This window comes from Pelophylax lessonae (assembly GCF_965119305.1).
Source record: "Pelophylax lessonae genome assembly, chromosome: 4".
Classification (NCBI taxonomy): domain Eukaryota; kingdom Metazoa; phylum Chordata; class Amphibia; order Anura; family Ranidae; genus Pelophylax; species Pelophylax lessonae.
Window position 1 is genome coordinate 72,424,457 of NC_138771.1, and position 287,244 is coordinate 72,711,700.

The 287,244-nt window shown below is 42.6% G+C and overlaps 2 protein-coding genes across 2 annotated transcripts; one reads left to right on the plus strand and one right to left on the minus strand.

The window, feature by feature from the left end:
- The first annotated feature begins 42,521 nt into the window (after positions 1–42,521).
- Positions 42,522–94,584, plus strand: CKMT1B (creatine kinase, mitochondrial 1B). The gene is made up of 9 exons (XM_082254017.1): positions 42,522–42,823; positions 69,435–69,633; positions 75,048–75,143; positions 75,297–75,518; positions 76,311–76,396; positions 79,323–79,446; positions 87,897–88,031; positions 93,030–93,155; positions 94,430–94,584. The coding sequence occupies exons 1-9, from the start codon at positions 42,672–42,674 to the stop codon at positions 94,544–94,546; spliced, it is 1,257 nt and encodes a 418-aa protein (XP_082110143.1). The 5' UTR covers positions 42,522–42,671; the 3' UTR covers positions 94,547–94,584.
- A 27,060-nt stretch (positions 94,585–121,644) lies between these two features.
- Positions 121,645–222,783, minus strand: STRC (stereocilin; the record flags this gene model as incomplete). The annotated part of the gene is made up of 26 exons (XM_082253475.1): positions 121,645–121,851; positions 134,844–134,941; positions 142,774–142,922; positions 143,017–143,159; positions 143,327–143,482; positions 145,795–145,964; positions 149,340–149,514; positions 153,838–153,928; positions 155,827–156,026; positions 158,571–158,706; positions 166,500–166,591; positions 166,674–166,797; positions 169,570–169,628; positions 176,440–176,583; positions 181,158–181,325; positions 196,732–196,770; positions 198,481–198,663; positions 199,387–199,519; positions 201,784–201,893; positions 204,798–204,984; positions 207,239–207,405; positions 210,490–210,600; positions 213,951–214,013; positions 217,545–218,844; positions 221,470–221,494; positions 221,802–222,783. 26 exons carry the CDS (start codon positions 222,781–222,783, stop codon positions 121,645–121,647), a joined length of 5,412 nt encoding a protein of 1,803 aa, XP_082109601.1.
- Positions 222,784–287,244: the final 64,461 nt, after the last annotated feature.

Genomic DNA, 287,244 nt, shown 5'->3' on the forward strand with positions numbered 1-287,244 from the left:
TTTTTTGTCTTTTCCTGGGTTGTTGCTCCTGTTGAGCACTTATTTTTGCTGTTGCCCAGCTGGTTTCCTTCCTATGGTAAGGTTCCTTTCTTTGATGTGGAGACTGCGTTGCCTTTCGGCGCGGATGCGTTTCCCACCCCTCATGTTTGCACTGCTTTGGGACGTCCCCATATGTGACGAATATGAAGAGGCGGCGACTGTCGGAGGACGTAAGAGAAAACGGAATTTTTGTAAAATCTTACCTGTAAAATTCCTTTCTCTGAGTCCTCCGACAGTCGCCGCCCCCGCCCCTCTTTTGGGGTTTGAATGTATACTCTACTGCTATTCCACTAAAACTGAGATATGGTTGCAGGAAGTAGGAGGGTATTGACTGAGGGGACCACCCCTTGAGGGTGGGATATGTTAAAGCTTTATTGTTAACATATTCTGTTGCCTAGCTACTCCTTCGGAGCAAAGTCTAATACCCCATATGTGACGAATATGAAGAGGCGGCGACTATCGGAGGACTCAGAGAAAGGAATTTTACAGGTAAGATTTTACAAAAATTCCGTTTTTTCTTCCGTTTTAAAAAACGGAAAGGATGCAAAATCGGATGTCATCAGTTTTATCCGCTGACATCCGCAATCCCATAGACATACAGTGGGTACGGAAAGTATTCAGACCCCCTTAAATTTTTCACTCTTTGTTATATTGCAGCCATTTGCTAAAATTAATTTAGGTTCATTCTTCTTCCTCATGAATGTACACATAGCACCCCATACTGACAGAAAAACACAGAATTGTTGACATTGTTGCAGATTTATTAAAAAAGAAAAACTGAAATATCACATGGTCCTAAGTATTCAGACCCTTTGCTCAGTATTTAGTAGAAGCCCCCTTTTGATCTAATACAGCCAGGAGTCTTTTTGGGAAAGATGCAACAAGTCTTTCACACCTGGATTTGGGGATCCTCTGCCATTCCTCCTTGCAGATCCTCTCCAGTTCTGTCAGGTTGGATGGTAAACGTTGGTGGACAGCCATTTTTAGGTCTCTCCAGAGATGCTCAATTGGGTTTAAGTCAGGGCTCTGGCTGGGCCATTCAAGAACAGTCACAGAGTTGTTGTGAAGCCACTCCTTCGTTATTTTAGCTGTGTGCTTAGGGTCATTGTCTTGTTGGAAGGTAAACCTTCGGCCCAGTCTGAGGTCCAGAGCACTCTGGAGAAGGTTTTTGTCCAGGATATCCCTGTACTTGGCCGCATTCATCTTTCCCTCGATTGCAACCAGTCGTCCTGTCCCTGCAGCTGAAAAACACCCCCACAGCATGATGCTGCCACCACCATGCTTCACTGTTAGGACTGTATTGGACAGGTGATGAGCAGTGCCTGGTTTTCTCCACACATACCGCTTAGAATTAAGGCCAACAAATTCTATTTTGGTCTCATCAGACTAGAGAATCTTATTTCTCACCATCTTGGAGTCCTTCAGGTGTATTCTAGCAAACTCCATGCGGGCTTTCATGTGTCTTACACTGAGGAGAGGCTTCCGTCGGGCCACTCTGCCATAAAGCCCCGACTGGTGGAGGGCTGCAGTGATGGTTGACTTTCTACAACTTTCTCCCATCTCCTGACTGCATCTCTGGAGCTCAGCCACAGTGATCTTTGGGTTCTTCTTTACCTCTCTCACCAAGGCTCTTCTCCCCCGATAGCTCAGTTTGGCCGGACGGCCAGCTCTAGGAAGGGTTCTGGTCGTTCCAAATGTCTTCCATTTGAGGATTATGGAGGCCTCTGTGCTCTTAGGAACCTTAAGTGCAGCAGAAATCTTTTTGCAACCTTGGCCAGATCTGTGCCTTGCCACAATTCTGTCTCTGAGCTCTTCATGCAGTTCCTTTGACCTCATGATTCTCATTTGCTCTGACATGCATTGTGATCTGGAAGGTCTTATATAGACAGGTGTGTGGCTTTGCTAATCAAGTCCAATCAGTATAATCAAACACAGCTGGACTCAAATGAAGGTGTAGAACCATCTCAAGGATGATCAGAAGAAATGGAAAGCACCTGAGTTAAATATATGAGTGTCACAGCAAAGGGTCTGAATACTTAGGACCATGTGATATTTCAGTTTTTCTTTTTTAATAAATCTGCAACAATGTCAACAATTCTGTGTTTCTCTGTCAGTATGGGGTGCTATGTGTACATTCATGAGGAAGAAGAATGAACTTAAATGATTTTAGCAAATGGCTGCAATATAACAAAGAGTGAAAAATTTAAGGGGGTCTGAATACTTTCCGTACCCACTGTACATTATGTCCGTATATCATCCGCAAACGGATGGGATGATATGCGGACATACGGACCGGATGACACAAGTATCATCCGTGTCCGTAAAAAAAAAAAAAAAAAGTGCCGGAGCGGATCGCAATGCAGTCTGCTCCGTGTGAAAGAGGCCTTAGGGTTTGATAAATAATAATGAATAGCAATAGCGGCTGACTCAACAAAGTGAGAAAATAAGGGATAGCCATTCATTTGTGTGCTTCAAAAACTCTCAGACAGCCCAAACAATATGCACTTTTTTTTTTCTTTCAACCAGTAGGTTGATAGAAAAAAAAAATGCTTTGATTCCCCCATCGACACATTCAATGTGGATGGGAAAATCCTTCCCACTGTGATATTGTATTCTGACAGGGGGGAACCTTCCCTGGCAGAATACAGTGATCAGCAACATGGATTGTTTGGGAAAAATCCAACAGTCTGGTTGTACACAAGTCGATTGATAGATTGACGTGTACAACCAGCCTGCCCGTAGATGGATTGAACTTTGGCTGGTACCTGCTGAACTGGCCGATTTTCGATCGATGTATGGCCGGCTTAAGGCTTTTTTGTCTACATAAGTGGCTAAACTCACAGTACACTGTAAATATTTATTTATAATTTGCTCCAAATGGACTACAAATATGTGCTATTCCACATAATTTATAAAAAATAATAAACTGCAATAAAATATTATAAAAAAATCACATTTAAATACAAACATGCGATCTAATAATGTGCAAAAAATGCACCAATGTTATCTAAAACATAATACCTATAATTTTGTATATTACTATTTTTTGTAACTGATGTTCTTGAACAAATGAAAGCAAATTATTCTACCGAAAAGTAAAAAAAATATTTTTCCCATGCAATTTTTACACCTTATTTTTTTATTTAAAGGAATAAAAAACAAAGTTGAATTTTGGGTATAAAGTAAAGTATTCCCATTAGCTCCTTGCTGTTTAAAGTATTAATTTATAGCACCAAAAACAACCGTACAGTCGCTCAACTTCTAAAAGCCCTTTATACTGGAGGCACATAAGAAGTCCTTTTTGAAGGTAGTCCTTTCTGTAAGGGTAATCTATTTTATATGGGGTAGTAAATGGAATTAAATGGGTGAGGGCAGTGACAATCTGTAGAATTGGCATGTTATCAAGAAGTTATTCATATTGGGCATAGGTCATTGACATTTATTGCAAACTTAGTCCGTTCTGCACAGATGCACTCTGGACATCATGGGATTGATTTACTAAAGGAAAATAAACTGATCACTTTACAAAGGAAGTTGCACTTTGCAGGGAGATTTGTCCCAGATCTTAGGAAATGAGGTGAAGCTCTACTGACTACCATCATCCAATCATGTGCAAGTAAAAATACAGTTTTTTTTAAAAATGTTCTAACATGTGATCAGGTACAGTATGTTTTGCAACGTAAAATTGCACCAGATTTACTAAGCTCAGGGGAGAATTCCCTTGTACAATGCAAATGCCCTTGCAAAGTGAACTGCCTAGTTGCCATTAGTAAAAGGATCCCTATGTACAGTGATAGAAGTATGCAATGTTCACACATTAGTATAAAATTCAACCAACGTGAATGATTGAAAAAAGGAGAAATTACAGCCATCCACCACTCAGGGCTTGTTAACACACGTTGTTCCCTCTGAGGAGCGATCTGCATTCAGATTGATATACAGTAAACCCCCCCTCCATCGAGGGGGTTACGTTCCGGACCCACCCACGAAAGTGAAAATCTGCGAAATAGAAAAACCCTATTAAAATGCATTGTAGGCATGTTTTTTTTACAGTCACTGTACTTTTAAAAGCATTTTAGGCTGCATTCACATGTCAGCTTATAATCGCGGGCAGAACCGCCGCGGTTCCGCCCGCGATTCGGAGATTTATTGCAAATCGCGGGACGCCTAGCGTTGCCCGTTGATTTGCAATAGCCCCCCAAACGCTGAGCGATGTTGCCGTGATTTACGCCCGCCGAATCGCGGCAACATCGCGCAAACAAAATCGCGGGACGCAATACGCTCCAAAGAAGCTCTTGTACTTTTTTGGAGCGTATTGCGTCCCGCAATTTTGTTTGCGCGATGTTGCCGCGATTCGGCGGGCGTAAATCGCGGCAACATCGCTCGGCGTTTGGGGGGCTATTGCAAATCAACGGGCAACGCTAGGCGTCCCGCGATTTGCAATAAATCTCCGAATCGCGGGCGGAACCGCGGCGGTTCTGCCCGCGATTATAAGCTGACACGTGAATGCAGCCTAAAGGTCTTTAAACACACTTTTAAAACAATAGAAACTAATTTAAACACATAAAAGATACTGAGAGACAGAGCAAGAGCAATGGAAAACACAAAAATATTTCATTTTCAATGATTTATATAGAAAAATAACATTACAGAAAAAAACGCAATATACCGGGACCGCAAAAACTGAACCGCGATGCAGCGGGGGTTTACTGTATACATATTCGCCAGCACACCAAGGATCTTGCACAGCAGTCCGAAGAAACTTTTTATTGCAAAAGGATCACATCAGAATAGGTGCAATGTTTCGGAGTCACGCAGGACCCCTTCGTCAGGCATGTGATGCATTCAGATTGCTCTTCAGAGGGCATTTGACAGGCGGAGAGGAGGTGTAAAATTGCCCGCTGAACACAACAGCAGGGATACATTTTACTGCTCCATGATGCAAACCATTGCGGCTGTGGCAAATGCACACTCCGCACTGCTGCCTTTGAAGCCTAGGGGGGTGTGGTTGAAAAGCTCAACCACATGTTTTTACCAACCCACAAGCAAAACTGTAAATTAGTCTCTATAGTTACAAATTGATTGGCCTTCTGCTTCTTTACTAACAAAAAATTTACAATGTATTGCAATTTTTTTTCCAGACTCAGAGACAGACCGAGATTTATGTTTTTTAGGCTTTTATTGTTATGTTTATAATTAAATACCCTGTAATAGATTTAACAGTAACAAACTTGGCAATTGACTGCTCAGCACCTAACACTGCATTGTCAGCTCCTTGTATATATTTTTTCTGTTGCTGTATTGCATTGTATGAAGTTGCTATTGTTCTGATGCTGACATAAAGTGGTGGTTCAGAACAACTTCAACTTGTTTACTTATGTGATTTGGTATATCCTTCTGTCCTCTCCTTCTATTTAATGCTAGTTAGTTCAGTCTGAGCTAGACATTGCCTGTTTTTTTCCATGTTCCCTCAGTCAGTGTTAGTTCATTGCAGAGACAGAGCTTAAAAAAGTTATTCTCTTCTATCCTCTGTACTGCAATTACCGAAAGTAAAATTGCATTGGATTCAACTTCGGTGTCTTATTGAAGAGTTAAGCTGACTGTGAATACTGCCAAGTCATCTGGTGATCATACTGTCTGGCCAGACTAGGTCTATGGAGGTAGGTCAATGCATAAACCAGCATTCGAAACAGACCAGTGCATCATTTGTGGAAGGGAAAAAATCAGGTATTTTCGAGCACCTGAACAGATCAACAGAGCTTGCAGGAAAATGTGACTAAGGTGAGTAAAAGCAGGAGGCAGAAGTTTATCAAGTGAATTTGTCACTTTGTCCCAAATGTGAAATATTGTTATGAAGTTTGATCACTTCAGAAATTCGTGCAAGACTAATAACCCCTTCCTGCCCGCGCTGTAGCCGTTTTTCTAGTTCTGAGAGGGCGTCCATGAATGTCCTCCCCCGTGCGCGTATTGGGCATCAGTGCCATCTATCAGTGCAGCCTCCTCAGTGCCCATCAGTGCAGCTTATTAGTGTCCATCAGTGCAGCATATCAGTGTCTATCAATGTGGCCTCATCTGCACCCATTACTGCCTCCTCAGCATTGCCCATCACTGCCTCCTCACCATTGCCCATCAATGCAGCCTCATTAGTGCACATCAATGCAGCCTCATTAGTGCATATCAATGCAGCCTCATTAGTGCACATCAGTGCCTCCTCATCAGTGCCCATCGGTGCAGCCTCATCAGTGCCCATTGGTGCAGCTTATCACTGCCCATCAGTGTGGCCTCATCACTGCCTCCTCACCAGTGCCCATCAGTGCAGCTTATCAGTGCCCATCAGTCTGGCCTCATCTGTGCCCATTACTGCCTCCTCAGCAGTGCCCATCACTGCCTCCTCACCTGTGCCCATTACTGCCTCCTCAGCAGTGCCCATTACTGCCTCTTCACCAGTGCCCATCAGTGCAGCCTCATTAGTGCACATCAGTGCCTCCTCATCAATGCCCATCAGTGCAGCCTCATCCGTGCCCATCAGTTCAGCTTATCAGTGTCCATTAGTGCGGCTTCATTAGTGCCCGTCACTACCAATCACTGCCTCCTCACCAGTGCCCATCAGTGCAGCCTCGTAAGTGCACATCAGCGCCTGCTCACCAGTGCCCATCAGTTCAGCCTCATCAGCGCACATCAATGAAGAAGAAAAACTACTTATTTGCAAAATATTTTAACAGAAACTAAGAAAAAAACATTTTGTTCCCCAAATTTTCTCTTTTTTTATTTGTTTAGCAAAAAATAAAAAATCCAATGGGGATTAAATACCACCAAAATAAAGCTTTATCTGTCTTAAAACAATGAATTAAATATCATTTGGGTACAGTGTTGCATGACGAAACAATTGTCATTCAAAGTGTGACAGTGCTAAAAGCTGAAAATCGGGCCGGGGCAGGAAGGGGGTGAAGTGGTTAATAGTGGCTTAAGATTTCTAGTCCTTACACACAAGGATAAAAAACATGATAACCTGTCCATGTTTAATATTTCCTAGGAAGCAACATAACAAGGAAAAAGAAGCATGTGATTTACAGAGAATATAAAGAGCATTTACATAAAAGGAAATAAAAATGGAAAAAGCTAGTGGGTACTCTGCAAGTCATCTGATAAATCAATGAACTAATATTAGGCGGGTCCAAAGGTGGAAGCTCACAGTTGTTAGTAGTAGTGATAAGCTCATACAATGTGTGTAATGGGCGGGTTTATAGAGCTCCTTCAGGAAAGGTCTAGGCAATGTATTTATAGGTGACTTTTCAGTTCAGTACATAGCACTGAGCCAGCCTGCCGAACAGGAGAGCCACCATCCAGACCCACATCACCGGCACCAGGTACAGCACTTCATCACACAGGGGGCTGAACTGCACTGTGCACCTTCTACAGGCACTGAGGATGGAAGAATAAATAGGCACATATTATAGGCTGGTCAATAGAAATGTTGGAATGGACATTTGGCATTCCTGAAGATTGAATCTGGTAATACACAGGTAGAGCAAACAGCCCAAGATTTCTAGTACTTTAGCTAAGTATGGAAATCTGGCCATCAGCAGTACTGATAAAATGTAAAGAAAATGGGTAATTTATTATTTGGCGTACAATAGAAACATTTGTAGGACAACCACATATAATCACCAATGCAATTCTAAAATAAAATCACATCTTCCATCCCAAATGAATTATGCCTGAACCCATAATCCTCAGGTGGTCAGAGAAAATCTTTACAGGTTCCAACTATTAACAAGGATTACATATAAATTAGCTTTCTCCCTATATGCACCACACATTTATGGGCACTTTTGGCATTGTTGTCACAAAAGTCAGTGATTATACTTTGTACATTTTAGCACTTTATTTGTTTAAAAAAAAAAAACATATATATATATATATATACACACACACAATATCCAATGAATATCCAAAGAATGGGCCCGGGTGCACAGCAGAAACTGCAGTGTGAGTAACGCTCTCTTTTTTGGCTCTTCGTTTTTGGTTTATATATATATATATATATATATATATATATATATATATATATATATATACATATATATTTTTTTCTTTTTACTTTATTACTTTTCCTTCTTAACTTCTTAACTTCATTAACCTTCTTAACTGTTTATCACATTTAAGGGCTTGCAATGTATTATACTTAATTAATAAAGTAAATTTCGGTTTATCAGTACATTAAAAGAAATGTAGGTAAAAATGCATGTGGCCAGAGGGACACTTGAATCCAGTTATAACAAAATAGCATTGCCTAATTTAATTTAAAATGAAATGTGCTGAGTGTAGAGCATGCTGAAATTGTGTTTAATGTTTAGCACTGCATAATATACAAGTGCTCTAAAAAATAATAGTAATAACAGTATATCTCAATTGTAAGGGGAAGCATACGGGTATACGTATTTATGAATAATGGAGTGTGCATTTTTTATATAATTGCATCATTTTAAAGCTTAATTTCTGCAAAAAGAATCAGGTGCAACAGTCTGTTTCAGAATGTACAAACTCTATAAAATATTAGGGATGTAACGATATCGAAGATATCGCAATATCGTATCGTCGTGGTCGTGTCTCGATATCGTCGTGGTTGGGTTACAATATTAAAAGGACAGGTGTCCGTCAAAAAGCAAGAGGAATAAACACAGTCCCGCGGAACAAATCATTGTTAACTACATAGACCAGAGTTTAAGGATTTTTTTTACTGTTTTTTTTTTTTCTTGCAATGTAGATATTTTGATCTTTCTGATGAAAAACGTGAACATAAGCTAAATGATAGGTCAGTGTTTTTTTTAAAGGCTTTTTGACTGACTATTTTATTTAAGTTTAAGTTATGTTCCTAAATACCAGTTTTAGGCTCCTTTCACACGGCCGCTCCGTGTGAAAGGTCCGCTGCGGGACTTTTTTTTTTTTTTCTTCCACGGAGCGGATGACATTTCTGTCATCCGCTCCGTGTGCCCGCATATCATCCCATCCGTTTGCGGATGATATGCGGACATAATGTAAGTATATGGCACTGCGGATGTCAGCGGATGACACCGCTGACATCCGATTTTCCTTCCTTTCCGTTTTTTACACGGAAGGAAAAATGGGGTTCTGTTCCATTTGTAAAAACGGAACAGAACTGAAAGGAGGAAAATCGGATGTCAGCGGATGGTATTCTGCTGACACCCGCAGTGCCATTCACTTACATTATGTCCGCAAATCATCCGCAAACGGATGGGATGATTTGCGGACACACGGAGGGGCCGTGTGAAAGGAGCCTAAAAAGGCTGCCTTTATTTGCCTTGCACATTTAAACCTGACTTAACTTGATCTTTGTTTGCACTTAAAGGGAATTGCCTATTGTTTGTTTACAATTGTTCTTGCTGCTTCTTAACTTGAACATTGCACAGAAGAATCAGATATGCAACCAAATATTACTATACAGAATATTGATGTTCCTGACTACAACTTGCACTTTAAAAGCACTATGTGATCAGTGTTTTATGTTGTCATGGATCCATAAATACAACAATAAATTGCTTGTTGACTGGCAAAAGCAGAATAAATGTCGGTATTTTTTCGCTATTATCATCACAAACACTATCATGAGCTATTTAACAAAACCATGAGCTTTTCCACAATATCGCAATAAATATCGTACCGTGAGGTCAATATCGAAATTGTATCGTACCGTGAGATTTTTATATCGTTACATCCCTATAAAATATATAGTTTAGCAAATGATGATTAAAAAACATTATTTGCAGTTAAAGTGTATGTCAACCCAAAAAACATAATTTATAAATACCGTATATGCTTGCTCACATCACAATAAAGTTATCTTGCATAATCTTGTAAAGAATTGCATTAACAGTCTTACATTTCTATCCACCCATTGAGTATACATAGTGTAGGTGGGGTGACATTCACACTGTCATGCAATAAAGCAACAGTGTTGTCACCCTTATATGCTTGCTCCCTGTAGTCTCTCCCATTGCACCTATTTTAGTAGGAAGTGCACAGCAGCAATGTCATGAACACACATGTACTGCCACTACTTCTCCCATAGAGGAGAGCGGGGATCTGACAGCTCTGTCTCTGCAAAGTAAGCGGAGACGGAGCTGTCATCCGCCTGCTCAGTGGGGATCGGCGGATCGATCCCCACTGAGCAAAACGGGAGTCCATCGGATGCACCGCCCGTGTGAAAGGACCCTTACTCTTCTACAACTTAACTTTAGATTTTTTTTTTTTTTTATAGGAGGGTGTCAAAATATAAAACTTTTTTTTTTTTATTTACAGTTCCCTATAATGCTAACTGGCTGGAGAAAGTTCCAGACAAAGGTGTGCCAAGTTAATAATTAACAAAACAACCAAACTGTCTCCCTATAACAGGTTTACAGTTGGAAATATTACCAGCTACAGTACTATGCAATCTATTATTCTTCAGTAAGGTCATATGTCTGAGTCAGTATTTCTTGACCACTGAGAGTAGTACATGTAACACAAAGCTATGAAGGCACACTATACTGTATATATAAAGCCCTATTGCACTTCAAAACAAACTCAAATTTTGAAAAAGGGATGCAAATCAGACTACACAATGCAAAAATTATATATACAACGTCCACATCTATAGTCCATTGTATTTATTGTATTTATTTAATTGTATTATTTATTGTATTTATGTAAATTTGATTCCAAGAAAATAGAAGCTCAAATAGGAGTTTGAAAGAATTTGCATTTTCTGTTGGTTTGTTCTGTATTTTAATAACGTACACTACCATTTTTTATAGGTTGCTCAGTTATTAATATAAGAAAAAGCCAGTCATTGTATTAGTAGCAGCTAGGGATGGGCTTTATGTTTGAATCGAACGCAATTTCAGCTCAAACATCAGCTGTTCGTGTGTTCGCCGTTTGGGTCTGGTATAGATTTTAATGGGAACTCCACGCCAAAATTAAAAAAAAAAAAAACATGACATGGGCCCCCCCCCCCCCCCAAAATCCATACCAAGCACTTTGGGTCTGGTACAGATTTTGGGGGGAACTCCGCGCCAAAATTGAAAAAAAAAAAAACGGTGTGGGGTTCCGCCCAAAATCCATACCAGACCCTTATCCTAGCATGCAGCCATGTGAGCGCCCCCCACACCAGGCCACTTGCCCTCCACATGGGGAGGGTGCTTTGGGGTGCCCCCACCCCCAAAGCACCTTGTCCTCATGTTGATGGGGACAAAGGCCTCTTCCCGACAAACCTGGGCTGTGGTTGTGAGGGTCTGCATGTGGGGGGGCTTATCAGAATCTGAACACCCCCTTTAACAAGGAGGCCCCCAAATCCCCCCCCATGTGAATGGGTATCAAGTACATCGTACCCCTACCCATTCACCAAAAAGTGTAAAAAAAAAGGAAAAACCACGGGAAACAGTTTTTGACAAGTCCTTTAATAAAAATAAAAATAGTGTCCCTCTATGTAAATCCATCGTCAATCACAACACCAACCCAAAAAATGGAAAACATTTCAAAAACGCTTCACCTCTTCTGAAAGGGGCCTAAGAAAAAATTGCTCTCAGTTAGAGAGGTCTCCTTTAACTTCAGGTTGTACCTACTTAAAATGAAGCAAAGGGCAATGTCCTCCAAATGGGAAGTTGGAAAAAAAAAGAGATATTTTAACCATTCCCTATCAGAAAATAAATAAATAAATGTTTTGGCTTTAAACATATTCATCAAAACCTAAGTTTAGTTTTTTCCTCTTTCTCAATCAGCACAAGGGACAGTACTCACATTCATTGAGGAGTGTCCTTCATGCTGTGCATCTTGCTGACTGTCCTTGTAGGAGTCTGAAATCCTCTGCCCCCCAACAATCATCCTCTGGTGTTACAGGGGTTAATGCAGCTGCTGGACCTGTCATAGGCACTCGTCAAGAATGATGACTATGGCTGCCCTTTCCGCCCCTCCTTCGACATTCATAGAAGCTCTACTATAGTTCCCAGTAACGAAAAGTGCTTTATGAATGGAGAATGGGCAGATGAATGAAAGGCCTGCCTCCTCCACTCATAAAGTGCATTTCATCGATGAACGTGATAGTACAGCTTCTGTAAATGGAGGAGGGGGACAGAAAAGGCAGGTAGAGTCAACACTCTGGATGAGTGTCTTTGGAGTCAACACACTGGATGAGTGTCTTTGGAGTCAACACTCTGGATGAGTGTCTTTGGAGTCAACACTCTGGATGAGTGTCTTTGACAGATCCAGCAGCTATATTAAACCATGCAACACCAGAAGATTACTGCCGCAATGGTAATGGGGGGGGGGGGGGGGGCAGAGGACAGAAGATTTCAACTAAGACAGCAGCCACCAGTACAAGGGACACATCTTGTTGAATGTAAGTACTGTCCCTTTAAAAAAATAACCTTAGGCTTTAATGGCAGACAGTTATGGGTTATGGTCTATATCAGCTTTGTAATATGAAATCACTTCCTAGGAGAAGTAGCAGCTATAAATGAGAACAAAGTACAGGGATGATGTAGATAGTACAATTATCTTATCATTGAAAATGTCTATAGTGCTGCACATGAAAGTTATCATGTCCAGTGCAGTAGAATGCTTCTGCTCATCCATATTATATGATTGCCCTGTCTCGTGAATTTAACTCTTTGTAGAATTAATGAAATCATACAGGGAAAAAAACTTGATTAACATGTCACTGTCCAAATCACATGAACAGCAATGGCAGAGACATTCTATTGACTGTTCAGTGTACCTGTCAGTGATATATAAGTGGGGATTATGTATTATTGTGCAGTAATTATAAGAGATGTATTCTCCTATGCATCTACTGCCAGCACTTCCATCTCTGTGACAGCGGTTGGGGGATCTTCTCCTCACACCCACTGTCACTTTCTGAAAACAGTGCCGTTGTGCAGGGCTCCGCCCACCCTGGTGCATCATTCATTCACAGATATCTGTGAATAAAGAAACTACAAGTACCATCTGCCACTACGGCTTTGAATGGGCTGTGAACGCGCTGCTCCACATGCTTGTAGTTCCTTCATTCTTCCTCTAGCTTTGTAATAGCTTATATGGGGATATGGGCACAAAGCTAGAAGAAGACTTTGCAGGAGCCAGACATGGCACCTGTGATCCACTAATTGCGGGTGCAATGTTCTGCAGGCTCCCTTAAAAAAGTTATAAATGCAAATTCTTTTACCTGAGAAAATATGTTTTTATTTATTTTTGTTTTCTGAAAGGTGAACTTAGCTTTTAAGATACAAGGTGTATGGAAATATATCTATATAACACCTGAAAAGTCCCAGCAAGCTTTTATTTGCTTTATATCTTCAGTAAAGGCCTCGGTTACATGGGTATATGGGGACAGTTTATATCCCCAACAGCTTATATAGGGATATGGGCACAAAGCTAGAGGAAGACTTTGCAGAAGCCAGACATGGAACCTGCGAACCACTAATTGCGGGTGCAATGCTCTGCAGGCTCCCTTAAAAAAATTTAAAAAAAGTTAGAAATGCACATTTTTTTTTTACCTGTTTTTATTTTATTTTTTTATATTTTTTTCTGAAAGGTGAACTTAGCTTTTAAGATACAAGGTGTATGGAAATATTTCTATATAACACCTGAAAAGTCCCAACAAGCTTTATTTTGCTTTACAATCTTCAGTATTATGCCCCGTACACACGTGCAGATTATCTGAAGACTTTTGTCTGCAGACTTACCAAAACCATATAATATGAGGTCAAACCTAAACACTTTCAATTTGTATGCAATCCGGCAGGCGCTTGCACTACATAGAAAAGGTAAATCTGAAGACAAAAGTCTTCAGATAATCTGCACGTGTGTACGGGGCATAAGGCCTCGTTACATGGGTATACTTAAGCCTACTGCTGTGTGAGGGCCAGTGTTGCCAACCTACTAGATTGAAATTTACTGACACGACACCCAGTATTTACTGGCACAGCCATGTTTGTACTGGCATTTCCAAAAGTTACAAGTTCAATATGCAATTATCAATGAGATTTAAGGTAGATATTAGGGCAAAAAAACATTTCTTATTTTATTTCCGATATAGTAAGTGAGTAGCTCAGGGACAGGACTCAGGAGGGCAAGAAATTAGAATGGGCAGGCGCACACACATGAAATTGACTCTCATGGTGGCACATTGTGCAGCAGCACAGATGATGATGACACCTCACTGACACAACACACCCCCTCCTGAATCACAGTGAAGGTCTCTCTTCACTCCAGGTGGTCCCTTCAGTCCATTCTAGTCCAAACAGCACTGACAGTTCTGCTACCGGCTTGCCTTGCTCCGGTCCTGCACACGAGGTTCCGTCCACTCCATTTGGCTCCCCTGCGCAATGACATTACTTAACACTCTCAGGCACAGACTCCGCCAACCCCATCCTCCCCCCGCCAGCTTTGCCTAAACACACTGTAGCAATAACTCAGATGGTCTTGGGAAGCTTCGGACCAGAAATGCGCATTCGCAGATTTGAGCTGAGCATCACAGACATATTCTTTTACTGCCAACCTTTTCCTGTCACTGGCATTTACTGGCAGTAGAAAAGTGCCTGTATTTTACTGGCTGCCAGAAAAATGACTGACAATTGGCAACACTGGTGAGGGCTATGTTTTGACTGCACGAGATGCACAGATACTCAAACTGTCTACATTTGGGCTGTGCAGCCACACCCACACAGGTGTCAAATTGGGAGCAGCGGCTATGTCCACGCGCTGCGTTTCCGATTGACTTGATTGCACTCAGGATGTGGATGATGCATGGAACACCTCTGCATCCTGTGCAGTCAAGCATGGCCCCTGCACCCCGCACGGATGTGCACGAGTATGCCCTTGTGAACAAGGCCTAAACATTAAGGGATGTGATGTGAGAATCCACTTGGCCGGCTTTAATTCCCACAGAGTTATTTTTTTACAAAGCAATAAAAACCTGTAAAAAAGCAATGAAAACACATTTTATTCTAGCACTGGAACAATCTGGTTGCTGTAGGAGAAATGTGAACAATCAGGCTGGCAGCATAAAGCTCTCCCAAGAATCTGCAGGCAGTGCGCATGCTGATGTGGGTTTCTTAGCATGTTATATACTGTATGTTATATACTGTCAGGACTAAAACTGGGAGGGGGGAGGCACTTGTGCACCCAGAGGTCCCTTTTGACACCAGTAGGTTCAAAGCCTTTACAGCTTGATAGCGGTAAAAATAAAAAGTATGGATCATGCTTGTGCTTAATATCTTATCATACTTCTAGTTCCAGACAAGAAAGAGTTGTGTTAGTTAATGATTTTCACAGGACACAGATTCATTGTCATAAATCTCATGCTGGGACTGCATAGGCAGATTTTCATGATTAAGAAGAAAAGATTTGACCTGTGTCCCTGAATCTGACTTATACTTATAAACTTATACTCAGCTCAAATAAGCTTTTTACTCCCTGTGTGGTAAAAGGACCACTTACTTTACTGTTAGGCATTCCTTACTTTTTTTAACTATGTAGTATACCCCCTAAGGAGTTGCTTATCAAAATTATGCTTTACACCCAGATTAGTGCACAGTTGCACACACCCCAAGAAAAAAACTGGTGAACCAAACACTTTTAGGACTCCTTCTATATCTTGCTGGGCTCTGCAAAATATCCCACAGAATCTCAAATGCTGACAGGTGTCTAGGACTTTCCTAAAAGACCAAAAGCTGCACTCAGTCACTAAAGCCCCGTACACACGATCAGATTATTGAACGTCGTCCGTTTTTTGTGGCATGCTAGTCTGATGTGGAAAGTGAAGAGGTTATTTTCATACGAATTTTCCCGTGCGACAGAATTCTACTTCAGAAGTGATGTCATGTGTTGGATTGCTTTGTATGTGTTCTTTAATCTCTGAGCATGCCTAGTCTTGCTCTTAAGATTTTTTTCCGTCGAAATCTGTACTAATGAGACGAAAATCGGATCGTTGTATTACGGACGACAAAAATTATATAGTCTGCACATCAGGATTTTGTCAGCCGAAAAGTCGGAGTTGGCTGTCAAAAGCACCATACTAACAATCCGAAAATCGGCAGATCGGTCGTCGGGCCAATTTTTCCTTCAGATTTTCTTATCGTGTGCACGGGCCTTAACTTCCAGCACTGGAGACATCTACTCACACAACCACAGAATCATCGGTTGGCTCCTTTCAATATCCACCAGGCACTCCTAAGTGAGGGAGATACAAGTCTGTATTTGGACACTGTTCCTTCAACTTCCTCTTTGTACTCTCCAGGGAGTTTCTCCAGACCTAAACAAACTCCAGAACTAGGCCATGCAAATAGCCCCCCAGCTAAAGCCTCAGCTGGGATCTCAATGTCTTCTAGATGGTAACTCTAGCAATCCTGCCCCAGGGGTCTCCCCCAGCAGGACTCGACCTAGGAACTCTCTCTCCGGGCTTCAGGCTTCAGACTATATATAGGCTCCCCAGCCACCTTCTAGACACAACTCGACAGGGATTGGCTGGGTCCCCATAAATGTTCAAGCTGCTCTCCTGTTCTCCCTCCCACTGGAATTCAAGAATCCTCTAGAATGCAGGGGGAAGCAATTAGACCAGCAGCCTATGAAACACTAAGCAGGCTAGAACAATGAATTCCCGCTCACAGAGGAGCTAAAAAGTTAGCAAGCTACACAGACTGGGAGGGTACTACAGCTATAAATAACAAAAATGTTCATAGATATTGGAAGATCTCTGTGATCAAGTATCATATCATTCACACATTACCTAAACATGTCAACACTTCCTGTTAATCTCAACTGACGCGGATGTCCTGTTAAAGGCTTTCCCACCCTGTCATATTGAGAAACACATTTGATGTAATGTAAGAACGCCTGTCATCTGATCATATGCTTTGGGGGGGGGGGGGGGTAAATAATCTATCAGACACCACTGGATTTTTTTTTAAGACCGAGACTAGAACAGGCGGCTCCTTTATCCTCCATATCATGACAGCCCTGACCTACACAATCTATCACAATATGGACCCAGGGAACAACTTTGCTGGAATATTTTAATGGTGCATGTCCTCCACTGCATGCTCTGCAAACTACATTTGCTGTGCTATATGTTACTTATTCTGGTAAGCCACGCTCTACATACTGCACTGTATGATACAGGCTCTTTGTAAATTGCTTAGCCTGGAATCCCACACTCCATATGTTCCACTGTACATTGCACACTCTGAGGCGCCACAGCCCATATGCTGTGCTTTACTTTACATAGACTATACTGTAAGTTGCATACTCTTGAATACCACACTCCATACACTGTGCTGTATGATATGAGCTCACTGTATATTGCATAGTCCGGAATCCCACACTTCATATGTTCCACTGTACCTTGTACACTGAAGCACCCTGCCCTATATGCTGTACTTTTCTTTACACATACTGTGCTGTAAACTGCAAATTCTAGAACAGCCTTTTTCAACCAGGGTGCCCAGGCACCCTGGGGGGCCTTGAGGTTTCTTCAGGGGTGCCTTGGCAAAATGCCTAAAAATTGAACCCCAAAACTCTATACAAGCTGGCTTGTGGATAAAGCTGCCTTTTAGTTACACAAAGCCATAGGTTTTCATTGGACACCATTACAAACTTCTTAAGGGCACCTTAGCTGAGTGATAGAGAAAAATTCAGGGAGAAGAGAAACATTGGAACACTAGTCAGAACCAGTTTTCACAAATGTATTTGCTTTGGAAGAATAAACACTGGGTGTCCTACTTGTGTGGATGTTGCTGTGTTATGCAAAACTAATAGAATAGTTTTTAAATTTTAGAATGAGGTGCCTCAACACTGTCCATCATTTTTAAAGGGTGACTTGACTGAAAAAAGGTTGAGAAACACTGTTCTAGAATATCATACTCCATACCCTGCGCTGTACATCACATGCCCCAGACCTCTACATTCCATTAGCTACACTTTGTTATATACTTCACATCACTCTACTTTATACATTATACACAATCCTGGATTGTAAGCTCTAATGAGCAGGGCCCTCTGATCCCTCCTGTATTGAATTGTTTTGTAACTGTACTGTCTGCCCTCATGTTGTAAAGTGAAGCGCAAACTGTTGGCACTATATAAATCCTGTATAATAATAATGCCACTATACTCTGCACACTGTGCTGTACATACTATATTCCATACCTCTAATCATCATACAGTTGTTGTCTCATAAATACCACTAGCACAGTATTTGGACTTTTGAATTCCACCCTGTTCAATGACCCAGCATACTTTTGCTAGTGAATACATATAAAAAGGATAGTATATAGAGGGGGATTAACCGCGCTTAAAGAAAATAATATTGAACAGCAGCAACTTCAAGTGAGACCACACCCTGTAGAATATTTGTAAATTAAGTTGCGCTAAGTGTGATAAATGGAGATGTAAAGTCCATAAAGTCCCAATAGTAAATGATGATGACAAAATCCTAGATGTAATCCTGGACCAGACTCCCTTAAGGGTATAGGCTTACCAGATTCAGGTAAGAGAAAAGCAGATGCTCAATGAATCTTGTCACCTTGATAGAAGATCCAGGCCCACGTGAGCGGTAGACTCAATGGTCATTGGATCATGAAAAAAATGTAAAATACGCAATAGCGTAAAACCCAACAAATAGGTAAATATCACCAATGTGACTTGAGAATAACGTGTGTAAAAATTAGACCACCACCAAAGATTCTTATTATCAGTGGGCAAGTGTATATTAAAGAAAATGGTGTGTGTTAAATACCCCTTACCAAATATAAATAAGGGTAGGTGTATATAAACCAATAAATAATTCCAGCTGAAATTGCCTCTTACCAGACGACTATAATGGATGTGCCAAAGTGAAAAAAACAATGATGAAAGATAGGTGTAGAACCATCACCAGCTAGATGAGCCTCTTACCATGTGAACGAAATCAAAATGTGTAAAATCAGATTCCAATAAGACACCAAGATTCAGTACCGAAAAGGAACCAGTAGGGGTCACCTCTTACCAGATCTTTAGATCAACCACGCTTGTATGATATTAATTGGTTAGGGGTCCGGCAACAGACTCGAGCAACTGATCCTCAGATGTTCCCAATGTTCACCATTCAAAAAGAGAGAGAGAGGCTCCCATAGCGTAAAACAGTAAAATTTATTCCAAAGATAAAAGCAAGAACACTCACAGAAACCAGGATGGAATGAGCAATTGTATACAGCCGCCGGCCGAACGGCTTCGCTCGCCCGCACTCTCTGGTCGCGATCGGATGACGTCAGTACGCCGTGCCCTGACGACGTTTCGTCACAGATGACGTTTTCAAAGGTGCGGACGGCGTACTGACGCCATCTATTTATGCGGGGAGGTAAACAGAGACCGGAAGCGAACGAGCACCGCTCCGCCATCTTGGATGGGGGAAACCAAGAACGGGACGGAAACTCATTCAATATCCAGAGATTGATACCTAAAAAACTATGTATGAAAACAGCATTGAAAGTTTCACATAGCCCGCAAATTAATTATACTAAACACATGCTAGTTAACATAATCAAATGTCGAATGGTATACATAAATAACCACATAAATGGATCGAGTATGCCGCCATCTAGAGGTTATGAATAAGTATTGCCAAGCTAAACATCATAGTCACAATATAGACACAATATCACAATATAGTCACAATAGGACAAGCACTCTTTTTAACCCTCACAATATTATAAAATTATGGAGGGAAAAATTAATGACATTGGTGAGATTTCATCTTATGTCCATTTTAAGTACAGTAAAACTCAAACATCTGTTGGTTGAAAAACTTATTCTATATGACTATCAATTGGATAAACCAGAACTGTGTAGGGCAATTAAGATACCTCAGATATTAACACTTGCATGCTAATTACATAAATTTGATACTGTTCTCTGACTGTAACAATAAAAAATATTAAGAATATTATAAATAAAAAGGGGAAAAACTAATTAGTTAAAAAAAGGAAAAAGAGAACCCTAATGGAATTGGATTGACTAAGCATTATTTATAAACGCGTTTACCTCAATATCGACATTGAGTCCAAACGGTACATAAGTTTTGACCCGGTGAATCCAGGTCATCTCTAGCTTTGAGATTCCTCTAACTAGAGGTTCACCTCTCCAGTGGGGTACAAATTTATCTATCCCAAGAAATAAGGTATTTCTGGGATTTTTATTGTGGACAAGGGCATAATGTTTGGACACTGAATGCTTAGGAAAACCTTTGAGTATATTTGATATATGTTCATTCAGTCTTACTTGTAGCGGTCTTTTGGTACGTCCTATGTATTGAAGCCCGCATGGGCACTGGAGTAGATAAACAATGCCAGTGCTCATGCAGGAGATAAATGGCTTAATGGCATGAACTCTGCCTGTACTGGTAGATTTGAATTCTTTAACTGTTCTACATTTGTTGGAACTGAAAGAACAGACTCGGCATCTGTTGCATTTGTAGAATCCAGTTAGCTGACTTAAAAAGGTGGGTTTGGGAGCAGGTGGTTCTAAAATATTAGGTGCCACTTTGTCCCTCAAAGTGGGAGCCCCTTTGAATACCACACGTGGTTTGTCAGGCAGGGTACTGCCCAAAATTGGGTCATTGCCAAGAATATGCCAATGACGACCAACTATATTTTTAACACTCATATGTTGGGTTGAGAAAGGGGTAACAAAAGGTAAATCAAATGAGGGGTCTTTGTTATCTACTCTGGACACATTGTTCAATAGTTGCGTTCTATTCAATCTGCTAACCTCCAAAAGGGTTGCATCAAGAAACGTTTTACTATATCCCTTGTCCAGGAACCTTTTAGTGAGAACAAGAGCCTGAGATTGAAACTCCTGAAATTCACTACAATTACGCCTAATACGTAGGTATTGGCCTTTGGGTATAGCCCTCAGCCATGGTGCGTAATGACAGCTATCGACAGGAATATATGAATTCCTGTCGGTTGTTTTAAAATATGTACATGTCGAGAATTGACCATCCTTGATGCTGATGGTGAGGTCAAGGAAATTGACAGAAGACTGGCTACATTCATAATTTAACTGAATACCCCGATCATTAGAGTTTAAGTGTTCCAAAAAAGCTATTAAGTCACTGTGGTGGCCATCCCAGAGGAGGAGCACATCATCTATATACCTAGCCCAAAGCAGTATCTGCGGCCTGCGATGGGAATAGATGACGTGCTCCTCCCACTGGGCCATAAATAAGTTGGCAAGTGACGGGGCATATTTAGCGCCCATGGCCACCCCAGTGACCTGTTGGTAAAATTGCCCATTGTACCAAAAGTAATTATGGTGAGTGGCGAACTCCAGTAGTTCCATAATAAAGGATATCTGAATTGTTGGTAAGTCAGAATCCCTATTAAGGTACATGTTGACTGCATTTAACCCCACATTATGTGGAATAATTGTATAAAGAGAGGAGACATCGGCAGTGACCATCCAAAGATGGTCACTGGGAGTCAAACCCATTAGGAGGCTAATGACGTGTCTCGTATCTTTAATATATGAAGGTGTGGTTTGCACCAATGGCTGCAAATAAGAGTCAATGTACTTCCCCACCCGGGACGTCACAGAGTCGATGCCACTGACAATGGGACGACCCGGGGGGGAAGTCAGACTCTTATGCAATTTAGGTAAGTAATAGATAACCGGAGTGCGAGGGCACTTAGGGATCAAGAATGCTTTTTCTTTTTTGTTTATTATATTTTGATTATATCCTCTCTCCACAATGCCCTCCAAAGTCTTTTTATAAGAAATCTTAGGGTCCTTGGAGAGTGGAACATAAGTTTGATTGTCACCCAAGATACGTTGCATCTCTCGGTTATAATCACTGCGATCAAGTACAACGATCCCACCCCCCTTGTCTGCTGGTCTGATGACCAAATCCTTATTTTCACACAAGGAATCTAATCCTGTTTGTAGGCCAGCAGACAAGGAGGTATTGTGCAGTTTGATCTTGTCAAGATCTCTTAGTACAACATCCCTAAAAACTTTTAATGCTGGAGCTAGGGATCCCGGAGGATTAAATAGTGAAGCATTTGAGAGCCCGGAGTGTTGAATTTCTGAGCTAGTCAAACGATTCTCTTTAATAGGGTTGCTTAATATATATCTTTTAATATTAAGCTTCCTCACAAACTTGTGGACATCCATGTAAGTGTGAAATTTGTCCAGGCGTTTCGGAGGAGCATATTTCAAACCCTTATCTAGTAAAAGTTTTTCAGATTCTGTTAAAACTACCTTACTGAGGTTAAAGACCCCTGCCCCAGCTAAGTTTTTACTTTTTTTAGATTGGATGCGCCTGCCTCCTCTACTTCCTCTTGAGGTTCGGCGGGGCGCTTGGTTCCTTGTGTGGCCCTGGGAAAACCCCAACCTGGATAGCTTTGGCCAGTGGAACTGTGGGGGGTTATGTTATCTGAAACAATCTCCCTAGGGGGCTGAGGTGCACCCTGATTGGGGAGGGGTTGGTTATCATTGGGACCCTCATTGTCTTTTAAAGGGTAAAATCTATTTTGCAATGGGACATTATACTGATAACTGTCCTGTCTAATATCGGATCTGTTTTGCCAGTTAGACTCTCTAATTGGACCCCTACCTCGACCTGCAGGTGGATCATACCAATGCACATCTGATCTGGAAGGGCTATGGTCATACCCGCCATAAGGAGGACGTTGATAACCATAATCCGAACCATGATCCCTATAATGATGAGGAGGTTCTGGGTAGTTATAAGGCCCCCTTCTCCACTGAGGAGTATTGGGGTAACCGGATGGATGGATATAATCTCCTTGATGGTAATTTGGAGTATTACCTTGATTTCGCCCACCATGTTGCCAGTTGGTATTATGACCTTGATTGTTAAACACATTGGTAGGCTTAGGTTGATTATGAGGTTGTTTACCCTTTTTGGGGTTCGGTCCCCTGTGGGGTGATTTGTAAGAAGGGCGTCTAGTATTCTGATGGGGACCCTTCTTTTGTGATTTTTTTGTGTTATTTGCTGTTTGTAAGGGGATAGGTATGGCTCTATTGGTTTGAGCCGTAGAAATCTCCATAACCTCTTCATCAGGATTTAATTCCGCCATCAGCCGTTTTTGCCATTCAAAAACGCTACTCGAGTGATAATCCTGGAGATCCCTATTGAACTTCTTGCGTTTTTTAATTTTCTGATCCCTTTCTTCTTTTTCAAGATTTTTCAAGAGATCAGCTGAGGAAGATTTGTACTCCTCACCTTCCTTATAGGGTGCTAATTTCTCTTTGACTAGTTTGATTTCGTCATCGAGTCTGGAAAGTTTGGCACTCTTTCTACCTGATAGAAAACGCAAGAAGTTCACCCCTGCCTCATTGAAGTATTTATACCAATCCTCCAACTCGACCTCTCCAAGTTGGGGACTTACTTCCCACCTGAGGCTCCTGGGAACCATAGTCTTCTTGATATATGTATCCAAGAAGGCTATGTCCCATTGAGTATGAATTTCTGTTACAAGTAAATTCTTAAGCCTCATGAAGAGCCCACTCACATCTGTTTCCTCAGTAGAGAGGACCTCAAAGACTCCATCTGTATTGAGTGACCTGGAGGCTCGGTATTCAAAAATATCCATTGTTATATGAATATAACTAAAAGCTGCAGTTAAAGGTCAAAAGAAAGAATAGTATATAGAGGGGGATTAACCGCGCTTAAAGAAAATAATATTGAACAGCAGCAACTTCAAGTGAGACCACACCCTGTAGAATATTTGTAAATTAAGTTGCGCTAAGTGTGATAAATGGAGATGTAAAGTCCATAAAGTCCCAATAGTAAATGATGATGACAAAATCCTAGATGTAATCCTGGACCAGACTCCCTTAAGGGTATAGGCTTACCAGATTCAGGTAAGAGAAAAGCAGATGCTCAATGAATCTTGTCACCTTGATAGAAGATCCAGGCCCACGTGAGCGGTAGACTCAATGGTCATTGGATCATGAAAAAAATGTAAAATACGCAATAGCGTAAAACCCAACAAATAGGTAAATATCACCAATGTGACTTGAGAATAACGTGTGTAAAAATTAGACCACCACCAAAGATTCTTATTATCAGTGGGCAAGTGTATATTAAAGAAAATGGTGTGTGTTAAATACCCCTTACCAAATATAAATAAGGGTAGGTGTATATAAACCAATAAATAATTCCAGCTGAAATTGCCTCTTACCAGACGACTATAATGGATGTGCCAAAGTGAAAAAAACAATGATGAAAGATAGGTGTAGAACCATCACCAGCTAGATGAGCCTCTTACCATGTGAACGAAATCAAAATGTGTAAAATCAGATTCCAATAAGACACCAAGATTCAGTACCGAAAAGGAACCAGTAGGGGTCACCTCTTACCAGATCTTTAGATCAACCACGCTTGTATGATATTAATTGGTTAGGGGTCCGGCAACAGACTCGAGCAACTGATCCTCAGATGTTCCCAATGTTCACCATTCAAAAAGAGAGAGAGAGGCTCCCATAGCGTAAAACAGTAAAATTTATTCCAAAGATAAAAGCAAGAACACTCACAGAAACCAGGATGGAATGAGCAATTGTATACAGCCGCCGGCCGAACGGCTTCGCTCGCCCGCACTCTCTGGTCGCGATCGGATGACGTCAGTACGCCGTGCCCTGACGACGTTTCGTCACAGATGACGTTTTCAAAGGTGCGGACGGCGTACTGACGCCATCTATTTATGCGGGGAGGTAAACAGAGACCGGAAGCGAACGAGCACCGCTCCGCCATCTTGGATGGGGGAAACCAAGAACGGGACGGAAACTCATTCAATATCCAGAGATTGATACCTAAAAAACTATGTATGAAAACAGCATTGAAAGTTTCACATAGCCCGCAAATTAATTATACTAAACACATGCTAGTTAACATAATCAAATGTCGAATGGTATACATAAATAACCACATAAATGGATCGAGTATGCCGCCATCTAGAGGTTATGAATAAGTATTGCCAAGCTAAACATCATAGTCACAATATAGACACAATATCACAATATAGTCACAATAGGACAAGCACTCTTTTTAACCCTCACAATATTATAAAATTATGGAGGGAAAAATTAATGACATTGGTGAGATTTCATCTTATGTCCATTTTAAGTACAGTAAAACTCAAACATCTGTGTCTATATTGTGACTATGATGTTTAGCTTGGCAATACTTATTCATAACCTCTAGATGGCGGCATACTCGATCCATTTATGTGGTTATTTATGTATACCATTCGACATTTGATTATGTTAACTAGCATGTGTTTAGTATAATTAATTTGCGGGCTATGTGAAACTTTCAATGCTGTTTTCATACATAGTTTTTTAGGTATCAATCTCTGGATATTGAATGAGTTTCCGTCCCGTTCTTGGTTTCCCCCATCCAAGATGGCGGAGCGGTGCTCGTTCGCTTCCGGTCTCTGTTTACCTCCCCGCATAAATAGATGGCGTCAGTACGCCGTCCGCACCTTTGAAAACGTCATCTGTGACGAAACGTCGTCAGGGCACGGCGTACTGACGTCATCCGATCGCGACCAGAGAGTGCGGGCGAGCGAAGCCGTTCGGCCGGCGGCTGTATACAATTGCTCATTCCATCCTGGTTTCTGTGAGTGTTCTTGCTTTTATCTTTGGAATAAATTTTACTGTTTTACGCTATGGGAGCCTCTCTCTCTCTTTTTGAATGGTGAACATTGGGAACATCTGAGGATCAGTTGCTCGAGTCTGTTGCCGGACCCCTAACCAATTAATATCATACAAGCGTGGTTGATCTAAAGATCTGGTAAGAGGTGACCCCTACTGGTTCCTTTTCGGTACTGAATCTTGGTGTCTTATTGGAATCTGATTTTACACATTTTGATTTCGTTCACATGGTAAGAGGCTCATCTAGCTGGTGATGGTTCTACACCTATCTTTCATCATTGTTTTTTTCACTTTGGCACATCCATTATAGTCGTCTGGTAAGAGGCAATTTCAGCTGGAATTATTTATTGGTTTATATACACCTACCCTTATTTATATTTGGTAAGGGGTATTTAACACACACCATTTTCTTTAATATACACTTGCCCACTGATAATAAGAATCTTTGGTGGTGGTCTAATTTTTACACACGTTATTCTCAAGTCACATTGGTGATATTTACCTATTTGTTGGGTTTTACGCTATTGCGTATTTTACATTTTTTTCATGATCCAATGACCATTGAGTCTACCGCTCACGTGGGCCTGGATCTTCTATCAAGGTGACAAGATTCATTGAGCATCTGCTTTTCTCTTACCTGAATCTGGTAAGCCTATACCCTTAAGGGAGTCTGGTCCAGGATTACATCTAGGATTTTGTCATCATCATTTACTATTGGGACTTTATGGACTTTACATCTCCATTTATCACACTTAGCGCAACTTAATTTACAAATATTCTACAGGGTGTGGTCTCACTTGAAGTTGCTGCTGTTCAATATTATTTTCTTTAAGCGCGGTTAATCCCCCTCTATATACTATTCTTTCTTTTGACCTTTAACTGCAGCTTTTAGTTATATTCATATAACAATGGATATTTTTGAATACCGAGCCTCCAGGTCACTCAATACAGATGGAGTCTTTGAGGTCCTCTCTACTGAGGAAACAGATGTGAGTGGGCTCTTCATGAGGCTTAAGAATTTACTTGTAACAGAAATTCATACTCAATGGGACATAGCCTTCTTGGATACATATATCAAGAAGACTATGGTTCCCAGGAGCCTCAGGTGGGAAGTAAGTCCCCAACTTGGAGAGGTCGAGTTGGAGGATTGGTATAAATACTTCAATGAGGCAGGGGTGAACTTCTTGCGTTTTCTATCAGGTAGAAAGAGTGCCAAACTTTCCAGACTCGATGACGAAATCAAACTAGTCAAAGAGAAATTAGCACCCTATAAGGAAGGTGAGGAGTACAAATCTTCCTCAGCTGATCTCTTGAAAAATCTTGAAAAAGAAGAAAGGGATCAGAAAATTAAAAAACGCAAGAAGTTCAATAGGGATCTCCAGGATTATCACTCGAGTAGCGTTTTTGAATGGCAAAAACGGCTGATGGCGGAATTAAATCCTGATGAAGAGGTTATGGAGATTTCTACGGCTCAAACCAATAGAGCCATACCTATCCCCTTACAAACAGCAAATAACACAAAAAAATCACAAAAGAAGGGTCCCCATCAGAATACTAGACGCCCTTCTTACAAATCACCCCACAGGGGACCGAACCCCAAAAAGGGTAAACAACCTCATAATCAACCTAAGCCTACCAATGTGTTTAACAATCAAGGTCATAATACCAACTGGCAACATGGTGGGCGAAATCAAGGTAATACTCCAAATTACCATCAAGGAGATTATATCCATCCATCCGGTTACCCCAATACTCCTCAGTGGAGAAGGGGGCCTTATAACTACCCAGAACCTCCTCATCATTATAGGGATCATGGTTCGGATTATGGTTATCAACGTCCTCCTTATGGCGGGTATGACCATAGCCCTTCCAGATCAGATGTGCATTGGTATGATCCACCTGCAGGTCGAGGTAGGGGTCCAATTAGAGAGTCTAACTGGCAAAACAGATCCGATATTAGACAGGACAGTTATCAGTATAATGTCCCATTGCAAAATAGATTTTACCCTTTAAAAGACAATGAGGGTCCCAATGATAACCAACCCCTCCCCAATCAGGGTGCACCTCAGCCCCCTAGGGAGATTGTTTCAGATAACATAACCCCCCACAGTTCCACTGGCCAAAGCTATCCAGGTTGGGGTTTTCCCAGGGCCACACAAGGAACCAAGCGCCCCGCCGAACCTCAAGAGGAAGTAGAGGAGGCAGGCGCATCCAATCTAAAAAAAGTAAAAACTTAGCTGGGGCAGGGGTCTTTAACCTCAGTAAGGTAGTTTTAACAGAATCTGAAAAACTTTTACTAGATAAGGGTTTGAAATATGCTCCTCCGAAACGCCTGGACAAATTTCACACTTACATGGATGTCCACAAGTTTGTGAGGAAGCTTAATATTAAAAGATATATATTAAGCAACCCTATTAAAGAGAATCGTTTGACTAGCTCAGAAATTCAACACTCCGGGCTCTCAAATGCTTCACTATTTAATCCTCCGGGATCCCTAGCTCCAGCATTAAAAGTTTTTAGGGATGTTGTACTAAGAGATCTTGACAAGATCAAACTGCACAATACCTCCTTGTCTGCTGGCCTACAAACAGGATTAGATTCCTTGTGTGAAAATAAGGATTTGGTCATCAGACCAGCAGACAAGGGGGGTGGGATCGTTGTACTTGATCGCAGTGATTATAACCGAGAGATGCAACGTATCTTGGGTGACAATCAAACTTATGTTCCACTCTCCAAGGACCCTAAGATTTCTTATAAAAAGACTTTGGAGGGCATTGTGGAGAGAGGATATAATCAAAATATAATAAACAAAAAAGAAAAAGCATTCTTGATCCCTAAGTGCCCTCGCACTCCGGTTATCTATTACTTACCTAAATTGCATAAGAGTCTGACTTCCCCCCCGGGTCGTCCCATTGTCAGTGGCATCGACTCTGTGACGTCCCGGGTGGGGAAGTACATTGACTCTTATTTGCAGCCATTGGTGCAAACCACACCTTCATATATTAAAGATACGAGACACGTCATTAGCCTCCTAATGGGTTTGACTCCCAGTGACCATCTTTGGATGGTCACTGCCGATGTCTCCTCTCTTTATACAATTATTCCACATAATGTGGGGTTAAATGCAGTCAACATGTACCTTAATAGGGATTCTGACTTACCAACAATTCAGATATCCTTTATTATGGAACTACTGGAGTTCGCCACTCACCATAATTACTTTTGGTACAATGGGCAATTTTACCAACAGGTCACTGGGGTGGCCATGGGCGCTAAATATGCCCCGTCACTTGCCAACTTATTTATGGCCCAGTGGGAGGAGCACGTCATCTATTCCCATCGCAGGCCGCAGATACTGCTTTGGGCTAGGTATATAGATGATGTGCTCCTCCTCTGGGATGGCCACCACAGTGACTTAATAGCTTTTTTGGAACACTTAAACTCTAATGATCGGGGTATTCAGTTAAATTATGAATGTAGCCAGTCTTCTGTCAATTTCCTTGACCTCACCATCAGCATCAAGGATGGTCAATTCTCGACATGTACATATTTTAAAACAACCGACAGGAATTCATATATTCCTGTCGATAGCTGTCATTACGCACCATGGCTGAGGGCTATACCCAAAGGCCAATACCTACGTATTAGGCGTAATTGTAGTGAATTTCAGGAGTTTCAATCTCAGGCTCTTGTTCTCACTAAAAGGTTCCTGGACAAGGGATATAGTAAAACGTTTCTTGATGCAACCCTTTTGGAGGTTAGCAGATTGAATAGAACGCAACTATTGAACAATGTGTCCAGAGTAGATAACAAAGACCCCTCATTTGATTTACCTTTTGTTACCCCTTTCTCAACCCAACATATGAGTGTTAAAAATATAGTTGGTCGTCATTGGCATATTCTTGGCAATGACCCAATTTTGGGCAGTACCCTGCCTGACAAACCACGTGTGGTATTCAAAGGGGCTCCCACTTTGAGGGACAAAGTGGCACCTAATATTTTAGAACCACCTGCTCCCAAACCCACCTTTTTAAGTCAGCTAACTGGATTCTACAAATGCAACAGATGCCGAGTCTGTTCTTTCAGTTCCAACAAATGTAGAACAGTTAAAGAATTCAAATCTACCAGTACAGGCAGAGTTCATGCCATTAAGCCATTTATCTCCTGCATGAGCACTGGCATTGTTTATCTACTCCAGTGCCCATGCGGGCTTCAATACATAGGACGTACCAAAAGACCGCTACAAGTAAGACTGAATGAACATATATCAAATATACTCAAAGGTTTTCCTAAGCATTCAGTGTCCAAACATTATGCCCTTGTCCACAATAAAAATCCCAGAAATACCTTATTTCTTGGGATAGATAAATTTGTACCCCACTGGAGAGGTGAACCTCTAGTTAGAGGAATCTCAAAGCTAGAGATGACCTGGATTCACCGGGTCAAAACTTATGTACCGTTTGGACTCAATGTCGATATTGAGGTAAACGCGTTTATAAATAATGCTTAGTCAATCCAATTCCATTAGGGTTCTCTTTTTCCTTTTTTTAACTAATTAGTTTTTCCCCTTTTTATTTATAATATTCTTAATATTTTTTATTGTTACAGTCAGAGAACAGTATCAAATTTATGTAATTAGCATGCAAGTGTTAATATCTGAGGTATCTTAATTGCCCTACACAGTTCTGGTTTATCCAATTGATAGTCATATAGAATAAGTTTTTCAACCAACAGATGTTTGAGTTTTACTGTACTTAAAATGGACATAAGATGAAATCTCACCAATGTCATTAATTTTTCCCTCCATAATTTTATAATATTGTGAGGGTTAAAAAGAGTGCTTGTCCTATTGTGACTATATTGTGATATTGTGTCTATATTGTGACTATGATGTTTAGCTTGGCAATACTTATTCATAACCTCTAGATGGCGGCATACTCGATCCATTTATGTGGTTATTTATGTATACCATTCGACATTTGATTATGTTAACTAGCATGTGTTTAGTATAATTAATTTGCGGGCTATGTGAAACTTTCAATGCTGTTTTCATACATAGTTTTTTAGGTATCAATCTCTGGATATTGAATGAGTTTCCGTCCCGTTCTTGGTTTCCCCCATCCAAGATGGCGGAGCGGTGCTCGTTCGCTTCCGGTCTCTGTTTACCTCCCCGCATAAATAGATGGCGTCAGTACGCCGTCCGCACCTTTGAAAACGTCATCTGTGACGAAACGTCGTCAGGGCACGGCGTACTGACGTCATCCGATCGCGACCAGAGAGTGCGGGCGAGCGAAGCCGTTCGGCCGGCGGCTGTATACAATTGCTCATTCCATCCTGGTTTCTGTGAGTGTTCTTGCTTTTATCTTTGGAATAAATTTTACTGTTTTACGCTATGGGAGCCTCTCTCTCTCTTTTTGAATGGTGAACATTGGGAACATCTGAGGATCAGTTGCTCGAGTCTGTTGCCGGACCCCTAACCAATTAATATCATACAAGCGTGGTTGATCTAAAGATCTGGTAAGAGGTGACCCCTACTGGTTCCTTTTCGGTACTGAATCTTGGTGTCTTATTGGAATCTGATTTTACACATTTTGATTTCGTTCACATGGTAAGAGGCTCATCTAGCTGGTGATGGTTCTACACCTATCTTTCATCATTGTTTTTTTCACTTTGGCACATCCATTATAGTCGTCTGGTAAGAGGCAATTTCAGCTGGAATTATTTATTGGTTTATATACACCTACCCTTATTTATATTTGGTAAGGGGTATTTAACACACACCATTTTCTTTAATATACACTTGCCCACTGATAATAAGAATCTTTGGTGGTGGTCTAATTTTTACACACGTTATTCTCAAGTCACATTGGTGATATTTACCTATTTGTTGGGTTTTACGCTATTGCGTATTTTACATTTTTTTCATGATCCAATGACCATTGAGTCTACCGCTCACGTGGGCCTGGATCTTCTATCAAGGTGACAAGATTCATTGAGCATCTGCTTTTCTCTTACCTGAATCTGGTAAGCCTATACCCTTAAGGGAGTCTGGTCCAGGATTACATCTAGGATTTTGTCATCATCATTTACTATTGGGACTTTATGGACTTTACATCTCCATTTATCACACTTAGCGCAACTTAATTTACAAACATATAAAAAGGAAACACTAACTGCACTTCACATATTATTCTGTAGATACATGAGGGGAAACATAGCAGCTTCTTAGGATGTTCATCAAAGCTTTCAAGTGCGACAATGGAACAGTCTGCTGTCTGCAGTATGTGAAGATTCCTGGTACATAGCCAAGTGTTTTGTGCTGCAGTGCCAAATGGTGCTGTCCATAGCTGAGGTTCTGGAATGAAGATTTTATAGAAACTCAATTACTCAAATCTCATCTTAGTCTAAAGTCCATCCTGGGTACATCTACTCTGGCCCTTGTGACTGTGATTTTACAATAGTCAATACCACATCGAATTACAGAAAATAAAAACAATTCTAGTCTTAAAAAAGATAAATGTAGGATGACTAAACTGGGATCATTTGAGGACATTTTATGCTGCATTTTTTTATGCCTTTTGGTGAAGTACTTATATACCCATGCATTAGATGTGCTCCTGCTTGGTCTCATCAGACCACAGGACATGGTTCCAGTAATCCATGTCGTTAGTCTGCTTGTCTTCATTAAACTGTTTGCGGGCTTTCTTGTGCATCATCTTTAGAAGAGGCTTCCTTCTGGGACGACAGCCATGCAGATTAATTGAATGCAGTATTTGCGCGCATTACAAGTAAATTACTGTCCAAAAATGCAGATTTTTCTATTTTGTTCTTACTGAAGAATGCACGGCGCTCATTTACATGCCTGTGTGTATAGGCACATTACAATGAATGGGCTGTATTTTAGCTCAGAGAAAAAAAAAAGCTGTACTGAGCTTTTTTAAGCTGCAGTGTGCAAGAGGCCTTAGCAGAGTTGTATAAAGTGCTCGAAACCCATACTTGAGTAAAAGTACAAGTGCTCGATCAAAAAGAGACTTGAGTAGAAGTGGAAGTGCTCGATCAAAAAGTGACTTGAGTAGAAGTACTAAAGTATTCAACATTTTTTGTACTTAAGTATTGCAAGTAGTTTTTTTAAAAATTTTGCTACTCATGCACTGAAAGTAAAAGTACCAGTAGTTTTGAAAAAAAATTGCTACTCAAGTACTGAAAGTAAGAGTACAAGTACTGTGTTATGTAGTTATTAAAGAAAGAAGTCAAAAGTTTGAACATCATATTGTTTTTTATTATTTCAAATGCAGCTTTTATTTATACATACAGTAGCATTTATTTTCGTATGCGCTGATAATACACATGTTTTGAGCTTCATGAAACCTGCCATCTACTGTTCTGGCAGTGGTAATTTTTATAATTGTAACGAGTAACTATGCAGCACAAAAAAAAAAAATATTGGAGTAGAAGTATTGAAATCATCGAAAAAATTTAGTAAAGTAAAAGTGGAAGTAAGAGAAAAAAATTATACTCTAAGAAAGTACAGATACCGCCTTTCGGTACTTAAGTACAGTAGTGAAGTAGTTCTACTTAGTTACTATACATCTCTGGGCCTTAGACACAACTGATACTTGGAACATTTCAAAAGGTAAAACATGACATTACTAGAAACATGTCAGGAAACAAAATAGGATCTTTAATTGGCAACATGGGTTTTACAAATACAAACCCGAAAAACTTAACTACTCAGTGGGTCATAATTTTTATAGCATTTTTTTTTTAAATCAAAAAGCCTTTTACATAGGCACATATTTTTCTGTTTGCAGAGCATGCTAGGCTTTCCAATCAGAAAGTCTTGCACTAGCTCTGCTATTGTTGACTGTGCATCCAGATAGAAAATAGAGGGGAACTGTACCTACTATATGGCTGGAGGTGTAACATCTATTGGCGCTTTTCCACTGCATGGAACCGTACCGGTTCGGCACCCTTTTGTGCTTTTCCACTGCTGGTACCGCATGGTATAGGGTCGGAACGGTTCGGTACGGTACGGTATAGGTTTGCTTTTCCACTGCATGGAACCGAACGGTACGGTACGGCTCTGAAAAAACAGTACCTACTCGATTGTGGTTCCAACAGGTACCAAACTGGTACCATATCCCACAATCCTTTGCATGCAGTCACTACTAGCCACTGATTGGTCAGAGAATCCCACCCACCCCGTTGTTGTCCCACCCACTTAACTTAGTACTACTTTAGTGGAAAAGCAAACCTATACCGTACCGTACCGAACCGTTCCGACCCTATACCATGCGGTACCAGCAGTGGAAAAGCAAACCGGGCCAAGCAGGGCCGAGTAGAGCAGAGTCGGTACTAGCCGGTACTTGCAGTGGAAAAGTGCCATAACTGTCTTGAAACAACACAAGTTCCACCAGTAACCCCTATGAGGCTCTTTCCAACCCAGCCAAGAGATAGATGCAGACATGGTTATATGTATGATTATGTGTACGTTGTAGAAGGCTTGTGCCTATAGATTGCAGAAGCAAAGAATAAGCTTTTTTTTCTGCATAGTTAATGGATGCATCTTCCCTATCATCAGCAAAAATATAGGCATCTCATATTATCTTATTTTCCTATTGTTAAAAATACTAAGGCTAAGTATGACAAGTAAAACAAGAAGGGCTGGCCATGGGTCACACAGAAAATTAGAGAAAAGGGATTTAATGAATGGAAGTTTCTTTACAGCTCTGTTGTTATCCCCTCACTGCCACAAGTCATAAGTGAGGCTCAAAACATTTATATTGCATGATTTAATTATTTAATTGTATCATGTATGTTATACCAGTAAAAAGAAAAAAAATACAATCTTTTCACTATGCCGTGTGTTGAGCAATTGATTTCAAATTCAATCCATCTGTAACTTAGTAGACAAGATAAAAGCTATTGAATTACAAAGAAAGCACTTTTCTATGAAAGGCCAGATGATGTACTGAAGCATTATAGTTACAGTTATCACAGGGAAAACTCCATCACATGTGTCTACCTAAAGAGACTAAAAGCTCTACCAAAGCAGATTTTACACAACATCAGATATACCCTGACCCTAAAGCCTAGTACACACTATGAGTTTTTTCTCATAGTCAGCTCCTGCTAACTGTCAGCTCCGGTCAGAGCCGCTGTATTATCTCCCCCGCTGAGCTGTTGTGTTCTGAGAGGGGGACGCCCCCCCCCCCGCCAGAACTCTCCGATCAGGGCTCTCTGCCATAATCGGGAGTCAGTTGGCTGCTGGTTTTCCAGCATGCTTGTCCAACAGAAGCCGGCCAATCTGTCAGACAGACCAATGTACACACAGCCCCAATGTAAGCCGGTTATTTGTGAAGCGGACAATGTCTCTGGACATTCTGCCCATGTGTACCAGGCTTTAGGTCATACATTTGTAGATTTCCTTAGTTTAGCCTGTGGGCTGAACAAAATAAAATGTACAGATTCCTCCATCCACATTAACAGCCTAGATGGATAAATCTCCCACTGCAAGTTTTCTGACAGTTGGAGCACCAGCTGTCAAAATACTCAAACAGTGCCTGCGTCTGATTGGATTTCCTCCCGACTCCTCCGACTAAAGTTAATTTAAAGATCAATTTTGTCAATCTAGGTGTTGCTGATAGGACCATCCAGTGAGGGAATTTCAGCCACTTCAGCACGAGTCATCCAAAATTTGATGCCTGTATAGTCAGCTTCAGTCATGGGAAATATTTTTTTATCCACTGCAGAGGTGGATGGATGATGTCAAAATGTCCACCTCAGCCAATAAGAGGAAGCCTTATATTTTATCAATAAAAATGTAAGGCTTCATTTGAATGGCTGAGAAGCATGCTGCTTGACTCTTTTTAATTCCAGCCCCCGACAGGCAGTACAGAAATACAGTGCCGTTTACAATATTTAGATAATGCTACTACAGCAGGGATTCCCAAACTACGGCCCTGCAGCTGTTGCAGAACTACACATCCCATGAGGCATTGTAAAACTCTGATATTCACATACATGACTAGGCATGATGGGAATTGTAGTTCCTGAACAACTGCAGGGCCTTTAGTTTGGGAATCCCTGTACTACAGTATATTACAGCACACACAGCAGAGAGGCATCATTCTGTAATGGCAATAGTTTGGTTGGACCAACAAAGTATTTAAAGTGCAATTAAACCTGGAATTCTACCGCTATTCTACTGAATTTTGATCTATGTATTGTCTACTTTTAGTTAGCCAATATATTTTCTGCATTCATTTATGGCTGACACAGTACAGCACTCTACAACTGCAATGATGGATAATATTCCTAAAATGTACTTTCCCTTTTGCAGTCAAATTTGAGAAAACCCCGCCATGTGTTTGTTATGTGTTCCCATTCACATAGCACTCCTAAAAAAATGTGTTTTAAATATTTCTTACTTAGTAGATGTCCTGGCTGATTGCAAAAAAATGTTTGGACAATGTTAGCGTGAGCCTATCCCAAGTCTGTCCTCATTAACATACAATGTAAGAATCCCAGCCTCTACACCAGGGTTACTCAAACTACGGCCCTCCAGCTGCTGCAGAACTACACCTCCCATGAGACATTGTAAAACTCTGACATTCACAGCCATGACTAGGCATGATGGGAATTGTAGTTCCTGAAGAACTGGAGGGCCATAGTTTGAAGATACCTGATCTACACCTTTATCCTTCATTAGGACACACGGGTTGATTTACTAACACTGGAAAGTGCAAAATCTGGTGCAGCTCTGCATAGAAACTAATCAGCTCCCAGGCTTTTTTTTATCAAATCTTAATTGAACAAGCTGAAGTTAGAAGCTGCTTGGCTACCATGCACAGCTGCACCAGATTTTGCACTCTGCAGTTTTAGTAATTCAACTTGTGTTGATTTCTAAGGGTCCTTTCACACGAGCGATCCGATCAGATCCCCCTGTCAGTTTTTTAGGCGGATCTGATCGGATGCTATATGCATCCCTATGGGGCAGCGGATGTCAGCACAGACATGTCCGCTGACACCCGCTGCCATCCGCATCTGATCCTGTCCGTGAAATCCGGACAGATGGAAACCCTATTTTCCATCCGTCCAGGAGATCGGATGGGATCGGATGAGAGTGGACAGGCGGTCCGCTCTCATCCGATTCCCCCATAGAGATGCATGGGGCTCTGACACCTCCCTCTGCGCACACATAGCGGAGAGGGAGCTGTCACCTTCCTGCTCAGCAGGGATCTGTGTTTACGATCCCCTGCTGAGCAGCACGGATCCGCCTATGGAGGCGGACCGTGTGAAAGAAGCCCAAGTGTTCAAATCTAGTTACAATTGATAATAAAGATATGATATAGACAGGGTTAAAGTAGAATACCTATTGCACATTTTTGATGGTAGTTCACAAAACTGAATTTTCTGTTAGTGTGGGATCTGTCGGTACCAGGGACTCTAGACTGAAAGTTGAATTCCAGACTAAACCTAACTACTCTTAAAATGCACCTTCCTCCCTCCTATCCCTTATTGGGACTAACCTATGTTAGAAAGCTCTGCATACTTACCTATTTTCAGGCTGCTTCGTCCATATACATGATCTCCCCTTTGTCAGCCAGTAGCAGCTGCAGGGAAGAGGAGAGAGCACTCGACAACGGCTAGTAATGCCTGGAAACAGTATTGTCATCCCTAGGTTCCTATGACTCATCCGTTGTCGTTGCACCCTCTTCACCCCTGCAGCTGCCACTAGCTCAGTGGTTCTCAATTCCGGTCCTCGGGACCCACTAACAGGCCAGATTTTAAGTATTACCTTGGGGAGATGCAGACTAGAATACTGCAATCACTGAGCAGCAAATGGGATCACCTGTGATGTAATTTAGTTATCTTGCAAACCTGGCCTGTTGGTGGGTCCCGAGGACCGGAGTTGAGAACCACTGCACTAGCTGACAGAGGGGAACAGGATCAGGTGACTGGACTGGAGCAGCCCAAAAATAGGTGAGTATTCAAATCTTTCTTACACAGGTTAGTTAGAATACAGGTCCCTCTCAAAAAATTAGCATATTGTGATAAAGTTCATTATTTTCTGTAATGTACTGATAAACATTAGACTTTCATATATTTTAGATTCATTACACACAACTGAAGTAGTGCAAGCCTTTTATTGTTTTAATATTGATGATTTTGGCATACAGCTCATGAAAACCCAAAATTCCTATCTCAAAAAATTAGCATATCATGAAAAGGTTCTCTAAACGAGCTATTAACCTAATCATCTGAATCAACTAATTAACTCTAAACACCTGCTAAGGTTTCCTGAGGCTTTTAAAAACTCCCAGCCTGGTTCATTACTCAAAACCGCAATCATGGGTAAGACTGCCGACCTGACTGCTGTCCAGAAGGCCATCATTGACACCCTCAAGCAAGAGGGTAAGACACAGAAAGAAATTTCTGAACGAATAGGCTGTTCCCAGAGTGCTGTATCAAGGCACCTCAGTGGGAAGTCTGTGGGAAGGAAAAAGTGTGGCAGAAAACGCTGCACAACGAGAAGAGGTGACCGGACCCTGAGGAAGACTGGGCAGAGGGAAATGCCAAAATGCCTGAAGTCCAGTGTCAAGTAGCCACAGTCAGTGATGGTCTGGGGTGCCATGTCAGCTGCTGGGGTTGGTCCACTGTGTTTTATCAAGGGCAGGGTCAATGCAGCTAGCTATCAGGAGATTTTGGAGCACTTCATGCTTCCATCTGCTGAAAAGCTTTATGGAGATGAAGATTTCATTTTTCAGCACGACCTGGCACCTGCTCACTGTGCCAAAACCACTGGTAAATGGTTTACTGACCATGGTATTACTGTGCTCAATTGGCCTGCCAACTCTCCTGACCTGAACCCAATAGAGAATCTGTGGGATGTTGTGAAGAGAAAGTTGAGAGACGCAAGACCCAACACTCTGGATGAGCTCAAGGCCGCTATCGAAGCATCCTGGGCCTCCATAACACCTCAGCAGTGCCACAGGCTGATTGCCTCCATGCCACGCCGCATTGAAGCAGTCATTTCTGCAAAAGGATTCCCGACCAAGTATTGAGTGCATAACTGAACATAATTATTTGAAGGTTGACTTTTTTTGTATTAAAAACACTTTTCTTTTATTGGTCGGATGAAATATGCTAATTTTTTGAGATAGGAATTTTGGGTTTTCATGAGCTGTATGCCAAAATCATCAATATTAAAAACAATAAAAGGCTTGCACTACTTCAGTTGTGTGTAATGAATCTAAAATATATGCAAGAAAGTATATATAAAATATATGAAAGTCTAATGTTTATCAGTACATTACAGAAAATAATGAACTTTATCACAATATGCTAGTTTTTGAGAGGGACCTGTAGGTGTTAGTAAGGGGAGGAAGCATTTGAAGAGTAGTTAGGTTTTGCCTGGAAATGTACTTTATTTATGGCAAACACAGCTGCATAGCCTCCTCATAAACAAAACAAAGTGCCTAGGATTTTTCCTTGCAGGATGAGTCAGAAAAGAACATCTAAAAATATAAGCTGCGATTTTTACAACTGAATTTTTTAAAAGTTATGTTATGTGAACGTGTCACAAGTATAAAGTAGGTCCCTAATTTGGCTGCAAAACTGGAAATACACTTTAAAGGAGAAGTATAGCAAAGCTATTTTGGCCCTACTTCTCTTATGGGTCACAGGAGTGCACTTGATTCTGCACTCCTCTGACCTGTTTTCAGTTGGTCCAGGCTCTGGAAAAATCCCAACTTGACAGTCAGGATTTGCCCACATGCCTGGACCCGCAGCTGGCTCAGCCTCTCAGCAAGCCACTGGTAGACAGAGCCAGCCGCTTCTGCCCCCTCCACAGCCCAGCACTCCTCTGAGCGCTGAAGGGGCAGAGCAGAGAGCCGGTGGCTGACAGTCATCAGCTCTCTGTAGACTGAATACTGAAAACAAAGACAGAGCTGGCGGGGGACAGCTGCAGCTAGGAACCAGGTGAGTATAATTGTTCATTTTTTTGTATTCCTGAACTTCTCTTTTATCCACTTGCTGCCTGTATAACTTACTTATCAGTGGACAGGTGACACTGCTGCACCAGCTCACGTGCCTGGTATGTGATCCAACACTTCTGGATCTGGGGCGCATGCGCGTGCCACCGCCAGCCCACTCTCACTGTGATTAAACACAGCAGAATCTGATCTGTGGCTATTGCGGACTCGATACCTGACGATTCTTTGTTACACAGGCAGAATGGCAGTCTGCCTATGTAAAGAATGCAGACCGCTGTTCTGTCAGTAGGGCAGGCATTGATCCTGTGTACCTGCAAAGCAGGGACGTGGATCTATGCCTTCCCCTAGTAAAACCACCTCCCACAATACACTAAAACACTGCTCAAGCACACAGTGAACCCTTTTATCACACCTGATGTTTAACTCCTTCCCAGCCAGTGTCATTAATACAATGACAGTGCATATTTTTAGCACTGATCACTGTATTAGTGTCACTGGTCCCCAAAAAGCATCAAGTGTATCAGTTAGTGTCTGACTGGCCGCCGCAATATTGCAGTCCTGCTATAGGTCCCGCTATATAGGTCGATGATTGCCACCATTACTAGTAAAAAATAAATAAAGCTATTCCATAGTTTGTAGACGCTATAACTTTTGTGCAAACCAATTATACGCTTATTGGGGTTTTTTTTTTTTACCAAAAATATGTAGCGGAATACATATTGGCCTAAATTGATGAAGACATTTGATTTTTTAAATTATTATTGGATGAGTTTTATAGTAGAAAGCAAAAAATATAGTTTTTTTTTAAATTGTCTTTTTTTGTTTATAGCATTATAGCACAAAAAACCCCCGCAGAAGTGATCAAATACCACCAAAGGATACCTCTATTTATGAGAAATAGGACATTTATTTTATTTGGGTACAATGTTGCAAGACTGCAAGATGTCAGTTAAAGTAACATAGTGCCGTATCGCAAAAAATGACCTGGTCATGAAGGGGGTAAATCTTCCCGAGGTCAAGTGGTTAAAGTATAACTAAAGGCAGAACTTTTTTTTTTCATTTTGGATGGAGTGAGGAAGAGTTAGATCACCTGTCAGATTCTATTGCTGTCTGTGTTCCCTTTAAGGAGATTTATTCTCTATTTGTCCTGTTTACCGCTATTATTGAAAGTGAAAATCTTAAAAAAATCCTAAGTTTTGGGATGTCCCCAAAAAAGTAATGGAGGGGAAATCTTCCAATGGGGACACTTGTTCTGGTGACCTGGGGGTCCCCAAGAAATATTCTTAATTTGCAGGGATTTCCTCTCACTTCCTGTTTGACTATGGGACGGGAAGCGAAGGGAAATCCCTGCAATTAACCACTTGCCGACTGCCGCAAGTACATATACTGTGGCGGTCTGTCCCGGCCAGGCAAAGTGACGTACCGGTACGTCACTAGCCTGTCACCGGCTTGTGAGCCAATAGCGGCTTGTTCCCTATGAAGTCAGTGCGTGTGACCGGCGGACATCGGGTATGAAGTCTCGTTCCCTATGAAGTCAGTGCGTGTGACCCGAAGTCCGCCGGTCACTCGCGATCGTTCGCCGGGAAGGGAGAAAGGCAGGCGGCTAATGTAAACAAGCCGCCTGTCATTCTCCCCTGTGTAAAAATGGAGATCAGACGGTTCTACTATGTTTTTACAATAGTAGACATGTCCCATCACAGTAAGAAGCACGCCCCTAGGGACACACTTAACCCCCTCCCTCTCCAATACAGTTAACCCCTTCCCTGCCAGTATCATTTTTACAGTAACAGTGCATATGTATAGCACTGATTACTGCAGTAATGTCACTGGTAACCCCAAAAGTGTCAAAAATGTCAGTCAAGGGTCCGATCTGTCCGCCGCAATGTCGCAGTCCCGAAAAAAAAAATCGCAGATCATCGCCATTACTCGTTTAAAAAAAAAACACCAAAAATGACAAAAATCTTTCCCTTTGTTAGTAAACGCGATAACTTTTGCGCAAAAAAAAATCCAAATACGCTTTTTGCGATTTTTCTTACCAAACATAGGTAGCATAAAACAAATTGGCCGAAAATGTTAAAAAATGTTGATTTTTACATTTTTTTGGGGGGAATTTCATGTAAAAATTGTGATAAATATTGTTATTTTTGCAAAATTGACAATCGCACAGGTGATCAAATACCACCAAAAGAAAGCTCTGTTTGTGGGAAAAAAAGGACGTCAAATTCGTTTAGGTACAGCGTCGCACGACCGCGCAATTGTCCGTTAAAGTCACGCAGTAAAAAAACGCAAAAAAAAAATCCCTGGTCAGGAAGGGGGTAAAATCTTCCGGGGCTTAAGTGGTTAAAGACAAATGGTGGAAAAAAATGTTGACCCTAACTCTATCCAAAATGAAAAAAGTTTTACCTATAGTTCTACTTTAAGTTAGCTATGATGTTTCTTCGAATCCCGCTGCATGAAATGTATTCATGTTACTGCCATTAATTATTGTATATTTTTATGTTAGTATGTTAGTGTCCATCAGGCCTTTTTATCATTAGATTTTTTTTTTTTTTTTATATTTAATAATTCATTTGTAATTGGTTTCCAATTAAATTCCTGCAGTGTACATGTCAGTTGTGATGTTATTCAGATGCCCCATAACGGTCTGCATTGCATGTGATACATAGTGATGGGGCATTGAAGGGCTGGCAGGATTGTCATTGGACTGTGGAGTCTCATGCAGGTCTGTTCTCACTGGATCTTGCAGTAATCTCCTGTTTAGTAAAGCAGTTTCTATTCATATCACGTCCTCCCCCACAGCCTCCGTTCTCTTCTCTCTGGTACACAGCCTCTCACACTCTCTCCCTCCCTTGTCCTTGGTTTCTCCGCAGATCCACTGGTTCTCTTGTTCCATCACTACTCTGCTAGTGCTCCAGTATCACCAAAATGGCTAGCACCTTCTCTAGAATCCTGACATCCAAGAAATCGGCTGGAATCCTGGCCATGGTCGGGGCTGGGTCAGTAGCAGCTGGATACCTGATCAGCAGAGAAAAACTCAATGCTAGCGCAGAGCAAAGGAGGAGGCTTTACCCACCAAGGTAACTCTTAAAAATTATTGAGTTTTATATATCCACCTATAATCTATATTAGGGCAAGGTTCATTTTTATTAAATTTGCTCTTGGACGCTTGAATAAAGAATTTAAAAAAAGGAATTATTCGTTTAAAATCATGCAGTGCAAATGTAATTTCAATCTTTATTTTAATTTATTAAGGATATACAAGAATGTGCTGATATATAGATTGCTCTACAAATAATTGGTAAATTCAGCTTCGTCAGCTAAAACGGTGATGGAGGCATTACTGAATTGCTATGGGAAGACTAGAAGTGGGGGATGGGGGGATAAAAATTAAACTCTGGGGGAAGGGGAACCTTGAGTCTATAGAATTAATGAATGGAAATCCAGCATTAGAATCCAAGCTTTTAATCAGGGAACAGAAGAACATGTCACCTGCCAGTTAAACAAATTCCTTATTCAAATTGGAAAATTCCAATTTTTAGCATCTTATATCAATCTTCTGTTAATAATCTATCACATAAAATCATGATGATGTTTAGAAATAACAAATAGATAACTCCATCTCGGTGATGAAGCAGATTTTTACATAGCTAACCTGTCGTAGAGGTATCCTTTATGCTTTCCTGTTGCATTTTTCTGTTAGCTATCTCATTGCATTCCTTCAGAGGCAGATGACATAAAATATTGGAGTACGGTTGCTAATAACCTCAGGCCCTGGGGGCATGTGCTTTCTTCATTATGTGTAGCAGTGTTCGGGTTCTGCTACCTCCGCAGGCTGGAGAAATCAATCTTTTCTATGGATGGCACAATGCTGGGTGGCTTTCCAAGCAAGGAGATACCATTCAGGGTCACTATAAGTCTCAAAGCTGTTGCCAATGATCAGGGAATAAAAGGTTAAAAATTCCTAGAAAACCTTCAATTCCATCTGCACTGTCAAATCCCTATGACACCAGTTACTATCTACGGTAATATGTCTTTCTCTGTAAATACGACCATATAATCCCGTGTACACCATCCTGGAAATCTCTAATCCATCCAGTGTGCCTGCAGTCTTATAAATCACAATTTATGTGCATGCACCTCTAATGCCTCGTACACACTGATAGCTAAAAATTACACATTTTTTTGGCATTTTTTTAAGTTGGTGTATAACAGTGTAAAACTATCAGCGCAATAGTGAAAAATACAAATTAAATTGTGCGATTAAATAATGTTCTCGCAGTGCAACAAAATATTACAGTGTCCGGCTGCTAACACAAAACAGTGTTATTCACTCCACAATCAAAAACTAAAACCATAAAGCACTTGTATACATTATTTATCTTCAATCTTATGTTATATTTTTTTCTGGCGCAGCACTGTATATGGTTTTAATTTTTTTAAGTTGAGCTTGGAAATTCTTTGATTTTATTTTTTAATTTACTGATCTAAATGCAGCCTATTGTTTTTATTGTGCCTGTACACACAGGCGCGTAAACTAGCAATGCGTATAGATCAATATAAAAAAAAATACAAAAATCTGCATTGCTGAACAGTATTTTATGCATTTACACGTGTATGACACAATCCAAGAAAAGCTAGAGGAATTTTTTACACAAATACACGCATTTACTATACAACCCATCCTTACATTTTTATGCAGAATAATTTTGCCAGGAATCTGAGGTTCATACATCAGTATCATGTGCAAGTACCATCTGACAATCTAAGAATATATATAATGTACAATTCACATAATTTCATGAAAAACATTGCCTAGTATTTGATATATTCCTTAGAGCTGGACTACATAGGCTAATCACGAGACCATTTAATGTAGCCTAACTATATGACATTTAGTTTGCTAAATAATTATGTATTATTAAAGCGGAGTTCCACCCAGTGAACGTTTTTTTTTTAATAAATATACCCCCCGGGACAGTCAGGGCTAGTGCATTCCACAATGGCTAGCCTCTGATCTGTCCCGGGTTGCACTTACCTGCAAGAAGAAATACTTACCTTGAAATTGTCTTGTCCAGCGCTGCCATCTCAGGTGTTGGCAGCTTGAAGCCAGCGCGATCCTCTTCTGTGTCCTCCTCCGTCTTCTTCGGTCCCACGATGCACTGCACCGGCCCCGCCGTCACTTTCGGTGCGGCAGCGTCATCCCTGCACAGCTTCTGGGCATGCCCAGAAGCTGTTGTGCAAGGTATGACGGCGCCTGCACCGGAACTGAAGTCGGGGCCGGTGCAGGCGCATTGATTCCTGGGAGCGATGACGTTCAGCTCTCAGGAATCATTGCAAGCCAGGAAGTGACGAATCGCCGTGGCCGCCGAGGGGAGGAAGAAGGAAGTAAGGTAAGTATATTTTCTTCTAAACGAGGTAAGTAAAAAAAAAAAAAAAAAAATTGCGATTATCCATTTGTTTTTCAGGTGACCCGGAGCGAGAAGATGGAGGTAAGTATAATTTTAGGGTGGAACTCAATTACCATTTACTAAATAAAATACTTGTTTTGTACCACTTTTTGCATCTTTTGGTTGCATCGCTGGCTGCTGATCCCCTGACGCTTCTTTGCAGTCCCTTTCTGTCTACATACATGGATTTTTGTGATGGCTTCAAGGCCTTTCTCAGGGTGGGTTGATGGCCTGGTGACCTTATGGAGGACTATGCCTGCAATAAGTACTGTATGTTAAAACTGCCATTTGCAGTTTTCATCAGAAGACAGTGTGATAATATCAGGGCACAAATGGAAGACAAGGACAGAGTTGTCACCCTATAACAGGAAGAGCCTAAATAAGGACCTTTATGGCAGGATCACCAGATATTACTTTTTGGAATACTGCAAGTTTACAGGTACTGAAAATGACTTTTGAAATTACATTTAAAGTGGTTGTAAAAGCAGAAGGTTTTTTTTTTATCTTAATACATTCTATCTGATATTCTTCAGATAAAAAGCTTACTGTGTGCAGCAATCCCCCTCAGCCCTCCTAATACTTACCTAAATCCCCTCTAGATCCAGTGATATCTACGATACCTCGGTCATCGGGGACTCTCCCTCCTAACTGGCTGAGACACTGGCGCCATTGGTTCTTGCTGCTGTCAAGTTCAGTTAGCCAATGATGAGAGAGAGGGGGTGGAGCCGAAACGTGGCTCCATGTCTGAATGGTTCCATGAGCCGAGGCTCGGCTTGGGTGCCCCCATAGCAAGCTGCTTGTTGTGGGGGCACTCAACATGAGGGAGGAGAGCCGAAGAGGGACCCGAGAAGAGAAGGATATGGGCTGCTCTTAACAGGAGGGAGGGGCAAGGAGTGTCGAAGAGGGACCTGAGAAGAGGGAGGTAAGTATACATGTTTGTTATTTTATTAGGAAAAAATGAGACTTTACAACCACTTTATGTGGAACTTTACCCTAAAGGGGAAGTTCAGCTCCCCCCTTACATTTTTGCCACTTTTTGTGGGGGGGGGGGGGGGGGGGGACACCTGCAATCTTCTGGAACACGTCACAGGTCCCAGAAGGATGCAGGTCCATTCATAAAGTGCAGCACGGGGCTCCTGGGAAGCCACAAGAAAACATAATTGGCTGCTCACAATAAACATGCCAGCGCCAGGACCCGAAGAGTGGAGAAGAACTGGTTCAGGTGAGAACAGCGCTGGACCCCTAGACAGGGATGTGTCCTTTTATTAGAAGTCAACAGCTACAGTATTTGTTGCTGCTGGCTTTTAATTTTCTTCAAACAGGACGAAGAACCGCTGTAACATGTTAAATATTTTATAATATTTTAGTGAGTGGGTTGACATATACTTTAAATTCAGAATGAGATCAGTTTGGGCTCTGATTTTTCTCCCATAAAAGTCAATGAAAGCTAAATGCATTAAGTGCATGGCTAATGTAACCCTAATGCATCAAAAAGTGATTTTAAAAGGCGCCTGTAAACTAGACCTTAAAGTAGAAGTAAAGCTAATCACTAAAGTCTCATATATCTTTAACATCTTACCAAAATTCCCAAATCAGTTTTAAAATTTTAAAGACTGCAGTTTTCATTAAAATAGTACCTGGAGATCCTGCCATAAAGGGTTTTTTTTAGGGGCTTCCTTTTAAAGGGCAATAACGCTTTCTCTCTGTCTCCCCACTCTGCTACTGCATTGTCTGCCTAGCCTACGCCCTTCCAATGGAGACTACAAGCGACTGTGTGAATGCTAAAGCCAGCCTTGATTGGATCAAATTTTGATCTGTCTTTTGGCAGGCTGGTTGTACTGAAGTTGTAGTCAACTTCAGTACAACCAGCCTGCCGGGGTTTTTTTTTGTGCGATCACTGCCGGAGGCTATAGCTGCCAACGTTAATCATTGGCTGTGAAAACCTCCCTCTGTCAGAATACAATAATGTGGCCGGAGGGGTTCTCCCATTAACACCCAATGTGTTGATGGGGGAATCGATCAAATTCCTTTCCTTTGACCTGAGGTTGAAGGAAAGAAAACTGAATAATGTATGGCCTTTTAATGGCACAAGCATACAATTGTCACTGTCGGGAAAACAATGCACAGTGCTTTAGCAAACTAAATCTCATCCAGTTAGGGTTTACATTACTTTCATCATGTAACTGATAACAGCTAGCATAGGGGCTTTTGAGATCAGTTATAGTGGAATTCCAGCTAACACCTAACTAATCATAAAACTGTCCCCTCCCCTCTCCTAACACCTATGCTAACCAGGGCTGCCGCTAGAATTCCCAGGGCCCCATACAGCCTATTTGACAGGGCCCCCCCCCCCCCCCACTTCCGGCGAACATATCAAAATGATTACCCCCCAATCTCTCTTCCTAGCACAAATCCCTCCCAATCACCCTTCCCACCACAACCCCCCAAATCCCTCCACAAATTCACAACCCCATCCCCCCAACACAAATGCCCCAGCCCCGCTCCTAGCACAAACTTTCCCCCCAATCCCCCCTTCTGGCTCAAATCCCCCAAACCCTCCTACAAGCACATACCCCCCATTCCTCCTTCTACCAAATTCCCCTCCCCCCCCAAATCCCCATTACACTTTCTAGCAACGAGAGCTGCAAATCCCTCAAACATCCCAGGCATAAATTATTTCCCCATTATTATTTCTGCAGCTGAAAGCTGGCGAGAGGGGAAAACACGGCTTTTAGCTGGTGGAGGAAAAGGCAGACAGTGCATCGCTCTGTCATTGATCCCTCTCCCCACCAATCCTCCTGCTGCCAGGGCCCCCCTATGGGCCCGGGCCCCATACAGGAGTACTGGCTGTACCCCCCTGATGGCGGCCCTGATGCTAACTAAAAACAGTATCTCTCCTACGCTCAAGTGATATGCAGGAAGGTGAGTGGTCTGAATGGTCTTTTTAGCACAGAAATAGGTGGTCTTGCTGCCCCCTCAGGACCAAGGGTATCCAAAAACACTGAAAGACAACAACAAGAGAAGGGCGCACCAACCTTGTGCATTACCACTAAAAAATTTTATTAAAATCCATATAGGTAGCATACATTATACTCACAAACATAAGCTGTATACATGCATGTAGGAAATAGGAACCAATCGCCTCCAGGGCACCTCTATACTGCTGGATGGCGTGATGGCTTGATGGCGTCCACAATAACCTGGCTTACGCAATTTGAGGGAGAACCTTCTTCCTTTGAACCAAAATCGCCACACCAGTGACAATTTTGGCTCTGAGGAAGAGGGTTCTCCCTCGAAACATGTAAGCCAGGTTATTGTGGATGCCATCACGCCATTCAGAAGTATAGAAGTGTCCTGGAGGCGATTGGTTCCTATTTCCTACATGCATGTATACATCCTACGTTTGTGAGTATAATGTATGCTACCTATTTGGATTTTAATAAACTTTTTTTGTAGCAATGTACAAGGTCGGTGCGCCTTTCTCATGTTGTTACCTATGCTAACTAACCTGTGTAAGAAAAATCGGTATACTTACCTATTTTCAGACTGCTCTAGTCCGGTCACGTGATCCTGCTCCCCTGTGTCAGCCAGCAACTGCTGCAGAGGAGAGGAGGGAGCGCCGACGATGGATGGGCCATTGAAACCTATGGGTAACATCACTGCTCCGGCTTTACTAGCTGTTGTTGGGGCATCTTTTCCTCTCCCCTGCAGCTACATTGGCTGACACAGGGGAGTTGAATCACATGACCAGACCTGAGCGGCCTAAAAATAGGTTAACTAGCATAGGTGTTGGGGGCACTTTTAAGACTAGTTAGGTGTTAGCTGTAACTCCACGTTAAGGTCAGCTTGAGCGTAGTTTGTGCTTTTGTTTTTATACCTCTCTATACAAATAAATATGTACTGTATGTGTGTTAATCCCATTTTAAACACATGGAAATTGCACAAAAGTCAATACAATGGGGGAGATTTACTAAAACTAGAGAGTGTAAAATCTGGTGCAGCTGTGCATGGTAGCCAATCAGCTTCTAACTTCAGCTTGTTCAATTAAGCTTTGACAATAAAACCTGGAAGCCGATTGGTTTCTCTGCAGAGCTGCACCAGATTTTGCATTCTCCAGTTTTAGTAAATCAAATGTAGAAGAAATGGCTGCACTCCAGGTGTGATCAAAATTCAGGTTTATTAGCTGAACATCCCAATGTGACAATGTGGCAAGGTACCTTGAACATTGGGATGTTCAACTAATAAACCTGAATTTTGATCACACCTGGAGTGCAGCCATTTCTTCTACATTTGATTATCCACGGAGGCGAGCCGAGGCGTGCACCGGTGTATCATCAGGCTTCTGGAATCACCTAGAGCAGTGAGTTCTCTTCCCTTCTGTGTTTAGTAAATCAACCCCTATGTGGCATTTGATATTGTACATTATTTAAAAAAATAACAACACACAGATTACCGTAATATTATTTTTTGTGATTTGTTTTCTTTACTAGATATACAGTTTAAAAATAAAATAAAAATAAGATTGATACACTTTCAAAATATAAAGATTTATGCTGGATTAAACCAAGAATAATACTAAGTATATTTTGGCGTATAGTGCAACAGACAAATACAAGCTCTCTATATATTAGATCTGATAACTTCTATACAGCCTATAGGGGTCTATGACATAATATTGTAATGGCTGCACAAGCTATTCTTAGCCGTATGGCAGCAGTAGCCCTTCCATTTACAGGAAGCCTGTCTACTGTGTTGCTATTGTGGCTATTCAGACACGCAATTTCCTCATTTACACCATATAAACCCAGTCTGTGCCACATGACAGAGTTGATCTCCTAAGTGGAAGGCTTACATTTATGAACTGGTAAACGGCAAAAAGGATTTGGAAGTATTAGTGCTTAAACTTGGCTAACCCTGAACATAATGGGATGTCAGACTGGTATTCAGAGAGTGGGGCTATAGCACAGTTTATTGGAAATGTCAGTGCTAATAGCAGTAAGGTTTAGTATCCTTTATCTACTAGTAGTATGAACTTTTATCTGTGCTTCATTTATTTTGCATGTTAAAAAGTCAGACTACTGGTTCCATATGTATTGCTTGTGACCATTGTGTGTAAGCTAATTTTTATTCTGCTTGTGAAATTTTCTTTCCTCAATGGATCCTTGTCCTGTGACCCCAATTTTGTTGATAGCAGCAGCAGCGTAAATGTAACATGAATAGGTCTAGTGGAGTGGAAAAGAAGAACAACTGGCCCCCTCTTGGGCCCTCAATGATATCCTCTTCAAGAAGGAGCTAGCTAGCAATAAAAGCTCCTTGAGGATTTGGTGTTCATTCATTGCTGATCTTCCTTCTAAATCATTCAAGGCTTCCTCATTAAAGGGGCCTTTCAGTCATTTTTTCATATTCCCATCTATTAAATACTCTGCCCTTGTTGTTTTAACTTTGGATAGTAAAACATTTTTTTTGCTAGTAAATACCATATACAGCCCACTACCTCTTTCTTGTCTGGTCATTTGCCTAGGCCAGTGATGGTGAACCTTGGCACCCCAGATGTTTTGGAACTACATTTCACATGATGCTCATGCACTCTGCAGTGTAGTTGAGCATCATGGGAAATGTAGTTCCAAAACATCTGGGGTGCCAAGGTTCACCATCACTGGTCTAGGCTAATGACATCATGCACAGCTCTCTCTCACCCTCGTGAGTGTTTGCCAGCAAGGGAGGAGGGGTGAGTCATAGGAGAGCCAATGAGAGCTGCAGAGCTGGAGGGGGCTGGATGAGGGCAGAAATAACAGGAGACTGTAGAGTTCCATGAGTATTTATCAAGACAGGAGAAATGTAGAAATGTGCAGGCAAGCAGTGGTGTAAGTGTGTCTGTCTGTATATATATATATATATATATATATATATATATATATATATATATAAATGTATATACAGTGGGTACGGAAAGTATTCAGACCCCCTTAAATTTTTCACTCTTTGTTATATTGCAGCCAATTGCTAAAATCATTTAAGTTCATTCTTCTTCCTCATGAATGTACACATAGCACCCCATACTGACAGAAAAACACAGAATTGTTGACATTGTTGCAGATTTATTAAAAAAGAAAAACTGAAATATCACATGGTCCTAAGTATTCAGACCCTTTGCTCAGTATTTAGTAGAAGCCCCCTTTTGATCTAATACAGCCAGGAGTCTTTTTGGGAAAGATGCAACAAGTCTTTCACACCTGGATTTGGGGATCCTCTGCCATTCCTCCTTGCAGATCCTCTCCAGTTCTGTCAGGTTGGATGGTAAACGTTGGTGGACAGCCATTTTTAGGTCTCTCCAGAGATGCTCAATTGGGTTTAAGTCAGGGCTCTGGCTGGGCCATTCAAGAACAGTCACGGAGTTGTTGTGAAGCCACTCCTTCGTTATTTTAGCTGTGTGCTTAGGGTCATTGTCTTATTGGAAGGTAAACCTTTGGCCCAGTCTGAGGTCCAGAGCACTCTGGAGAAGGTTTTTGTCCAGGATATCCCTGTACTTTGCCGCATTCATCTTTCCCTCGCTTGCAACCAGTCGTCCTGTCCCTGCAGCTGAAAAACACCCCCACAGCATGATGCTGCCACCACCATGCTTCACTGTTAGGACTGTATTGGAAAGGTGATGAGCAGTGCCTGGTTTTCTCCACACATACCGCTTAGAATTAAGGCCAAAAAGTTCTATTTTGGTCTCATCAGACCAGAGAATCTTATTTCTCACCATCTTGGAGTCCTTCAGGTGTTTTTTAGCAAACTCCATGCGGGCTTTCATGTGTCTTACACTGAGGAGAGGCTTCCGTCGGGCCACTCTGCCATAAAGCCCCGACTGGTGGAGGGCTGCAGTGATGGTTGACTTTCTACAACTTTCTCCCATCTCCTGACTGCATCTCTGGAGCTCAGCCACAGTGATCTTTGGGCTCTTCTTTACCTCTCTCACCAAGGCTCTTCTCCCCCGATAGCTCAGTTTGGCCGGACGGCCAGGTCTAGGAAGGGTTCTGGTCATCCCAAACGTCTTCCATTTGAGGATTATGGAGGCCACTGTGCTCTTAGGAACCTTAAGTGCAGCAGAAATCTTTTTGTAACTTTGGCCAGATCTGTGCCTTGCCACAATTCTGTCTCTGAGCTCTTCAGGCAGTTCCTTGGACCTCATGATTCTCATTTGCTCTGACATGCATTGTGATCTGGAAGGTCTTATATAGACAGGTGTGTGGCTTTCCTAATCAAGTCCAATCAGTATAATCAAACACAGCTGGACTCAAAAGAAGGTGTAGAACCATCTCAAGGATGATCAGAAGAAATGGAAAGCACCTGAGTTAAATATATGAGTGTCACAGCAAAGGGTCTGAATACTTAGGACCATTTGATATTTCAGTTTTTCTTTTTTAATAAATCTGCAACAATGTCAACAATTCTGTGTTTTTCTGTCAGTATGGGGTGCTATGTGTACATTCATGAGGAAGAAGAATGAACTTAAATGATTCTGAATACTTTCCGTACCCACTCTGTATATATATATATATATATATATATATATATATATATATATATATGTGTGTAGCACCCTCCAATGTAGGTGCTAGGTAAAGTATAGTGGGCTTTGTCTGCTTATCAGCAGGGCCATGTTTTCAGCTAGGTTGTCATGGTTCCCAGGTGTGACTGCTGAGACTGGGGAGTCTTCCCACTGTAACCCAATGAGGGCTCTCATTGGGCAGTGGAGGAAACCCGGCCAATGGCGCACACCAGGGCTTGTATCTATCCCAGGAAGGCAGATTATACCGCACAGCATTCTGGGAGAGGATATATATGTCTGAGGGGAGCACATGACGCAGAGTCCCAGGAGGGAGGGTACGGCTGTCTCTCCTCCTGTCAGGAAGAATCGGGTGTCCCAGGCGGCTGGCCTGAGTGGACACAGGGCTGAGCTGAGCTGCAGAGAAGGATCCAGGTGTGCTGAGTTGTGAGTACTCTGCCTAGCAGAGGGGACCTCTCCGGAGAAGGTCAGAGGGATCCAGGAGCTAGCTAGCCAGTACAGGAATATAGAAAGGGGGTGCCAGAGATTACCCTGAAGAGTAAAGGGGGTGCCAGCGGTTGGGCCCTGAAGTGTAAAGTGTTAAGCGGTGCAGCGTCATTGCTAGTGGCTACCTCAGTCAGAGAAGACTACAGGGAGCAATGTTCAGGACTTTTGAACTGTGAGGAAGCATTAGAAGTCAAGTTTCAGTTCACAGACCGCAAGTCAGGTTTACAAGCGCCATAAGGCGTTGGTCGGCATTCAGCCGGCGCCAAGACAGCAATAGGCGGCATTTTTTTCAAGTGTACCTAGTTGAGCCAGAGTATCTCACTCATTCCCTTCTCCCATCCAAGTTCCTACAATAAACTAAAAACCAAGGATGCCGGACTGTTCATTGTCTCAGATCTCACACTTGGGCAATAAGCTTAAATGTGCTGTTGGTGGTAACGGTAACCATGGCAGACCCACATCAGGCCCAATGCCTGGAAATATTGCTACATATACATATATATATATATATATATATATATATATATATATATATATGTGTGTCTGTGTGGATATGTGTCTGTGTAAATCCAGGAAGTGAACAGGCAGCAGCTTCAGCTGCCCACAGTTAAAATGGCTGCAGCCAGACTTAGTGGAGTGAGATTTCTGCAGCATTTTTGGCAAGTACAGAATCACAGTATATATAAAATAATATGCAGAGTGGTTGGAGGAAAGCTTCAGAATGGCAAAGATGTTTTATTGCAAATTATGTGAGCAGACTGTAGTTTCTCTTTAATTGCTGCTCCACTGTCCTTTCTTTATACAGAATGGTATTAACCCCAAAAACAAAAATGTAATATGAAAAAACTGTTGATGGTAGTGTTTTCTGTTCAAATAAATGAGAATTTCCTGATTGACAAATGCAACACAGACAGATCTCAAAAGCCCATATACACTAGGCCTTAAAGTGTTACTAAACCCAGGACCCCCTATTCACAGTACACAGAACATGGAAATGCAATTATTTTAGTAAATATAAACTGCTAAATACCTTTTCTTATTGCCAGTATATAGCAGTTTTGTGACTTCTATCAGTGTCCAGCCAAGCACTGGTTAAAGCTTGTAGAAGGAGTTTTCATTCTCCCCTGATTGTCCTATGAGGCTGCAGGACCCCTGACCCTCAGTCTGGACAGTAATGATTGGCCCTGTGCTGATCAAATGCACCCTCCCAGGACAAAAAAAATCCCTCTAGAAAACTGAGCATGTGCAGCCTGCCCCCAATACTCTGTTCTATCAGCAGATGGATTGGGGACAGTTGAAGAAGAGGAGAATCAGAGAAGACAGGATCAAACAGACTTTTCACACAATGCAAAAGATTAACCCCTTAGGTTCTACAGTGAGTATAACAAGCATGCTTTACTGCATGTACAGACTGATTTTACTGTTGTGGGTTTAGTAACACTTTAAAGTAGAACCATGTCCAACTAATACCTGTTGATCCTGCCAGTGAACTCCAAGGAATACAGCTTCCTGTGATGCGGTAACAAAAATACTGCACTGCTTATAAATTCAGAAGCAGAGTTACCACTCTCTGTGCCTAGGCTGTGCCTGCTTTAAGAAGTTTCAGGAGGCTGAGCTATAAATATCTTTACTGCTGATTCATAAGCCCTTTAGCTTGTTAATCAGCTCCTGGCCACACCTACCCTTGCCCACTGCTTTCCAGACTAACAGAACTGCCTCTGTTACTGAAATCCTCCCATTGTGAGCTGCAGTGTCTGGGAGGGGGAGTTTGTGAGACACACATAAAGGAGGATTGGGCTCAGTCAGGGAGGGTAAAGAAAGTGTGTTTTTTTATTTTATGAGCCTTGTACATTACATAGTAATTGGATTTGGAACTAACTTAGATTTCTGTACAAGAGCCATTAGTTTTACTATACTATAGTCATGTAAAAAATGCTCCTTACATTGGTTGCCAGTTGAAGGAAGCATATAACTTACATTGGCATTAACACCTAAGTGCCCAGACCCCACTGCTAAACCCTCAGAAGTTGATTTACTAAAACTGGAGAGTGTAAAATCTGGTGTAGCTCTGCAAAGTAACCAATTAGCTTCCAGTTTCTTGGTTGAACAACTTAATTGAACAAGTCTACAATGCACAGCTGCACCAGAGCCTTACTGTTTTAGTAAGGCTCAGTTCACATATATGCGAATCGGATGCATTTTTAACCACATCTGATTCGCATTACATGTGAATTGGACCCGCTTTCAATGGAGCCGGTTCACACATGTCCAGGGGGTGCCACAGTCCGTTACTAAGAAGGGTCCTGTCTAGGTATGAATTCAAGTATAAATTCACACCTGAATCTCACCTGAACTGGTGAGCAAAACCGCACCGGACTCCGGACTGCAAACCGCAGTCGGACATGTGTGAACCCAGCCTAAACAACCCCTTGTCCATTTTTCTGTGCACATTTGATAATCCTTCAATGCTTTAGCCCATATGCATTACCTCCTTTGTCCTCAGTCCCCATGCATGCATAATGATCTTTCAGCGCCCAACTCATGTAGGTTAATCACTCAGCATTCAGTACCCAATGCATGCGCTTTAAGCTCTCAGCTCATATTCTGTTTATGTGCATTATTCTCTCAGCCACCAGGACCCAGCATATGCACATTTACCCCTCAAGAGCTAGTCCCTACCACTTGTGTGTTAACCCCTCCATACCCAGTGTATGTGCATTCACCCTCAGCACCCAGTCTCCAACATGTGTTCAATAATTTATCATATTTATTCAGGGCATCACGCCACACATCAGTCTCATTTTTACTGACTGGCCAAGTGGGGATCTCAGCCCTGCTGCCCCATTTACTGTTCACACAGCACCCCACAATAAAACCTGGTGCGTCTCCTGCATCCCCAGCACTACCTCCACTGTTTCTGAACTCCATGACACAGACCCTGCTGATAACCTATTAAACATTTTGGGGTCTCCTTTTCAACCTCTATTGTCCCTAATTTCACTACCACTCTCCTCCTATTTCAGTTTTAGTATCTTCCCCATCTCTTTCATAGTCTGCGAAGTTGATATACATTAACTCACAGAATTTATTTAGAAGTCATCCATTACTAGACGGATTTAACTAGGATGTCGGTTGCTGATATCTGATTAGTTGCTAGTAGTGTGTTAGAGGGCTGACCTAGTAGTGGTAATTCACTATTCTATAGGAGAGCCTGAGAAAGGCTCATATACATATATCCAGAGTTGTATAAAGTACTCGAAACCCATACTTGAGTAAAAGTACAAGTACTCGATCAAAAAGTGACTTGAGTAGAAGTGGAGGTGCTCAATCAAAAAGTGACTTGAGTAAAAGTACTAAAGTATTCAACATTTTTTTTACTTAAGTATTGCAAGTAGTTTTTTTTTTACATTTTGCTACTCAAGTACTGAAAGTAAAAGTACCAGTAGTTTTGAAAAAAAATTGCTACTCAAGTACTGAAAGTAAAAGTACAAGTACTGTGTTATGTAGTTATTAAAGAAAGAAGTCAAAAGTTTGAACATCATATTGTTTTTTATTATTTCAAATGCAGCTTTTATTTATACATACAGTAGCATTTATTTTCATATGCGCTGATAATACACATGTTTTGAGCTTCATGAAACCTGCCGTCTACTGTTCTGGCAGTGGTAATTGTTATAATTGTAACGAGTAACTATGCAGCACAAAAAAAAATATCAGAGTAGAAGTATTGAAATCATCGAAAAAATGTAGTGAAGTAAAAGTGGAAGTAGGAGAAAAAAATTCTACTCTAGGAAAGTACAGATACCGCCTTTCGGTACTTAAGTACAGTAGTGAAGTAGTTCTACTTAGTTACTATACATCTCTGTATATATCCATTAGGAGGCCTGAATTGCTATTAGACCTTGATATATATATACCTCAACTGTCAAGTAACTGTCAGTCAATAACATTGATTATTGACCAACTCTGAAAGTCAGTGACATATATTAGGCAGCAAGCTAACATGTTGTCCCTGAAGTTGATGTGCTGAAAGCAGAAAAATTGGCATCACAGTTTGTTATGTTTGGGGCTGCAAAGACGAAGACTAGTCTGGATGCCTATACTGACCTGTGTGTACAGCCAAAATTGCCTAGAATGGGAACATGAGCATCAGAACCTGACCATGAAGCAATTGAAGAAGGTGGCCTATTCTGATAAATCACTTTTTCTTCTACATCACGTGGATGGCCAGATGTCTGTATGACTCTTACCTGGGGATGATGGCACCAGGATTCAGTATGGGAAGAAGTCAAGTCACCAGAGGCAGTGTGGTGCTTTGGGCAATGTTCTGCTGGGAATCCTTGGATACTGCCATTCATGTGGATGTTGCTTGAGATGTACCACCTGCCTAAGCATTGTTGCTAACCAAGTACATGGAAACGGTATTCTCTGATGGCAGTGGTCTCTTTCAGCAGTATAATGCTCCCTGATACACTACAAAAAAGGTTCATGAATAGTTTGTAGAAACACAGCAATGAGTTGGAGATGTTGACTTGACCTCCAAATTCTCCACATCTCAATCCAATCAAGCATCTGTGGGATGTGCTGGACAATCAAGTCTATTAGCCTGGCCATATATAATACAATTTTCTTGTACAACTTTCCTTTAGATTTACCAAAACCATATAATATGAATTCAGACCTAAACTCTTTCAATTCATTTGCAATTAGGCAGGCCCTTGCACTACATAGTTGAAGGTAAATTTAACCACTTTACCACCGGAGGATTTTGCTGTCTTCCGTCCAGGCCACTTTTTGTGATTCGGCGCTGTGCGACTTTAATGGACAATTGCGCGGTCGTGCGACGCCGTACCCAAACAAAATTTACGTCCTTTTTTCCCCACAAACAGAGCTTTCTTTTGGTGGTATTTGATCACCTGTGCGATTTTTACTTTTTGCGCTATAAACAAAAAAAGAGCGTTTATTTTGAAAAAATAACAATATTTTTCAAATTTTTTTATAAGAAATTCCCTCCCAAAAAATGTAAAAATCAAAATTTTTTAAAATTTTTGGCCAATTTGTTTTCTGCTACCTATGTTTGGCAAAAAAAATCACGATAAGCGTATTTTGATTGGTTTGCGCAAAAGTTATTGCGTTTACTAACTAAGAGAAAGATTTCTGTCATTTTTTGTGGTTTTTTTTTTAACGAGTAATGGCGGCGATCTGCGATTTTTTTTGCGGGACTGCGACATTGCGGCGGACAGATCGGACCCTTGACTGACATTTTTGACACTTTTGGGGGTACCAGTGACATTACTGCAGTAATCAGTGCTATATATATGCACTGTTACTGTAAAAATGACACTGGCAGTGAAGGGGTTAATTTTATTGGAGAGGGAGGTGTTAATGTATGCCTGGTGCTTACTGACGTGTGGGGGGGGGGGTGACTTTGTGAGACAGGGACAGATCGGATGTCCAGCTATGCTGAACAGTCCGATCTGTCACTCCCTGTCACTATGGAGATCCGCCCGCTCTGTTTACACAGGCGGGCGGATCTCCTCACTCGATTCCCCGACGATCGGGGCAGAGCAGCGGCGATCGCCTCTGCTCCTCCCCTGGCCCGACTCCCGCTGTGACTGAAAACAGTGGGAGCGCGCCTCCGGCGGCGCGTGAGCGCCGCCTACAGGGGGAGGAGTCCAGCGACGTAGGTCTACGTCGCTGGACGGGATCGTGGCAAAGTGCCGCAGTAGCCTCCATGTGAGCGGAGGTAAAGTGGTTAAAGGAAATTGAATAAGAACATTGTATAATGTATGGGCAGCTTTACAGGACTTAAAGGATCTGCTACCTAAAGCGTTAGTAAACCGCTAGAAAAATTACTAACAATGGGCCACCCTGCAGGTTTAAGTCATAATGCACTAGTATGCACTGCATACTAGCACATTATGACAGACTTACCTGTACACAGAGCCCTCCAGTGCAGCGCTGGCACAGCTCCCTGGTCCTGCCATCTTTACCTGGTCTTCCTTCTGGGTTCATGGACTCTGGCTGCATGGATGGCCAGGACCGCAAATTCTCGGCTTTGGCGCTAAGCTCTGAAGGTCTGGCACAGTATGCTGTACCTTCAGAGCACATGTGCACGTGATGTCACTGGCTGTATGTTGTTTGAATATCTCCTAAACAGTGCAAGTTTAACAGACATTCACTGTACCTACAAGTAAGCCTTATTGTAGGCATATCTGTAGGTACAAGTTCAAACGTAGAGTTTATTTCCACTTTAAGGCTTGCTGCCAGATACCTCAACATACCATTAATGGTCTAGTGGCTTCCATACCTTGACGAGTCAGAACTGCTTGGGCGGCAAAAGTGGCTGTTTTGGCAGCAAAAGTGTACTACTCAATATTAGGTGGGCAAGATGGCAAAACATATACCAGTGTTTCTGCTAAATAAGACATGGTGTACATTGGTTGTTGAATAGATCTGGTCATTATTGTTCACACAGGGGACATTATATGATAACTATATTCATGGACACTCTGGTACATTTGCAATTGCATTGTTCTCAAGGATCAGGCATAGCTTCAGGCCACACAAAGCTACAGTTTCAGAATTCAGATGGCATATTCTGTATGCACTTTATTCCTTCAGTTAGCTATAGATATATATCTATAGTTTGCAACTTTTTTAAAGGAGTTGCCTGTAATATCTATTGGAAGATTTTGACATGATGATTGGAATTCATATAGTTATTCAAGAATCTTAGACAAGCTTAAGTCCTTGGTTCCCCTCCCCCATTCTGCATCAGCTTCATGGCAATGCTTCCACCTCCTCTGCTTTGTGATGAAAGGGTCATTTTTCCTACTGATCAATATTTGGCACTTATGTATGACAATAATTCTTGCAATGTCATTCTATCCAAACCCCAATATTGATCTGTGTAATGCAGTCGTACTCCAGCATAACACATAATACAAGAGGGGTGTGCTGTGTACACTAATCTGCCTCTGAAATTTGTGTCTTCAATCAAGAGGTTTATTCATAGTAAATGTTGTAATTATTTACAATGCGACTTCATGAAATGAGGGCAGGGGACACATGGCACTGGTAAGTAGCTTAAAGAGGATTTTGTTTCTCTTTGCTAATATCTCCAGGCCTCCCAATGTCTGGTTCATGCTGTAGAAATATCCTAAAATCCACATAAGTGTTTTTTTTTTTTTTTTTAGCTTAAACATCTCCTTATTCAACGTTTTTAAGAATACATGGGACAATAAGACAGGTAACATTAGAACATAGGTCAGAACGACATGCCTTGTGCAACAGTTACATGAAAGGTGAACTATCCCATCTTGTGAACAATGATACATAAAACAAGACTATAGTAAATAGGGATACATAAAAAACAAAAGGGAAGGAATTAAAAGGGAAGAACAGGGAAAGAGAATAATTCTTTCTTCAAAATAGAAACAAATACATTTCAAAATAGAAACAAATAAATCTATAATAACCATTGCCAAAACGAGAAAGTGATACTGCGAAAATGGTAAAATACAATAAATCAGCATGAACAAGCTGTGGCAAGTATTATGTATAGATTAACATACACTGAGAACATCTCCATCAACAGCATGCTGCGCTGGCAAAAAAAATTATCAATATATGTAAATGAATAAAAATACTAACTTGTGGTATAAAGTTCATGAATATAGTATAAAAGTCCAACACCCATATAGTGAATCCAGACTATATCATATAAAATCTCCGTGTTTCTCAGCACAGCTTGTTGAAGATAAGCACAATGTGTCCTTTCACCCAATGAAGATGTGAGGTCTCCAGAAGATGTATGACTTTCAGTCATAGAGAAGTCAAAAACTCTTGTGTAGTGATATCTCTTTGCCGTGATCCAATGTTTTCCCTCAGGCCTCCACACAGGGGTGTAACTACAGGGGTTGCAATTGCAACCGGGCCCCATGCTCCAGGGGGCCTGTGCTGCTCCCCTGAACACCTGGATAAGAGATGGGCAGCATGTAGTGAAATCACTGTCCTCCTATTTCCTGGTGTAGCTTCAGGAGGAAAATGGAGGAGATTGGTTCCTCTGTATGCTGCCCCCGCCACTCCTCCTATCCAGGTCACTTGTGTTCTGCTGTCTCTGGGCCCCTGTGTGCTCCCCCCCCCCCCCCACTGTGCTCCCTTCCCTCTCCTGCCGGCTGCTGCAGGGGATGTGTCACAATAGAAAACCATGAAGGGGTCGGTAAATATGTAATTTACCAGCTCCTTCCTTTCTGAATGGACAGAGTCATAGTCAGTGACATTGTAAAAAAATAAAATAAAATTATAAAAAATAATACAATTAAAATACCAAAAAATAAAAACTATCGACACCAGTGGGTGAACTTCCAGGATCGCAAAGGTCACACTTGCGACTGAGCCCTGGCATTCCACCACCGTGGGGAGGCCCCAAGATGGCAGGAAAGGGGCTCACTGCAGAACTTGTAAAAGGGTCCCACTGCAGGACCGTAATAAAGGGCCCCGCAAGGAGAGTAAAGGGCCCCAGGCTTGAAGGGAATGGCCCCGACCAGGGGTCCAGGGGGCCCTTTATGGTTTCTTGCACCTGGGCCCTGAAGGTTCTAGTTACGCCTCTGCCTCCACAAATAGGTTCTTCACTGCTCAGGGTCCCCGGCAATGAAGAATAAACAGAGCACCAGGCTCGAAAAGTATAAAATTCATGATAGGATGCTTTATTGTGGTTAAAAAATACTAAAAGTTGTGTATGACAATTAACATGAACAAAGATTGCAAATCCCACAATGCAAGACGGGATCGCGGAAGCATGGTTATGTTGCAAATTTCGGTTGATCACAACAAAGATGTAAAAAAAAGAAAAAGAAAAGTGCCTCTAAAAACAGTATTTATTTGATAAAAGGGCAAGCAGCCAAGTGTACACTCACATCAAAGTGCAGATAGATAACACCCGGTGAATTGATTCTCCAACCGAGGGTTTAACAGTCACGGTAATCGCGGTGGGCAGGGAGATGATGGTAAGTCAGAGTCGTTCCGGGTACACCTCGATGGAACCAGCTTGGGGTGCGGCACCGGTAGGCATGTGACGTCACCAGGGTGAAGGGAGAAACCAAGACGAGTTTCAGAGCATGCGCGCTCCTTTGTCAAGTGATCACAGCAGAGAGACTTCACTTAGACAAGAGTTCTTTGACTTCCCTATGACATGAGTCACACATCTTCTGATAAGCTGATATCTTCACTGGGTGAAAGGACACGCGGTGTTTTTCTTCAAGTAGCTGAGCAGCACAGAGATTTTAAATGATATAGTCTGGATTCACTTTATGGGTGTTGGACTTTTATACTATATGCATGAACTTTATAATCATTCATTAACCACAAGTTAATATTTTTTATTCGTTTACTTATATTATCATTTTTCTGCCAGCGCGCCATACTGATGATGGAGTTATAACCATTGGTTGGTAAAAATTGGTATGCGATTGAGAATCTATTGAAGTATAAGGAATAGGCTGTATTTGTCAGGTCACTATATCTAAATATCTATCAGCAAATTTACAAATTTTAATATTTAGTGCATTGATAAGGCACAAAAAATATCTGAATCTCTATGAACTTGACAGCACCGTATGTATGGCAGGTGAGTATTGACAAAAAAAAAAAAATTGATCTTTAGTCTGAACAAGGACCTTCCATTGTTATGTCAAAATATCAGGTATTTTTTCATTTGAGATGAATGAGTTTTCAGCCACGCAGTGCTGTAACCACTGTAGAATCATCTGTAGCAGAGGTTCTAAAGAAGTGTCTTCTGAGATACAAAACCACTGAGGTTGTTTGAGCTTTTCCATCACCCATTCACAAAATGTCTTGTATACCTTTGACTAAATACATAGCATTACGTGAATGGATAAGAGGAGATTATTTGGTTTACTCAAAGAATACTTTATATTAATTAAAAATAATACAAGATGTTTTGTGTATGGACAAGGTGAAGAGTAAAGCCCCGTACACACACGCAGATCGTCGTCATACAAATGTTCGCCTTTTCTCCCCGGGATGTCAGTGTCTGTTGAAAAGTGCAAAGACAGCACAAGGACAGCACAAGAATTTTGTCCGCAGACTTCAGCTGACTGCAGAAGTGATGTCATGTAATGGTTAACTTTCCCTGTGTTTTTTATTTTCTGAGCATGCCCAGTCTTGCAAATCTGCGGTCTGTTGGCTGATTTCTGTACTGACAGGCGAACAATCGTCCGTTCTGGTGTCTGCAGACAAAAATTTTCATGTTTGCAAGAAAGACTCTTGTCCGCGGATTGTGTGCAGACATCTGTCGGAGGCACCATACTAAAACGCATACAATCGGCAGATCTTTCGTCCGCCGACGTTTGTATGACGACGATCTGCGTGTGTGTACGGGGCTTAAGCGACCCACTATCATCACTGTACTACTTGGAACTTTGTATCTGAGCGGCTGAAAGCTTGCAGCCAATGCTAGTATCCAGCAGTATTCCGCTCCTCTTCCTCTGCCCCCCCATGCTCTGCCATATTTTGAATAGTTTTTTTTTTGGGGGGGGGGGGAGTACCTAGTTTTGGCAGGTACCCGCTCCCACTTCCGCTCAGAATGCCTAGGTGAGCCATGCGGCCGCAGGGAAACTGCACAAGTGTGACCCTAGCTTAGGAAAGGATTAGAACATTTGTCAAGATTTTAATGTTGTGACTCAGATCAAAAGAGGGGAATTTCTGTAGCCGCAAGTCCTTGTAGTCCCTAGAATTGGGGTAAGAGTGGCAACCTCAGCCTGGACTCTAGCCAGGCCATGCCTCCAATCAGTGTTGGGGTAGTTACTCAAAAAATGTAACTAGTTACTAGTTACTTCTGTAAATTGTAATGAGATTACTTTACTAGTTACTGCATTTGAAAAGTAACTTCACTACTTATTACTTTACTTTCCTCTTTCTTAATTGACCGTGTAGAAGAAGATACATGACACTCTTTCTGCATAGAGTTTATTGTATAAACACAGGCTTTGGGAAACATGAGAACAAAACCTGAAAAAACAGAATAAAACATAAAGTGCAACAAAAAGTCATAAACTTCATCCCTCTCTATTCTTCGAAATAACGATTTTATCGCACGGCTTGGATAACGCCTAGTTCCTATAGCCTAGTAAAGTAGTGTAGTTACCTCCTATAGCCTAGTAAAGTAGTGTAGTTACCTCCTATAGCCTAGTAAAGTAGTGTAGTTACCTCCTATAGCCTAGTAAAGTAGTGTAGTTACCAATATTAGTATTGTAACTAGTTACATTACTTCGTTACTAAAAAAAGTAATGTAGTTACTGTAATCCGTTACTTTGTAACTAGTTACCCCCAACACTGCCTCCAATGCATTTCACTCCACCCCTCGGAGCTTTGTCACACACTAAGTGGCACAGTAAGTTGCATTGGATCGCAAGATTTTGTTGCTGCCTGTTTCCATGCTGAAAAAATCCACCCTCTCTATTTGTCCTGGTGACCATTAAAACTGGAAACTTTTATATGTGTCACTTGAACAAGAGGTGATGATTTAAGGTTTAAAAGGTTTAAAAAAGAACTATGGTCATAGTGCTTACCTCCTTTTCAAAGGTTCAGCATCTGCAAGGGGTCGCTTGCTGGCACCAGCACCTTCTCCATGACTTCTTATGGGTAGCAGTCTTCAGCCATGAGGTCACTGGGGATGAAGTCACTCCTGCACATGCATGGGAGTCAGTCATCCCAGCACACATGGGCAGTGCTGGCAATGTAAACTGAGCTGCACATGTGCAGCTTAATGTGCATCTTAACCACTTCTGGACCGGAAGATTTTACCCCCTTTCTGACCAGGCCCTATTTTGCGATTCGGCACTGCGTTACTTTAACGGACAATTGCGCGGGCATGCGACACTGTACCCAAATTCAATTTACATCCTTTTTTTCCCACAAATAAAGCTTTCTTTTGGCTGTATTTGATCACCTGTGCGATTTTTATTTTTTGCGCTATAAATAAAAAAAGAACAAAAATTTTGAAAACAAAAATTAAAAACCATAATTTTTTAACATTTTAGGCCAATTTGTTTTCTGCTACATATTTTTGGTAAAAAAAACAATCACAATAAGCGTATTTTGATTGGTTTGCACAAAAGTTATCACGTCTACTAACTACGGGAAAGATTTATGTCAGTTTTATTGTTTTTTTTTTTTTTTACTAGTAATGGCGCGATCTGCGATTTTTTTTGCGGGACTGCAACATTGCGGCAATCAGAGCCGCCTGACACGCGCATTGGCTTCCCCGCTGACGAGCGGGGTGGGAGCACGCCCCCTAGACTCCCGCGAGCGAGCGCCGTACATGTACGACGATTTGCCTGGGAGCGGCTGCCTGCCGCAGTACATCTGTGGCGGGCGGTCCTAAACTGGTTAAAGAAGACTGTGAACAAGCAGGCAGATTTTATTGATAAATAGCCTGCCTGTTTGCAAACTTTATAATTTTGAATTTACAGTAGTTCCACTTTAAAGCCTAATGCCATGTTTCTTATGACTTTAAACATTTTGTTTGGGCCATGTGTTCCAGCAGGGGGATGGGGACTTCTTGTCCTGCTCCCAGAACAAAATTAAGTTGGGCTGAAAGCTGCTCAGCCATTCACAGAAAGCCTTATATTCCATCAATAAATTCAAGGCTTTCTCTGATTGGCTGGAGATTTTGACATCATCTGTCCGCCTCTCCACCTCAGCCAATCAGAGGTAGCCTCCTATTTATTGATGAAATGCAGGGCTTCCTGTGAATGGCTGAGCAGTGATTAGCCTGACTCAATTCTGTTCTAGGAGTGGGACAGGAAGTCCCCGTCCCACTGATAGAACACATCGCTGTATGCTGTATAAAGCTAATGTTACATACAGTTTATCCACTTCCTGCAAACCAATGTACTGGTACCGCGGCTTGAAGAAGTGGTTGTACCGGGGTGATGCTTGCAGCCAGAGGCATCACCCCGGTACAGTTTTTTAGGGCTGGCGGTCAGCTTTCTGATGATAACAACTGATGCGGCTTAGCCTCCTCCCGTCTCCTTCCGCCACTCTGCCCGGGTCTCCCGCCCCACCGCCGGCTGGTTAGGTCGACTGGTTAGAGTCCTGAACTAAGCTGGCATTGGGTTTCGATCGGGTCTCTGATCAATCAACCCATTTTAGCAAAAAATACAGATTTTAACTTGTAAACAACAAGTGTCAGAAATAGGCCTGGTCCTTAAGTGGTTATACAATGCTCCCAATGGGCGCATCTGTTAGTGAAGCAAATATGCATCAGCTTGCTACAAATTAACTATTTAAATTACAAGAAACATGGAGTTAGGCTTAAGGGCTCTTTCACACATGGAGTCCGTCGGACGGACTCCATTTTTCTCAGCGGGGGATCGATCCGCCGATCCCCCGCTGAGCAGGAGAATGACAGCTGTTCTCCGCGTTGTGTGCGGAGAACAGCTGTCAGAGTCCCATACATCTCTATGGGGGAATCGGATGGCAACGGACCGTCGGTCTGTTTTCATCCGATCCCATCCGATCTGATCCGCTGAACGGATGGAAAATGGGGTTTCCATCCGTCCAGATTTGACGGATCGGATGTCAGCGGACATGTCTCCGCTGACATCCGATGCCCCATAGGGATGCATGGGGGGACCGTTCAGATCCGCTAAAGAAAACCTACAGGCAGATCTGTGTAAAAGAGCCCTTATTGTTCAAACTGAGACATCAGTTCCAGTGACATCTTTCATAGATTTCCCTCAATTTTCAGAAATTTCTGTTTCATTTCTCATGCAGCGAGCAAAGAGACAATTTCCCAATGAGTCATGAACAGCAAACATTTATTGACAGGGGTTTTTTGTTTTATGCCATTTTGTATTGATACTTGACCAGCAAACTTTGCTGCTTTTTAGTAACTCTTGTAAATGAATGAATGAAGAATGCAATAAAAAAGAGGTCCTATATATATTCATGCAATATTTCTCAGCTGTTCTTCAATAATAAATCTGCCATTGGTATTCAAGTTGTCTTCTAATTAAAAAAACTGTCTGTGAAGACATAATGAAATTTAATAGCAAAAGGTCATGAAAACCATAGTGCCATAATGCATTTCAATTTCGTAATTAAAGTTTATTGTTGACTATCTAATAAATGCATCATTCAACTATGGCAAGTGAGGGCTGACAGCCATAACTAATATGGAGTTTATAAACCATGCATAATGCAGTTACTGTACTAACAACTGCAGCACATTGGTGAACCAGGAAAATTAAAAAGCAATTTTTCTTCTTATAGTTTAATTGTTTTCTGTGGTATGTGTCATGATCTTAAGCCCAAAATATCAAACAGTATGCAACACACATGGTTTTGGTTTGAAATGTATATGTTTAAAGTAATAACAAACACACACTTTTTAATTTACATTTCCCTTCTGTTTCTGTATATGGATGATGGCCCGGTAATTAATTAAAAAAAACAAAAAAACATCTAGGTAACTTTTTCCTAATCAATATACAGCTGTCACACCCACAATTTTCCCAGCCTGTCTGAAGGGAAACATAAGTAGGAGGAGCTTCTAGTCCTCTGCTGCTGGTCACATGTTCAAAATTAATTTAATAGAAAAACAGCCTTTGGAATACAGAGTAAAAACAAATAAATAAATATCAATAAACTGTTTTAAATTGGCATACTAATATATATATATATATATATATATATATATATATATATATATATATATATATATTATTTGAAATCCAATCTTTTTTATTTTGTGGAAATAACATGGTGTGGGCAGATTTCTGCCAGTCCCAGGTTGTGTCTTAGAATAATAGGGAAGGGAAGCCACCATTAATCTAAATGTAATATTCCACCCCCCTTTGTTAGTGGGCATGGAGGAGGGAGGGAGTGAGCTGTCATTTACCACCATGTATACGCCCACGTGGTGACTCTATAGTCACACGGGCTGCTCAGATGTGATGAAGAGGGAATGCTCAGCATAGAAACTTACTGAAAACTGAGCATGTGCAGTGCTGCCACCATAGCTACAAAATCCCTAGCTGAATTAGGGACATGAACAGAAGGGGGAGATAGAGAGCAGCAGGATCAACCAGGAGATTTTTTGCAAAATACAGAAAGGGAATCTCATAGTGGCAAAGTGAGTATGAACAGCATGTAATACAACATTTATTTATAGTTTTTTATGACGTGGGTTTAGTGACACTTTAAAGCTAAACTCCATAAAGAAATCAGACTTAATGAGTTTAGTAATAGGAACATGCAGAAATTAATTACTTTTTAATTATAGTTTGATGGTTTAATTTCGTGCTCAAAGTTTGGATCACATAATGCTGTTTAGCTGCTATAAGCAGACAAGCAGACAAACAGCTACTGCTTGTGATCTTACTGCTTTTTTTTTTAGACTTCTTGTATCAGAAGTCCTTTCAGTTAAAGCAGTATTAAAACCCTCAGCGTTATATAGTTTACCACATTGAACATCATAAAATAATCATTCCCCAATAAGCTATTAGTAGAAATTGTTACCCCCAGCGCTTGTAGTTTACAACTTTTATGCTAGCTCCTACTCTGTCAGTGCTACTTCCCTGAACTTCTGGTCTTCACAGAAAAAAGGTAACAGTGGACAGTGCAGTCGTTAGTCAGTCTGTTAGCATGGAGAAGGGAGGAGCAGAGAAGTGCCTTGCAATCCTAGGTTATGGGACTGTGTGTTTCTATTAATGAACAATGTGTAGGGAGACACAACTTTAGCCCTTGCATGCAAGAAAGGCTCAATAGGACACTGCAAAAGAAAGGAGCCACCCTGAAACAGGAAACCTTGGAGAGTGGTCATGACACCAGCTTAAACTGGATCATATGCAAGGATTAAAAGATAATGAAGCTGCATACTCAGTAAGTGATTAAATCAACTGCTGAAATTTCATACAAAAAATAAGGTTGAATATCACTTTTAGGCTGGGTTCACACTGGTGCAAACACAGAGATCGCATGTGATTCACACCACATTGCTATGCAGGTCACATGCGATGTCTGTGTGATGTATATATGCGATCCTTTCACAAGGACCATTGTGCTTAATGAAATGACCAGAGATTGATAGTAATACCCTCAGTAATAACATTAACATGAACCTACCACAAGCATCATTGTATTACATCTTTGTTTTATTATCATCTCCAACAGTGCAGAATATCCTGACCTCCGAAAACACAACAACTGTATGGCAAGCAGCCTGACGCCTGCCATTTATGCCAATCTCTGTAACAAGACCACCCCTAACGGCTTCACCCTCGACGAATGCATCCAGACCGGAGTAGATAACCCAGGACATCCCTTCATTAAGACTGTGGGTATGGTGGCAGGAGATGAAGAATGCTATGAGGTGAGAAAGCCTTTGAGTCTATTGATTATATATATATATATATACACACAGTATATCTCAGAGTAGCAATATGGACAATGTGTCATTTTGCAGCTTATCCAGTTCCCAAGCACAAACGACAAAGAATTTAATTTTAGGAATAGGTTAGTGAGATTAGGTTTTATGCAGATACAGTATACATATTTGGACTGTATGTTTAGCACACTTGAGTCATTCTATTCTGATTCAGATTTCATACGCTTGGCGGTGTAACCTTTCTAGTATATTATAAAGTGCTGAGACTTAAAAATGTTGTAAAATTATGTGCACTGCATAGATGCATACAGCTGTAAAATTGTTAATCTCCCTTTGGATGCATATCTCTATATCAAGAAATACCGTTAGTAACCCTACTATAACAACTGCTGACACAAGACCAATAAAAATATATAGAGCACTTCTCCAACCTGAGCAGACTGATATGCTTGCCCTGAAGATCAATAAAGTACGAACGTACACTACTACTAAGCAAGAAATTGTGCCTGCAAAATGGCAGAGGAACAAAGATCACAGTTGCAACCAGGGCCAGTGGTAAATTTCAGAGGGAAAAGACCAGACCAGTAGTAAATGTCAGAAGGAAAGGACCAGACCAGTGGTAAATGAGAAAAGGAAAGGACCAGACCAGTGATACATTTTAGAAGGAAAGAACCAAACCAGTTGTAAATGACAAAAGGAAAAGAGCAGACCAGTGATAAATGTTAGAAGGAAAGGACCAAATCAGTGGTAAATGACAAAAGGAAAGGAGGAGACCAGTGATAAATTTTGGAAGGAAAGGACAGAACCAGTGGTAAATGTCAGAAGGAAAAGACCAAACCAGTGGTAAATGACAAAAGGAAAGGATCAGACCAGTGTAAAAAAATTTAGAAGAAAAGAACCAAACCAGTTGTAAATGACAAAAGGAAAGGAGCAGACCAGTGATAAATGACAGAAGGTAGGGACCAAATCAGTGGTAAATGACAAAAAGAAAAGGAGGAGACCAGTGATAAATTTTAGAAGGAAAGGACTGAATCAATGGTAAATGACAAAAGGAAAGGAGCAGACCAGTGATAAATGTCAGAAGGAAAGGACTGAACCAGTTGTAAATGACAAAGGGAAAGGAGCAGACCAGTGGTAAATGTCAGAAGGTAAGGACCAAATCAGTGGTAAATGACAAAAAGAAAAGGAGGAGACCAGTGATACATTTTAGAAGGAAAGGACTGAATCAATGGTAAATGACAGAAGGAAAGGACCAGACCAGTAAAAAATGTCAGAAGGAAAGGACCGAACCAGTGGTGAATGACGGAAGAAAAGGACCATGGTAAATTGCCCTAGTAATTAACAGATGCTCAATAAATTGATTCCTATTAGGACTGGGGGAGGGGGTCCATTTATGTGGTTCAATGATTAAAAATTGGCCAGAGGCCCTTTGGCCTCTAGCTACACCACTGGGCCTGCATATATAATCATTTGTCACCATGTACGTATTATTTACACGCTAGATACTCAGGCCCCGTTCACATAGGGGCGATCTGACTTTGGGGGGCGACCTCCGAGGTCGCGGTGCGAGCAGCGCGCCGCGACCTCGGAGCGGCCGCCACAGACTTCATAACATTGAAGTCTATGGCGGTCGCCTCCGGGTCGCCCCAAAGAAGCTACGGACCCTTTTTCTAAGTCGGAGCGACTTGTGTCGCTCCTATTAGAACGGGTCCGCAGCTTCCCTATGGAAGGCGACCTATGGCGACCTGTGAGGCGACCAGGTCGCCTCACAGGCCGCCTTAGTGTGAACGGGGGCTCAGAATGAATGTTTTTAACTTCATAGAGATGCCCTGATCTCCTCTACGTTGTAACACCAGAGTAAAGGCCTGGTATTTTACCTGTCTACACTACACATATTTCCTATCATGCACTTGTACATGTTATTCTTATTTTCTGTATACCTGCATACTAAGTGTCATGGTCATAATAAAGGTGTAGGGAGCAAAACACCCCGACCCCCAGCTGGTGATTTATTTCTCTTCACGGTGAAAAAGCAATGGCGTAGCATGCAGTCTCCTTCTTAAAGTTGAGGAACAGGCATATTGACATACAGTATCTCCGTACAGCTAGCCATATAGTTGAGATTGCAGTTAGAAGATCTTCCCATACATATGACTGTTTCTGCAGACAGCCCATCCACCAGTCAATTGAACTTAGCTAATTTTTGTTTTCTTAATGGGTTTCACAAAAGAGTCACTATTGCTTCTCCGACATAAGTCTGGCACCAGGCATGGTATTGGTTTGGGAATTCTGCATTCATGTGAAAGACATTTCCATTGTAGGCGATATTTCAATGACACATTTTAAGAGTAAGAGAGATAAGCAAATATGTCCCCAGACAGTAGTAAAGGCATAACCCACTAATTAAAGTGAGCTGAAACCTGGTCCTGATGAATGGACTCAGCTTTGTTCAGTTAATTTGCACGGGAGTTACAGTAATAATCCATGCTGGTGCTGTAAATGCAGATGGGAAAAACATCTTTCTGCACTGCAGGGAAGCTTTACAAATCTGCTTAGCTACTTGAAGAAGTAGGTTAGGGCTAAAAGAACAATTCTTAGTCGGTCATGAGACTAAAAATCATGTGATCAATGGTTTTGTGTACATTACAGTAGTTTTAATAAGAACTGTTACACAGAAGATTTGTAGGTTCTCGACTGAGCAATCGATCACCAACAATCAATGCTGCAATTCATGTAGCAGAATAGGTTTAATGAGAAATGTGATTAATCTCCTCTTTTTACTGAAGAATTGAGAGAAGAAAGAGATTCATTGCTCGGCAATAGTCATCTATGTAAATATTTTTCCGGTTTTAAAGAAAATCCTCACATATACAATAAAATTGCTACAATAGCCATTTGACAGTTTATTGTAGCCAAGATAAAACTGGCAAAAAAATTCAAAATTTTCTTTCCTGCAGCCATGGAAACAGTGCTGTGCCTTACAAATATCCCATCCCCTGCTCACATGACTGGCACACTGCTTTACCAGAAATTTGCACAAAGCATTGGATCAAGTATAGGCAGTTTCAAAATAAATATAGAAATTTCATCTTTGATGAGATACTTTCAAAGGCTCTCCTTTTCTGCTGCCTACACTTTCTCGTTGCCTAACAAATCTGATAGGTGGTTTCATAAATCAAGAGGAAGGTGTTGGGTGATGGAAGGGTAGACCCATTTATTAGGCTCAGTTCCTAATACTTAGCCGCCTGCTCCTCTTTAAATTTTAACTGTGCTAATTACCTCTGGATACTAATGTAGCCCATCTCCAACCATCTATCCATGGTTAAAGTTATTACCTGCTCAATGAGCAACAAAATCTTTGTAAAGCTATTGCATCTCAGTGTTGCCTGTGCTTTATTACTGGCTAATGCCTCGTACACACGCATCGATTATTGGCCGGGAATTTTCGGCCAACGTCCGATTGGCCGATTTTCGGCTTGTTAGTATGATGCTTCCGACAACCGACTCCGACTTTTCGGCCGAAAAAAATCTGGTGTGCAGGCTATAAGTTTTTTGTTGGCCGTCAACACAACGGCTGATTTTCCATCAGTCAGTACAGATTTCGGCAGACAAAAATCTGATGAGCAAGACTGGGCATGCTCAGAGAAGAAAAAACACACGGAAAGTAAACCATCACATGACATCACCTCTGAAGTAGATTTTTGTTGGCCGAGAAAATTTGTGTGCAGTCTAGGCACATTCCAACCAACAAAACATCACTCTGGACAAAAGTCGGACGATCGGTCGGCCGATAATCGTTGCGTGTGTACGAGGCATTACAAATGAGATCGGTGGTTTCATAAACCAAGAGGAAGGTGGGAATGGGAGGAAGGGTGGGCATATTTATTAGGCTAATTTCTTTAGCTCTCCAACCAGCTCTCCTCAAAGTACAGATAGTATCTGTTCAATGAGCAACAGACTCTTTGTAGAGTTTTCGCTTTTTAGTTTTGCCTGCACTTTCTCACTGGCTAAAAAATGTGATAGGTGGTTTAATAAATCAAGAGGAAGGTGTTGAAGGATGGACATATTTATTAAGGGCAGCTCCTGATACTCAACTCAGGTAGCCCTTCAAATTCTAACCATGAAAGTTACTTCTGGATTCAAGACTACTGCGTCTTTGACCACCTCTCCACTAGTTACAGCCAGTATCTGCTCAGTGAGCAATACATTTTTATGCAAGTTATTGCTTCTCAGTGTTGCAGGTTATTTATTCAAATCCATGATCTGGGATTCCATATGAGTAAGCCACTTAAGCCTAGAGCAGCAGTATTTACCCTGAAACAGAAATACATTGCACCAGATGTATACAGGACACCATTGTCAAACATAGTACATATCACAAATAACTATATGCTTTCACTAAGGCTCTTAGAAACAACCAATAAAAAGCAGATTTAAGGTTAGTGTGCCCTCACTACGGAACAAAGATCATAGAATTATGCAAAAAGAGCTGTTTATTACCTTTGATTGGTAAACCCTGATTTTAAATATAGCCCTGAATAAAAATGTGCAGTTAAACCAGGGCTTTTTTTCAGCAGGAACGCAGGGAAATGCAGTTCCGGCACCTCCAGCACTGAATGTATATAACTGCAAGTGGTGTGCTGTAGGGTCTATTGATGCTGGATGCTGGGGGATTTAATGTTTGTTGCTGGGGAGGTCTATATTTGCTGGTGGGGGGTCTATTGTTGCTGGGGGGCATTGATTGTTGCTGGAAGGGATCTACTGTTGAGGGAGGGATCGATTGCACCTAACTGCTGGAGAGTCTATTGATGCTGGCTTTTGGGAGATCTGCTGTTGCTGCCAGGGGTCTCTTGTTGCTGGGGTGATATTTTGTTGCAGGAGTCAACTGTTGCCGGAGGAATCTATTATTGCTGGGGGGAGGGTATATTGCTGCTGGATAAAGAGGGGGGGGGGGGGTTGTTTTACAGCTTTTCTTGTTATCATTAACAAATCACATACAAATTACTTAGCACAACAAAATGATACTTGGCTCGGTATTCCATAAATGAGGTGGTGCTTGAAGGTGGGTAGGGGGTGGAACCAAGGGATGGTGCTCGGAGGTAGGTAGGGGCAAAGACACAAAGTGACTCAGAAGGGGGGAGTTCCAGCACCTTTTCACTGAGAAAAAAAGCCCTAAGTTAAACAAATACATTTCAGTGAATAAACTGCAAATTTCACTTTCACTCAACCAGGTTTTGCTTATTATTTTTTTTTGTTTCATCTCAAAACTGAAGTTTAATCACAGGGTGAATAAATGATATTAAATATTGTAGTGGATAAAAATGATCTATGTATTGTACAAAAACCTTGTATAATAAAATTAAGTGTAATGATCTGAAATGGTTTTCTTAATGTTCTAGGTATTTTCAGATATTTTTGATCCTGTAATAAAAGAGAGACACAATGGATACGACCCAAGAGCCATGAAGCATCCCACAGATTTAGATGCCAGCAAGGTAAATGTCACAGTAAATGCAAGTACCAAGGAGAAAAACATAAGTTCATGAAGCTGGCCTTAGGAAATGGCAGATCTGATCAATTAAATGTATACAGTATATCAAATACAGTAATAGTACCCATTCTATGTTCCTTGTGCTTGCTCATTGCAGATTAAAGCTGGCCATTTCGATGAGCGTTATGTACTGTCATCTCGTGTTCGCACTGGAAGAAGCATCAGAGGCCTAAGCTTGCCTCCAGCATGTACCCGTGCTGAGAGGAGGGAAGTTGAGAGGGTGGCAGCAGATGCCCTTAATGGCCTCCAAGGAGACCTTGCTGGACGCTACTACAGACTCAGCGATATGACAGATCAAGAGCAGCAACAATTAATAGACGTAAGTGTCCGACTAAGATGAGAATGTCTCTACAATAAACTCAAGGGGTTTACAAGTAAACTAAGCATTTTTTTGAATTACATGAACTAGGAATGTATAGTAATCTTCCGTCCAGCACAGTTACAGAAAATATCTGTAGGGATCTTGCTGTTTTTTTTTTTTTTTTTAACCATTGCTTGGGCAATAATTTGCCATTTTAGATATTACAGACTTGATTTGTCTTCCCACGCAAGTTGGATACTCTATATGAGAAGATAACAAACGTGCATCCAGATAGATGATTCTCTCCTAAACAAGGGGTTGATTTACTAAAACTGGAGATTGCAAAATATGGCGCAGCTGTGCATGGTAGTCAATCAGCTTCTAACTTTAACTTGTTCTATTAGGCTTTGACAATAAAACCTGGAAGCTGATTGGTTTCTATGCAGAGCTGCACCAGATTTTACATTCTCCAGTTTTAGTAAATCAACACCATGGAGTCACATGGACTTTATACACAAATTTGTACTACAATTATCAATCCATATGATGACTTGAGGAATGTCTTTCAAAATTTCATTTGATTTTAACATTCTTTTTTTAGAATGAATGAACTTTTTTACTAACTTACATTTTGGCTTTTCCTATTGTGTGTAATATGTCAGAGTAGGTTGGCATTACATTGTGGAGACCTGAAAATTGTTCTTCTGTATCTTTTTTTCTTCATTGATTTTTATAAGGTTTCTTATATTTAAAAAAATACACTGTTCTTCTGTATCTTAACTTCATGATTTCTGACTTTTTTATTGATAGGATCATTTCCTCTTTGACAAGCCTGTGTCACCATTACTGACAGCAGCAGGAATGGCCCGAGACTGGCCTGATGCTCGTGGCATTTGGTAAGAGGCTCTGAAACAATGTTAAAAAACAGGAAGCAATATGTTAAGCCATTTGTTCATAATTTTACTTGAGGAATTTAGTAACAAATGCAGTTATTCAATGTATGCTCCTCAGTTCTTTAATACCACACACACACACACACACACACACACACACACACAAATTGGGCCCAATTAGCCTTTTTCCCTCCCCGGTGTCATGTGACTCCGTCTCAGGTGTGAATGGGGAGCAGGTGTGTAAAATTTGGTGTTATCGCTCTCACTCTCACATACTGGTCACTGGAAGTTCAACATGGCACCTCATGGAAAAGAACTCTCTGAGGATCTGAAAAAAATAATTGTTGCTCTACATAAAGATGGCATAGGCTATCAGATGATTGCCAAGACCCTGAAACTGAGCTGCAGCAAGGTGGCCAAGACCATACAGCGATTTAACAGGAGAGGTTCCACTCAGAACAGGCCTTGCCATGGTCAACTAAAGAAGTTGAGTGCACGTGCTCAGTGTCATATCAAGAGGGTGTGTTTGGGAAATAGACATATGAGTGCTGCCAGCATTGCTGCAGAGGTTAAAGGGGTGGTGGAGGGGGGGGGTCAGCCTGTCAGTGCTCAGACCATACACCGCACACTGCATCAAATTAGTCTGCATGGCTGCTCTCCCAGAAGGAATGCACAAGAAAGCTCGCAAGCAGTTTGCTGAAGACAAGCAGACTAAGGACATGGATTACTGGAACCATGTCCTGTGGTCTGATGAGACCAAGATAAACGTATTTGGTTGAACTGAGAGAACTGTTAGAAGAGGAGACTATGCGGCACTTTATTAAGTTGACCAAGGAGAGATATAAATGGGGGAACAAACCTGATAAATATCTATCCAGCTTGTTAAAGAATAAAAAAATCAAATAATTATATAGAGAAAATAAAGAATAGAAAAGGAGAGCTGGGTGACTCCACTACAGAAATAGCAAGCGTTTTTCAACAATATTTCAAGAATCTTTACTTGGTTAGACAAAAAGACAGGCCCGATATAGAACAATCTAGAAAACAAAAAATTGTCAAATATATACAAGATTCAATTCTTCCCAAGGTTGAAAAAGAAAGACTGTTAACTCTTGAGAAACCAATTTCACAGGAGGAAATAATTGAGGCTTCAAAAAATTCCCCTTTAGGGAAAAGTCCTGGCCCAGATGGTTTCACAACTAGATACTATAGGAGATTTAGGGAAATTTTAATATCTAAACTCTGTGCATATATGAATGAAGTTTGAGAGGGGGGGGGGGGGCTAAGAAATGAATTGCTCCTGGATCATATAACAATTATTCCTAAAGAGGGGAAAGATTCCACCCTGTGTTCTAGCTATAGGCCAATATCCTTGCTAAATTTGGATATAAAATGATATGCAAACAAAAATTGCAGCCCGCCTGAAGGATCTGATGGGGGAATGGATCCACCCAGATAAAACAGGATTTGTCCCAGGGAGAGAAGGAAAGGATAATGGGATAACAACACAATTAATATTATATATACCTCAAATTCGAGAAGCCTCGGCTCTGCTACTCTCTATTCTCTCTAATATCTATTGATGAGGAAAAAGCATTTGATAGAGTAGACTGGGACTTCCTGTTTAAAACAATAAAGAACCTGGTGGTGGGCCCTAGGATGATCTGGTGGATAGGAGCATCATATAAAAACCCGACGGCTTCGGTAAAGTAAATGGCAATTTGTCAGAGAGATTTGAGATGTGAAACGGGACGAGACAGGGGTGCCCTCTATCCCCCTGTTGTTTGTCCTGTCATTAGAACCTTTACTGGCTTCGATAAGGAATAATATAGATATAACAGGGGTAAAACATGGGGTGGAGGAACATAAAATCGCAGCATATGCGGACGATCTTTTTATTTTATATAAGTAACCCCAGAATAAGTCTCCCTAATATCATTAAAGAAATGAGAAGATTTGGAGATTTGTCAAATTTCAAGATAAATCCAATAAAATCTGAAATCTTGAATATCGGACTAATACTTTTGGTAATATAGTGTATACAAAATGGTCACTGCACACAGTTTTTCTTTGCTTGAAGGGAAAGAAATGTTATATTTCAGAGTATTGATACATTCAGTGCTTTGAATGAACCTATGCACCCGAAAAAATGTATTTTACCATTTTTATATTTTAGGCAAGAGTGTGGTGCTTGGTTTAGAGATATAAAAAAAACCTGGGTGCATAGTTTATTCCAATGGAAGGGAGGCACACACGGGATATTTCCATGAGAACAAAGAGTACAGCAAATTTTAGTTTTAACTCAATCAATCTTTCAATGAGAGGCTGCTCACCTTTCTCAAGGTTACCATGAAGGTGGTGAGCTGTGTCCCACCAAATTGTAGCATCTACTGTAATTATTTATTTGTTCTTATGGAAATATCATATGTTTCTTTGCCTCTATTGGGAAATAATTGATCAGAAATGAAACTATTTAAAGCCGAACTCTACCTATAAAAGGAAGTTCCACTTTATGACCTCCTCCTCTAACAGTTTTTAAACATTTTATTTTTCTTGGGGAGCATGTACCTAATTTTTTTTTAGGTACCCCCTCCCACTTCCGCTGGAATCGCCACCAAGCCCGCCCGCTGCCTCCTGGTACGTGTCACAAGTCCCAGGGGGCTGCAGGACCATTCGCACAGTGTAGTGCGACTCACGCATGCACATTTGGAAGTCAGCCTCCCACAGTAAATATGCCGGCACCTGCGACTCAAAGACCGGCGTGTAACTGATCCAGATGAAGACGACGTTGGATCCTAAGACAGGTAAGTATCTACTGTATTTGTGGCTGCTGACTTTTATTTATTTATTTATTTATTTTATTTTTTCTGGGAAAAAAAAAAGGAAGCACTTTAAATACTATTATCTAACTTTATTTGATTTTTTTTAGGCACAATAATGAAAAGACTTTCCTCATCTGGATAAATGAGGAGGATCACACCAGGGTCATTTCCATGGAGAAGGGAGGAAACATGAAGAGGGTGTTTGAAAGATTTTGCAGAGGACTGAAGGAGGTAAGGAGGAGCATTGGAAGGTATTTCAGAGGGCACAAACAGCAAAGGTATGGAAGAGCATTAGGCTTAACCTAGACTGGGGGGAGTAACTTGTCTTGATGAGTGCAATTAGTCAAGCAGTTGATAGTAGCAATATACTCATAACAAGACTCCCTGACGTGAAAGTCTTGTTAAAGCAGAACTAAACCCTTCTATTTGAAGAGGACAGGGCCATCCTAGCCTCTAATTAAATCAGGGTATTGTACACGTGAGAAGCTATATAGTGAAAAAACTATCAGCGCAAGACTAAGTGAAATTCAAATGTGTATAAATGTGCTAGAATAAATCAATATATAAATCCGGCTGCATACACAAATTGTGTCCACACCTCACAACAAAAACATAAAAATCAAAAAACGTGCTGCGCCAGAAGTGCACAAAAATAATAAGTGATTAATGAATCAACAAGTGTTATCAACAAAATATAGTGTCCATCATATGTGCTCTGATGAAACATAAATGTTCATATAAAGTGCTCCAAAGTAATGATTAGTATATCCAGGTGATGACAGGACAGCCTCAATCCCTTGTGAATCAAGCAGGAACCACCAGTGTGTGAACTCCCTCCACCAGTAAGATTGGCCTCTCACCTTGATACCAGACCCAAACGGGCCAGCATGAGCATATCAGGGGATAAACAGACTATCACAGGTAACCTCTCCAGCCTTCACCTCCGGGGGTCGCCAGGACATAAAATAAAGATAAAGCAAAGATCTAGTGCTCTCTGAATGTAAATAATGAGCTTTTATTGAGCATAAAGGGGTAACTCACATTTGTTGGGCACTCAGCCGTGCCTGCTGTTATGGCATTCAGTGTTAGAGAGTAGCACCCGAGCGATCGGCGTCAGGCACGCAGGCTCCGCCTCCCTATACGCGTTACGCCTGGAGCGTGGGCTCCGTTTGGCTTCTTCGGTAGGGGTGAAGTTTGCGTGTCCAGCCTCGCCTATTTACCAATGCTGCTAACGGTGGATTGGCCAGCGGTCACATGTCCTCCTCACTCTGAGCTATGCACAGGACACCGGAACCAAAAGATACACTTCCTGTGATCTTCGGTGTCACTAGCTATTATATCGAGGGGGCAATTTGAAACATATATAGATCTACTAAATCACTACCAGAGACCGCGTGACTGCGCCGCCATCCCCCGGGTGTTTCTCCTAAAATCATCGCATAAAAACATCTTTATTACATAAAATCGCATCATAAAATCGCATTAAATCAAATTATTGCCATAATGTTAAAAACTCACAAAATATATTATTGGTAAAAGTGGAATACCTCTAATATATTGCTAATTCTATAAAATGACACAAAAAAAAATATTTTATGTATATAAAAATATATAAAAATTAAAAATCTGTATAAAAACTATGACAAATGTCTATATATTAAATGATGAATATTGAGTGAATCTACAGATATTTCAGGGAGGGGGGGCTATCTATCACTAATGAAGCAGTTGAGGTCAAAATCCTTATTTAACCCCCTGGGTGCCAATACTTTCGTCTCATACACCCAGAAGGACTCTCTTCTGCTTAATTGTCGAATGTAGTTTCCCCCCCTCCAATGTGGCTGGACATGTTCATTTCCCCAAAACTTTAGAGAATGAGGGTTTCTATCATGGACTTCTCTAAAGTGCTTGGAGACGCTGTGTGACACCTCACCCTTTTTTATATTTTTGATGTGTTCTCCTATTCTTACGTTCAGGGGTCGTGATGTGCGACCCACATATTGGAGTCCACAGCCACACTCCATCATGTAGACCACCCCAATGGTGGTACATGTAATTAAATCTTTAATATGGTATTCGTTGCCTGTGCTGTTAGATTTAAACGATTTTCTTTTCTTTATGTTTTTCCTCGTTTGTCGACAGACACCGCATTTCCCACATGCAAAAAATCCGGATAGAAACTGGAAAACAGTATTTTTCATACGCTTAGGGGGATCTACCACTCCCGGTGCTAACCTATCTTTCAACACAGGTGCTCGCCTGTATATGAAACCAGGTTTCTCCGGAAGGTGGGGTCCCAAAACTTTATCTTGTTTGAGGACACTCCAGTGTTTTTTAATGATGCGTTCAACTTGCTTGTGTTGAGCATTATAATCAAGCACAAGCTTAAAATTATTGTTCACCTCCCTTGGTGGTGTCCTCTTGTTTTCCAAAAGTTCAGTTCTATTTAATAATGCTACTTGTTGTAAATCAGAATTCACTTTCTCCATGTTGTATCCCTTTGCCTGAAATCGTTCCACTAGTACTTTGGACTGTGTAATAAAGTCATTGTCATTTGAGCAATTTCTTTTAATCCTGATAAGTTGTCCCCTCGGAGGCAGCGGCATGGGCCTTAGATGAATCAGATTTAGATGGGGAACATGTAGAATTTCTTTTAGAAAGTTTGGAATTTTGCCTCAATCACAATTATTTTTGGTATGCGGGAGAATATTTTTTACAAACCAAAGGCGTAGCTATGGGGGCAAGATTTGCCCCCAGCGTAGCTAATTTATTTATGGCCCAATGGGAGGAGGAGGAGATTTTAGTGAACAGACCCCCAGAATTAATCTTCTATAAAAGATTCATTGATGATTTGATTATTATCTGGGAAGGAGACATTTTATCTTTTAATTTTTTTAAAACCAGAATGAATTTTAATAACAAGAATATCGCACTTACATGGACTGAGAGCAAGGAGAAATTGAATTTCCTAGATTTGGAGATTTTTATAAAAGATGGTCGTTTACATACAAAAAATTTTTTTAAACCCACCGACCGCAACTCCTATTTACCTATGGATAGTTGTCACCATAAAAATTGGCTATTTAACATTCCGAGGGGACAACTTATCAGGATTAAAAGAAATTGCTCAAATGACAATGACTTTATTACACAGTCCAAAGTACTAGTGGAACGATTTCAGGCAAAGGGATACAACATGGAGAAAGTGAATTCTGATTTACAACAAGTAGCATTATTAAATAGAACTGAACTTTTGGAAAACAAGAGGACACCACCAAGGGAGGTGAACAATAATTTTAAGCTTGTGCTTGATTATAATGCTCAACACAAGCAAGTTGAACGCATCATTAAAAAACACTGGAGTGTCCTCAAACAAGATAAAGTTTTGGGACCCCACCTTCCGGAGAAACCTGGTTTCATATACAGGCGAGCACCTGTGTTGAAAGATAGGTTAGCACCGGGAGTGGTAGATCCCCCTAAGCGTATGAAAAATACTGTTTTCCAGTTTCTATCCGGATTTTTTGCATGTGGGAAATGCGGTGTCTGTCGACAAACGAGGAAAAACATAAAGAAAAGAAAATCGTTTAAATCTAACAGCACAGGCAACGAATACCATATTAAAGATTTAATTACATGTACCACCATTGGGGTGGTCTACATGATGGAGTGTGGCTGTGGACTCCAATATGTGGGTCGCACATCACGACCCCTGAACGTAAGAATAGGAGAACACATCAAAAATATAAAAAAGGGTGAGGTGTCACACAGCGTCTCCAAGCACTTTAGAGAAGTCCATGATAGAAACCCTCATTCTCTAAAGTTTTGGGGAATTGAACATGTCCAGCCACATTGGAGGGGGGGAAACTACATTCGACAATTAAGCAGAAGAGAGTCCTTCTGGGTGTATGAGACGAAAGTATTGGCACCCAGGGGGTTAAATAAGGATTTTGACCTCAACTGCTTCATTAGTGATAGATAGCCCCCCCTCCCTGAAATATCTGTAGATTCACTCAATATTCATCATTTAATATATAGACATTTGTCATAGTTTTTATACAGATTTTTAATTTTTATATATTTTTATATACATAAAATATTTTTTTTTGTGTCATTTTATAGAATTAGCAATATATTAGAGGTATTCCACTTTTACCAATAATATATTTTGTGAGTTTTTAACATTATGGCAATAATTTGATTTAATGCGATTTTATGATGCGATTTTATGTAATAAAGATGTTTTTATGCGATGATTTTAGGAGAAACACCCGGGGGATGGCGGCGCAGTCACGCGGTCTCTGGTAGTGATTTAGTAGATCTATATATGTTTCAAATTGCCCCCTCGATATAATAGCTAGTGACACCGAAGATCACAGGAAGTGTATCTTTTGGTTCCGGTGTCCTGTGCATAGCTCAGAGTGAGGAGGACATGTGACCGCTGGCCAATCCACCGTTAGCAGCATTGGTAAATAGGCGAGGCTGGACACGCAAACTTCACCCCTACCGAAGAAGCCAAACGGAGCCCACGCTCCAGGCGTAACGCGTATAGGGAGGCGGAGCCTGCGTGCCTGACGCCGATCGCTCGGGTGCTACTCTCTAACACTGAATGCCATAACAGCAGGCACGGCTGAGTGCCCAACAAATGTGAGTTACCCCTTTATGCTCAATAAAAGCTCATTATTTACATTCAGAGAGCACTAGATCTTTGCTTTATCTTTATTTTATGTCCTGGCGACCCCCGGAGGTGAAGGCTGGAGAGGTTACCTGTGATAGTCTGTTTATCCCCTGATATGCTCATGCTGGCCCGTTTGGGTCTGGTATCAAGGTGAGAGGCCAATCTTACTGGTGGAGGGAGTTCACACACTGGTGGTTCCTGCTTGATTCACAAGGGATTGAGGCTGTCCTGTCATCACCTGGATATACTAATCATTACTTTGGAGCACTTTATATGAACATTTATGTTTCATCAGAGCACATATGATGGACACTATATTTTGTTGATAACACTTGTTGATTCATTAATCACTTATTATTTTTGTGCACTTCTGGCGCAGCACGTTTTTTGATTTTTACGTGAGAAGCTATGACACCAGTCATTTGAGAATTTGAAAATTCGGCTAAGAGCTGACATAAGCACAAAGTCAACAGTGACAGTTTTAACTGGGGGCTTTCCTTGAATGTAGCATACACTGTGCCTGCTCTAGTAGACATACTGTAAATGAAAACACTGCAGAAGATAATATTGGTATGTTTGATTAAGAATGCGTTAACATTTGAACACTTTTAACATGAGCTTTGTTTTGGGAAATAGTTTAACTAGTGGGGTTTTGATCCACTTTAAAGTGTCATTATACTTTTGCAGTCAAATTGGTAAAATACCTACTTTAGATTGTAAGCTCCTTGAGTACAGGGACAGATGAGAATGTACAGTGTATATGCAAAAAGCTGCGTAAATAAAAGGCAATATATAAATACCTGTAATAAATAAATAAAATAAATATCTGTTACATATTCTCATTTGGATAGCATAGCCTAAAATTTAGCTTACCTCTTTAAGGGTTCTTTTCATGAAATTCCAGCACTATAAAATCATACTTAGTACTCTATGTTGATGATCGGGCTGGACAGTTGTGTTTTATATAATTAAGGCAGTCTGTACTGTGCTGGCAGATTTACATTATCAGATGTAAACTAGATTTGAACACTCTCTGGCCTCACAATGGCTTAAAGATTATGCCTCTTGCACAGGGGAATTAAAGATGCCACATTTTTTTACTGATCTGAATACAGGTGCATTGTTTTTGATGGAACAATGCACACAGCTGCGTAAAGATTAGTAGTACACTGATTAGTACAGAGCCGTAAAATAAAAATAATAAATCGTATGTTTGAGTGCAGTAATGCACACACATAAAGTGCATCCTGAAAGTATTCACAGCACTTCACTTTTTCCACATTTTGTTATGTTACAGCCTTATTCAAAAATGGATTAAATTTATTATTTTCCTCAAAATTCTATAAATAATACTTCATAATGACAATGTGAAAGAAGTTTGTTTGCAATCTTTGCAAACTTATTAAAAATAGAAAAAATAAAAAAATCACATGTACATAAGTATTCACAGCCTTTGCCATGACACTTAGAATTGAGCTCAGGTGCAACCTGTTTCCACTGATCATGCTTGAGATGTTTCTACAACTTGATTGGAGTCCACCTGTGGTAAATTCACTTGATTGGACATGATTTGGAAAGGCACACACCTGTCTAGGTAAGGTCCCACAGTTAACAGTGCGTGTCAGAACACAAACCAAGCCATGAAGTTCAAGGAATTGTCTGTGGACCTCTGAGACAGGAATGCATCGAGGCACAGAAAAATTCCTGCAGCAGGTCCCAATGAGCACATTATCCATAAATGGAAGAAGTTTGAAACCACCAGGACTTTTCCTAGAGCAGGCCACCCAGTCAAACTGAGCGATCGGGGAAGAAGAGCCTTAGTCAGGGAGGTGACCAAGAACATGACAGAGCTCCAGCATTTCTCTGTGGAGAGAGGAGAACCTTCCAGAAGAACAATCATCTCTGCAGCACTCCACCAATTAGGCCTGTATGGTAGAGTGACCAGATGGAAGACACTCCTTAGTAAAAGGCACATGACAAACCCACCTGGAGTTTGCCAAAAGGCACCTGAAGGACTCTCAGACCATGAGAAACAATTTTCTCTGGTCTGATGAAACAAAGATTGAACTCTGTTGCCTGAATGGCAAGCGTTATGTCTGGAGGAAACCAGGCACCGCTCACCACCTGGCCAATACCATCCCTACTGTGAAGCATGGTGGTTGCAGAATCATGCTGTGGGGATGTTTTTGAGTGGCAGGAACTGGGAGACTAGTCAGGATTGAGGGAAAGATGAATGCAGCAATGTACAAAGACATCCTTGATAAAAAAAACCTGCTCCAGAGCTCTCTGGACCTCAGACTGTGGCGAAGGGTCATCTTCCAACAGGACAACGACCCTAAGCACATAGCCAAGATAGCAAAGGATTGGCTATGGGATAACTCTGTGAATGTCCTTGAGTGGCCCAGACAGAGCCCAGGCTTGAACCCGACTGAAAATCTCTGGAGAGATCTGAAATTGGCTGTTTACCGATGCTCCCTATCCAACCTGATGGAGCTTGAGAGGTTCTGCAAAAAAGAATAGGAGAAACTGTCCAAAATAGTGTGCCAAGCTTGTAGCATCATACTCAAAAAGACTTGAGGCTGTAATTGGCTTCAACAAAGTTTAGAGCAAAGGCTGTAAATACCTATATACATGTTTTTTTTGATTTTTAATAAATTTAAATATAATAATTTGCATGGATTTTAAACAAATGTCTTTCACATTGTCATTATGCGGTATTGTTTGTAAAATTTTGAAGAAAATAATGAATTTAATCACTTTCTGAATAAGGCTGGAATATAACAAAATGTGAAAAAAGTGAAGCGCTGTGAATACTTTCCGAATGCACTGTATGTGTGTATATGAATGTATATACATGTGTATTGCAACACTGGAAACTAAGAGAGGATGAGGAAGAATTTGATGCATGTTTTTGCATTCACAGTTTTACACATTTTTATGCCATGTCTTTACCAAACATTTAACTAAGGATCGTTACATCAACAAAATTCTCCATCAGCAAATACAGTATTTTGTCCGCATATAAAAGGCCTTAGATGCTGGCCTCCTGCATTGTATGGTAGAGAACTTATTCTGTCCTTAGGACAGACTGACATTGTTCAGAGAAACATGCAGTCAGTCAAGAGGCTTCCTCCTGAGAAACATCTAAAACAGCTTTTCTCAAGCTTTTCAATATGGGGGAACCCTTAAAATAACTTTCCGGCATCTGGGAACCCCTTATAATAATTACTATATCTACAACTCATGATTCATTAGTGTGATGCTCAGTGAGAAGAATGTTCCTTTCGCTTGTGGTCTTTGGGAAGAATGACCCCCTTACAGATAGCTAACAAGATCAATGGAGTCAGTGGGAATTTATCCTACAGGTAGAAATGGCTCATTGCTTAAGGAACCCCTAGCAACCTCTGGAGGTATCCTAGGGTTACATGGAACACTGGTTGAAAAACCCTGGTCTAAAAGGTAAGAAATATTTTTTTAATATTTTTTTTTAGGTATGTTGTGGGAAGACATAACATATAGTGGCGTTTTCTCATATCTGACTTCAAAAGTGGAGGTATACTTTAAGACTGAAACCAGTGCACAATGGAGAATGGGGAGCAGAACATCTGCCACTTCTCCTATATCTGCAGTACCTAGACAAGAAGACACTTAGGCCATCTATCAGTCTGTAATAGGAATCTTCCAATTAAGTTTTTATGAGATGTAAAGTGAATTGTCAACCATATCAGTCGTTTATTTGCTTAGAAAATAAAAACTGGTTGTGGCTGGCTTTTAACAGACACGCCTAGGCAAACATACCTCCCCTGTCTAACCACTCTTCCAACTAATATATCAGAGGGAATGCATTGTTTCTTTCTGATTCCATTACATTATCCATTGCACTATTTGTTTTTGGTGTTTACACAGTGCACTGTTGGCGAGCCAGTTCTTTGTTTGCCTATGACATAGTATAAATCTGTTGATAGCGCTTATGTATGTTAACAGACTGTCACTCTGCCCTCTACAGGTTGAAAGGCTTATCCAGGAGAGAGGCTGGGAATTCATGTGGAATGAGAGGCTGGGATATATCCTGACATGTCCATCTAACTTGGGCACTGGCTTGAGAGCTGGCGTTCACATTAAACTACCTCTACTGGGCAAAGTAAGCTATGTACACTTTTCCAACGTATGATCAGATATTTACTTCCTACTGATAACTGCACACCAGTGTACACCATTAGGCTGAATTCACATCTGCCCATTCAAGCAATGATTGCCGAAATGCATGAAAAACAGGTCTCAAGCTTGTTGTATCCAGGGCCGGTGCAAGGATTTTTGACACCCTAGGCGAAACCTAATTTTGCCGCCCCTTGGCTCCTCCCCCTTGGCACCGCCCCCATTGGCTCCACCTCCTTTGCCCTGCACATGTATACCCCACCTTTTTAATGACAGCTACCATTTTGAATACAACGCTTTGCTAGACCAGCTAATTTTAAAATAGTTTATTTTAATTGTAAACATTTTCTCATATGCAAAACATGCTATGCTGGGCTCTGTGCTATGCCGAGCTCTGTGCTATGCCCGGGCTCTGTGGTACGCCGGGCTCTGTGGTACGCTGTGGATATCCCGGCAGGGCTGAGGGCGGCAGTGTCAAAGCTCAGCTGTTCAAGACTGTGAGAATGGAGCCGCTATTTCCTCTGTAATATCGGCTCACAGGCGGAGGGATATCAAGTGCACTCTGCCTGTGAGAGGAGGAGCCATACAGAGGAAGCACACGGCTGCAGTAGAGAGCAGAGCCATGTGCTTTCTCTGTATGGCTCCTCCTCCCACAGGCGGAGTGCACTTGATATCACTCTGCCTGTGAGCGGAACCTAAATAGTGGCTCCGTTCTCAGTCCTGACAGCTGGGCTCGCCTCTGACGCTGCTGTCCTCAGCCCTGCCGGGATATCGCCCTGCGCTCGCGGGTGTCCATGAGTGCAGGGCGAAATGCGGGAGACTCCCACAACTTGCAGGAGACTTGAAATGTCTGCAATACCTGGGAACACAGTACATTTCCATAAATCATATTCATTCATTTGTTACTATATTTGTGATCTGGCGCAGGGTGGAGATCGCTTTTGATTGTCAGAAGTGTGTTTCCCTTGGTTTTGGAAATGTTCACTAAATAAACCGAAAGCTGGCCATGCACTGATTGAAATCCCCTGAGTGGGTGCTGAGTGAATAAAGAAATCATTTAGATTTTTTTTTTATTCAGTGCTGGTTCACACTATTGCGATGACAGACATCACATGTGATTCAGATCGCACTGCTCCTAAAATCACATGCAATGTCTGTGTGGTGCAAATTCAGCCATACAGTTTGTATGGCTGAATTTGCATCTGAATCGCATTGAACTCACACAGGACCCTTTTTTTGGTCCGCAGCAGAATTGGATTGCATGGTGGTTCACACCAGTGCAATCAAATTCATGTGTGAACTTTCAGATCACACTGCTATATGACCTGGGGGTGTCGTTAACTTTGAATTGACACCCCCAGCGTATCGCATATGGCAGTGTGAACTGTCTGTGCTGCAGATGCGATGTGGAAACACGCAGTAGATTTGCAGTGTTCTCGCATCGCAATAGTGTGACCAGCACCAAGTCTGCAGACTGCAGGCTGAACAAAAAAAAATCTTTAAGTATTATATGGCCAGCTTTACTGAAATTAGATGTCTAAGGCTCCGTTTCCACTATTGCGGCTACAAAGTAGCGCTACTTCTAACGCAACTTTGTAGTGTGACTTGTTTGCGGCTACTTCTGGGGACTTCAGTGCAACTTCCTTTGACTTGTTGTGCGACTTGACGTGTCAAGTCGCACTACAAGTCGCAATAGTGGAAACGGAGCCTAACTTAATAGCAGTCAGAATTAGAAATAACCACCTTAACACCTTCAACCCCCCCGGCCCCCAGATAGCTTCTAATTCTTAACCAGGATCTCTTAGGATAGCTTCTTAAACCAGCATATTGTATGTAGAAAACATGTTTAAATTATGATTCTAAGAGTTGAGTCCTCCAGCCAGGCTCCAGCACACACCTTCCAATCCTTTCTTGCTTTGGTTTCTCCTCCTCGGTTAAGTTGCTGCCCTCCATAGCATAGATTCCACACTCCATGCTTCCTCTCTGCCTGTTCTTCCCAGACCCCACGCTGGCTGCAGTGACACTCCCACTCCCTCTGATATGTGAAGTGATTTCACTCCACAGCTTAGCACAGGACAGGAGAAGAGGGCGGACCTACGGGAGCCGAGGCTGACTGTTTACATCTGGAGGGAGGAGGGGGAGGAGGGGGGTGAGACTCCGTGACAGAGACAGGCTGTCACAGACATCCTACTGAAAAAAGTCAGCTCACAGGACTCGGTGACTTGCGAGTTACCGATCACGGTCTGTCAGTGTCAGTGATAGATTATGTAGTACAGAGACCAGAGCGGCTCGCTGCTGCACAGCACAGGGGAGAGGGAGGGAGAGACTGAGAAGGGGAATTGAAACTAGCGGCCGGCCGCCGCCCTAGGCGGCAGTGCGCTCTAGGCGGCTGCCTAACTTGCCTAGTGGTAGTGCCGGCCCTGGTTGTATCATTCATTGTTTTGACACCTCAAATGTGGCCAGCAAATGTGTGCTTTTGTGCTCAGCAAAATGTGCAACAAATGTGCCAAAATGGGCAATAAAAAGAAATGTGTAAAGCTTAATACCCGAAAAGTTGCGGGGGATCTTTTGGCTTATTTGTCACACTTTGCTCAGCTGTCACAAATGATCTTGTATTTTGCCCAATGAGTTTATTTACTATGATTGCCAGTTCCATCTAGTGGCCACAATGTGGTATTTTCCTGAAATACCTCAATTAGAAAATACTTCATTATGGCCACAAGATGGAACTGATGATCCTAGGAAATAAACGTATTAGCCAGCTGAGCGGATGCTTGAGATATCTGAAGAACATTTTTTTTTTTTATAAATAGTTCCTATAATATACATGGTGTTTAGCTACATTAAAGATCAATTTCAAAGCTTTCTCTGGCTGGGCAAGGTGAGAAGCGTGATGTCACCACCCTGCCTCTCCACCTCATTCAATTAAAGAATGCTTTGCATTCATTCAGAAAATTCAAAGCATTCTCTGAATGGTGCACAATGCATCAGGCTGGCTGCTCAGCCCTGGATCAGGAAGCTAGTGGAGAAAATACTGAAGCAGAGGTGTACACCTGTGGCCAAAAGTTTTGAGAATGACACAAATATTAATTTTCACAAAGTCTGCTGCCTAAGTTTTTATGATGCCAATTTGCATATACTCCAGAATGTTATGAAGAGTATTCAGATGAATTGCAATTCATTGCAAAGTCCCTCTTTGCCATGAAAATGAACTAAATCCCATACATATTTCCAGTGTTGGGGTAGTTACTCAAAAAATGTAATTAGTTACTAGTTACTTCTGTAAATTGTAACGAGATTACTTTACTAGTTACTGCATTTGAAAAGTAACTTCACTACTTATTACTTTACTTTCCTCTTTCTTAATTGACCGTGTAGAAGAAGATACATGACACTCTTTCTGCATAGAGTTTATTGTATAAACGCAGGCTTTGGGAAACATGAGAACAAAACCTGAAAAAACAGAATAAAACATAAAGTGCAACAAAAATTCATAAACTTCATCCCTCTCTATTCTTCGAAATAACGATTGTATCGCACGGCTTGGTTAACGCAGGAAAGCGCGTTCCTATAGCCTAGTAAAGTAGTGTAGTTACCAATATTAGTATTGTAACTAGTTACTTTACTTAGTTACCAAAAAAAAGTAATGTAGTTACTGTAATCAGTTACTTTGTAACTAGTTACCCCCAACACTGCATATTTCCACTGCATTTGTGAAGAAGGCTTTATGGCATCCAAGAAAGTCCAGCAAGCGCCAGAACCGTCTTCTACAGCTGATTTAGCTGCTGGATCAGGGCACCACCAGTGCAGAGCTTGCTCCAGAATGGCAGCAAACAGGTGTGAGTGTATCTGCACGCACATTGAGGCAAAGACTTTTGGAGGATGGCCTGGTGTCAAGAAAGGCAGCAAAGAAGCTACTTCTATCCAGTAAACACTTTAGGGACAAACTGATGTTCTGTAAAAGGTACAGGGATTGGACTGCTGAGGACTGGGGTAAAGAAGTTTTCTCTGATGAATCCCCTTTCCGATTGTTTGGGGCATCCGGAAAAAACCTTGTCTAGAGAAGAAAAGGTAAGGGCTATGATCAGTCCTGTGTCATACCAACAAAGCATCCTGAGACCATTCATGTGTGGGGTTGCTTCTCAGCCAAGGGAGATGGAACAAAACTTCCTCCGAGAGCAACTCCTCCCAACCATTCAAAAACAGTTTGGTGAGGAACTATGCCTTTTCCAGCATGATGGAGCACCATTCTATAAGGCCAAATTGATAACTAAGTGGCTTGGGGAACAAAACATTGAAAGTTTGGGTCCATGGCCAGGAAACTCCCCAGACCTTAATCCCATAGAGAACTTGTAGTCAATTCTCAAGAGGTGGGTGAACAAAAAAAACCCCACAAATTCTGTCAAACTCCAAGCATTGATTATGCAAGAATGGGCTGCCATTAGTCAGGATGTGGCTCAGAAGTTGATGAGAGCATGACAGGGTGAATTACAGAGGTCTTAAAAAATAAGGGTCAACACTGCAAATATTGACTCTTTGCATAAACTTAATGTAATTGTCAATAAAAGTCTTTGACACTGATGAAATGCTTGTAATTAAACTGTATACCATGGTACATCTGACAAAAAGATCTAAAAACACTGAAGCAGCAGACTTTGTGAAAATGAATATTTGTGTCATTCTCAAAACTTTTGGCCACATAGTTAGATGGACCAGTGCAGCTACATAAAAATACCAACACCTGCCTGGAATCCATCTTTAACTATAAATCATATTAAACATGAAACGTTTACCAGTAGAATAAGTGAAGTGCTGATAAAGCGGAATATTTATTGTGTTAAATAGTTTCCCAATTTTGTTTTATATTGAAGGCATCTGATCAAATCTTTCCACCTTAGGCATTGTAGTAATATTGGAATAGTAGTAGGATTTTTTTTACTTTTCTGTATACTACCTACTGAGATCTATTTGTGAATGTTTTTAGGATCCTCGCTTCCCCAAAATACTAGAAAATCTTCGTCTTCAGAAGAGAGGAACAGGAGGAGTTGACACTGCCGCTGTTGGTGGCATATTCGATGTCTCAAACTTGGACCGCTTGGGGAAATCTGAGGTAGGGAGCAGTGATAATATTCTCTATGTGTTTGGGGCTTTTGAAGTCTATTTTTAAATATTTATTTAAAAAAAACTTACAGGGTTTTTTTTTATATAAAATTACATCAAACATATATTTACTTCTTTCCATTACATTATATTTGTCAAGGACAGTCTACATATGAAAAAAAAAAACCGTGTCAATAAATTTATAAAAAAAAAAAATATATATATATATATATATATATATATATATACAGTATATATGAAACTGAATATTAAGGAAACGCTTAATATAATATGAATGGGTATACAATAAATATCAATTCATCTGATAGAAATTCATAAATCTACATATCAGTCCATGTGCGCTTATCAGTATATCACCATAAATAAAGTTGTATTATAAAAGTGATTCAAAACATGTAGTCTATTTATATATTAAGTCACGCAATTTTTTACAGCGTTTTTTGCCGCAAAGCAATGCCTATTACATTTTCTGTTTGCCCCAAATATTTTGAGCACCAGCCGCCACTGCATCCGATGCGCCGCCAGGTTGCACTTTAGTCTGTTCAGGAGCTTAGTGATGCCCTGGTTCAGATCTGGGAGGAAATACCCCAGGACACCATCTGTCGTCTCATTAGGAGCATCCACCGACATTGTCAGGCATGCATACAAGCACAAGGGGCCATAAAAACTACTGGGTTCCATTCTGAGTTGCTGCAATGAAATTTCAGCAAATTGGACCAGCCTGCTGCATCATTTTTTCACTTTGATTTTTGGGGTCTTTGAATTCAGCCCACTGTAGGTTCATAATTTTCATTTCCATCAAATGATGTGGCATCCTTTTATTCCTAATGCATTACCCAGTCCATATCAGTATAGATATCCAGCATGATATTTTTCCCTAATGTGATCTGATGTGTTTTCAAAGTGTTCCTTTCATTTATGTGAGCAGTGTATATACATTTTACCTTAAAGCACCCATGCTGATCACATATATAGTTTGAGTTTTATACTGAAATAAGTTACCCTTGTAGGACTAGGAGGCTATGAATAAACTAAAAAACTTAACAGCTCTTAACAATCATGTACCTAAATGGAAAATTGGTATTAAAATGACTTAACTAAAATCCCTGGGAAGCTGCAGTGAACTAAGCATGCCCATATTTATAGTGTCACCTTCAGGTCACAGTAGGCTTTGGAAGAGCAAGCTGATTTATGAGCCAGAAGTATCTCTCCAGTCCTCTTACTGTTTACTGCCCTCACCTAATCGTTCTATAATCCCTGCAGGTGGAGCTGGCGCAGCTGGTCATCGATGGAGTGAACTACCTGATTGACTGCGAAAAGAGACTAGAGAAGGGACAAGAAATCCGTATCCCAGCACCAGTGGCTCAGTTCAAGCACTAATCCAAAGTTATTACTGTCATACTGCAAAAAAATAAAAATATGTGGCCTCAAGAGTGTATAATAATCATGACGACACATCAGTAAATGGAACATAATTTATACATTGTGAGTCCACCTGACTTAATATGGTGGTCAGGAACAGCATGCACCCTATGGGCCTGATTTACTAAGAATAAGCTTGCTTGCCAGGTTGATGATCTCCAATAACATAACAAGGATGCCTTACCCTAATTTTTAAACAGTGAATGTGATATGTACAGAATGAATGTAAATGTCACATACATACCCAATGAAAGGTCTACGCAAATGTAAAATCACTAAAATGTACCATACATTCTCATTGTCATACCACCCCATTTACAATTTTATATATATACAGTATACACAGGTACATGGAAGGATTTATTTTCATTTATTTACAAAATTATTTTTGTTACAACTTTGAACATATTCCTGTTTTTACAATTTTTTCTAAAAGTTTTGAGCTAGAAATTCTTCAGAATGTACTGTTTATCAATTGCTTGCTAACGGATCACCCACAGTAAACCACATCATAGAGATCATCAACTAAGCCAGGGTATATCAGCATTGCTTACCCTCATTGGCAGTGTGAGCTCAGGTTTTGTAAATCAGGCCGAATATGTTGTACAGCGGTTTAATCATGTTGTGAACATCTCCGTATATAAAAAGCAATTGTCACCATGCTAATAAAGTTCACTGCTGCCTAAACTGCCTGTCTTTTTTATCATCTAAAGTCATAATAATTAATAAGGACATGTGGAAATAATATGTGACTAAATACACTGGTAGATTTTCAACTGAACGTTCACATGAAAAATCTTGTTAGTAGATTTGATAATGCCAACAGAGGCTTGATGAATTTCGTTCAAAATGTCATTTGCGTTTAACATTTCAATGTAGAATTAATGGAATTTCTAAAACGAAAACCATATTTACTGTTAGAATTTCGCTCACTGGAGAAAAAGTTTCCATTCTGTGCCTTCAATTTTTTTAACTCACAATGGTCAAAACCATTATCAATTTCACCCCATTCATCTCAATTTGTGTCATGCTCTGTGTACCAATATATCCCAATCAATTATTATTTACATAAATATACACATAGCATAAATCAACAGTTTAACCACTTTACCACCGGAGGATTTAACTCTTTCAATTCATTTGCAATTAGGCAGGCCCTTGCACTACATAGTTGAAGGTAAATTTAACCACTTTACCACCAGAGGATTTTGCTGTCTTCCGTCCAGGCCACTTTTTGCGATTCGGCGCTGTGCGAATTTAACGGACAATTGCGCGGTCGTGCGACGCCGTACCCAAACGAAATTTACGTCCTTTTTTCCCCACAAACAGAGCTTTCTTTTGGTGGTATTTGATCACCTGTGCGATTTTTACTTTTTGCGCTATAAACAAAAAAAGAGCGTAAATTTAGAAAAAATAACAATATTTTTCACATTTTTTTATATGAAATTCCCCCCCAAAAAAATGTAAAAATCAAAATTTTTTAAAATTTTTGGCCAATTTGTTTTCTGCTACATATGTTTGGTAAAAAAAAATCACACTAAGCGTATTTTGATTGGTTTGCGCAAAAGTTATTGCATTTACTAACTAAGGGAAAGATTTCTGTCATTTTTGGTGGTTTTTTTTTTAACGAGTAATGGCGGCGATCTGCGATTTTTTTTGCGGGACTGCGACATTGCAGCGGACAGATCGGAGCCTTGACTGACATTTTTGACACTTTTGGGGGTACCAGTGACATTTCTATAGTAATCAGTGCTATAAATATGCACTGTTACTGTAAAAATGACACTGGCAGGGAAGGGGTTAATTTTATTGGAGAGGGAGGGGTTAATGTATGCCTGGTGCTTACTAACTTGTGTGGGGGGAGGTGACTGAGTGACACAGGGACAGATAGCAGGTTCAGCTATGCTGAACTCTACAATCTGTCACTGTTTGTCACTTAGGAGATCCGCCCACTTTGTTTACACAAGCGGGCAGATCTCCACACTCGATTCCCCGACGATCAGGGAAGAGCGGCGGCGATCGCCGCTGCTCCTCCCCTGGCCCGACTCCCACTGTGACTGAAAACAGCGGGAGCAAGCCTCCGATGGTGCGCGAGCGCCGCCCAGAAGGGGAGGAGTCCAGCGACCTAGGTCTACGTCGCTGGACGGAATCGTGCCACTTTGACGCAGTAGAGGCACAGTGACTGGTTGGTAAGTGGTTAAAATGTGCACATTATGTGCAAATCAGAAGACTGCTATTTGCAAACTTACTGAATGTTAACTTAAAGCAACGCAACACATCAAGTAAACACTTCTTCTATGAGAAGGTGTGTACTAAGGACTGACTGCTTTAGCTGTCATTAGCACAGGTACAATGGTTAGCAAGTCTTGGCCCTTCATATTGAGTTTTGCTAGACAGGCCAGGCATGTGTCCTAGTATGGACCTGTATATTGACAGAAACAAAAAATATATTGGGGGGAAACCCTAAAACGCACAATTCTCAGGTTGGTGCTGCTAAAAGACCAATATACAAATTGAACAATATAATAGCGCACACACACACAGAAAAAAATTGGTTTTCAACTTTTGCAAGGCTATTTAAAAGCACCTGCTCTTATACAGTAAATATGGGGATTTAGTCACACCATATGGCCATACTGTGCTTAAGCCCACCACTACGTCAAAGTACCCCATTTTCAGTGGGTCCTACACTAGTCATAGAGAAGATAATCCCACTTCTCAAAACCATAGGGCATTACTCACTCCTGTCATGGGAAAAGTTTGCAGGCTGCAGACTCCTCTGCTGAAACTGCAATGAAGGGACACCTCCTGGAACTACTCACAGGTGGACAATGATAATGAGGTTTTGGTGTGGGAGAGTGGGGTGCTCCGCCCATAAGTCTGGTCAGGACTATATATGAAACAAAAAAGATATTGGGGGGCACACCCTAAGGCCCCTTTCACACATGCTGTCCGTTTTTCATCCATCCGTTGACAGATGAAAAACGGACATCAATGTATCTCTATGTAAAAACGGATGACAACTGATGATCATCAGTTAACATCCGTTTTCATCCACTTCCGTCAATGTCCGTTTTTTTGAACGGATGAATGCCCTATTTTTCATCCGTCAAAAAAACGGATCGGACGAAAAACGGATGTCAACTGATAACAACGGATGACAACGGATGAAAAACTGATGTCAACTGATGACAACGGATGAAAAACGGACGACAACGGATGAAAAACGGATGAAAAACGGATAACAACTGACGAAAAACGGATGAAAAACTGATGACAACTGACGAAAAACGGATGAAAAACTGATGAAAAACTGATACATTTGACGTGACTGAACTGATGAACTGAACGGACTGTATGTGTGAAAGGGGCCTAAAACGCACAATTCTCAGGTTGGTGCTGCTAAAAGACCAATATACAAACTGAACAATATAATAGCGTACACATACACAGAAAAAAATGTATATTGACAGCTCACATAGTGTAAGCAGTCTAATAAGACTAATTAACACAATTAACGCATCTTCTCATCTGAATTGATTTGATATGCTAATGATTAAAAAAAAATAAATAAATAAATAAAAAAAGTAAATAAATAAATATACATACATATATATATATATATATACACACACACACACACACACACACACACACATATATATATATATATATACATAATATATTGCAGGTTACCAGTAATTAGATGTGATGGCTTCATTAATTTTCTTTTTTTCTTTCTTTTATTTCCCCTTATTTTTACATGGGGATCCTGCCAGTAACACATTTCAAACTCCTAGGGTGACAACACTTAAACAGTACATACATTAAAGCGGAGTTCCGGGCACAAAATCGACCTAATCGATTTTGTGCCCATCCGCTTGCTTTGCTTCACCTGAAAAGGAATTGGATAGTTAGGATTATTATTTTTTTTTACTTACCTTGTAATTGTAGAAAGAAATACTCACCTTTTTTCACTTCCTCCCTCTGTGGCCTTGGTCCGCGCCGTCTCTTCCGGTTTGCAATGATTCCTGGGAGCTGAACGTCATCGCTCTTAGGAATCAATGCGACGGCACCGGCCCCGCTCGTCACTTCCGGTGCGACGCCGCATTCCCTGCTAAACAGCTTCTGGGCATGGATCGCGCTGGCTTCAGCTGCCCACAACAGAGATGGCAACGCTGCGGAAGAAATTTTATAAGTGAGTATTTCTTCTTGCAGGTAAGTGCGAACCGGGACAGATCAGAGGCTAGCCATTGTGGAATGTACTAGCCCTGACTGTCCCGGGGGTATGTTCATTGAAAAAATGTTTCTGTGCCCGGAACTCCGCTTTAAGCAATTTTCTTTCCTGCAACCACAAGGCATCTTCCCTACACAGATTATTAGGTATAGATGTTAGGAGGTGGCAGTTTTAAGGCTAGTTAGGTGTAAGCTGGAATTCTACTTTAGGTTGGTTTCTATCAGTCTACAATTATCTCCTTTGTGTTTACGTTAGACCGGCTGCCAATATTCTGGTATAATAGAAAGAAATAGGGAAAGAACTAAGATTTCAGAGCCTATGTTGTAAAAGTTGAAGATGAAGTTCTTGGAAATTGCATATGGCTACAGAGGTCAATGAAGGCTTGTTTTAAAGCACATTTTTACAGTTTTTCTGCTACAGTATGTAAATACTTAAGTGGGCAAAGTCAGGGCACAGGTTCAGTTTACATTTAGGATCCGATAACCGTTCCTCTATGGAAAGAAGGCCTTTTGGACTGTACGTACAGCTGTCCTAACATGCATGCTGGAAAACCATGGCTGTCATAATTGTCTTGAAAATTAATATACGCTCGATGCACAAATAACTCTGTTGCGCTAATAAGTGCACTTTTGGATATTAATATACGCCAAGCACAATCAATCCCATTGTGCTAAAAAGCACAGTTCTCAGCTCTTTTGTATAAGGAAATCCCCACAATCCCCAGAAATACAAAGGCTGCTATCACCTTGGATGCTCACAAGAATTGTCCTGTCTCAGAGAGGAAGCTTTGTTTATTTATGAGGCAAAGGGACAATCAACAGGAAGTGATGACTAGACTACATCAGCCAATCAGTTCCCAATGTACAGTCACACGACACAAGTTACTCACATAGGATCAGCCAATGACACACTTGTATACTGTACATTCAAATGTACTATAGAAGGGGGAGTATACAAACGTGAATGAGCAGAATATAAAGAAGATGGGGTTTCATATAACCCTCATCTTCTATATGGAATGGCAGAAGGGGTTAGTTAGTTAGATAATTCAGGTGGTAACAAAGTTAGTTCATAGGTTTATTTAGGCCTAGTTAGTTCAGTCAGGATTCAGTGAATGAACTTTTGACCTGGATAAATCCTTGGGTCAAGTTTTCCCGCTCTTAGGTCAAGTATCTGGGCAGAATTCAAATTATTACTGCTTTCCCGCCCTTATCTAAGCTATCGCTAGGCAGATTAGCGCGTGCCCCCCGAACTCCCGCCTGAATTCCCCTGCTCCTGACTAGGATCCAGTTCTAGCTGGCTCGGCGGGGGGGCTATTTAAGCGGTGACTGAGGGTCTCCTGGTCACTTCATCTCCTCAGGACCAGTATACTATTGTCTCCCTGGACCCCTGCCGTCATGAGCCTTATCAGACAGCTAATTGAGCGAGCCGGTGAAGCGGGTGGAGAAGCCTGGGTCAGGCGTTGCCTACAGCTACCTGTGTCGGAAGAGCCAGGATCCGGTGCGGCCGCGGTGGAAGCAGAAGGAGGACGGGTCCCAATAGCCATCGCGGGCGGATCGGCGAGTACAGTGAGGAGACCCACGGAGGAACGTTCACGCTCGGCGGCGGCATCGGAAGGAGAAGAGAGGTCACCGGACATGCGCAGTGTCGTGGTGCCCGTAATATCCGGTACGGTGGCCGGGGCAGCAAAGAGAGCGAGGGTGCCCCGGAAGTCTTTTTCTCCCTCTACAGGTGGCGGTTCCGGTTCTTCATGGAGGCGGTCGCCGCAGAAGAGGTCGTCCGGAAGAAAGGATGCGGATGTCACCGGGAGGGCATCGAGGAGCCGGAGCTCGTCGGGACGCAGGACGGGTGCAGCAGGTCGCGCCGAGACCGCCACTAACACCACCAGGGTAGCGTCGGCAGACGTCCCTAACGCCAGTATTCCGGCCTTGCCATTGAGGGGTGAGTCCTCTTCTCAAGAAATTGCAGGAATATTTTCAATGATGTCGGATATTTTACAGGAATTTAGGAATGTGTCCGGGCATTTAAAAACATTGTCACCGTCCCCTGCTAATGTTTGGGTTGCGCCACCTTGTGGTGGTTTAGCTGTTGGCAATCCATTGTCAGTTAGCAATCCCTCTTTGGCGCCACCTTGTGGGGAATTATCAATTAACAACCCCTCTTTGGATAACTCTGCTTTTGACATAGCTCAGTCTCAAAATTTGCCCGAGACAAGTTTGAGAGAGCCTTTAGTGTGCGAGATATCCCCTCTAGGATACCACTTGTCCGAATCAATGAAAGAGAAGATTTGGCAAGGAGTTTATATTGACATGCTGTCATTGTTGCCCTCTGCCAAAGAATTTGTGTCTAAACCCGAGAAAAAAGAAGAAGAAGAGAGGAGACGCCTTATAACAAAAACATTTAACAATTGGTTACAGGCTTTCCTGATATTTTCCAGTGTTTTGTGTGAAAAGGCTCCAAAGAAAAGTGTGGGTTTGTTCCAGCACATGGACATCGTGCTGGAAGCTTACAAAAACTTTGGGGGAACGTCATGGTTTCACTATGACGTTGCCTTTAGACAAAAGCTAGCAGTCCAACCTTCCCTAAAATGGGGAGTAAAGGATGTTGGTTTGTGGCTTGATCTGTTCTTGCCACAACGGTCCTTTCTCCCAAGACAGCCTGTCAACCCTCAATCTACAGGCGGGCAGACCTTTAAAAAGGGTATCTGCTTCAATTTTAACGAATCGCAGTGTAGGTGGCCTGGATCGTGTAAGTTTAGACACGAATGCGCTTTCTGCGCCGGGCCACATCCGTTTTTTAAATGCTTTAAAAAGCTGTCCAACAACCAGCAAGCTGTTCAAAAAAGCTACCACCCCAGTGAGGCTCCCAGAAATGTTCCCCTGGTTAGTCAGGTACCCAGACCAGGAGAAAGCACGTCTACTAATTGACGGCTTTGCTTTTGGTTTTTCTTTACCGCCTTTTAAAGGCAAAGGTTGTACTATCCACAATAATCTTAGATCAGTTGATGGTTTACAAAGCATCGTGGCTGAAAAAATTCTTACGGAACTCAGGGAGGGTAGGTTTGCGGGTCCTTTTTCTGAACCACCTTTTCCACACTTCAGGATTTCACCTTTGGGAATTGTTCAGAAAAAGGAGCCAAATACATATAGGTTGATCCATCACCTATCATACCCTTTGCATGACTCCCTCAATGACGAGATAGATGACAGCATGGCATCTGTTCACTATGCAACTTTTGAGGATGCTTTGGTCAAACTTAGGTCTGCAGGACAAGGTGCTTTGTTGGCGAAAGCCGACATAAAGTCAGCCTTTCGCCTGCTACCTATCCACCCTAATTCCTTTAATTCTTTAGGTTTTTATTTTAGGGATGAATTTTATTTTGACAAGTGCCTACCAATGGGCTGTTCTTTATCCTGCTTTTATTTTGAAACTTTTTCCTCCTTTTTAGAATGGGTGGTTTCTCAAATTACGGGTTCACATCTTTTAGTCCACTACCTGGACGATTTTTTATTTATAGGTCCTGCTTTTTCTAACACTTGTGCCTATCTGCTGGAGGTTTTTATGCAGATTTGTATGAAACTCGGGGTGCCCCTAGCCGAAGAAAAAACTGTTTTTCCATCCCAATGTATAGTTTTCTTAGGCATCACGATAGATTCGGAAAAGATGGAATTCAGACTGCCGGAGGAAAAAATTGAGAAGCTGCGAGTCTCCCTGTTATGGATGATCAGACAAAAGAAGGTTTGTTTAAATAAACTGCAAGCTCTATTAGGTTTATTGGCTTTTGCCTCAAGAGTGATGCCAATGGGAAAAATTTTTTCTAGAAGGATTTACGCTGCTACTGCAGGTCTGAAATCCCCTTCGTCTCATGTTAGAATCACCGGTGAGATGAAGGAGGATTTGTTAGTTTGGCTCCAATTTTTGCTTTACTTTAATGGATCCACAATCTGGCAGGAGCAGTTCATTCTGGATGAAGATTTTCTGCTCTTTACAGATGCAGCTGGTTCGAAGGGCTTTGCCGCAATCTGGCGCAAGCATTGGTGCGCAGCACCATGGTGCGACAGATGGAAAGCATCCGGCCTCATTCGCAACATTGTTCTATTAGAATTATTCCCAATAATAGTGGCGGTAGAGTTATGGGGTAATCAATTTAGGAACAAAAGGATTTGTGTTAGGACTGACAATAAGGGCGTACTCTTCGCCATTAATTGTCTCTCCTCTAAATCGCCTCCAGTCACGATTATGTTGCGTTATTTGGTGGCAAAGTGTTTGCAATTTAACATCTGGCTCAAAGCCTCCTTCGTTCCTGGAAAAAGCAACGTTTTAGCAGACTGTCTGTCTCGTTTCCAGATGGAACGTTTCTTTCATCTGCTGCCGGAGGCAGACACTGCTGGACATCATTGCCCCGACCGGTTGTGGACATTGATTTAGGATTTATTTATGATAACATTGATCAGTCCTTGGCCCCGTCCACGATGGCTGGATATCGATCAGCTTGGGGTTTATGGCTGCAACACCTTGATTCATTGGGTTTATCGGAGGATTCATTCTCCGAAGTGTTGGTGTTATCATTTTTAAACATGCTTTTCAAGAAAAAATTCTCTTGGTCACATGTGAGCAAAATTCTGGCGGGAGTGTCTTTTTTCGGGAAGCTAAAAAATCATCCGGCCTGTTTTTCATTTTTCTCGGTCCACCAGGCAATGAAGGGATATAGGAAGAGAAACTTTAAATTAGATGACAGAAAGCCTATTTCGTTAGAATTATTGAATAGGATTTGCGGGGCCCTGGAGACGGTGTGCTTCTCTGGTTATGAAGCACAGTTGTTCAGGGCTTTGTTCTCAACAATGTTTTTTGGTGCTTTTAGAATTTCAGAGCTTATTCCAGACAGGAGGTTGGGTTATACAGGTTTGAGAGTTCAGGATGTAAATATTTATGTATCCAGTGTAACAATATTTCTGGCCCGTTCTAAAACAGATCAGCTGGGGTTGGGTAGGCAAATAGTTCTACATGAGTTCAGGGGAGCACCTGTCTGCCCAGTTGCTTTACTAAAAGATTTCCTTTTAATTAGGCCAGTAGAGGAAGAAATTTTATTTGTTCACAGGTCGGGTAAACCGGTTTCCCGTTACCAGTTCACTGCGGTGTTTAAGATGTGTTTGAAGCACTTGAATGTAAGTGCTGAAAGTCTGTCTACACATTCATTTCGCATTGGTGCTGCGACAGAAGCAGCTAGGTGGGGATTAGGAGTGGAAGATGTTAAGAGGATTGGTAGATGGACTTCTAATTGTTACAAGTCCTATATACGTCCTAATGATGTTGTTTAATTTCAGGTGAAAAAATTATTATCTAGATCATCGGCCATTCATATATCCACTGGGCCCATCTTCGAGCTAAGAAGAGAGTGTATTCGGACAATTTGGGATTGGACAGAGGCAGTTACAAGGTTATGTGGTTCAGTAAGAGGGGCATGGTTTGGTCGGAGCTAGTTCCTGCAGTTTCCAAGCTGATGTTAAATTTTCCCCTTCCCGACATCTTAGTCATCCACTTAGGGGGAAATGATTTAGGAAAATTAAAAACCCTCGATTTGCTCTATGCGATTAGGAATGATCTAGCGATCATTCAAAGTAAACTCCCTAGCGCTCGTTTGGTTTTTTCTGAAGTGGTTTCGAGACTGGTATTTTTTAAATGCCAGGGTTTGAAACCGCTTGAAAGGATGAGGAAGCGATTAAATAGGGGTTTAGTAAAACTGTTGAGAGATTTAGGGATCGTTTGTTATAGGCACATGGAGTTAGAAGGGGGTTTAGAGGGCCTCTATTGGAAAGATGGGGTTCATTTATCGGAAATTGGTTTGGACATTTTAAATAATGGCTTTGGGAGCTGTATTGAGCAGGCCGCGAGGTGGGTTGGTGGTGACAGGCACAAAGGTATTGCCTGTCTGGTGGAAAATGTTATTTAAAATGTTGATGTCATAGTGTCAGCCCGAGCCGTCTGGCTGGGCTGCTGGATGTTTTTATCTTTAAAAGTGAAGTTGAATAAATAAAGTATCTGAGTTTTTATATATATTTATTAAGCCAATAATAAAAAACAGCCGCGGCCTTTGTCCAAACCAATTTCCTGTGTGGTCTTATTTATTTCAGGTTTATTTGATTAAGGGTTTAAATTAATTTTAAGGCATCCTGAGTGCCATTTCCATATAAAGAAGATGGGGTTTCATATAACCCTCATCTTCTATATGGAATGGCAGAAGGGGTTAGTTAGTTAGATAATTCAGGTGGTAACAAAGTTAGTTCATAGGTTTATTTAGGCCTAGTTAGATCAGTCAGGATTCAGTGAATGAACTTTTGACCTGGATAAATCCTTGGGTCAAGTTTTCCCGCTCTTAGGTCAAGTATCTGGGCAGAATTCAAATTATTACTGCTTTCCCGCCCTTATCTAAGCTATCGCTAGGCAGATTAGCGCGTGCCCCCCGAACTCCCGCCTGAATTCCCCTGCTCCTGACTAGGATCCAGTTCTAGCTGGCTCGGCGGGGGGGCTATTTAAGCGGTGACTGAGGGTCTCCTGGTCACTTCATCTCCTCAGGACCAGTATACTATTGTCTCCCCCTCCCCCCCTCCCTTATTATGTCGCGGCCAGTTATTTAATTATTGGCTTGTTGCTGTCGCCTTAGCCAAGGTGCTAGGGTGGACTGTGGTTTTTAAAAAAAAAAAAAAAGTATTTATCTGTGCGTGTGGAAAATGTTATTTAAAATGTTGATGTCATAGTGTCAGCCCGAGCCGTCTGGCTGGGCTGCTGGATGTTTTTATCTTTAAAAGTGAAGTTGAATAAATAAAGTATCTGAGTTTTTATATATATTTATTAAGCCAATAATAAAAAACAGCCGCGGCCTTTGTCCAAACCAATTTCCTGTGTGGTCTTATTTGATTAAGGGTTTAAATTAATTTTAAGGCATCCTGAGTGCCATTTCCATAGAGTGCACAGCTTTGAGCCTAAAACTACGCAATGAAACCAGCGCGTAGAACCGTGAACACTGCTCTGATCAAACTCGTGCATGCATTCCCACCATTACTACTGGTGTGAATCCCAGTTAGCAAAGCTTCAGAGAACAGTGCCTAATAGGATTATACTACTGTCCCCATAGACGGGAGGCTATCTGCAGGTAAAGAGCCATGCGGTTTCCACTATGGTGATCAGGCATAGAAGAAGGACATGAGCGTGTATCCCTTCAAAGAGGCAGATAGATATTAAAACAATATTGACTCCGCACCACAATACACATAGATCTATACCTGCAAACATACCTGTGTATAGAGTGCTCACCGGCGGAGATGTCTATGTTGAGGGAATGCATCTACACATCTAAGGGAAGGTTTTCACTGCCAGTAGTCTTTCCTTAATGCCGGTTCGCCCGGAAATGCTCTAAAGAGCGTATTACAAACAAACCGACAACAGGAGCCATAATGACAATCTAAATAACACACATCCTGAAAAATGTCCCCACTAATCCTAATAAAATTTCCACAACATAATACAGTATCTTAGCGGAGTAGATCCCTGCATCGCATATTGCTTATGTTAATGCAGGGATCTGTCAGTTTTTTTTAGGTTGAAAGTTGCTTAAGTTGTATCTGTGTATCTGTAGGCATCTCTTTTCTACATCCAATCAAAGTGCTTAATTTACAAGCTTGTCTGAGAGTTCAGAAAAAGGGGGTGAAGAGCTGAAGTTACACTTTGCTGAGCTCAGTGGGGAGAGCTGTGACAGCTGATTGGAGGATAGGTATACACCCCCTCCACACAGCACACAAGAACAGAACTGAGGCTGTCAGTGTGCTGGAGGTCCCTCCACTGTCACCTTCTTGTGTTCAGGTAAAATTGTCACAAGTGACTGCTGATAGTAGAGGAACAAAGCAGTAGACATGACACCTAGTGCTTTAATTGAGACAAGTACACACTATAGAGGGATATGCTTTGTTCATATTTCTCATCTGAGGTTTACAACCACTATAAACTTTTCTCCAGAAGCACAACAGATCAGACACAATCATATCAGTGCTCAGTATTGAGTCAGTAAATCATTGCACTTCTCAGTGCAGACTGCTGGCTGACTAGCTGTAGTCATTCAACGAACTTGTTTCTATTCACTCAAATATGTATTTGCAAAAATCTTTTGTTTCCATCTATCTATACATTAAAACCTTGGGTTGAGAGTAACTTGGTTTGTTAGCGTTTTGCAAGACAAGCAAAATTTTTAAATAAATTTTGATTTGTTAAACAAGCGATGTCTTGATATACAAGAAGCGTCATCAACTGAGAAAGGTGCCTCTAAGGGTAGCAATATGGTTACATTTAATGAAGGTACAACTCTCATGGTTGATGATTAAAACAGGCACATCTAAGTATGCAGGCATCCGGGGTAAAGCTGTCCACATAGACCATCCTCCGCACCGCCATCAACATCATCCCTTCCATGCTGCGCTCAAGGAGCGCTTCAAGCCTCACTTTCAGATCTCTCTACTGCAGGGTAGTAATCCCGGTCACAGCTGCAGACTGACGGCGGTGAGAGCCAGCGGTGAGGAGGACAGTCTATGTGGACAGCTTTACCCCGGATGCCTGCATACTTAGATGTGCCTCTTTTAACCTCCCTGGCGGTATGATTATGTCAGGAATTATATACCAAAAGCGGTACAATTTTTTTCATGGAAATTTGGCGTTATGTATTATAGGCCTACAATTCTTAGTAATTACTGACTTAAACCTGACCAAAGCAAGACTCTAGTAGACATCCCAGATGTGATAAATTTGAAACACAAACGCATGAATTATAATCGAATCAATAATATAATTTTATTATATAATATATATAATAAAATTATATTATTGATTAGATTATAATTCATGCGTTATATATTATATATATATATATATGTGTGTGTGTATATATATATATATATATATATACACACACACACACATACATATATATATATATATATATATATATATATATAAAATATATAATTATAATCAAATCAATAATATAATTTTATATATATATATATATACGTGTGTATATAGGTATATATATATATATATATATATATATATATATATATATATATATAATATAAAATGTGTTATGTGTTTGTGTTTTGTGCAACGTTTTTTGAATTTCCCTCCCTAGTTACGCTCCCATGCAGCATTGCTGCTGCAGGGAACGGAACTAGGAAGTCATCACACCGACAGACGAGCGGCGGGACTCTCGGCTGGCGATCACAGCAATGAGAGATCATCGCTGGATCGCTAGGAGAAGGTAAGAGACACCGCTGCGCTCTCTGCACATTCACCCCGAGCGTGACTCAGGGATACCGATCCTGGACTAAAAAATCCACCCGAGTCACGCTCGGGATTACCGCCAGGGGGGTTAATCATAAACCATGTGAGTTGCTAAATGTAACTTTATTAAATGTAACCATATTGCTACACTTTGCTACACTTAGAGGCGCCTCTCTTCTCTTTTATACACTGTAGTTCCTGCTGGATTTTGCTTCCAATCACCTTGTGGAAGCTGCCATTTGTGGATGGATATTTTATGGTTACACATTCTATCACATGGCTATAATCTTTTTACATAGACTATAAACTGAAAGACTTATGAATAAATGGTTGTGGAACGAATCATCTGAGTTTCCATTATTTCTTATGGGGAAATTCGCTTTGATATAAGAGTGCTTTGGATTACAAGCATGTTTCCGGAACGAATTATGCTCGCAATCCAAGGTTTTACTGTATATTTTTGTTACAAAATAATTTGCACCCTTTATATTTTAATCTAATTTCCTACTATTATATGAAAGACACCATAGTTGTGACATGAATAACGGGAGTAACACCAGAAAAAAATTTGGTAAGAAATAGCACATTTTTGCAACTTGTCAGTCATAAAGTGATGACATTTATTGGCCAATTCCGTAAAATCATAGCTGTCTGAACAAATTACAGGACCCTATACAGTTGGTAAATCCATCTTTGTGGGAATAAAGTTTCCTCTTAACTAAAAGGTCACCAGGCTGTTCCAAATCATTTTTAATTATGGGTCACAGATGTTTCTTTTAGAATGAACCCCCCTTGTCTGGCTTCTCTCACAGTGGGGTCTCTATAGGTTCTTTTGTCTGTGGAATATATGTAGCGGGGAATTGTAGTCACAAAAGCTGCTAATGCAGTGACCCAAAAATCAATGTAGATCCTCTTTAGAAGTGAGATGATGTGAGCAAAAATTTGAATCATCTTATTTTCCCACTTGAATTATGTGCTTCAGGGATGTGTGAAGATAAGTTCTTCTCTAGCTGGGAGATTATAAATAAAACGAATGCGTGGGCCATGTTTTCAGACTAGACCTGCTTCTGGAATCTATAATTAGAAGAAGTTGAATTAATTTGAAATCAGCATCCTATAAATCTGAAAGATATCAACCCTTCTAACTTAAAGTACAAGCAGCTTTGTATATAGTGATTATGTTTCATTTAGACTGATTAATTAATCAGGGCTAAAAAATAGGGGGAATAAAATAAGATTCAAATAACCTATAAAAAAGTGCAGAGCAACGGTATGTGCAAAAACCCTTAATAAACAATGACATTTCACCTTTAACCAGAAAGTTGCAGTTCACTATTATAACACTATGGGGTTGATTTACTAAGCCTAATGCCTCGTACACACGATCGATTATTGGTCGGGAATTTTCGGCCAACGTCCGATCGGCCGATTTTCGGCTTGTTAGTATGATACTTCCGACAACCGACTCCGACTTTTCGGCCGAAAAAAAAACTGGTGTGCAGGCTATAAAATTTTTGTTGGCCGTCAACACAACGGCCGATTTTCCATCAGTCAGTACAGATTTCGGCAGACAAAAATCTGATGAGCAAGACTGGGCATGCTCAGAGAAGAAAAAACACACGGAAAGTCAACCAGAACATGACATCACTTCTGAAGTAGATTTTTGTTGGCCGAGAAAATTCGTGTGCAGTCTAGGCACATTCCAACCAACAAAACACCACTCTGGACAAAAGTCGGACGATCGCTCAGCCGATAATCTTTGCGTGTGTACGAGGCATTAGTAGACATGGACCAAAATCAGCTGAAAACAGTTGGTTCAACAGGAACCTGACAACTTTCATTCTGTATGTACAGCTTCTCCTCTGACAGGAGCCAGTCGTGAGAAAAACAGAATCCGATCCATTGGCTGCCAGCGCTGGTCACTGTGTTTTGGCAAGGGAGATATCAGATGTGTTAGTATGGTGATCTGCAAGTTGTTTTTTCATTCAGCCTGTTTGGTTAAACGAAAAACAAAAAACTTATTGTGTGTACCATGCTTCAAGGAAAATAGTCTGTTCACTTTGCAAGGGAATTTTCATTTTGCAATGGAGTTTTTCCGAAGCTTAGTGAATGAATTGAAGCTCTGCTGATGTCCATCATCCAATTACGTGGAAGAAAAGAACCTTAGACTTACTGGTAACGGTATTTCTTTGAGACTTTCAGGACAGCACCTTGGAGAGAGCATAACTCCACCCCTTCACAGGAAACACTGCCATGACAACGCCACTTTAAATGCAGCTGCTTCCACCATGCTGTCAGTCGTCCATGAGAATTCCTCCGACATGCTGGAAGACATAAGCAGAAAACACCAACCACAAGAGATAATGCAACAATCTTCACAATACTCAAGTAAGGGTAATAGCTGCTGTTCTGAAAGGCTCGTAGAAATACAGTTACTGCTAAGTCTAACTAAAGTTTTCTCTCCTCGCCTTTCAGGACAGCACCTTGGCGATAATAACTGAGAACTTACTTAACCACTTGCCGACCGCCGCACGACTATCTACGTCGGCGGTCAGCCCCTCACAGGCAAACTAACGTAGGTCTACGTCGCTTGCCTGTGAGGGTCTAGGGAGCGAGCGCGCGCCGCCGGAGGCGCGCTCCCGCATGGTCACGGACCCCCCCGCGCGTGTGACCAGCGGACCCGATGTCTGCCGGTCACTCGGCGATCGGCGGGGGAGAGGGAGAATGTCAGGCAGCTTGTGTAAACAAGCCACCTGTCATTCTCCTTGCTGTAAAGACACTGATCACACGGATCTAGTATGTAGATCCGTTGATCAGTGTCCTTACAGCTGAAGCCACAGCCAATCACAGTAGAAAGCACGCCCCTAGGGACACACACAGCCCCTCCCTCCCAAATAAAGTTAACCCCTTCACTACCAGTGTATTTTTACAGTAACAGTGCATATGTATAGCACTGATTACTGTAGAAATGTCACTGGGACCCCCAAAAGTGTCACAAATGTCAGTCAAGGGTCTGATCTGTCCGCCCCAATGTCGCAGTACCGCAAAAAAAATTGCAGATCGCCGCCATTACGCGTTAAAAAAAAAACAACAAAAATGACAAAAATCTTTCCCTTTGTTAGTAAACGCGATAACTTTTGCGCAAACCAATCAAAATACGCTTTTTGCAATTTTTTTTACCAAACATAGGTAGCATAAAACAAATTGGCCGAAAATGTTAAAAAATTTTGATTTTTACGTTTTTTTGGGGGGGAATTTCATATAAAAAAATGTGAAAAATATTGCAATTTTTGCAAAATTTACGCTCTTTTTTTGTTTATAGCGCGTGATCAAAAAATCGCACAGGTGATCAAATACCACCAAAAGAAAGCTCTGTTTGTGGGAAAAAAAGGACGCCAAATTCGTTTAGGTACAGCGTCGCACGACCGCGCAATTGTCCGTTAAAGTCACGCAGTGCAGAATCGCAAAATTCCCCCTGGTCAGGAAGGGGGTAAAATCTTCCGGGGCTTAAGTGGTTAAGGGCAGGACCACAGCTTGAAAGACCTTCCTGCCAAAGGATTGATCAGAGGCATATAGTGGATCCAACATGTAGTGTCTTATGAACATTAAAAAACTGGACCAGGTGGCCGCTTTACAGATCTGTTCTGGTGATGCCTCAGCCTTCTCTGCCCAGGAAGCCGCTATCACCCATGTAGAATGGGGCATTATTCCCTCCAGAAGTTATTTTCCATTTGCTAAGAAGGCCTCCTTGATATCTTGTATCAACCCCCTTCCCAGAGTGCTTTTGGATGCTCTCTCTCCTTTGCGTGCTCCTGCTGAAAGGATGAACAGGGAGAAGACATCTCCTGATATCTAAAGTGCGGAAGGCCTCCTCTCCTGGGTCAGAAGGAGCTGGGCAAAAGGTAGGAAAAATTATCTCCTGAGAGCGGTGGGACGAGGTGGATACTTTTGGGAGAAAACCTGGATCTGTCCTTAGGATTTTTCTATCTGAGAAACAAACAAGAAAAGGTTTGGCTTTCAGCAGGGCCTCCATTTCACTGATCCTGCGGGCCGAGGTCACTGTCACCAGAAGAATAGTCTTTAACCACTTTAATACAGGGCACTTCCCTCCCTTCCTGCCCAGGCCAATTTTCCCCTTTTAGCGCTGTTGCATTTTGAATGACAATTGCACGGTCATGCAACAATGTACCTACACCAAATTTATGTCATTTTCCCCCCACAAATAGAGCTTTCTTTTGGTGGTATTTGATCACCTGTGGGTTTTTTCCTTTTTGCTAAACAAATAAAAAAAGACCGAAAACTTTGAGAAAAAAAAAAGTTTTTTTGTTTATTTTATACAATTTTGTAAATAAATATGTTTTTTCCTGCACTGATGAGCACTGATGAGACTGCACTGACAGGCACTGATGAGGAGGCACTGATGGGGTGGCACTGATGGGGTGGCACTGATAGGCGGCACTGATATGCGGCACTGATATGCGGCACTGATACGTGGCACTGATAGGTAGCACAGATATGCAGCATTGGTGGGCACTGATAGGCGGCACTGCTGGGCACTGATAGGCGGCACTGCTGGGCACTGAAAGGCGGCATTGATGGACACTGATAGGTGGCACTGACGGGCACTGATAGGTGGCACTGACGGGCACTAATGGGCACTGATAGGCGGCACTGGTGGGCACTGATCGGCACTGACGGGCGGCACTTATGGGCACTAATGGGCACTGATAGGCGGCACTGGTGGGCAATAATGGGCACTGGTGGGCGACACTAAAGGATGGCAATGATGGGCACTTGTGGGCATCACTGATGGGGAGGGCAATGGGGGGCTCCCTGAGCCCTGATTGCCATCCCTGGTGGCCATAGTGGGCATCCCTGGGGTCATAGTGGGCATCCCTGGGGTCATAGTGTGCATCCCTGGTGGATCTAGTGGCATCCCCCCCCCTGAGGGTCTGCACTGGTAATCAATGATCTGATTACCAGTGCCGACCCCCCCCCCCCTGTCAGGGGAGCCTCCGATCAGCGCTCCTTTACTCGTGCCTGTCAGGCACGAACTAAGGAAAGCCGATCAACGGCTGTTCCTGTTTACGATGTGACCAGCCGTGATTGGACAAGGCTGATCACATGGTAAAGAGCTACGTCAGTAGTCTCTTTACCGAGATCGGAGGTGCAGGGTGTCAGGCTGACACCTCGCATCACCGATCGCCGCTCTGCGCGCCCCCGGGGGCGCCCAGAGCTGTGTTATCCTGCCGCCGTCATATGACGTCTGGTGAGGATAACACAACCACATTCCCGCCGTCATTTGCCTATAGGGCGGGCGGGAAGTGGTTAACGGAAGAAAAACTGTAGAAGTATTTTCCAGGGGTTCAAATGGCGCCTTTGTGAGCCCCTGAAGAACTACTGATAAATCTCGGGATAAATCTCTTACAAGGCACTGGTCTAATTCTAGCCATCACCTTAAAAAATCGAATAATCATCAGCCCTCTAGATAAGGTTTTCTCTAGAAACACTGGCAGCTCTGCCACCTTCACCTTGAGGGTGCTCACTGCTAGGCCTTTCTCTATTCTATTATGAAGAAATTCCAAAACTGAAATTGTACTTCTTAGATCAAAGTTTTTGCCAGAACACCAGGAGTTGTAACCTTTCCATACCTTAAAATAAACTGCTCAAAAAATTACTAATTAAAATAACTTTTTAATCAGAGTATAACATCCAGTCAAATAAACTCCTGGGATATTGATCTGATCAGTTAGGTAGCAGAGGGGGTTGTTAATCAGTTTCAGCTGTTTGGTGGTAATGAAATTAACAGGTGCACTAGATGGGCAACAATGAGACAACCTCCAAAACAGTATTGGTTTTACAGGTGGAGGTCACTGACATGTTTTTTTCCCTACTCCTCTTTTCTGACTGTTTTTCACTAGTTTTGCATTTGGCTAGGGTCAGTGTCACTACTGGTAACATGAGGCGATACCTGAACCCTATAGAGATTGCACAGGCAGTCCAACTCCTTCAGGATAGCACATCAATACGTGCCATTGCCAGAAGGTTTGCTGTGTCTCCCAGCACAGTCTCAAGAGAATGGAGGAGATTACAGGAGACAGGCAGTTACTCTAGGAGAGCTGGACAGGGCGTAGGAGGTCCTTAACCCATCCGCAGGACCGGTATCTGCTCCTTTGTGCAAGGAGGAATAGGATGAGCACTGCCAGAGCCCTACAAAATGACCTCCAACAGGCCAATCGCGTGGATGTCTCTGACCAAACAATCAGAAACAGACTTCATGGAGGATGGCCCGAGGGCCCGATGTCCTCTAGTGGGCCTTCTGCTCACTACCCGGCACCATGGAGCTCGATTGGCATTTGCCATTGAACATCAGAATTGGCAGGCCTGCCACTGGCGTGCTCTGCTTTTTACAGATGAGAGCAGGTACACCCTGAGCACATGTGACAGACATGAAAGCCTTGGAGAATGTTCCCCTGCCTGTAACATCGTTCAGCATAACCGGTTTGGTGGTGAGTTAGTGATGGTCTGGGGAGGCATATCCATGGAGGAATGCACAGACCTCTACAGGCTAGTCAATGGCACCCTGACTGCTATTAGGTATCGGGATGAAATCCTTGGACACATTGTCAGAACCTACGCTGGTGGGGTGGGTCCTGGGTTCCTCCTGGTGCACGACAATACCCAGCCTCATGTGGCCAGAGTATGCAGCCAGTTCCTGGAGGATAAAAGAATTGATTCCATTGAATGGCTCCCACGTTTGCCTGGCCTAAATCCAATAGAACACCTCTGGGATATTATGTTTTTGGTCCATCTGACACGGCCAAGTTGCACTTCAGTCTGTTCAGTACAGTGATGCCCTGGTCCAGATCTGAGAGGAAAAACCCCAGGATACCATCTCGTTAGGAGCATACCCTGGTGTTGTCAGGCATTTACAGTATCTCAAAAAAATAAGTACACCCAAAAATTCAGATTTTTGTAAATACTTTGTATTTTATTATATTTAGTGACAACACTGAAGAAATGACAGTTTGCTACAATGTAAAGTAGTGAGTGTACAGCTTGTATAACAGTGTAAATTTGCTGTCCCCTCAAAATAACTCAAAACACAGCCATTAATGTCTAAACCGCTGGCAACAAAAGTGAGTACACCTCTAAGTGAAAATGTTCAAATTGGGCCCAAAGTGTCAATATTTTGTGTGGCCACCATTATTTTCCAGCACTGCCTTAACTTGGGCAGGGAGTTCACCAGAGCCTCACAGGTTGCCACCGGAGTCCTCTTCCGCTCCTCCATGACGACATCACAGAGCTGGTGGATGTTAGAGACCTTGCACTACTCCACCTGCTGTTTGAGGATGCCAAACAGATGCTCAAAAGGGTTTAGGTCTGGAGACATGCTTGGCCAGTCTATCACCATTATCCACAGCTTGTTTAGCAAGGCAGTGGTCGTCTTGGAGGTCTGTTTGGGATCGTTATCATGTTGGAATACTGCCCTGCGGGCCAGGGGATCATGCTCTGCTTCAGTATGTCACAGTACATGTTCCCTCAATGAACTGTAGCTCCCCATTGCTGGCAGCACTCATGCAGCCCCAGACCATGACATTCCCACCACCATGCTTGACTGTTGGCAAGACACACTTGTCTTTGTACTCCTTACCTGGTTGCTGTCACCCACGCTTGACACCATCTGAACCAAATAGGTTTATTGTGGACTGATCAGACCACAGGACATGGTTCCAGTAATCCATGTCCTTAGTATGCTTGTCTTCAGAAAACTGTTTGCGGGCTTTCTTGGGCATCATCTTCAGAAGAGGCTTCCTTCTTGGATGACAACCATGCAGATTAATTTGATGCAGTGTGCGGTCTATGGTCTGAGAACTGACACGCTGACCTCTACCCCTTCAACCTCTGCAGCAATGCTGGTAGCACTCATACGTCTATTTCCCGAACACAACCTCTGGATATGACGCTGAGCACGTGCACTCATCTTCTTTGGTCGACCATGGTGAGGCCTGTTCTGAGTGGAACCTATCCTGTAAAGCCGCTGTATGGTCTTGGTCACCGTGTTGAAGCTCAATTTCAGGGTCTTGGCAATCTTCTTATAGCCTAGACAATTTTTATGTAGAGCAACAATTATTTTTTTCAGATCCTCAGGGAGTTCTTTGCCATAAGGTGCCATGTTGAACTTCCAGTGGGGGGCCGAGATGTATCCCGGGTAACTATAGGCCGGTCAGCCTAACATCAGTAGTCTGCAAAATTTTGGAGGGGATGTTAAGGGACCACATACAAGACGTTAGTAATGAAAATGGTATTATAAGTAGAAATCAGCATGGATTCATGAAAAATCGTTCGTGCCAAACCAATCTATTAACCTTCTACGATGAAGTGAGCTGCCACCTAGATAAAGGAAAGCCTGTGGATGTGGTGTATCTGGACTTTGCAAAGGCCTTTGACACCGTTCCCCACAAACGCTTACTGTACAAACTAAGGAAGGTAGGTATGGACCATAAGGTGAGTACCTGGATAGAGAACTGGCTCCAGGGGAGAGTACAGAGGGTGGTGATTAATGGGGAGTACTCAGATTGGGCGGGTGTGAAAAGTGGGGTCCCCCAGGGTTCTGTCCATGGGACCAATCCTGTTTAATTTATTCATAAATGATCTAGAGGAGGGGATATCTAGTACAATCTCAGTATTTGCAGATGATACTAAACTAGGCTTGCCAATATCTTCTTTGCAGGATGTGGAAACCTTGCAAGCGGACCTGAGCAAAATAACGGGGTGGGCAACTACATGGCAGATGAGATTTAATGTTGAAAAATGTAAAGTAATGCACTTGGGGGCCAGAAACCAGAAAGCAAGCTACTCACTAGGGGGGGAACCTCTGGGTTTGTCTAGGATGGAAAAGGACTTGGGGGTACTGGTAGACAACAAGCTTGGCAGTGGCATGCAATGCCAAGCCGCCGCAAGCAAAGCCAACAGAATACTGGGATGTATAAAAAAGGGGATTCACTCCAGAAATAAAGAGATTATTCTCCCACTCTACAAGACTCTGGTCCGGCCACATCTGGAGTATGCTGTCCAGTTCTGGGCACCGGTCCTCAGGAAGGATGTGCTGGAACTGGAGAAAGTCCAGAGAAGGGCAACAAAAATAATTAGGGGAATGGAGGACATCAGCTATGAGGAAAGACTACAAGCACTGAACCTATTCTCTCTGGAGAAGAGACGATTGAGGGGGGATATGATATCAATGTACAAATACTGTACTGGTGACCCGTGCATAAGGAACAAACTATTCAGAGAAAGGAGATACAATAAGACACGTGGCCACTCACTAAAACTAGAGGAAAGGCGGTTTAACCTTAAAGTGCGTAAGGGGTTCTTCACTGTAAGAGCGGTAAGGATGTGGAATTCTCTTCCACAAGCAGTCGTATCAGCAGGGAGCATTGATAGTTTTAAAAAACTATTAGATGGACACCTTAAAGACCACAACATACAGGGGTATACAATGTACGGTTAAAAGCGGACACACACACACATCATAGGTTGAACTGGATGGACTGATGTCTTTTTTCAACCTCACTAACTATATAACTATGTAACTATGTAACAGTGACCAGTATGAAAGAGTGAGAGCGATAACACCAAATTTAACACACCTGCTCCTCATTCACAACCGAGACCTTGTAACACTAACGAGTCACATGACATCGGGGAGGGAAAACGGCTAATTGGGCCCAATTAAGACATTTGTACTTAGGGGTGTACTCAATTTTGTTGCCAGCGGTTTAGACAATAATGGCTGTGTGTTGAGGTATTTTGAGGGGACAGCAAATTTACACTGTTATACAAGCTGTACACTCACTACTTTACATTGTAGCAAAGTGTCATTTCTTCAGTGTTGTCACATGAAAAGATATAATAAAATATTTACAAAAATGTGAGGGGTGTACTCACTTTTGTGAGATACTGTATACAAGCAAAGGGGGCCATACAAACTATTGACTACCGTCTTGAATTGCTGCAATTAAATTTCAGCAAAATGGACTAGCCTGCTGCATCATTTTTTCACTTTAATTTGTGTGCCTTTAAATTCATCCTTCTGTAGGTTGATAATTTTAATTTCCATCAAACGAGGTGGCATCCTTTCCTTCCTAACATATTACCCAGTCCATATCAGTATAGATATACAGCATGATATTTTTCCCCATTAAGATCTGATGTGTTTTCAAAGTGTTCCTTTAATTTTTTAAGCATTGTATATTGCCCTGGCCTGGTCCCCTTCTTTATGCTTGTTAAGAGGGTGTTGATAAGTTTTTCTGACAGGCCTCTGTGTTTTAGCAAGTCTTCCTCAGAAACCAGGCTGTCAGATTGAGGTATGTTGGGTCTGTGTGATAGAGCAGTCCCTGTATCAGAAGACCTTTTCTGACTGGCAATGTCCAGGGAGGCTTTACTGATAAATTAAGAAAAGTTGAGAACCAAGGTCTTTTTGGCCAAAATGGAGCGATTAGAATCAGATTCATAGATTCTTCCTGGAACTTCACTAGAAATATTGGGATTAATTGAAATGGGAGGAACGCATAGGACAGAGAGAAATGCCATTTGTAAGCCAACGTGTCTAACTCCAATGCCCAATCCTTTTTGTGGAGGGAAAAGAAGGCAGGCGTCTTTGCATTTTCACGGTTTGCAAATAAATCTACTTGAGGTAGGTCTTAAGTCTCTGTGATCATCAAATTGTCCATTTGAGCTCCATAGCCTTCTTCCTTTTCAAGATGTCCTCCAGAACATTTTGCGTGCCTTTCAGGTGAACTGCTGACAGGGAGGCTAAAGTTGATTCCGCCCAGGTTAGGATTTGATGAGCTAGATCCATAAATCCTTCTCCTGCCCCCATGTTTTTACAGGTATATAACTGCTGTCATGTTGTCAACAGGACCTGAAACAATTGCAGGTAAGCCGCTCAGGTGGTAAGATGTGATCAGGTGCAGGTCAGATCCGTAGTCTCCAGCAGTATCCTCAAACCAAAGTGATGACCGCACTCCGATGTAAGTAAACATGTGAAGTTTATTCACCAGTGTAAATCCAAACTGGCCATCAATACATCACAGGCAAGGACAAAGATTGATGAGTTTACACTCCCTTACTCATAACCAACAGGACCTGCAAATGCTGTTTTTTTAAGTACCGCTGGAAGAACATAATACTCAAATGTATTGCCTTTAGCTCTCTCCAATTGGAGGACTTCCTTGCTTCTGTCATGGAAAATGAGCCCTACTTTATTCGCTCCCCGAGCTGGGCTCCCTCTCCCCACACACTTGCATCTGTTGTTAGGCGCTTGGTCGTGGTAAAGGCCAACGGAAGACCCTGTGACAGATTTCTTTGGACCCTCCACCACCACAAAGACCTCCTTGCCCTTGTGCCAATCGTGATCTTTTTTTCCAGTGGCTCCTGATGAGATCGGCTCTGGAGTATTTTCCACTGGAGAGGGAGAGCATGTAGTCTGGCCCACTGCACCGTCAGAATCTAAGCCATGAATAACCCTAGCGCTGACATAGACACTAACACCAATACTTCCAGATTGGTTTGGACTAGCTTCACAGCTACCTGAATTTTTCTATCTTTTCTTCAGGAACAAAAATTCTCTATTGGATCAAATCTATATTGCACCCCAATAACCTCAGTCACTGAACTGGGATCAGATTTGATTTTTGTTGATTCAGAAGCCAGCCCAGTTTGCTCAGGTGATTCTGTGTTACCTGCAGATTGGCCGCTAACTAATCTCCACACTCCGCAAATAGTTGAAGGTCTTCCAAGTAGGGAACGATGGCGACTCCCCTCAGTCTCAGGGGCTCCAAAGCCTCTGCTATTTCTTTGGTAAACACTCTGGGTGAGGAATTTTCATTTTGCAATGGAGTTTTCCCTTAGATTAGAGAAAGAACTGAAGCTCTGCTGACGTCCATTATCCAATTATGTGGAAGCATAAATACAGTTTTTTTATATTTTCCTTGCCTAAAATTAGGTATTCAGTGCAAAGAGAATTGTATCCACATTTACTGAAGCCTGCCATACATGGATTAAAATTCGGCTGGTTCAGCAGGGATCAGTCAAGATTTAATCCATGTATGGGCAGGCCGATTGTTCCATTCATCCATTGACTTGGGTAGAACCAGCCTGTTGGTTGTTTTACATAGATTATGGCCGGCAGCTATAGCTGCTAGCAGTAATTATTGTGTCCTGCCGACTGGGAAGGCTACCCGTACCCCCCTGCTGGAAGAACACAATGGTGCTGCGGGAGACATATCTCCATAAAAATTGACTGTTGATGGGGAATTGAATGATTTTCTTTCCTTGCACCTGCGGCTAAAGGAAAGAAAATTAAGTGAGTGAACAGCCTATTTACCTTTACTAAATTAACCCCTATAGGTCAGACAAGGACATTTCAGCACAAACACTGCTATCTCCTATCTGTATCTATACTAATCCATGAATTGCCATTCAAAAGCTTCCATTTTACAATAGGGATCATTAACAAAGTTTTACTGCATGTACCTGTATTTACTTTTCATCAGCTGTGTGGAGATATCTAATTTGTGTGTATGGAAAAGAGATGACCTTATCTTTATCAACGACAGGTTTGTTGATGGGGGAATGCCTCCCAGGAGGTGTCTTCCCGGCGGGGGGCGCGGGGGGGCGCGGGGAGCCATTCCTTCGGGGAGAACACGGTGATTATTGCTAGCTGCTGACAATATTCGCATTCTACATCTGCAACTCTGACATGCTGGTTGTACCCAAATCGATCAATCTACAATCAGCCTGCCCATACATGGTTCGAATCTTGGCATAGGCTTCCCTGAAGAGGTGAGTTTTTAGAAATCACCTTAAAGCAGATGGAAAAAGAGATGGACAAATTAGGGAGAGTGCCAGAGGGTTGGAGAGGCTCTGGAGAAGTCCTAGAGGCAAATATGGGAGGAGGAGACAAGGGATCTGTGGGAGGAGTGAAGAGAATGGTTTGGGTGATATTCTGAGATAGAGGTAATGATATATCTGGTGGTAGAATTCTGGAAGGGATTTGAATTTTGGTATTCGTATTTTGCATTTTTTTTGCTGGGCAGGTGAAAGCCAGTGGAGGGACTGGCATGTTAAATCACTGTGAATTGACTTTATAGTACCTTCCCTCGACAATTAACTTTGTGAGAATGGGAGACTCTTAGAAAAAAAAAACACAAGTCATAGATTTTTTTTCATTATTTTTAGCTGTATAATTTTATTAAAAATCCAAGTGGGATTTATAAGCAATGTTTTACAAAAACATTTTCTAAATAGCCAACCAACTAGGCTGGGATACCGGAGCTCAGAGAAGGAATGAGAGTAGAACCATGACATGAATAGCAGGATTCCAAACAACAAGTGATCCCACGTTATTCTCTCCTGAGGAAAAGAAGAAAGTAAAAATTACTGCACTGCAAGTCATTCTCTAGATTTTGGGTCAAACTTTAGGATCAACTTAGAACCATTTTTCAGAGTCATCATATATTGCAGTAAAGAAGTGAAAAGGTACTTTACCACGAGGATCCTCGTAAACGTCCCCTTCATACTGGGCACTAGAGATGGCCTGACGTTGCTGGCTACTGAGATGTTCATACTGCTCAGGAGTGACTGCCATGGCCTGATCACTGGTGAAGGAGGAGAGCTGAGCTGGGCTGAACACAACCTGCCAAGAGAACTGTACTGTTACCCTGTGTGTGCCACTATTGAGGGTAATGCATATAAACATCTTATCTGTTACTATGGGGTTGATTTACTAAAATTTACTAAAAAGTGCAAAATCTGGTGCAGCTCTCCATAGAAACCAATCAGCTTCCGGGTTTTTTTTTTTTTTTTTTTACAAAGCTTAACCTCTTGCCAACCGCCCACCATAGTATTACTGCGGCAGGGTGGCTCAGCTGCACAAAATCACGTAGTACTACGTGACTTCGTGCATGAGGTTTTCGGCGGCATTTAGACACAGCGGGAAGGCAGCCGGCGGGAGGACCGGCGGCAATTGCTGCCTTCCTCCCGCGATCGTCAGATAAACTGACAAAAGACCCGCCTGCTTATGTAAACAAAGTAGGCGAGTCTTCTGTCAGACAGGCAGGGAGAGATAGGGCTCTTTCACACGGGCGGTCCGATCAGATCCGCCTGTCAGTTTTTTAGGCGGATCTGATCGGATCCTCCATGCAGCTCTATGGGGCAGCGGAGGTGACCTCCGCTGACACCCGCTGCCCTCCGCATCCGATCCTGTGCTGAAATCTGGACGGATGGAAACCCTATTTTTCCATCCGTTCAGTAATCGGAGCGGAGCGGATCTGATGAGAGCGGACAAGCGGTCCGCTCTCCTCCGATCCCCCATAGAGGGCAGCGGGGGCTGAGACACCTCCCTCTCCGCTCTGCAAGCGGAGACGGAGCTGTCATCCGCCCGGCTCAGCGGGGATCGCGGGTCGATCCCCGCTGAGCAACACGGAATCGCCTGCGGAGGCGGACCGTGTGAAAGAAGCCATAAGGAGTTTCAGCTAAGCTGAAACTTCGATCTCTCTGTGCCTGCCACAGAGCCCTTCCCCCACACAGTTAGTAAGCATATTTAGGTACACAGTAACCCCTTTAATAACCCCTAGTATTACCCCTTCCCTGCCAGTGTCATTTATACAGTAACAGTGCATAATATTTAGCACTGATTACTGTAGTAATGTCATTGGTCCCCAAAAAGTGTCAAAAATGTCAGTTAGGGGCCCGATCGCAATGTCGCAATCCTGCTAAAAATCACTAATAAAAACAAAAAAATAAATAAAAATTCCAAAAATCTATCCCGTAGTTTGTAAATGCTATAACTTTTGCGCAAACCAATTAAAATACGCTTTTAGGGATTTTTTTTTTACCAAAAATATGTAGCAGAATACAAATTGGCCTAAATTGATAAAAAAAAAATAGATTTTTTACATTTTTTTGGGGAATGTTTTATAGCAGAAAGTAAAAAATATGTTTTTTTTTTTTTTCAAAATTGTCGCTATTTTTTTGTTTCTAGTGCAAAATCTAAAAACCGCAGAGGTGATCAAATACCACCAATAGAAAGCTCTATTTGTGGGGAAAAAAAGGACATCAATTGTATTTGGGTACAGCGTCGCATGACCGTGCAATTTTTCGTTAAAATAGCGCAGGGCCAAATCGCAAAAAATGGCCTGGTCATTAAGAGGGTAAAACCATCCAGAGCTGAAGTGGTTAATTGATTAAGCTGAAGTTAGAAACTGGCTACCATGCACATCTATACCAGATTTTGCACTCTCCAGTAGTCAATCTAAAGCCTCGTACACACGATCAGATCATTGGACACATTTTCTTTAGGTTTTTGTTGCATCCTAGTCTCATATGGAAAGTAAAGAGGTTACTTTCATATGAAAATTACGACAGAATTCAACTTCAGAAGTGATGTCATGTGTTGAATTGTTTTGTATGTAGTCTTTAGTTTCCAAGCATGCCCAGTCTTGCTCTTATGATTTTTTTTTAGATGAAAACTGTACTAATTAAACGTAAATCGGACGTTGTGTTCATGTACGATAAAAATTTTATAGCCTTGAATACAATTTTGTTATATGAACTTTATATATCATTTGTCATATGCCATTATTGGAATTTATTTGCACAGGTCACTTTAAGATATATATATACCGTATTTTTGCGAATATAAGGCGCACAGGATTATAAGGCGCGGTATCAGTTAATGGTAAATTTTCAAACTATTTTCATATATAAGGCGCACCGGATTATAAGGCGCACTTTTTTTTTTGGAACGTTGATCCGCGCGAGGTTTACTGGCAGGTGCTCATCGCGAACCCTTGGATGACAGTTCTGGCGGATACTTTATGCCAGGCATCCACTATCCACTGGCACACAGTGGCATAACTGGCCCGGCGTTGCCTCCTGGTTTTCGTGAAGGAGTGCTCTCCTTCCATCATCCAGTTTTCCCACGTGAATTGCAGTTTCGCCTTGAAGGAACGATTGACACTTATGTCCAGTGGTTGCACCCCTTTGGTCAAACCATCCAGTTAAGGGTAAATTTTCAAACTATTTTCATATATAAGGCGCACCGGATTATAAGGCGCACTGCAAATTTTAGGATTTTCAGTGCGCCTTATAGTCCGAAAAATATGGTGTATATATATATATATATATATATATATATATATATATATATATATATATTGTTTTTTAACATATATAAAAATATACATTTTTTTTAGATATTTATCATATTTAAGGATTTATGTGAATTGATTATATGTTTTTGGGGGCTTTAAGTCATATTTATTTGTACTTGCACTTTTTTTGCACAGTATATATTTGATCCTTTATATATAATTTTTTTTTCCATTAACCGGATTGTTCATGCCTATATGAATTGATATTTTGTATCAGTAGATATTGTGATTTTTCTAAATTGTTCGGTCAACTTGAGAGGAACTTTAACGAGATGGCTGGTGATGCGGAGAGGGATGTGGCGGCAGCAGGTGAGCAGGTGAGTGGAGGCCTGGTAAGAGGCGCTGCCATGATGGATCTGAAATGACAAGTGCTCTTTAAATGTAAGGACTCATTCTTGCTGGTAGTTACTGTGAAATTGTGTGAATGCATCAATGCAGTGCATGTTATCTCCGCTTGCAGAGCTTGGATTCATTGAATGAGTTTCCAAAATGGTAAATATTGCAGAATATACAGCCTCATGCTACATAGCTATGCTCCATTTCATGCTGAATAAACTAAATTAATAATGTATCTTAAATTAAAAACTGTCTTTAGATACATTTTTACTCCTAAAGCACTTTATTCAAATAAATGTGGTAAAAATCAAAAAAAATATGATTTAATTTAAATAAATCAGATTTTTTTTTATTTTTAAAAAAAATAAATCATTGATTTTTTATCCATCCTGTTTGTGATTAGGAAATGATCTTATTGAATGACATCAGATATACAGTAAAGTGTTAATTCTAAAGCTGCCCATAAAGTGCCTGAATTTCGTCCAATTTTGATTTTTTTTGGTTGGTTGAAATTCGAGCATTGTATGACCCTGCTGACACTGCTCTGCTCTACAAAAAGTAAATTATTCAGCCAACGTTTGTTAAAGCAGCCTGTCACAAACTGTCAACAGTGCCTGCATCCAATCAGGTAATACAATAGCCTGGCTGTAGGATAGGGATTAACCTATTTTTTTCACTGTCAATATAGATGGATTATTCTGTTAAATGGGCTGAATGCAGGTTGAACAAAGTAAATCTACACATGTATGGCCAGATTAAGCCTCCTCTGTCAGGAGGTAGTTAAAGTGACACATAAAATGGTATTTCAGTATGAATGCTCAAGCCGCCTTTAAATCTCCATATTCCTTTTATTTAGTTATTTTTTTTATGCTGTGATCTAACTTCCTGTTAAAGGGTGGCTACATTCATTCCCCATGGTTCCAGTAGGGGGAGAATTACTAAAACCAGTGCACAAAGAATCTAGTGCAGCTGTGCATAGTAACAAATCAGTTTCCAAGTTTTTTTGTCAAAGCTTAAAGCAGTATTAAACCGTGGCTTGAAAAAAAAAAAAAAAATTCCCTGCAAATTGCACACTAGCACAATATGATATACAAACCCAATTCCAAAAAAGTTGGGACACTGTACAAATTGTGAGTAAAAAAAGAATGGACTAGTTTACAGATCTCATAAACTTACATTTTGTTCACAATATAATATAGATAACATATCAAATGTTGAAAGTTAGACATTTTTGAAATCTCATGCCAAATATTGGCTCATTTTGGATTTCATGAGAGCTACACATTCCAAAAAAGTTGGGACAGGTAGCAAAAAGAGGCCAGAAAAAATAAATGTACATATAAGGAACAGCTGGAGGACCAATTTGCAACTTATTAGGTCAATTGGCAACATGATTGGGTATATAAAGAGCTTCCCAGAGTGGCAGTGTCTCTCAGAAGTCAAGATGGGCAGAGGATCACCAATTCCCCCAATGCTGTGGAGAAAATTAGTGGAGCAATATCAGAAAGGAGTTTCTCAGAGAAAAATTGCAAAGAGTTTGAAGTTATGATCAGCTACAGTGCATAATATCATCCAAAGATTCAGAGAATCTGGAACAATCTCTGTGCATAAGGGTCAAGGCCTGAAAACCATATTGGATGCCCGTGATCTTCGGGCCCTTAGACAGCACTGCATCACATACAGGAATGATACTGTAATGGAAATCACAACATGGGATCAGGAATACTTCCAGAAAACGTTGTCGGTGAACACAATCCACCGTGCCATTCGCCGTTGCCGGCTAAAACTCTATAGGCCCAAAAAAGAAGCCATTTCTAAACATGATCCAAAAGCGCAGGCATTTTCTTTGGGCCAAGGCTCATTTAAAATGGACTGTGGCAAAGTGGAAAACTGTTCTGTGGTCAGACAAATCAAAATTTAAGTTCTTTTTGGAAAACTGGGACGCCATGTCATCCGGACTAAAGAGGACAAGGACAACCCAAGTTGTTGTCAGCACTCAGTTCAGAAGCCTGCATTTCTGATGGTATGGGGTTCCATGAGTGTGTGTGGCATGGGAAGCTTACACATTTGGAAAGGCACCATCAATGCTGAAAGGTATATCCAAGTTCTAGAACAACATATGCTCCCAGCCAGACGTCGTCTCTTTCAGGGAAGACCTTGCATTTTCCAACATGACAATGCCAGACCACATACTGCATCAATTACAACATCATGGCTGTGTAGAAGAAGGATCCGGGTACTGAAATGGCCAGCCTGCAGTCCAGATCTTTCACCCATAGAAAACATTTGGCGCATCATAAAGAGGAAGATGCGACAAAGAAGACCTAAGACAGTTGAGAAACTAGAAGCCTGTTTGGACAAGAATGGGACAACATTCCTATTCCTAAACTTGAGCAACTTGTCTCCTCAGTCCCCAGACGTTTTCAGACTGTTATAAAAAGAAGAGGGGAGGCCACACAGTGGTAAAAATGGCCTTGTCCCAACTTTTGAGATGTGTGAATGCCATGAAATTTAAAATTAACCTATTTTTCCCTTAAAATTATACATTTTCTCAGTTTAAACATTTCATATGTCATCTATGTTATATTCTGAATAAAATATTGAAATTTGAAACTTCCACATCGTTGCATTCTGTTTTTATTCACAATTTGTACAGTGTCCCAACTTTTTGGAATCGGGTTTGTACTTACCTTATAATGAAGCCCTCCAGCGGCGCGCTGTCATCGCTGACAGGGCTTCCATCTTCCCCTGGTTTTCCTTCTGGGTTTGCGAACTCTGGCTGTATGAGTGACCAGGGCTGCGATGATGTCACTACCGCGCATGGGCGCAGGAACCATTGGCTCCAATGTGGCATGCCGGACCTTCAGAGTGCATGCACCGCTGACGTCACCGACGGCATCCAGTTGGAAAATCTTCTTAACACTGCAAGTTTAGGAGATATTCAATGTATCTATAGGTAAGCCTTATTATAAGCTTAACTGTAGGAACAAGTCCAAAAAATTACTTTGTTTGGCTACCATACACAGCTGCACCAAATTCGGTGTGCACCAGTTTTATCAAATCTTCCCCACTGTATGTAAGTCAGAATGTAGCCAGCTCCTGAGGCGGACTATGGAATTAGAAGTGTGCCTAGAGCAGTGCACCTGACTGCAACTAATCTACACTGCTTGTTCCCAACAAACGGAACTGTGGGAAAAAGAAGAAGTTTGAGAGCTCATGGAAGATGTCACAGGGAGCAGGAAAAAACTGAGTAAAAAAAAACAATTTCATGAAAAATAGATTACAGGGCCATTGAACAGTGGATGTGTATAGATTATTTTTGGAGGTAGAAATAGTCGTTTTGGCTTTGTCTGCTTATCAGAAGAGCAACAGGCAAAATCAATGTGCACTCTGCTTATCAGGGAGCAGGATTGGTAGTTAGGTCTACTCAGTGTGCCCAGTGTGTATTCATCTGCCCTAAGGGAGTGTCCCCAGAAGATCCAATGGGGAGGCACGTTGGATGCTGGAGGAAACTTGACCAATGGTACACAGGCTTTTGGTAGTGTCTCAGTGGGTTGACACAGACAGTGGTGCATTATGGGAGAGGGTATAAAAAGCTATGGGCACATGAGGTAGAGGTCTTTGGGCGGGAAGCAAGGTCCCAGAAGGAGGTTGGCGGCTGCCTCCTCTTTTGCAACAGTTGGTGGTGGTCACAGGCAGGGGCATGAGACTGAACCCAGAGGTCCAGGAGAAGCTTTCTACAGGAGTTGGGGCACAGCAGAATCTGGAAAAACAGTGTCCGTGAGTACAGAGGAACTTGCCCAGGGGTCTGTCCAGGAAGGGGACCACTCCAGAGTGTAGAGTTAGTGGACGGGTGTCAGCTAGCCCAGTTAGAAAGGGGGCACTAGGGGAGTACCCTGAAGAGAAATATTATTAGAAACACTTACCTCATCTTCATTCAAGTGGCAGGATGAAGCAGCGACCTTGCCGCATTCTCAAGTTTAAAGTCCTCAGCATTGTGAATAGTTAACAGTTGGAGTATCCCACTCATCTCTTCTCCCATGCCAATTACAATAAAACCACAAAAACAACATCCCCTGGACTGAACTTTGACTGAGCCAAAAACTTAAAGTGATAAGTTTCTGCAACCAGTTGCTACGGGTAACCCAGGGGAATACCTAAAGTGTAATATCCAGTACTCTATAGGGGGCAGTGCTACATAAATAAGAATTATAATACATTGCTTGGTAGCTGTGGGCTCTGCATCCTGCTTTGCTGTGCTACATAATGATTGTGCTTTACTGCTTCTTCTTACAGTGTTAGGATACCAGCCACATATATTGTACATTTTTAACTATTCCAACAGTTATTAATTATGTTATTGCATCTTAGCAGTCTTTAGATGTGGTGGCTAGATTAGTTTTCTTTTTTCAGACTTTGTTCCCTGGAAATTCTGCTAATAGAACACTCCCTGCCTCTGGGTGGCTATTACTGACTCCTCCACTGTATCTATGGAGGGAGTTATGTGTAGCACCCGCTAGTATGTGTGCTAGGAGAAAGCAAACCATATCTTGACTCATGCTGTAAATTTTTGAGTCTTTAATTTGGTTTGGATAATCGGAGTTCAGGGCTGGATTATATATTTTAGCAGTTCTCTGGTGCCTCCCCTTGATGTCTGGGAGGTTGGAGAAATTTGTAAAATTAGACGGCAGGGGTTAGGAGGAGCTTCTATGCATATTTATGAGGCCTCAGCCAATCCCCAATAGTGGGCTGGCAGTCAACTGAGATAACCTCATAAATAGACATGGGTTATGCCAGCAGGGGTAGTTGGGTGGAAGATGGAGATACAGTGTTGAGGAGGCTGCCGGTGGTCCTGAGGGGTAACCCCTATTCTGGGGTGGGGGGAGACCTGCCTTGGGCCAGTTCTTGGGTGCTGAAGGGATCATGCCAAAGACACAAGGAAGGAAGCTGTCCTGGTGGCATGGGAGCAAAGAGAGGACAGGGTGAGTATTTCAACACTGGTGAGGACTAAAAAAAAGGGGGGGGGGACTGCCACATGTAGCCAGTCTCCCTTGAAGACAGGTGAGCTTAAGTGTTCTGCCCTTTCCCTAAGAGATCTCCAGAGAGTAAGCCGGATGGGCTGGTGAGGAGTCAGCCAGGTGGGCTGGTGAAGTGTCAGCCAGGTGGACTGGTGAAGAGTCAGTTGGGTGGGCCAGTGTAGAGAGAGATAGCCAGGAGGGCTGGTGGAAGAGGCAGCCACAGCCAGGTGGGCTAGCAATGCCTGAAGAAGTGGTGCTGGGACCAGTGGAAAGCAGAAGGAAAGGTTAAACACGTTTTCACTCCACAAGGGCTATTTTAAGGGCCTGTAAGTGGCTGTTACTGAACTGACAAGGAGTCTCTCAATTCCAACAGAAGTGGAGCAGCAGAAGTATGTGCAGGAGGAAAGCTAAAGAGGAGTCTGTATATAGGAAGTTGTCCCTGAAGTTGTTGTTACCATCAAGTGGACATCCCATAAACTACCTATCCCCATCCAAGTTGTTAACCCTCTAATAAACAACAAAAACAAAGCGAAAACAAAGTTTTCTGACTTTGAGTGCCTGTGAAGATTCGGTGTGCCTGGCTGTGCAGGAGTGGGGGATCCTTGTTTATCTGCAGCTCCTACAAAGGGTGTGCTACATAAGGTTGACTTTGAGGCTGGAGTATGTTTTTGTTCATCTCTATTACAGGGCGTATGTGAGGGATTAGTACTTTATATAAGAAAGAGAAGATTATTTTACGTTTTCAGGCCAGTTTACAGGAAATTAAAACTCAATGCATCTCTACAAAATTAAGGTATTTTCTCTATATAGAAATGAAATGGCGTCTTTTATAAAGCTCCTAATTTCTTATGAAACAGCTGTCATCAATTTTGGTATGTAACCTCAAAATGCATAAAAATGTTGTTTTGAGGCGCTAGCTATTAAACCCAATATATAGTGAACAAAATTATAAACGCAACACTTGTTTTTTTCCCCCATTTTTTCATGAGCTGAACTCAAAGATCCAAGAAAACCGGGATTCATCTATGAAGAGCACATCTCTCCAAAGTGCCAGACACCATCAAAATCGAGCATTTACCCACTCAAGTTGGTTACGATGATGAACTGCAGTCAGGTGGAAACCCCGATGAGGATGGATGACGAGCATGCAGATGAGCTTCCCTGAGACGGTTTATGACAGTTTGTACAGAAATTCTTTGGTTATGCAAACTGATTGTTGCAGCAGCTGTCCAGTTGGCTGATCTCAGACGATCTTGGAGGTTTACATGCTGGATGTGAAGGTCCTGGGCTGGTGTGGTTACACGTGGTCTGCGGTTGTGAGGCCGGTTGGATGTACTGCCAAATTCTCTAAAACGCCTTTAAAGATGGCTTATGGTAGAGAAATGAACATTCAATTCACGACCAACAGCTCTGGTGGACATTCCTGCAGTCAGCATGCAGAATACAGAAGTTCAGATGTCATGCCTGCCTCCAAAGACGCCCAAAAAATGCCCAAAAAACGCCTGCAACAAAAACGCCCAGGAGTGTTGTTGCAGGCGTTTTTTTTGGGCATTTTTTGGGTGTCTTTAGAGGCAGGCATAACATCTGAACTTCTGTATAGGGGTATATATACACACACACACATATATGTATTTATACACATACACACATATAGGTGTGATAGGAGCGAAGTCCTATGCCTGCAAATAATTTCATTAGCGCAGGCATAGGGTTCTGCTACTTTCACACCTATATATGTGTATGTGTATATATACATACATGTGTGTGTGTATATATACCCCTACACAGAAGTTCAGATGCCATGCCTGCCTCCAAAGACGTCCACAAAAAAGCCCAATAAACGCCTGCAACAAAACGGCCAGGTGTGAAAGTAGCGAAGCCACTATCCTGCTCTACTGCAATTCTAATAGAAACAATCTTTTTTCTATGGCGGTCACCCTGACATGGAAGGGTTTGGTCACCCTGCCATAGCAGTCAGGGTCAATTAACCCTACACTACACTACGGTCCCCCTGACACTTAACACTTTCCCTACAGAAACTAGATTATTAAATCTAACTATAGTGGAAAATAGTACCCTAACTACACTAGATATCCCTTTCCTCACACTAATAATAGCTAAATGACACTTTTGAAGCAGGAGTAACAGAACTGCTTCCACTCTCTTCCACATCCCTGTATTACAATGCTAGAGATTTGGCGGGGCTATCTTATATACTGGGGGGCGTATTCACTACTGATTGGCCTCTGGACCCCCTAGTCACTCCAATCACATTTTACTGATGATTCTGGTCCAATCATGGGCTTTTAAAGCCCAGTTCCTGTCCCATTGCATTTTGGTCGGTTCTGGTTGCCGAATTCTGAACTTTTTCAGCAAAAAGTTTGAAATTCGGCCGAATTTCGAACAGTAAATGTTCGGGTCGAACCTATGGTCGACCTGAACCGTTCGATCATCCCTAGTGTTCATTAGTGCTCCATGCTCTTCTTACTTAAAAGTGCTCCTCTTTATAATTGTGCTCCACCACCTGTAATTCGTCACCACCTGTGACTTCCTGATGATGCCTTCTGGTGAAATGCATTGAGGGCCTTGTAGCAGTGGTATTTCCAGTTTCGTAATGTCCGACGCACGCCAGCTCTAGATAAGACCGACGAGGATTGTGTATTGACCAGGCGATTTACAGTGGGTGCCGCTTTGGGGCACAAGGAAATGTGAGTTTACTAGCTTATGTTTTTTATGGGAACATTTTATAAATAGATGTATTGCACGATTATCCTGTCCTGACAAGATGCACTCTACTAAATCTATGAGTGCATCCTGGGCTTTTGGCTGCAGAATACAGTTTCTCAGATCAGCAAGGCAACCACCTAGGCTTATATCCTCACTTTCACAGGGGCTTGGGACAATTGTAGCCGGATTAACGCACTTGCATTTGGGTGCTGATCGTTGTCCTACATCTGCGCTGTAATTTTTGGGGCAGGCTTTGGAGGGGGGCCTGTCCTGGGGATTTGTATGTTGATGTGGATGGGAAGGGTTTCACAGATGGTGCTCAATTGTTTTCTACTAGGCAGACATTTGCCCTTATCCAAAGCCAGCTTCTGGTTTAAAAAATATTGAGGAAGCTCTTCAAGCTGCCGGAAGTCCACAGCCTAGCTGTTGTCATGGCATCAGGAGCCTGTGGGCCTTTCTTTGCCTATCCCATAGTGAGATTGCTTTGTCCACCTTGGGTGAAGTACTCCTTCAATACATCCAGATCAATGATGGCACACTTGCAAATAATCAGTCATTATCCAGCCAAAGTAGCTATACCTAGCTCCTTAGAAACCAACAATGGTAAAGGCTCTAGCACACAATCACCTTACGGTTCCTAAATTTAATTCTAAGGTCCTGCTATATGGCTGGGCTGCAACCCCCGAAAGTATTTGTTGTAGGATCCTGCAGCAGCATCTGAACATCGTGGGCACCTAATGCAGTGATGTTAGCCAACATGACAGGCAGGATAGCCAATCCGGTTCCATTTTGGCACATTTATTCAGCACTACTGATGGGTTAAAGCGGAGTTCCGGGCACAAAAAAGATTTTTTTTTTTTGTGCCCCTCCGCTAGGTATGCCGCACCTGAAAAGGAATTGGATAGTTATTTTTTTTTTTGTTTACTCACCTTTTTATTGACGATCGTAAATACTCACCTATGACAGCTTCCTCCTCCAGCGCCGCGGCTCACCCCGTCACTTCCTGCCTCGCGATGATTCCTGGGAGCTAAACGTCATAGCTCCCAGGAATCAATGCGCCGCACCGGCCCCACTCGTCATTTCCGGGCGACGCGCATGCCCAGAAGCTGTTTAGGAATGCGGCGCCGCGCCGGAAGTGACGAGAGGGGCCGGTGCAGTGCATTCTGGGACACGAAGACGCGGAAGAAGACAGAGAAGAGGACCGCGCCGGCTTCAGCTGCCCACAACCGAGATGGAAACGCTGTGGAAGAAAATTTCTAAGTAAGTATTTCTTCTAAAAGGTAAGTGCGAACCGGGACAGATCAGAGGCTATCCATTGTGGAATGTGCTAGCCCTGACTGTCCCGGGGGTATGTTCAACAAAAAAACGTTTCTCTGCCCGGAACTCCGCTTTAAGTAGTCCTCACTACACCTGTCTTTGGCAGGAAGCCAGGAGCTTACTCACTTTCTTATGACGGAATTATGCTGAAGCTTCCCACCCTAATAGCTAGTTATTGATCTATCACGCGTATGCTGCCATGGAGGCACCAGAAAAACAGAAAATTGTATCATGCTTACAGTCATTTTCTTTTCCTGTTGCCTATCCATGGCAGCATACCGAACCCACCCAGTTCTTTCCTAGCAATGTACAGGGAATGGGCTGTTGTGTGGGTGTTAACTCGTGTTGTTACAATTTTCTGTTTTAATGTTGTACATAGGCTGCTATACCTGCAAAATGGGCCAGACTGAAGTGATCTAGCAGGGCTTCATTTTCTGACTAAACTTATACTTTAAGAAAGAGAGTAATTGTACTAAACTACTAAGAGCTCCTTCCTATATTCTCCAGGCCTCATGCACACAGGATATGTGCCTTTGTGATGTCTTCGCTCCAGAGACGGAAAGGGAAACGCAAAAAAGCTCTGCTAAAGCTTGCATTTTGCAAAATCAAGTGTTAGGGTGTTCATTTATTCCATTGGCCAGAATATTAATTTAATCTGGAATGAAAGTGCCTAGAGTTTAGGCGCATCTAGCATTTTTTCAACCAAAGTGCTCCGCCCCCTGAAAACGCAAATAATGAGGGTTTTTTTTTCCGCCTCTAAACGCCTATGTGTACATGAACACTTGGCTAACATTGTTGTTGTTGTTCAGTCGTTTGGTCCTATCTGACTCTTCGTGACCTCATGAACCATAGCGCGCCATGCTTTTCTGTCCTCTACTGCCTCCTGGAGTGGCTAACATAGAGGGGCAGTCAAATGCCTCTAGCAGCTGCATTTTTAACCTCCTATTTGCATGAGGTCTTACGTTTAAACCAGGATTGTAACCTTTCAAGTTTTTACGGAAAAATATAATTACATAAAGGTTACAGCTTGTACAGATGCCTTGAATTAGTATGAAATATACGGTACATTTACTTACAGCAAACTTTGGTGCTGGAATGAGGGCTATTGCATCAGGTGTTAATCCTTGAATCTGATCTCCAACTAAAGAAGACAGCACGATGTCCGGAAGACCAGCTAAAATCACCAAAATACATAGTTAAAGTGGACCCGTCAGTGACTTTACACAACAGCATCAATAAATTCCTGACATGTCACAATGCACAGCAACAGTACAATAAGCTACCTTTCATTATTAAAGTGTATGTAAGCTCTAACAAAAAAAAAAATAAAAAATAAAATAAACGTATTTATTTGCTCCATTTTGGTCTGTTAAAAATAGCATTTAAATTGGTTTCAGTTAACCATTAACTCCTTCACTGCTAGAGCTGGTTTTGAGTTTTTTTGCATATTTGCATGTTTACCACTTGCTAACCAGGCTTTTTCTGGCACTTTTTGTTTACAAGTTTAAATCAGTATTTTTTGCTAGAAAATTACTTAGAACTCCCAAGCATTATATATATATATATATATATATATATATATATATATATATATATATTTTTTTTAGCGGAGACCCTAGAGCAGTGATGGGGAACCTTGGCATCCCAGATGTTTAGGAAACACATTTCCCATGTGATGCTCATGCACTCTGCAGTGTAGTTGAGCATCATGGGAAACGTAGCTCCAAATCATCTGGGGTGCCAAGGTTCCCCATCACTGCCCTAGAGAATAAAATGGAGAGCATTACAATTTGCGCAGTGCTTTTAATTAATTGAAAAAAAAAACACGCATAATGGGAAAGATGATGTTACGCCAAGTAAATAGACACCAAACATGTCACGCTTTAAAATTGCATACGTTCATTGATTGGTGACAAACTACGGTACTTAAAAATCTCCATAGGCAATGCTTTAAATGCCTTTACAGGTTACCTGTTTAGAGTTACAGAGGAGGACTAGCACTAGAACAACTGATCTTGCTCTAAAGATTGCTGTAATACCTCACATGTGTGATTTGAATATCCTTTACATATGCATGCGTGACTTACGTATGCGTTTGCTTTTGTGTACGATCACAGAGGTATGGGGCGCTTTAAATTTTTTTTTATACGCTGCCCCTTTCATTTTTTTTTTAATCACTTTTATTCCTAATACAAGGAATGTAAACATCTCTTGTAAAAGAAATAAGGATGGCGGGTCCTCTTTACTGTATGAAGAGATCTGGGTTCAAAAAGAGAACTTTTATTTACCTTTAAAGTAGAACTATAGGCAAAACTTTTTTTTTTCATTTTTGGTAAAGAGTAAGAGAGGGTTATAATCCCTGTCAGATTTTTTTTGCCATCTTTGTCCCATTGCAGAGATTTTCTTTGACTTCCTGTCCCATAGCTAAACAGGAAAAAAGCAAAAATCCCTGCAAATTAATGGAATTACTTGGGGACCCCCAGGTCACCTGAACTAGTGTCCCTGTTGGAAGATTTCCCCTCTAAAAGTTTTGCCTTTAGTTACACTTTATAAGCAAAAAAAAATGTTGATGTTGTGATTTAAAAAAAATAAATAAAAAATTCTTCCAGCTTGAACCGAAAGTGACGTCATTACGTTACTCTTGTCCTCCAAGGCCATACAGTCGATCAAAGAGTGTTAACTCTTTGATAGCCTTTGGAAGCAGCCGGCCACACCGTAGGATCGTCTCTCGGGCAAACCGGCGGAAACAGTAAGCTCAGGAAACACCGGAAAGCCATTCAGACCAGTTTAATGAGAAATCCGGCCGCTTGCAGAAAAAAACAGTACCAGGATTATGGCTGATATCTTCAGCCATAATCCCGGTAAACCACTTGCAAACCACAACGTATTCATACGTATTGCGGTCTTCAAATGGTTAAAGAGTAATTTTAGGCCTGAAGATTACTAAAAACCCCAAAAATATTATATATTTTTAAAATATATATTTATTCATATTAGCAGAAATCCTGAAGGGTAAAAACGGTGTTGGTAATTTTTATGTTACATGATGTTAGTGGTGTTAAACAGTTTATCAAGCACAAAATTTCCATTAAAAATACACTAAAGTTAATGTTATGGCACAAAAATGCAATATATTACCCAATTTTGTGGTAAAATATAAAAGATGAGGTTGTGCCAAGTAAATAGATACCCAGCTTGTCCAGGCTTAAAGTTGTTGTAAACTCTGTTACACCACTTGTACCTACAGGTAAGCCTATAATAAGGCTTACCTGTAGATATTATGAATATCTTTTAAATTTGCACAGTTCCGGACCTTCAGAGCCCGTGCCATAAACAACGACTCCCGTGCGCATGCGCAGGAGTGACGTCATCGCGGTTTCAGCCACTCAAAGCGCCGGAGCTCGCAAACCCAGAATAAACACCAGGGAAGATGTCAGCCGTCTCAGCGGTAAGTGGGTGCCGCTGGAAGGGCTTCGTTCTAAGGTAAGTATTTCATAATGAGATAATAATATGTGATGCATACTAGTTCATTATGTCATTGTCTTAGGTTTTTTTTTTTTGTTTTTGTTTTCCAGGGTTTACAACCTCTTTAAAATTGCATAGGTTTGTGAAATGATGACAATATTTGGTACCCTAAATTTTCCTTATGCTTTAAAAACCCCTAAAGTTAAATTTAGAATTGACCATGAATAATGGCCTTAGAAATATGGTGCGCTGGATGGACTATTGTCGCTGGCTGCTGGGGGATCTATTGTCAAGGGAGGGGGTATATTGTTGTTAGGGAGGTCTACGGTTGCTGGTGGGGGATCTGTTGTTGCCTGGGGATCTTATGTTTCTGACAGGGTCAATTGTTGCTGGAAAAATCAACTGCTGACGGGGGGGGGGGGGGGATTTATTGTTAAGGGGGGTCTGGTGTTGTTGGGGGGGATCTATTGTTGTTGGTTGTAGGAGATCTGTTTTACTGCTTTTCTTTTAATCATGAACAACTTCTATAAACATTACTTTGCACCACAAAATGATACTTGCTTCTGTTTTCTTCATAAGCGGCAGTACTGGGAGATGGGTAGGGGGTTGAACCAATGGACAGTACTCACAGGTAGGTAGGAGGGGGAGACAGGGGAGGACTGGGCCAGGGGACAGGGGGGAAATTGCCCCCTAGGCTGCTCTGATGCCCTATAAAAAGGCTGCACTGCTTCTGCCACAGACATGCCTAAATTAATCCTGGTGAAGAGAAGTAAAAAGTCCCGCAGCTAATCTACTGAGTGCAGGATGAAGATAAGGACAGAGCGCAGCCCACCCCCCCTCCCCGCAGCATGGATGGTGTAAACTGTGTCCGAGCAGAAGCCAGTTTCATGCCTCACTGGAGACTCTTCCCCGGTAAGCGCCAACCGAGCTGTCCCAGCTCCCCCCAATCACCCCCTGCTGGCCAGGTCGGGAACCAGGATTCAGCCGGTGGGTAGAGAGTAGCTGGAGCAGAGCTTCAGCTTGGATTGGGGGTCAGACGGAGACCGGGAAGAGTTGGAGGGGGGCCGAGTCGCTGCACCATGGGCCTCTGGATTGTACTTGCCCCCTGGGCTGAAAGTTGCCAGTCAGCCCCTGGGCGGAGACAAGGAGTGACTTGGACTTTTTTGAAGTCCAACTCAATCTGAAACTTTAACATCCAAAACACGTTTTTGCAATCAGGTGCATTAATGCACACTTCGCTGAAATGCACATGTTATGTGCGTTAGCACATATCTGCTCCATTTATTTTAGCATGGCACACCAAGGCGATTGACATACATGCATTGCAGTGCACCACTATGTATTATACCACATTGCCGCATTTTAAATATATAATATTAGACTGTATTAGTCACTATTTGTGATATAAATCAGTTTTACAGTATAATGATAAAGATACTTAGGGGTTTATTTATAAAAAATCTGCTGTGTACATGTTTCAGAAGTGTTCCAACAGCCGTCATGAACAATCCCCATAATTTCTTTAGCATGTTTATGTAGCACCCTCCTGGATAGGTGTTAGGTTGAGTAAATTTAGTTACTGTCTCACTGTAGTCAGTTAAGATGCATGTGATTATTTTGGTCTGTTCTGAGTTTCACTGGCTGCTTTCCCCTGTCTGTCTGGATGGCTGTGAAAGATAGTGGGCTGGGAGAGTCAAATCAGTATCTGAATATTTATGCAGCTCATGCCAATCCCTGGGAAGTGATGCCCAGGCGGTGGCTGGGAGGGAGCATAAATAGCCTAGGGCTTGGAACAGAAGGGTCTTGTTCTGGAGGGCTGCTACCCTTCTGGGTTGACCGGCCATGGTTTTTCTGCTTATCAATGTTCCAGATATGCTAGCTGGGGGGCTTAGTCTGCTAAAATCCATGGGAGCTGACTGAGGGACTTGCATTTTGGGCATTTGGTCTGAAGAATTCACAGAAGAGGAGTCTGGAAGATAATGGAAGGAGGCATCTAATTATCCAAGGATATTAGTCAGTACAGAAATACTGCTCCTAACCTGTGTAATGCTTAAATATCAAATATACAATAAAGTACAATGCATGCAGGACAAAAAAATAGTTGTAAACAAGTATAATGTGCAAATCTCATACATACAATAAAGTGCATTTAGTGCTAGCCATAACAAATGTGTGTCAATTTGTACAACTATATGGATATTTTACATAATTAAACCTCAAAAAACAGTGTATTTTTCCAAAAGTGAAAATATAAAAATAAATATTTTATATATACAAGATAAAATATAAAAGAATATATATAAAATACATTCAGTGTCCAATGATAAACGTGCTGCTTATATCAGTTTATTTTTTCTATAATGGATAGTTCATATATATTTGGCTTTTTCCACCTGTGAGTGCTCTGCAACTGCTTTTATTCTTTTAGTGCTCCTATCCCCTACCCCTGATGAAGTCACATGATCCAGGGATGGAACGTATAGGGAGGAGGAGCTGGTGACGTCAAGTCGCAACCGTGAGTGAATGGAACGCCATTTTGTTGAGAACTCAAAGGCTTCACCCATTGGGAGATTCACAGGCACATTCCTTTTTTTCAAAATGTGAGTGTATTTTACATTTTCAATAAAAAATAAAGTTAAATAAGCAGTGAGCACTATAAGCATTACTCTTTTTTTGGGCATACACGTGAGAATACCTTAAGAAGGCCCAGGATGGCAACGGATTAACATACCAGCATCTGCCCTGACCAGGATGGAAACAGAGGAATACTACTATAGCCCTATGGTGATAGGAGAAAGCGCGGTTGAGCAGATATACATTAGGTCCCTCTTGTGAGGTGAGAACGGTATATTACTTGTTGAAAGTGATGTGAAACTCTCGCGCTATCTTCAAAAGGAATATTAGGGGTCACCCAAGCAGCTGGCAAACATAGAAATAGCAAAGCCCTAGCTAATGGGTAAGGTACAGGTGAAAACCTTTTTACCTGTATATTACTAGTGGAGGGATAGGAGCCCTAAAAAAATAAAAGCCTTCGCAGAGCACTCACCGGTGGAAAAAGCCAAATATATATGAACTATCCATTAAAGAATAAATTAATTGATATAAGGAGCATGTTTATCATTGGACACTGAACATATTTTATATATATATTCTTTAATATTTTGTCTTTTATATTAAAAAAAATGTTTATATATATATATATATATATATATATATATATATATATATATATAGATAGATAGATAGATAGATAGATAGATAGATAGATAGATAGATAGATAGATAGATAGATAGATAGATAGATATATCTTCACTTTTGAAAAAATACACGGTTTTTTAAGGTTTAATCATATAAAATATCCATATACATCTGTGTAGCACCCTCGTAGGTAGGTGCTAGGGAATGATTATAGTTTTGGCTCTGTCTGCTTATCAGAGGAGCAGCAGGGGAATTTATATTGCTTTCTGCTTACCAGAGAGCAGGATCTGTGAGTTAGGTCTGCTCATGGTGCTCAGTGTGTGATTCATCTGGTCTAGGGAGTGTTTCACACTGGTCCAATATGGAGACATATTGGACAGTGGAGGAAATCTGACCAATGGGTACACAGGCTTTAATACAGCCCCAGTGATTGACCCAGACTGTTTGTCTCGGTGCATTGTGGGGTGTGGTATAAAAGCCAGGAGCACATGTGCTTTGGCTGGTGAGCAGAGTCCCGGAGGGAAGGTGGCAGCTGTCTCCTCCTCTGTAGCAGTGGCATGTGGTCACAGGCAGTCAGCCTGAGGACCAGAAGGAAGGAGATGATCCCAGGGGTCCATGAGAGCTGACTGGAGGGGTAGAGACACTGGAGACCCTCGAAAAACAGTATCATGAGGGGATCGTGTCTAGGGCCAGACCCGAGGGGGGCCACCCCAAAATAGGATAGTCAGAGGACGGGTGTCAGCAGGTGGAGTGAAATGGGGTACTAGGTGTGTATCCCAAAGATAATTCATTCTAATAAGTCATCTGCATAGAGACTTAATCCTAAATTCTTCTAAGTGGCAAGGTGAATCAGCAGCCTGGCTGCATCTTCAGACAGCAGTCCTCATCTACTGTGAATAGTTCAAGTATCCCACTTTTCCCTTCTCCCATCCATAATTTAAATAAAACCACAAAAACAACTACATTCCCTAGACCACATGTGTCAAACACAAGGCCGCAGGCCGAATCCGGCCCTCCAGGCCATTGCATGTGGCCCTCGCACCTCTTATGCAACTCTCCTCTGGTCCTCCTCCAGCCGCTGTACTTTTTGGTTTCCAGCAATGCCTACAGCTTCTTCCCAGCAGCAGCACAAGATAAAGAGGGGGAGGGGGGGTGCCCTGTGATGTAAGGGATGGTGGAGAGGCTCTTGAAGTCTTATGTAAGGGTAGGGGATGCTCTGGACATCTAGTCTTACAGATACAACCGGCCCTTTTGAGGGCAATCATAATGCTGATGCGGCCCGCAATTAAATTGAGTTTGACACCGCTGCCCTAGACTGTTCATTGACTGAGCCAGAGAGTAAAGAGTTAAATTGTGCATGCTGCAGTTGCTAATGGTAACCCAGGGGGATCCCAAGGTGAACAATCCAGCAGTCCTCAAGGGGGCAGTGCTACATTTGTACAAATAGACACAAGTTATGGCTAGCACTAAGTGCACTTTATTGTATGTATGAGATTTTTAAGGATTACACGGTTTAAGAGTAGTATTTTTGTTGCTCAGGCACAACTTTGATATTTTCTATTGTAAAGGTGGTAGTGTGAACACTGTTAGTGCCAGTGGCAACAATTGTTATATATAATTACACATTTCACTTAAAGTAAATCTATTTGCACTGGAGTATTTTACACATATTATAAGTCAGAACAGACCAGTGTGAGAGATCCCAGTGATCATGTGCTGCTATTAAGTTAACCCTATTGTATTAGAGTCAGCGTTACCTAATGGGACATCTTGTTTGGTTTTTTAGTATAGCTCAGCCCAACATTTTCTACTACAAGGACTGTGCTCAAATTCTCAGGAGGCAGATTAGTGCCCTCAAGCTACTGCTTAACATTGCCAGAGTATCCCACAGTTACCCTACACTCATCCAAGTTTTGCAATAAAGCACCAAAAAAGCAAACCCCTAGACTGTTTACTGAGCCAAAGGAGTGAATGTTGCTTTTTTTACTGGCTGCTGCTGCACTGATGGGAAAATAACCTGGGACACAAATCAGTGGCCCTTATAGGGGTGAGTGCTCCATGTAGTTTCTACAATCGTTAACTCGATATAGTGGCCAGAATACACTATTCTTCTGAAATACTGTACTTCAATCAGAAAAATATTGCATTATGGCCACTAGATGGTGCTCACAATCATAGGAAATAAGCATATTAGAGAAATTACAAGGATTATTTGTGACAGCTGTGTGAATGCTTGAGAAATTCACACAGCAATTTTATTTAGGAAGGAACCTGAGTTACTTTTATTAGCAGAGTTGAATAAAAACAGCTACAGGGCATTCATGCTAATCATAGTGATTCACCTGCAAGTGTTCCAATCTCTGTGAAGATCTCAGGGCCCCATCGGCTCACCACACCAAATGCTGAGCTGGATGTTATTAGATCTGCTAAGGTTTCTAGCTGAGCTTCATAGCACTTTAGTTTCAGGGTTCCCACGAATACGGCTGCTTGGCTGCAAGAAACAAACATGGACACGATGTGTTACAATGTAATATAGAACATTTCATTAAACAGGACCTACTATGACATACATCAAGCAAACTGACCTGAACTCCTGAATATTCATTTGCTTTAGTTCCTGTACTCCCAGACCACACAGCAGATGTCCAAGAGCTGTTAGTTCCATCAGATCTAGGTCTGATGCCCCTTTCTTGTGCTCTCTGAGGATGTTGAACACTAAAGTCTTCATCTGTAGATAAAAGCTCAGATTATGAGGATGTTCACTGTCAGATGCAGAGAAGTCTGATAATCGGAGAAGAGTAACAAACAAAAGCACAAGATTCTTCATCATAAATCTATCACAGAAAAATATTTCTTTAGCTTCATAAAGCAGTTTTTACTTTTTATAAGTCAGACCTGTTTAGGGTTCCAGCTGTTCATTCGACCCAGAAAAGACACAACCGCCCAATCCGATGTATCAATCTCATTTAAATCTTTTTCAGCCATATGAGTGATAAGTTTCCCCATCTGCAGAATGTGCACCAGACTCATACTCTTCACTGGACCAAACAACTGCAATGCAAACATCAATACATGGGGCAATTTTTATAACATGAGCCATCCATTCCTTAAAATAAAGGAAGAGCGCAATAACACACAGCGGCTGATTTACTAAATCTGTAGATTTAATTTTAATCTGTAAAATCTGGTGCAGCTCTGCATAGAAACCAATCAGCTTCCAGTTTTTTTTTTTTTTTTTGTCAAAGGCCATTTAAACAAAATTAAGTTAAAAGCTGATTGGCTACCATGCACAGCTGCACCAGATTTTGAATTCTCTAGTTTCAGAAAATCAACTCGTATGTTTCTTTGAATCAGGTTTAAGCTACCCTTTGGAGAATTGTGTTAAACTGCTAAATAAGATTTCAAAATTTCTGTTTCCACTTCTGTCTTTTCTCTCTACCTTTCTTCCTGTCTCCCCCCTTGCCCTGCCTCCTTCTTCCTTCTTTTGGATGAATAAGTAAAATTTATACTTGATGGTAATTTGTTTAGACACTTGGTACAAGTAAGACAGCAGGAGAGAATGTCAAATAAGGCCCCTTTCACACAGGCGGGCCGAACGTGTCTGCCAGTCAGTTTTTTAGACGGACCCGATCAGTCCATCCATTGCCCTCTATGGAGCAGGCGGATGCCAATGAACATGTGTCCATTGACACTCACTGATATCCGATCTGCTAAAAACAGACAGATGGGGGATCCGTTCCTCATCTGTCTGAATCGGATGGTTGTTGGATGGAAACTGACAGGTGGTCCGTATCCATCCGACTACCCATAGAGTAAAGCGGGCAAGCCTATGCAGAGAGGACAGTGACCTGTCATCCGCCTGTTCAGCTGGCATCAGCGGATAAATTCCCAGTTAAGCAGGCGGATCTGGGGCATTAGGCAATAGAGAGATGACCTCATTAGACCCTGTTCTTTCCTCTAGCGTTCCAGCAATTGTTGAGATGTAACAGTATTTCTCTTCTCTGCTCCAATTGAATGCTTTGTCTTCGCTTTATTGGTTACCCCATGAAGGGAATCTGTACCCAAGTGCCTGTCTACTTTTTCCCCCTCGTGGGGACTCTTTTTTCTTAAACTCATAAAAACTTAATAAAAAGGTTGGAATCCAAATTTGTTGTTTCTCTTTTTATTCCCTTGTTCAAATTTTGCCCAACATGATATTAGATTAATGTGTAGTGAAAAAAGAAGCGCTGGCCTTTGATTAATCACAACTGCTGCACCTGAAGCTCCCTGAATACCGGGAGAAAAAGTACTGCAATATATATATATATATATATATATATATATATAAAGTGCGCTGTTGTAAATAAAATTGTGAAGTGTAAATCAAACACTTATAACACATAACATTGCCAATATGTGCCACCATATGTGGCTAAAAGTGCAATACAGTGCAAATAAAAAAAATATTATATCAACAAAGTCCAAATGAAGTGATTTGCTCAAACAGGTGAAGACTCAAATAATTTCCAAGTGCTGCATGCATCACCAATGTGCTAAAAAAAAGGTTGAATTGGCTGCTTACCAGACCCACAAGGGTCAATGAGCATCTAAGCTGGTGTGAGATGGATCCATGGACCAAGAACGGAACAACACCTCAGAGGTCACGGATGGCTATAAGGAATAGAAAGAGAAGGACTAATAGTGCATTATCTCTTTATAAAATTGTATTTATTAGGTAAAAACACTTACAGAGGAATTCAGATATGTAGCACAGTTCTCATAGTAGAGCTCCAATCCCAGTTGATGCCTAATCTGGGGAAACATGCTGGGTGGAGACAGTCGTGAGGTCAGCACACACGGGCCGGACTGCAGGCGGTCCGTGCCACTACGAGAACCGTGCTACATCTCTGAATTCATCTGTAAGTGTTTTTACCTAATAAATACAATTTGTAAAGAGGTTAATGCAATATTAGTCCTTCCCTTTCTACTCCTTACATCCATGCGTGACCTCGGAGGCGTTGTTTGGTTCTTGGCCCATGGATCCATCTCACACCAGCTTACATGCTCATTTACCCTCGTGGGTCGAGAAAGCAGCCAATTCAACCTTTTTTTTAACACATTGATGATGCATGCAGAACTTGGAAACGATTGAGTCTTCACCTGTTTGAGCAAATCACTTTATTTGGACTTTGTTGATATAATTTTTTTTATTTGCACTGTATTGCACTTTTAGCCATATATGCTGGCACATATTGGCAATGTTATGTGTTATTAGTGTTTGATTTACACTTCACAATTTTATTTACAACAGCGTACTTTATAAATATATTGCAATGATATTAGATTAAGGCTTGTATATAATTTAAAGCTGTTTCATATTTTACCTGCTTCACTTTTCCCAGAGCAGCCTTTGCCTGATCAACTGAAAGATCACCATCTTCACTGATTATATTTAGACAGCCTTCAAAATCAGACAGCGACATGCCACTAATCTGAACTGCACTCCATGCTGAGGGAAATGTTACTCTCATGTCCGAACAATTAGGAATTGGCTCTGCAGAAATAAACGCAATGTCATATTAATGCATTAATCATTATGCTTCACAGGAAAATGAAACCCATTTCCCTACCTAACCCCACACATCACCAACCCACCTCAGCCTGTGAATAACATCCACATGCAACAAGTTGAAATCAACTACAATAAAATGCAATATCTCCTTAAAAACATTTTTTGAAAATAATGAACTTAATCTCAACTGCCAATGCATATATACAGCAGCAAGTAAAGTGGGCTTTAACACGCAACCACCACATACTGTATATGTATCTGTAGCACCCTACAGGTAGGCGCTAGGTAAAGGTATAGTGGGCCTTGTTTGCCTAACAGCAGGGCTGTGATTTATTAGTCAGGGTGTCGTGGTTTCCAGGTGTGCCTGCTGAAGGGAGAGTCTCCCTACTGGCTCCTGTGAGAGGCTTCTCATAGGGCGGTGGAGGAAACCCAATCAGGGGACACATCCAGGCTTGTAACTACCCCAGAAGGCAGATTGTGCTGCAAAGGATTCTGGGAGTGGGTATAAGTTTGGGGGTGACACATGACACAAGGTATTTGGCGGGAGCAGAGTCCCGGGATGGAGAGTGCGGCTGTCTCTCCTCCTGAGGGAAGGGGATGTCTCGGGGTGTCGCCTGAGAATCCAGAGAGTGCTGAGCTGAGCTGAGGGGATCCGGTGTGCCGAGAACCTGCGGAGACAGAGAGGGGTTCAGTCCCAGGAAAGCCTACACAGGTCTTGAGTACTGCGGATTGCCCCTGGGGGTCTGCCAGAGTTAGAGGGGACGGAAGAGGTTCTGGGATCCAGTGCCAGCTAGCTGAAAGGGGGTACCTAGGCTGAGGACCCTGAAGTTACAGAAGGGGGTGCCTAGATAGTGATCCCCGAAGAGATCAAGGCTAAAGGGGGCACCTACTATTGGGCCCTGAATTGTACAGTGTGTGCCAGTAGGAACACAGGATTCTACAATATACTACCTCAAGCCAAAGCAAGGCAGGAGGGAAGTATTCAGTGACTTGTTGCAGTATACGTTGGTTCTACAATTTCACAGTCCTGGATCTTCTGGACTACAAGTCGAGGATTCAGCACTTCTCTTAAGTTACAGAGTGTTCTCAGAGATAGTGGGTGTTGGCTGGCGTCGGCTGGCGTCAAGGAAGCGCCAACAGGCATTTTTCAGGAACGAAGTCCCAAGTGTATATAGTTGAAGCCTAAAAGAGTATCCCACTCATTCCCTTCTCTTATCCCCTTTTATCCACAATAAAACAACAACACAATGATGCCGGAGTGGTTCATGTCTCAGTCTTCACACCCAGGGCCACAGCTCACATGGGCTGGAAAGGTAACCGGTAACAGTGGCAGACCTGGAATACCTGCTACTTATCCATGGTGGTCTGAGGTTGTGTGCTGGCCATGCTCACTGCGTGCTCCCAACACAATGACCCAACTGACACCAAACGCTCTTGGAGACGGCTTCTGATTGGTATCCCATCATGAGACCAATTTGATAGCCAACGTTCATATTTGCCAGCACACCACAGATCCTGAATATCGTCCGAAAATCTTTTTTATTGAAGAATGATCACATCACAATAAGAAAGGTGCAATGTTTGATGAGGAAGGGGATATGTGATAACGAAAAGGGTCTTGCATGGCTCCGAAACGTTGCACCTTTCTTGTTGTCTTGTTGTGAAGTGATCGATCATTCTTCAATAAAAAAGCTTTTTGGACAATATTGAGGATCCGTTGTGTGCTGGCAAATATGAACATTGACCTGTGATGTCTCCAGTTTTCAGCTGGATGTTGCTTCAGCACCTGTCATTTCTGAGCCTGGTCCAGGAACGTGTGCAATGGGACTATTACCATTAGACATGTGCAGTTCGTTTTGTTCAGAATTTAAATTTGCATGAATTTTCCATTTTTGGAAATTCAGATGTATCCAAATTTTGAAAACTATTCGATTTTGAAAACTTTTCAAATTCATTTGAATACGAATAAACAAAACAAATTCTGAAAACGAATTAATTGGATTAAACTAATCAAATGTATTAAATGAATTTAGCTAAACTAATTTATGCAAATAACGAATCAAAACTAAACACATTTTTTCGTTCTGCACATGTCTAATTTCCATTACAATGTGGGAGACAATCGCAATGGTCACATGATTGGTCACCTAAACCCTACCTAAACAGATGCCAGGAGCTGTTAAGGAGATAGTATTGAAGTTTTTACAAAAACGAAGCACCTGTCAAGAAGGTAAAAGTTGAGATGTCTCCACTAGTTTTGACATTATGTAAAGCAGATATCTTGTTTTCATTTGTATTTTTTAAGCAATCCTTTGATAAGTGGTACAAGGTAATACTGGATTTCACAGCTACATGTGGCCAGAAAGATGACATCTACAAATAGCAGAGCTGTTACCCTCAAACCCCTCATACTGGCTAATCGTCTATCCATGACTACGCTTTGATATCCTGGCTTTGAAAATCACAGACAAGGCAAAAACAAAATACAGCCTTGGGGATGCCATACTCTACTTTAAACAGACTCAACTAAATAACAAGAGTGAAGACACATTTAGAAACTACAAAGAGTGCAGAAGCGGCCAATGCTTGCTACATCTGCAGCATTCTCCTATAACAAGGGTCTCGACACTTTCTATATAAAGGGCCAGTTTACTTCAGAGTAGATGTCCTGGCATCAGTGGGAGAAAACAATACCCTATCATTTTTATTGGGGGGGGGGGGTTTCGGGAGAGAGCCCCATTGTTGGTGTCAGTGGGAGGAATAATGGCCCTTCATTGGTGTCATTGGGAGAATCTGTGCCTGCTCACTGTTGTCAATAGAAGGAATTGTGCCCCATCATTGGTGTCATTGGGAGAAATTGTGCCCCAACCTTGGTGTCAGTGAAAGCAATAATGCCCCATTATTGGTGTTATTGGCAGAAATGTATTTATTTATTTATTTTATTGCCCCACCACTGGTGTCAGTGAGAGGGAAAGTGCCCCAAGGGCTGAATCAAGGCAAGCAAAGGGCCTGCCCCCCAGGCCACAATTAAGAGACCACTGTCCTATAATATACTTTGATGTACATGTGCTGTATATATGCCTTGCCCAGTCCATTACATAGAGTAGACCATATTGGCTTATATCCACAGCCTCTTACACCACTGTTCTTCTGCGGGATGGGATACCACTAAATTGCACGACATTACAGCCTGTGTTTACCAGGATCTTTGGATTTCTGTTCAGCATCAGACCTGGACTAAGATAAAGCATCTAAACATATGCATGGTTTGGTTTAGATGGTAAAGATTCTACATAAACAAAAGAAATTACAGTAAAACTAAAGCTTAGTAGAAGAGCTCATACTTTTGTGTCTTACCTCTGTTGGTGCGAAAACCATGCTTAGTCAAGGCTGATGCCAAGAGATTTTTCATCCTCCTTGCTCTGGCCTGAATGTGAGAGTTTTGTTTAGTGCAAACCATTCCGATCTCACTCTCTTCCCATTGTCTCTGACTCTCCAGAAGCCATTCCAGAATATCTCGTCCCAGTACATCCTAGACACAAGCCAACATAAACATACTCACCCCAGCCTACATATTCAAGACATATTGCTGATTCATTAAAAGTAATACATAGATGGGGGAATGTACATTGTTTCTTATTGTACGATCTGTGTTCTAAACACCCTTTGTTACCCTTGAAATTACTGTACAACAAATTAACCCCAAAATGAGTGGATTTCCTTAAAACCCAATCCCACCCAAACGTTTATTTTTAAGAATGGGAAAGGGTTGAACTCGGTCTTGTTTTTCTTATTGTCTTTGTTCAAACTCCTTGTTTGTTGAACTAGATAGAATGTGAGTAGAATTTAGTAAGGACATAGCCTGCAAAAAAAGCTTATTTAGTACAAAGGAACAATTAGATCCTCTGTGTGGTGCTTTGTGATGTTAGTTGTAACAGATCCCCAATACTTGGACCAAGTATTTCTGTCTTAAGTCCCCAGAATCTCACGTGATGCAGTGACCTGGCCCCTCAATTCCCCCCAAACATTAGCCGAAGCTCAATGAAGGGTAAAACAAAGGACACTTTATTCACCAACTCACTTCCAATATATATCCAGTAATTAACATACCTGGCCATCTGGACAGACACAGGTGAATGAGACTGCAACATTATCATAATTAATTCAACAAACAACAAGCCCAAAACATAGCCGAATACACATTCCTAGAAGTGTGAACACACTTAACCTCTAAACAGATGAAAGCAGAAGACATAGGCTCCCAGACTGCACGTGTCAATACACATCCCTACAGTAGACGTCATTAGCATCTCTTTAGTCCTCTGCTGTAATATGCAGCTTACGCCCAAAGTCTGTGTCGCTTGGGGTGACAGGGACTTGAATTCAAAGTAACAGTATTCCAAGGGTCCCCCAGCATACACCCCCAACCAGAGCCGCGCTCTCCTACAAGCCAGGGCCGCAGTCCGTGGGCAGGAGGCTGGCCTCCACACTCCTCCAGTAACCCGTGACGAACGTCCCAGCAAATGGGCGTTCGTCACATTGGTGTTAGAGACTCTCACTTTCTTTGTGGTCACCAGGACTGGAAAAAAGGAAATATTGTCCCATTGGGGATAAAGGCAGTAAAAAACCTCACCTAAGGGACCCATAATTAAAAGTTTTTTTTTGTATAATCATGCTTACCTAGGTGGATGCAGCATCGCTCCGATACTGCCTCTGTCTGCCGCTATCTCTAGGGCTGAGAACTGAGTGATCAAACATCGCTGATCACTCAGTTCTCCCTATCGCTCTGAGCAGAGAGCGTGACTGTAAGTCACCACTCTCTGCTTTACCCCTTCAGTGCTCACTGGATTGCTGGGCTAGGGGAGTAAGGTAGCGGCTGGCTCAATCTCCCAGGGGCGCAGCTGAGAGGCTGAGCCAGGTGCTTGTCCAGGCTCCTGGGTGGACCTAGACCATATGGTCGCGATCTTTCCCGGTTCTGTGATGTCAGCCGACAGAAGGCTAAAGAAAAAAAAATGAATGCTCATGATGCGATGATGCGCATGGCGCAAAATGGCTGTAGAGCTTGACTAATATGCCAGAGGTCCTGCCGCCATTCTGAGGTCAGTTTGGCGGCATACTATGTAAATTTATGTGCCTCCTGTTTTCTTATGCACTTTACATTGCTTGCATGGTTCGTTGTAGAGTCCAAACACCATTCCCTGCTGTTTATAGTTTGGTGGTAGTTTCAATGTTTTTTTTTATTTAAATATTTTAATACTACACTATGAGCAATTTCTTCTGGTGTTGGTGATCCTTCTTTCTTGCTTTATGAGATTGATAATTTTCCCTGATGACTTCACTTGTGAGGTTGGAAGGTCTACCACATCCATAGAGTATCAGATTTTTCTTCATAAGGAAGACCATTTTGAATACTGAATGCGCTTTTGATGTCCTATAAGCAACTGGTTCTGGTGAGTGTGCACTTCTTATATTTGGTGGAGGCAACACACAGATGATGATGATTCACTGAAATTGCGGAGTAATAACACTGGAACTGTTTTATTTACACCTATGGACTTTTATTCACTTTATTGTGATTTTATTTTAATTAAAAGTTTTGTATATGCACACTTGTATACTTGTTGAAGAGTATCACTATTATTCATACTGCGCTGCTTTTTCCTTTTTTATGTACTTTTCATGTATATTAACACATGTAGCAATATTTCCAGGCATTGGGCCTGACGTGGGCTTGCCATGGTCCCCGGTAACACCAACAGCACATTTAAACTGATTTCGCAAGTGTGAGATCCGAGTCAAAGAACGGTCAGGAATTTTTTTTTTTTTTTTTGTTTATTTGATAAAGAGATGGGAGAAGGGAATGAGTGGTATACTCCTCTGACTCAACTAGGTACAGATTGGGACATTTGAGAAAAAAATGCCTTTCAGCGCTGACTTGACGCTGGCTGGATGCCGACCAACGCTTGCTGGCGCTTGAAATCACTGACTTGCTTGCACTGTCCTGAAGACTGACTTCTGACCCTCTGGTTAGCTCAAAAGTCCTTGACAGTGCTCCCTCCAGTCCTTCCTGACTGAGGTAGCCTTTAGTAACACTGCTGCTGCAACTCTCAACACTGTACACTGCACGCTGTACACTTCCACTGTACACTGAATACTTCAGGGCCCAACCACTGGCACCCCCTTTACTCTTCAGGGTCAACACTGGCAACCCCTTTCCTTTTGCTCCTGCACTGGCTAGCTAGTTCCTGGATTCCTCTGACCTTCTCCAGAGTTGTCCCCTCTCACTAGGCAGACCCCCAGGGGCAGTTTGCAGTACTCACGACTGGGAATGCTTTCCTGAAACTCGACCCCTCTTAGCTCCGCTGGTCCTCAGCACAACAGATCCTCTCTGCAGCTCAGCTCAGCCCTCTGTCCCCTCAGGCAAGCCGCCTGGGACACCTGATTCCTCTTTGACAGGAGGAGAGACAGCCGTACTCTCCCTCCTGGGACTCTGCTTCCTGCCAAAAGCCTGTGTCAAACTTATACCCACGCCCAGAATGCTGTGCGGCAGAATCTGCCTTTCTGGGGTTGATACAAGCCTGGGTGTGCCATTGGCCGGGTTTCCTCCACTGCCCAATGAGAGCCCTCATTGAGCGCAGTTGGGAGATTCCCCATTGGAGAACCATGACAACCTAGCTGAAAATCATGACCCTGCTGTTAAGCAGACAAGGCCTACTACACTTTACCTAGCACCTACCTTGTAGGATGCTACACACATATTGCATGCTGCTTTTTCCAGACCACTTAGGCTCCATTCACACCTGAGCGTATCTGTCTCAGGCTTTTTTCGGGCTTTTTTTCAGGCTTTTTTTGCAGGTGTTTGAAGGCAAGCATTGACATCTAACAAAAAAGCCTATAATCTGTCAAAAAAGAAGTGCATGTACTTTTTTGAACTTCTTTTGAGTTTCCTCATTCCATGCAGGATTCTTTATATATTCTAAGGAAGAATCTAGATTAGTGACAGGATAATACTGTAAGCCAGCTTTTGCTTTTTGTGTTATTGGTTCTGTGGGGAGGAGGGGGTTGTTTATACACTCCCTATCCAAAAAAAAAAAAAAAAGTCACCACCTGGAATTAACTAAGCAACTAAATAAACTAAGCATGCAGTAACTATCCTATTAGATAATTACTACATGTGCCCAAAGAATGAGGTCAGCTGACTACCTGAATATACTGAATGACCAGGTTATTCCATCCAATGGATTTTTTCTTCCCTGATGGCACGGGCATATTCCAAGATGACAATTCCAGGATTCATCGGGCTCAAATTGTGAAAGAGTGGTTCAGGGAGCATGAGACATCATTGTCACAGATGGATTGGCCACCACAGAGTCCAGAACTTAACCCCATTGAGAATCTTTGGGATGTGCTGGAGAAGGCTTTGCGCAGCGGTCCGACTCCCCCATCATCAATACAAGATCTTGGTGAAAAATGAATGCAACACTGGACGGAAATAAATCTTTTGACATTGCAAAAGCTTATCGAAATAATGCCACAGCGAATGTGTGCCGTAATCAAAGCCAACAATTATTAGAGTGTGTGACCTTTTTATTTTGTGACAACTTTTATTTTGGCCAGGCTGTATATGTCTAGAATACATTTCTTAAGGGGGAACCAGCAATCTAACCCTATAGCCTTAGATCATGGTTGACAGAGATCCAATGGGGCACTGAACTCTGACTCCATCTAAAACCATAAACATTTGTTCCATTTTAAATCAGAAGAAAACATTATAATAAAAAAGATCAATAGGTCCAGCTGTAGGGGCTTTCATTTTAAATTCACTTATTCAGATAAGATAGGTTCAGATTCTTACCTTGGGTATAGAATTGAGATTTTCTGGGGTAAGATGAAAGATCAGTCTCCCAATTTGTTCTATGTGTTTGTGCGTCCACTTAGTAGGATGTCTAAAGAATATATGATAGGACAGGATTTTGGGATAAAGATTTAACATAAATAAATACATAAATAAAAGCTGATCATTGCAAGCACCACTGCCTGTGTTAAATGGTCTATCTCATCCCTGCAAGAGAGCTTTTCTGTTAAAAAACAACAGGCTTTCTGGCCAAATCACCAGATGAAAAATATAGAAAATGTTGCTTTAATTTTAAATTATTAGAAAACTATTATAATAAAGCTGTAAACTATAATAAAATAAAATTATACAAATTTAAATAATTAGTCATGATGACACTAATATTTACAAAAAAAGAGGTTAAATTGCATACACTGATCTGCATTTTTTTCCACATTTATAACTTTTCTTAGGACCTAAAATGTTGAAAACCATGGTCTCTGTGGTGCTGTGACTGTGTGGGCCATGTTGAGCCATGCTGGTTTGCCATATCCACCAATCATTGAATGAGGATTGGTTAACCCCTGATGAAATCAGTTAAGTGCTATACTAATCAAGGCTGGCAGAGATATGATTTGTTATATTAAAAATACAGATGTTACCCAGAATTGGATTTCCTATTTAAAGGAGTTGTAAAGGCAGGAAGGTTTTTTTATCTTAATGCATTCTTTTCACTATGACAAAAAGCCTTCTGTGTGCAGCAGCTCCCCTCAGCCCCCCTAATACGTACCTGAGCCCCCTCTCTATCCAGCGATGTCTACGAGTCCCTCGGCAGTCGGGGACTCTCCCTCCTAATTGGCTGGGACACAGCCGTGGTGCCATTGGCTCCTGGCTGTAAAGCAAAGTCAGTTAGCCAATCAGGAGAGAGAGGGGGCGAACAGCAGCTCTGTTGCTGGATGGACACACAGAGCTGCAGCTTGGCTTGGGTGCCCCCATAGCAAGCTGCTTGCTGTGGGGGCACTCAACAGGAGGGAGGGGCCTGGAGCAGCGAATAGGGACCCGAGAAGAGAAGGATCTGGGCTGCTCTATGAAAAACCAACTGCACAGAGGAGGTAAGTATAACATGTTTGTTATTAAAAAAAAATTAGACTTTACAATCACTTTAGGAATAGAAATCAAAGTATCTGGCAAATGGCTGTAGACCAGTGTTGCCAACCCTCAGTATTTTTACTGGCAGCCAGTAATTAAAAAACGGGCACTTTTCCTCCTACCAGTTAATGCCAGTGACAAGAAAAGGTTGCCAGTTAAAAATTTGGCTGTAACGTTCATCTTGGAATTGCTTGCACTCCCGGCACAGATCTAGTGACAGCAATTCACGCAAATACATGGCCTCTCTGCGCCAAGGTTCTGGCGCTTAGAGGCTGCATATTTGTGTGCGGCCAGTGCCAGAGGCAGTGGCGGCCCATCCATTGGGGGCACAGGGGCGCCGCCCCCCATCCATGCATCCGGCCCCCTAATCTACATGCAGGGCACCGGACGCATGGATTCCAATGGGGTTTTTTTTTTTTTAAGCACGCGTGATTAGAGCCAGAGGCTCTAATAGGCTTTAAAAAAGGGTGGGCCCTGCGCCCTGAGCCCACCCAGTTGTGTGACAATAACAAATGAATATTCACTATTGTCACACGGAACCTCCTCCTGGCCAATCAGGAAGCGGGTCGAGACCCGTTTACCGTTTGGCCCAAAGGAGAAGCCATGCCATTGGCCAAGGAGAAAGGAGGAGACGCAGGAGATTGAAGAGAAGCCGCCGCCACTGCCGCTGCTGGCGCTGCCGACGCTGCCTGCCTGCCCTCCACATGTTCTCGGAGAGTGAGTCGGCGACCGGGGGGGGGGTATGGTGTGCGGGCTGGTGTGGTCCGGGGGGGGGGGGATATGGTGTGGTCCGTCTGTAACTGTACAATGGGACAGGTAAGCCACTTATCACATATGCATGCAGAATTCTATGTTGTATACCCCAGCATTTCATCTTCCACTAGGATCTGCCCCAGATGTCTACTGAATTCCTCGGACACACAGTACATCTTCAGCTCATCAAGGTGGAGGAGTAAGTGTTTCCTATGTATGACAGAAATGTTTTCTTCTCCAATGAACCCAAACAGAGGACCCAACAGATCCATTTCTTCTGCAGTTATCATTCCATTCCCTGGGATCTGCTAAAATAGAATAATATAAGAAGAAGCAGAAACTATTGCTGTGACCAATACTTACTAACTAAATCTAATCTGGCAAGTTTACCTTCCTACTTATAAATACAGCAACATACACAGAATAAGCATTAAAGTGAATGTAAACCCACATATACTAAGTAAAGTGGACAGCTTCAGATGATACACAGAGATGAAACAAATGTCCCTACATAAGTTTTATTTGTATATCTGCCGACTTCAGTTTTCTATACTGTTTAGAAAGTGAACATCATGTTAGAATTTTTTCCTACTGCTCCAGCACTGGGTGTGGAGTCTTGGAATACACTGTGTGACAGCTGATTGGAGGAAAGGCACACCCCCCCCCCTTCCACATAGGCAGAGGAAGGAAGAAACATGCAGAGCTGTGCTGTAAATAGACAAGCTCTCTGATATACTATCTCTATGCACTATCTATCCTCAACACATATTTCCAGCTGCTTTTATCTCCTGTGTCGGAGAACTTGTCAGAAGTTATCATGTTGATAACCGAGGAACGGAGCAGCAGAAAGACACGGGACTTAGGGCTTTGGAGAGAGATAAGTAAATACTACAGATATATGTGCCCAGGTCAGATTTCATGAATACATCCATTTTAAGGGACTCATACATGAAAGCTGGGCAACTATAATGATTGATTTTAACACGTGTGAGATTTATCTTAAAGGTCCTGGCATTCGGCACCCAAGCCAGAAATTATTTTAATTCTGATCTCGGAGCAGGGACTACAAAGGCCAAAAGGTTGTGTTAGCTCTGGTGATCACAAAGTTATGTGTTAAATTTTGCCTCTCCAGCTCTTTGGATGTATCTGGTATGCCCAATGTCTGAAGAGATTAAACAAGCTCACAGCTAAACTAGTAGCCATAAGGTTGTTCCTGTTTTTACCAGTCAGCTCCTGGCTTTACTGTAAAAGGGATCCGGGAGAATGCTGCCCAATCACTTTTACATGAATTTGCAGGTGTGCCAGAAAGAGACATCAGAATCATCGCTTTCATCACTTTCCGTACCTGATGACGAATTTTCCCACAAATCGCTATCGCTCAGTTCTTCAAGTAACTCCGTTTCACTGTCGCTGTTTTCTAGTTTGTCTAAAAGCGCTTTTGTGCAAAAAAACGCTTTTTGAATGCCATGGTCTTCTCAATTTTCCAGGCACAAAGAACATGAAAAGCACAGGCAAGGCACTGGAAAAGTCACCAGATGCAATTCTGTGGTGAAATGGAATGATACAGTGTAATCCATTAGGATCACAGCTTTGTATCATGTCATTTAGTGTATTTACATTTTTGAATTTGCCGCCGGTTCCACCCCCCTGCATCGCAACACTCGCAGGGAAGGGAACTGAAAGGCAAGTGCCGGCATCTGCCAAGCACAGAGCAGGGAGAGAGTGTGAGGATGGCGGGAGAACAATGGGGAGGACAGCGGGGGATCTCAGGGAAGGTGAATAACATTCTGGGGTAACACTCGGGAATACCGCCAGGGAGGTTAAAGCAGAGCTCTAGTCGTTTTTGTGTTTATTAAAAGTCAGAAGCTACAAAAAAAGCACAAATAAACACACACTCACCTGTCCCAGGATCCAGCGATGTGGTAACCCAAACCGTCTCTTCTCTCCCCAGAGCCAGCATTTCAACTGTGGGCACCCGGCTGTGACAGCCTGTGGCTTCACAGCCGGTTGAGCACTGTGCATGCGTGACTTGCAGTTGCAGAACCTGTTAAGAAATCCCAGAAGACTGCAGGGGGGTGGGGGGTGGAGCACTTACTCTCAGATTGCCCAGAAGTGGGAACAGGTACCTGTACTAGGTACCTGCCCCCCCAAAAAAAAAAATGAAATGCCAAATGTGCTTAAGGAGGAGTGCTTACAGTGCTTAAAGTGGAACCTGAAGCTTTGCTTTAATTGATGTTAGATTTAGCCTGGGTTCAGACATATGCGATGTCAGACATTGCAATGTCTGTGCAAATGCAAATTTAGCCATGCGGTTGTATGGCTGAACTCTCATTGGATTCGCACAAAAAAGGTGCAGGAACCTTTTTTTTCCCCACACTGGATTCGGATCGCATGGGTGTGCACACCTCTGCGATCCGATTGCTGTCTGAATTCACAGTTCGAACTGCGATCTGCGAACCGATCTGGGGGTGTCATTCGCTTTGTATTGACACCCACAGCTGTTCGCAGAGTACAGTGTGAACTGCCTGTGGGGGAGATGTGATGTGGGAACCCGCACTAGAATTGCTCTGGTTCCCGCATCGCATATGTGTGAACCTAGGCTAAGAGGTAAGACTAGGGTTAAGAGGATTGAACTACTACAAAACATCAAACATATCAATATGCCTGCCATTAGCTTTATTAGCAAGAATAGCTTGTCCTGTGTCCCTCTCTGATTTAGTATTGCTATGGCTACAGGTACACCTCTAGAGCCTGCATGAAAGGGTACACCATTCATAAATACTAATCATGGCCCTGAAAGTAGGTTTATATACATGAAGAGTAAGAACAGTCGTGGTGTTGGTTCTCTTTACCAAGGCATGTAGTGCTTTCTGAGCCAATACAGATTTCTTGTACAGTGGAAGTTCCATGAATGCTTTGGGATATTTATGGGCATATTCCAAGAATAGTTTCAGTGATTCATTGGAAAGTCTCTCAATCAGCTTCAGCCTGGAAAAAACAATGACATAAACTGAGATCACGTTGTCTTGATGCATATTGAATGACTGTCACTTCTACAAAATCATATTTATAGAACTATACCCACTTTCAGAAAATTAAATAAAATGTTAAACATTTGAAATCATGGCTACATTACCCTATATTTTTATACAATTTCCACAGTATAGCCAGCTTGTTCTTGTTTTGTATTTGCCACACAATGCACTTAGGATAATACAATATAAAATATTTTGGTAGAGCAGTGTTTCTCAACTTATTTTAGTCGAGGAACACCCCAGAAATTATGGACAGTCTCAAGGCACCCTTTAAAAAATGATGGACAGTCTTGAGGCACCCCATCCTAAATGTTTTACATAATGCAGCAACATACACACATGTAGGACGCCCAACTTTTTTTTTTTTTTTTAAAGCCCGTAGCGTGTGAAACACACTCAAAAGACTTCACCCGGTGCATAAAAAAGTGCACACACACAAACGTGAGGAACACAAAAAGTGCACAGAACAAAATGCGAACAAATGGTCTTCCCTCCGAAGAGGTAGGACCCGAACCTCGATCCCCCGGGGCGCAAGACTCCTGACAGGGATTTAAGGTACTCATGGTCTGTCTGGCCGGAACCAGACTGACCCTGTTCTTCAGGGGGACTGCCGAAACAGCCCCCACCGAGTATTAAGTGGGGCTCCCCCGAAGGGAGACCCCATGAGAGAGGGCAGACCAAGCCAAAAGGCCATATCCGCCCCCTCCCAAGACTCAAGGTAGGGCCCGAGGACCCACACCCTACAAGTCGTGCAGGTGAAAAAAGGTGATAGAAAAGTGACAAACTACAAAGAAAAAGACACACACAAACAAAAAGGTGGGGAAGGGGAAGTGGAGAGGTGAATTAGTGCCTAAGTGAAAAACAAAGGCAGGCCTTCCGGCCGGAAATTAAAGTTCCTCTGGTCGAAGCCAAAAGGCCTTGCCCAAGAGGCAGGTGCTTAAAAAAGTGTGCGTAGGTGCAGTGACCATGGTGCCGAAAAACTCAAGGCGAGCTGCCCCTCACCAGTGAGAATTAAGGCACCCCTGGGCTGCCACCCCAGGGGCACATACACTACGGGCTTTCTCTACCCCGGCCCAAAGGCCAGACCGAGTGTAGCCCTATCCTACCAGGAGGCATCAGAACTTTGGACAGCTTAGGGAGAACCTGCCTTCAACTGGGGACAAGCCTTTTGCAAGGCCAGATTCAACCCAGGAGGAAAGGCTCCCCCACCGCCACCGCCGTTCCTTACCAATCACATCCAGGAGCAGTACTAACTGGCCACGGAACCAATCCAGTTTTCTCGCTCCCTTCAAACTGGTAGGGGCGGACCCATTCAAATCAGGAAGGCATTGGAACCCTCCGGCTTTCTCTGGTTTGGCCTACTCCGGTCCTCCAGTTACGCCCAGAGCGCCCCGGTTAACTTCGGCCACCACCGATACTAACCTTCAGGTTCCATTCCAACACTGATAAGAACAGATACTACACTTGATCTTAGCCAAAAGGCCGAGAAGCGACGCCCAACGTTAGAGGTACAAGTTGGTACTAACTAATATTCCAATGTTTCTTTTTCCTCAGTTTTTCTCTATCACTCAGCTAATATGACCCCAAAACTTATGGAGAGAAGCAGAGGAAGGTCAAACAAGGAAGCTACGTAGGAAGCTTACTGATGATGTAATTGGTCGTTAGCAGGTTGGCAGCTAGAAGGTTGTAATAGTGCACAATGAAAACCCGTGGCTTTGTGTAACGTAAAAGGCAGGCTTCATCCATCCGTTGCCTTGTATACAATTTTTGGGAAATTTTTGGGGCATTTTGCTGAGACACCCCTAAAGAAAACTCAAGGCACATCAGGGTGCCTGGCCACCCTGGTTGAAAAAGGCTGAGATAGAGGATGATTGTATATACACCAACCATATTACCTTTATCCCTGGTTCATACCATTGTAGCTTTGAAATGGCGCTACTTCAGCGGGATTTCAAAGCTGCAGATCAGTATGATTTGGTTTGGGTATTTCACTGCGGCTTGCGACTTCATTTTACCCACTTAAGGACCACCCCACACAGGTATACTGCAGCAGGGCAGCCCTCCTGCGCAAACTGACTTACATGTATGTTAGCTCATGTTCTGGGTCTGGCGACCCGTTCCTACTGTGATTGGATACAGCAGGAGACGATCATTCGGAGGAGAGACAGAATGGCGATCTACCTATGTAATCAAGGCAGACCGCCGTTCTGCCAGAGAGAAAAAATGTAATTTCTGTAAGAACTTACCATAAAATTCTTTTATCTGAGTCCTCTGACAGATGCAGCTCTGGAAGTTTCTTCACTAATGGGTTATGTGCGTCCTCTTCAGGAGCAGCTAGGCAGTGAAAGCTTTCACTAGGCATGCCACTATCCACATGACCCCAGACACATGTATTCATAGAATCAGTGTCGTAGCAAAGCTGCGTCTGTCAGGGGACTCTGAGAAAATAATTTTTACGGTAAGTTCTTACAAAAATTAAATTTTCTCTTATGTCCTCTGACAGACGCAGCTCTGGAAGTTTCTTCACTAATGGGACGTCCCATAGCAGTGTAGGCATGAGGGGTGGGGAGAGCACAACCAACAAATTTTAATGTTTCAACAAGGCTAAAAAAACGTAGCCAACAGGGCAACAGAAAGCTCAACCCCAACAGGAGCTTACCCCAAAACAAAAAGTTCCCCACTGAAAGAGAACAGTAAATCTCTTAAGCAAACAGCAGCCTGCAAAACCTTGCAGCCAAAGCAGCATCCGAGGATGCCATCACATCAATCTTTTAGAATTTTCTAAAAGTGTGCACAGACTACCAGGTCGCCGCTTTACATACCTGAGCCACAGAAGCCTGATGGTGAAAAACCCAAGAGGCACTCAGTGCTCTAGTAGAATGTGCCCTCACAGGGTAAGGAGAAACCTGACCCTTCAGTGAATAGGCCTGAACAATAGTCTGTCTGATCCATTTGGATATGGTTGCAGCAGACGCAGGTGAACCCTTACTAGGTCATTCAGGAAGGACAAACAGAGAATCAGACGTCCGAAAAGGATTCCGTGGCCGACAGGTAAACCCTGATTGGCCGAACAACATCCAGAGAATGCAAAGCAAATTCCTTGGGATGCTTGGGCTTCGCACAGAGCGTAGGCAAGACAATAACTGCATTGAGGTGGAAAGCCGACACCACCTTAAGCAGGAAAGATCGGTTAGGTTGAAGATCGGTTAGGTTGCAGAACAACCTTATCCCTATGAACGACCAGATATGGCGATCGGCAAGACACCCTGCAAGCAGAGTTGATAGCCACCAGAAAGGTAACTTTCTGAGACAACAAAGGCAGAGAGATCTCCCTGATATTTTCAAAGGGAGGTTGTTGCAGAACGGACAAAACCAAATTCAGATCCCACGGAGGTAAAGGGGATCTCCTCGGCAGAGCCAGATGACGCACCCCTTGAATAAAGGTGCGAATCAAGGAATTAGTCGCTAAGGGACGTTGGAAGTAAATGGCCAAGGCTGACACCTGACCTTTAAACATGGCCAGAGCCAAACATTGCTCCACTCCTTTCTGCAAGAAAGCCAAGACCCTCGCCACCGAAAAGAAGGAGGATGCAACCCTTGCGACTTACACCAGGCAATATACATCTTCCAAATACGATGGTAAATTTTCCTGGAAGTTGCCTTCCTAGCTCTCAACAAGGTAGGAATCAAAGCATCAGAGAGACCACTGTCTCTCAACTCCTGGCTTTCAACCGCCAAGCCGTTAAAGCCAGCGACTGTAAAGCAGGATGGAAGATCGGTCCTTGAGACAGCAGATCTTCTCTCAGAGGCAGTCACAACGGAGGCCATCCTCACCACATCTGCGTACCAAGTCCGGCGAGGCCATTCTGGCGCTACTAGGATCACTTGCACCGTCTCCACCACCAACCTGCGTAGGAACCGAGACAACAGTTGTAGCGGAGGAAAGGCATAGATCAGCCGATAACGGCTCCAAGGCACCACCAGTGCGTCTGCGGCGTTGACCAGAGAATCTCTGGTTGCAGAGCAAAGCCAACACCAGGGATCAAAACCTTGGTGAAGACTCTAGGACCGGAGACTAGACCAAAGGGTAATGCCACAAATTGATAGTGTTCCTCTACAACGCCAAACAGATACCGTTGGTGGCCCTCGTAAATAGGGATGTGCAGATGCACATCTTTTAAATCAATGGAGGCCATAAAGTTTCCTTTTGCAAAGATGCCACCACCGGCCGGATGGATTCCATCCGAATCTTCTGTACCCGCACAAAATGGTTCATCGATTTGAGGTCCAGAATTGGACACACCTTGCCCTCCTTCCTGGGCACCGTGAACAGGTTTGAGTAAAAACCTTGAAACCTGTCCTGCTGAGGAACCGGGACGATTATGCCCTGTGTAAGGAGATCCTGCACTGCCTCCCTGAGATCGGCCAAACAATCCAGGAGACAGACGGAGATTTGATGGGAAGAACCTGAGTGCTGGGTGAGACCGGAATTCGATCTTGTACCCTGTACAAATCAATTCATGAACTCATTTGTCTGGAATCAGAGAAGTCCAGGGTTCCCAAAAATGGCGTAGACATCCCCCCCCCCCAAACCAGGCGAGGGCGTCCCTTCATGCTAAGAAGGATTTGTCCGTGGAACCGGACTGACCAGCCTTGGGCTTACCCGACCAAGACTTCTTGTTTCCTCCTGAGGCTCTGAACGGTTTACCTTTATCCTGTGCCCCAGAGGCACAAAAAAGCCCCCGATGAGCCTTGAAGGAAGGCCCTCGCTTACTGCAAGGTGCCTTACCCTTTGAGGATTGGGGAGAAGAGTATTATTGCCCCCTGATAGACCCTTGATTAACTCATCCAAGGAGTCACCAAAGTGGCGTTCACCCAAAAAGGGAAGGTCAGCCACGGCCTTCTTAGAAGCCTGATCCGCCGACCAGCTCTTCAGCCACACCATGCGGTGTAATGCGGCCCCTACCGCAGACACTCTGGCAACCAGAGGAGCCTCGTCCAGGGCCGATTCACACAGGTACACCATGGCCTAGGCCATTTGATCCGTGAGTTCAATTAGATTCAGGGGAACCGACTCAGCCCACAGGCTGCTCTTAAGCACCTTTGATCCATTCCGTAACCGTCTGAGAAACTAAGATGGAGGAGAACACGGGTTTGATCAGCGAACCTGCCACCAAGTGTAAGTGGCGGGAAAGTGCCTCTGTACGCCTGTCCACCGGGTCTTTAAAAATCGGGGAATCTTCCACGGGTACCACAGTTGATTTATTCAACCAGGAAACAGTGTGATCCACCGTAGGTTACACTGTCCAGCGAGTGGAGACCGCGTCCGCAAAAGGATAACGGCACAGAAAGCGCTTGGGCACCACCAACATGTGCTTAATGCGCCACCATTGCTCATTAACGATTTTGTGAAAGTCCTCTGGACAAGGAAAAACCTGACCCGACTTCTGGGCTTTGCGGGAGCCAAAGACAACCCGCGTTTCTGATTGTGTGGGCTCATCATCCAGTTCTAATGTTTCCCTCACTGAACGAATCAGTGCTTCCACCAGAGCGCACAGCGCGGTTGCGCACACTTAAGATGGCACCTGAAAACGGCGCCAAACACTCAGGGAAACCAAGAAAATGGCTGCTGCCCTTACATATATGCAGCTTTATGCCCACACTTAAAATGGCGGCCGAAAACAGCGCCAGCGATCCGGAGCCCAGGCAATGATGCCTTCATGGGGACCCACTACAGGGGACCCCCATAACAAGGAAACAGTGTCACACCCCTTCCCCCAGGCGGTAGTTGTGGCTATAGAGCCCCCCAGCAGAGCAGGGAGGCCAGGACCTGTCCTGACAGACCAGGGGGATATTTTAGGAAACCCAGCTCTTTTATCCCCAGGAGTGGGCCCACAGCTCCCCCCCACAGGCATCTGTCCCAGGGGCATGGGGGGCTTACACTCACCTTACCATGGACCGTGGGGCCCCGCTCCCAAACAGCTCGCCTCCTACCCTGATTGGGGGTGCTGCCAGCCAAGAGGGGTACGCTGCAACACAGGGCGTTCCAGGTTGAGGCGTCCCAGCGAAAGCATCTGTTCGCAGGCTCGTCCCCATCTGTCAGGGCCCTGTCGTGGCCTGGGTGGACCACAACCTGCTCATGCTTGTTGGCCAAGCTGGGAGACCGTAAGGATCTAGAATATCCAGTGCTAAACCTCAGCCCGGCTGTCGCTTGTAGTTCGCCAGGAGGATCCCCTTGACACTAGCTAGCAATAGTGAGTAAAGATAAATAAACATAAACATTCTCAAAAGAAAGTAAAAACTGAGACTGAAGTCCCAGCAGGGAACCTAGGTCCTACTCCTAAGCTAGGTAGCAATAAACTGATTCTATGAGCAGGTGTGTCTGGTGTCATGTGGATAGGACAGCCCCTTAAAGGCATGCCTAGTGAAAGCTTTCACAGCTTAGCTACTCCTGAAGAGGGCGCACATAACCCATTAGTGAAGAAACTTCCAGAGCTGCGTCTGTCAGAGGACGTAAGAGAAATGGAGATTTTGTGTTTCTGCTAAGCAAATATGCATGGTCTTCCTCCAGTTAGGCCACCCCAGACACAGTTAGAAAGCAGTCCCTAGGAGCACACTTTCCCTAGGACCGCTTATTTAAATTTTTTTATTGGGTATGTTTTATAGCATAAAGTAAAAAACATTGTTTTTTTTTTTCAAAACTGTTGGCATTTTTTTGTTTATAACGCAAAAAATAAAAACCGCAGACGTGATCAAATACCACCTCTATTTGTGGGAAAAAAAGGACATCAATTTTATTTGGGTACAATGTCCCACGTCTGCGCAATTGTCAGTTAAAGTAGCGCAGTGAAGTGTATTTTTTCCCAAAAAATTGCGTTTGAAATACCGCTGAGCAAATACAGTGTGACATAAAATATTGCAAGTACCGCCATTTTATTCTCTAGGGTCTCTGCTAAAAAAAAATATTTATAATGTTTGGGGGAACTAATTCATTTTTTAGCAAAAAATACAGATTTTAACTTGTAAGCAACAAGTGTCAGAAAAAGGCCTGGTCTTTAAGTGGTTAAACTGTCCTCATTTACAGACTGAAGTTCATTCCTTCGATCGCTAAAAGAACAGAAGACACAATGTTTCTTTTTATCAGCTCTGAGCAATGGTGATAACTTTGCCAGCTGCTTTTTTTTATTTATTTTTTTTGACAGCTGTAAGCAGAAAACGGCTCTGAACTTGTTACATGAATCAAAAAAGACAAGTAAATGTCTCCTGCGCTCAAATGTTGCATATGGGCCAGAGAGGCAATGACTGTATCATTGGCATCTGAAGTCTTGCTGCCCTCTCAGGATGATGGGTACACACACAAACTGAAAGCAAAAAACAAGAGAAGGGCGCACTGAGAGGGAGAGGCTGTCCCTCGAAACGCGTTAACTCTATGGACAGCCCTATGGACACCTTCAAGTTCGCCTGTCATTACCAAGGATCATGGTCCAGTGGTCTCTGGACAGCCGAAGGAACTTTTTTGGGTTTTGCTTTTACATAGTGTACTCTTGTGAGTATAATGCATGATGTGGTTTTAACAATTTTCCAATAAATATTTTATTGTATTGCACTGGATCAGTGCGCCCTTCTCTTGTTTTTTGTTACATGAATTGTGGAAATGCTGGATAAAGATCGTGAGGGGTGTTTTTTTAACGATTAATCATGCAGCTCTCCAAAACAATTATAGAAAAGTAGTACAAGAAGACTTACGGGAGATCTGTGACAAACTCAGGGCCCATCCAGCTTGTGTCTTCCCAGGTTAGCTCTGGCCGCTTCTCGATTTCCTCTAAGATACACTTCCTCTAGGAAACATGAATACATATATTTAAAACCTGAAACCACATCAATGAAACATAACTGTATTATTGACATCGTAATTCTTACAAGACTTTTGCGCAGACCACTAGGTATCCCTTGAAGATACTTAACCACATCTCTGATATCTGAAAGGGAGTTAAGTTGCTGCAGGTTGTCACATTCAATCCCATTAGCTAAAGTCCCAAGGGTCCTATTTACAATGAAAGAAATTTGGAAAATGTTATTGTCTTAGTCCATTGTTGACCTTTAGTGCTCACTCACACAGCTGACAGCCGAACTCCGGCAAGAATGAGTGTTCCTCTGTGGGAGGTATGTATAGGTGTGTGCAAAAAGCAGACAGTTTGTGCTTATGGCCACGCATCTGTCCCTAACTGCATGAATGTCAGTCTGTCATTGATTTGTACAGCCTTCTGAACACCGTTAATCGCACACACCTGTGTATACCTACTGCAGAGAAAGGCACATATTTGGAGCCATATGGCCCAAATCGGCTGTGTGAATGAGCCTTTGCAATCTAGACAAAACATAGCTATATCAATATCTATAACAATACCTGTTGTAGCTGTACATTTCACCATGTACCCTTCAAGTCTACGTTTTGCAGGATGCTAAAATAGTATGCCCCCTACCTATGAACTTTCAGGGCCCCGGTGCAAGAAATCATGATGGGACCCCTGGCCTCCAACCAGGACCCTTCCCACTGATCCCCGTCCCTTTACTCCCATCGTGGGACCCTTTATTACTTTCCTGCCATCTTGGGGTCCCACCATGTTGGTGGAATGCCAGAGCATTCGACCCTGGTAGTTCTGCCACTGGTATCAGTTTTTTTTTATTTTCCTTGTCTCATTGTTTTATTTATTATTACCATTTTATTTATTTATTTATTTTTACAATTACATTTTTAATTATTTTTGAGGGGCTTAAGGCCCCGTTCACATACAAGCGACGCTACTTCGCACCACGACCTCGGAGGTCGCGGTGGAGCAGCGCGCCGCGACCTCGGAGCGGCCGCCACAGACTTCATAACATTGAAGTCTATGGCGGTCGCCTCCTGGTCGCCCCAAAGAAGCTCCGGACCCTTTTTCTAAGTCGGAGCGACTTGTGTCGCTCCTATTAGAACGGGTCCGCAGCTTCCCTATGGGAGGCGACCTACGGCGACCTGTGAGGCGACCAGGTCGCCTCACAGGTCGCCTTAGTGTGAACGGGGACTTAGTGGGGGAATATCAGGGGTCTAAACAGACCCCTGATGTCTCACTTTTGAGACAGAGAAAGGGACTGAGAACAGATTCACCAATTCCTTTCTCTGCCGCCTCAGTTGCAAAGAATGAATGAACAGGAATAGCTCTGCACAGAGCTTCTTGTTCATTCATAAACTGAGGCATAGTAAACACAGTTTACTATGTCCCAGCTATGAATGAATAAAAAAAAAAACAGAGGCAGTGATCGGTGCTGATCATTCTATTCATTAAGACAAGGAAGGCGCTGGTAAATTACACATTTACTGGCTCCTTTCCTGCACTTCATCTTAACAGATGAGGCAAGAGGGAGCCAGGGAAAGACATAGGAGCCCGATGGGCAGAAGCACAAAGATAGGGAGGTGGTGAGGGCAGCATGTGGGGGAATCGATGCCCTCCTGCAGCCACTGAATGGCAAGTGGGAATTCAGTGGCTGCATGGAGGGATTGGTTCCTCTATGTGCTGCTGTCCCCGCTGTTCTCCTATCCAAGCGTATAGGGGGGTGCACGGGCCACCTCGAGCAGGGGGCCGGGTAATAATGATGACCCCTGTATGTACACCTCTGCCCCCTAGTGATTGCTTGGTGCCATTTTCTCCTTTTCTTTCTGCAGCAACTAAACTTGGCTAGAGAAGGAGAGAGGGCTGTACACGTGCACAAAGTTTGAAAGGCATGGAATGGTCTCTAGGCCTAGGGGGTGAACAATTGTAGCATCCCACCAGTCCTGCAAAGGGCAGGATGGAGGGGTATCGAGTGGCCAGCAATTTTTGTGGAAAATTAAACAATTAGATAAAATGTATTTTTTTTTTCTTTACATACTGTCACCAATGTAGTACATATCATATGACTGGTGTGGTGGCAAACAGGGATTTTTTTTTCCTTTTTTTACTATTTCTTCTTATATACTTTCATCAAAGTAGTTCAGTGGTACCATAGTGACACTGTACTACTCTGAGAGGGTGATCAGGGATTTCTTTTACACTGTTATTGCTTATAACAGTGATGATCAGTGTTATAAGCAATAGGTAACGGTCATGAACGGCTTTCCATTTCATAACAGATTGCTTACTGCTGACATGCAGTGATTGGCTACATCTAATCACATGGTGCAGGGTGCTGTGATTGGCCCATGTACCATGTGATACCTGTGGGCCAATCACAGCATCACAATACAGTCATGAATGGAAACCAATTACGACTGTTTTGCTGCTATTGTAATAATGTGATTGCTATGACCAATCACAGCGATCACATGATACCCTGGCTGCTCACAGCAGCAGGGTACTGAGCACTGCTGTGAGCCCCAGGGGACTGGCTAGTTCATATGTGCTAAGCGACGTACTGATAACAGTATATCGCCTAGCCTGGCTGTGCCAACCGTCTACAGTAATTGTACTGTTGATGGGCAGCAAGAAGTTAAGAAATAATGGCGATAATGATTTGCCACGATTCTTTGAAGGATTATGGAAATTCGGGCAAAAACCGCATTTCTGCCTGCATTCCCTGAATGCTTAGGTGTGAATGCAGCCTTACTGTATGTAATGCTAAAACTATCCATTACAGAACACACAGCTGATTCATATTTATGTAATAGAAAGAGTTTGCTTAGGCCATTCTGGCCCACACAAACTTCAAATTCAGAATAAACCTGAAATTCCACTTTAAACTTGGACAAACAAAGCTTGCTGCTCTACCTGGTGGTCATACTGGTATATTACATATGACTTACAGAATGGTATTCTTGGTCAGGTTTGCACCAGCCTGAATCTTCCTCCAGAGGAACTGGGACTGTGGGGAGAAAAATGCTCTTTATGCAGATCTTATTTATTTAATGATTAACCTGGCTGAAACATTTCATGATTAATCTGGCTGAAACAGGCACATGTCTATCGATCCTATGTTCACACAGAACTCACCAACAAAACCCTATGAGCCGATGGGCTTAGATTTACATTATATTACAAAGAAAAAAAATCCTGAAACAAAAACGTCACTTTACTCAATTCTCTCAATTGAATTATGAACATGTTGTTGTATCCTTTATTAAATTTAGTATTAAACTCCACAAAAAATGAAAATACTGCAGCTTACCAATCTTTAGTTGGTGGAGCTGTGGTGGATGCATTTTTTAAATCATTTTTTTCCTGGTGATCCAGCCAGTAAATCTGTTACTTTTAACTTCCTTTAACAGATCAAGCTGTCCAGCAAAAGTCGCAGTTAGAGGGTTGAGAAAAAGGGTTCTTTCACACTGATGTGGTGTGGTTTTGCAGCACAGTGTACCTACGGTTTTCATGCAGGATATATATACTGTAAATATAGATTAGTGATTGACCGATATCGTTTTTTTAATGCCGATACCAATATTTTGGGTCATCGGGTATCGGCCGATATCGGCCGATATTTTCGGACATTTAAATTTTTTTTTTTTTTTTTTTTAGGTACTCCTTGTGGAGGGTTTTGGGGGTCTAAAAGACCCCAAACCCCTCCTCGGCACTGAAAAGCATTCAAAACGCCAAGTTTGGCTGTCAGTTTTTTTAATTCGGCACCGAGTACCCGGAAGTGATGTCATGACATCACTACCGGGTTTTTTACATGGAGACCTGAGTCTTCTCTTCAGTGGCAGCAGTGGTGGAGATAGGATGTCGGCTCTCCAGCTGGGACAGGAGACCCGGGCAAGCTGCGGAAGGCGGTGGGAGGGGGGGGGCGTCCCCGTCCCCTCCCGCTCCTTGTAATGACAGCCGAGCGGCTTCTCAGCCGCATCGGTTGTCATTACAAGTCAGCCGACCGTCGACTATGGACACAGGTACAGGGGTGATGCCTGCAGCTAGAGTACATGCACTTTCCCTAAATATCGGCAATATCAGTAACCTCAGGGGCCGATTCCGATATATCGGGGAAAGTGCATAACGGCCCCCGATATATCAGTGTTGCCGATAATCAGTCGATCTCTAATATAGATATATACATACTGTATAAATAATATATATAGACCAGTACTGGGACAAGGTCACCTAGTGCCCAGGGCAAACATGCCAAACTGCGACCCCCCCCCCCCACATGATGTATGAGTATTATGTGTCTCTCCACAAAAACTCTAAGCACTAGTCTGTATGCTTACCCCCCAACAGCACAAATTCCCCCTCGCCCCAGTACAAATCCGCCAATCTACTGAAATCCCCCCTTTCAGCAGGAATCTTTGTCTACCCCCTTCCCCTTATTCCCCCCCGGCTCAAATGACCCCCCCCCCCCAAAAAAAAAAAAAAAATTCACCCCTCCTAGCACAAACCCTCTACAGCTACAATTTCAGTACAATTTCCTCTCAGTACAAATTCCCAACTCCTAGCATAAATCTTCTTCCCCCATCCCCCTCTCAACACAAATCTCCCTAAATCACCACTCTTAGCACGCCCCCCCCAAAAAAAATTCCCCTTCTAGAACAATATTCACCCCCTGCTGCCACCCAAATTCCCCCCTCCAATACAAACCCCCTCCCCCCAATCTCCTTGTGGCGCCCCACCTCACATGATACCACAGTGTCCATCGGATTCCCCCCTACTGCCCACCCCTTTTCCCGGCCCTGATAGTGGCCCACAACATAACAGCTCAGTATCGGTGCAGAGATGGACACTTCCCATAAGCTCTCCTCTCCATTGTGGTGTGAACATGGCACATAAAAAAAAATGTTTTATGTGCATCTGCAGAGAGCTGAATGGGTGCAGAGAACCGCAGGTCTTTACGCAAAGCGTGAATGAGGTATAATAAACAGATCGCCTTTCAGTTGTCATTTTTTCAGGAGACACAAGTCCACTTTCTGTTGACCTCCTAGCCCTTCAATTACTGAATCTGAACACCCTCCAAATCTCATATGTTCCTCTTATACTGCTGAAAACTGTGACCATAATCACACTGAGGAAATATTATTAGGTTATATATAGGGGCAATACTGCGCTTACATCCTATGCCTTTTTTTCCCTTTTGAATATATCTTAAGGTATACCTAAAGACTAAATTTTTTTTTCTTACTTTTGGATAGAGTGGAGAGGGATTAGACCCCTGTCAGGTTTTTTATTGCTGTCTGTGCCCTTCTATTAGTCCCATTTACCATTATCACAAGAGTGATTATCATTAAAGCGAGAGCAAAAGAAAATCCCAAAGTTTGGGTTGCCCCAGAAATGTAATAGAGGGGAAAACTTCCAATGGGGACACTAGTTCTGGTGACCTGGGGATGCCCAAGGATTTCCCTTAATTTGCAGGGATTTCCTCTTACTTCCGGTTTGGCTATTGGATAAGAAATGAAGGGAAATCCCTGCAATGGGACACAGATGGTGAAAAGAAAATCTAAGAGGGGCTATAACCCTCCCTTGCTCTATCCAAAATGAAATGTAGTTATACTTTAACCACTTCCCCCGGGTAGACGCTATATGATGTCATGGACTTTGAGTGGAGATATCTGAATGATTCCCTACAGTGTAAAAGCCATCTGAGAATTGCATTTGAAAAATTGCTGAGGAAATACCGTGTGACATAAAAATTGCAACGACTGCCATTTTATTCCCTAGGGCAGTGATGGAGAACCTTGGCACCCCAGATGTTTTGGAACTACATTTCCCATGATGCTCAACTACACTGCAGAGTGCATGAGCATCATGGGAAATATAGTTCCAAAACGTCAAGGTTCGTCATCACTGCCCTAGGGTATCTGCTAAAAAAATGTATATAATGTTTGGGGGTTCTGAGTAATTTTCTAGCAAACAAATTATGATTTTTACATGTAGGAGACAAATGCCAGAATTGACTTGGGCTAGAAGTGGTTAAAGTAGAACTAAAGTCAAAACATTTTTTTTTTTTTTTTCATTTTGGATAGAGTAAGGGGAGATTGCTATCTGTATCCTATTGGGGAGATTTACCTTCACTTCCTGTCCCATAGACAAAACTTAGGAAATCCTTTGGGGACCCCCAGGTCACCTGAATCTGTGTTTCCATAGGAAGATTTCCCCTCTATTACTTTTCTGGGGACAACCCAAAATTTGGGATTCTTTTTTTACTTTCAATGATAATGGTAAACCGGACATATAGAGAGGGTGAATCTCCTTACCAGTGACACAGACAGCAATAAAAATCGAATAGATGTTCTAATCCCTCTCCATTTTATCCAAAACTAAAAAAACAAAGTTTTGCCTTTAAAAATACTTTAGGGTTTTTGATTTTATGGCTGCTGCTTAGCTAAATGTTAACCAAATCTTCCAAATCCTTTCAAACTCTATTCCCCCTTTAATGAATAAATGGTAAGATTATTGCCACAGCCTAGGTACTTGAGATTGCTCCTGCTATTAGCATGCTGTGATATTGTTGACGTTCTTCAATATTTCACGATCATATGGAATTTTAATAACATAATTTTGTGTCTTCCGCTACATTAGCAATGCTACTTTAATGTCTCGTTCACTTGGGTAGTGAGGCCCGTAAATAGTTAACGAACCGTTTCATGCAGTGTGTCTAACCAGGTGCTACATGCAGGCAGCCCACTGAAATCTATTAAGAATCAGTGGCTGCATGGACACAGACAATCGTCCTAATATCACTGGCATGTGGGTGTGGGGGGCGAGAGGTTCCAAACACAGACAGTGTGCAAGAGCTGCAAGTACAGGGCTGCTGTGATTAGCCCACCAGAGACTGTATTGCTGTTCCTGTGCTGTTGATTATACTATGCTGCTGTGGTGAGAGCTACCATACTGCACCCATCAGAAATTCTGCTGTTGTGAGGAGAGTGTTGTGCTGTGCCCCCCACAGACTGAGCTACTACAGGTACTGTGTGCTGCAACTTTCTACCATTGATTCTTTCCCGTGGGATTACAAATATTTCCAGTTGGGAGTGAGGGCTCTAATGGGAGATCAAAGACCCCAACACTGGTTGACTTGATTCAGAGTATACTGTCCAATGGGTATCTTTAGTTCGTACATAAAGTATTTACTGCCTTTCATATTTGCTGTGTATATCTGCAGTTGTGTTGTATTTTTTGCGCTGTATCTATTGTATTATTATGTTACAGTTTGTTGCCTGTTTAATTTTTACTCCCCTGCAGAGCTTTCACTTTAAAATAAAGCCCATTTTAAGCCACAGGTGTGTCATTGAGATTGGGCTCAGCCAAGGAGGGTTATTACTGGGAAGACCAGAAGGACCCATTCAACCAGTGGCTCCTCTAGGAGTAGCACTTCACCTTTATCTACTGTCTATCCCTCTTCTGATTGTGTTTCTAGTTTTAACACACTCATCTTAGCAGAAAACTATTGTATCATTTTAGTCATAAATAGCATAGAAGTGAAAATACAGGTAATACATTTTGTTGGCTAACTGATTATATTTTGCCATGCAAGCTTACTAGAATAGTAATTAGCCATTGTATGACTTGCATGAAAAAATACACTGCTCAAAAAATTATAGGAACACTTTGAAAACACATCAGATCTCAATGGGGAAAAATATCACGCTGGATATATATACTAATATGGACTGGGTAATGTGTTAGGAACGAAAAGATGCCACATCGTTTGTTGGAAATGAAAATTATCAACCTACAGAGGGCTGAATTCAAAGACACCCCGAAAATCAAAATGATAAAACCATGCAGCAGGCTAGTCCATTTTGCTGACATTTTATTGCAGCAACTCAAAATGGTACTCAGTAGTTTGTATGCATGCCTGACAACGTCTGGGCATGCTGCTAAAGAGAAGACGGATGGTGTCCTGGGATATTTCCTCCCAGATCTGGACCAGGGCATCACTGAGCTCCTGAACAGACTGAGGTGCAACCTGGTGGTGTCGGATGGACCAAAACATAATGTCACCTAGGCAATCTACTGGATTTAGGTCAGGCGAACGTGGCGGCCATTCAATGGTACCAATTCCTTCATCCTTCAGGAACTGACTGCATCCTCTGGCCACATAATGCTGGGTATTGTCATGCACCAGGAGGAACCCAGGACCCACTGCACCAGTGTAGGGTCCGTCAATGGGTCCAAGGATTTCATCCCGATACCTAATGGCAGTCAGGGTGGCATTGTCTAGCCTGTAGAGGTCTCTGTGTCCCTTCATGGATATGCCTTCCCAGACCATCACTGACCCACCACCAAACAGATCATGCTGAACGATGTTACAGGCAGCATACTGTTCTCCACAGCTTTTCCAGACCCTTTCATGTTGTCACATGTGGTCAGAGTGACCCTGCTCTCATCTGTGAAAAGCACGGGGTGCCAGTGGCAAACCTACCAATTCTGGTGCTCAATGGCAAATGCCAATCGAGCTCCACAGTGCCAGGCAGTGAGCACAGGGCACACAAGAAGACGTCACGCTTTCAGGCCACCCTCATGAAGTCTGCCTCTGATTGTTTTTGTCAAAGACATTTACACCAGTGACCTGCTGAAAATCATTTTGTGGGGCTCTGGCAGTGTTTATCCTGTTCCTCCTTGTACAAAGGAGCAGATACTGGTCCAGCTAATGGGTTAAGGACCTTCTATGGCCCTGTCCAGCTCTCCTAGAGTAACTGCCTGTCTTCTGGAATTTCCTCCATGCTCTTGAGACTTTGCTGGGAGACATATCAGACCTTCTGGCAGTGGCACATATTGATGTGCCATCCTAGAAGAGTTTGACTGCCAGTGCAACCTCTATAGGGTCCAGGTATTGTCTCATCCTACCTGTAGTGACACTGACCCTAGACAAATAAAAAACTAGTGATAAACAGTCAGAAAAGATGAGTAGAGAAAAAAAAAATGTCAGTGGCCTCCACCAGTAAAACCATTCCTGTTTTGGAGGTTGTCTCATTGTTGCACATCTAGTGCACCTGTTAATTTCATTACGACCAAAGCAGCTGAAACTAATTAACAACCCCCTCTGCTACTTAAATGACCAATTTAATATCCCAGGAGTTTATTTGACTTGATGCTATACTCTGATTAAAAAGGTTTCCTTTAATTTTTTTGAGGAGTGTATAATAAGTTAGCCAATATAGAGTAAGGCAGGCCATAGACGCCATAGATGGAGCTATTTTTTTTTTCTGCAAACATGGTTTTGATGGGAGAATGGTGGAGCCATTGTGTCTTATAACAGCTGATGACAATAATCACATGTAAAATCCAACAGGCTGGTTGTACCTAAGTTGAGCAATCAACTTGGGTACATTCAGCCTGCCCATACATGTTTAAATCTTGGCTGGTTCCTGCTGAATTGGTTGAGTGTCGATCCGTCTATGGCAGTGGTTCTCAACTCCGGTCCTCAGGACCCACTAACAGGCCAGATTTTAAGTATTACCTTGGAGAGATGCAGACTAGAGTACTGCAATCACTGAGCAGCAAATGATATCGCCTGTTTTGTATTTCAGTTATCTTGCAAACCTGGTCTGTTAGTGGGTCCTGAGGACCAGAGTGGAGAACCACTGGTCTATGGACAGCCTAAGTCACCAAAACATCTGGACCCTTACAGGATTACTACATTGTTGCCTGTCTATAGCCTATGCGTAGAAATATTCTAAAGTTGATTTAGTTTTCAAGATGTGATATAGAACAGCAAAGTAAAATGATTTGTCCCAATAGGAAGAGCATCAAACCTGCTGTGGCATCCAGTCCAGCTCCCCATACAGACTCATGTTTCTGAACAGTATCTGTGTGTCCAAATGCAGGAGCTTCAATGGTGCAAAGGGTAGGAAACAGGAAAACTGCTCCGGCCAGAGCTCTACGTCATGGATATATTTCTAGTTTAAACAAAAGTAACAAAAGAATTTATAATTATAATGTGGGCCATAATTATATGCAATATATACATTAGAACAAGATGAAAACATCACAGGAGAGGTTTGGGTGGATCAGCTGACAATTGGACCATATATTTTAGCAGAATAGATTAAAAAAATTCCTATACTAAAATGCACAAGCAGTAGTTGCAGTCCTGCAAAGATTTCCAGTGGCAAAAAATGTCCTTGCATATAATTGAGTATTCTTTGCAGAGTTAATAAAAAACACACCTACAAGCAGACTGTTTTTTATTGTAGAAGAGACATACAATTTTCTTAAAGGATAAGTTCACCTTTATAGCTCCACCCCAGACTGCTGCATCATTCATACACACAGATCTGTGTGTCTTAATGAACTACAAGCCCCAACATCCTTAACGGCTGTTGGCTTGTAGTTCACGGTGCTGTGGTAGTTCATTGAGTCTTCCTGTCAGGGAGTATCGCCTTACCCATATGGGATGTGACAGTGTGCAGATCTGTTGATTGCTGGTGTAATGCTTTACAGGCTCCTACTACAAAAAATAATAAATGCACATTTTTTTTTTCCTGCTAAAAAAGGGGCATTATTTAAAAAAAAAAAAGAAAACTTATACTTTAAGTCCTTCATGCCGACCAGACGCAAATATGCCGTGGGGCCGCATATTGGCGTATCTCCCTTTGTGCTGGGAGCACATTGCATGATGTGCTTCCAGCACAGAGACCGGGGTCTCACGGAGAGCCCCATTCTAACAATCGGGACCCGAAACACTTAATTCTGGGTCACCTGATTGCTGGGATAGCTTCTTATTGGCTATCAATGACTGTGAAGCCTGCCCCCATGTTTTCTGTCTCTGTGAATGGACGAGACAGATACATTGTATCTTTCTCTGTCCTTGTAGACGAGATAGAGAAAAAAGTGTATGCAGAAAAAAATAAAATAAATAATAATTAGAAAATTTAAATAACATTTGTAGAGGACCCCCAGAACCCCCTAGGGCCTAGTGATGACCTTCAGAGGCAGAGAGGGGCTACATACCTCCTGTGGGTGTGGATTGTCAGGCATGGTGGGTAGTGATGCAGGTAAAATAAATGCTGGGCGCCAGTCACTTTTATGCTGAAGTAAAAGAATAGTTTATTTCTTCTCAACAGGATAAGAATAAACCGGGGGAGAGAGGGGTAGGGTCCAGGACACCCTTTAAGAACAGTCTATTAGGCAGACTCCCATTGCAAAAGACAGGTATTCAGACAGCAGTACAGGATAGCAGACCTTGAGAATCATTAGGTATCCATGAGCTTCAGATTGATCTGGGAGACATCTTCTCTCCACTAGACACAATCCCTTTCTGTGGTCTGTACTGTCTGGACAGCTGTCCTCCATAAGAAACAAGCAGGTTACTCACACAGGTTACTGGATGTCTGTGGATGATCTTTCCCATGTGGGTCGCTGGCTCTCCTCAGCAGAATCCCAGGTATCTGACCAGGCCTCAGGCTTCAGGCCTAGTCAGCAGCAAACAGCAGCACACACCCTCCCCCAAGGGGGTCCGGGCGGGAAGAGAGTGATTATTGAACCTCCCATCCTTTTTATAAGATCTCCCAGAATGCCGTAGTGACACTCTGATTGGCTGAGAGACATGGACATTAACAGTTTGTTTAACTGTAATTCTCACACTAGTGTCAGAGGCAACAGTGCCACCTACTGACGGAAGGGAGAAACGCAGCCAAACCAGATTAAGAAGGGAAGCTCAATGACCACAGAATAATTACAGCCAAGCTAGTTAAGGCTCAGCAAACTAAATTTAACAGCAACCTTGCATTAAGACAAGGGTGCTACACATTTTTTTTTAAAAAATACCTAGATTAATGCTTGATCTAGGTCAACCCCAGGGTTAGTGTTTGGGTCAAAGTCAGTATTTTTTGGACACATTTTTTTTTTTAATTAGTATCAGTGTCAGTTAGTGTCAGTGTATTTTAGGCAGAATAAAAAAAAAGCAAAATGCGCACTATTGTTTCTGGGCTGTACTATGGGTACAAACAAAAACTAACATACGCATATGTGGAATCGCTATGATCATCAGGAGTGGGAGAATTTATTTTGGGTTGTTTTTTGGTGGTAGGTTTTGGTAGTAGCAAGAACTACACAGTTAAAAAAATGTTTTTTACTATTTAGGGCCAGTTTTCCTTAGATACTAATACAGTAGTAATAATAAAAAAAAAAAAGAAAAAGAATCAGGAGATATCCATTACCATTAACCACCAAATGAAAGCCCAATTTGTCCTGAAAAAAAAACAAGGCATAATCCACCTGAATGCACAAAGTAGTTGTGATGATATGTACAGGTTTACTAACACATGTCAAAATTGCAAAATTTTGCTTAGGCATTAAGATTTGTTTTACCCTTAGGTGTGAAGGGGTTAAGGAGATGAGAATCTTTACACAATAAATGATTTCATCCGCACATATTTGAATAATTGTGATCATTGGGTTAGACTCTCAACCTCGTTTGTCCATCGGCCCATATGTGCCCTCTGCAATAAAACCCTCTTACCCCCCCCCCCCCCCGCTTGCAAACTTCTACAGAATGGACACTGAGCTGCACATGCAAGGGAATTACATTATTCTGGGCTGGCCAAACCATTTCATCACTAGAGACTAGGTGTATAGGTGTAAAGGTGGGCTTTACCTCACCCACATCCTGCTACAGCATCTTGAAAAATGAAGCAGATGTGGCACAGGTCAAGGCCAAGTATTTGGGACCTGGAACAGAGCTGTGGCGCATGCGCACATGTGAGAAGGATTCCTGCACATGTGCCCAGATGCCGCTAGTTTCTAGCATATAGCATTGTGGAAGACCGTGGCATCTATGCACATACACAGAAATCCTCTGCCCATGCATAGGCATACAATACAGCGATATGTCTATAAACGACAACAAACACAAGGGCGCACCGGCCTAGTGCATTATCTCTTAGACATGTTTATTAAAATAATAGATTAAAAATACTCACAAATGAGTTTCTTGATAAAAAGCACATCAGACAGATATAAAATCCTCAGCAACAAGATTGGGATTGAATCGTCCCCTGAAGCTGTGCAGGCTTACGCGTTTCGAGGCGGCGCCTCTTCCTCAGAGCCTTCCTCAGAGTCTCCTCGGCTCTGAGAAAGAGGTGCCACCTTGAAACGCGTAAGCCTGCACAGCTTCAGGGGACAATTCAATCCCGATCTTGTTGCTGAGGATTTTATATCTATTTGATGTGCTTTTTTATCAAGAAACTCGTTTGTGAGTATTTTTAATCTATTATTTTAATAAACCTGTCTAAGAGATAATGCACTAGGCCGGTGCGCCCTTGTGTTTGTTGTCGTTTATAGTGTTTCCGGACCACCCTGGTCCAGCGAGGGGCTGCAAGGCTGAAGTATTATCAAGTTGCCATGTCATCTGTTCTCATCTACAATTCTACAGTCAGGTTGGATAGATGACTGCACCACTCAGAGTGCAGGGAATAGGTACTGCACCGACAGTACATTTACAGTGATATGTCTGCATGTGCACTGAATTGTGCAGTGTGCATATGTTCTCTGTAACACACTCTGGGAAAGGTGTGACATGGCAATCCCGGGAGGCAGCGGGGCCCCACCTGGGTCCAAAGGTAGGACATAACAGAAAAAAGTACTAAACTATAAACATAACTGTGAAACTTTTCACCTTTTTTTGTAAGATGGAGGGGAAACGTTTTCCTAATTGGACATATGGACTGATTTACTAAAGGAATTGAGAGTCTAGCACAATGATTACAATCATCCAATTATGGTTCCACTTTAATTTAAACTGAGTGGATTTTCAGACTCTAGTACAGTTGTAGTGGTTTCTACTTATCATTAGCAGCTCTTATTGATATACATGTTTACCCAGGCTCCTCTATTAATTGTTTGTATTTAGCAGGTGCAACCAAATTTAAAAGAGAAGTACTGGGTTTAAAAAAAAAAAAAATTATACTCACCTAGGTGGATGCAGCAACAATCCAATGCTGCATCTGTCCCCCTCTCTGCACTGAGAAATGAGAGATCAAATACCACTGATCGCTCAGTTCTCCCCTTCGAGTAGAGAGGGGTAAATGTTAGCCATCAGCTCTCTGCTTTGCCCCTCCACTGGAGCGCCAGGCTGGGGAGGGGGCAGAGCAGCTGGCTCCATCTCCCAGGAGCACAGCTGAGAGGCTGAGGCACCTGCCGGTCAGGCATCTTGGTGGATCCCAACCATATTGTTGGGATCTTTCCAGGGCCTAGATTAGCTCTCTGACATCAGCCGACAGCAGGCTTTAGTCCGCTGTCAGCTGAAAATGGGTCACAGGAGGGCAGAATAAACTGCACTGTGATCCATAGGAGAGGTAGGGCTAAAATAGCTTTGGCCATACTTCTCCTTTAAAGTGTCCTGTCCAATTGCAGTCTGATGGATTGTTATAGGGCAACACAGACACCTCTTGCACCTGACACATAATAATAAAAATGCCAAAATAAAATGCTTATTGTTGCTGAGTGTACAGAATATGGCATATTCACATACCCGCAATGACTGCATAATGGCTGCCTTTTGTGCAGCACTCAGTAAAGGCAGAGAAGCCCCCAGGCACTGGCAAGCTCTTGTTAGGAGATGGCTGGGCAGAGAACGCAGGTAATCTGGACTAAGAACAGGAATCAAGGGGTGCAGTCCACAAATCACTTGTTCTGCAACCTGCAAAATAAGGACAAATAATTCACTATGTCATAATGTAATTTCCTTTTTTTCCAAGAACTGGCTATGTATTAAAAAGAAACATCACTGGTTTACTCATCAACAGCAGAAAAGGGTCCAACTCCATTAAACATCAGCAGATAAGCATAGAAAGTACTAACCAACTTGCGTGGAAGTTTGCCAGCGCTAGTTAATATAGTATAGAGCGCCAGTGAATGTAGAGCAGTGTTCCTCAACTCCGGTCCTCAGGGCACACTAACAGGCCAGATTTTACGATTATATCACCTGTAATGTATTTCAGTTTTCTTTCAAACCTGGCCTGTTAGTGTGCCCTAAGGACTGGATTTGAGAAACACTGATGTATGGATGAGCATGCCCCTACACCAAAGAAGTGCCACATATTTGTATTATAGGCTGACAATTTTTAAGCAGTTTCATATAACAATTTTACATATATTGTACATACAGTCAGGTCCATAAATATTGGGACATCTAAACTATTTTAATCTTTTTGGCTCTATACACCACCACCATGGATTTGAAATGGATTTGAAATGAAACAAACAAGATGTATTTCAACTGCAGACTTTCAGCTTTAATTTGAGGGTATTTACATCCAAATTAGGTGAAATGTGTGGAATTACAATAGTTTGTATATGTGCCTCCCACTTTTTAAGGGACCAAAAGTAATGGGACAATTGGCTGCTCAGCTGTTCCATGGACAGGTGTGTGTTATTCCCTCATTATCCCATTTACAAGGAGCAGATAAAAGGTCCAGAGTTAATTTCAAGCGTGCTATTTGCATTTGGAATCTGTTGCCGTCAACTCTCAATATGAGATCCAAAGAGCTCGCACTATCAGTGAAGCAAGCCACCATTAGGCTGAAAAAAACAAAACAAACCCATCAGAGAGATAGCAAAAACATTAGGTGTAGGCAAATCAACTGTTTGGAACATCCTTAAAAAGAAAGAACGCACCGGTAAGCTCAGCAACAAAGACCCGGAAGACCACGGAAAACAACTGTGGTGATGACCGAAGAATTCTTTCCCTGGTGAGGAAAACACCCTTTACAACAGTTGGCCAGATCAAGAACACTCTCCAGGAGGTAGGTGTATGTGTGTCAAAGTCAACAATCAAGAGAAGACTTCACCAGAGTGAATACAGAGGGCTCACCACAAGATGTAAACCATTGGTGAGCCTCAAAAACAGGAAGGCCAGATTAGAGTTTGCCAAACAACATCTAAAAAAAGCCTTCACAGTTCTGGAACAACATTCTATGGACAGATGAGACCAAGATCAACTTGTACCAGAGTGATGGGAAGAGAAGAGTATAGAGAAGGAAAGGAACTGCTCATGATCCAAAGCATACCACCTCATCAGTGAAGCATGGTGGTGGTAGTGTCATGGCGTGGGCATGTATGGCTGCCAATGGAACTGGTTATCTTGTATTTATTGATGATGTGACTGCTGACAAAAGCAACAGGATGAATTCTGAAGTGTTTCGGGCAATATTATCTGCTCATATTCAGCCAAATGCTTCAGAACTCATTGGACGGCGCTTCACAGTGCAGATGGACAATGACCCGAAGCATACTGCGAAAGCAAGCAAAGAGTTTTTTTGGGGAAAGAAGAGGAATGTTATGCAATGGCCAAGTCAATCACCTGACCTGAATCCGATTGAGCATGCATTTCACTTGCTGAAGACAAAACTGAAGGGAAAGTAGAGGCAGTAGAGGCCTGGCAGAGCATCACCAGGGATGAAACCCAGCATCTGGTGATGTCTATGCATTCCAGACTTAAGGCTGTAATTGACTGCAAAGGATTTGCAACCAAGTATTAAAAAGTGAAAGTTTGATTTATCATTGTTAATCTGTCCCATTACTTTTGGTCCCTTAAAAAGAGGGAGGCACATATACAAACTGTTGTAATTCCTACACTGTTCACCTGATTTGGATGTAAATACCCTCAATTTAAAGCTGAAAGTCTGCAGTTAAAGCAAATCTTGTTTGTTTAATTTCAAATCCATTGTGGTGGTGTATAGAGCCAAAAAGATTAGAATTGTGTCCATGTCCCAGTATTTATGGACCTGACTGTACATACAAGTTCCTGCTCTTAAGGAGTTTACAATCTAAGGTCCCTACATACACAAACTAGGGCCAATTTAGACAGGAGCCAAATAACCTACCAGCATGTCTTTGGAGTATGGGAGTAAACCGGAGTATCCAAATGAAACCCACACAAGTAAAGGGAGAACATTCAAACTTCATGGATGAGATTCAAATGACCGATGACCCTAGTACTGCAATGCAGAAGTGCTAACCACTAAGCCACTGTGATTCCCACAGATTGTTGTTTCTCAAAGGAGGAATTTTCACTAAGTAAACCTGGGATTTAGTAATGGCTTATTCCCTCTGTAGCAGTCTTGAATCTTGGCTTAGTCAATAAACAGTCCACGGGATTTGTTCTTTTTGTATTTTATTTTGGAACTGGGATGGGAGAAGGGATGAGTGGGATACTCCAACTAGCAACTATGCACAACTTGAGGACATCTATCTGTGGTGTGCGCGGCAAGGCCGCTGCTTCACTTTGCCACTGAGGTGAAGGTTTTAAATGATGAACAATGCTTTAAGTTTCTCTTCAGGGTCTATCTTGGCACCCCCTTTCTGACCCACTATGTGTGCTGGCCTTTGTCCACTGACTTTCCCTGGAGTGGTCCCCTTCCTTGGCAGACCCCTGGCAAGCTCTGTGGTACTCACGGATACTGCTTTCCACAGGAATCTCTGCCACTGCTCCCCCGTCAGTTTCCACAGGACCCTGCAGCTCAGCCCCACACGTCCGGTCCACTAGGCCGACTGCCTGTGACTACTTCCTTTCTGACAGGAGGAGAGATAGCCGTCACCCTCCTCCTGGGACCTGGCTTCCCGCCAAAGACGCCCTGTCACATGTGTCCCAGGCTTTTATGAACAATCCCAGGATGCACTGCAGTTGTGCCTTTCCTCTGAGACTGCCACAAAAGCCTGTGTGTCACTGGCTGGGTTTCCTCCACTGACCAACAGTCTCCCCTATTGGATACAGTGGGGACACTCCCTCAGACCAAGTGAATCAGACTTGGACACATGTAACAGGCAAGACTAGAAATCCTGCTCCCTGATAAGCAGAAGAGCAAAACAATGCTTTTACCTATCTGACTAGGAGGGTGCTACACCTCTACAAACAAACCAAAATCTCAAATTACCTATTGAATCCTAATGACTCGCTGTCAATTAAGACATTTTTGGTGTTTGCATTACTTCCTTTGATCATCATCAACTGTCTATAATCAGCATTGGAATCAATATTTTCATTAACCTCCCTGGCGGTATGATTATGTCAGGAATTACATACCAAAAGCGGTACAATTCTTTTCATGGAAATTTGACGTTATGTATTATAGGCCTACAATTCTTAGTAATTACTGACTTAAACCTGACCAAAACAAGACTCTAGTAGACATCCCAGATGTGATAAATTTGAAACACAAACGCATGAATTATAATCGAATCAATAATATTATTTTATTATTTAATATATAATATATATAATAAAATTATATTGATTAGATTATAATTCATGCATTATATATTATATATAGATATATGTGTGTGTGCATATATATATATATATATATATATATATATATATATATATATATATATATATATATATGCATATATACATATATATGCATATATATATATATATATATATATATATATACCGGTGTATATATATATATATATATATATATATATATATATATATATATGTATATGCATATATATATATATATATATATATATATATATATACATGCATATATACATATATATATATATATATATATATATACAATATAAAATGTGTTTTGTGTAACGTTTTTTTTTTTTTTTTGAATTTCCCTCCCTAGTTCCGCTCCCATGCAGCATTGCTGCTGCAGGGAACGGAACTAGGAAGTGATCACACCGACGGAGGGACGGAGGAGCGGCGGGACTCTCGTCTGGCGATCTCAGCAATGAGAGATCATCGCTGGATCGCCAGGATAAGGTAAGAGAACACCGCTGCGCTCTCTGCAATCCACCCCGAGCGTGACTCGGGGTTACGATCCTGATATGAAAAATCAACCCCGAGTCACGCTCGGGATCACCGCTAAGGAGGTTAAGCATATAGTTAACTTCACCACTTGTCGAAGAGCCGCCGCTGTCCCGCGAAATTACGTATATGTACGTTGCTTAATGGGACTGCTAGTGGGGCCGCGTGCGCGCATCGATTGGCTACAGGGGAGCCAATCAGCGCGTGCACCCGCAATCGCTCCTCGCTGTTCTGTCAGTAATGAACACAGGGATCCTGAGTTCCTCCCATTTAGGAACACAGGTCTCTGTGTTCATGCAGCAAGCCCACCCCCCCACAGTTAAAAAAAAAAAACCCTCTAGGGACACATTTAGCCCTTTGATCTCCCCTGGTGTTAACCCCTTCTCTGCCAGCGTCATTAGTACAGTAACTGCATATTTTTAGCACTGATTACTGTAGCAATGTGGGAACGACTGTTGGGGATCAGGAGCTAGGGGTTGCCCACATCCCTGTTGATAGCTAAACAACAAAGAAGAACCCTCTGGGCGGGACTTTAAAGGGCAAGACTAGTCAGAAAGTGGAAATCGTAAAATTAACAATTTATTGTCTCAAGGTTAAAACCATGAATATAACAGTGAAGCATAACATAACAAAGAAATGTAACAATTTTTTTTTTCAGTCTTGAATAAAAGCACACTGTAAGGGTTAATCACATGATTCCTGTCATAAGATGTTGCTACAATGACGGAGACCCAACGTGTTTCGATATTGTTCCTTCTACAATCTTCTTCAGGGGTATATATGTTATTAGTACAATGTATGTTTTGCAAGAAGTGTGTGCACACGTATGGTAGACTGCATATAAAAACACGGAAAACACTGTGAATTGTCATCCAATAGATGTCCAAAAATAGATGTCTTAGGAAGGAGTGGTGACGCAAGAATGCATGCCTCCAGACCACTGGGGGCACTGGAGGGACATACCGCACCAACATTGTCATTTGTAAGCATATAAATGCGCAATGAGCAAAAGCCAAGCCTTTGCTTTTGCTATCCAAGCTCTCCAGTACTGTGACTGAACAAGAAATAAGCTGATCCATGTTTCTGCATCAGTACAGCTGACCTCCTCCCCTGCCTCCTTTACAATGCGTTTAACAGACCTTTGAGCGAATTAGCTGCAGATTTATATACTTACAACTGACAATGTTGGTGCGGTATGTCCCTCCAGTGCCCCAGTGGTCTGGAGGCACACATTCTGGCGTCACCACTCCTTCATAAGCTGGACATTTATTGCCTGGCAGTAATCATAATGTTTTTCGTGTTTTTATATGCAGTCTACTATACATGTGCACACATTTCTTGCGAAACATACATTGTACTAATCACATATATACCCCTGAAGAAGACTGTAGAACAAACAATATTGAAACTAGTGGGGGCTGGTGCTCCATGTGTCGGGGGGGGGGGGGGGTTTGAGCAGCAGACGGACCTAACCACGGACAACACCAGTGTAATGTTCTGGTACCTTTGGGTACCCTAATTACTCTTTCATAAGTGTATGCGCCCCACCATTCTCTTTTGGTAAGGTGCGCATACACCTTTAAGACTGATGCTGTCATCACTGAGCGCCGGACTGGATGGCTATTTAGATCGCCGGCTCTCACTCACATGTATTCGTTCAAACTGCTTTGTGCCTTGATGCTAACCTGTCTTGAAGCTCTCATGCTTGCAAGCATACCTCGCTGTCGGAACCACGCTGCGCTGATCCCTGTATCCCGCTACCGGATCATCCGCTCTTGCCGAACCTCTCCTCTGCTACATTGCTATTAGTGATAAGTACCCCACAGGGGAAACCTCTATAACCTTTATACTAAAGCTTACACTATCTAGCTCTGCATACTAAGGACTATTACTACATCTGCATTATCTAAGATTGCTAGCTCTTGAGCCTACTACCACCTGTTCTTGCACTGGGTTGATCTCTCTTGTATGTCCACCTGCTACTCTGTCATCTACTACCATACATGATTGCTAAACCTATCTGCATCCCATCTGCTACTATCTTACTTTCAAGAACATTTCCTTTCAAGTGTCTGTCATCTACCATCTCTACCCAACCTGTCTCTTCAGCCTATCATCACTGTGTTACTATATACATAAGTCACTCTAGGAAACATCTTATTGAGTGTGTGTATTTACTTGCTGAATTGAGATCATCCACACATGATGAGTCATTGAGAGTTGGGATTGGTGTCTCAGCGTTTCTCTACATGACTACTGAAGTGGAATATTTCTGCAGCTGAAAATCCACATCATACGTAAAACGCAGGAGCATAACAGATTGAACGAACCACAAATGGATTCAGCAGAAATAACCACTCAGATGACACAATTAAAACAGCAAGTAACTGCGTTAATACACGCACTTGCTGAATTAAAAGAAGACAATCAGGCTCTGTCGCAGCAGGTAATTAGACTGACACAACTTACCACTGCTCAGTCCCCTGAACCCAAAATAAATCCTCCTTTGGTATTTACAGGCGATCGCAAAAAATTTCGCGAATTTAAAAACGCATGTGAGTTACTTTTCTTGCTAAAACCCCCTACCTACCTTACTGATCACATTAAGGTTTGTACTATTATTTCTTACCTAACAGGCGATCCTCGGGCCTGGGCAGACTCTCTTTTTGAGAAAAACGACCAGCTTCTCAACTCCTATGCCTTGTTCCTAGCAGAACTCACTAGCCTATATGATGATCCCAATAGGCAGAGTACTGCCGATCTTCAATTAAGATCCTTGAAACAAGGTAGGAGACCTGTAGAAGACTTTGTCGCAGAATTCAGGAGATGGACCCTTGATTCAGAATGAAATGATGCATCTCTGAAAACCCAATTTAGGCTTGGCCTATCAGAGGCCGTTAAAGACGAGCTTGCCCGAGCGGATCTGCCAAAAACCCTGGATGCATTGATACAACTCAGTATCACCATAGATAGAAGACTACGAGAAAGAAAGGCTGAGAAAATGGGAATGCCATTATCCAGTTCTTCTCGGATTTCGGCCGTTGACCCCGTTCCTATGGAGGTAGGAACCATACGCCCACCTCTATCAACTATGGAAAGAGCCAAAAGACGATCTGGTAATCTCTGCTTGTACTGTGCATCCCCGGATCACAAGATAAACGTCTGTCCCCTAGTCTACAAAAAGAAGGGTGAGTGTTCACATGTCCTCCTAGGGGGATTGACAACTTCAATCACTAACCCTTACCTTTCTGTTTGCTTAACATTACACTGGGACCAGAACAGGATTACTACTAAGGCCATGATTGACACAGGATCTTGTGGAAATTATATTGACATACGTTTTGCTGCTTTAAATAAAGTTCCTATTATTTCTAAACTTAAACCTGTCTCAGTAAGTCTTATTAACGGTGTTCCTTTATCCTCTGGTCCGATCACTGATCAGACACAGGCACTCCTAGTCACTACTAACGGGTCTCATATGGAGACCACTACCTTCGATCTAATACCTTCACCCCACTTTCCCATTGTGTTGGGACTTCCCTGGTTGCACACACATCAACCAACCATAGATTGGAAGGAACGGACCCTGGCCTTCCTCTCTTGCTATTGCGAGGGTACGTGTAACCTCCCGTCTTTCGGGAAGATCCTGTCTGTGGTGACAGATGAGATTGCACCACTATGTTATCAGGATCTCTCTGAGGTTTTTCTTGAGAAAAATGCTCAAGCACTACCTCCCCATCGAGACTATGATTGTAGCATTGATCTACTCCCAAATAGCAAATTGCCGTTCGGTCATGTTTATCCTCTTTCACAGGATGAACTTTCCCATCTCAAAGACTATTTGGATGAGAATTTGAAGAAAGGTTTTATTAGACCTTCCACTTCTTCCACAGCAGCAGGACTCTTTTTTGTCCGCAATAAGGACTCAAGTCTCAGGCCTATCATCGACTATAGGCAATTGAATGCTATTACAATAAAAGATCGCTATCCTCTACCGCTTATCCCTGAGCTCATTGAGCAGGTGCGTGGAGCTACCTATTTTTCAAAATTGGATCTGAAAGGAGCATACAATCTCATTCGAATCCGTGCTGGACACGAGTGGAAGACTGCATTCAGAACCAGATACGGATTGTTCGAATATCTTGTAATGCCATTCGGGCTATGCAACGCCCCTGCAGTTTTTCAACGATTTATAAACGATATTTTCAGAGACTTACTAGATGTCTGTGTTGTGGTATATCTGGACGATATACTTATATATTCACGATCCCTGTCTGAACACATAAGACATGTAAGACTAGTATTATCGAGATTGCTTGCACACAACCTTTATGTGAAACTGAAAAAATGCTTGTTTCATAAAGAAGAGGTACTGTTTCTAGGCTACATCATATCCAAAACAGGAATCGAGATGGACATGAGTAAGATATCCTGCATTCAGGATTGGCCTACACCAACCACACGCAAGGCGCTACAGCGATTCCTTGGATTTTCGAATTTCTACAGGAAGTTCATCAGAAACTTCTCTGCCATTGTGAGACCCCTCACACAGCTCACTAGCATTAAAAAACCATTCAAATGGTCAGATGAAGCAAATAAAGCTTTTCACCTGTTAAAGACAAGGTTTACTTCTGCTCCCATATTACGCCATCCAGACCCATCCCTCCAATACATTCTGGAAGTAGATGCGTCAAACATGGCAGTAGGGGCAATACTCTCCCAACGACCAACTCACACTTCACCACTTCATCCAGTCGCCTTTTTTTCTAAATCCCTAAGCAGTCCAGAGATAAATTACCCCGTGGGTGAAAAGGAACTGCTTGCTATAAAATTGGCTCTGGAGAATTGGCGACGTCTACTCGAAGGCACCCAATTACCAATACTTATATACACGGACCATAAAAATCTCCAATATCTTCAGACTAACAAAACTCTCTCTCACCGACAGGTACGATGGTCACTATTCTTTCTAAGGTTTAACTTCCTAGTGACCTACACACCTGAAGATAAAAACAAAAAGGCGGATGCACTATCACGACTAACTGAAGAAAACTACTTCGAAATCCCTTCCGTTCCTATAATACCTCACAAACGCATTATTGGAGTTGTCCGTTCCTTGAAGGAAGAGGTTTTGCATGGTATAAGTTTGGATTCACCCCACCACAACTAAATACTGATGCAGAAGGCTTCCTCTACTACAACGACAAACTTTACATACCACCTACCATACGCACCAAGATCTTGGAATTATCGCATGATGTGCCTATGGCAGGACATATGGGTATGACAAAGACTCTTAATCTGATTACCAGACAATTCTGGTGGCCTGACATGAAAACATCTATACAAAAATTCGTCTCTTCATGCAATGTCTGTGCCAGGTCCAAAATTGACACTACGAGACCATCCGGTCTACTATGCAGTCTACCAATACCCCAAACTCCATGGGAAGTTGTGTCCTTGGACTTTATAGTGGAATTGCCTCCTTCCAAAGGATTTAATACCATCTTAGTGTCAGTGGACCATCTGACAAAAATGGCACATTTCATTGCTATTCGCAGACTACCTTCGTCCAAACAAACGGCAGAACTCCTGATGAAACATGTCTTTAAGTTACATGGTATCCCAAAAACTCTTCTGTCTGACCGTGGATCACAATTTATTTCCAAGTTCTGGCAAGAACTATGTCACATACTACGGATCGAGCGGAAGCTCACTTCTCCTTACCATCCGCAGACCAACGGACAGACTGAAAGAGTCAACCAATGCATCGAGCAATATTTACGTTGTTACACTTCTTACCAACAGGATGATTGGGTGGATCTTCTCCCTCTGGCAGAATTTGCCTACAACAACGCAACCCACAGTACGACCAAGCAGAGTCCGTTCTACTTGAACTATGGGTTTTATCCCTCTATTCTTCCACCACGCATCCTTCCTTCAAATAACCCAGTAGCCTCAGACTATCTTACCCAAATAAAGGACTCTCTGGGTTTGCTTAATACTACCATTGCACACGCTCATAGTCAACAAAAGAAGTACTATGATCTTCGCAGAAGACCTTCTCCTCAGTACGCTATCGGGGACCTCGTTTGGCTCTCAACAAAAAATTTAAGACTGAAAATCCCTAGCAAAAAGCTTGGACCTCTGTTCTTGGGACCTTTCCCAATCAAGAAACTTATTGGAAAAGCTGCAGTACAGCTTACATTGCCAATAGACCTCAAAATACATCCCATTTTCCATGTGTCGCTACTGAAACCCCATGTTCCTGACCAAGGAATAAGGCCTACTATCCCACCTCCTCCTCCAGTACAAGTTGAAGGTGGAGAAGAATATGAGATAAAAGAGATTCTGGATTCTCGTATCCACAGAGGAAGACTTCAGTACTTGGTCCGATGGAAGAACTATGGGCCCCAAGACGACACCTGGCTAAACACCTCTGACATACATGCCTCTAGATTAATCCGCAATTTTCATGCGAAGTACCCAGACAAACCAGCTCCAGAGGCCTTCAGGAGCCGGCCTTAAGGGGGGGGTACTGTAATGTTCTGGTACCTTTGGGTACCCTAATTACTCTTTCATAAGTGTATGCGCCCCACCATTCTCTTTTGGTAAGGTGCGCATACACCTTTAAGACTGATGCTGTCATCACTGAGCGCCGGACTGGATGGCTATTTAGTTCGCCGGCTCTCACTCACATGTGTTCGTTCAAACTGCTTTGTGTCTTGATGCTAACCTGTCTTGAAGCTCTCATGCTTGCAAGCATACCTCGCTGTCGGAACCACGCTGCGCTGATCCCTGTATCCCGCTACCGGATCATTCGCTCTTGCCGAACCTCTCCTCTGCTACATTGCTATTAGTGATAAGTACCCCACAGGGGAAACCTCTATAACCTTTATACTAAAGCTTACACTATCTAGCTCTGCATACTAAGGAATATTACTACATCTGCATTATCTAAGATTGCTAGCTCTTGAGCCTACTACCACCTGTTCTTGCACTGGGTTGATCTCTCTTGTATGTCCACCTGCTACTCTGTCATCTACTACCATACATGATTGCTAAACCTATCTGCATCCCATCTGCTACTATCTCACTTTCAAGAACATTTCCTTTCAAGTGTCTGTCATCTACCATCTCTACCCAACCTGTCTCTTCAGCCTATCATCACTGTGTTACTATATACATAAGTCACTCTAGGAAACATCTTATTGAGTGTGTGTATTTACTTGCTGAATTGAGATCATCCACACATGATGAGTCATTGAGAGTTGGGATTGGTGTCTCAGCGTTTCTCTACATGACTACTGAAGTGGAATATTTCTGCAGCTGAAAATCCACATCATACGTAAAACGCAGGAGCGTTACAACCAGCTCCAGCCCGCACTACACACGATACCATACCCCCCCCCGGTCACCAAATCACTCATCCTGTGCTGCCCCTGGACTGACATGTGGAGGCAGCAGCGGCGGCTTCCCCCTCAGTCTCCTCTGTGTCCCCCTTTGTTGGTCGGGCTTCCCCTGCGTCTCCTCCTTCACCAATATGATGGCTTCTCCTTTCAGGCCAATCAGGAAATGGGTCTCAGGACCCATTTCCTGATTGGCCAGGAGAACAATTTGTGTGACAATAGCAAATATTCATTCGCTATTTTCACACAACTGGGTGGGCTCAGGGCGCAGTACCCCAAGCTTACCTTTTTGGAAGCCTATTATATCCTCTGGCTCTAATCACGTGCTTCAAAAAACAAAAAAAAATCCCCCATTGGAATCCATGAATCTGGCACCCTGCATGTAGATTAGGGGGCATAATGCATAAATGGGGGGCCGGCACCCCTAATGGGTGAGCCGCCACTGATTGAAACGCGATGGGAGTTTCCTCCGTCATTGTAGCAACTTCTTATCACAGGAATCATGTGATTTTCGCTTACAGTGTGCTTTTATTCAAGACTGCAACAACAACAAAAACATTTTTTTTAATTTCTTTGTTATGTTTTACTGTTCTATTTATGGTTTTAACCTTGAGACAATAAATAAATAGTTAATTTTACGATTTCCACTTTCTGACCAGTCTTGCCCTTTAAAGTCCCGCCCAGAGGGTTCTTCTTTCTTGTTTGATTACTGTAGTAATGTCACTGGTCCCCCCAAAAGTGTCAAAAATGTCTGTCCGCCGCAATGTCGCAGTTCAGCTAAAAATCGTTGATCGCCGCTGTGATAACTTTTGCACAACCCAATCAATATACGCTTATTGGGATTTTTTTTTTTTACCAAAGATAAGTAGCAGAATACAGATTGGCCTAAAATTATAAAAAAATTAGATTTTTAATTTTTTTTTATTGGGAATGTTATATAGCAGAAAGTATAAAATATTGTTTTTTTGTCAGAATTGCCGCTCTTTTTCTGTTTATAGCGCAAAAAATAAAAATCGCAGAGGTGATCAAATACCACCAAAAGAAAGCTCTATTTGTGAGAAAAAAGGACATCAATTTTTTTGGGTACAACATCGCATGACTGTGCAATTGTCTGTTAAAATAACGCAGTGCCGAATCGCAAAAAATTGCCTGGTCATTAAGGGGTAAAACCTTTTGGTCCAGAAGTGGTTAAAGACATTTTACAGATTGCCACTTGAAAAGAATGTCATGAAATTGTAAAGGTAAAAACAAAAAGCAGAGCGCCTCTAAGTGTTATGAGTTTAATTAAAAGGGTAAGGCAGGTACAGGAAAACTGCTCACATTTAAAACAGTATAAAATAGCTCATCTGTTAGGTGGTCTGCAGGAACACAGGGGTCCACGGCTGGATGTTTGTGGCTCCAAGAGGTGGTGCAGGGGATGGTGAAGGAGGGAGATGTCTGGAGAGCCAAGAGACCAGATAGTAGGATGGTCAGCAGCTTCAGGAAGGTGTTCTGTTCCTCAGGGAGACACCTGGTGAGCCGAGAGACCATTAGGTAGGATGGCTGTTGGCTTCAGAAGGGCGCCCTGCTCCTCAGTACATCCGGCGCCAACAGATAGGGGAGCCCAGCGTGACAGATCCAGCAGCCAATCGCACAACGCGTTTCCGAGCGCGCGCAGTAGCCTCACAGGGCGTGCGCGCTCCTTTCTCAAGTGCAGTCAACTGCATTACCTCTTTTAATTAAACTGATAACACTTAGAGGCGCTCTGCTTTTTGTTTTTATTTTCACTTTCAGAGCTGACTTCTCTCTGCAGCTGAGCTGGCCCTGAGTGTAATCTATTTCAGCCATCAACTACACCAGACTAATGACTATACATGAACTGCATACCCCTTGATGCTATATTGGTATGTGTGATGCGCCAACTCTTATCCTGCTTGTTCATGAAATTGTAAAGGAAACTTTTATCTAGTAGAACTACCTATGAAAAATTCAGACCAGTCATTAAAGCGGAGTTCCACCCAAAAGTGGAAATTCCACTTGTTTGCTTCCTCCCCCCCCCTCCGGTGCCACATTTGGCACCTTTCAGACGGGAGGGGGGAATGGGTACCTTTTTTTGACAGGTACCCTTCCCCACTTTCGGGAGACGGCCGGAAGTGGGGGCCGAGCCAATCCAAATGCGCAGCGCACTTCGTGCATGCGTATTAGGGACCCGCCTGTGAAGCCGAAAGGCTTCACTGCTGGGTTCCCTCACCGGCAATGGTGGCGGCAGCACCCAACAGCCAATGGAAACATCAGCTGCGCTGCCGACATCGCTGGTCTCCAGGAAAGGTAAGTGACCTAATATTAAAAGTCAGCAGCTACAGTATGTGTACAGTATGTGTAGCTGCTGACTTTTAATTTTTGGAGGGGGAGAGGGGAGGCTGGAACACAGCTTTGAGGACAGCACTGCCCAACAGCCGGTCATTCAGGATATTCCCCCTCAAATGATGCAACATGAACCAATGTGGGGTTATTGCAGGGGTATGGAACCTATGGCTCGCGAGCCAGACGTGGCTCTTTTGATGGCTGCATCAGGCTCGCAGACAAATCTTTAATAAAGATGTGAGCCGCACTGGACATGTAGTCCCGGAGCTCCGTCGTGTCTACCACTCAATCCAGTGCCATCCGTGTAGCTGTGCCCGGTGCCAAGGAGATTTCTGCACCCATCGACGGTACACTTTGTGGGCTACCCACTGCTACCCTCAGTTCGTCTCTGGGTGACCAGATTTCCACGCTACGGACCCCGCGGCCTACTCACGGTACCACCGCCGCCTCGTGTGCTGTGCATCTGAGGGCCTTGGCAATTACCGCCCAGTAAGGAGACCTGCCATCCGCTCCCTGTGCCCCGACAGATACGATCTTCTTCCCCTCTGACACCCGGGGACCCATGAGAGCTGCCTCTCACATCCACTTCTGAGGCCTTGAGTGGCCGGCCGCCATTTTCTCAGGGCCTATACTCACCTCCATCACTCGCAGGCCTACAGGCGCTTCACCACTCCGGCCTCATTGCATACCTGCCTGCTCTGCTCTCTTCTTGACTGGACTCCAAGCATTTTCACATGGCTCCATCTACTCACTGTATAGCTGTGGCCCATGAATATTAAATAAAGGTTCCCGACCCCTGAAATATAGTGTATGGCTCTCACAGAATTACATTTGAAATAATGTGGTGTTCATGGCTCTCTCAGCCAAAAAGGTTCCCGACCCCTGGGTTATTGAATGCACCAAATGTCTAGTTAAAACCAATATTATGGGTTCTCCCAGTAAGGGAAGGTAGGGAAGCACATCAAGGCAACTAAGGAAATGTAAAAAAAATAAAGTAAATATAACATACCATTCTATCTATTTACTAATGCTAGCAGCAGCATAAGGATAAAAATAGTTCATGTTGATTGACCTTTAACCCTCACTTTACATGCAAAACTTTAACCTTAGTTCTAACAGCTAACCCTAAACCTAAACTGCAGGCATTAGAGCAAACACAGCAGTATGTATCTGCATCAATGGTTTTGTATTACTGTCAATAGATTACTATTAGTGAATTTATTGCCAATTATTTTATAAATTAATTGGAAAATCCACTATATGAGTGCATAGAAATCTATGTAAGAGGCCTGTTGGTGGCTTGTATATTCCACAGTATATCTCTCTAGAGGGTTTTCAGATAGCAGTCAAGTGCAGTCTACTCAGTAAAAAGCAGAACATTCAGACTGTCCCACCTCATCCCTAGAAGTTGGAATTTATGACATGCAAAAAAGTATCTGATAGAATATCTGAACAGAAAGTGCATATATGCAGCAATGTGAAAATAAACAAAACAAAATATACTTATACACAATCAGACTACTTACATTAGATGTGGGGGTGACATGACTGAAAAGTAAAAACCCCTGAAAGAAATAGGACAGTTATTACTACAATATATACAGTAAAATCATCCTAATCAAAAGGTTAATAAAAATTCGGACATCATTTAGGTTTTACTCACTGGGGTTGCTAAAGGCAAACAGGCTGTTCATTTTGCATTGGAAAGTGCACTTTGAAAGGGAACTTGCCTTGTGATGGTGGTGAAGTTTCAAAGAATAAGAAATCACGTGAAAGAAAAAAAACAACATTTGTGCTTGCATGTGATTGGATGATAGAAGAGCTTCACCTCATTGACTAAGCTAAGAGAAAATTCTGTTGCAAAGTGTGACTTTCCTTACAAAGTGAACAGCCTAATGCCTTTAGTAAATCAACCCTACAATATCTGAATCCAATTGAAGGTAATATTTTTATTTTTCCAAATCCATTTATGGACATTAAAAATAGGAAAACAGTGAAAACCAGACCAAGTTTACTCTATATATGACAGTACTCAGAGACCACCATTGTATTTGAAAGGAAGAGTGTAGAGTTTAGTCTGTACCTTTATCAATGGGTCCCAGTAAAGAAGTACTTGCTGCATTGCTAAACAGCGAAGACCTAGAAGCTGAACTTTAGAATTTTATTGGGGGGCGGATACAACACTAATCACATTAGTTACGTGTATTGGTGTGTACTGCATCTGCTACAGGCTGCTGCTTCTAGTAGAAATCCTCCCTTTATGCTGCCCTCATGTCCACTGGATATTACCCAAGGGTAGCTGTTTTCCGATGTTGTATGGGTTTACAGCAACTGCTGCTAGTGTGAAAAATTGCACCACTCACCTGCTTCCTTCTGCCTTTTCCTCCATCCAGAGACTTTGTACTACTTTTCTCCCAGAATACATCACATACTGGGAATCGAGGAGGAGCAAATAAATGACAGGAACCCACTACCCTTTCCTAGATTCAATGTGGGAGAATAGTAGTACAAGGTCAATGAATGGTGGAGCAAGCACAGGGGGTGGAGGGTGAGTGGCAAGGGAGGATTTTTATCAGAAGCAGAAGTCTGTAGGAGATGCAATACCCACCATTACAGGTACCCAACGTGTTTTGTACTATATCCCAAAATAAAAAAAAAATATTAAACTTTAACTTTAGCCAGGGCATACATGTAAGAAGGTGTTAATACCCCTTTGGGGAGGCCACTCCCCTGGGTGATGCTAGTGGGTAGAGTATTGTGCCATGGGGTGAAGGTTGATGGAAGTTGGCTACTTGTAGGTCTATAGCTCTGAGAGAGTAGTAGACCTTCTGTGCCGAGGCCCAGAGAGAGACTCTATGTGAGGACTCACTGTTAGAGGACTTATGAAAGAGCATTTGGGAAGATAGCTAGACTTCACTAGTTCAGGTTAATGGCACTGATGTATTATGTACTGTGAATGGGGGAGAGTGAAGTTGAGAAGCTGTAATGCCAAAATCATTAATCATTAGATTGTTAAAGAGACATGCCAGCAGTCATGTTGTCTCGGCCTAAAGGCCGAGACAACATGACTGCTGTGAGAAAGGTAGGCCCCAAGCCTGGAGCATGTAGGACACAAAATGGTGGACTTTCTCCTAAAGACAGGTATATGCATACCCTGTATTATATAGAAGCATGGTGGAGCCTTTGGTCAGCTTGGCGGGAACCAGCAACTAATCCTAAACTTGTCAACATACATACACCATCTCTTGTTTAGATTCCAAAGGAAATTACTTTACCTGAGCAAGTGAAAGGTCAGAGGCTTGTATCATTGTCAGAAGATTAATCACATGACTGTCCGGAAGTGTCCGGAAAAATGACACTCCTAATTCGGAAAACAGACTTCTCCAAGTGATGAGCTCATTAAAGTCCAAAGAACGTACATTGACTTTTCTCAACACATCCACTAATGAATAAGCCAGCTAAAATATAAACATGGCCATTTAACTAATTGCACACAAAGCTGAACCTATACAATAACAAGATGCACCAAATATGGACTCATTGCAATGAGAATGACAAAATTAGTTATTACTCATATGACAAGTGTATTAGGACATTTTAGTGAACTATTACTATATTTTAACTACTAATCTCTTCGTCATAATTTTAAAGCAAAAAATCAATGGTGCTTCCAGATTCATCCACCTTACCAACTGCTCAGTGTCTGCTACCCATCTTTGCCTTCTGCTCTCTAGCTCCCTTGTCACCTCCTCCCATGCTCACCTCCAGGACTTCTCAGGAGCCTCTTCCATTCTCTGGAACTCCCTTCCCCAATCTGTTCAACTGTCTCCTTCTCTGTCCACTTTTAGACAATCCCTGAAACCTCTTCTCTTCAGAGAAGCCTATCCTGCCCCCACCTAACAATTGTACTTTTATTTTCTCCATCAGCTCAGCCCCCACAGTTATTACCTTTTGTATCTCTTGACCCTCACTCTTAGATTGTAAGCTCTAATGGGCAGAGCCCTCTAAATCCTCCTGTATTAAATTGTATTGTAATTGTACTGTCTGCCCTCATGTTGTAAAGTGATGCGTAAACTGTTGGAGCTATGTAAATCCTGTATAATAATCTGATAATAATAATTAAAAAAAATGTGGAACTAAACAAGCAGCTCATGAACTATAGAACTAAAGAAAAAACGTACTCGCCCACGGTGGGACACAGTCTTCTGTGAAATGCATTCAAGTAGCTTTTTCTCCAAGACTCCTAATGGGTAGTGGAAAGGCTGAAGGTTTTGCAGGTCCTCATATGTCAAATAGCAAATGAAGCCATCAAGCCTTTGTACATGTCAATGTAAAGGAAAAAGACAAATAGACAATTGAAGAAATCAAGATATTAGTAACTGAATACAATACCCAGACACACAGTTTCCAAGCATGGTTATGTGCGCTTCAATGCAGGGCTAGAGGATGTATATATGGCTAGAGGATGAACAGTGCATGAATGGAAACAATTTCCAAGCACTTCAGAATGCTTTTACAAATCTAAATGCTAAGGGTCTATTCACAACTGCATTGATGCTCTAATTTTGCGCATTGCACTGTTTACTTTTTGTTAAGAACTGTGCTAAAATGTCCGAGTAACTTTGCATTGCACCACAATGCGGTGGTGTGAACTGGCCTGGAAGAAGCATTTTACCTTGCATGGGGACTGTGCTAAAACAGCTTCCCTGGGCAGTCCCAATGTACCTGGTGTGAATGGGCCCTTGGAATTTCTCACTCTGCTCAGGATCCTTTTTTTATCTGAACATAAATATGTTCTATACCTTTTAAACATTTTCATTTGTTAGTTTTAAATTGAGCAGGGAATGGTTTTACTGTCTTGGAGACACAACAGGAAGCTTGAGGAAACCACTACAAAGGAATATAAATTCACTCTTAGGCCCCTTCCACATGTGGTGGGCTCTGCTAGGAGCGGGGGGTCTGTCCACTGATGCCCGCTGAGTAGGCAGATGGCTGGTCTGTGTCCGCTCAACTCATGCAGAGCGGACACAGACATAGCCTGCTCTCTTCTATGGGTGGTTGGATGTAATTATACCCAACTGCTATCCGATCTGATAGACGGAATGGGAGCGGATCCCCATCTGTCTGTTTTTATCAGATCATATGTTGGTGGGTGTAAATGGGCAAATATCTGTTTACACCCGCCACTCCATAGATTAGAATGGGGGGTCCAATCGGGTCTGCCTGAAAAACTGACAAATTGACCCGATCGGTCCGCTTGTGTGAAAGGGGCCTTAGACAGTTCTCACTGAAACAAATGTTGCTTTTGGAAGATTTCCCTTCTTTTCTGTTCCAGTGACAAGATTTTGAATTTTTCATTAATTTTAGAAGAGATGACAATGATTGCCAGGACAAATATACAAAGTGACTCTCCCTTACGCTGTTCATAGGCTGATAGTCAACCTGTGGGCTAAACACAAACAATCTATCCAATTCCTTTAACCCCATACAGCAGGGATGGATGAATTACCTGCTACAGCTATTGTACTTTGACAGCTAGCCCAGTCAGCTGTCAAAATCCCCAAACAGTGGCTACAGTTGAATGGGTCCTGCCACAGTTCGGGTGACAATTATCCTTTGTTTTTGGGTGGAATGCAGATGACAGGGCCACCAACTGAGCAAATTTCAGATGGTTGATCAGGAGCTGGTCAAAATTCACATAGTGTATGGCTAGCTTAAAGCGGAAGTAAATCAACACAAGAATTTAAAAAAATAACTGGGCCCCCCTACCGGTTTAAATCATTATGATTGTCTTCTTCGAGCAAGGATGGCCACATACTAATTGAAATCCAGCTGGTCCCTACTGAACTGGTGGAGTTTCACTCGGTGTATAGTCAGCTTTACACAGATTCTGATATATTTCACAAAGAATAATTACACATATAATGCAAGCAACACTGAGACCTTGGGACTGGGGCCCCTTTCACACTTGTGCGACCTGAAAGTCGCGCAATTTTACCACAATTTGTTTATGTGATTGTGACTGGACTTGAAGCAATGCCTGTATAATCTTGAGGCATGGACCTCAAGTCGCATCAAAGTCGGACCAAAGTAGTGCAGGGACTACTTTGAAGTCGCTGCAAATTGAAGTTGCACAGATATGAACAGTACTCATTGGAAATCATATGACTTGTCATGCGACTTTGCAGTCCCAAGTCACAGGACAAGTCGCACAAGTGTGAAAGGGTCCTAAAGCATGGTCATGGCTGGTGCTATCTATTTGGTTAAATAAAAAAGAATATTCAAAGCAAGATCATACTTCTCAAATATTGTAAAACATTTAAAAGAAATGTATAAAACAAACGTTAAAACAAGCAACAAAACATGTAAAAGTTATAGAAATAGAAAACAAACATGTGTTCAAAGAAGAGACCCAAGCCATTATTCTGAATTGAAGTCTTACAATTTTAATTTATTCAGTCAATAAAATCTGCAATTTTCCTTCTAGTGATCCTGTACAACTCTCTACTATTGTACTTGGTGGTAGCAGGTTATGCAAGCCCAGAGCGGGAAATTCATTGTTGCATAGCACTATATACCTCTTTATTTTGTCTATGTCTTGGCTCTGGTTCATCAGGCTCTGTGCCACAAAACGTCCATGCATCATACCCAGGTTCACATCTTTCCAGCCATCTGCCAGCAATTTAATCTGTTGGGCACAAAACAGGTGATTAGTATGACTGTCAGTACCTCACTAGCGTCTCTTTTATCCCGAGCTTGTACACTTCCCTAACACAGTAATCTTATGTATAATACATTACACAAATCTACTGTAATGATCACTATGACATTAAAAGTGCAGTCAGATTAAATTCAGGGAACAGCCTGCCCATTCTCCTTGTAGGACATTCAGACGTATTCAATAAATCAGAGAAATTAGACAAGATACAGACAGGTGTAACTGACAGCAACCAATAAGATTTTCTCAAAATAGTGAATACGTGAATTGTGATTGGTTACTATAAGTTTCTCACTTTGCTGTTTAATTTATTAAATAATAAGGTATCTACTGCTTCTGGGCCAATATTTTAGAAAAATTAAACAAAAATTTTCCACCAGCAACAATATATAATAATAGATGCATCTAACTCCTTTCTCCTTTATTACAGGTATTTATGTAGCACCAACAATTTATGCAGTGATTTACATATTGTACATTCGCATCAGTCCCCGCCCCCTCAAGAAACTTACAATCTAAGATCCCTACCCTAGCTTACATATACTGTACTTACTAGGGTCAATTTAGACAGGGGCCAATTACCCTACCAGCATGCCTTTGGAGTACGGGAGGAAACCCAAACAAGCAGAGGGAGAACATGCAAATTCAAAGCAGGTAATGTCCTAATTGGGAATCCCAGTGTTGCAGGAAGGAACAGACACAGTGCTGCATCTCATAAAATTAAAATATCATCAAAAAGTTAATTTATTTCAGTAATTCAAATGAAAAAGTGAAATTCATATATTTTATATAGGTGCATTACACACAGAGTGATATATTTCAAGCATTTCTTTCACTTAATTTTGATAAATATGGTTTACAGCTAGTGATAACCCAAACTTCAGTATCTCAGAAAATTATATTATTACATAAGACCAATAAAAAAAGGATTTTTAATACAGAAATGTTGGCTTACTGAAAAGTATGTCCATGTACAGTATAGTATGCACTCAATACTAATTCGGGCTCCTTTTGCGTGTATTACTGTATCAATGCGGTGCGGCATGGAAGCGATCAGCCTGTGGCCCTGCTGAGGTGTTATGGAAGCCCAGGTTGCTTAGATAGTGTGCTTCAGCTCATCTGCATTGTTGGGTCTGATGACCAGGTATTGGTACTTTTGGCAGTGTGGGCAGGTGCCAAGTCCTGCTGGAAAATGAAATCAGCATCTCCATAAAGCTGGTCAGCAGAGGAAAGCATGAAGTGCTCTAGAGTTTCAAAAGTACCAATACCTGGTTAAATGATCATGGTATCACTGTGCTTAATTGGCCAGCAAACTGGCCTGACCTAAACCCCATAGAGAATCTGTGGGGTATTGTCAAGGGGAAGATGAGAGACACCAGACCCAACAATGCAGATGAGCTGAAGATCGCTATCAAAGCAACCTGGGCTTCCATAACACCTCAGCAGTGCCGCAGACTGATCACCTCCATGCCACACCACATTGATGTAGTAATTCAAGCAAAAGGAGCCCCGACTAAGTAGTGAGTGCTTACTATTCTGTACATGGACATACTTTTCCGTAAAAGTCAACATTTCTGTATTAAATTTTTTTTTTTTTTTTTATTGGTCTGATGTAATATTCTAATTACCTGAGATACTGAATTTTGGGTTGTCACTAGCTGTAAGCCATAATCATCAAAATTAAAGAAAGAAATGCTAGAAATATATCAAAGTGTGTGTAATGCACACATCTATATAAAATATTGTATATGAGTTTCATTTTTTGAATTGAATTACTGAAATAAATTAACTTTTTGATGATATTCTAATTTTAGCAGATGCACCTGTGTATATATATATATATTTTTATATATATATATATATATATATATATATATATATATATATACTGAAACCCTCAGTGTGGATTAGATTCACATTCAGTGTTATAACCCATGATAAAACATTTTCCCAAACACCTCCCAAATTAGGCAACACAAAACAACCATCTTTTATGTATAGATAGTCGTTTTGTATTGATATACTAGTGCATGTTTTTAACACAGCACTCAACAGGGTCCTCTTGGGCATCTTTTAGGCATCTGAATATTTATCTATCCAGTCAATTGTAAGCGGTGTTAAAGTGGGAGTAAACTCTTTCAATCAGCATTAATTATTTGTAATCCTTATGCTGCTAGCACTTGTAAATAGATAGGAAGGTATGTTAAATTTACTTGTTTCAAACTTTTTTTTTAACATTTCTTCAGTTGCTTACTGGTTCCTGGTCTAGGCCAAAATTATGTCATATATCCCAGGAGTCCTCATGGGCATTTTTTTTCTTTCACCTGGAGGAGGTGAAGAGGGGCTTACTCAGCTAACTAAACCCTCCTCCCTGCATGCCTGAGCTAAGGGCAAACGGATTCCAGGAAGTAAATATTACATGAATCGTCTGCTCTTACTCAAGATTGCTGCGGTTAGACATACTGGGGGGGGGGGGGGGATTGTTTAAGGTGATTTCTCAACAAAATAAAGCATGAATACATGCATGGATGGGTGAGTTTGCTTTGAATATTAAAATTAATTAAATTGTGTTTTCTGTTTGTGGAGCTCAGATACAGTTTAGTTACTCTTTAACCTATAAATATTACATTATTCAATTTTAAAGGAGTTTATTTAAAATACTGGCGTTTTACTCTAACTGGGCAGTAACTAGTTATTATCTGGACACTCTTTAGAAAATATATGGGAGCTTCTTAAGGCATCAGCATTGGAAGAAATCCACTTTAGGTAACCGTGATCAGCAGAAACAAATCTGGCACCGCTGTTAGCAGTCTACACATGATGCATGAAGAACTAAAGCCCATACTACTAATCTTTTAACCATGGCATACTGACCTGATCAGCGCTCAGTTGGTTGAAATGACAGAATGGCATGTAGGGTAGCAATGGTTGGATCGCTGTGAGAAAGTGTGGGGGCCACGATGGGATATCACCAAACGTGTTAGCTTGTAGGAGACGTTTCACAAATGCACGCTTCTGAGCAATTTTCATATCTGGACTATGGATCTTGATTGCTTCTAATCTAGAACAAATTAATTATTTTCAGCATATTATATTTGTACAGGGCTGTATGTACAGTGGGGATCGAAAGTTTGGGCACCCCAGGTAAAAATTTGTATTAATGTGCATAAAGAAGCAAAGGAAAGATGGAAAAATCTCCAAAAGGCATCAAATTACAGATTAGTCATTCTTATAATATGTCAACAAAAGTTAGATTTTATTTCCATCATTTACACTTTCAAAATAACAGAAAACAAAAAAATGGGATCTGCAAAAGTTTGGGCACCCTGCAGAGTTAATATCTTGTACTGCCCCCTTTGGCAAGTATCACAGCTTGTAAACGCTTTTTGTAGCCAGCCAAGAGTCTTTCAATTCTTGTTTGAGGTATCTTTGCCCATTCTTCCTTACAAAAGCCTTCCAGTGCTTTGAGATTTCTGGGCTGTCTGTCACGCACTGCTCTTTTAAGGTCTATCCATAGATTTTCAATTATGTTGAGGTCAGGAGATTGTGAAGGCCATGGCAAAATCTTCAGTTTACGCCTCTTGATGTAATCCCCTGTGGATTTCGAGGTGTGTTTAGGATCATTATCCATTTGTAGAAGCCACCCTCTCTTTAACTTCAGCTTTTTCACAGATGGCATCAAGTTACCATCCAAAATTTGCTGAAATTTTATTGAATCCTTTTTTCCTTCTACTCGTGAGATGTTCCCTGTGCCACTGGCTGCAATACAACCCCAAAGCATGATTGTGGAACAGAGGTTCTTTTCATTAAATTCTGTGTCCCTTCTTCTCCAAACGTACCTTTGCTCATTCCAGCCAAAAAGTTTGATTTTAACCTCATCGGTCCACAGAACTTGTTTCCAAAATGCATCAGGCTTGTCTATATGTTCATTTGCAAAGTTCAAACACTGATTTTTGTGGTGAGGACGTAGAAGAGGTTTTCTTCTGATGACTCTTCCACGAAGACCATATTTGTACAAGTATCTCTTTATAGTGGAATAGTGTACCACAACTCCAGTGTCTGCCAGATCTTTCTGGAGGGATCGTGCAGTCAAACGTGAGTTTTGAATTGTTTTTCTCACAATCCTGCAAACTGTTCCGTCTGATATTTTTCTTGGTCTTCCAGATCTTGCTTTAACTTCCACTGTTCCTGATGATTGCCATTTCTTAATTACATTCCGAACAGAGGATATTGACATCTGAAAACGCTTTGCTATCTTCTTATAGCCATCTCCATTTTTGTGAGCGTTAACTATTTTCAGTATCAGTTTTCTAGACAACTGCTTAGAAGATCCCATGGTGCTGATTATTGGAGCAAGGTCAGATGAGTCTGGGCATATAAAACCTTTGAGATTGACATCACCTGGTCTTCCCAGACAATGATTGAGAACAATCCATTAAACTGGCAGGTCTAAGCAAAGGGGGCAGTGCATGCTATAAATTCTGCAGGGTGCCCAAACTTTTGCAGATGCCATTTTTTTGTTTTCTGTAGTTTTGAAAGTGTCATTTATGGAAATAAAATCTAACTTTTGTTGACATATTATAAGAATGTCTAATCTGTAATTTGATGCCTTTTGGAGATTTTTCCATTTTTCCTTGGCTTCTTTATGCACATTAATACAAATTTTTACCTGGGGTGCCCAAACTTTCGATCCCAACTGTTCATGTATAAACAATACTGCTTTAAGCTGCCTATTAATGGTTTGAATCTATGAACGTTCCTGCTGAACCGGCTGAGATTCGAACCATTTATGGGGGGGCAGGCTTCATGTACCCAAGCTGATCCCCATGTGTATGTACCCCATGTGTTGGTCCCCATGTTAATGTACCCAAGTTGATCAATTGAATTATTGCTAGCGGCTGTTATAGCTGCTAGCAATAATCACTGTGTTCTCCCAGTAGGGACGACTGCAAAAATAAACCCCCCCCCCCAACTTTCCCTAGGAGAATGTGTTTATGGGGGAATTGGGCAATTTCCTTTTGTGCAACACGTGGTTGCAGGAAAGAAATTCACTCTGTCTATGGCTGGCATTAGGCTTGGTTATTAGTAGAGTAAGATACTTTAAATTCTTAGTGAAATATGGTAAATTCCATACCAGTGCTGCTTACCATATCCAAGCCTTTACATTAGTACTCTAAATACAGATTGCTGCAACAAATGTAATTAACAAATAATTGATATATTTTTTTAAAATATCAAATGAATTAAAGACAATGGAGATGTATGTATGAATGTGAACCTATTGATTAATTTGCTTGCTTGACAGCCTGACTTACACACTCTGATTGGTCAGTAGGCTGAGTGGAAAGCTGACAATGTCAGATATAGACATAAATGGTATAAACTGAGAAAGATCCACAAATATTTGAGGTGTTAAGCGAGGAAACTTTTGGATAACCATTGATGTCAGAGTCTCTAATTCTTTTTCATCTGGTTGTGACACCTGGAGAAAGAAAATATGAATGTAGTTGTAATGTAGTTGTAGAAATAGACAAAACATATATAATACATTTTAGCTAGCCACATTATAGATTGTTATTTCACAGATTGCAGTGGTGTATACACATAATTAGTTCTAACTCTGTAATGTATCTACCAATAATAAGCAGTACCCTAGCTACGCTTTAAAATAACATCTGTATACACCGGCAATAGGAATGTAATTTACATGTAACGGAGACTAAAGAAAAGCATAAATAATTCAAGCTCAGCCAGTTCAAATTCCTAGAGGTCTTGATTCAGAAAAAGTGGAAGCAAAACTGATGTGAAGGAATCACCATTTAGAAGGTTTAACACATAGAAAGCTCTGACATTCCAATAAGGTCCTTACACCTCATCCTAAACATATACTGTATATAGACCAACTATATGGACTACTGTCCTTCCAAAAAAACTTTTAAGGTACGTGCAGTGCTGGATTAAACTCTGTGGAGGTCTTTACAGTCAAAGCCTTGGGGCCCTTCTCACAGGTTTCTGGAGGTTTCTCATTCATATGCTCTAGCAGGATAACATTGAACTAAGTAGTAGTAGTAAGTGTGCATGTTGGCCACTAGATGCAGATGGCCATCACTACTCTACATTACAAGTACATAGGTCACGCCAAAATTTATTTACAAATTGACAGCTGAAAGAAGACGAGCTTTTAAGAGACAAACTGTAATGTGACCCTGATGTTTATGGTTTATGTACTTTAAGTTGTTATTGGGTACATTACATTAACACAGTCTTTAACCACTTAAGCCCCGGAGGATTTGGCTGCTAAACGACCAGGGGGTATTTTGCGATTCGGCACTGCGTGACTTTAACAGACAATTGCGCGGTCGTGCGACGCTGTACCTAAACGAATTTGGCGTCCTTTTTTTCCCACAAACAGAGCTTTCTTTTGGCGGTATTTGATCACCTGTGCGATTTTTTGATCACGCGCTATAAACAAATAAAGAGCGTCAATTTGGCAAAAATAGCAATATTTTTCCCTTTTTTTTATATGAAATTCCCCCCAAAAAAAATGTAAAAATCAAAATTTTTTAACAGTTTCGGCCAATTTGTTTTATGCTACCTATGTTTGGTAAAAAAAATCGCAAAAAGCGTATTTTGATTGGTTTGCGCAAAAGTTATTGCGTTTACTAACTAAGGGAAAGATTTTTGTCATTTTTGTTGTTTTTTTTTTAACGCGTAATGGCGGAGATCTGCGATTTTTTTTGCGGTACTGCGACATTGCAGCGGACAGATCGGACCCTTGACTGACATTTTTGACACTTTTGGGGTTACCAGTGACATTTCTACAGTAATCAGTGCTATATATATGCACTGTTACTGTAAAAATACACTGGTAGTGAAGGGGTTAACTTTATTTGAGAGGGAGGGGCTGTGTGTGTCCCTAGGGGCGTGATTCTAACTGTGATTGGCTGTGGCTTCAGCTGTACGCAGAGTGATCAACGGATCTACATAGTAGATCCATATGATCAGCTCTCATACAGAGGGGAGAATGACAGGCAGCTTGTTTACAAAAGCTGCCTGACTTTCTTCCTCTCCCCCGCCGATCGCAGAGTGGCCGGCGGACATCGGGTCCGCCGGTCACACGCGCGGGGGGGTCCGTGACCACGCGGGAGCGCGCCTCCGGCGGCGCTCGCTCGCTCCCTAGACCCTCACAAGCTAGTGACGTAGCCCTACGTCACTTTGCCTGTGAGGGGCTGACCGCCGACGTAGATAGTCGTGCGGCGGTCGGCAAGTGGTTAATATAAATATTCATTTATTTTGAGTCAATTATTTTTTTTATATTTTGTAAAAAAAATTAATGTGGAACTTATGTAGAAGAAACATACTGACCCTGACCTTTGAACCTGACTCTTACCTTGACCCTAAGGCCTCATACACACTGGGCCTTTTGCAAACTCTCCTAAAAGCCTTTTCTCCTGGCAGCAGCATTTTGGCAGAAAAAAAAAAACTTGACACTTGTAAAACTGTGTAATGCGTTTAGGTGTGTTTACAGGCATCAGGTGCTTGGGCATTAATTCATTTCATTTGGCCAAAAAAAATAATTTATTCTGACCACTGAAACTAATTCACACTCAAGTACTAAATGCGCCTAGCGGTAACATGCTTTTGAATGCAATAACACACGCTTACAAGGGTCAAGCATTTTTACCGCCTAAATGCTGCTGCTTCTGGATACTCTGGCATTGGGGTTTTTCTTTTTTCTGCCTCTAAAAGCCCCTGCCACCAAACGCTGCTTAAAGCCTATGTGTGTATAGACATATAGGCTAACATGCAGGGGAGTTTAGAGGCAGGAAAAAAAAACCTGGTGCCCCTAGAAGCTGCTGCAAAAATGTCCATTGTGCATGAGGCCTAATACGAGCGTCTTTATTTTTTAATTTGAAGCAAAAAGTGAGTTCCGTGATGTGTATGCCATCGTCCCCAAAAGATTAGAACAAAGCAAAAAATAGGGACCAAGAGAGGTTCTTTTTTGGAACCTCTCTTGGTCCCTATTTTTTGCTTTATTTTTTAATTATTATTATTTTATTTTTTTTACACTTTTTCTGGCAAGGAGTGAAAGATGCAATGTATCTTGTATCAGAGAAGAAAGAAAACACATGGGCAGGCTGCACATTGACTGATCACTGCGATAGCCAATCAAAGGCTATCACAGCAATCAGGTGATCATGAACCAGGAGTCCCAGTTCCAAACCCTTAGTACAAGACCCGGGGACCTCTTGATTAGTGCCAGGTCTGGGAGCGCATTGTGAGGCGCACTCTCGGCATAAACACAGGTTTGCATATACTGTATGAGGCTTCATGGAAGAGGACCCACTTCAGTGAGGCCGCATATGGGATTTGGATTTAATCACCCCCCATTCTAGCACCCTAAAGCGGTTCCCTAAACAGTCTTTTGCTGGCCCTGTCAAGAAATGCATTAAGGTAAAAAAACACCTAGCCTTTAAAACCACTTTAAGCAAAATTTATTATAAATTTACATGTTGCATGTTACCTTATATTGCTTTGTCATTAATCTAGCTCTTCTTCATCTCACCTGAATTCTAGGCCACGACCTATGCACCAGAGAGAGGAACCTTTCCACTGCATCGTTTTCTGCTGACATGAGGACCTTCTGGAATCCTTCTTTAGGCATGTGCAAATATTCCTGTGATAAAAATAAAAACAATTGTATTACTTACAATGTAACTCTCAAGATGACCATCAAATAGAAAAGGGCTGCTATTCACTGAAGCAGCACAAGAAGTGAAAAAAAAGTCTTCCAGTGCATTTTTTAGAGGATATTTAAAGCCATTTTTGAATGGCTCCACACTCTTTTTGGAAAGAGTGTGGCAGTTGTCAGTTTTTTTTTATCATTGTCACGGAACAGGAATAAAAGGAAAAGACAAAAACAAATGCTACAGTATCCAAAACGAAATAAATATATATATACACACATTTTAAGTCTTATGGTCCTGGTATTCTATAGTTTCAAAAGTACCTGACAGGGGAGTTATATTAGTATGTGTCAATGTCATTGTCAGTATTATATTGTGCATGACAGTGTAGGTTTTATTTATTTTTATGCTTTATGCATTTATTCCGAGTCTTCAAATTTTACCGGAATGTAAAAAAACACATAATAAGCTGAATTAAAAAAGAGATCCTTGTCAATAGATCCAGCATCAATTATAGCATACAAAACACATTGGAGCTAATCTATGCAAAGTTTGCCAGTACTATTGTGGTACTATCAGAATTCATCTTTATTTTTCAAACTATAACAGCAAAGAAAGATGAAAGCTAGAAAATGGTTGGTTTTTGTACGCAAGATGATTTGCTTTTGCTAGTCCAAATAATCCTAGTCAAATAATCACATAAATTCTTAACTAGAGATAGACTGATATGGTTTTTTCAGGGCCGATACCGATATTGTGGTCACAACGTATCAGTATCGGCCGATATGGGCCGATATTTTGTATATTTAAAGTTTTGAACAATAAAGACAATGACACAAATCTGGTACTGAACATGTTAATTTTTGTTTAATGCTTAATGGCTGGCTTGCTGGCACCCAGTGGTGGGTGGCTGGCTGGCTGGCACCCTGTGGTGGGCAGGTGGCTGTCTGGCACCCTGTGGTGGGTGGCTGGCTTGCTGGCACCCTGTGGTGGATGGCTGTCTGGCTGGCACCCTGTGGTGGATGGCTGGCTGGCTGGCACCCTGTGATGGATGGCTGGCTGGCACCCTGTGGTGGATGGCTGGCTGGCTGGCACCCTGTGGTGGCTGGCTGGCTGGCACCCTGTGGTGAGTGGCTGGCTGGCACCTGTGGTAGGTGGGTGGCTTGAACAGGGGCTGTGGGTGGCTGGCTGGTACAGGGCCTGTGGTTGGCTGGCTGGTACAATGCCTGTGGCTGGCTGGTACAGGGCCTGTGGGTGGCCGGCTGGCTCGCTGGTACAGTGCCTGTGGCTGGTTGGCTGGTACACAGCCTGTGGATGTGGGTGGCTGGCTGGCACCGGGCTGCTGTGGGTGGGTGTATGGCTGTGGTACACTCCCGTGAGACTAGTCCCGACTCCAGACGAGACTGTCCAAGGCGAGGGAGGCGGCCTAAGAAGGCAGAATGACATCACAAAAAAATCGTCAATATCGGCCATTTGCGGGGCCGATACTGATATATCGGGGAAAGTGCATATCGGCCCTTGATATATTGGCCTTGCTGATAATCAGTCTATCCCTACTCTTAACTCTCTTGTATTTTATTGTATTGTAATTGTACTATCTCCCTTTATATTGTAAAGCGCTACGCAGACTGTTGGCGCTATATAAATCCTGTTTAATAATAAAAATAAGCAATATTAATATTGAAAGAAACTATTCCAATGTCTTTAAACATAAATTTTGAATTGAAATGACTAATTATGGTATGCTGCTTCAGCATTAGATAAAGAATAGGTAAGTGTAGTGCAGCATGATGTGGCGGTAATAATTCACACAGTCAGGTGCAATAATAAGCTTGTATTGAAGCAATGCAGCAACAGCTTACAATAATCCCAGTGAAAAGACATCCCAGCTGGGTGCACTCACAGCTGCAGCAACGTGAACAGAGCAGGTTGTGGATAGAAGGACAGCGTTTGTTGACAGGGCCAGAATGCGGCCTGGTTGTTTCATGCCCAGAGGAGATGCAACCCTACATTTTCCCTCCTTATCAGGAACCTTTCCCTACCGCTAGTATCATTCCTAACAAATGGGGTACCGTTCCCTGCACTGCCCAATTGCATAAGTGTGCCAAACTTTGTCTGACCCAAGATGGCTGCCAGAGTCTTAGAGTAATGGGGCAACAGCATCCAACCGGATCGCTTCCCAGTGACCCAGGAAGCCATAGAGGAATCAAGTTCCTCCTGACTTCCTCTCCAGCTGCAGAACTGCTGCGGTTGAGCACCACCTGCAGTGGAGAAACAAAATTGCACCTGCCTATAAATATATAATGAGTACTGAGAAAGAAGACTGTAAAATGAAAAGGTAAGGGATGTAGGAAGGACATGTGGAAGAAGAATGGGAATATTAATTCGTATGTTTTTAGTAAAATGGCAAAACTGCTTTTGGGCCAGGCCAGCCAGGACAAAGAGGTATATTTTGCATGGATCCCATGTTACATTATTAATATTACATAACTAGTTATATCATCTAATTGCATTACTCCAATCAAAAACAGAAAAGGCTTGAAGTAGTTCCTCAAGCAGTTTAGGTATGGGTTCCTCATACTATTCTATCAACCACAATTGTAATAATTATAGCTCAATCCACATCTACGATAAATGAAGTGAGAGGATGTGGAGTAAATCTAGTGTTGTCATCTCCAGCTCCCTTTCACCCATATGGATGCGCAAAAATAAAAGTTTGCACGTGGAGGTTTGGCCTGTGGCTTCCTCACGCTGTTTATCATGGATGTGGCTTGGGCTATGATTGATCCAATGATAGGCAGTAGAATAGGAAAGTGACCTAAATCCTTTAGGAACTATTTTAAAACAAGCCCTTTTCTTTTTTGATCCTCCACACTTGCAAAAAAACTGACTGTGGATGGGTTTGGAGGGATAATGTGATATTAGTGATGTAACATGGAATCCATGCCAAATACACCTCTTTGTAACAATCTCCAAATTGAATATATCTTAGGAATAGTATTTATTCTGATTTTTTATAATTGTATTCTGCTGTACACAAGTAAGCTTGCCAAGTTTAGGCATTTACTAATGAGTGAATAACCTCAAGGCCATTATATTCCTGGAACCTACAACCAACCATTGATATTAGATGTAAATACATTTTGAAGAATGCTATAAATTAGTAGTAAGACCTTCCTAATTATAGATCATGAGCATTGAGGGAGTTCCTATCACTGGCATAGTGTTCAGGAAGCTCTGGGGAAGAAGTTTCTTGAGATATTACTGATCATTCTCAGTTCAGTGGAAAGGATGTTCACTAAAGCTCTTTCTAAGACATAGAAAAATGCATAAGACTTACCTGAAGAAGAATTTCAAAAACAGTAGCATTTTCCTCCTTCTGAATGAGTTCCCAGAGCACGGGCTGTCAGGTAAAATACATACAAATGAATGACCTAAGAATTGTAAGCAAATATACCCCAGACATACAGTATCCCACAAAAGTGAGTACACCTCTCACATTTTTTGTAAATTTTTTATTATATCTTTTCATGTGACAACACTGAAGAAATGACACTTTGCTACAATGTAAAGTAATGAGTGTACAGCTTGTATAACAGTGTAAATTTGCTGTCCCCTCAAAATAACTCAACACACAGCCATTAATGTCTAAACCGCTGGCAACAAAAGTGAGTACACCCCTAAGTGAAAAATGTCCAAATTGGGTCCAATTAGCCATTCTCCCTCCCCTGTGTCATGTGACTCGTTAGTGTTACAAGGTCTCAGGTGTGAATGGGGAGCAGGTGTGTTAAATTTGGTGTTATCGCTCTCACTCTCTCATACTGGTTACTGGAAGTTCAACATGACACCTCATGGCAAAGAATTCTCTGAGGATCTGGAAAAAAAGGAATTGTTGCTCTACATAAAGATGGCCTAGGCTATAAGAAGATTGCCAAAACCCTGCAGCACAGTGGCCAAGACCATACAGTGGTTTAACAGGACAGGATCCACTCAGAACAGGCCTCGCCATGGTCGACCAAAGACGTTAGGTGAACGTGCCCAGCATCATATTCAAAGGTTGTCTTTAGGAAATAGATGTACAAGTGCTGCAGCATTGCTGCAGAGGTGGAAGGGGTGGAGGTTCAGCCTGTCAGTGCTCAGACCATACGCCGCATCATTTGGTCTGTATGGCTGTCGTCCCAGAAGGAAGCCTCTTCTAAAGATGTTGCACAAGAAAGCCCGCAAACAGACAAGCAGACATTGGACGTTGATTACTGGAACCATGTTCTGTGGTCTGATGAGACCAAGTTAAACTTATTTGGTTCAGATGGTGGCAAGTGTGTGTGGCGGCAACCAGGTGAGGAGTACAAAGACAAGTGTGTCTTGTCTACAGTCAAGCATGGATGGTGCGAGTGTCATGGCCTGGGGCTGCATGAGTCCTGCCGTCACTGGGGAGCTACAGTGCATTGAGGGAACCATGAATGCCAACATGTACTGTGACATACTGAAGCAGAGCATGATCCCCTCCCTTCGGAGACTGGGCCGCAGGACAGTATTCCAACATAATAACGACCCCAAACACACCTTCAAGATGACCACTGCCTTGCTAAAGAAGCTGAGGATAAAGGTTATGGACTGGCCAAGCATGTCTCCAGACCTAAACCCTATTAAGCCTCTGTGGGGCATCCTCAAATGGAAGGTGGAGGAGCGCAAGGTCTCTAACATCCACCAGCTCCGTGATGTCATCATGGAGAAGTGGAAGAGGACTCCAGTGGCAACCTGTGGAGCTCTGGTGAACTCCATGCCCAAGAGGGTTAAAGCGGAGTTCCAGCCATTTGACTCACCTGTCCAACGGTCCAGCGATGCGGCCGCCCGAAGCCTCGATCCTCTCCCTCGGCGCCGGCATCACTGCTGTGGGCACCCGGCTGTTACAGTTTGCGGCTTCACAGCCGGGTACCCACTGCGCATGCGCGAGTCGCGCTGCGCACCGTGATTGGCTGGCAATCTTCTGGGACCTCTGACGTGTCCCAGAAGATTGCAGGGAGGGAGGGGGAGAGGAGAACTTCCGCTCAGGGCGCCGCGGCGCTCCGAGCGGAAGTGGGAGCGGGTACCTGTCAAAACTAGGTACCCGCTCCCCCCCCAAAAAAATGACATGCCAAATGTGGCATGTCAGGGGGGTAGGAACACCTAAAGCGGAAGTTCCACTTTTGGGTGGAACTCCGCTTTAAGGCAGTGCTGGAAAACAATGGTGGTTACAAAAAATATTGACACTTTGGGCCCAATTTGGACATTGTCCCTTAGGGGTGTACTCACTTTTGTTGCCAACGGTTGAGACAATAATGGCTGTGTATTGAGTTATTTTGAGGGGACAGCAAATTTACATTGTTACATTACAATTGTTGTACAAGCTGTACACTCACTACTTTACATTGTAGCAAAGTGTAATTTCTTCAGTGTTGTCACATGAAAAAATCTGCAGGTGCCATGGTGCTACACATGTGATCATTTATGGCACCAGCTATTTGAAGGCTTGATGGTTTGGTTGAAAGCACAAGCAGCCGTAACAGTTATCATTCACAGCATACATTGAATGTAACTGTTTTGGGAAACAGTCAAATCCGTAGGGCTAGTTCCACTTTAAAGCGTACATAAAAAAGCATAACTTTTTCATATTTGAGCTTACCCATGCTTCATTTTCGACTGGTGATCCAGCCAGTAAATTTGCTATTTTTCAACTTCCTTTACAGACAGAGCTGTCCATCAAAAGTGTCAGTTAGAGGGTCGAGACAAATCATTTCACACTGACAGAAGTGCTTACAATGATCATCTTTTATTTATGTATGAAAACCTTTATCCATAAAGGGGATCAAACTGTTGCTTTAACCTCTTTCTGCCGGGCATACACATATATATGCGGCCCTATGTAAACACATTACTGTCCTGAGAGTGTGCTCCCTGTGCGCACCCAGCGCAGTAACCAGCGGGTACCGTATACTTGCGATCAAGAGCTTTCAGGTCATGTGACCACTGTAAATTTTCAGAAAATTAATGCAACCACCACATCTAAGAATTGGTAAGCTGCAATATATAAAATGTTTGTTTTTTTTGTTTAGATACACCTTAACTGCAATGGAGGAAAGACAGGCCACAAGGCTAGCTGTGCTACGTAGCAAAGCTTTGTAAAGCTGGCCATTGATGGTTCGAATCTCAGCCATTTAGCAGGGACCAGCCGAGATTCAAACTATGTATGGGCAGGCTGACTGTGCCCAAGTTGATTGGTAGATCAACTTGGGTACAACCAGCCTGTGAGATTGTACATGTGAATCTTGCTAGCGGCTATTATAGCCACACTAGCAACTATCACTGTGTTCTTCCATGTGGGGATGGCTTCCTCCAACCCCTCGCCAGGAGAACACAGTGACTCCACAGGAGGGATTGCAACCCGTGGTTGAAGGAAATAAAATCACTCCATTTATGGCAAGCTTTAATCCAGGATAGATGGACAGAAAAACAATTGCCAATCAACACATCACCTATGTATTTTAAAGCCTTTACTATTTGGTAATATGTATTAGGACCTACTGTATATATGTCCAAAATAAATATTTTTGAAAAAGAGTTTAATTGCCCTATCTATATCCTTTGCTTTCCATTATAGTGATAGAAACAAAATAATGCTTGGACTCATGGTCAAAGGGGTCAGGTAGAAAATCCAGCAGATGGAGAGTGGAGTTGATGCCTGTAGAAACCAACATGTTCTATCTGACACATTACTGGTACACTACAGGCTAAAGGAAACATGATGGTTGCTGCTGGGAAAACCATTACTTCCCTTTTGTAATTTCTTTTTTAAATGAATGCCATGTTAAGACAAACTTCAGACTCCAAATATTACAAGTAAGAGATCATAAACAATACGGTTATTTTAAAATCTGATTTGATAAGAGTAACTCACACTAAAGCAACTCAGAAGATCTTCCTTATTAGAATCACTGCTCTCCTTCTCTAGATACAGCTCCACAGTCCGCAGGATGCTCAGCGAGGAATTCATCTTGAAAGAAGCCCAGAAAGAGCTATTATCCAGCAGGCTAGAGAGGAGGATGGCTTCTCCCAGTCTATCCCTTGTTTCCTTACCTATCTGCTCCGGGTCTGAGAAAGTGAAGAGAAAATCGAGCATCTTCAGTAGATACTGGACATTAGGCGCCCAGCCATAGGACTCACTGTCACACTGTGATAGTTGAGAGACCAGGCCTATGATGTACGATACTGGATTTCTACACAGTCGGGAGGAATCAAAGCTTGGTGAAAGAGGTAATGCATCTGCCAGTCTTTGGAGAAAGCATTTTCCATTTAAGGATACATTTTTCCAGCAGTAATCCACAACCCACGGGTGGACGACTTTAAGTGAGAAATATAAAGATGCATTTCTGCATATTAAATCCTTAAAATCATGCATGTTGATCCCTTTGCAGTCTTCCACCAATGTACTATTTTGAAAATCATTACTGTCCCAGGACTTGTAGTTACAAGAGCTATGATTGGCATTCAGCATCACTGTTTTTGCCATTTGTTTCTGACATAGTCTGGTTACCCAAGTCCTAGTGTCTTCTGGCATGCTGGATAATGAGTTATTACTACAAAGTTTCTCCATCAAGAATGTTTTGTTTTCAAATAGGCATGTCTTTAAGGATTTGGGGTTCATGGGCATCCCCTGCAATACATCTGAGCATCTGATATTGTTCCGTAGTTCTCTGATGGCCTCAGAGCTGTTGAAGACATTAGTGCACAGGTCACTCATCATTGATAGATCTTGACTGCTCCTTGGGAATGATGTGTTATTGCAGACAGTAGTATTAAATTCAAGTGGGAAATATTCCCTGCATACCCACACCCAAAATGAGTCTTCTTCCATGGAAGAAAGGTACCACGCAGCATCAGAGCAGGCAGCCTGAAGGTCATAAGTTGTATCTACTGAGTAGCCAGTAGCATTGTAAACACTGCAGTACAAAAACACTGTAAAGTTGGAGACTCCGGGCAGTCCTGGAATAGAATCATTGCATACTGCTTCCAGGACTTCAGTATATGGTTGAGGTTCCTCCAACACATCAGACTGTGACCTCCTGGAAATGTTATGTGCCTTAACCTCTGTTTTCGAAGCAGGTTTATCACACGTCAGGATTGGAGGAGCTGTTGGAAAACTTGTTGATGTAAAACCAAGGGACTGGACATTCCATGATATATTATGTTTTATTCCCCTGTGTAGAACACAACACTGACATCAGTATCAACATCATATCAATGTGAAACACAACACTGATATCAAACGACAATCAATATTGATTGTCCTTTGAATGCACAGTAGATTGAAATGCACGTGTAGCCCCAACTTTTAGTTATAGAGTAGAGGATGTTAAGAACCTCTGTCAGTTTTATTTGGTTTCTGTATCTCCATTTTGGATTTAGGGTACGTATAGGGCAGGGGTAGGCAACCTTGGCTCTCCAGCTGTTGAAGAACTGCAAGTCCCATAAGGCACTGCAAGACTCTGACAGCCAAAGGCATGATGGGATTTGTAGTTTCAGCACAGCTGGAGAGCCAAGGTTGCCTACCCCTGGTATAGGGTATATTTAGGGTACCACATCCCGTCAATTGATAGACAAGAATCAGTTGTAAAAGATCATGGATTTTCCTGGTGACCCAAACACAGAGGACAAATCGGATATAAAAATATCAAAATGTATTACATTAATCATTTAAAAGAACACAGAGCTCATCAAGTTTAAAAACATAATTGTCATAAACTCCCCTCTAATACTGCTGGGACTTCCATGTTTGGAAAAAGAAGATCCGAGATATAAGTTACAGTAGAAGGCAGATCTACAAATCAGCAGGCCTTCAGCACACAAGTCGCTTTTTCAGGAGAAATGAAGGATATAAACACTCTGAAAGGGAGCACAATATTACTTGAAAGATTAAAAAAAATTATTGATACAAATGGCATCAAGTATCGAAACAACATAATAAAGAAAAAGAAGCCAGTTGTAGTGGTGCAATGGGCTTACCTAAAAAATACAGGAAATGTCAAACGTGGCAGGAGAGTACAAGGCTCTTCCTTACCTAGCATGGAAGTCCCAGCAGGATTAGAGAGGAGTTTATGGCAAGTATGTTTTTTAACTGGAAGAGCTCTGCCTATTTTTCATTGATTAATGTAATACATTTTGATATTTTTTATATCCGGTTTCTATCTTTGGGGTACAGGGAAAATCCATGATCTTTTACAATGTAACTTGTCGATTTTGGGGCTGTTTCTCCAGTTTCTTTTGGAAAATGTTGTCCCTGAGACAGGAATTGAGGGTAGCGGGGGACACAATAGCAGTAGAAACACTTCTTGTTAATAATGTATGTGAAGACTAGAACCTCTGTTGGCTTTTTATGGACGTTTGTGTTCCCATTGGAGATTTCTAGTCTGTCCTTACCACATTGACAACAATGTCAGCAGGCACTGAGTTCTCCTCAATGTGTTTTAGGTATTGCCCTATTTAAGCCTTTCTTTTTTGAGTGGAGGAGTCCTGGAGATTAGCGTGAAATTGGCAAGTTAGTATTCAAGAAACATTGAGGAGGACCGTGGGAGAGCCGTGGTGCCTTGAAATGAACCCTTAAAGAGGAATGTGCTTCTGACATATTCTCAACCAAATAAATCCAAACAGAAAGCGTTCCGCCCGGTGGACTCCGCTTTGCTCAGTGAGGGATCTTTCCGCTGATCCCCCGCTGAGCAGGTAGATGACAGGTCCGTCTCCACTCACTGTGCTGAGACAGACCTGTCAGAGTCCCGCTCTCCTCTATCAGGAGATCTAATGAAAACGGTCCATCTGTCCGTTTTCATCCGATCCCATCTGATCCAACCCTCCAACCGGATGGAAAATAGAGTTACCATCCATCTGGATTTTACGGACAGGATTGGATCGGATAGCAGGGGGTGTCAGCGGACATGTCACTGCTGACATCCGCTGCCCTATGGGGTGAATGGAGCGTCCGATCAGGTCCGTCTGAAAAACTTACAGGTGGACCTGATTTATTCATTATAAAGGTTGTTTGAAGACTGCACAAAGCGCAGCATCTAGTTGTTCACACATTCAAGGGACTGCATCACTGGACATTTTTTCTTTTGTTTAATAGTAACTTGTATGTCATTTCACTCATCAAATGGTATTGATATTTATATCTGTTGTGATGGTTCATTTACATGCTGATCAAGAATGCTAGCAGTTTCTTTTTCTCTATAGTTATAGATTTGTCACATATTTTTATGCACATTAACGCATAAATCTTTACATGTTCTGCTGTTGATATTTAAATGTATATTGTGTCGCACGACACACCTTTTCTATCTGACATTTTCAAGGTTGTGGGAATGCACATGACAGTGTAAGCAACAACCTTTTATGCTGCAAATATGTTTTATTTGTTAATTTTATATTATCAATGGTAGTTTAGCACTTAGAGTGGTTTGGGCAGAGGATACCCTTTGACTATTTTTGCTTCTAATTTCTAGCCCTAAATTATATTTCTATGATTATAGAGTAGAAAAGGCAAAGTTTTGCTTTTTTTTTTTAATAACAATTTTTTGTGTAATTCAGAATATACAGTATGGTGTATTGATGTAAACTGTGAATGATGAAGTGTCCTAGACTACTAGCCTGAACCTATACCCACCATAATGATATCCCTAGAATTCTATATTACCTTAAAAACAAAAATCCAGGAGGAAGCATTCAGTTAAGGGATTATATTAAATGCCCCATCTTTTCTGCAGCAGAAATACAGGTAGTGGGAAAAAGTAGATATGACATAAACTTCTAGTATCAGTAGATGCAATACTTACCACAAGAGCAGTTGCTGCAGATTACCTAAAAAACAAAAAAAGAAAAAACATATATTGTTGTCAATTTAACACAGCTGTTATATAGGAGTGTCAAATCTAAGCTAGAAATATTTGATCCGATTTTGAGAAGTGTACAAGACCATGGATCACCTTAATTTATGAGTCATGGATATCTTCTCCCATGTCTTACAAAACTAGATCTATGTGAATTAATCCTCACAAACTCTGATGCACACTGTGTCTCAGGATTTTTTATTACACCATTCATTCATCCATAGTCTGGCCATTTATATTATGTCTGATATATTGGTTATGCATACAGTAGAACCTACCTACTGAACACTTTCCATTTTGATCAGCGTAGGGTATTCCAATCACTGATGACACTCTGTTCATCAGGGTCCCTTTCATACGAGAGACTTTTCTGTTCAAGTTGTCATATACAGATCTTTCCATTCGTTTCATAAGATTGTAGTGAAGGTCTTCAAGTACTTCCCAAACAACATCCTCTGGACTCCCCTCCACATCAACATCCTTGGATCCACTCTCCTTCTCCTTAGAGCGGTAAAATATTTCGAAAACATTTTTTACTTCCTCCTGTTCAGATAAAGCATTAAATCTACTGGAGTTGGCATTTTTGTCCTTTAAGCTTTCTGAAAGCATACTGAAAGGCCTATATTTCCCATGTGATGCAACTGAAATCCCTGACTGCACATTGACCACAGGTGTCCAGTTTTTTCCTTCAAGGGGCAACAGGAGCTTTAGGATCTGAACAGGATGAAGACCACAGTTACTGTGACCCATCAAAAAACATAGAACCCCTTGGAGAGTTGAAGTCTGCTTTAAGGTTCCACCAAGGAATGCTTGAAACAGAGTGTCCATCAAACCACCGAGCATCTCCCAGTTATGTCCTAGAAGATTAAGAGCATTTTGACTGTTGCTAATTGATTTGAAAACTCTCTGTGAGAAGTTGAGAAGAACACTCCAGTTTTGACTTCCTCTTAGAGACACAAGAAAGTCATGTAGCTTTAGGAGTGGGAAAGTTGGAGATCTCTCCACTGGTATCTGGAGAAACTGTTGAAGTAATGAGTTCCAGGCTTCACCCTCCTGCTCGTTTGATTCCTCTTTCTGTAAATATGATGAAATATTATAGAGAAAATCTGACAGACGATTTTTCTTTGCTTTGTTTTTCCGAGTCCCAAGGAGTGATGGATCACTTTTAGGTGTAGTCCAAAAAGATCCAAAATTAAGTACCATTCTATCCAGAAGCAATTTTATGTCATCAGATTGAAGTCTTGTTTTCATGTTGGACATTATGGGAAGATGATGCTTAATTCTAGATTTCCATTTGGAAAAAATCTTTTCTAAGCTGCTTTGCTGCCTTTCTTGATTTTGTCCTATATCAATGAAAATAATATATATTAGCATCTTTGTGGCAGCAACCTCAAATTATTCAACAGAGCAACATAGCGATAATTGTTTTATATTGCCATGTGCTTCCTAACTTTGTTCAGATGGCTAGAAAAAGTATTATTCCATACATGCTAGTTGGTGCAATTTCTCCCCCCCCCCCCCCTCTTTTTTGAGTATGGCATGTAATTTATGTTTTTTTATATATATTCCATCACAGTGCATATACTTGCTGTAGAGTCTATAGCTTGAAGTTTATATACACCTTAGGCTCCAATGCACGACGCTAGCGTTTTTTTTTAAGCCCCTAGAAGCTGTTATTAGCATTTTTCTGCTCCTAGAAGCTAAATAGTGTTATCGTGTCCATGCACACTACTTTAGGCTATTAGCATTTTTGGAGCTTCAGCATCTAGAAGCAGAAAAAAATATGTTTTTTATATAGTTTCTTAGAGTGATCTGTGATTTTTAGCGGGACTGCGACATTGCGGCGGACAGATCGGGCCCCTAACTGACATTTTTGACACTTTTGGGGGGACCAGTGACACTACTACAGTGATCAGTGCTAAAAATATGCCCTGTTACTGTAATAATGACACTGGCAGGGAAGGGGTTAACCTAGTGGGTGATCAAAGGGTTAATTGTGAGCCTAGGGGAGTTTTTACTAACTGTGGGGGGATGGGCTTGTGAAATGACCATAGAGACCTGTGATCCTATATAGAAGGATCACAGGCGCTCTGTGATCATTTCAGAGAGAACAACGGTCAGCTGTGTTTACAACAGCTGACTGTCCTTCTCTCTCAGCGGGGAGCGATCGCTGGTGTCTGGTAGCAATTGCGGCCACCGGTCCTGTGTATCGGAATTTCTGCTGCCTAGTGGGCTCGCCCCTCAGCACCACTCCCGCGAACCGACGTACCCGTTTATTGATTCGCGCAGCCAAGCCAGCCTATATTTGCGGCAGGCGGTCGGCAAGTGGTTAATACAGGATGCTAAGGATCATGGGAATTTAAGTCTGGGCAGCAACCAGAGAATGGGACTCATGGACTTTACACCACAATTTCCATAGAACACTGAGGCAGAGGGCGAGTGGTGGAATAGTTTTTATCAGACTTCTCTAAGAATGTCTTTCTCTTGGTGCTGAGGGGACCAAAAAGAGCACATCTGCTGCATACTGCCCAGACTGCTGAGAGACCAGACCAGTAGAGACACCCGAGGCAGCCCAGCAGAGACTGCAGCAACCTCATATGCACTACAGGGAGACCAGAATATTCTCTCACTCTCTACTTCCGACCACTGAATCCCTGAAGGCATTCTGTTGAGAGACTGAGGGAACCCCCCTTTCTATAGCAAGTACACAGCCGCACCTCACGGACTGGTGAGAGGGCACTGCCCATTGTTCGCACAGGAAATGAGTTGCTGGAGGCAGGATATTTACCTCTGCATGCTGCGCCTCCCAACTCTTTAAGAGGTTTAAGATGCCGGGAGGCGGGGCATGGCTTAAGATCATGTGACTGCCGTAATTAGCTGTCACAGCGTTCACGTGAACAGAAAACTCCTGATTGCATGCAGCAATCAGGAGCTTTCAAGTTGGACGCTGGATTAGCAGAGAGCTGGTCTATTCACAGCATAGCTCTGCATGTTTCTTCCTTCCTCTGCCTATGTGGAGGGGGGGGGGGTGCCTTTTCTCCAATCAGCTGTCACACAGTGTATGCCAAGACTCCACACCTAGTGTTGGAACATGAAAAAAAAAATTCCAACGCGATGTTCACATTCTAAACAGTGTAGAGAACTGAAGACAGCAGATATACAAAAAAAACTTATGTTGGGAGATTTGTTTCATCTCTGGGAATCATTAGAGGCTGTTCACTTCACTGGGTATATGTGAGGGTTTATATCCACTTTAAGTGCCTCCCTGTGACTGCATGTAGCCAACGTTTTTGCAAAACACTCTACTTACCCTATAAACTAGGATTTGCCATGTTAAGCCCCCATCAATGTTATTCTCATTCATGTTTCTCTATTTGGAGCAAGATTTTATTTTTCCTTAAAACTATTTAAAAAGAGCTATTGGGAGGGCTGAACTGTAAACAAATGCCTCAACATTGAAGGTCAGTGTGTGTGAAAAATGCCGTGCAGTATATGCCCCTGCACTGGTGGTCAGTGGGAGTAATAAAGGCTACAGCTGTCATTAGGAGGGAAACGTTTTGCATTGGTGTCAGTGGGTAGAACAGTGCCCCATCATTGGTGTCAGTGGGTAGAAAAGTGCCCCATCATTGGTGTCAGTGGGTAGAACAGTGCCCCATCATTGGTGTCAGTGGGTAGAACAGTGCCCCATCATTGGTGTCACTGGGTAGAACAGTGCCCCATCATTGGTGTCAGTGGGTAGAACAGTGTCCCATCATTGGTGTCAGTGGGTAGAACAGTGCCCCATCATTGGTGTCAGTGGGTAGAACCGTGCCCCATCATTGGTGTCAGTGGGTAGAACAGTGCCCCATCATTGGTGTCAGTGGGTAGAACAGTGTCCCATCATTGGTATCAGTGAGTAGAACCGTGCCCCATCATTGGTGTCATTGGGTAGAACAGTGCCCATCATTGGTGTCAGTGGGTAGAACAGTGCCCCATCATTGGTGTCAGTAAAAGCAATAGTTTGCTATCATTGGTGTCCTATTGGGATTAGAAAAACTCACCCAGCATTGTTGTTTAGGGATTATTCACTAATGAATACATTCCACATCCTACATTGCTCCTCTACTGGCTTCATGATGTCTCGGATAGAACTATGCAGGCACACTGTCAGGCAGGAGATCACTTAGCCCAACAGTGGCTATTATATGTCGTGTTTAGTAGCCCCCTGTGCAAGCATTCTCATTACAGGGGCCAGTCTAAGGCAAGCAGAGGACCACTGATCCAGACTGTTAGTAACCTGGAAGAGTACAGAACTTCATATCTTTCAATCATCACTGGATACATGCTAGTACCTCAGTTAGCTAGTGAGGCCAGAATCAAGATTTAAGGAATTAGGCAAAGGCAACTGTAAGAATTCTATACTCACAGGTTCACTTTATGGATAGCACAGGGAGCTTTGTTCCAATCTGCATCTTTATTTGTATTATTTTGGATTTGATATTTTGTAAAATTTGGTTGAAAAAAAGAATTAACTGCATGATGTAGTAATATAAATATACTGTATATACCTTGCTCAAAAAAATTAAAGGAACACTTTTCAATCAGAGTATAGCATCAAGTCCAATAAGTTCCTGGGATATTGATCCAGTCACTTAAGTAGCAGTGGGGATTGTTTATCAGTTTCAGCTCCTTTGGTGTTAATGATATTAACAACAGCTGCACTAGATGGGCAACAATAAGACAGCCTCCTTAACAGGAATGGTTTTACAGGTTAAGGCCACTGACATTTTTTTTCCCTACTCATCTTTTCTGACTGTTTTTCACTAATTTTGCATTTGGCTGGGGTCAGTGTCACTACTGGTAGCATGAGGCCATACCTGGACCCTATAGAGGCAGTCCAGGTTTGCTGTGTATCCCAGCACAGTCTCAAGAGCATAGAGGAGATTCCAGGAGACAGGGAGTTACTCTAGGAAAGCTAGACAGGGCCGTAGAAGGTCCTTAACTAGGGTTGCCACCTCATCCCTTTAAACCATGACACACATTAATTACATTGCATAATCCTATCCTTAGCCTATCAGCAGGACCAAGTTTCTGCACCCTTGTGCAAGGAGGAAAAGATTGAACACTGCCAGAACCCTACAAAATGACCTCCAGCAGGCCACTGGTGTGAATGTCTCTGACCAAACAATCAGAAACAGACTTTGTGAGGGTGGCCTGAGGGCCCGACTTCCTCTAGTGGGCCCTGTGCTCACTGCCCGGCACCGTGGAGCTCATTTGACATTTGCCATTGAACACCAGAATAGGCAGGTCCGCCACTGGCACCCTGTGCTTTTTACAGATGAGAACAGGTTCACCCTGAGCACATGTGACAGACATGAAAGGGTCTGGAGAAGCCATGGAGTACGTTATGCTGCCTTTAACATCTTTCAGCATGACTGGTTTGGTAGTGGATCAGTGATGGTCTGGGGAGACATATCTATGGAGGGACGCACAGACCTCTACAGGCTAGACAATGGCACCCTGACTGCCATTAGGTATTGGGATGAAATCCTTGCCAGCGGTTTAGGCATTAATGGCTGTGTGTTGAGTTATTTTGAGGGGACAGCAAATTTACACTGTTATACAAGCTGTACACTCACTACTTTACATTGTAGCAAAGTGTCATTTCTTCAGTGTTGTCACATGAAAAGATATAATAAAATATTTACAAAAATGTGAAGGGTGTACTTACTTTTGTGAGATACTGTAGCTATGCAATGGTTTTATTTATGTATTTATTTTTGCATGTTTGTGCATATTTTGTATACATGAAATTCCTATAAAGTGCCTGTCTCAATTGTGGGATCCTAAAATGGTCTGGAAAGTTTATTGTTTTATTTGTATTTACAGAATAATTTATGATATTGATATTTATGATATAAAATGTATAATGTTTACTGTGGAAGTGAAAAAAATTGACCTTTAAGCAGCTAAAGCAGAGTTCCACCAAAACTGGAAGTTCAGCTTTAAGCACTCCTCACCCCTTCCATGCCACATTTAGCATGTCATTTTTTTATTGGAGAGGGAAGGAGAGCAGGTACCTGGTTATGACAGATACCCCACTCCCACTTCTACTCAGGCCACCTAGGTGATGCGAGCGAAAGTTCTCCTCTCCCCCTCCCTCCCTGCAATTTTCTGGGGCACGTCACAGGGCCATTGAGAAGGCGCAGTGCGACTAACGCATGCGCAGTGTGCACCCGGCTGTGAAGCTGCAAGCTGTCACAGCCAGGTGCCCACACTTGTAGTGTGGCACCAGGGAGAGGCGAGGGAGAGAACCGAGGGTTTGGGCGACCGCATCACTTGATCCTGGGACAGGAGAATGTGTGTTTATTAACTGCTTTAAGATCGCCCGCAGCACATTGCCTGTGGCAGGCTGCCTCTCCTGCATGAACAGCCGTAGCCCTATGTCGGTGGCGCGCCTGGTGCTGGGGGGCAAGCGTGGGCCGTTGGTGGCGCGTTCCCACCCCCACTAGGCAGAGGGACGTTGATGCATGGGCCGGTGGCCGCGATTGCCGCCTGACACCCACAATCGCTCCCCGATGAGAGAGAACAACGGTCAGTTGTTGTAAACACAGCTGACCGTTCTTCTCCCTGAAATGATTACAGAGCGCCTGTGATCCTTCTATATAGGATCACAGGTCTCTAGGTCATTTCACAAGCCCATCCCCCATACAGTTAGTAAACACTCCCCTAGGCTCACACTTAACCCTTTAATCACCCCTAGATTAACCCCTTCCCTGCCAGTGCCATTAGTACAGTAACAGTGTATAGCACTGATTACTGTAGTAATGTCACTGGTCCCCCCAAAAGTGTAAAAAATGTCAGTTAGGGGCCGGATCTGTCCGCCGCAATGTCGCAGTCCCACTAAAAAGCCCAGATCGCCGCTATTACTAGTAAAAAATAAATAAATAAAAATGACATAAATCTTTCCCCTAGAATGTAGACGCAATAACTTTTGCGCAAGCCAATCAAAATACGCTTATTGTGATTTTCTTTACTAAAAATATGTAGCAGAATACAAATTGGCCTAAAAGCATGAAAATGTTTGATTTTTAATTTTTTTTTTGGGGGGGGGGGGGGGATATTAGCAGAATGTGAAAAATATTGTTTTTTTTTTCAGAATTGTAGCTCTTTTCTTGTTTATAGCGCAATAAATAAAAATCGCACAGGTGATCAAATACCACCAAAAGAAAGCTCTATTTGTGGGAAAAAAAGGGCATCAATTATATTTAGGTACAGCCTCACACAACCACGCAATTGTCAGTTAAAGTAACGCAGTGCCGAATCACATAAAATGGCCTGGTCATTTAGGGGGCAAATCCTTCCAGTCCAGAAGCGGTTAAAAGTCAGCACATACACTTTTTGTAGCTGTTGACTTTTATTAAACACAAAAATGAGTGGAACTCCACTTTAACAGCCTACAAATCCTGAAATGCCATGCTAGTGTTAAGTTCCATTTTGATTTACCTTGGCTTGCAAGAGGCACCAATATCACCAGAATCATCCAGAAGAAGAGTTTTTGCCATTCCATATCCGTATTATAAAGGCTAATGGTCCTCTGATACAAGAAACATGACAACTCCTATGTAACCTGAAGAGTCACATCCGCCCATCAATATTTCTGTACAAGCTGTGCGGCATCGTCACTGTTGTCCGTGAACAGGGAAAGAGGATCTGTAACATGACATGAAGGATCTGTCACTTGAGCATCACAGCAGCTTTCCTCACCTGAGCAGTTTCTGGAGTTACAACCATTATTTACAACCAGTCCTCATGTTACACTTTCCATTGAACAGACAAATGAAAGAAAAGCCAGGGAAAGCATCAAATTCTTACAGTTAGCATAGCAATATATGGATAATGTCAATTCTGACAGTTACAATTCAGTACTTGGCCAACTCAGGATATAAAATATCTAATATGATGCTTAGCCTCCAGAAAGGTAAATTTAGGGAGCCCATTTACTATACTAGGAACTCCTAATTTGTCTATATTTGTAATACATTTCAGATTCTTCCATTTCATACCTATTTAAAGCTTTTGATTTTTTTTAAATCAGCACAAGGGATTGTACATTTAATGAGAAGTGTCCCTTGTGCTGGTGGCTGGGGTCTTAGCAGTAATCATCTGTCCTCCGGCCCTCTCAACCCATGCTCGTAATCTTCATGTGCTGAAGGGGTTAATACATCTGGAATATGCAGTTCAGTTTTGGGCACCAGTTCTTAAAAAGGATATCGGGGAACTGGAGAAAGTGCAGAGAAGGGCAACCAAACTGATAAGAGGCATGGAGGAGCTCAGCTATGAGAAAAGATTCAAGAAACTGAATTTATTCTCTCTTGAGAAGAGGAGATTAAGGGGGGGGGGGGGATATCAACATGTATAAATACATAAGGGGTCCATATAGTGAACTTGGTGATGAGTTATTCACTTTAAGGTCAACACAGAGGACAAGGGGGCACTCTTTACGTCTAGAGGAAAACCGATTTAGTCTCCAAATATGGAAAGGTTTCTTCACAGTAAGAGCTGTGAAAATGTGGAATAGACTCCCTCCAGAGGTGGTTCTGGCTAGCTCACTAGATTGCTTTAAAAAAGGCCTGGATTCTTTCCTGGGTGTACATAATATAACTGGGTACTTATAGTTATAGGTAAAGTTGATCCAGGGAATATCCGATTGCCTCTCAGGGGATCAGGAAGGAGTTTTTTTTCCCCTGCTGTAGCAAATTGGATCCTGCTTTGCTGGGGTTTTTTGCCATTCTCTGGATCAACTGCGGGTATTGGATTGTGTATATGGGATTGTATGGTTGTGTTTTCTTTACTGTTTTTTGTTTTTTATTGGTTGAGCCAGATGGACTTGTGTCTTTTTTCAACCTAACTATGTAACTATGTAATACAGCCATTGAACCTGTCATAGGCACTCAACTATGCCCGCTCTATTCATCATCTCTCCTCCATTCATAGAAGCTGTACTATCACTTCCATGAATAAAAAGAGTTATATAAATGGAGGAAGCAGAGCTTTCATTCATCTACCTGACCTCCATTCATGAAGTGCTTTCATTGCTGGAATCTATAGTATAGCTTCTCTAAATGGAGGAAGGGGCTGAAAGGGTGGACATAGGGGTTGATTTACTAAAACTGGAGAGTGCTGCTGCTTTCAGTTTTGATTGTTGTTTTTGTCAAAACTAAAGTAATTGTAAGGCCCCTTTTACACGATCAGATCAATCGGGTCCGCCTGTCCTTTTTTCAGGCAGACCCCATTGGGCAACCCATTGACCCTAATGGGGAGGCGGATGTCAGCGGAAATGTTCCTGCTGACACCCGCTTGGTATCCAATACGACAAGATCGGCTGAAAACAGACGGATGGCGATACATTCGGCATTCATCCAGCAAGTTGGATCGGTCGGGATAGAATAAAAATAGACAGGCTGTCCGTTTTCATCTGATCTCCACATAGAAGAGAGCAGGACTCTGACAGGTCTGTCCCTGCACAGTGAGTGGAGACGGACCTGTCATCCGCCTGCTCAACGGATCAACAGAGCGAGCCCCACTGAGCAAGTGGAGTCCGTCCAAACAGATCACCCCCCTGTATGAAAGGGGCCTTCATGATTACCTCGTAAAACAGCCAATTCGGTTGGAAACAGCTTGAAATGAAAGGAAAAACACATTTTTATTCCTTTTTTGCTTTTTTTAAGTGATTCCATTCCCTCTGTTCTCAGCTGCATAAGAGCTGGGGGAGGAGAAGCAGCAGCACACTGAGCTTCCCAGTGAATTGCTGTGCAAGGGAGGAGGGGGGGGGGGTATGCCAGGACAAGTCTGATCATGAGAGGAGAGCAGGCTGAGTTAAGAGCATAGTTAGAGAACTAACCATGGTGTGCTCTCCTGCTTAGTGTGGTCAGTTTTTAATAGAAAAGCAGAGGGAATGACAGGAACACCAGGGATTTCACACAAAGGAATCAATACAAAGTGAACACGCTTTAATTAAACAAGCTGTAGTTAGAAGCTGATTGGCTACCATGCACAGCTGCACCATATTTTACACAAGTGACACTTCTCGTTCAATGCAATTCAACCGTCCATTGCTGATAAAAAAAAAAAAAAATTAAACTAAATTTAATCTGGTCACAGATGATTAATTTGTTTTGTTCAGGTAAAGGACTGAGCGAAAAAAAAAACTAACAGATTCCTCCATACACACAAGCGAGGTGGGTGGAGGAATCCTCCCCTCCTCTGGGACATTGTATTCTGATAGCAGGACCCTCCACTGTCAGAATACACTGATCAGTGGCTGCAGCTGGCTGATCGAGAAAAATATTCCACTTTTCTAACAAGCCCAATATGACAAAAGTCCATCTAACAAATGCTAACTTACCAAATGCAAAGAGGTTTTTGAACATGTTAAACATCCTTTTATGTAATAAGTTTCCAAGAATAGAAGGTGTTTTTATTATGTCAAGTATAGCCGCCATCATCATCTACGAGCTGGACACTCTACAAAAATGTATTTTCCTGAAAACATGTTTTTCTTTCAATTTTAAAAATCCTCTAAAATAGCTTTGTGACGATTTTAATAATTGCCTAAAAAAATATAAGGCATTGATGACAGGTAAAAAAAATGATCCTGTTTGAAATACGGGGAGCCGCGAGACACAACCGCTGCAAGCTGCAACTTGAGCCACTGAAGTTGGCAGTCAATGGTGTCCCCCTATATATAGGCATACATTGTCTTTAAACCCAAGTGGGTCCAACCTGGATCATAGGGATCCCTAAACCTGATCACTAGAAGATGTAGGTATAAATACTCTCATTACTCCTCCTGCGGTTGACTATTAAGGCCACCTGGAGCACATGTTTGATCATAAACAGCCATCTATTTGCACTTAAAGTGACAGGCCCCTTTCACACATGCTGTCCATTTGCCCGTTTTTCATCCATCCGTTGACAGATGAAAAACGGACATCAATGCATCTCTATGTAAAAACAGATGACAACAGATGATCATCAGTTAACATCCATTTTCATCCGCTTCCGTCAATGTCCGTTTTTTAGAACGGACGAATGCCCTATTTTTCATCCGTCAAAAAAACGGATCGGACGAAAAACGGATGACAACGGATGAAAAACGGATGACAACGGATGAAAAATGGATGACAACGGATGAAAAACGGATGAAAAACTGATGAAAAACGGATGACAACGGATGAAAAACAGATAACAACTGATGAAAAACGGATGAAAAACGGATGAAAAACTGATAAATTTTGACGTGACTGAACTGATGAACTGAATGTGTGAAAGGGGCCATATAGTCCTAATTTGCATTTCATAGTCTGCGACAACTAACTTTGGATGTAGCATGAAACAAATCCCCTGAAGAAACCGTTTGATGAAATATGTCGGGATTGCTACTCTGCGACAATATCACAAACAATATATGTGAATTTTGAATAATGCATACGGGAACTTTTTAACAATGTGGTTTTGTCTGTTCATTTTAATCTTTTTTGATGAATAAAAATGTATATGTTTTTAGATATATGTTTTGACCTGAGTTAATTGGCACCTTAAAAATCCCTAGCCCTCCTATCCATGGGGGTCCTTCTTCCTCTCTTGTACCTGTTTGAAATATCTTTTACCTAACTACATCTAGATAATTATCAGTACAATATTATCTAGAGAGAGATAGACATAAGACATTTGTAAGACCAGCCTAACAGAACGTTTTACTCACTATTTTAATATATTGTATTATTCTAATATACTATTTTTATAATAAAATATGTTATTATAATATATTATTTTAAAGTTTGTAATTGAATAAAGATTTATTTTACTTACTTCTCATGCGTTATTGCTCCAAAAAATGTTTTATACTCTCCCAGGAACGTCTTGAAGTTGTACTTCGGATGTAATTTCATTTAGGAGAAAGCAGAAAACCAACCAGCCTCATCCAGCAGCCCCCATCCATTGGATGCAATCTATCTGATCAGGTTGCTAATGATCAGCAATTTATGAGGACAATAGCTCTGTCCATGGTGTCCATCTCTCCGAGGACAGTGAAGGAGAAAACTGTGCGGGGAGGGGCAGCTTACAGACCTTTCATGTCACTCTTGCATCTTACTCACCTGCCCTGTGGGTCACATTTCTTCTCACTGCACGTGGTCACGGTCATTGGCATCGGTCTACAACACATACACCAGTTGTTGTTTTTTTTTTTATGTACAACCCACTGATGTGTTCACATTGCTTAATGTAATTTACCTTGCTGGAGGTAACTTTTCTATTAAGATTTTTATGTAATGACTACAGTTTGGGTATATAGGCATTGGAACCAAACCTGCCTAAATACAGTGCATCCGGAAAGTATTCACAGACCTTCACTTTTTCCACATTTTGTTATGTTACAGTCTTATTTCAAAATTGATTAAATTTATTATTTTCCTCAAAATTCTACAAACAATACCCCATAATGACAACGTAAAAAAGTTTGTTTGAAATCTTTGCAAATGTATAAAAAATGAAAAAATGAAAAAAATCACTCGTATATAAGTATTCACAGTCGTTGCTCAATACTTTGTTGAACCACCTTTGATACCAATTATAGCCTCAAGACTTTTTGAGTATGATGCTACAAGCTTGGCACACCTATTTTTGGGCAGTTTCTCCCATTCTTCTTTGCAGGACTTCTCAAGCTCCATCGGGTTGGATGTAGAGTGTCAGTGGACAGCTATTTTCAGATCTCTCCAGAGATGTTCAATCGGGTTTAAGTCTGGGCTCCAGCTGGACCACTCAAGGACATTCACAAAGTTGTCCTATAGTCATTCTTTGTAATCTTGGCTGTGTTCTTAGGGTCGTTGCCCTGTTGTAAGATGAACCTCCACAACAGTCTAAGGTCCAGAGTGCTCTGGAGCAGGTTTTTTTTTTATTAAGGATGTCTCTGTCCATTGCTGCAATTATCTTTCCTTCGATTCTGACTAGTCTCTCAGTTCCTGCCACTGAAAAACATCCCCACACCATGCTGCCATCACTATGCTTCACTTTAGGGATGGTACTGACCAGGCGATGAGCAGTGCCTGGTTTCCTCTCCCGATGGCTCAGTTTGGCCAGGCGGCCCACTCTAGGAAGAGTCCTGGTGGTTTCAAACTTCTTCCATTTACGAATGATGCAGGCAATCCTGCTCATAGGGACCTTCAATGCTTCAGAACTTTTACCGTACCCTTCCCCAGATCTGTGCCTTGATACAATCCTGTCTCGGAGGTCTACAGACAATTTCTTGGACTTCATGGCTTGGTTTGTGCTCTGACATGCACTATTAACTGTGGGACCCTATATAGACAGGAGTGTGCCTTTCCAAATCATGTCCAATCAACTGAATTTACCACAGGTGGACTCCAATCAAGTTGTAGAAACATCTCAAGGATGATCATTGGAAACAGGATGCACCTGATCTCAATTTTGAGTGTCATGGCAAAGGCTATGAATATCTATGTACATGTGATTTTTTTTGTTTTTTATTTTAATCTTTTTTATTTTTTATACATTTGCAAAGATTTCAAACTAACTTTTTTCCTGTTGTCATAATGGGATATTGTTTGTAGAATCCATTTTGGAATTAGGCTGAAACATAACAAAATGTGGAAAAAGTGAAGCGCTGTGAATACTTTCCAGATATACTGTATGTATTCAGACGTATTATTTTCATACCCCTATGCAATATAAGCCTGAAGCCCACTGCTTCCATATGGCCATCAAGGACTCTTTCAGTTAGATTTATCAAAGTACTGTAAGGCCATGATAATGAGATGATAATTACCTGATTTGGTCAGTTATCATAAGGAAATGACTGTATGTCTATGGGAATATTGTGGCCTCTCCAGAAACCCCCTTGCTGTACAAATATCAGAGGAAAAAGTATTGTCCAGAATAGATTTTCCAGGAATTTTATTATGCTCGCCACCTGGACTAAGATTTTATTGGTTTTATCAAAGTGTTCTCTGAACATCCTTGCCCAGGAAAATGCTTGTAAACTTCTCTCATGGTGTTTTATGACCCCTGACCACTTATCTTAGTTTAATCCCTCTGTATCCCCCATGTTCTTTCGTGGCTGCAGGGAACATGGCACCTTATTGCATGTATTGTGGATCTGCCCCCTAAGCCTATCTGGTTCTGGATACAAGTTCATGCCATGCTCAGGTCTATCTTTAATGTTTCTTTACCTTGTAACCCCTGGGAAGCCCTTCTACATGAACCAATACTACCCCTTACTGAACACCAGAAGAAGCTGATGGTATTTGTGTTCCTGGCTGCATGGCAGACCTTGGTTAGAGCGTGGAGGCAATTATTTATTAATTTTGTGGAAGTTAAACAGAAGCTAATTGGCACAATGGTGCATGAGAAGCTCACCTCCATTCTGGATGTTTAGCCATGCAAGGTTTTTAAAGGTTTGGGATCCCTGGATCACATATAATGCCCAGAAGAACATAAATCGAATCCTGCTCTTCGTATGATCATATCCTGTAGCTTCTGTACACCAATGCCAGACCGGACCATCAGGGAACACTCCCCTCCCAGCCCCCACTTTTTTCCATCTCCTGTTTCTTTGCACCCAGGCAAGTCCCTTATCCTTCTCTTCCCTCTCTCGCTCTCCTTACACTCCCCTGTTTATCCCCCTTCTCTTTTATTTTCTTGCTTTAACGCCTCTTACAAGGGCCATAGGATCCTTCTTTCTCTTTTTTGTCTTGTTACACAAATTAGAGTGCTTGATATTTCCACAATATGCAATTCCCCCAGGCCAGTGTACAATGTTAGACTTTCATGCTATGCATAGTTTGGTTACCTTTAGCTGGTATTGGAATTTTTGTTTTAACAGATGCACCAAGCCATGTGTTTGTGCTCTTAAACGCTGTATGTTCCAGTGTATTAATTATACTTGGTTATTGTGCCTCACTTTTTTGTATACTGCTCTTTGAAATACATTATATTGTCAAAAGTATTTTGACGCCTGCCTTTACATGCACATAAACTTTAATGGCATCTTAGTCTTAGTCCGTAGGGTTCAATATTTAGTTGGCCCATGGATCGCTTATGTCAACTCCCTTCTACTCAGGGAACAACTGGCTTAACGCCACAGAAATGTCATGCCAAAGTTTAACCTCATGTGGCAGAATTAGTTTGACAATCCTAGTCTTGCCCCACCACTGTTAGTGATGGATAGGCTTCTACGGTGCTAACCCACCATGAGTCATAGGATTCTGTTTGGTGCTCGCTTTCTTTACATTCGATAGTAGAAAAGGTATATTTCCTGGCATAAAATGTTTTACGAGTGCTGGTTACTCTAGTTCTATGTTATGTATCTCTGTTTTTTTTTAAAAAAAGAAAACAAATGTTTTATATTCGTTATGTGACTGTTCACTATATGGCTTTTGTATGCGATATGTGCTTTGTATTGCCTTAAATGCTTTTTTAGATGTACAGTCACTTTGTAAAATATATATATAAAAAGTTTGGTTTTAAAAAAAAAATATTGAGTTGGCCCACCCTTTGCAGCTATAACAGCTTCAACTCTTCTGGGAAGGCTGTCCACAAGGTTTAGGAGTGTGTCTATGGGAATGTTTGACCATTCTTCCAGAAGCACATTTGTGAGGTTAGGCACTGATAATGGTGGCTCGCAGTCTCTGCTCTAATTCACCCGAAGGTGCTCTATTGGGTTGAGGTCAGGACTCTGTACAGGTCAGTCAAGTTCCTCCACCCCAAACTCGCTCTTCCAGTCCTTATGGACCTTGTGCACTGATCCTAATCATTTTGTGGAGGGGAGATTTTAGTGTGGGGTTGTTTTTAAGGGTTGGGCTTGGCCCCTTAGTTCCAGTGAAGGGAACTCTTAAGGCATCAGCATACCAAGACATTTTTGGATAATTTCATGCTCCCAACTTTGTGGGAACAGTTTTGGGATGGCCCCTTCCTGTTCCAACATGACTGAGCACCAGTGCACAAAGCAAGGTCCATAAAGACATGGATGAGTAAGTTTGGGGTGGAGGAACTTGAATGGCCTGCTGGCTTGTATACAGTTTTTGATACATTTTTATGCATTTTGCCAAGGCACCACTAAAGAAACCTCAAGGCACTCTGGTTAAAAAAAAAGGCTGCTCTAGAGTATATACACTGTAAACTTGCCTAATTTCCAAAAACATTCTACAGCACCATCATATGGCATTAGATTTTTCTATCACCTGTTTTTCACCAATCAGTGAGCAATAAACAGCTGTTATCAAACAACTAGTATAGCCCCATTTGGTGCTATTATTTATTAAACTAGTATAGCACTACCCCCAGACAAGCTGTTTGGTATGGTGGGACCTCTGTTCTCTGCCACGACTCTGTAAACAGTTTTATCCCCTCTGAGACACACGGATATATCCTAGCAGGCAGTAAGGACCTAGCTTAAGTTAGGCATTAGTATAATACCACAACTGTAGTAGCAAAAAAGGAATTGGCAACAAGCTGCTAGATGGTGGGAAAGTGAATGTATTATTGCAGCGCAAGAAAAATGCAATGCATAGAACAATAAATAAGGAAATTAATACTTTAGATTAACTGACGAGAATATTAGCCTCACCTAAAGCCATTAACTGACAAAGCAATAAGGCTAAGCCCCATTACACCAGCATGCATAGCATTGCCAAGATCAGCATCAACCATAAGAGCATGCATGGCACCAACCAAAAGCCTCACTGTACTGTAACTCCTGGCAATAGCTATTAAAAAAAAAAAAAAAAAAAACCCTATGAGTGGGTTAGGTGAACATGTCTCCGAGATCTGTGGGAATGGCTGTAATGTACCTGGTGCCTTAACTAGCAGATTTAGGCCGGCAAACATTGAGGCCCATTTGTAAGGTGGTGCATGTGAAGCTCTCCCTTTAGGTCTGTCTGCAATAGATGGCTGTTAAGTGAGGACAGTCTTTGCTGACAATAACAGTGGGCAGTAGGGGATAAGCAGTTGGTTCTGCTCACCATTTCTGGTACTCATTGGATCCAGTCCAGAACACTATGCAGTCAGTTGTCCTCTGGAATAAGGCCCCCGTTATTTCAATCCTCACAAACAGATCATCACAAGGCTCAGTTTTTTGCTCTGGTCTTCACAGGTTTTGTCCTCTGTCTCTTAGGACACAGCAAAGCTCTGTTCCCTACACACTAGGCTCTGCTCTCTGTGTAAGCATGCACAGCAACAGGTCCACATGGACTGATTTCCCTGCACTGTCTGCATCAATCTCTGCAGGATTGCTTGGGAAATGTCCTGTGGTCTCCTCCAACCTTAGAATCAACTTTTAATCAAATAATGTTAGTTGGGTATCATGTCCAGGAATTTGTTTTATTCCCTTGCAGTAACTTGCCTTCCTAGTTGCAAACCGTGATAAAATTTGGGTTTGCCACTACCATGAGTTTAAGGTCGGGGTTGATTTGAGATGTGCGGTCCAGAAGAACTTAAGAATGTACTGATTCACCGGGTAAAACATTTTTTTAAGCATAATGCACTGCATGACCTTTAAACCGTGGCAAGCAGGTTGAGAAATGCCAATAAGTGATTATTTTGGATTAATATTCAGGATTTGTGTAGCGTCAACAGTTTGCACAGTGCTATACATTAAAAAGGGAGACAGTACAATTACAATACATATCAGTACAAGAGAGTTATATGGGCCCTGCTCGTGCGAGCGCACAACCTAAAATGGAGGGGCAAGTGGTAATAACTGTGAAGGATGAGCGGATGGAAGAATTAAAATTCAGTTGTTAGGTGGGGATGGGACAGGTAAGACATTCTCTTACTCTAAAAAGAGAGGAGCACAGAGCAGCCATAGTGTCACTGTATTTAAAGCTGCTGCAGGAAAAGGATAGCAAAATCTTACAAACATGAAGAGAGATTGGGGTTAACTAGGGTAACAAGCTTCTACTTGTTACCACCCATCTATTATTGCTGCATCGTTTAAAATAATATTTCAAAAAAATAAAAATTAAGTGAAAGAACAATGTGCACATAAACCACCTCACATTAAATCACTCACATTTACAGTACCCCCTATGCCCATAGATAGGTAGGTTCTATATCTTTTTTAGCTCATACTATACTATGAATGATATTTTCCTTTTTATATTCATACTTGGAGACATGTAGAGGAGCCCCTCTTTTACGCACCCTATTCAGCAATGGGTGTCGATTCCTTTAACTTCCTTTCCCATAATTCCTAGGACTCCTGGACACTCCACGGAGATATCAATTCCACTGCTTACTGCATCCCTGGGGCTCAGAGGGACTATGCCTGATGGGACAGCAGTGACTTGGAATGTGAGCTGTTACCAGATGCTGGTCCTTCCAATGAGTGACACAGATGGATGGCTGAAGGAGCAGAATGGGATGCCGTACAATAAGACTAGATACATGTTACAGAAAAAAGAAGCAACCAAAGTTTGAAGTTTCATTAACTATTTGGAGGTGACCATAATGTGCTTGGAGCAGAGATGAACCAGTGTGTCCGTACCCATGACTACAGCAAGTGAAAAGCCACTGGATCCCCCAGAAATCAAACAGACAGTCCTTTGGGAGGCAGCCATCCAGAAATTGACAGAAGGAATTGCACAGCTCCTGACAGAACTAGCTGTATTGAGGCATTGACAGGACTACCCTGAGAGGTTTAAGGAAAAAACTCCCACCTGGAGCAAACAAACATTGTCTCAGAGATGAGATAGGCAGGGAAGGCCATCCTCCCCATGCTGTGGCTGCCAGGAAATTGGCCATTCGCTGAGGGACTGCAAATAAAGCCATTCAAATGCAGTTGTTAGTTGGGGGTGAGATAGGTAAGACATTCTCTAACTATAAAAGGAGAGGAGCACAGAGCAGCCATAATGCCACTGTATTGAAAGCTGTTGTAGGATAGGGATAGTGAAAGGACAGGGAAATCCTACAAACATACAGAGGGATTAGGGTCAAATAGAAAACTTGACTTTAATTCTGCTAGCTCCTTGGGCAATCAATTCCTTCAATGCCTTTTTTCTGGCAATATTGGAGGCTTTTTTGTCTTTCATTTTAATTTGTGGTTGATTTGAGGGCCTTTTTTATGTTTGGAATGCACTTGTTACCAACCATCTTTTCTAGGAGCTGCCTTTTTTTTGCACATTGCTGCATCATTTAAAATAAAAATTAAAAAACGAAGTGAAAGAACAATGTGCACCTAAACCACCTTGCATTATATCACCCACATTTAAAGCACTCCCTATACCCATAGATAAAAGAAAAGTTAGACCTACAATGGTTAGGCCTATTAGCCCTGATAGGAACTGTCCTGCTGCTCGAGTCGTCAATTTTACACTGCCATTCCCTCTGCAGTATTTTAATTCTTAAAGTAAAGCCCCGGCCTGTGCTCTTTGTCTCTGGTAAATTTTGGCTAGCCTTGCATCATCTGCAGTCTTCTAATTTGAGAAACAAAACACCTGCCTGTACATTTTTTCTCTAGTAAATTTAAGCCAATTCTCCATCATTAAAAATGTTCTGCTGATGGACAGTATATCTTGTCTTCCTAAATTGTGCTTATAAAGTATATGGTACCTTTCAAATAATGCCAAATCTTATAAATAATTATTACAGTGCATAAATATCAAAATAAAATATAGATAACAATCTCTGTGGCATTCATATAAACATCCATATCCATCAGAGTATATCTTTGTGTGTATAACACTGCAATCAATTAAAGTGCTTAGTGCTCATAAATATCCAATTAACTGCAATTATAACATTTCAAACAGATAAAGGTGCTTGTGCTCAGTGCTGTATAGGCATTAATTGATTTTATATTTTGTATGAGTTTTAATGACCCGTAATAAAGGACACGATTTTTGAATATACTACACCATGAGAAGTCCCTTGTCTCTCTCCTATTACTTATCCTGAGACATATAGGTGATCCCAAACAGAGGAAAAGTGGACGAGAGGACCATTCAACAGCTAATTATTAGCTAAAAAGCGTTCAGGATCCTGGTTGCCATAAGGTAACAGGGATCATATCCCTCTGGTAAGCGCACACCCCAGACACACTGCACGGGTGAAAAGGAGATACCCACCACCACTGTTCCCCTGCATGGTTGCCAGTGGCGTAGCGTGGGGGGTGCAGGGGGGCCGGCCGCACCGGGCGCAACATCTGGGGGGGCGCATCCGCAGTGTCACTCTTTCTGTCTGACTCTGACATACACAGTTCACACACTGTCTGCGGCTGCCTCCATCTTTAGGCTGGGAGATGTCCAGCGCAGCCGCCCTATGGCTGAAAATGGCGGGGCGGGGCTGGACTATGCCTCACCTATCCATTGGTGTAGGGAAGGGTGGCGTTGCAAGCCAAGCCCCGCCTATACCGCCTCTCCTCACTGCTCAGTCAGTTTAGCAGCGAGTGAGTCAGCAGCCTGGCGCTGTCACAGAGTGGGTTTTTTTTTTTTTAATCACCTGATTAGAGCCAGAGGCTCTAATAGGCTTAAAAAAAAGGGTGGACCTGGGGCGCAGAGCAGTGCGCCCTGAGCCCACCCATTGTGTGACAATAGCAAATGAAAATTCGCTATTGTCACACGGATCCTCCTCCTGGCCAATCAGGAAGCAGGTCCGAGACCCGCTTCCTGATTGGCTGAAAGGCGAACGCATGCCATTGGACGAGGAGGAGGCGGGAGGACTCAAAGAGATGCGGGGAACTGAGGAGAAGCTGCCGCTGCAGGTAAGTCTCTCTGCATTGAAAGGGGGCACGCTGGTCATTCTGCATTGAAAGGGGGCACGCTGGTCATTCTGCATTGAACGGGGGCTCGCTGGTCATTCTGCATTGAACGGGAGCTCGTTGGTCATTCTGCATTGAATGGGGGCATGATGGTCTCTCTGCATTGGAAGGGGGCTCGCTGGTCATACTGCATTGAAAGGGGGCACACTGGTCATTCTGCATTGAAAGGGGGCACGGCACGCTGGTCACTCTGCATTGAAAGGGGGCACGCTGGTCATTCAAACTTGTATTTAGATGCATTTTATTTTAATTACATCAGTATTTTCATAACAAACAATACATGTGCTTAGGGGGTAAGGGTTTCTTTAACTAATCTAGTGGAAGAGACTCGAGTGCTAAAATCCCGCGGGTTAGGGGGCGCAAATTACTTGCCTTGCCCCGGGTGCTGACAACCCACGCTACGCCACTGATGGTTGCGAATACCTCACTGGCAGAATATTGGACTATATATTTTTTTGCACTGAATTTTTGCACTGAACTTTGAGTGATCAAACCATAGTAGCACTGAGCACAAGCACCTTTATCTGTTTGAAATGTTATAATTGCAGTTAGTTGGATATTTATGAGCACTAAGCACTTTAATTGATTGCAGTGTTATACACACAAAGATATACTCTGATGGATATGGATGTTTATATGAATGCCACAGAGATTTTTATCTATATTTTATTTTGATATTTAAGCACTGTAATAATTATTTATAAGATTTGGCATTATTTGAAAGGTACCATATACTTTATAAGCACAATTTAGGAAGACAAGATATGCGCTGCCTAATTGGAGCCTAGCTTCATACTATTAGTAGAGTACCCTTCCTCTTTTGGTGATTGTAAGGTAGCTGCAGTCTTGTTCCTCGTTATATAATTTAATTAATTTAGATATCAATTGGCGCGAATATTTTTTGCACTTGCACTTTTGATGGACAATATGCAATTTCTGGAACATCTGCAGTCTCCTAATTCGTAAGGCTCATTCACACTATAAGAAAATCGGGCGAACATTTACGTCCAAAGAATTTTCCTTGCGATTTCGTATTTTGGGACAAACTCCAATATGTTTCTTGTACGGGAAAAAACGAACGATTTTCCTTTAATGTGTACCGTTTTCGTACGATTTTGTACAAGAAAAATCAGAAAAGAAAGATTGCGCATGATCAGAAACAATAAACAACAAAAAAAGCCTTTGTCGAATTTTCGTACGAATTTTCTTTCAACGGTTCCGATTTGCTGTGAAACAACGAGGAAAATCGGACGATCGCTCACCCCATTTTCTTATAGTGTGTATCCCACTTAAATGTACATTTGACAGAAATTGGACAGTAGCAGGACAGCTTTGCATCAGAGAGAACAGAGAGCCTCAATGAACTACTGGCCAATTTCTTACTGTTGGTCAAAGTGGGCCTGTTACTGCTTGATAAAAAAGCATGTGCTGCGGCTAACACTACTTGAACAAATACTTTTTAATCTAAAATTAATCAGATTGGTGTGCTGTTGATTAAGCCAAGCTAAAGTTGGCTTTGCAATGTACACTGGATTTCTAAAATACCTTCTAAAGACCTGCAATTCATTACAAATCCACATGCACATTTAACTGCGCATCTGAGTGCAAACAGAGCCTCTAATTGGCCCTGGACAGAGACAATGGGGTTCATTTACTAAAGGCAAATAGATGGTTCACTTTGCAGGGGAACTTCCCCCAGAGCTTAGTGAAAGAGGTGAATCTCTGCTTACTTCACCCAATCACGTGTAAGCAAAAATCCTGTTTTTTTTTTTCCTTGCACGTGATTGGGTATTCTTTGCAAAGTGCAACTTTACCACATTCACTGAGCTCTGGGGAAAATTCCCTTGCAAACTGAGCAGCCTTTTTTCCTTCAGTGTCCAGGGGCGGGATTGCTACAGAGTTCCTGGCTGCAGCTAATCAGCCAGCTTGCATGAGGCAATAACACAGAGTGCATATACATCCAGAGGTAGTGTTTAGCTCCCTCTAGATGAGCAAACTATCTGCTTATGTTAACCACTTAAGCCCCGGAGGATTTGGCTGCTAAAAGACCAGGGTTTTTTTTGCGATTTTTTACTGCGTGACTTTAACGGACAATTGCGCAGTCGTGCGACGCTGTACCTAAACGAATTTGACGTCCTTTTTTTCCCACAAACAGAGCTTTCTTTTGGTGGTATTTGATCACCTGTGCGATTTTTTGATCATGCGCTATAAACAAAAAAAGAGCATCAATTTTGCAAAAATAACAATATTTTTCACATTTTTTATATGAAATTCCCCCAAAAAAATGTAAAAATCAAAATTTTTTAACATTTTCGGCCAATTTGTTTTATGCTACATATGTTTGGTAAAAAAAATTGCAAAAAGCGTATTTTCATTGGTTTGCGCAAAAGTTATTGCGTTTACTAACAAAGGGAAAGATTTTTGTCATTTTTGGTGTTTTTTTTTAACGCGTAATGGCGGCGATCTGCGATTTTTTTTCGGTACTGTGACATTGCGGCGGACAGATCGGACCCTTGACTGACATTTTTGACACTTTTGGGGGTACCAGTGACATTACTACAGTAATCAGTGCTATACATATGCACTGTTACTGCAAAAATGACACTGGCAGGGAAGGGGTTAACTTTATTGGACAGGGAGGGGTTAAGTGTGTCCTAGGGGCGTGATTCTAACTGTATAGGGACATTGCTATTGGTGTAAAAACAAAGATCAACGGTCCTACATAGTAGAACCGTCTGATCTTCATTTTTACACCAGGGAGAATGACGGGCGGCTTGTTTACATAAGCCGCTCCGCCTTTCTCCCTTCACCGGAGCGATCGTAGTGTGACCGGCAGACATCGAGTCCGCCGGTCACACGCACTGACTTGTCTGTGAATGGCCCGCCCGCAATTGGCTCGCAAGTCAGTGACAGGCGAGTGACGTATCCATACGTCACTCTGCCTGGCCGGGGCTGACCGCCGCAGTATATAGTCGCGCGGCGGTCAGCAACCGGTTAATGTAGCTTGTGAATGGAATTGTGAGAGCTAAATAACACTGACAGGATACATTCGCTTTTATTCATATTGCTTAACCACATAAGGACCAGGCCTATTTCTGACACTTGTTGTTTACAAGCTAAAATCTTTTTCTAGAAAATTACTTAGAACCCCCCCAAACATTATATTTTAGCAGAGACCCTAGAGAATTAAATGGAGATCATTTCAATACTTTATGTCACACCGTATTTGTGCAGCGGTCTTACAAACGCAATTTTTGGGGAAAAAAATATATTTTTTTAAATTAAAAATAAGAAAAAATAAAGTTAGCCCAATTTTTTGTATAATAAGAAAGATGATGTTATGCTAAGTACATTTAAACCTAACATGTCATGCTTTAAAATTGTGCACGCTCGTGGAATGGTGACAAACTTCGGTACCTAAAAATCTCCATAGGCGGCACTTTAAAAATATTTACAGGTTACTTGTTTAAAGCTACAGAGGAGGTCTTGTGCTAAAATTATTGCTTTTGCTCTAACAATCATGGCGATACCTCATGTGTGGTTTGAACACTGTTTACATATGTGGACGCAACTTGCGTATGCGTTCGCATCTGTGCGCGAGCTCAAAAGGGACAGGGCGCTTTCAATTTTTTTTTCTTATTTATTTTACTTTTTATTTTTACACCGTCCCTTTAAATTTTTCTTTTTTTTTAATGATCCCTTTTATTCCTATTACAAGGAATGTTACATCCCTTGTAATAGAAATACGCATGACAGGTCCCCTTTATGGTGAGATCTGGGGTAAAAAAGACCTCAGATCTCACATTTACACTTAGAAGCAAAAAAAACATTTTACATTTGCCTATAAAAAAATGGGCCCTTTAAGGCGGAAGGCGGAAGGGACGTCTGACGTCGCTCCAGTCCTCCAAGGGCATAGAGTCGAGTAGGGGCCATCTTGCCCTCACTCGACTACCTGCTCATCACTACAGCAGATCAGATAGTTTCTGCCGCTACTAACGGCGCCGGGGCGGGGCACCTCTCCTGCGGCCCATAAAAGTGATCCCATGGCGAATCCTCTAGCCGGACCACTTTTATCAGATTCTGGTTTGCCAGCTGTATAAAAAAATACCGGGGTCATAGCACCTAGCTGCTGCCATATCCCTGGTTTGTAAAGTACCAACGTATATACACGGTGGGCGGTCCGGAAGTGGTTAAGGTCCACTCTAGGCCACTGTTAAATTTGCCCATTTCGTTTGTCCACTACCCACCTGCCCATGACCCCCCCCACCCCTGCACTGCATTGGGTAAATGCTCTATATGATTAGGAGGGAAAAGAGTGAGGATAAATATTTATTGCATTCCTCGCTTCCCTAGCAGCTTCTACGCTGTCTGATGATCCCAGGATGTGGCTGGGCCCTCGACATTATAGTGTATAGTGCAGGACTGTTGGTCCTGCATTGTACACGATAACATTTGAAAGCTGCAACTTATCAGGCAGTAGAGTGAACTGGCTTTAGGGGACCGGTTGCAGTGCAAAGATGAAGCCTGTGGGAGCAAGGAATAAAGTATTATTTGTATTTATTTCCACCCTAGCCATACAAGCATTTTAGCCCATGCAATTCAAGAAGGACTCCAATGTATGGGTAAGTTTTACAGAAGCCTGGAGTGGGGCCTTTAATCCTTTTTTGTAACAGTTTAAAAAGTCTAAGGCCCCTTTTTACACATGCTGTCGGTTTGTCCGTTTTTCATCCACCCGTTGACGGATGAAAAACGGACATCAATACATTTCTATGGAAAAACTGATGTAAATGGATGATCATCTATTTACATCCATTTATCCATGGATGTCCGTTTTTCATCAGTCAACGGATGAATGAAAAACGGACGGACGGTCCGTATGTGTTAAAGGAGCCTAAGACTAAGACCCTGTGCTCAGGATGACAACAATGCTGTACAATTTTAATGCAGCACAATCAGCATTGTCACTCTGTTACAGGAAGTAAATAAAAAGATCCACTGGCAGCATCCAAAGGTAATAAAACTATGTTACAGTGGGGCTTAGGAGGAAAAAAGCTACATTAATACTACTGACAGACTGCATCATACCATATGGTTGATTTACTGAAACCGGAGAGTGCAAAATCTTGTGCAGCTGTGTATGGTAGCCAATCAGCTTCTAACTACAGCTTGTTCAATTAAGCTTTGACCAAAAAAAAACCTGGAAGCTAATTGGTTTCTATGCAGAGCTGCATCAGATTTTATGCTCTCCAGTTTTAGTAAATCAAGCTCTGTAGGTGTCATTTTTTTTTCTTTTGACCATAGTTGCACTTCCTTCTCATATTCACCTTCACAATATCTAAGACAATATAGTAGTTGGGGTGGTATCCCTTATTCCAAGAATAAGCAGAAAGAAAAGACGGCAAAATGTATCTGAAAACATGGACCATTGGATGGGAATTAACATTACTAGCTTAAGTCCCCTTCGTTCCATTACCTAAACTGTCATTAACTGCCTTTCAAGGCAATGGTTTAGCTTACAATTGCTTGGGTGGAAAGAGGAATGTCACTGAAGAACATCAAGCTATAGAGAGGTCATTGGTTTCTACTTAATTGAAAAGCTGTAGTCAAATGAAAACTGGTTGAGCTTAGAAAATTGTTGCCTTCATTAAATGTAAGTGATAATGCACATTCATTTGCAGACAATAGTAGAGTAATTAAGAGGAAATACATCATTAATGAGTAACCCAACAACAGGTCTCCCTGCTTATCCAAAGACATAATTTGGGCTCCAAACAAAAAAGGTCAACCAGCTCTGTTAGATCATTTACTCAACAAGGCTATCAACAGAGAGCACCTAGGGATTGTATTCACAATTACACAACTAATCCTCTTTATTTTATTTTATTTTATTTTATTCACTTGGCATATAATCATTAAAACACATTTTGATATATCTAGGTTCTATATCTTTTAGCTCCTAACTATGTTATGTAATTATGTTATGAATAAACATTCATATTCATACATGGAGACAAGTAGAGGAGCCCCTCTTTACTCACCCTACTCAGCAACGGGTGCTTATCACTTTTATTTCCTTTCTCACAATCCCCAGGACTCCTGGACACCCCACAGAGATATAAATTCCACTGCTCCTTGCACCCCAGGTCTCAGAGGGACCATGCCTAATCAGACAGCAGTGACTGAGAACATGAACTGGCACCAGATGCTGGTCCTTTCAATGGGTGACACAGATGGATGGCTGAAGGAACAGGATGGACTGCCATCTGAAAAGGCCAGATACATTGTACAGAAAAAAGAAGCAACTCAGTTCCATTAACTTTTTGAAGTTGCCATAGTGTGCTCGGAGCAAAGGTGTATCAGTGTGGATGTACCCATGACTACCGCAGGTGAAAAGCCACTGGATCCCCCAGAAATCGAACAGACAGTCCAATGGGAGACAGCCGTCCAGAAATTGACAAAAGGGCTTGCCCAGGTCCAGACAGAACTAACTGCACTGAGGCATGGACAGGAATACCCAGAGAGGTTAAGGAAAAAAAACCCTGATTGGAATAAGCAAACACTGCCTCAGAGACAATATAGGTAGGCAAGGCCACCTTCCCGGTGCTGGGACTGCCCAGGCTGAGGGGCTGCGAAAAAAGCCATTAAACTAAAATGCCCATCCACTAGGAGTTAGGTGGTGGGTGATCCAGAAAAATGACTCACTCATGCATAGAAATGCATGGTCGTTGATTCCACTGTTGTGCATGGGTACTTCAACAGTCAAGAGATCAAGTGTCTCTTTGAAAAACGCTCGACAAACCCCAGGTGTCAGGTCACAATTGCGACTAAACCTGGCACCTGACCTCTGTCAGCCCATTCACTGTTGGCACCAGGTGTGAACATAGAGTGCAGGAGTCACCACCATGTACGCCAATTGCCGAGAATTTTCCATTAAGTCCCTCCTCCTTCGACCCTATTGGCCATCTCCTTATGGTCTTTTTTTTCTTTCTTACAAGCAAAGCCTACCCCTGTATTCCGAGCGCTGGTTGGACGGGCTACTGGATTCTCGCCTGTGATTTGCCTCAGTGGCTGTCAGTCAGGCAAGGCATCATGTGGCTGGGCTAACCGCGTCTCTCGCTGCCTTCGCTTTTTGCTTGACGGTGGCGGCTCGACACCCTGTCTGTGGCTAACCCCAGTCGTCATCGCCGGTGGTGAATGTGTCTTCCTGAGCCTAGAACATGGAACTGTGTGAAAGGCAAACTCCCAGGGAGAAGTTTGGCCATTGTAGCTTGTGTTGGCTGCATTCAGTGCTCCCCTCATCTCTGCTCACCTGACCCCCCCCCTCTCCCCCAGGCTCCATATTGTTGTCAGGGAGAGGAGAGGCACCTGGCCTGGGCAGCTGTCAGAGCTCCTTTCCGATCTCCACCATGCTACTGTAGTTCCTGCTGGCTCCCTTGTGTGTATATGTGTGTCCCTGGAAGCAGCCCATGTCCCTGGGGGAGGAGAATGGAGCTCTAGTATTGATTTAGGACAACGTGTTTTTTTTTTTTTTATCAGCGACCCCCCCCCCCCTACTTTGAGACCAACGGTTGTTCTCAAAGAGGGGTTTGCTTATATAAGGTGTGTTCCCACAACTCAAAACCCTAAAAATGTTAAAAATGCAGTGCAACTTCCCCCTTATATTTATACTGACTGCTTCCCGCCTGCCCACAGTACATTTACTGCAGGTAGGTGGCATGAGTAGGCTGAATAACGTACATGTACATTAGGGTAGGGGCACACATGTGGGTGCTCCCTGCTGATCCACGCTGACAGTGGCTACACTGGGATTTTGTCAGCAGGTCCCAGCCAATGGTTTACAAACACACAGGGCTCAGTACACAGATCAGCTATCTTTGTAAGTTAAAAAAAACTGGATTCTAACTTTTTGAGCTGGCTCTCCTCTAGGCTGGAATGTCTGAGATGAAAAAAAATGCGATCTCAGCCTTTCCAGCCAAATACATGGCAGTGTTTACAACTGGTGGGGCAGGACGTGACATCATAACGTCACGCACAGCCTCTGAAGGTCATAGAGACTGCCGGGGGCCATCTGGTCTGCAGTATTCTCTATGGTGAACTTCCACCGCCAGGGGATTCCTTCTTCGGCTTTCCAATCACATGGGCAAACCGGTAGAAGGACCAGAGGGCTGGGGGAGGGCTAAACAGCGGCTATGATTGTTTTTACGGTGCAGGGAATGATATCTGAATGATGCCTGCAGCTGCACCCATCATTCAGATATCCCCACTCAAAGTCCAGGACGTCATATGCAGACGGTAAGTAGTTAAAATTTAAAGTAACTGTAGTACCCTCCTAGGTAGGTGCTAGAGAGAAAGTATAGTTTGAGCTCTGTCTGCTTACCAGAAGAGCTGCAGGTAAATCTATATTGTTCTCCACCTACCAGAGAGCAGGATCTGTTAGTGAGGCTTGCTTGTTGTGCTCAGAGTGCAACTCATTCTGTCTAAAGAGTGTTTTATACTGGTCCAATAGGGAGGCATGTTGGACAGTGGAAGGAAACTTGACGAATGGGTGCATAGGCTTTTAATACAGTCCTGATGATTGGTAGCGGGAAAAGTCGCCTTGGTGCATGTTGGAATACTGTATAAAAAGCCAGGAGCACGCGTGCTCGGGGTCTTTTGATGGGGAGCGGAGTCTCGGAGGGAGGGGGAGGCTGCCTCCTCCTCTGTAGAGGTGCCATGCGGCCTCAGGGGGTCGTCCTGAGGGCCGGAAGAGTAGCAGAGAGTTGCTGAAGACAGAGGTCCAGGGTAGCTGACTAAGAGGGGAGACACTGGAGGATCTGTCTCTGCAGTACAGTGAGCACAGAAACTCATGTCGAGGAGCCTGCCCCTAGGATAGTCAGTGGAGGGGTGTCAGCTGAGAGGGGATGATAGTGAGAGTGTCCTGAAGATAAGATATCAATCACCAAGTCGTCTTGTCAGAGAGTAAAGAGAGCAAGAGACTAACCCCATCTACACTTGTGGCAGTGTGGATTAACAGCCTGGCTGTTCCTGATCACTAAAGAAGTTCTGAAGATAGAAGTCCTCATCAATGTGAATAGTTCAGTTGGAGTATCCCACTATTCCCTTCTCCTATGCCCATTACAAAATAAACAACAACAAAACCAACACCCCTAGACTGTTTATTTCTGTGAAGAGCCAACAGGAGCAAGGAGGGATTCAGGAACTTTATTTAGTTATAACCGTATAACCGTGTGCTGGTAAACAGGGGAGCCCGCGGAGTCAATACCCAGCAGTTCCTCCGGGGGCAGTGATACACAACTCTGTTGCTAGGATTGGGAAAGAAGATGCTGAATGTTTACCTGTTTGGCTGGCAATACCTACAGGTATTTCTGGGTGTGTCTGATAGCACGTCCCCCACTTCGCATTGCTGTTGTACCCGCTGTCACTACAGGTCCTATTTATTCTTTTTATTCTAGTGACAGGATTGTTTTAGGAAAACCATAGTGTTTTTAGTATTGGGGTGTACTATAAACATTCTTACTATAATCTCTTAATTTTAAGTGCCATGGCATGTTGGTGCATACTGTCCATTTGATCTATTAAAGCCTGTTCGATTGTAAGCTCTTCTGAGCAGGGCCCTCTTGTATTTTTATTGTATTATAACTGTACTGTCTCCCTTTATATTGTTGGTGCTATATACATTCTGTATAATAGTGTTAATAATAAATGGCAGTTTGTTTTTTGATGGGTGTACTACCAGCATGGCTTTGTACACGAATACCATAATATAATGTAATAAAAACAACTGTAAAAAAAAATCTGTTTGCCCAGTGATACACCAGATTTATGCCTCCAATTGCACACAATCATTCCAATCAGCAGAATGACACTACATCTTTGTATGCAATGTTTTGTGTATAGTTTCCCAAGTCTTGGTCCCTTTCAATTTGTGATGTCTATCAGTAACAAGTGATCTGGATGTAGTGCCATTCCTCATGTTTGGAAGAAACCAAAGCCCTAGAGGTCTGTTATCTTGGGAGCTCTCACTGCCCGGGGAAACTGTAGCCAACATTCATATTACACGCATGAAAGAGGCCTCTCTGAGGACGGGCTGATGGATGGCTTTGTGTACCAGCTGGTAATTGGCTCTGTACTTCTGATATCACTGAATATAAGCAGACAGATCAGTGCAGATAAAACTAAGCAATTGTGTATTCTAATTGGCAGACATTCAAGGCTCACAACTACCTGCAGTAATTATATGAAGAACACACAATACTTCGGAGCTTTGTATTCTTTATCTGTAACAAGGGAGCCTGTTGTTCGTGTAACACAGTTCAGCCCATCATTGCATGGGGGTCTCAGGAAAATGTATTCTTTAGATATTTTGAACACGGAATTTTACACAGAAATTTCAGGCATTTTGTAAGTTGACTTTATTAAAATCCATCAATACATACATATAAAGTCTGTAAAACTCAAAAATAAAATATGTTGCACCTTATGGTCCTTAGATGTTCCTTTAATTTTCACTTGGTAATCCTACAAGAAGCATACAAACTTGTTGACAGGTGTTAGTGCTCTTTAATTGTTGCCCCTGCTTGTGGTGATGTAGTAGGTGCAGTTAATGCCCTTTATATGCCAGCTGTGGGTGGGGCCCAGGGAGATGGGGTATAGGAACAAGACACCCATGACCAGCATTATGTAGCCTATGCACTGCTAGAGAGGGCCCTTCGTAGAGCTGAACTGTCAGGGTGGACAAAGTGGGCATATTGAGGACAGAAGAAGAAACCTTGCCACCTCTGACCTTTGTCTAGAAGATCCTGTGGCTTGGTTTAGGATGGACCCACAGCCTATGAGCAGCACCCCATGAGTGTGGAGGGAACACCCAAGTGAGAGCCACCAGTGAAAAAGACTGGTTATATCTGAGAAGATGATTGCAATGGTTTGGTGACTTACTGTATGCGAGTGTTCTGCATTTAAGGGACTACTGTTCTGGAGGTCATATAATTAATGAATAGTGCTCTGCTTCTCAGAATTCTGTTCAGTAGGTCAAGCAAATGTTCTGGAGAGTGACTGTGTTACAAGAAAGGTATTGAACTGTGTTTGAGTTGTGCAGTACAGCGTTTAAAATGCAACTGGATTGGACCTTCGTTTACTCTGGGTAACAGGCTATGGGAATGTGGAAGATGTGGGCCTCTGGCCAGGAGAGGGGGACACAGAATGTCACAATATCCTGTTAAGACATCCTGTTAAGATGACGGCTGACGCGTTTCGAGGCTCTCGAGGCTTTCGAGGAAGAGGCTGAGCCTTGAAACACGTCAGCCGTCATCTTAACAGGATTATGGACTAACACATGGACTATTCCTGACACTGGAGCGACTGAGCTTGATACGATTATTTTCCACCTATGTTTGTGAGTAGCCATTTTATATGTTGCATAAATAAAAAGCCTATTATTGAGGATAATGCGCTAGGTCAGCGCGCGCTTTCTTTGTTTCTTTTTGACTTAACTAAGCCAATCACACAGACAAGCACAGTGCCCGAGGAGTTTTGTTGTAGGGTGGCAGAAGCTTGATGGGTTTCTCTAGGAGACTAGTACCTCATCAGAAAAACGGGATCTTCACCAGCACACCTTGGTATAGTAATAATCTTGTTCTTCACTTTCAATAAATTTTTATTGATTTATAAGGAAAAGGGTTACATAAGAAACAAACCTCCAACATGGAGGATAACATAGGAAATGTTACAGTATAAACAAAGGGGAGGGGAGAGGAAAAAGAGTACCAAGGTGCATCCAGTTCTTGTTCTTTATTCACATAAGGTAAAAGGCCTGTGACTCTATATGTAATGATGACCTGCTGTGACCATTATGAGGGCAATCTAATGCTTACACTTGAAATTGTCATTTATTGTATGTTATGTTTGAAGAGAAAGGAAAACTGGGAAAAAACATAGAAATTCAAGGAACAAAACCAAAAACCAAAACCGAACCAAACTGGCAAGGAGATCTCACCAGCAAAGTTATCAAGTGGGAATAAAGGGCTAACTCATATCACCAAGCTCACTCTATAACTAAATATTTGCTGTTGGGTGCACTGAACCTTTTAGAACACGATACCTCTGATTAGCTACTAGTGGTATTTTCAGAAAGTTGGAATGCTGAATATCAAGCATATTGTAGTTCTTGATTTTAAGTGTTGCAGTGTAGGCAATCAGTAACAGAACTGAACAGCAGTCCACATCAATCTCCACTTAGTATAGGGGAAGACCAATGACAAACCTGACCTAACTTAAAGCAGACCTTCTCTCCCCCTCTTAATAATCTACCATATGCTAAATAAGTGTATTTAGGGAAACCTATACATTTACAAATAGGAACAGGCTTGGCTAGCTTGCTCCTTTCCCACAGGTCCATCCCACCTGGGCCCCACATCACACATCTCCATTTGCAAAGATAACTTCATCAGTGGCAGGTTCCTTCTTTGTTCTGTGCTGGCCCAACTGATAATGCTTATATCCGATCTTGTGCATGCTCTGTATGAGATTAGCTGGCACGTGCATTGTGTGGGATATGGCAATACTTGCTGTTCTGGTATTGGTGACGGAGTCATCCCAAGGGGATCTGTGAGGCTCTGGCTATGTCACCAGTGCCTACTGAAAACAAGAAAGTGAAAAAAATGTAAATTAACCACTTCCCGCAAAATCACTTACCTGTACATCATTTTGCTTAAGTGGTTATACCGGAGTGATGAGTACAGCTGTACGTTTTTTTTAGAGCTGGCGGTTTGCTTACTAGTAATAACAACCGATGTGGCTATGTAGCCGCTCGGCTGTTATTACAAGGAGTGGAAGGGGATTTCCCGCCGCCTTCGGACGCTTAACCCAGGTCTCCTGTCCCACAGGGAGACCTGAGCCATCAGCTGGCACTTCCATCTGGGCTTTCATTTGGTGGTATTTGATTACCTCTGCGGTTTTTATTTTTTGCGCTATAAACAAAAAAAAAGCAACAATTTAAAAAATATATATATATTTTTTTTTTACTTTCTGCTATAAAACACAGCCAATAAAAACATTAAAAAATTCTATTTTTTTTTTAATCAATTTAGGCCAATATGTATTCTGCTACATATTTTTGGTTAAAAAAAAAATCCCAATAGGTGTATATTGATTGGTTTTGGTTTTTTTGCATCAGACTGAAGATTTCAAGGAACATAGTAGCCACTAGCACATGGGACTCTTATCATTCATTGTAAGTACTGTCCCTGGTGCTGATTTTAAAAACAAGAACATTTCACTAAACTGCAGCTCTAAAGCCTCGTACACATGCGTCGAAAATCGGCAGGGAATTTTCGTCCGATGACTGATCTGCCGATTTTCGGCTTGTTAGTATGATGCTTCCGACAACCGACTCCGACTTTTTGGCCGAAAAAAAATCTGATGTGCAGGCTATAAAATTTTTGTCCGCCGTCAAAACACGGCCGATTTTCGTGCAGTTAGTACAGATTTAGACAGGGAAAAATCTAATGAGCAAGACTGGGCATGCTCAGAGAAGAAAAAACACAAAGAAAGTAAACCAACACATGACATCACTTCTGAAGTTGAATTTTGTCGGGCGAGAAAATCCGTGTGCAGTCTAGGCACATTCCAACCAACAAAACACCACTCTGGTCAAAAAACGGACAATCGGTCGGCCGATAATCGTTGTGAGTGTACTAGGCTTAAGGCTACGTTCACATCTAGGTGTTGTTATTTTTACAGGCGTTTTTTCGGGCGTTTTACAGGCTTTCTGCAGCGTTTTTGTGCAGGCGATTTTAGGTTGACAAATGACCAATGAAAAAGAATAAAAATGCCTGTAATCTGCCAAAAAAGAAGCTCATGTACTTTTTTGAGCGACAGGCGTTTTGCTTAAGGCGACAGAACACTCATATGTGAATAGGGGCCATTAAATTGAATGGGATTTGTCTTATTGGGGGTTTTTAGAGCTGTGGCTTAGAGCAGATAATCGCCCAAAAACACCTAGATGTGTACAAAGCCTTAACAAAAGTCTTTCTTACGAATGAATTTAGGATGTTTATGGATGTGCACGCAGAGATGTATGGGGGTGGGGGGTGGGGGGTAAAGATCTAATTTAACACAAGTTGCATATGTTATGCTGAGCGGTGGCATAGTTAATGTAAGTTAAGTGAAAAAAGTGAGCGGAAACAAAAACCGTTTCAGGTAACCACAGATAATGACCTGTTTTAATGTTAAATCGGATCATTTCAGCCTTTCACCCGACACCGCTGGCCTGTCATAGCCTTGTCTCGCACAGTAATCTGAGATTTTACACTCCAAGCCTCCTGCCACAGCCAGCCGAGCCCAGGTCCTGTGTTCCTAGAATACAAAGGAGGAATTCCTGCATTATTGATGGGGTGGGATGCAGGTCCTGCTCAGTGGCCAGGCTCCACTAGCTTTTCTGAATAAAAGAGCAGCATGTGAGGCCCAGCAGGCCTTTCTTCATTTGTTTATTTTCAAGTTGTTCTGGCTGAGCTGAAGATGTGTTACGTGGGAGAGTGACCGCTAATTTGTGGTAGCATATTGCATGTTCATTGGAAATATATATAATACACCAAAACGGTGAATAAATACATAAATAAGTCAGTCAAATAAATTCAAATATCCCCTCAGGACATTAACTGCTTCAGCCCTAGACGGTTTACCCCCCCCCCCCCTTCCTGACTAGGCCATTTTTTGTGATGTGGCACTACTACGTTACTCTAACTGAAAATTGCGCTGTCGTGAAACGCTGTACTTAACCACTTTAAGACCGGAAGGATTTGCCCCCTAATGACCAGGCCCTATTTTGCGATTTGGCACTGTGTTAATTTAACGGACAATTGCGCGGTTGTGCGACACTGTACCCAAGCAAAATCGACGTGCTTTTTTTCCCATAAATAGAGCTTTCTTTTGGTTGTATTTGATCACCTCTGCGATTTTTATTTTTTGCGCTATAAACAAAAAAACAGCAACAATTTTGAAAAAAAAAAAAAAAAACAATATTTTTCAAATTCTGCTATAGGACATTCCCAAAAAAAAATTTAAAAATCTAAATTTTTTAACATCTTAGGCCAATTTGTTTTCTGCTACATATTTTTGGTAAAAAAAAAATCACAATAAGCGTATTTTGATTGGTTTGGCAAAAGTTATCGTGTCTACTAACTACGGGAAAGGTTTATGTCATTTTTATTGTTTTTTTTTTACTAGTAATTGCGGGGATCTGCAATTTTTTGTGGGACTGCGACATTGCGGCGGACAGATCGGATCCCTAACTGACATTTTTGACACTTTTGGGGGTACCAGTGACATTACTACAGTAATCAGTGCTAAAAATATGCAGTTACTGTAATAATGACACTGGCAGGGAAGGGGTTAACAGTATAGGTGATCAAGGGGTTAAATGTGACCCTAGGGGAGTGATTCTAACTGTGGGGTTCGTGGCTTCTGAGATGACCATAGAGACATGTGATCCTATATAGAAGGATCACATGAGCTCTGTGATCATCCCAGGGAGAAGGACGGTCGGCTGTGTTTACAACAGTTGACCGTCCTTCTCTCTCAGCAGGGAGCAATCACCGGTGTCAGGCAGCAATCAGAGCCGCCTGATCCGCACATTGGCTTCCCTGCTGCCGAGTGGGGGCGGGAGCGCGCCGCCGGCGGTGCGTGCTCGCCCTTTAGCCTTCCACACATGACCGACGTAGATCTACGTTGGTTTGCGCAGGAGAGCCACCCTGCCGCAGTAAAAAGGCAGCGGGTGATCGGGAAGTGGTTAAATAAAATTGATGTAATTTTTTTCCGCACAAATAGAGCTTTCTTTTGGTGGTATTTGATCATCTCTGCGGTTTTTATTTTTTGCGCTATAAACAAAAAAAGACAGACAATTTTGAAAAAAAAAAAACAATATTTTTTTACTTTCTGCTATAAAACATATCCAATAAAAAATAAAAAATATGCATTATCACTGTAGTAATGACACTGGCAGAGAAGGAGTTAAAGCGGTTTTTATTTATAAAAAAAAAAACCTGCAAGACAATGGTGTAATGTGCTAGTATGCATCACTTACTAGCAAATTATGAAATACTAACTTTAGAATAAAGCCCCTGTAGTGGCGCCCGGTCACCGCTGAGGGACTGACATGTTTCCCCTGCGTTTCTTCTGGGTTTCTTCCGGGATTACATCACTCCAGCGCATGCTCTCAAGCTCTGCAGGACCTTCAGAGCGCATTAGCCGCTGACGTCAGCGGCTGCATTAAAGGTGAATGTCTCCTAAGCGGTGCACGTTTAGGAGATATTCATTTTACCTACAGGTAAGCCTTATTATATACAGTGCCTTGTGAAAGTATTCGGCCCCCTTGAACTTTGCGACCTTTTGCCACATTTCAGGCTTCAAACAAAAAGATATAAAACTGTAATTTTTTGTGAAGAGTCAACAACAAGTGGGACACAATCATGAAGTGGAACGAAATTTATTGGATATTTCAAACTTTGTTAACAAATAAAAAAACTGAAAAATTGGGCATGCAAAATTATTCTCAGACTACACCCTCCTAAAAGAAGTAGGTTCCCTCAATGGGACCTGGCAATAGTCCTCAATTTTCTGGCAAGCCCTCCTTGTGCTCCTACAGAGGAATGTTCGTTATAAGACATCACCTTAAAAACAGCTTTTCTAATAGCCATAATCTCAGGGGGAAGAGTGTCGGAACTTGAAGCACTGGAGGACTACTGAACCTTATACCATGTTCTTTCCAGACAGGGTTGTGCTGAGGCCATTGGATCACTTTGTTCCCAATGTGGCTTCAACATTTCACATCTCCAGCGAATGGGTGCTTCCAGCCTTTCCAGAAGAATCCAATGCATGAACTGGACATTCCAAAAGTACTCAAATCCTATCTCCAGCCTACTGCTCCATTCAGACATTCTGACAGACTTTTCTTCCTACCACCTGGAAAATTTAAAGGGAAGGAAGCTTCGGTCAGAACCATCTCGGCCTGGATAGTTAAAACTATTCATCGAGTATGTAGAGCGGCCGGGAAGGACCCTCCGGAGGAGGTTAGAGCTCACTCAACCAGGGCGATGTCTTAGGCAGCATGTGCAGGAGTGTCTCTGGAGACGGTCTGCTTAGGGGCTAGCTGGTCATCGCATCATACGTTCTTAAGACACTACAGGGTGGATCCAGCAGCTCTTACTACAGAAGAGTTTGGGAGGAAAACTATTCAAGCTTCTATGTACAGTATATTGTCAAATAAAGACTAAGTTTGCAGCATTAAACCGGTATCAGGACAATATCCCCCAGGCAATATCCCCCCGGACATTATCCCCCCGGACATTATCCCCCAGGACAATATCCCCCCGGAAAACATCCCCCTGGACATAATCCCCCCGGGACAACATCCTCCCGGACAGTGGCGTCGGCAGGGGGGGGCTGACCGGGGCTTCAGCCCCGAGTGTGCCCCCAAAAAGCCCCGGATCTCGTGTGGATCGTTTTTAATTAATAGCCCCGAGTGTCAAACATGCTCCTCCTTCCTTCGGCTCTCAGCTCACCTCAGCGCTGCAGTCAGAAGAAGACGGAGGGGGGTGGAGGCGGAGCCAATGCAATCCTCCTCCTCTCCTCATGTGACAGCAGAAGAGGTTCTCGGAGCGGAGGAGGATTTCAAATTCCTCTCCTTGCCGCCTAGCATTGGCTCCGCCTCCACCCCCTCCGTCTTCTGGCTGCAGCGCTGAGGTGAGCTGAGAGCCGAAGGAAGTAAAGCAGGGGGGGGGCGAAGAAGAAGAATGTGAGTGCCGGGGGGGGGGGTTGAGAAAAAGAAGAATGTGAGTGCGGGGGGGAGAAAAAGAAGAATGTGAGTGCCGGGGGGGGGGGAGAAAAAGAGGAATGTGAGTGCCGGGGAGGGGGGGAGAAGGAGAATGTGAGTGCCCGGGGGGGGAGAAGGTTAGTGCCTGAGGGGGGGGAGGAAGAAGGTTAGTGCCTGAGGGGGGGGAGGAAGAAGGTTAGTGCCTGAGGGGGGGGAGGAAGAAGGTTAGTGCCTGAGGGGGGGGAAGAAGGTTAGTGTCTGAGGGGGGGGAGGAGGAAGAAGGTTAGTGCCTGAGGGGGGGGGGAGAAGGTTAGTGCCTGAGGGGGGGGGAGGAAGAAGGTTAGTGCCTGAGGGGGGGGGAGGAAGAAGGTTAGTGCCTCAGGGGGGGGGGAGGAAGAAGGTTAGTGCCTGAGGGGGGGGAAGAAGGTTAGTGTCTGAGGGGGGGGAGGAGGAAGAAGGTTAGTGCCTGAGGGGGGGGGAAGAAGGTTAGTGTCTGAGGGGGGGGAGGAGGAAGAAGGTTAGTGCCTGAGGGGGGGGGGAAGAAGGTTAGTGTCTGAGGGGGTGAGGAGGAAGAAGGTTAGTGCCTGAGGGGGGAGGGAGGAGGAAGAAGGTGAGTGCCTGGGGGGGAGGAAGAAGGTGAGTGCCTGAGGGGGGAGGGAGGAGGAAGAAGGTGAGTGCCTGGGGGGGAGGAGGAGGAAGAAGGTTAGTGCCTGAGGGGGGGGGAGGAAGAAGGTTAGTGCCTGAGGGGGGGGAGGAAGAAGGTTAGTGCCTGAGGGGGGGGGAAGAAGGTTAGTGTCTGAGGGGGGGGGAGGAAGAAGGTTAGTGCCTGAGGGGGGGGAAGAAGGTAAGTGCCTGGGGGGGAGGAAGAAGGTTAGTGTCTGAGGGGGGGAAGAAGGTTAGTGCCTGGGGGGGAGGAAGAAGGTGAGTGCCTGAGGGGAGAGGGAGGAGGAAGAAGGTGAGTGCCTGGGGGGGGGAGGAGGAGGAAGAAGGTTAGTGCCTGGGGGGAGGAAGAAGGTGAGTGCCTGAGGGGGGGAGGAGGAAGAAAGTTAATGCCTGAGGGGGAGGAGGGAGGAGGAAGAAGGTTAGTGCCTGAGGGGGGAGGGGGAAGAAGGTTAGTGCCTGAGGGGGGGGGGAAGGTTAGTGCCTGAGGGGGGGAGGGAGGAGGAAGAAGGTGAATGCCCAAGGGGGGGGGGAGGGAGGAGGAAGAAGGTTAGTGCCATAAGGTTGTAAAAGACCCCCAATCAGTGGTGGCCGGTGTACAGAGGGCGCATGGAGTTCAATGGGATTTTTTTTGGCATCACCTGATTAGAGCCAGAGGCTCTAATAGGGCGATGCAAAGGGTGGACCCGGGGCGCAGAGCAGTGCGTACCGATCCCACCCATTGTGTGACAATAGCGAATGAAAATTCGCTATTGTCACACCGATCCTCCTCCTGGCCAATCAGGAAGCGCGTCCAATACGCGCTTCTTGATTGGCCGCAAGGCAAACCCCTTGCCATTAGCCGAGGAGGAGGAGGCAGAAGCGAAAGGACTCGTGGAGACGCGCCGCCGGTCACCGGGACTCGGAAGAAGCCGCCCGCCGCCGCCGCTGCTGCTGGGAGGACTCGTGGAGACGCGCCGCCGGTCACCGGGACCGAGAAGAAGCCTCCCGCCACCGCTGCTGCTCCAGGTAGTTAAGGGGGCACACACGCTGATCTCTGCATTGGGGGCATGTATGCTGGTCACTGCATTGGGGGAATGGTATGCTGATCTCTGCATTGGGGGAATGGTATGCTGGTCTCTGCATTGAAGGGGGCATGTACGCTGGTCACTACATTGGAGGCACGCACGCTGATCTCTGCATTGGAGCATGTACGCTGGTCACTGCATTGGGGGCATGTACGCTGATCTCTGCATTGAAGGGGGCATGTACGCTGGCTCACTGTGCAATGAAGGGGGCATGTACGCTGGCTCACTGTGCAATGAAAGGGGCATGTACGCTGGCCACTCTGCATTGAAAGGGGGCACACTATACCTTAATTACTGAAGGCCCCTTTCACACTTTTGCAACCTCAAAGTCACGCAATTTTTTACAGCGTTTTTTGCCGCAAAGCAATACCTATTACATTTTTCTGTTTGCGCCCCCCCCCCCCCCCCCCAAAAAAAAAATTTTGAGCATCAGCTGCCACTGTCCCAAATATACCTAGAATATTGTGCACATATTAATCTGCAAGTGTTCACAGATATGTATAGGTCAGAGTGTTTAACTGACAAAGAATGATGTGCCATAGAACTGCTGATGTTGATGTATTTTTCTGCTCTGTATCTAATAAATGCATACTTTACACCCCCCTTTCCAGTACCCCCCAGAGCTCTTCAGGCCCCCCTCCACCAGTGCTCTTTAGCCCCCCCTCCCCCAGGGCTCTTCAGCTCCCCACAGTGCTTTACAGCTCCCCCCCATGCTCTCTGACTCCCCCAGTGCTCTCCACCCCCCTGTGCTGCCTGGCTCCCCCCTCAGTGATCTACAGCCCCCCCCAGTGCTCTTCAGTTCCCCCCCTCCCCCGTACTCTGTCCCCCTGGTTTTCCCTGCCCCCCCTGCTCTCCACCCCCTTGCTTTCTAACCCCCCTGCAATGCTTTCCAACCCCCCCCCCCCTATTTCTTTCCAGTGCCCCCCCATGCCCTTCAGCTCCTCCTGTGCTCTCCAGCCTCCCTAGTGCTCTTCTATCTTCTATCATGTCTGCAGTCTCTGACCATCCCCTGTACTATGTCCGCAGTCTCTGACCATCTCCTGTATCATGTCTGCAGTCTGACCATCTCCTGTATCATGTCTGCAGTCTCTGACCATTTCTTGTATCATGTCTGCAGTATCTGACCATCTCCTGTACTATGTCTGCAGTCTCTGATCATCTCTTGTATCATGTCTGCAGTCTCTGACCATCTACTGTATCGTGTCTGCAGTCTGACCATCTCTTGTATCATGTCTGCAGTCTCTGACCATCTCTTGTATCATGTCTGCAGTCTCTGACCATCTCTTGTATCATGTCTGCAGTCTCTGACCATCTCTTGTATCACGTCCGCAGTCTCTGACCATTTCTTGTATCACGTCCGCAGTGTCTGACCATCTCCTGTATCATGTCCGCAGTCTTTGACCATCTCTTGCATCATGTATGCGGTCTCTGACCATCTCTTGCATCATGTCTGCAGTCTCTGACCATCTCCTGTATCATGTCTGCAGTCACTGACCATCTCTTGTATCATGTCCGCAGTCTCTGACCATCTCTTGTATCACGTCCGCAGTCTCTGACCATTTCTTGTATCATGTCCGCAGTGTCTGACCATCTCCTGTATCATGTCCGCAGTCTGACCATCTCTTGTATCATGTCCGCAGTCTGACCATCTCCTGTATCATGTCTGCAGTCTCTGACCATCTCTTGTATCATGTCTGCAGTCTCTGACCATCTCCTGTATCATGTCCACCGTCTCTGACCATCTCTTGAATCATGTCCGCAGTCTGACCATCTCCTGTATCATGTCCACAGTCTCTGACCATCTCTTGTATCATGTCCGCAGTCTGACCATCTCCTGCAGTATGTCTGCAGTCTCTGACCATCTCCTGTACTATGTCTGCAGTCTCTGACCATCTCTTGTATCATGTCTGCAGTCTCTGATCATCTCTTGTATCATGTCTGCAGTCTGACCATCTCTTGTATCATGTCTGCAGTCTCTGATCATCTCCTGTATCATGTCTGCAGTCTCTGACCATCTCCTGTATCATGTTTGTAGTCTCTGACCATCTCTTGTATCATGTCTGCAGTCTGACCATCTCCTGTATCATGTCTGCAGTCTCTGACCATCTCCTGTATCATGTCTGCAGTCTCTGACCATCTCCTGTATCATGTCTGCAGTCTCTGACCATCTCCTGTATCATGTCTGCAGTCTCTGACCATCTCCTGTATCACGTCTGCAGTCTCTGACCATCTCCTGTATCACGTCTGCAGTCTCTGACCATCTCTTGTATCATGTCTGCAGTCTCTGAACATCTCCTGTATCATGTCCGCAGTCTCTGACCATCTCCTGTATCATGTCTGCAGTCTCTGAACATCTCTTGTATCATGTCCGCAGTCTCTGACCCTCTCCTGTATCATGTCCGCAGTCTCTGACCCTCTCCTGTATCATGTCCGCAGTCTCTGACCATCTCCTGTAGGATGTCTCCAATCTCTTACTCAGATTTAAACACATTGCTAATAGTATCAGCGATCTGTTTATGCCAAAGGTAGGACTGTGCAGGGAAGGCAGAGAGTGCAAAAGGGGGCACTGTGATTAGAGAGATGGGGGGGGGGGGGGCTGTGAAATGTGTACAATAAATATTCTTGAAAACATTACAAATTTTTTTGGGTGTTTGTACATTTTTAAGTTTGGGGGGTGCCAGATTTAGGATCCGCCCCGGGTGCCAAATGCTCTAGGTACACCACTGCACAGATGGCTGTGGGTGAGTGACGGAGGGCTGATTTTTGAAACCTTAGCCCATATTAGCCTTTTAACTTAATTTACTGAAACTGTACAAAGGCACCCTAAACCCTGTGGCAACCAATTAGAATTCATCTTTTGCTAGTGTGATGTCAGATAAGTAAATGCTGATCGGTTACTCTGGGTTGCCGCATTTTGCACTTAAAATTTTGCTTTGTGCACGGTTTCTTGAACAAGCCCTTGATGTTCAACTTTCCCAGGAAGTCATAGAGGAACTGACTCACCATTTTCTGGTTACAGCTACTTTGGAAAGATTTGGTGTTAGTGCTTCATCTAGACTACTGGGAAATAATTTCTCTTGTGTGTTGTGGATGTTCTGGGACCTCTGCTATTTCCAAAATGGCTGAAGAAGTTCCATAGGAGCCTCCAGAAAGGCTTCTACATGGGGCACCCTGATTGCCATAATTGGTGTTCTTAATTGCTTTATGGGAAGAGTTACAAGTAAAAGTGGAGATTAGAAAGTTGACAGATTAACATGCGTGTGGTCACATTTTATAACATTTTATGGTGGGGCATTGGGCAGGGTTGAGTGGGGAGCGGCATTGGGTGGAGCTTGGGCGGGGCTTACTTTGAAATGTGGGAGGGGTTATCAAATTTACCTTCGGGCTGAAGCCCCTGGTCTTTTTCTCACCTAGCAACGCCCCTGCTCCCGGATAATATCCCCCCGGGACAACATCCCCGGGGCAATATCCCCCGGGACAATACCCCCCCGGAAAACATCCCCCTGGACATAGGGTTAGGGTTAGGGTTACGGTTAGAGGGGGGATATTGTCCGGGGGATATTGTCCGGGGGATATTGTCCGGGGGGATATTGTCCGGGGGGATATTGTCCTAGAATCATTAAACCATCCCTTTCAAAAGCTCATTATTTATCATACAAAAAAAAAAAATATTAAGAAGGTCATGGGACTTTGAGTGAGGCCAACCACTTTAAAAAAATAGGTATATAAAGTACATATATTAACCAACTATGAAATAGAACAATACAGCGAAAATAAATACAAAAATACAATGTTTGAATGAAGTAAAAATATATATGTACAGTATTTAAGAACCGACATATAACAATTTATGATAGGTACAGTAAATACATAATGCAATTACATGATAATATATAAATCATTTTTTGCTGTGGTTGGTTCACACCTGGGAGGTCTACGGCTGTTTTTTTGTGATTCTGGATCTCTTAAAGAGGAATGTGGTTAACTCCAGCCGATACTATGAGGACTAAGTACTGGTGATCTTCTATCAGCTCGTTTGCTTTCCTTAAAGTGTGTATGGTCAACCCATTAGGTTTGGGGGCCCTGTTTTCTCTGGTAAGCAGCCATCCATATGTTTTTTATTCACGGGTGATACCTTCTTCCATTCAAGCTGGAAGAAAAAATAAATAAAAGGGAAAAAGAACCAAACGTGCCTGTGCTGAAAACCATGTGCTGAGAAAAAAACAAAATGGCGCTTAGTTGGAAAACACGGCGTCAGGAGACATCACAAGCTGGACAGGCAAGCATGGCGCCAATGCGCAACGGAACGCCCCCCCGCCCATAGCCAGGGGGCGGGGCCAGAGGAGGGGGCACCAGGAAGCGCTTTGCAATCCCGGGAAGAAAAAATATCCAGCATCCCCCAACCAATGGCTGGGCTCGCTGAAAAATGAATCAAAGGAAAAGTAAAAGCTGATATAGTGTCAGATAAAAATATAGAAATCTGGTCTGTTAATGATAAAACAAAATATAATTGATGAATGGAAGACATAGATAAAAAATATGTTGCACCCTCCTAGATAGGTGCTAGAGAGTGAGCATAGTTTTTGGCTCTGTCTGCCTATCAGAGGAGCAGCAGATAAATTCTATATTGCACTCTGCTTAACAGGGAACAGGAGTTAGGTCTGCTCAGTGTGCCCAGTGTGTGATTCATATGGTCTGAGGGAGTGTCCCTACTGTGGCCAATGGGGAGGCACATTGGACAGTGGAGGAAACCTGGCTAATGAGGACACAGGCTTTGATACAGCCCCAGGAATCGGCACAGACTGTTGTCTTGGTGCATTCTGGGGTGTGATATAAAAAGCCAGGGGCACAGTTGCACAAGGTCTTTGGCTGGAAGCAGAGTCCTGGAATGAGGGTGGCGGCTGCCTCCTCTTCTGAAGTAGTTGGTGTGTGATCATGGGCAGTTGGCCTGATGAGCCAGAAGGGTGGAGCTGAACCCAGAGGTCCACTGGATGAGTTGAGGCATTGCGAGAACCTGGAAAGCAGTATCGTGAGTACAAAGGATCATGCCTAAGGGCCTTCCCAGGAAGGGGGCAAATCCAGAGTAGTGTAGTCAGTGGACGAGTGTCAGCTGGAGGAAAGGAAAGAGGGTGCTAGGTGTGTGCCCTGAAGAGGAATACCTAAAGGAATATTTACCTCAGATTCATCTAGTGGCAGGATAAAGCAGCGGCCTTGCCACATTCTCAATCAGATGTCCTCAGCTTAGTGAATAGTTTGATTGTTGGAGTATCCCACTCATCCCTTCTCCCATCCCAATATAAAATAAAACCACTAAAACAACAACCCCTAAAGTGCTAAGATTTCTGCAAGCAGTTTCTATGGGTAACCCAAGGGAATCCAAAAGTGTGTAAAACCAGCAACCCTCAAGGGGGCAGTGCTAGATTTGGGGGCTCGTCCGGGATGTCGTCCTGGGTTACCATAACAGTTACTAATGGCAACGGCCGAGGAATTTTGCAAAATAACGTTATTCTTCCTCAAGAAATGTGCTGGAGTGCCAAGGAGGAGAGTGATGCCTGCTCTGCATGGATTAGGGGGAGTGGGATGAAGAGTCAAGTTCACAGTAATGGTTGCCAATGGCAATGGATGGACATTTGTCAAAACTGTAATCTGTTCTTTCAAGAAATGTGCAGAGACTTAGAGGAGAAGAGATGCATCCTGCTGTACAAAAGGATTGTATCTGCTTTACAGTGACTGGTGCAAGTGTGGACGGAGAAAGTAAAGGCCCAGGGCATGTTGATCGGTGTGGCGTGGGCTATGTTTGGACATGCACTATGGAGAAAAGTGTCACCCGTGCAGTATATGACATCGGGACAATTTTCATAAATAGTGGAGAGAGTAATCCTGGTGGAGATGCTGTGAAGAAAAATGTTGACCGTGCAATTTATGACAGTGGGCCACTTTTCCAAGACAGTATGGTGAGTGAGTGTTGTCTGTACAGGTGCTATCAAGAGAAATTTCGTCCGTGCAATGGTAGTGGTAGTGAACAAGCACTCTGTGAGTTGTTTGAAGCATGTCTACCATCCATTTTGCTGTACCTTGCATCCTTGTTCAATAAAGCCTTTCATTGTGAGCTATTGCCCGATGTACGGCCATTTCTCTTGTATCCTGTCTGCGGTGACGATCCGAGGTCCTGCACCCAAGGCTGGCTGTGAAGTTCCAATCTGCTTGAGTGGTGTACATCTCTTTCTCCGTGCAATGCCTGACAGCGGGACAATTCTGCAAAATAGCAAGGGAGATCAGTTGGCCTGGCGAGATGGAGGTACAACTGAGGCCCAGATACAGACAAGAAAAGCGGATGTGTAATTTGGGGTTCTGTGAGGCCTACTCTACACGGGTCCCAGATCTATGGCCACCTCAAACCTATGCCCAGGCTCAGGAACAAAACAAGGCCTATGCCTCCCTCATCATCAAGAAGGAGACCCTGTATTTCCCGCCTGGGAGAGGCAACAGACAAACCCTCTCCAGGTTCTTTAGACTGCAATGGCTGATACAGAGAAAGGTGGCCTTGGAATATGGATATGACTATCCCTATGCACCTAGGGAGAACAGGCTGGAGATCGAGGCCAGGAGAGAGGCTTGGTGTGATGAGTCTGTGTGGGACATTCTTTACATCCCAAAACCTCACCACAACCAGTCAAAGCCTGAATTGTGGAAAACCTTTCAATCTGTAAAGGCCAACTGTAACTTTGGGCGGGCAATCCACACTGACCGTGTGGAGGTCCGCCGCCCAAACGGATCTGGCCAGGCTTGGTCCATCCGTGTCAGAGACTCTGAGGGGAAGGTTGTCCGGATTCCTCATCCAGAGTACTACTGCTAAGGATGCAGGATGTTACCCTTCCAATGGAGACTGTGTATAAAGTTTGTGGAGGAAGAAGAGGGGCTGGAGAGCCCGAATGTAAAGTTTACAGTTGTTGTTCAAAATGCGATCTTTGTTGCTAAAGGGCTCAAGCCCTATTTCCAATACCCCTTTCCCTTCTATCCTTTCAAAAGGGATTGGGAAATCTACAACTGCCACCTCTGACCTCATGCTTTGGCCAATCAAATGATCCCTGCCATGATTGGACTAAAGGCTGCCTTTAGCCAATCATGGCTCAGGGGCCAAGTACACACCCCACACTACATAAAGGCTGCCCGCGCAGACGCAGCGTGTAGTGTCATTATGTGGGCAAGGAGACAGGGAGAGGGACGCGTGTGAGGCAGGGCGAGAGTAGCTTTTTTTGGAGTTTGTCAGATAGTGCAGACTGCAGAGACATTCCTAGCAGTGTAAGGAGGGCCAGGAACGTGTTTGAGGCAGGGAGAGATTTGTTTATTTGCAGTTTGTCAGACAGTGCAGTGCCAGTGAGACATTCCTAGCAGTGTAGGGAGGGCCAGGAAATTGTTAGAGGCAGGGAGAGATTTGTTTCTTTGCAGTTTGTCAGACAGTGCCAGTGATTCATTCCTAGCAGTGTAGGGAGGGCCAGGAATGTGTTTCAGGCAGGGAAAGAATCCTTTCTTTGCAGTTTGTCAGACAGTGCAGTGCCAGTCATTCATTCCTAGCAGGGAGGGAGAGAGATTTCTCATCTATAGGGCTATCGATTACATCACATCAGTGGGGGAATATTGTTAATCAGTCACTTGCGTACATACTATAACCACGACAGCTCGTCATCTATAGGGCTATCAATTACATCACATCAGTGAGAGTTACATACATAGTTACATAGTTTGTGAGGTTGAAAAAAGACATCAGTCAATCCAGTTCAACCTATGATGTGTGTGTGTGTGTTTGCTGTTAGTCGTACATTGTATACCCCTTTATGTTGTGGTCTTTAAGGTGCCCATCTAATAGTTTTTTGAAACTATCGATGCTCCCTGCTGATACCACTGCTTGTGGAAGAGAATTCCACATCCTTACTGCTCTGACAGTAAAGAACCCCTTACGTATTTTAAGGTTAAACCATTTTAACTCTAGTTTTAGTGAATGCCCATGTGTCTTATTGTATTCCCTTTCTCTGAAAAGTTTGTTCCTTATGCTAGGGTCATCACCAGTACAGTATTTGTACATTGATATCATATCCCTTCTCAAGCGTCTCTTGAGAGAATAAGTTCAATGCTTGTAGTCTTTCCTCATAGCTGATGTCCTCCATTCACCTAATTATTTTTGTTGCCCTTCTCTGGACTCTCTCCAGTTCCAGCACATCCTTTCTGAGGACCGGTGCCCAGAACTGGATGGAATACTCCAGATGTGGCCGGACCAGGGTCTTGTAGAGTGGGAGAATAATCTCTTTATTTCTGGAGTGAATCTCCTTTTATATACATGCCAGTATTTTGTTGGCTTTGCTTGCAGCGGCTTGCCATTGAATGCCACTGCCAAGCCTGTTGTCCACTAGTACCCCCAGGTCCTTTTCCATCTTAGATTCACCCAGAGGTTCCCCCCCTAGTGAGTAGCTTGCTTTCGTGTTTCTGACGCCCAAGTGCTTACTTTACATTTTTCAACATTAAACCTCATCTGCCATGTAGTTGCTCACCCCATTATTTTGTTCAGGTCTGCGTGTAAGGTTTCCACTAGTGATGGACGAACATCAGACAGGGCGGTTCGCGAACGTGACCCGCAAACTTTCTCAAATGTTCGCGGCGGACCCCATTCACTTCAATGGCAGGCGAACATTAAAAACCTCCAGGTAATATTTGCAACCACAAAATACTTACTAGCTGTGCACACATAGTCCCACAACATGGACACTGACATACCAGAAGTATTGCTATTGGAAAGGTTGCCATAAAAAATATTTTTTTTTTTTCAGCCAAAATTTTTTATTTTTTTTCTAAATCAGCCAGAACTGACAGCAGCCGGTAAATACAAGTCAAATACTTATAGGGTCCATTCACACGTCTGCAAAATGGGTCCGCATCCGTTACACAATTTAGCGGAACGTTTACAGACCCATTGATTTTCAATGCCAGTCTGAAAAATTAGGTTTTCACAGGATAAAGAAGTAAGTGTCGGCCAGTTCAGGCCCCAAAAATTAGCCAACAGGCGTTCACCTGACAGCAAATAACTTTGTATTCTGTGGCTGGAGGTACATTAGGCATTCACAGGATACAGAAGTAAGTGTCGGCCAGTTCAGGCCCCAAAAATTAGCCCAACAGGCGTTCACCTGACAGCAAAGAACTTTGTATTCTGTGGCAGGAGGTACATTAGGCATTCACAGGATACAGAAGTAAGTGTCGGCCAGTACAGGCCCCAAAAATTAGCCAAGAGGCGTTCACCTGACAGCAAAGAACTTTGTATTCTGTGTCTGGAGGTACATTAGGCATACCCAGGATACAGAAGTAAGTGTCGGCCAGTAAAGGCCTCAAAAATTAGCCCACAGGCGTTCACCTGAAAGCAAAGAACTTGGTTTTCTGTGGCTGGAGGTACATTAGGCCAGTCTTTTTCAATTTGGTCCTCAGGGCACACTAACAGGCCAGATTTTAAGTATTACCTTGGGGAGATGCAGACTAGAATACTGCAATCACTGAGCAGCAAATTATATCACCTGTGATGTATTTCAGTTTTCTTGCAAACCTGGCCTGTTAGTGTGCCCTGAGGACCGGAGTTGAGAAACACTGCATTAGGCATTTACAGGATACAGAAGTAAGTGTCGGCCAGTACAGGCCCCAAAAATTAGCCCACAGGCGTTCACCTGACAGCGAAGAACTTTGTATTCTGTGGCTGGAGGTACATTAGGCATTCACAGGATACAGAAGTAAGTGTCAGCCAGTACAGGCCCCAAAAATTAACCCACAGGCATTCACCTGACAGCAAAGAACTTTGTATTCTGTGGCTGGAGGTTGCTGTGTAGAGCAGGGACAGACTGTATAGTGACACAAGTCACTAGCTAATAGGTCCACAAAAGTCTTTTGTCAGTGTAGGGAGAGGTTGCTGTGTGGAGCTGGACAGACTGTAACAATTAGGCATTCAACGGACATAAAAGGCCTTTTAATGCCATGAATTGTTATGGGTGGTGGCGGATATTTGTGGCCAGTCATGAGGAATTTGAATCAAACATGGTCTACTGGTCACATGTGTTGAATTCCTCCGAGATCCATGCCTCATTCATTTTTAGAAATGTGAGGTAGTCAACACTGTCGTGAGCTAGGCGAGTGAGCTTATTGGTCACGATCCCTCCTGCTGTGCTGAACATCCTTTCGGACAGGACACTGGACGAGGGGCAAGCCAACAGTTCCATTGCAAATTGTGTAAGCTCTGGCCAGAGGTCAAGCCTGTCCACCCAAGCCTGCACTACTGCAGTGCAGTCAGTGCAAAACTGCTAGAAAAAAAGCTAGGCAACAGCTAGACAGTGGATTGGATTAGAGTCAGTGGACTACCACTGCAGTAGGGCTCTCACTGGAACTACTGCAGTCAGTGCAAAACTGCTAGAATAAAGCTAGACAAAAGCTAGACAGTGGATTGGAGTGGACACTGCTACTACACTTTTCAATACTCCCAGTTAAGTAGAACATTTTAGCATGTCCATGGTCACCTTTTAAATGGCTTCTGTTTTGTTCATATAATGCTGCCACTTCATAAATATGCTCAGGAGCAGAAGAGGACAGAGGAGCAGAGAGAGAGGTATCTTCTAGCATGGGAAGCAAGTCTTTTGTAGCGTGCCTCATTTTCTCTCCACCACTGAAGTAGATGACTTCTTCTGTCAATTTCTGGTTCCTTCAAATAGAGATGAAGTTCATCATCAAGGTTCATTATTGCAGATTCAGAAGGAATTGAATCCTCCGCATGAGACCCCAATAAAAGACTGAAAATGTCCCGATCAATTTAACCACGATGAAGAAGATTCTCTTCTGTTCGTTGACGTATTTTTGGACATTTTTCTGTTTTTGCAGCATGCTGCTCTTTCAGATTATAAAAATTGTGTTCTGGACTTGTCTTTTCAGCAGGAACCTCCTGCACCTCCTGTTGAATATCTTCTGTCAGCCATTGTTTTGCCCTAGCCAATACATCATCAGAAGAGAAAGCATGGTTCTTGTATCGAGGATTTAAAAGACTTGCAAGCACAACATTTTTAATCTCTTCATGCTTCTAAAAACATATATCAATCAAAGCTCTTTGGCTTGACAGACCATCATTTGAACGTTGGAGGAAGTTGTGTGCCATGACACTGAGGTCTGACATATCAGCAAACCTCATTCCTTTCCGCATGTTTGCTCCACTGTTTCGAAGTAGCACAAGCATCACTCGATCTTTGTTGATTCCCCAGTCTTCAAGTATACCTAGAAACATTTCTCTACTGTACTCAGTGTGGGATCCTTGCATCACTTTTGTATTCAACACCAATTGCCTTTTTGTCAACCCGCTGTCAATGAAGTGGCATGTAAGAATCATTAGTGACTCTGACTCAGTTTGTCCTGACCAGCAGTCAGTCGTGAATGAGAGTGAGTTGCCAGCATTCTCTGGTTGCAGCATAGCCTTTACTTTGTCAACAACCTTTTGGTGAATCTTTCCCAGCATTTTGGTTCAATAATACTTCTCACTCTTCAGTGTGTAGCTTGGCTCAAGTATGGACATCAATCACTTAAATCCTGAGTCAGACACCATTGTAAATGGCTTGTTATCAGTGACAATCATCTCTGTGATTACTCTGTCCAGCAGTTGGGATCTTCCATCTAAATCTAGACAGTGACACATGTTTTTTTTTTTTTTCAGAAACATATCTGTTATTGTTGCCTGGGATAGTGGAGGAGGTATTTCCAAATCACATTGATATTCGTTTTGTTTATTCTGTGCTGCATGATATAATTGATTATAATGAACTCTTAGATGGGCCCAAAGATTTGATGTATTTTTGTTTTTTGCAATTATTGATCCCATGCTTATATTGTTTGTGCATGTCTTGCACACTGCTGCTTTTCCTGGAGAAGGTTGAGAGGAGAAATAGTCCCAGACCACACTTTTACTTTTTCTCTCCTCATCCATCTCCATTGCAATTTAAGTAAAAAAAAAATGGCTTGCTGGCACCCTGTTGTGGATCGGTGGCTGACGCCTGGCAGTGTGGTGGCTTGCTTGCTGGAACCCTGTTGTGGGGTGGCTGGCTGCTGTCACCCTGTTGTGGGTTGGTGGCTGACGAATGGCAGTGTGGGTGGCTTGCTGAGTTACTGGCACCCTGTTGTGAGTCAGTGAATGATGCCCGGCAGTGTGGGTGGCTTGCTTGCTGGCACCCTGTTGTGGGGTGGCTGGCTGCTGTCACCCTGTTGTGGGTTGGTGGCTGACGCCTGGCAGTTTGGGTGGCTGACTGGCACCCTGTTGTGGGTCGGTGACTGACGCCTGGCAGTGTGGCTGGCATGGGGTCACCCTGTTGTGGGTGGCTGGCTTGCTGGAACACTGTGGTGGGTGGCTGGTTTGGTGTCACCTCGTTGTGGGTGGCTGGCTTGCTGGAACACTGTGGTGGGTGGCTGGCTTGGGGTCACCCTGTTGTGGGTGGCTAGCTTGCTGGAACACTGTGGTGGGTGGCTGGTTTAGTGTCACCATGTTGTGAGTGGCTGGCTTTCTGGAACACTGTGGTGGGTGGCTGGCTTGGTGTCACCCTGTTGTGGGTGGCTGGCTTGCTGGAACACTGTGGGAGGTGACTGGCTTGCTGGAACATTGTGGTGGGTGGGTGATTGGCTGGCTTGCTGGAACACTGTGGTGGGTGGCTTGCTGGAACACTGTGGTGGGTGGCTGACTTGGGGTCACCCTGTTGTGTGGGTGGCTGGCTTGGTGTCACGCACCCTGGCCTGTTGTGGGAGGCTGGCTTGCTGGAACACTATGTGGTCACGGTGGCTGGCTTGGTGTCATCTGGGTGGTTGGTTTGCTGGAACCCTGTTTTGGGGTGGGTGGCTGGCTGCTGGCCTGGCACCCTGTTCTGTTGTGGGTCGGATGGCTGGCGGCTGGCACCCTGTGATGTGTGGCTTAGGCCAGGGCCTGTGGGTGGATGGCTGGCACTGTGAGCACCGTGACCAGACTGCATCTGGTGAGGCTGTCTGAGGCGTGGCAGGCGGTCTTAGAAGGCAGAACAACATACAGAATGACGTCACGGAAATATCGGCAATATCTGTAACTGCAGAGGCCGATTCCGATATATCGGGGAAAGTGAATATCAGCCCCGATATATCTGTGTTGCAAAATAATCGGTCGATTCCCTATTCAAATCACACATGTGAGGTATCCCTGCGATTGTTAGAGCAAGAGCAATAATTCTGTAAAAAGAACTCCTCTGTAGTCTGTAACTCTAAACCAATAACCGTTAAAAAATTTTAAAACGTCACCTATGGAGATTTTTAAGTACCATAGTTTACAGCCACAATTTTAAACTGTAACATGTTAGGTATCTATTTACTCAGTGTGACATCATCTTTTACAGTATAAAAAAATTGGGCTAACTTTACTGTTTAGTTTTTTTTTAATTCAGTGAAATGTATTTTGCGCAAATACCACATGCCAAAAATATTGCAACAACCACCATTATAATCACCAAATATAAATATATATATATATATATATATATATATATATATATATATATATATATATATATATATATATATATAAAATGTTTGGGGGTTCTAAGTATTTTTCTAGCAAAAAATACTGATTTTAACTTGTAAACAACATGTGCCAGAAATAGGCTTTATTGACCCATTGTCAGGGTTAGTTGCCTTCACTCATAAAATGTGTGCATGATTTATACCTAACCTGTAATTTAAATCTATACATGATGTTTGGAGTATATGAATCAAACAAAATAACTTTGCGATGCCGCAGGTCTGCAAAAATGTGTGAAATAATCACAGAAAGACCACAGCTGGAGAGACTGATCAGTTCAATCCAATTTAAAGGATGCTAATCTGAAAACTAACTGTATGTGATGCCTTAATATTTATTCTTGTAAAATAAGGCCCTCTTGTGGCAAAAAGTGAAAAATACATCAATTTAGAGGGACCTTGTTTCCAGTTCTAAACTTTCAGTTGTAGTGTTAGAGTTTTGTGTCGTGTGAGCCATTGCTTAATGCATAAAGTTTGGAGTTTGGGTGACACCCGTAACTATATTGTATAAAGCCTGAGGAAGGAACTGAAGGGGTCCCAAAAGCGAACATCTTTACCAACTTAAAGCTGAACTCATTGGTCCAGCTTGGCACAATGTTAAAGTGGATGTATATCTCATATACCCAGTGAAGTGAACAGCCTAAAATGATACACAGAGATTAAACAAATCTCCCTACATAAGTTTTACATGTATATCTGCTGTCTTCAGCTTGCAATTTTCTTTAGAAAGTGCACACCATGTTACAGATTTTTTCTTCCTGTTCAGCACTGGGAGTGGATTCTTGGCATACACTCTGTGACTGCTGATTGGAGGAAAGGCACACACCCCCTCTCCACATAGGCAAAGGAAGGAAGGAATGTGCAGACCTGTGCTGTAAATAGACCAGCTCTCTGCTAATCTATCTCTATTCACCCTCCCCGACACAAATTTCAGGCTGGTATTTTCTCGGTTGTCAGAGAACTTGTCAGACGTTATCATGCTGACAACAGAAGAACGGAGCATCAGAAAGACACAGGACTAAGGGCTTGTTCACACTTGACTACATTTCTAACTCTTAACAAACGCTCCTATAGCATTTGCATTAGTATGGGGGCGTTTTACAAGCGTTAAAAATGCTCCTTAAATGCTCTATGCACAGTTTTGAAGTGTTTGATGAGCTTTAAGGTGCGTTGAAAACTGCTTCACTATGAAGAAGTGACAGAAATAAACAAATTATAATGCCCTGCAACCACGCTGCAAACGCCTGCCAGAGTGTTTGCTGAGCATCGCCATAGACTTGAATGGGAGGTGTTGAAGGGCTTCAAATGCCTCCTGACTTGACATGAGGCTTCAATTTTGAAGGAAAGCCACGCTAACGCTTCATGTTTTTGTAATGTGAACAGCACTATGTGCTGTCTATTGTATCGCGTGAATAGGCATTTGAGGGGTGTTTTTAAGGCCTCTCAAACACCTGCTTTTAATGCCAGTGTGAACTTAGCCTTAGGTCAGGCATTTCCAAAGTCCGGCCCGCGGGTCAATTGCGGCCCACGGGCCACTTTAATACGGCCCCACAGGTTATTTGGAAAAATCTACTGTTGTGGCCCCTGTGAATCCTCAAGCGCTGCTCAGGACCCCTGGGATCTCTGGATTTTTCAACGCCGTGGGACTGCACGTATGCCATATTAGTTCTTTTACCATTAATTTTATACACCATCTTATATATGCTGTTTTGAATGACTTATACTCAAAATGATTGTCCATCCCAGCCCGCTGCATCCAATTCCTGTTTATCCTGTTACTTGTGAATACACTATTGTTAACACCCACCGCCCACCCCCGCCAGCTCAATATGGCCTCGGACATAGCCTGATTAGGGAGCACTAAAAAACACAAATAAATCCGGCGCTAGTATGACAGGACCAGCGCCCTCTCCATGATAACTGGCATAACACCTGGGGGTCAAGTAGCAGCTGTGTGGGAATAAAACACAAAAACATGTTCAAAAGTATCAGTCACACAAGGGTTAACCACATAAGCGCTATATGAACCCGCCGATGATGATTACTGATGGCAACAATAATAGCCATGAATGATGTCAATGTAGTAAATAGAACATTTAAAAGTTGTCAGGAGAAGCAGACACTTCTCACGCTCCCCTGCATTGGGTCACCACACATGCCGCTCACCTAAGCGGCTCAATAGTGACCCAAGCCTCGTTTTGGTCCTCCTTCCCCCAGAGTCTGATATCACATCCGGGCTCCCTTCCCGGTCGGCACTCATCATGGGTGATCGGAGCGGCCACAGACGGCGATCCTCCTTGCCTCCTATACCGGGCATTGTATGATCCCCTTTTCCACCTATCCCTGTCCAGGATTGAGGCATTCTGTTATCTCCTCACAGCCTGAGCAAGGCACAACTGTCCACACTGCTGCATTTTTCCTGGCTGGTTTTACGCCATCACACTGGATGGTCACCAAGCTGTGAGTTTTTAAGTCATTATTTTGGCTTCACCATTGCAGATCCAGCGGGGGTCATTGTACAAGGTGTACTGCTGTTTTATACATACATGAAACTGATTTTGAATAAAACTTTTCAATGTTCTATTTACTACATTGACATCATTCCTGACTATTATTGCTGCCATCATTAATCATCATTGGTGGGTTCATATAGCGCTTATATGTGGGTAACCCTTGTGTAACTGATTAGGGAGCACGAATGCTCCGAATTGAGATGAATACATTAGAAATCTCAGTTAATGTCAGTTGGTCTGACATTAAAATAAAATAGTTAATTTGCATTTAATTTTAATGGTCCAAAGAATGTCAGGCAAAAGGGTCGGCCCTCACCCATGTTCACTTCATCAAATTTGGCCCTCTTTGAAAAAAGTTTGGACACCCCTGCCTTAGGGCTTTGGAGAGAGATAAGAACACTTCAGATATATGTGCTTAGGTCAAATTTGATAAGGAGCCCCCCCCCCCCAGAGACCAACCATTGGTCTCAAAGTGGGGGGAGGGGGGACACCACAGTGTCCTAAATCAATGCCAGAACTCCATCCCCCTCCCCCAGGGACATGGGCTGCTTCCAGGAACACATTGCTGCTGCCTACTCTGACCCCCTCCCCCATTCTGACTTTATTTGTATCTCGTGTAAAACTGTTCCCATAAGATGTTGGACCGGACACCGTGTGTGGGCTCGTCTGGTGCATGGAGGCAAATGTTAAAAGAATCTTTGATAAAGGAGAATCAATAACATCTTCAAGTCTTCCATTCCATTGCAGCACTGAAGATATTGGAGAATTGTGGCCTTACTCTTTTAAATGACTGTCCCACACGCTGGTCAAGTAATACTAATCGTACATTCAACATGATCGAAAGACTCCTCAAACTGAAAGAGCCGGTCTGCCGAATCGCAAACAACATGAGATGGGACAAGGCTTGATCCCTAGTTAAATGGAAAAAGGTTGCATCGTTGCATGATCTACTGCTGCCTTTTTACAGAGCAGAACATGCTTAACCACTTTACCACCGGAGGATTTTGCTGTCTTACGTCTGGGCCACTTTTTGCGATTCGGCACTGTGTGACTTTAACTGACAATTGCGCGGTCATGCAATGCCGTACCCAAACAAAATGTACGTCCTTTTTTTCCCACAAACAGAGCTTTCTTTTGGTGGTATTTGATCATCTCTGCTATTTTTTGCGATAGTAATAAAAAAATGCGACAATTTTGAAAAAATAACAATATTTTTCTACTTTGATAGTTAAAAAATATCCAATATATTAAATTTTTTTCATATATTTAGACCAAAATGTATTTAGCTACATGTCTTTGACAAAAAAAAATTCTCAATGAGCGTGTTTTTAACCGCTTTAAGACCGGAAGATTTTACCCCATTCCTGACCAGGCCATATTTTGCGATTCGGCACTGCGTTACTTTAACAGACAATTGCGCGGCCGTGCGATGCTGTACCCAAAAGAAATTTACGTCCTTTTTTCCCCACAAATAGAGCTTTCTTTTGGTGGTATTTGATCACCTGTGCAATTTTTACTTTTTGCGCTATAAACAAAAAAAGAGCGACAATTTTAAAAAAATAACAATATTTTTCAAATTTTTTTATATGAAATTCCCCCCCCAAAAAAATGTAAAAATCAAAATGTTTTATCATTTTAGGCCAATTTTCTGCTAGATATTTTTGGCAAAAAAAATCACAATAAGTGTATTTTGATTGGTTTGCGCAAAAGTTATTGCTTTACTAACTAAGGGAAAGATTTCTGTAATTTTTGGTGTTTTTTTTTTTTTAACGAGTAATGGCGGCGATCTGCGATTTTTTTTTGCGGGACTGCGACATTGCGGCGGACAGATCGGACCCTTGACTGACATTTTTGACACTTTTGGGGTTACCAGTGACATTACTACAGTAATCAGTGCTATACATATGCACTGTTACTGTAAAAATGACACTGGCAGGGAAGGGGTTAATTTTTATTGGAGAGGGAGGGGTTAATGTATGCCTGGTGCTTACTGACGGGTGGGGGGAGGTGACTGAGTGACACAGGGACAGATCGCAGGTTCAGCTATGCTAAACCCTGCAATCTGACCCTGCCTATCACTTAGGAGATCTACCCGCTTTGTTTACACAAGCGGGCGGATTTCCACACTAGATCCCTGACGATCGGGGAAGAGCAGCGGCGATCGCGACTCCCGACTCCCGCTGTAACTGAATACAACGGGAGCGAGCCTACGGCGGCGCGTGCGCGCCGCCGAGAGAGGGGAGTGTGGTGACGTAGGTCTACGTCGCCAGACGATAACGAGCCACTGTGCCACAGTAGCAGCACAGTGAGCAGTGGCCAAGTGGTTAAACCAGAGTGACACCATGTTCATGTCCTTGCCCTCTTTGATCTACTCTCTACTCTGCCACCTTGAGGACTTAAAACAGGACACTAGCTACCAAGACCTTGCCACAATTGCACAGAAAATGAAAGAGAATGTGAACCAGTGTTTTGCTTCATTAATTCTTAGATCAAGTAACTGATGAAATGTTCTCGCCAGTGCTTGCAGCAGCTGCTTGTTTTATTGTTAATTCTGCTGTCTGTGAAAACCCTTGTCGATGTGGCAGATGAGAATATTCGGGAACTGCTTAAGAAGGAGTATGCCGGAGGAGTAAGAAAATCCACATTGCCCCACTTACAAGATGAGGATCTGTCTAACTCTGAAGATGATGTGTAAGAAGAGGAGAATATTGAAAAATCAGAGGAAGTGGAATAAGCACCATCCACATCAAAGCAGCCAGTCTTTCGGTTTCTTTCAAAATGCTGCAGAAGGCCCAGGCTGAGCATCTCCCCAAACAGGCAGCATAGAGCAGCAGATCAGTCTGACTGATAATCCAGTGCACACAATCCATTTTTGCTATGGCCTTCTCACTGGCCTCAGTGGCCTGTTGTTACTTAAAGTTAATTCTGTATTTTGAAACACTTAGACCCCGTTCACACTGGGGCGACTTGTCAGGCGACCTGGTCGCCTGACAAGTCGCCTGCCATAGAGTAGCACAGGACCCGTTCTAATAGGAGCGACACAAGTCGCTCCGACTTAGAAAAAGGGTCCTGAGCTTCTTTGGGGCGACCTGGAGCGACCTGCATTGATTTCAATGATATGAAGTCCGTGCATGCCGCTCCGAGGTCGCGGTGCGAGCTGTGCACCGCGACTTCACAGGTCGCCCCGGCAAGTCGGGTCGCGCCTATGTGAACCGAGTCTTAAAAGAGCAGTGCAAATAGTTTGCTGTGGTGCACTGGCTTAACTTTGCCAGTGACGGGAGGTTTTATGTATCTGTGGGGTTGAATTAGGGGGAAAAAATCAAGTTATTCTGATTTTACTTTCGCTCTCACCCCACTCAGTCAGCTCTAAGTTGTCTCTCTCTAATATACTACATGTATGGCCCTTCCCAGGGCCGGCCTTAGGCCTTTGAGAGTCCTGTGCCGTACAAAAGTTATTGACAGTGCCCCTCCGAGTGACCACATCCCTATATATATTTTTTGGTGATATACTTCAATTCTGGGAAAGCAGCGCTGCAGCAGATGAATGATATGAAATCACTCCCATTAGGATTCAGTGACCAAGTGCACAGCAACTTGACAGACAAACAAACCACTATTACTTCAAAATAACAAAAGGTATGCAATCCGACTGCAAGAAAGTCTATTAAAAAAATCCCTGCAATATACATGGATAAGACTGTTCTTAAAGCGGAGTTCCGGGCACAAAATCGACCTAATCGATTTTGTGGCCATCCGCTTGCTCTTCTTCACCTGAAAAGGAATTGGATAGTTAGGGTTATTTTTTTTTTTTTTTTTACTCACCTTGTATTTGTAGAAAGAAATACTCACCTGTTCCTCCCTCTGTGGCCGCGGCCCGCGCCGTCACTTCCGGTTTGCAATGATTCCTGGGAGCTGAACGTCATCGCTCCCAGGAATCAATGCGACGGCACCGGCCCCGCTCGTCACTTCCGGTGCGACGTCACATTCCCTGCTAAACAGCTTCTGGGCATGCCCAGAAGCTGTGTAGGAATGCGGCGCCGCACCGGAAGTGACGAGAGGGGCCGATGCAGGCGCATTCTGGGAGAAGAAGACACGGAAGATGACGCAGAAGAGGACGCGCAGGCTTTATAAGTGAGTATTTCTTCTTGCAGGTAAGTGCGAACCGAAACAGATCAGAGGCTAGCCATTGTGGAATGTGCAAGCCCTGACTGTCCCGGGGGTATGTTCATTGAAAAAAATTTTTTGTGCTCGGAACTCCGCTTTAATAAAAGTGGAGTTAATTGTCTACTGTGCTTACCTTTGTATGAATTTCGGGATGAGTTGTCTGGAATGTCCGCAAATGACGCTTCGATTTTGTTGCATTTTTACCAGTGGGTATCATTCCACATGGTTTGCAAAGGGTCTTGTTGTGCCTAACATCACAGCGCTGGACAGCCTAAGGACAGTGAGGAGGCCTGAAATGCTGCAAAGTGCTCTGGATGGTGGTCTGGGGAGGCCTGTAATGCTGCAAAGTGATCTGGATGGTTGTCCAAGAGGCCTGTAATGCTGTACAGTGCTGGATGTGGTCTCAGGTCTGAGGGATGGCCTGTAATGCACAGTGCCCTGGATACCGGTGGTCAAAGGAGGCCAGTTGTAATGCTGCACAGTGCTGGATGGTGGTCCAAGAGACCTCTAATGCTGTACAGTGCTGGATGTGGTCTCAGGTCTAAGGGATGACCTGAAATGCACAGTGCCCTGGATGCCACTACCAGTGGTCAGAGGAGGTCTGTAATGTGCACACAGTGCTCCGGACGAACAGTGGTCTGAGGGGAAGCCTCAGGCCTACTGTAGTTGTAATGTACACTACACACTCACAGTGGGTGCTCTGTCTGCTGTCTCTGCTCTGGACATGGGTGGTCATCTTGTGACTCATGGGTTGGGACTCAGGAGTTAGACTCTCCGGAAACCTGGCTGTAAATCACAGTGTTGCTATGGCATTTGTCACGGTGCACACAGTCGCTTCAACTCGCTTGCTTGCTGGTAGCGAAAGCAGGCAGAGTACCATGAAAACCGGAAGTTCGTTCACAAGGGTAACATCCTCGCCTCACATTTTCGTTTAGTTTTTTGTTCGTTAACAAAACTGGAATTGATTTTCGTCATAGTTTTCATCAGTGGACAAAATGTGCTGTACTTTTCGTTTCCTTTTTGTCACCGTAAAAATGCCGCTGCTGAAAACGATTTAGTTGACGGAATTAACACTAGCTGTCAGAGCAGCTTGATAAAGGCAAGATTGGAGATAACTAGCCCTAATGAACACCTACTGTATCTCTCTGCTCCTCTTAGCTAGTTTCCTGCGTTGTATTTAAAGCGGGGTTCCGGGCACAGAAATCATTTTTCAACAAACATACCCCCGGGACAGTCAGGGCTAGTACATTCCACAATGGCTAGCCTCTGATCTGTCCCGGTTCGCACTTACCTGCAAGAAGAAATACTCACTTATAAAATTTCTTCCACAGCGTTGCCATCTCTCTTGTGGGCAGCTGAAGCCAGCGCGGTCCTCTTCGGCGTCTTCTTCCGTGTCTTCTTCTCCCAGAATGCGCCTGCACCGGCCCCTCTCGTCACTTCCGGTGCGGCGCCGCATTCCTCCACAGCTTCTGGGCATGGAAATGACGAGCAGGGCCGGTGCCGTTGCATTGATTCCTGGGAGCGATGACGTTCAGCTCCCAGGAATCAGTGCAAGCCCGGAAGTGAGGGTGGAGCCGCGGCACAGAGGGAGGAAGTGAAGACTAGGTGAGTATATTCGATCTTCAATTACAAGGTGAGTAAATAAAAAAAAAAACCTAACTATCCAATTCCTTTTCAGGTGAAGGGGAACAAGCGGACGGGCACAAAAAAAATATCGATTTTGTGCCCGGAACTCCGCTTTAAAGCCCAACTTCAGGAAAAATGAAATGTAAATAGTCCATTGGGCATCAATCCCCCCCTACTCCTAAAGCCTAGTACACACTACTAATTTATTTTCCTTCAACCCAGCAGGGCTGAACAAAAGAAACCTGACATCTCAGGAGGAGCTGTTGTACTAACCAGGGGCGGACTGGGCCGGGGGGCAGGGTGGCAATTTCCCCCCGGGCCGATCTGATCCCCCCAGAAAAGGCCACCGCAGCATCAGCTCAGTTTCTTCTGTAACTAGTTTCACAATTCACTTAGATGGTGACTGGCCGGTGCCGCCCCGGAGACCTGTTTAGACTGGTTGCTAGATCGCCAGCCGCCTGGCATCTAGCAACCAGTGACATCACAGTCCCGAGAAGAAAAACGAGGCCAAGGAGAGGACCCAGCATTATTGATGTCCCAAGATCTGAGAATTATGGCTAAGAATACAACAATTAATTAATAAAATCACAGGAGAGATCATCATAGATGATCCTTGGACTTGTTTGTTCCACAGCCCAAAAAGACTCTTAAAACAATATAGAAATTCGATAGTTCCAAACTTGCTAAACGCAGCAAAAGGGACAATTCCATAAAATTGGTTCATTACAGAAGTCCCCACTATCAAGGAGTGGTGTGGTAGAGTCGAATATATTTATGACATGGAATACCTGTGTAGCTTGGTTGAAGAAAAAATAGAACGTTTCTCCAACAAATGGGAAAACTGGATTAACTTTAAAAAGACCAGAGATTACACCGAAATATGGAAAGAACGGGATAATGATTAAAACTGGGTTGTGTTAATTCTAGCTAGGTAAATAGAGATAGACCGCAATAAGGGAATATATCATGTAAGGAGAGGAATGGGTTGGGGGCAGGAGGTTTAGGGGGATAATATGAGTTTGTAATATGGAAGAGTTTTCTTTTTTCTTATTGTTGTATATTAATCTAAAATGAAACTCAATAAAAATAAAAAATGTTAAAAATAAAAAAAAAGGAGCAGGGCCCACCGAATGCTCTTGTATTGAATTGTAATGTTAACTGTACTAACACTCTGTATAATGTAAAGCTCTGTAAAAAAAAGTGCTGGAGCTATATAAATCCTGTATTCTAATATTAAAGGTAATAATAAAAGTTTAGATGAACTGATACAGCAGTTCAAAGAATGTCCATAAGGGGGCAATGTTTAGTTATTTCCTCACTGACATACTGGAAATAAAATATTAAATAGACATTTATCTATTTAACCACTTAAGCCCCGGAAGATTTTACCCCCTTCCTGACCAGGGTTTTTTTTTGCGATTTTTTTTACTGCGTGACTTTAACGGACAATTGCGCGGTCGTGCGATGCTGTACCTAAACGAATTTGACGTCCTTTTTTTCCCACAAACAGAGCTTTCTTTTGGTGGTATTTGATCACCTGTGCGATTTTTTGATCATGCGCTATAAACAAAAAAAGAGCGTAAATTTTGCAAAAATAAAATTTTTCACATTTTTTTATATGAAATTCCCCAAAAAAAAATGTAAAAATCAAAATTTTTTAACATTTTCGGCCAATTTGTTTTATGCTACATATGTTTGGTAAAAAAAATCACAAAAAGCGTATTTTGATTGGTTTGCGCAAAAGTTATTGCATTTACTAACAAAGGGAAATATTTTTGTCATTTTTGGTGTTTTTTTTTTTTAACGAGTAATGGCGGCGATCTGCGATTTTTTTTGCGGGACTGCGACATTGCGGCGGACAGATAGGACCCTTGACTGACATTTTTGACACTTTTGGTGTTACCAGTGACATTACTGCAGTAATCAGTGCTATACATATGCACTGTTACTGGAAAAATGACACTGGCAGGGAAGGGGTTAACTGTATTGGAGAGGGAGGGGTTAAGTGTGTCCTAGGGGCGTGCTTCTAACTGTGACTGGCTGTGGCTACTAGCGTAAAAACAGAGATCAACGGTCCTACATAGTAGAACCGTCTGATCTCCATTTCTACACAGGGGAGAATGACAGGTGGCTTTGTTTACATTAGCCGCCTGCCTTTCTCCCTCTCTACCGACGATCGCAGTGTGATCGGCGGACCCGATGTCACACGCATGGACGCACGGGCTCGCCCGCTATTGGCTCACAAGCCAGTGACAGGCTAGTGATGTATATATACGTCACTTTGCCTGGCCGGGGCTGACCGCCGCAGTATATGTACTTGCGGCGGTCGGCAAGCGGTTAATTGATTATTATTACTAACTCATATATCCAAGACAAATTTCTGGTCAAGGATTTAAAAAAACAGAACCAACTCACAAGTTAGAAACTTCATATGTGGTTTAGGTTATTTCTGGCTGACTGAGATGGAAATAAATGAACATACCCTAATAAGCTCATTCATATGAATATAGGTCATACTATTAATTAATGTGTGATGTAATTAGCTAATTATTATATATGCAGAGGGCAAGATGTGGACAGCACATTGAATCAATGGAAATGTTCTGCCTGCCCAAATCAAGTCACATGTACCCAGCACGGATAATATAATTTAGGAAAGCCAGAGAAGGTTTAGGCTGAACTCCAGCTAAATACAAATGTTTCCTACTGCAGCTAAAGCCTACTTACCTTTAAGAAGATATGTCCCTTGTGCTGCTGTGTTCTCATTTAGCAGAAATATGTCTCCTCTGTTCTACCCCCCACCCCCCACCCATGTAATCTTCCAGTGTGGGATTAATAAAACCAAAGAAGCTGTCCTAGGCACTCATCAAGATTGCCTGACTATGGCCACCCCTTTATGACCAACCCTGCCATTCACAGAAGCTGCAATATAGCTGCTGTTAATGAAACAGGATTTATGAATGGAGGATAGGCAGATGTACGAAAGGTCCGCCTCCTTCATTCATAGATTGCTTTTCATTCATAGTAGTTGGGACTGTTAGGAGATATGTGTAGTGCTCTGGATGGACGGGGACTGTAATGCTACACAGTGTTCTGGATGGTAGTCTGAGAGGCTTGTAATGCTGCACAGTGCTCTGGACGGACGGGGACTGTAATGCTACACAGTGTTCTGGACGGTGGTCTGAGAGGCTTGTAATGCTGCACAGTGCTCTGGACGGTGGCTGGAACACTACACAGTGCTCTGGACAGTGGTCTGAGGAGGCCTGTAATGCTGCACAGTGATCTGGACGGTGGCTGTAACATTACACAGTGCTCTGGATTGTGGTCTGAGGATGCCTGTAATGCTGCACAGTGCTCTGGACGGTGGTCTGAGGAGACCTGTAATGCTGCAGAGTGCTCCGGACGGTGGTCTGAGGAGACCTGTAATGCTGCACAGTGCTCCGGACGGTGGCTGTAACGCTACACAGTGCTCTG

Excerpts from the sequence above, each read along its gene's own strand:
- CKMT1B (XM_082254017.1), top strand. The coding sequence starts at position 42,672 with ATGGCTAGCACCTTCTCTAGAATCCTGACATCCAAGAAATCGGCTGGA. Across the intron at positions 42,824-69,434 it reads AGGAGGCTTTACCCACCAAG|TGCAGAATATCCTGACCTCC; the intron begins GTAACTCTTAAA and ends CATCTCCAACAG. Across the intron at positions 75,144-75,296 it reads CAGATTTAGATGCCAGCAAG|ATTAAAGCTGGCCATTTCGA; the intron begins GTAAATGTCACA and ends TGCTCATTGCAG.